General features: G+C 44.4%; 5 protein-coding genes across 8 annotated transcripts; 2 read left to right on the forward strand and 3 right to left on the reverse strand.

Moving 5' to 3' along the window:
• Positions 1-33,827: 33,827 nt before the first annotated feature.
• On the reverse strand, positions 33,828-73,866 carry cpne3 (copine III). Of its 2 annotated transcripts, XM_084457697.1 has the most exons (17): positions 73,794-73,866; positions 71,896-72,033; positions 67,301-67,480; positions 66,904-66,978; positions 65,875-65,946; positions 65,685-65,765; positions 64,686-64,775; positions 61,579-61,677; positions 61,353-61,439; positions 59,548-59,607; positions 56,726-56,859; positions 55,948-56,002; positions 55,092-55,143; positions 54,825-54,958; positions 38,543-38,779; positions 37,771-37,894; positions 37,340-37,480 (listed from the first exon to the last, which is right to left on the reverse strand). In XM_084457697.1, exons 2-16 carry the CDS (start codon positions 72,025-72,027, stop codon positions 37,775-37,777), a joined length of 1,608 nt encoding a protein of 535 aa, XP_084313823.1. In that variant the 5' UTR covers positions 72,028-72,033; positions 73,794-73,866; the 3' UTR covers positions 37,340-37,480; positions 37,771-37,774. The 2 variants fall into 2 exon arrangements, with proteins under 2 accessions (XP_084313822.1, XP_084313823.1); XM_084457696.1 differs by lacking the exon at positions 37,771-37,894 and having other exon boundaries at positions 33,828-37,480.
• A 9,216-nt stretch (positions 73,867-83,082) lies between these two features.
• Positions 83,083-128,712, reverse strand: LOC311325040 (copine-3-like). Its single transcript, XM_084457685.1, has 17 exons — positions 128,645-128,712; positions 116,563-116,715; positions 116,104-116,283; positions 114,722-114,796; positions 110,608-110,679; positions 110,400-110,480; positions 109,487-109,576; positions 105,482-105,580; positions 103,853-103,939; positions 103,132-103,191; positions 102,142-102,275; positions 101,698-101,752; positions 98,242-98,293; positions 98,003-98,136; positions 96,591-96,827; positions 94,126-94,249; positions 83,083-84,586 (listed from the first exon to the last, which is right to left on the reverse strand). Exons 2-16 carry the CDS (start codon positions 116,707-116,709, stop codon positions 94,130-94,132), a joined length of 1,623 nt encoding a protein of 540 aa, XP_084313811.1. The 5' UTR covers positions 116,710-116,715; positions 128,645-128,712; the 3' UTR covers positions 83,083-84,586; positions 94,126-94,129.
• A 252-nt stretch (positions 128,713-128,964) lies between these two features.
• rmdn1 (regulator of microtubule dynamics 1) lies at positions 128,965-134,449 on the forward strand. Its single transcript, XM_084452689.1, has 10 exons — positions 128,965-129,211; positions 130,229-130,334; positions 130,525-130,612; positions 131,909-132,068; positions 132,247-132,336; positions 132,423-132,478; positions 132,654-132,741; positions 132,832-132,862; positions 132,964-133,097; positions 134,162-134,449. The coding sequence occupies exons 1-10, from the start codon at positions 129,083-129,085 to the stop codon at positions 134,204-134,206; spliced, it is 927 nt and encodes a 308-aa protein (XP_084308815.1). The 5' UTR covers positions 128,965-129,082; the 3' UTR covers positions 134,207-134,449.
• Positions 134,450-137,026: 2,577 nt separating this feature from the next.
• wwp1 (WW domain containing E3 ubiquitin protein ligase 1) lies at positions 137,027-207,499 on the reverse strand. 3 transcript variants are annotated; one of them, XM_084459034.1, is made up of 25 exons: positions 207,348-207,499; positions 192,752-192,808; positions 192,394-192,481; positions 182,018-182,156; positions 177,341-177,465; positions 176,992-177,132; positions 176,773-176,839; positions 154,454-154,659; positions 153,295-153,700; positions 152,462-152,557; positions 150,290-150,464; positions 148,012-148,066; positions 146,874-146,958; positions 143,848-143,976; positions 143,229-143,301; positions 142,763-142,834; positions 142,263-142,351; positions 141,775-141,934; positions 141,192-141,325; positions 140,537-140,677; positions 140,257-140,377; positions 139,766-139,870; positions 139,281-139,377; positions 138,954-139,026; positions 137,027-137,919 (listed from the first exon to the last, which is right to left on the reverse strand). In XM_084459034.1, exons 3-25 carry the CDS (start codon positions 192,458-192,460, stop codon positions 137,820-137,822), a joined length of 2,856 nt encoding a protein of 951 aa, XP_084315160.1. In that variant the 5' UTR covers positions 192,461-192,481; positions 192,752-192,808; positions 207,348-207,499; the 3' UTR covers positions 137,027-137,819. The 3 variants fall into 3 exon arrangements, with proteins under 3 accessions (XP_084315160.1, XP_084315161.1, XP_084315162.1); XM_084459035.1 differs by lacking the exon at positions 182,018-182,156; XM_084459036.1 differs by lacking the exons at positions 152,462-152,557; positions 153,295-153,700; positions 154,454-154,659; ... (5 more) ...; positions 192,752-192,808; positions 207,348-207,499 and adding an exon at positions 152,124-152,167.
• A 54,109-nt stretch (positions 207,500-261,608) lies between these two features.
• On the forward strand, positions 261,609-275,606 carry LOC311321444 (uncharacterized protein; the record flags this gene model as incomplete). Its single annotated transcript, XM_084453425.1, has 4 exons — positions 261,609-261,672; positions 265,228-265,469; positions 265,647-265,777; positions 275,537-275,606. 4 exons carry the CDS (start codon positions 261,609-261,611, stop codon positions 275,604-275,606), a joined length of 507 nt encoding a protein of 168 aa, XP_084309551.1.
• Positions 275,607-288,358: the final 12,752 nt, after the last annotated feature.

Raw genomic sequence — 288,358 nt, forward strand, 5'->3', positions numbered from 1 at the left:
TCAGCACTGGAGGCATTCCATGCGGTCATCCTGAAGTTCGCACCCAAGAATGTCCATTTCCCTTTCTTTGGGATGCTGTGCAGGTACAGTATGTTAAAACTCCTGTATAGCACAGGTTGCATGAGTGATGTACAGTAGGATGTACGGACCAAACCGATCTAAATTTTTTTTTAAACTACAGTAAGAAGCCAGCAACTTGAGCTGTGAAGAAAGTTTTTATTGAACATATACTGGAATTATAGGGGTGGTCTGAAGCCAACATACTCTCCCTCTTCATCTGGGTACTCTCGGCGGATTCGCAGGACGACACACGATGGTATTATTACCCTGTTTCTCCTGCCCAGGTAGCCCCAGCACCAGCAGACAAATTGCCTGTAGGCCAGAAAGCGAGCACGCCTGTAATAAAAATACATATTTCATGCAAGCAATTTCAATATACATATCTTGAAAATATATTTTAGGTCTCGGACAGTGAGATCGTTTTCCATTTCCTACTGTTTATGATTCAGGTAAAAATTATTTTCAGCATTGGGAACACTCATGTTATATTGTTTCAAACTATAAACATGGCTAAGCTTTTTTATTTGGGTAACACTCACACTGCTCTCTCCCTATCAGGCAAAGGCCCATACTGTACTCTGAAGGCATTTTGGGCTATCTGAAGGGTGTAGGGGTTGAGGCAGCCTGGTTCCAAACCAGGGTGAAAAATAATGCACCCCGGGTCTTGTGGAAGCTCTCCACACCTGGCCGTTACCTAAAAAAAAATTGTATAAAAAAAATAAAATAAATTATATTAAAATAAATTGTTTTCATGGTAGAGGAACCATTCAGGTGTGTTATTTTGGTGGGGAATTGGATTTGATCAAAGGGTGTCACCACCACTCATCTAACAGCTACCATAACTGCCTTTATGTGGTTGACAATGTGTCGGGGTCATGTGCCATACTGCAACGGCCTTGATAATAATACACACTGGTGTGAGTTCTGCACAGCAGATGTTTTCCTCTTCAGAGGGCATAGTTTGGCACTGTCCACATAAGCACCTGTTTATGGATAAATATTGATATGAATATTCAAGATCAAGACTTAGAGAATTTACTGCTACCAGAATTGTTATATTTGACCACATGGGCAAGCGGTATATCTTTCACTCACCACTCCGTGACCACTTGGGTCAACCGCCTGTTTTCTGGCGGTGGTGGTGGTGGTGGGCCCTCAAATTGGTACGGTAGTACCAGCCGCCCTACCTCGCTGCCTTGTGCCATGGTTCTTCAGAGCTGTAGGGCAGGGTGGGGCAGAAACTACCACATTTACTGTAATTTTGTGACATCATATGTTATTATGGTTTCAGGCATTACTTGGCTGCAATGCACTTCAACGAGAACGCCAACCGGAGCCAGGCAATCAGCTCCACAGGAGAACTGGCCTACATGATAAAGTATCCCAAGGCAAAGAAGGGACAATACTGTTAGAGTTCGGTTTTGGGACCCAGGCGCAACAGGAAAGGAGGAGGCAAGGAACGGTAAAGCCCGGAGGGGCGATTTAATAAGATCACAAAGGGGGATGTGGTAGTCGTACAGCCGATGGTCGGGCAGGAGCGTGGTAGTCGTACAGGCGATGGTCAGGCAGGAGCGGGGTTGTCGTACAGGCGATGGTCAGGCAGGAGCGGGGTTGTCGTACAGGCGATGGTCAGGCAGGAGCGGGGTTGTCGTACAGGCGATGTTCAGGCAGGAGCGGGGTTGTCGTACAGGCGATGGTCAGGCAGGAGCGGGGTCGTACAGGCGATGGTCAGGCAGGAGCGGGGTAATCGTACAGACGTGGGTCAGGCAGGAACTGGAGAGATGAGGAGGGGAGGCAGGGTGAGTGAGAGTAATCACAAACGGGGAACGGGAAAAAACACTACAAAATACGGGTAAGGAGATTGTAGGCTAGGCTATACTTTACCACAAGAGTATTATGGTAAGATCTGGCGATGAGTGGAGTGTAGACCAGGTTCTTGTAGAGGTTGAAGGTGATTGCAGAACGAGGGACAGGTGTGGTGATGATAATTGGAAACCGGTGAGTAGAGCCGCGCCCGCGTCATCGTCGGAGACGAGCGCGCCGTTCTTGTCTTTGCGCACGGGCCGATGTGCTGGGCATGTCGGGATCCAACTCTTCGTCATCGGAGAGGGAGGAGACTGCCGAGTCCGCGGAGCTGGCCGGAGACGGGGAACGCCCGGCAGTGAGGGGAAACTCCGGCGAGTCAGAACGTTGTATGCCCGGGCCGATGCGACGTGCGGTAGAGCGCGTAGGACGCCCCGAGCGCGCAGCGGGCCCAGAGGGGAGAGAGGGAGGCGGTTGTGGAGGCGAGGGCATGCGAGCCGTAACAGGACCCCCCCCCCGAGGGGAGCCACCTGGCGACCGACCGGGGGCGTCAGGATGGGCCCGGTAGAAGTCCCGGAGGAGAGACGGGTCCATAATGAGCTGCCTGGAGATCCAGCTGCACTCCTCGGGGCCGTACCCCTCCCAATCCGCCAGGTATTGGAACCCCCGACCCCGGCGGCGCACTGGGGATGCCCGTCGACCATCTGGGGAGGCGGAGGAGCTGGGGCAGAAGGCATGAGAGGACTCGAGGAGACAGGTTTGATCTTGGACACATGGAATACAGGGTGTACCCGCATGGAAGCAGGGAGCTTAAGACGTACCGCAGCCGGGTTCAGGACACGGTCGATCTCGAAGGGCCCAACGAAGCGCGGAGCCAGCTTCCTGGAGGGGACCTGGAGCGGAAGATCAGCAGTGGAGAGGTAGACACGTTGACCGGGCCGATACGCCGGAGCAGGAGTGCGGCGGCGGTTGGCCCCGCGGCAGGAGCGCTCGTTGGAGCGGAGCAGGGCCCTGCGGACCTCCCTCCAGACACGGCAACAGCGGCTGAGGTGGGCCTGGACGGAGGGGACGGAGGCCTCCGACTCCTGGAGAGAGAACAGCGGGGGCTGGTACCCGAGGGATGACTCGAACGGAGACCTGCCAGTGGCAGCGCTGGTCAGGGCATTGAGGGAGTATTCGACCCAGGGTAGGTCCTTGCTCCAGGAGGTGGGGTGGAGAGCCGACACACAGCGGAGAGCGGACTCCAGGCTCTGGTTGGCCCGTTCGGCCTGGCCGTTGGTCTGCGGGTGGTAGCCAGAGGAGAGGCTGATGGTGGCGCCGATCTCCTTGCAGAAGGCCCTCCAGACCTGGGAGGTGAATTGAGGCCCACGGTCCGAGACAATGTCTCCGGGGAGACCGTGGAGCCGGTAGACATGTTGGACGAGGAGTTCAGCTGTCTCCGCAGAGGACGGGAGCTTGGGGAGCGCCACCAGATGGACCGCCTTGGAGAACCGGTCCACCACGGTGAGGATGACCGTGTTGCCCCTGGAGGGGGGAAGACCGGTGATGAAGTCCAGGGCGATGTGGGACCAGGGACGGCTGGGGACCGGGAGAGGACGCAGGAGGCCAGCCGGGGGCTGGTGGGACGCCTTGCTGCGGGAGCAGACGGGACAGGCGACCACAAACTTCCGGACGTCGGACCTCATGGAGGGCCACCAGAACCGTCGGCTCAGGAAGGAGAAGGTGCGGTGAACCCCGGGATGGCACGCAAACCGGCTGGCATGGCCCCACTGGAGCACCCGGGACCGGACCGAGTCAGGCACGAAGAGCCTGCGAGGAGGAACGTTGGCCGGACTGGGTTGGGCGCGTTGGGCCTGCCTCACCACTGCCTCGATGTTCATTGTGACCACCCCTATGACACGCGAGACCGGCAGGATGGACTCAGGCTCCGCGGGGGGCGCCTCGGGCGCGTGGAGGCGGGACAGCGCGTCGGCCTTGGCGTTGCGGGAGCCGGGCCGGAAGGTGAGGGTGAAATCAAACCTCCCGAGGAACTGGGACCACCGCGCCTGGCGGGAGTTGAGGCGCTTGGCCGCCCGGATGAAGGTCAGGTTCTTATGGTCTGACCAGACGAGGGTGGTGTGTTCGGCGCCCTCAAGCCAGTGGCGCCACTCCTCCAAGGCCCCCACCACCGCCAACAACTCTCTGTTCCCGATGTCGTAATTCACCTCCGCTGGGGAGAACCGGCGGGAGAGGAAGGCACAGGGGTGCAACTTCTGGTCCTCCCCTGACCGCTGGGACAGAACAGCACCGATGCCTGTGTCCGATGCGTCCACCTCGACCACGAACTGCCTGGAGGGGTCAGGATGGAGAAGGACCGGGGCGGTGGTGAAGCACTTCTTGAGCGCGGAGAAGGCAGCGCTGGCAGCCGGTGTCCAGACGAACGGACGCAGGGATGAGGTGAGGTGGGTGAGGGGAGCTGCTACCCGGCTGTAGTCCCGTATGAAACGGCGGTAAAAGTTGGCGAAGCCAAGGAAGCTCTGAAGTTGCCTCCGGGTCGTGGGTTGAGGCCATTCGACCACGGTCTTGATCTTGCGGGGGTCGGGTCGCGTCAGGCCTCCCTCCACAATGAGCCCCAGGAACTCCACTGACGAGGAGTGAAAAGTGCACTTCTCCGCCTTGATATATAGGCGGTTCTCCCGGAGACGCTGGATGACCATGCGGACATGCTGGACGTGCTCCTCAGCGCTCCTGGAGAATACCAGGATGTCGTCCAGGTAAAGGACCACAAAGACGTCCAGCATGTCCCTGAGCACGTCGTTCATCAGCGCCTGGAAGACGGCGGGGGCGTTGGTGAGGCCGAAGGGCATGACGAGGTACTCGTAGTGGCCACGGGAGGTCTTGAAGGCGGTCTTCCATTCGTCCCCCTCACGGATACGCACCAGGTGATAAGCGTTCCTGAGATCCAACTTGGTGAAGATGGTGGCACCGATGAGGGGTTCGAAGTTGGAGCTCATGAGGGGGAGTGGATATTTATTCTTAACCGTGATGTTATTGAGCAGCCTGTAGTCGATGCACGGCCTCAGATCTCCTCCCTTCTTCTTGACGAAGAAGAACCCCGCTGCCACCTGGGATCGAGATGGTCGGATGAGACCCTCGGCCAAGCACTCGGAGATGTAGGTATCCATGGCTGCTTTCTCCGGGAGGGAGAGGTTGTAGAGACGACTGGCTGGGAGAGGGGCGCCAGGGTGGAGCTCGATGGCGCAGTCGTAGGGTCGATGAGGGGGGAGTGTGCGGGCGCGCTCCTTACTGAAGGCCTCCCCAAGGTCGTGGTACATCGAAGGGACCGTGGAGAGGTCCGGAGGAGCGGGACGGGGTCGGTCAACCCGAGTGGAGGTCTGAGCAGCTCGGAGGCAGCGGGCGTGGCAGGCGGTGCTCCAGCTGAGGATGTGCCCCGAGCTCCAGCAGACATGAGGGGTATGGAGTTCCAGCCAGGGCCTTCCTAGGATGAACGGAGCGTCGGGAGAGTGGATGACGAAGGGGCGGATGTTCTCCACGTGGTTTCCCGAGGCTGTGAGGGTGAGGGGCAGGGTCCGGTGAGTAATGGGACCCATGGGATGGCCATCCAGAGCGAAGGCCGAGAGGGGCCTCTCCAGAGGGGAGATAGGGAGCGCCGCTTTGTGGGCGAACTGGACGTCCACGAAGCTCTCGTCAGCACCGGAGTCGATGAGAGCAGGGACGGAGAGCGTGTGCCCCTGCCAGGCGAGGGTGACAGTGAACCTGGCGGCACGGGTCCGGGATTGGGGATGGATGAGCCGGCTTACTCGGTACCCCCTGGCGAGTGAGCCTACTCTTTTTGCCGCCCTGGGAGGTGCAGAGGAACAGGAGTCGACGGCGTGCGCTGGGCTAGCGCAGTAAATATCCCCACCAATCCGGGTTCAAGGCTGGCCACTCGACAGAGACCGCCCTCCTTGCAGTAACAGAGTCACTCCATGCCGCTAGAGCGAACTCTCTCTCCTCTGTCCTGATACTCCTAGACCTGTCAGCAGCATTTGATACGGTAGACCACCAGATCCTCCTCTCCACCATCGAGGAGAAAGGCATCGATGGCTCTGCACACTCCCTGTTTGCATCCTACCTGACGGGCCGCTCCTACCAGGTGACATGGAGAGGGTCGACGTCGGAACCACGTAGTCTGACTACGGGGGTTCCACAAGGGTCTGTCCTGGGTCCTCTCCTGTTTTCCCTCTACACTACATCTCTGGGCGCTGTCATTCGCTCGCATGGCTTCTCCTATCACTGCTATGCCGATGACACCCAACTGGTTCTGTCATTTCCCCCTTCTGATACAGAAGTGGAGACACGCATAGCTGGGTGCTTGGCTGACATTTCGGAGTGGATGACGACACATCACCTCAAGCTCAATCTGGACAAGACTGAGCTGCTGTTCCTCCCGGGGAAGGGCTGTCCGCACCGGGACCTGGCCATCACCATTGAAGACACAGTGGTGACCCCGACTCGGACTGCGAGGAATCTGGGTGTGACCCTGGATGACCAACTGTCATTTTCCTCACATGTCACATCCGTCACACGTTCCTGTAGATTCATGCTCTACAACATCAGGAGGATTCGCCCTTTCCTCACTAATGAAACGGCGCAGGTACTCATCCAGGCCCTGGTCATCTCCCGCCTGGACTACTGCAACTCCCTCCTCACGGGGGCACCGGCGTCAGCCATTAAACCTCTGGAACTTGTCCAGAAAGCTGCTGCTCGCCTGGTGTTCAACCACCCCAAATTCTCCCACACAACTTCCCTCCTCCGTTCCCTACACTGGCTCCCTGTAGCGGCTCGCATCCAGTTTAAAACTCTGGCGCTAACCTACAGGGCAATGAAAGGAACAGCCCCCTCCTACCTCCAGGCCATGGTCAAACCCTACATCCCCTCCCGACCACTACGCTCTGCTACCTCAGGGCGACTGGTTGCCCCGTCACTCCGAGGCTCCTGCGGTCGATCGACACGGTCACGGCTCTTCTCTGTCCTGGCCCCGCAGTGGTGGAATGAGCTGCCCACTGATGTCAGGACAGCAGAGTCGCTGCCCATCTTTCGTCGCAGGCTCAAAACTCATCTCTTCAAGAAGTACTACAACAATCCTCCCACCTAAGCACTTATTATATTATATTGCACTGTACTTTAGATTGTGATTCTTGCACTTTGCCTTCAGCACTAGATTATGCTCTTAGTAACTTGTTTGTTTTAGAAAGAAGATGCACTTGTGAGTTCTGGCAAGTAGTAGTACATTGGCTCTTCCTACGTTAAATGCAATTATTGTTAGTCGCTTTGGATAAAAGCGTCTGCTAAATGACTGTAATGTAATGTAATGTAAATGCACAGTCCGTTCTGTTCCCGGTGCTCACGCTCTGCAGGGGTCAGTCGGGTCCAACCCAGTTGCATGGGTTCCTCTCCAGCGGTGTTTGGGGGGGCGAGGGAGGCCGGGGCAGGCCGAGAGAGTCCGGCAGAGGGAGGCGGAGACGGTCTGGGTGCGCTGTGATGTTGGTGCGCCCGCTCGCGCCTGCGTTCCCGGTGGCGCTCGTCTATGGCTATGGAGAGGGAGACGAGTTGGCTCAGGGTCGCTGGTCTGTCTCCTCCAGCCAGGCTGTCCTTCATGGCGTCCCCCAGGCCCCGTCGGAAGGCGCTGTACAGGGCAGACTCGTTCCAGGAGCAACGGGCAGCGAGGACGCGGAACTCCGTGGCGTAGTCCGCTACTGAGCTGGAACCCTGGGTGAGGGCAGAGAGAGCAGCGTCCGCGTCCTGTCCGTGGACGTCGTGGTCGAACACAGTCCTGAATTCTGCCACGAAGGCTGTGTAGTCCTGCATGTAGGCAGCTGCGCCTTCGCGACCCGCCATGACCCAGCGGCGAGCCCGTCCCGTGGTTAGGTTAGCGATGTAGGCTATGCGAGCTGACGCAGTGGAGTACATGCTTGGCTGGAGCTCAAACACGTACTCACACTGCATGAGGAACTCCCGGCAGAGGGTGAATGTCCCGTCGTAGGGGGCCGGGGAGGCGAGATGGGCCTCCCGGTTTGGTGGAGCGGTGGGGTTCAGGAACGGAGCCAGGCGGGCACTGAGCGCGGTGACCAGGTCGGATACCTGCTGCAGTTGCTCAGCTTGGGTCTGTTGGAGGGCTTGGAGTGGTCCAGGAGGTGCAGGTCTCTCCTCCATGTTGGCTGGGTCAAAACTGGCCAGATCTTACTGTTAGAGTTCGGTTTTGGGACCCAGGCGCAACAGGAAAGGAGGAGGCAAGGAACGGTAAAGCCCGGAGGGGCGATTTAATAACATCACAAAGGGGGATGTGGTAGTCGTACAGCCGATGGTCGGGCAGGAGCGTGGTAGTCGTACAGGCGATGGTCAGGCAGGAGCGGGGTTGTCGTACAGGCGATGGTCAGGCAGGAGCGGGGTTGTCGTACAGGCGATGGTCAGGCAGGAGCGGGGTTGTCGTACAGGCGATATTCAGGCAGGAGCGGGGTTGTCGTACAGGCGATGGTCAGGCAGGAGCGGGGTCGTACAGGCGATGGTCAGGCAGGAGCGGGGTAATCGTACAGACGTGGGTCAGGCAGGAACTGGAGAGATGAGGAGGGGAGGCAGGGTGAGTGAGAGTAATCACAAACGGGGAACGGGAAAAAACACTACAAAATACGGGTAAGGAGATTGTAGGCTAGGCTATACTTTACCACAAGAGTATTATGGTAAGATCTGGCGATGAGTGGAGTGTAGACCAGGTTCTTGTAGAGGTTGAAGGTGATTGCAGAACGAGGGACAGGTGTGGTGATGATAATTGGAAACCGGTGAGTAGAGCCGCGCCCGCGTCATCGTCGGAGACGAGCGCGCCGTTCTTGTCTTTGCGCACGGGCCGATGTGCTGGGCATGTCGGGATCCAACTCTTCGTCATCGGAGAGGGAGGAGACTGCCGAGTCCGCGGAGCTGGCCGGAGACGGGGAACGCCCGGCAGTGAGGGGAAACTCCGGCGAGTCAGAACGTTGTATGCCCGGGCCGATGCGACGTGCGGTAGAGCGCGTAGGACGCCCCGAGCGCGCAGCGGGCCCAGAGGGGAGAGAGGGAGGCGGTTGTGGAGGCGAGGGCATGCGAGCCGTAACAAATACTCCATTCAAGCCCTCAAGACCAAGCCAACACACAGTGAGTAATACATTCCCATTCTTATTTTAAAGGTGCTCTGTCGATTTACTGCACTTTTTGGAGAAAAAACCCCCAATATATGCAATAAATAGGTCCAGGGGAGTCATCACTATCTGTACAGAAAATATAGCCAACGGTGTAGTGCCTGTGGAGCAAATGCAGATTCTTTTTAATATGAGCGAAGCCGGCCTGGCGCTGAGCCCCACCCCCTGAACGGCACTGTATGGATTGAAAACGCCCACTTATTTATATCTGATACGCTGCACCACTGTCCCATCTAGTGGCTGAAAAAAATCCAACTGAGCACTTTAACTATATGTCTTCTCTACATAATGTATAGACTTAATGTATAGAACAAACAGACACACTCACACTTTGTCCTTGTTATTGTGCCTTTCAGAGTATCGGGACGCACTAATGACCACGCTCTTCGACGAGGTTTTCCAAATGCCTGAGCCATACCGAGCCCAGATGATCCAGATGCCTGTACCAGACAACCTGAATGCACAGTACGGCAAACCTGTGAAGGCTGATGCTGTAGCTGGATATGTGTCACGGTTCAGTCAGCCTCGCCAGCCCTGCCCTCGTCAGCCCGCTCCCACAGCCTCTGATTCAGAGCAGCCTGGCACATCCCACAGCGTGCAGCGTACATCAATCAACATGGTGAATCCATCTCTGACAGAATAATAAGCCGGTCTGCTCAAGTCGATGCCAGATCATTGACCAATCTAGTGGGCAGCACACATCTCTAGCTCTCTCAAATAAGCCTGTCTATATTTTTAACCCTGCCTTACCCTTTGTTTTTCCTTCATCCTAGTCTGACCTGCCTGAACCATCGCCTATGGCCTCGTCTCAACACCAACCTTGACACCCGCTCGTCTCAACACCAACTGCTTGACACCCGCTCGTTTCAACACCAACCTTGACAACCGCTCGTCTCAACACCAACTGCTTGACACCCGCTCGTCTCAACACCAACTGCTTGACACCCGCTCGTCTCAACACCAACTGCTTGACACCCGCTCGTCTCAACACCAACTGCTTGACACCCGCTCGTCTCAACACCAACTGCTTGACACCCGCTCGTCTCAACACCAACTGCTTGACATCCGCTCGTCTCAACACCAACTGCTTGACACCCGCTCGTTTCAACACCAACCTTGACACCCGCTCGTCTCAACACTCCCTACACTGGCTCCCTGTAGCGGCTCGCATCCAGTTTAAAACTCTGGCGCTAACCTACAGGGCAATGAAAGGAACAGCCCCCTCCTACCTCCAGGCCATGGTCAAACCCTACATCCCCTCCCGACCACTACGCTCTGCTACCTCAGGGCGACTGGTTGCCCCGTCACTCCGAGGCTCCTGCGGTCGATCGACACGGTCACGGCTCTTCTCTGTCCTGGCCCCGCAGTGGTGGAATGAGCTGCCCACTGATGTCAGGACAGTAGAGTCGCTGCCCATCTTTCGTCGCAGGCTCAAAACTCATCTCTTCAAGAAGTACTACAACAATCCTCCCACCTAAGCACTTATTATATTATATTGCACTGTACTTTAGATTGTGATTCTTGCACTTTGCCGTCAGCACTAGATTATGCTCTTAGTCACTTGTTTTAGAAAGAAGATGCACTTGTGTGTTCTGGCAAGTAGTAGTACATTGGCTCTTCCTACGTTAAATGCAATTATTGTTAGTCGCTTTGGATAAAAGCGTCTGCTAAATGACTAATGTAATGTAACACCAACCTGAACCGCCTGAAAAATTCACCCGAGTCTCACATCCTTGCTTTGTCCTGTCTGACTTGCCTGTTCCTGCTGTGACCCTCTGAGATCCTCGCTCCTGCCAAACCTTATCCGTCTGACTGCCCTGTCGTAGCCCGACCATCACCTGCCTCCGATTAAGCCCATACGTGGTCTTTTCCACTAAACCTGCATTCTGTGTCTGCTCTTGGGTCCCCTGCCACCCCCTCCTCTCCCTTGTTGAGGAAAAATGTAATACATTGAGAGAATGCATATTGCCTTTTTTCATTTTATAACCATCCATGTTACATAATAGGCCTAATTGTCGAACCCCATTGTGATGTTTGGTATGAGGGGCCTAATTGTCGAACCCCATTGTGATGTTTGGTATGAGGGGCCTAATTGTTGAACCCCCTTGTGATGTTTGGTATGAGGGGCATAATTGTTGAACCCCCTTGTGATGTTTGGTATGAGGGGCTCTCAGAGACCTACAAGGCCAAACTTTGGAGGGGAGGGTGATCACCCTGGGGGCGGAGCTCTGCGGGGTGCAGTGCTCAACCCTCTAGCAGCTCTACGACCAGAGGGCGGTGAAGACAGCAAGTAAGATCGCGAGAGACTCAACTCACAACCTCAGCACCTGCTTACAGATCCTGCCCTCTGGTAGGAGGTATGCTGCCTCTGTATTTGAAATAAACGGGGCCAGGGCCAGTTTCAACCCTTCTGTGATAAGGCTCCTGAACAAACAATCCTCCCTCCCCTCCACTGCTCCCCCCCATGAGTGGATGAACTGGCCCTGGTGGGCCAACACCCCCTATGTGGACACAAACATGCACAAGCACATTTATGCACAAAATTATTTTTAGAGACCCTACCTCTTCCCTTTTTGTGATTTTTATTGTGTACTGTGATGGGTTTTATTTGTCTGACTGAGGCAAAATGAATTTACCTTGTGGACAATAAAGACAATGTAATTATGTTTCAACATGGACCGTCAGCAGTACATTCTCAATGTGACAGCTAGAACTCTTAGAATATGCGCCATTTTTTCGCTAGACTTTTTTTGAAGACCTGCGACGCTAACATGTTTACATTTCCGCTTTTGACGGTAAAATGTTCAGTTCAATTTAGCTCTAGAAGGACGCTAATAAAAGTTTTCATGTTTAATGCACCCGTATGAGGCCATAGCTCTTACGGTGGGACGCTTGTTTACAGAAGGTTTAAGGAATGTAATACCATGCAAACGGAAAATAAAACGGCGATTTAACCAGCAGTAAGTTGCCAGCCACTTTATATACGGGGATTCGTTACACTAACGTTAGCTAATTTTATATTCCCCATACGCTCCTCGTGAAGTTGGCTAGCTAAGTTACTTTAATAAAGACAATAGTTGTGCTTTCCCCTGGTTAGCAGCTAGTAAAACATTACTGGACAAGTCACCTTCTGTTTGTTGGTTATTGATCTGGCTGTTGCTAGCTCTAGCTCTTGCTGTCTAGCTCGGAGCGGTAGTAGCTATGGTAACGGGGCACACGCCTGTCAATCGGAATGATTCCAGTTGGTCATTTGCTCAGAGAACTGTCAATCAGTTGTTAATAATCACGCCCAGTTTTGAGTGAGTGAACTTTTTGAGTGGCAGATTCAGACCTCTAAAAACATGTTTTAAAATAATTTGTATGGATGAATTCTGAAATAGTTAAACACATGTGTTTTGTTGTTGCCTAAAGATACCTGGAAAGTGTTATATTGAACCACCATGTTAATCCTTTAATAGCAAAATGGCGGACTTCCTGTTGCATGTTGGGTATAGGTCCAAGAGACATTTTAGTGTGTCTCGATGATCTACATATGCCCACCGAATTTCGTTCGCCTACATCAAACTGAAAGGTGGGGCTCGCCATTTTAAATTTTCCAGGGGGCGCTCTTGAGCCGTTTTGCCACGCCCATTTCCCTCACCCATGAATAATCAAATTTTTCACCGGGACTGATGTATCTGCAAAGTTTAATCCGTTTTCATCTATGTTTAGGCCGTCAAAAAGGCATTTGTTTGGGGAAAAGAAGGTAGAAGGAGAAGAATAATAATCCTTCGAATTTCAATAGGGCCTCGCACCGCCAGTGCTCGGGCCCTAATAATCCTTCGAATTTCAATAGGGCCTCGCACCGCCAGTGCTCGGGCCCTAATAATCCTTCGAATTTCAATAGGGCCTCGCACCGCCAGTGCTCGGGCCCTAATAATAATCCTTTGAATTTCAATAGGGCCTCGCACCGCCAGTGCTCGGGCCCTAATAATAATCCTTCGAGTTTCAATAGGGCCTCGCACCGCCAGTGCTCGGGCCCTAACTAGGGCTGCGAGCAGCATTGAGCGGGCCCTCGCACCCCACGAGTGTCGGGGTGTGGCGCCGTTAAAGGGTGTGCTATTTCGGTGTGCAGTACTGAGAGAAACTTTCTGTCACCAGTAGGTGGCGCTCTAAGCGTGACTCAATACCGAAGCATAGATGTGTTCAGGACGGTACCTTGATGAAGCGTGAGAAATGTTGAGTAAATCGGATAACGTATGTAGGAGTTATGAGGACTTCCTGTTTCACCAGTAGGTGGCGCTGTAGATATGACGCAATACTGACTTACAGAAGTGTTCAAGATGCGACCTTCATCAAGCATGTGCAATTTGGAGTAAATCGGATAATGTTTGTAGGAGTTTTGAGGACTTCCTGTCTCACCAGTAGGTGGCGCTGTAAGTGTGACTCAATACCGACGCATAGATGTGTTCAGAAGGTGACCTTCACGAAGCATCAGCAATTTGGTGCAAATCGGATAATGTATGCAGGAGTTATGAGGACTTACTGTTTCACCAATAGGTGGCGCTATAAGTATGACGCAATACTGACACATAGATGTGTTCAGGACAGAACCGTCATGAAGCGTGAGATATATCGGACAAATTGGATAATGTATGGAGGAGTTATGAGGACTTCGTGTTTTATGGCGAAATGTCAAACTTTGGCGGGGCGCCACGGCAAGGGTGTTTGGTGAAAACTCAATTTTTTAACTTTTGATCACAAAGGTCTTAAGATGAAGCTGACCCGATATGAAGTTGATCGGATGAAATCTGTAGGAGGAGTTCGTCGAAGTACGAGGCATGGAAATGGTCAAAACAAGGACAAAATGGCACATTAAGAGCAAAATGGCGGACTTCCTGTTGCATGTTGGGTATAGCTCTAAGAGACATTTTAGTGTGTCTCGATGAACTACATATGCCCACCGAATTTCGTTCGCCTACATCAAACTGGAAGGTGGGGCTCGCCATTTTAAATTTTCCAGGGGGCGCTCTTGAGCCGTTTTGCCACGCCCATTTCCGTCACCCATGAATTATCAAATTTTTCACCGGGACTGACGTATCTGCAAAGTTTCATCCGTTTTCATCGATGTTTAGGCCGCCAAAAAGGCATTTGTTTGGGGAGAAGAAGAAGAAGAAGGAGAAGGTAGGAGAATAATAATCCTTCGAAATTCAATAGGGCCTCGCACCGCCAGTGCTCGGGCCCTAATAATCCTTCGAAATACAATAGGGCCTCGCACCGCCAGTGCTCGGGCCCTAATAATAATAATCCTTCGAGTTTCAATAGGGCCTCGCACCGCCAGTGCTCGGGCCCTAATAATAATCCTTAGAAATACAATAGGGCCTCGCACCGCCAGTGCTCGGGGCCTAATAATAATCCTTCGAAATTTAATAGGGCCTCGCACCGCCAGTGCTTGGGCCCTAATAATAATAATAATAATCCTTCGAAATTTAATAGGGCCTCGCACCGCCAGTGCTCGGGCCCTAATAATCCTTCGAGTTTCAATAGGGCCTCGCACCGCCAGTGCTCGGGCCCTAATAATAATCCTTCGAATTTCAATAGGGCCTCGCACCGCCAGTGCTCGGGCCCTAATAATAATCCTTCGAATTTCAATAGTGCCTCGCACCGCCAGTGCTCGGGCCCTAATAATAATCCTTCGAGTTTCAATAGGGCCTCGCACCGCCAGTGCTCGGGCCCTAATAATCCTTCGAAATTCAATAGGGCCTCGCACTGCCAGTGCCCTACTAACACAGTACGTAAAACTGACGGGACACATTGGTGTAATTGTGGTAACTTTGCGACGTCACCAGCAGCGGACCTAGCTGACACCTAGCTGACACTTGCCTTTTCAGTCGCAAAATAACCAAAATAGCCGTCCTCAAGTACACTGTAAGGGAACGTAGCCGCCACTGCTGCTTAAATCCGTAACTACGATGTAATTAAATAACGTGACAATGTGGTTAGATCACAGTCCCAATCTGACTTAATTGGAAATGTGTCACAGTGGGTCAGAACATTTGTAAATTACTTAGGTTTTAAAATAAATTTTGAAGTCATACAGTTACAGAATTGTAATAATGAGGAGAAATCCTGCATGTGTTTTGTGTGTAATTTCTCATTTACAGTTAATATTAACACTTAAGATTTGCAGTCTAGGCCTAATAAAAAGAATGATAAAAAATATGCCTATGAATAAACTCCTAATTTTGCAACCTAAATGTGAGCAATGAACGCTGAGCAGTGAACGTAGAATGCAAGGCATTGGGCTACTAGACAAACAAGTTACACACTCTGTGCCAGTAGGTGGCTGTATGCACATCCGCCACTAAACCCAGCGAAGGAGAAGAAGAACGGTAAACTTCCGCCCCGTTTGATACAGAAGGAGAAAGACACGCCAGTCTTTATCTCCGCGACAACACAGATCCTGTAAGTATCTCAATTTCAATGTATACATACATACTATGTATTTTGCTATCGTCCCAGATAAAACACCAACGTTATGTGCAAGCTACCCTATTGTAATGATTATCTATATGCAGATGCTCTCTTTCCAATGTTGGCTAACTAGCTAGCCAGCTAACGTGATTAGCCTTTTTCGGGCATGGTGGAGTCTTCTGGAGTCTAGCACGTTCGTACTGTTTCATCGCTTGGAATAAAATGCGATAATTAGCTTACTCATTGATTTCGCATTAACCCACGACACCGTTAGTATGTGTTTTTAGGCATTCATTTTTCCGAAGTTAACGTTAACAGAATACAAGAAGCCCCAACAACGGAGCTAGGCTAGCTAGCAGGATTTGTTATAGCAGCCATCTTGGCTCATTTTGTTACAGCAGCCATCTTGGTGGATTTCATGTTACTCTTAACTGTTGAAATGGTTGCTCATTCTGTCAAACGGGTAAAGAATTGTGTACTACGTTTTCACTCACATACAAATCCAAATTTTGCATAATAGGTACTCATGATGTGGACTACTAATAGAGGCGCTAAGACGGGGACAGGCGTGGCCAGGGGCAGTCCTGGGACAGCACCACAGGCTCTGTGAGTCTTGTTCAGTTGAATGCCCTCATGAGTATTAACAGAAGAGCACCATATACATATGCACACACACTCTAACATGTCGCTCTCTCCTCAGCTCAGCCCAATGGTCTCTGATGGTTCTGTCTGGCCAGCCCTTAGGTGGAGAAACACCTGATCATCAATAAAGGCACACGTAAGTACAAATGCACATACGTTTCCATAGACGGGATAAACAAAAGGGAATATTGATATTGAGTTAATGTTAGCGGTAGACATGTGAGATTCATAAGACGCATCACTGACGCCAGTGACGCCACAATATCAGGGAAATTGAGCAATTGCTTCCCTGTAGTGCAAACTTGCAAGATTCGCTCAGTTATTAACCCTTCTTGCCTTTTTTGTTGTTGGTTTTCTCTCTCCTCCTTCCTCTCTGTGCAGTTCTCCTGTGTGCTGAGCCGCTATCCCATGTATTGCCACTGCTGACAGGGTAGAGCTCAGCCCCATGCAGAAGTGAGTGATGAGGAGAGGGAAGATCATTTTCCCGTTTTTTTCCCCTCCAGTTTTAGGAACCGTCTCAAGAATGTGTTCCCCACTTTTATGCCTTTAAATCAGGGTTGGAGTATTCCAGGTGTGTGGCCATGGCCATGAACACCTGTAGAGGAGGGAACCAAGTGTCTCATTCTCTCTCCACAGTTGTGTGGTTGTAACCCCCCACTAGCTACATATTTATTCAATCTTTATTAACCTCGTGAATCAATTGAGAGTAAGCTCTCATTTACAATGACGTATAATCACTCTATATTTGAACTTGTACTACAGGTGAGATAATCCTTTTTAATGGTCTCTCTCATTCGCTCTCCTAGCTGTGATGTTAGAGTTGTGCAAGACTTGGGTGTTCTCCTGCTCTGAGTGCCCATTCTCCTATACCTCCCAGATCTACCTCCACAAGCACATCAAGAGGAGCTATGACAACCTCTGTCTGCTGAGGAACACACAGAGCATTATGAAGTAGCCAGTGCCTTGGCGAAGGTGTTTGAGCAGCAGTCATCAATGGATTAACTCCCAAGACACAAGGAAGAGACAGCGCAACACACGCTATGACTCCAGTGACGAAGGTAATATAATAAAGTGCATTCAACAGTCCCAAAAGAGTACTACTTGAGTTGACTAATCTGAGCTAATTTACCTCTACTATATGTTCCAGTGCCCAGGCAGCCGGTCGGCAGAACTCAGACCAGACCAGCTATGCCAGGTGCCAGAGCCGGAAGGCCTGCTCTGCCAGTTATCAATGCAGGTATCCATGCATGTTTGTGTTGGTGAAATGTCTATGCATATTTGCACACTTACAGTTAACTCAGGACTGTCTGAAGACTCATGTACTCAGTTCACTAATTCGCTCATCTCACATCTCACTACTCGGCAGTAGATGTTCATCGCCCGGGTCCTTTGAGCCAAGGCGCTGTGAGCCCAGGCCCTTCAGCCCTTCAGACGTCCAGGCACGAGCAGCATGCATCAGCGATTAGCACCCCGGCCAGACCAGGTCAGGGTCTGACATGTCGAGTTGATTCTTCCCCTTATGCCAGAATCACTACGCCGCCAGCACCATAGTTTCCTGCTCATCCCTTTATCCTCTGGTTTTCAGGTAGTTCTCTGATGCCATCGCCTGTGAGACCAACAGCTCCAGCAGTGTTGCCATCAAGCTCTGCAGATGCTGGTATGCTGAATTTTGTGAACTACTTCATGCTGCATGTAGGGATATACTTTGAGCTGAATATCCATTATGGGACCGTACAATTACTTATAGCCACATCTGTGTTTAATATCCAGACTTCCAGAGGATGATGTGTCAGCAGTTCTCCAGCGTCATGCAGAGTCTGAGGGAGATGGCACAGACAATGATGAGGCTGGAGCAGAGACTGTCCGGCGAGTCTGCAGACAGCTATCGGGGAGCAGTACTGGATGACCTGCACCCTGCTAAAACGGAGGAGGAGCTGCTGGTCTTGGAGGAGCAGCTGAAGGACAAGGATCATCAAAGGAAGATGGTGAGTAACTTCAAGGCAGAACTTTGTTCCTTATTTTTGCAGAGAAGTGTTAAGGAAATGTAAAAGTAAATGATTGTCTTTATGTTTTGCAGACACGATATCTGAGTTCCATTGGCGGCAAAGATCTGCCAGATGTGGTCCGGCGGGTGCTGTCAGCCATTGCCATACACAGAGTGTGGTGTGTCTACAGCGTCCATGGGAAGAGGGGGAAGAAGCCTCTGAAGAATATGACCCTCTACAATGTCATATTACGTAAGGGATTGTTCATATTTTCGCAAAATAATACATTGTCTTTGCTTCATGCCATGTGCATTGAAACCATTCCCTTTTTGGTTAAAAGGTGCAGTTATGGCCTGTAAGCCAAGCACCACTGTGACGGAGGTGTCTGCCCAGCTGCAGGAGATGCTGAAACATGCCCCTGCTCGATGCAAAAAGGTATGTGATGTCAGGCAGTTAATTTTCTCGTATCCAGTGACATGGCACGCTTCCAATGAACGTATGCGACTTGCTTTTACAGCCATTTCATTATGTCCTTAGGCATCTGCTCCAGCCCAGCTGACCTCCCCAGCCCAGCCCCTGACCGCAGCTCCAGCCCTGACCACAGTGGAGTATTCAGATGAGGATGACCTCTTCTGCCCAGACCCTCGATTCAGATGTGGGTGACCCCCAGCCCGTCTCCCTAAACCTGCCTTTCCAGCCTGCAAGGATGGATGCCTTTTTTGTAAATAGTTTTTGTGGGATACAACGGTCTGTTCCCGGTCTGCCTGCCACAGAATGCGCACTGTTTCATTTTTGTTTTTAGAACTTTTGCAATTGTCAGATAATGGGTTGCTAGCCAGAGCTTGTACATGCTTTTTTTTGCTTTTCTGGCTATGCGTAATGTGACAGACCGTAAACCTCATCCTTGTAAATATGTATACTTTTAATTTGTAATGTACTTTGTGTAATAAAATGTTCTAAACTGTTCAGTCTTATATTGGTTTGTATCATAATGCTTGCTGCTATATCCCCATATAGCATTAATTCGTTTTTGTACTGGTAAATGCTAAATATAGCCAGTGGTACTGCAAATGCTAAATATAGCCAGTGGTCAGGGTTTAGTAAGTAAGTGACCATATTTGCACCGTGCGAAAAGACGTGCAGACCAAGTCATATAAATACCTGTAAATCTAGTGTCAGCCAAGTGAGTTTATGACGGAAGTTCCTGCCCACGTTTTTTGCACGCGGCCGCACCGTATTTGCACCGTGCGAAAAAGACGTGCAGACCAAGTCATATAAATACCTGTTAATCTAGTGTCAGCCAAGTGAGTTTATTACGGAGGTTCCTGCCCACGTGATCACGTGCGTTCTTTGCACGCGGCCGCAACTTCGGAATGACGTGTCGTTCTTACGTAGCGTCTACTAATCGGCAGATCTCGCGTTTCCGTAAATGGCCGCGTAATTTCCGCACGCGGCGCACACGAATCGTCACCTATAGCGGCCGTATGTCGAACGTTTGCGCAACCTGCGTGTGTTAGTAGGGTGCTCGGGCCCTAATAATAATCCTTCGAATTTCAATAGGGCCTCGCACTGCCAGTGCTCGGGCCCTAATAATAATCCTTCGAATTTCAATAGGGCCTCGCACCACCAGTGCTCGGGCCCTAATAATAATAATCCTTCGAATTGCAATAGGGCCTCGCACCGCCAGTGCTCGGGCCCCAATAATAATCCTTCGAATTTCAATAGGGCCTCGCACCGCCAGTGCTCGGGCCCAAATAATAATAATCCTTCGAGTTTCAATAGGGCCTCGCACCGCCAGTTCTCGGGCCCTAATAATCCTTCGAATTTCAATAGGGCCTCGCACCGCCAGTGCTCGGGCCCTAATAATCCTTCGAATTTCAATAGGGCCTCGCACCGCCAGTGCTCGGGCCCTAATAATAATCCTTCGAATTTCAATAGGGCCTCGCACCGCCAGTGCTCGGGCCCTAATAATAATCCTTCGAGTTTCAATAGGGCCTCGCACCGCCAGTGCTCGGGCCCTACTAATCCTTCGAATTTCAATAAGGCCTTGCACCGCCAGTGCTCGGGCCCTAATTAATGCTATATGGGGATATAGCAGCAAGCATTATGATACAAACCAAGATGAGACTGAACACCATTAACAGTTTAGAACATTTTATTAGGCAAACAAGTACATTGCAAAACAAATTAAAAGTATACATATTAGGATGATATATATAAGGATGAGGTTTACGGTCTGTCACATTACGCATAGCCAGAAAAAAAAAAAAAAAGTATGTACAAGCTCTGGCTAGCAACCCATTATCTGATAATTGCAAAAGTTCTAAAAACAAAAATGAAACAAAGTGCACATTCTGTGGCAGGCAGACTGGGAACAGACCGTTGTATCCCACAAAAAAAGGTTAAAATTTACAAAAACTATTTACAAAAAAGGCATCCATCCTGGCGGGCTGGAAAGGGAGGTCTAGGGAGACGGGCTGGGCTGGAGGTTCCTTCATCTGAATCGAGGGTCTGGGCAGAAGAGGTCATCCTCATCAGAATACTCCACTGTGGTCAGACGCGCTGTAGTCAGACGGTCTACGGTCAGGGCTGGAGCTGCGGTCTGGGGCTGGGGAGATCAGCTGGGCTGGAGCAGATGCCTAAGGACATAATGAAATGGCTGTAAACGCAAGTCGCATACGTTCATTGGAAGCATGCCATGTCACTGGATACGAGAAAATTAACTGACTGACATCACATACCTTTTTGCATCGAGCAGGGGCATGTTTCAGCGTCTCCTGCAGCTGGGCAGACACCTCCGTCACAGTGGTACTTGGCTTACAGGCCATAACTGCACCTTTTAACCAAAAAGGGAATGGTTTCAATGCACATGGCATGAAGCAAAGACAATGTATTATTTTGCGAAAATATGAACAATCCCTTACGTAATATGACATTGTAGAGGGTCATATTCTTTAGAGGCTTCTTCCCCCTATTCCCATGGACGCTGTAGACACACCACACTCTGTGTATGGCAATGGCTGACAGCACCCGCTGGACCACATCTGGCAGATCTTTGCCGCCAATGGAACTCAGATATCATGTCTGCAAAACATAAAGACAATAATTTATTTTTACACTTCCTTAACACTTCCCTGCAAAAAAAAGGAACAAAGTTCTGCCCTGAAGTTAGTCACCATCTTCCTTTGATGCTCCTTGTCCTTCAGCTGCTCCTCCAAGACCTCCTCCGTTTTTGCAGGATCCAGTGCATCCAGTACTGCTCCCCGTGCAACCCCATCAGACTCCCTGGATAGTCTCTGCGCTAGCTCCCTCAGACTCTGCATGACCTCACCGAGCTTGCTGGTCAAGCTGGACAACTGCTGATACACCATCCTCTGGCAATCTGGATATTAACACAGATGTGGCTATAAGTAATTGTACTGTCACATAATGGAAATTTAACTCAAAGTATATCCCTGCATGCAACATGAAGTAGTTCACAAAATTCTGCATACCAGCACATGCAGAGCTTGATGGCAGAGGGGTAAGCGGGGGGCTCCGGAAAGACGTGGAGGGCAATACTGCTGGAGGTATTGGTCTCAAGGGCAATGGCATCACAGACTAACTGAAAACCAAAAAGGATAACAGGATTAGCAGGAAACTAGGTGCTGGCGGCGTAAAGCTTCTGGCATAAGGGGAAGAATCAACTATCATGAAACAGGTAGACATGTCAGACCCTTACCTGGTCTGGCCGGGGGGCTAATCTCCGATGGATGCTGCTTGTGCCTGGAGGTCAGATGGGCTGAAGGGCCTGGCTCACAGGGCCATCGCTCACAGCGCCTTAGCTCTAAGGGCCTGGGTGATGAACATCTACTGCTGAGTAAAGTGAGATGAGTAAATTAGTCTTCAAAAAGTCCTGAATTAACTGTCAGTGTGCAAATATGCATAGACATTTCACCAACACAAACATGCATGCATACCTGCATTGATAACTGGCAGAGCAGGCCTTCCGGCTCTGGCACCTGGCATAGCTGCTCTAACATCACAGCTGGAATAGCGAATGAGAGAGACCATTAAAAAGGATTCTCTCACCTGTAGTACAAGTTCAAATATAGAGTGATTATACATCACTGTAGATGAGAGCTTACTCTCAATTGATTCACGAGGTTAAATAAAGATTGAATGAATATGTAGCTAGTGGGGGGTAACAACCACACAACTGTGGAGAGAGAATGAGACACTTGGTTCCCTCCTCTACTGGTGTTCATGGCCATGGCCACACACCTGGAATACTCTAACCCTGATTTAAAGGCATAAAAGTGGGGAACATATTCTTGAGACGGTTCCCAAAACTGGAGAAAAAAAAAAGGGAAAATGATCTTCCTCTTCCCTCTCCTCATCACTCACTTCTGCATGGGGCTGAGCTCTACCCTGACAATGAGCTCGGTCTTGGAGGGCCTGTGTTGTAAGACATCAGCCTTCTGAGCATGTGTGGACCAAGCGTGTTGTGGAGCTTCCTGATCTGGTCCTCTTTGGTAATGTCCGCAAACCCCTCCAGGAAGCCTTCCAGGTTACAGAAGAGGGTAGAATGATTCAGTTTGTACATTATTAGATATGTTGACATTCATGAAGTTGGATATGTTTGTGTTTGAAACAACATTCTCATACACAACACTTTTTCCATTCACATCTAATCCACTTTCTGCCAGCAGACACACACACTTACACACACACACTTACACTTACACTTACAGACACACACACACACACACACACACACACACACACACACACACACACACACACACACACACACACACACACACACACACACACACACACACACACACACACACACACACACACACACACACACACACACACACGTGTACTGACTTGAATCTCTAGGGGGGGAGGAAGTTGAGCAGGTGGAAGAGCTCCACCAGTTTGGCTGTTCTGAAGAGGAGGCCCAGTCAGCAGTGGCAATACATGGGATAGCGGCTCAGCACACAGGAGAACTGCACAGAGAGGAAGGAGGAGAGAGAAAACCAACAACAAAAAAGGCAAGACGGGTTAATAACTGAGCGAATCTTGCACGTTTGCACTACAGGGAAGCAATTGCTCAATTTCCCTGATATTGTGGCGTCACTGGCGTCAGTGATGTGTCTTATGAATCTCACATGTCTACCGCTAACATTAACTCAATATCAATATTCCCATTTGTTTATCCAGTCTATGGAAACATATGTGCATTTGTACTTACGTGTGCCTATATTGATGATCAGGTGTTTCTCAACCTCAGGGCTGGCCAGACAGAACCATCAGAGACCATTGGGCTGAGCTGAGGAGAGAGCGACATGTTAGAGTGCATGTGTGCATATGTATATGATGCCTTTCTGTTAATACTCATGAGGGCATTTAACTGAACAAGACTCACAGAGCCTGTGGTGCTGTCCCAGGACTGCCCCTGACCACGCCTGTCCCCGTCTTAGCGTCTCTTCCTGTCCCGCTCACCTGCTTCTTGCTCAGTTCAATCAAGAACTGGGAGGTTGGCAACTGAGAGCATGGGAGGGGAGAGAGGGAGAGAGAGAGAGCACGAGCGAGTGGGTGACCCTCTCGATGGCTGACATGCACACTCCACAGGACCACGTTATTTCTGACACGTTTAGAGGAACAGGGCAACATGTCTACCACCCTTCACCCTTAGTAATTAAATAGATTTTGCAAGACACTATATTAGTAGTCCACATCATGAGTACCTATTATGCAAAATTTGGATTTGTATGTGAGTGAAAACGTAGTACACAATTCTTTACCCGTTTGACGGCATGAGCAACCATTTCAACAGTTAAGAGTAACATGAAATCACATCCCAAAACCACCAAGATGGCTGCTTTAACCAAAAAAGCCAAGATGGCTGCTATAACAAATCTTGCTAGCTAGCCTAGCACAGTTGTTGGGGCTTCTAGTATTCTGTTAACGTTAACTTCGCAAAAATGAATGCCTAAAAACGAACACCTACTAACGTTGTCGTGGGTTAATGCGAAATCAATGAGTAAGCTAATTATCCCATTTTATTCCAAGCGATGAAACAGTACGAATGTGCAGGAGCTCGAGCGAGTCTGCTAGACTCGAGAAGACTCCACCATTGCCGTAATTAGGAAACAATGGCCCAGGACAACACTTCACAAAAGTTATAGTGTACACAACTGAAATATTCTCAAGTTGCCAAGCCAACATTACAATTTAAGCTACAATTACACAAAAGCGAAAGTTATAACAATCATTGCGACAGAGTAATTTTACGTAGGCTACTTAGCTAGCCATGATGTACAGAAAAAGCCTAATGACGTTAGCTGGCTAGCTAGTTAGCTAACATTGGAAAGAGAGCATCTGCATATAGAGAATTATTACAAAAGGGTAGCTTGCACATAACGTTGGTGTCATTTATCTGGGGCGATATCAAAATACATAGCTAGCTATGTATACATTGAAATTGAGATACTTACAAGATCTGTGTTGTCGCGGGGATAAAGATTGGCGTGTTGGTCTTTCTCAATCGTTTCTGTTTCAAACAAAACGGAAGGATACTCCGTCGTCGTCATGGATGTATTAATAGAACTGGATACAGCCACTCCATTCACTGAGCGCTATCACAAATGAAGCCCTATTGAACCGCGCCATCTTGGCTAATTTGTAGTCATTTGACTATTTCCGGTGACTTTTGTACTTGCGCAGTTGCGCTTTTATGGCTTTCCGGTGACTTTTGTACTTGCGCAGTTGTGCTTTTCTGGCCTACGCGTGTCCACGAACAAGTTCACGAAATGTAGACGCACGTTCCCGGCTCTCCCCGCTTTGATTTAGCAATGAAAACCGGCTTGCATATTAACCTGTTTTTGTCAAATATATCCATTGGAGACATTATTTTTTTATCCAGGCATCTTAGTTTTAACAGGTTAATTATAGCTGAACAAGTTTTGTTTGCTAGTAGATGGTATTCATTCCGTTCGCGATAACGTTATTGCAGCCAGGCTAAATTCCTCCAGGGAGCCAGTGACAGGCGAGTTGAAAAGCTTCACTCCCCGCCAGCAGGAGCTTTGGCCGCTGCTGCCGCATCTCGGCTAACTCGTGGCTACTATTTCACACTCGCCCTGGATCAATCCCAATACCGATCCATGGTAATAATGAATGTGTCCCGTCAGCTTTACATACTATGTTAGTAGGGTAGGGAAACCCCAAAATTGAACGATTTGGTACCATCCGGGTGGGCAAATTCTAGATGTGTTTTTTGTATACCTATACATCCCTAGATTATGTTTTGATATGATAGACCTTTTGGTTTAGTAGCTTATTAGTGGTTATCACCTGCTAAAGGTATGGAGTGCTTTTATTCAAAACCGGAGTTTTCGCAAAATAAGACTCTTGCCATATTTTGCTCCCCTTCGCAAGATTCGCTCATAGATCGGGCTGTGGGAATGCTAGAGACATGATCCCGATGGCTGGTTTTTATGCGCCCGGGTCTCCTGAACACGGGGAGATCAACCGCAAATCGATCAGACCTTCCTCCTCTGAGTTATGGTCACTTTTCTGCACCTACCCTCCACCAGTGAATACCTAATTTTTGCGGTTTTCCGGAGGTATTGTGCAGTAGGTGCGCAAAAGTTACCAGAGCTCAGCATAGGGAGCTCTGATCGACTCAGGGTTTGTCTCTACGTGTTCGGGAGACTCAGCGCATTAAAGCCCATCCAAGATCATGTCTCTATCACAACCTCAGCCCGAACTATGAGCTCCACCAGAAAAGTTGAACAGACTAAAACTTTTTACCTAATAGATACCTCCACGAAACTTCTCCAATTGATTACTCACATTGAGACAATTAAGTTTTGTATAAAAAGTTTCGGAAATGTTATGTTTAAATATGCAAATAATGCATCATATACATAAAATAATATTAATTTGCATATGTTTATGCATACATTTGCATATGTTTAATGGGCAGTGGCTAGTTGCAAAACTAGAATGGAGAAGTAAGACGCCTCCTTCCCTCCACTAGTCTGGGGGTCCACCTTGGGCAAGTGGTAGTACCCCCTAGCCCCCCTACCTGGGTTACAGGAAAAATCCCCTGATGACAAAACAACCAAAAGGAAGAGAGACCCGGCCCGGAGGAAGCCCGGGGCCCTCGTCTGGAGCCAGGCCCAGACGGAGGGCCCGCCTGCAAGCGCCTGGTGGCCGGGCTTACCACGGAGCCCGGCCGGGCCCAGCCCGAAAAAGCAACGTGGAAGCACCATCTCCTCCTCCATCATCCCGTGGACCCACCACCCGCGGGAGGAATTGCCGGGGTCGGGTGCGCTGCCAACTAGGTGGCGGGGAAGGCGGGGGGCACCGCCGGACCGGACCCGGGCGGCAAAGGCTGGCTCTGGGGACATGGAACGTGACCTCGCTGGGGGGGAAGGAGCCGGAGCTTGTGAGGGAGGTGGAGCGATACCAATTACACCGGCGCCGGAACCAAACTCCTGGATAGGGGTTGGACCTTGTTCTTCTCCGGAGTTGCTCATGGTATGAGGCGTAAGGCAGGTGTGGCTATACTAGCTAGCCCCCAGCGGAGCGCCTCTGTGCTGGAGTTCACCCCAGTGGACGAGAGGGTCGCCTCCCTGCGCCTTAGGACTGTGGGGGGGGGGACTCTGACTGTGCTTATGCACCGAACAGCAGTTCAGAGTACTCGGCCTTCCTGCAGACCCTGAGTGGAGTCCTTTTGGGGGCTCCTGCAGGGGACTCCACTGTCCTACTGGGGGACTTCAATGCACACGTAGGCAATGATGGAGAAACTTGGAGGGGCGTGATTGGGAGGCATGGCCACCACGATCTGAACCCGAGTGGTGTTTTGTTGTTGGACTTCTGTGCTAGTCACGGTTTGTCCATAACAAACACCATGTTCGAACACAAGGATGCCCACAAGTACACCTGGCATCAGAACACCTTAGACCGAAGGTCGATGATCGATTTCGTTATCGTATCATCTGATCTGAGGCCATGTGTTTTGGACACTCGGGTAATGAGAGGGGCAGAGCTGTCCACTGATCACCATATGGCGGTGAGCTGGTTTCGATGGCGGGGGAAGCTTCTGGACAGACCTGGAAAACCCAAGCGTGTAGTGAGGGTGAACTGGGAACGTCTGGAGGAAGAGCCTGTCCGGAGAGATTTCAATTGCTACCTCCGGCGGAGCTTCTCAGGCATCCCTGTGGAGGTTGGGGACATCGAGCATGAGTGGTCGGTGTTCAAAGCCTCCATCGCTAAAGCTGCGGCTGGGAGCTGTGGCCTGAGGGCCATAGGTATCTCAAGGGGCGGTAACCCTCGGACACCGCGGTGGACAGCGGTGGTCAGGGAAGCCGTCCGACTGAAGAAGGAGGCCTTCCAGGATATGTTAGCCCGGGAGACCCCAGAAACAGTTGCAGGGTATCGACTGGCCCGGAGTGCTGTGGCTTCGGCCGTGACCAAGGCAAATCAGCGGGTGTGGGAGGAGTTCGGAGAAACCATGGAGAAGGACTTTCGGTCGGCACCAAAGTGTTTCTGGAAGACCATCAGACACCTCAGGAAGGGAAAGCGGGGGACCATCCAAGCTGTATACAGCAAGGAGGGGACACTGCTGACCTCAACTGAGGAGGTTGTTGAGCGTTGGAAGGAGCACTTCGAGGAACTCCTGAACCCGACTAATCCACCCTCTACGATCGAGGCAGAGCCGGAAGATGATGGGGGGTCGTCAATTTCCTTGGAGGAGGTCACTGAGGTAGTCAAACAACTCCACAGTGGCAGAGCCCCAGGGACTGATGAGATCCGTCCAGAAATGCTGAAGGCGCTGGGTGTAGAGGGGCTGTCTTGGTTGACACGCCTCTGTAACATTGCGTGGATGTCTGGGTCAGTGCCGAAGGAGTGGCAGACCGGGGTGGTGGTCCCAATATTCAAAAAAGGGGACCAGAGGGTGTGTGCGAATTATAGAGGCATCACATTACTCAGCCTCCCAGGGAAAGTTTACTCCAAGGTGCTGGAAAGGAGGGTCCGGCCGATAGTCGAACCTCAGATCGAAGAGGAACAATGCGGATTTCGTCCTGGTCGTGGAACCACCGACCAGCTCTTCACTCTTGCAAGGATCTTGGAGGGGGCTTGGGAGTTTGCCCAACCTGTCTACATGTGTTTTGTGGACTTTGTGGAGAAGGCTTACGACCGGGTCCCTCGAGAGGTCTTGTGGAGGGTTATGCGGGAGTATGGGGTGAGGGGGTCCCTACTTAGGGCCATCCAATCCCTGTACACCCAGAGCGAGAGCTGTGTCCGGGTCCTCGGCAGTAAGTCGTCTTCCTTTCCGGTGGGGGTTGGCCTCCGCCAGGGCTGCGCTTTGTCACCAATCCTGTTTGTGATTTTCATGGACAGGATATCGAGGCGTAGCCGTGGGGAGGTGGGTTTGCAGTTCGGTGAGCTGGGGATCACGTCGCTGCTTTTTGCAGATGATGTGGTCCTGATGGCATCAGCTGCCTGCGACCTCCAGCACTCTCTGGATAGGTTCGCAACTGAGTGTGAAGCAGCTGGGATGAGAATAAGCACTTCTAAATCTGAGGCCATGGTTCTCAGCAGGAAACCGGTGGCCTGTCCGCTCCGAGTAGGAAATGAGTCCTTACCCCAAGTGAAGGAGTTCAAGTATCTGGGGGTCTTGTTCACGAGTGAGGGAACCATGGAGAGGGAGTTTGGCCGGAGAATCGGAGCAGCTGGTGCGGTTCTGCAGTCGCTTTACCGCACTGTTGTGACGAAAAGAGAGCTGAGCCAAAAGGCAAAGCTCTCGATCTACCGGTCTATCTTCGTCCCCACCCTCACCTATGGTCATGAAGGATGGGTCATGACCGAAAGAATGAGATCACGGATACAAGCGGCCGAAATGAGTTTTCTCTGGAGGGTGGCTGGGGTCTCCCTGAGAGATTGGGTGAGAAGTTCAGTCATCCGGGAGAGACTCGGAGTAGAGCCGCTGCTCCTTTGCGTCGAAAGGAGCCAGTTGAGGTGGTTCGGGCATCTAGTGAGGATGCCTCCTGGGCACCTCCCTAGGGAGGTGTTCCAGGCGTGTCCGGCTGGGAGGAGGCCGCGGGGTAGACCCAGGACTAGGTGGCGGGACTACATCTCCGCACTGGCCTGTAAGCAACTAAAGATTCCCCAGGCAGAGCTGGTTGATGCTGCTAGGGAAAGGGATGTCTGGGGCCCCCTGCTGGAGCTGCTGCCTCCGTGACCCGACCCCGGATAAGCGGATGAAGATGGATGGATGGATGGATGTTTACAGAACATTGGTCTACAGATTGGATGAAGCCAGTAATTGATTTCTATACATCCCTAGATGATCTTTTAATGTAATAGACCTTTTTGGACATTTTTTTACATATAACATGACAATATGTGAGTTTATAAATATCATATAACAAATTACACAATTCAATGTAATTTTTTATTTGAATTGATGGTAGTCCATACAGCAGGCTAACTATTATTAAACTGCCAACAAAAATGTCCAAAAAGGTCTTTCACATTAAAAGATCTAGGGATATACAGAAATGAATTACTGGCTTCATCCAATCTGTGGACCAATGTTCTAGAAACATATGCAAATTAATATTATTTTATGTATATGATGCATTATTTGCATATTTAAACATAACATTTCCAAAAACTTTTTATACAAAACATAATTGTCTCAATGTGAGTAATCAATTGGGGAAGTTTTGTGGAGGTAGGTAAAAAGCTTTAGTCTCTTCAACTTTTCTGGTGGAGCGAAAAAAGGCCCCTGCTATATCTTGCTCCCCTTCGCGTAATTCGCTCAATCAGAGCTCCCTACGCTGAGCTGTGGTATCTTTCGCGCACCTACCACACAATACCCCCGGAAAACCGCAAAAATTAGGCATTCACTGGTAGAGGGTAGGTGCGGAAAAGTGACCATAACTCAGAGGAGGAAGGTGATCGATTCGCGGTTGATCTCCCCGTGTTCAGGAGACCCGGGCGCATGAAAACGCCATCGGGATCATGTCTCTAGCATTCCCACAGCCCGATCTACGAGCGAATCTTGTGAAGGGGAGCAAAATATGGCAAGAGTCTTATTTTGCGAAAACTCCGGTTTTGAACAAAAGCACTCCATACCTTTAGCAGGTGATAGCCACTAATAAGCTACTAAACCAAAAGGTCTATCATATCAAAACATAATCTAGGGATGTATAGGTATAAAGAAAATCACATCTAGAATTTGCCCACCCAGATGGTACCGAAAAAGTGTTTGGCCCAAGGTAGGCTAGTTGTCACAACGTCGCCTTGTGGTAACGTTGCAATTTACCAATAAGCCATGTCAGCTTTACATACTGTGCTCAAGCCCCCAGGATCAGCTTGGCACATTGAAACCACCATGGGCTTCGGCCAAGCTCGGTATTGCAAGTCACGTGACGGCATGCGGCCCAAGACCCTCATCTTCCATTGTTTGTGGATTATGAGATAGGGCTAGAAAAGGAAAACAATTTTTTCTGGGCATCATTCAGCATCAAAGACCAATCTAATCAGTATAAACTTTTAACTCAATTTGTTTTTGAAGCCACCAATACCTGTATCGAGCCCATTTGAGACATATGCTGTGAACGAGCCTCGGGGATGCTGGGCGTGCGTTCATGAGTTCTGCAAACTCGGCAGAAAACACGTCACCACAGGAAGACCCGACCTACTCTGCCTCTGATTGGATAGTTTTAAGGAAGTCATATGTAATGACGTCGGCTAATGCTGCGTTCATGTAAACCTCGGAAGCTCGTACTTACCAGTCGTGAAGTCGTAATTACGACATACACGCATTCAAGTGCTTTTGGTCGGAAAGAGCAACAAAACATCAACAAACATGGACGCCAGGACGATGGATGTTTTTCTGTTGGTGATTTATAATCAGCGAATAGCAAAGTCCCTTATCTGTATAATTAGCTAATAGTTGCTTAGCTAGCTATACTGCTAAAATGTGCTTAGCTAGACTTGTTAGCATCTGTGTTTGTGATTGATAGACATTTAGGTTGAAAAGGGACTGCAATAGAACAGAATAACGAACTATATAATTTTTTACTGTTAATTGCTGCCAGGGTTTCCATTCTTTCCACCATATTTTGCTGTCCAGAACGCCATGAAACGTCACAACTCGTAAACTCGGGTATCATCGTTATTTCCCAATTTCCCACTCGTAATTACGACCTTGGAGGGCCGTTCATGTGGTCGTAACTCGTAAATACGGTAAATACGATATTTCCGATGAGCACTTGAACGCAGCGTAACATTTGCTATGCTTTTAGCAATCAAGCTGCTATGATCATGCAAATCATAGATATGAACGTATATGTCTATGATGAAATGATCATGACATGTGGTTACTTTAGAAAATCGTTGAAAAAGATCTAGAGGGTAAGTGGGTCAATGTTGAATAATTTAGCTAACATTATCTAATGTTACATTTCCGTCAACTATATTGATAGCTATGGTAGCTATGCTAACGGTAGCTAATGCTAACGGATAAGGGTTAACTAAGTTAACGTTAGGTAATGCTAACGTTACGTTCGGAGGTTTCAGATGCATTTCAATTTTAACTTAATGTTGAGCATGCTCAATGTGACATTGTTCATACATTGATTAGTCTGTAATCTTGTCTGGCATTATTTAGCTATAGTGGGCTGATGCTACTATAGCATTTGCCACATTATACATCAAATTAATCAAGCATGGTTGTTATTACCTGAAGGCATTATTACCATTGCAAGTAAGCATGCCATGTATATGCCATGCCTGAAAATCAAATTAATTGTAATTCTTCAAGAAGCAAGATCTGTATATAGGGAGGGAAAGTGAAAAAATGCGCCCCTAGCAGATTTGTTCCTATCGGAGAGGAGTTTCAATGTAAACTCCCATAGGCCGGATTTTCTAATGATTATCAAAACAAAAACTTGTGAGTGTCTTTACAGTAATAACCTACTAACCGTGAGAATTTTAAACAGTATTTCGCCTTCTTTCAAATTTTCGAAATTGCTCCATTCATCCAGTCAAAGTCAAAGGAATTTAAGAAAAATATTTTCATAATTCGGATTGTGATTGAAAATCAACTATGATCACCAGAATCAATAAAGTTTGTCTCCAAGTATTTGCCGTTTAAGGCATTCTACTAACTTTTCGGTGTCGACCAAGATATAATTTTTCAAAAGACGCGTCTATGAGAAATCCCATTCATTCTCTCGGCATTAGGAATGCTACTACTAGGGGGCGATGAGATTACTTTCCCTCCCTATTGTAAATAATGAATAATAATTACTTAATGTGCTGTGATCTCTCTCATTTATTTTCATTCGGTGCTATTGACATCCATGGATTATATTATGCAACGCTACAATTCATTAATAGAAGACAAAACAAATGAACAGCAAAAAGAAGGCAACAGTGTTTAGATTGAACATGTTTATTTGTGCTCAACATACAATGAGGAAGCAATTTTGAAGTTATGGTGACAGGCGAAAAATAGTGTGCACAGTGTATTCAGTATTTACTCTGCTCTGAAATACTCGATTCTGATTGGACAATTGATACATTCTTGGTCAATTATTTCTCAACAACTGACCAACATTAGGGGCAACGGAGCAATACTGACTGCTGCTAGGGGCAACACTGTTGGACTATTGTTATCGAGCTAAGCTAATTGGCTGCCGAACGAAATAGTAACATTACTACATGGATGATATTGCAACACTGAAACTTCTAAGAGCGCATGAAACTGCTAATATGTTATTGTTATGCTTCAGTGAAACAACACAGAGGAGATCAGTTCGTCAGTCAACTTCCACGTCCCCAACGTCCCATTTAGCCTGTCAAATTTTACAAATAATGGACATGTGCATTTTTAAATTTTATTAGTAAATGTATTAGCTATATTTCTATACAATGTTGTTGCTACAAAGCCAAGCAGCAGCGTTGCTATAGGGAAGATTTTTTGTAGTTGAAGCCAATTTTTTTTTGCTGTAGCTATAAAATAAAGATCAAATATATTCTAATGATATACTTTGTCTCTATGTAATGTTGGTAAGTAGCCGTGTAATAAGTGGCATAATATACGGTCAGCCGTTCATTATGGAAAAAGAGCCCTTCAGTGCATTACGACCCCCTCAACTGGCTGTATGTTACCGCCAGGGGCGTCATTAAGTGGGGAAAAGGTGGAATAATTCAGGGTCCCCGGCTTGGATGGGGCTCAGAAAACCAGCCACCACTGACAAACATGTGTTATAAAAGGGACCCAGTGTGGGAAATATTTTTCAAAATTCCTGCTGAACAAACTTTCGATTTGGTCGCCACTGCTCAGCAAGAATAACCTACACAGCTGCCAACACTTTGAACATGCAGAAACATTTGAGCAGTGCTTCCATCACTGGAGCAAGACAAAAACAGCACAACTTCATCTCTGACTGGCCCACATAGGCTACATTTAAGAGCGATAGGTAGGAATATAAGGATATATGAATTAGGGGTTTCAGCATCTTGATCTACTCCAGGGATAGTTTTGCATGTCTTGCAAATAAACAAAAATGACTCGAGTAGCTAACCCCCCCTCTGGACCACCCCCTCTCCCCCTGCCAAGGCAACACTCCAATCCTGTTGGAAACACTGTTAAAGATTACAATAGTAGTCTTACTTACTTTCTAATACTTGAGTAATTTAATTCCATTACACTTTATAATGCTTACATTAAACAAGCAGCACAGAATAAAGATCATTGCGCTCTACCCTAAACACAATTTTTCTAGAAATAATAAACAATTAAAACATTATTCTTCAAGCATTATCAGCATAAAAAATGGCACACATACAGAGAAGCAGCAGGCATTTGAGCTAGCTGTCAGACACATACATCCTGACATTACTATGATAAGAATGTGATCGCGTTTCAAAATGTGGCAAATACAATGTGTCATTCTGCGTGTTCGAGATAAAACTGTGGCTGCAGTTAAAGGCATTTGGAGAGTTTTGAGAGGTTCAAGTTGTTTTACTGTCCCAATAAAAAAAGAGGAAATACTAAAGGATGTGTACTGCCCATCCACTTTTAAGAAAAAATAATATCGTTTTAAAAGGTTTTCAATTCATAAAATATATAGGCTATTTTGAAGTTAAGCTTCAAATTAATAATAATAAAAATAACTATTTATAAAGCATCTTTCATTGTCAATCTCAAACGTGCTGATTTCTTAACTAAGCATCTAACTACAGTAGCAGTGTCTAGGAGCATTAAGTTAAAAATATATATAGGTATACTGTATGTATGTACATTATACACAGTACGTCTGTAGGTTATTGTGTTTTAAGCTGTAAACAGTGTTTACAGAGTATGGTCCAGTTCGTCACTGTTACTATGATGTTAAGTCCTCATCTTGTATTTTGTTTCAGCAGCAACAACATCAGTATGTGGCACTAAGTCCCTTAGCGAAATCTGAAAAAACTAGAAAGGTATAAGCAAGATGGCAATAACTAATGAAACTACCTAGAACATCAACCACATTGCTTAAACCTATCTAATCCCTTTTACATCAACATGCATAGCTCTGATCCCAGCCCCATCTAGTCAAATCTGCATACATGACACAGGTTTAAATTGTGAAATACAAACGGCCAAATCCTGTTGAGCGTGCAATATACAGTATAGTATACTACCAAATCTTAGTTTGTGGTTGATTGTTTACTTTGAAACATGTGAGTCAAGAAGGGCATTTATTGACAAGCACTTTTGGGTGTGTGCTGGTGGGCCAAACACATCCACATCTGACGTGACATCATCGGGTCATGACCAATCGGGTGCACGTTTCGACTGCACATTTAGACAGATAGCTACCATTCTTACTACAGTAACTAGCCAGATACAGTTCTTACTAGCTATGGTAAATGGACCGCACTTATATAGCGCTTTTCCACCTTACCGGCACTCAAAGCGCTTTACAATGGCCTCTCATTCACCCATTCACACACACACTCACACAACAATGGCGGCAGCTGCCATACAAGGTGTTAACCTGCTCATTGGGAGCAATTTGGGGTTAGGTGTCTTGCTCAAGGACACTTCGACATGTGGACAGTTGGAGCTGGGATTCGACCCTTCGATCATTGAACGACCCGCTCTACCAACTGAGCTACAGCCGCCCCAGCTATATAGCGTTCTTACTAGCATTGTTACAAGCTAGCTGGCTACCTACCGTTCTAGCTAGCTAACTAGCAACCATTTTAGCTAGCTAGCTAGCGACCAGTCTAGCAAGCTAGCTTGCTGCTAGCATCACCGTGGACACAAGCACCATTCACGTGGACACGGAGTGAGGCAAATTTACTAACTTGGACCCAGTGCCCGGTTGCATATAACACCGTTAGGCTAAGGTTGCCCTTAACTTTTTATCTAAGGTTGCCTTAGAACAAAATGTGTTGCATAAAATCACCCTTAGGATCTCCTTAGGATGTTGTAAGGGAAAACCCTTTGATTTCTGAGTGTTTGCCCTTACCCCCCTAAGTATTCCCTTATGCGTTGCTAAAAGGTCCTGAGCAACCATTTCCCTCAGAATTTTTTAAGGGACCCGTGTCGCTCTCTTAAAAGTGAAATAATAGTTTAAAAATAAGAAGTACTTTGTGAAATTTGCGACAATGGCTGAGTTTATGATGATTGAAGAGGAGGAAGAGATTCCCCGGCGTATTTTTCTGGACAAGGAAAAACCGCTGGACACAATGAGAGACGCGCAACTTAGGGAGTATCGATTTGACCATCAGTCTATCTGTAAAATAGCCACAAAACTTGAACCGGACATTGAACATCTAACCAAGAGGAACCATGCCTTGCCAACGGTCCTGCAAGTGATGATGGCTTTATGATTTTTTGTGTGTGGGACTTTCCAGTCTGTTGTGGTAGATGCGTTGAAGCGAGGCACAACCATGGTAACTGAAGTGCACATATGCTGTATTATGACAATAACTATCATGAAAGCTTTAGTCTAAACACTTAGGCAAGGTGACACCCTAACTGACATTATGCTACACTCCTAAATGAAGCCCTCAGCTAAGGGAAATATTTTCCCCAAGGGATTAATTTGTGTGAAACCTAAGTGTGTTATATGCAACCGGGCACAGGAGTAGAGCAACTCGGACGGCGCTGAATGGGTGCGCTCTGCATAACGTGTGTGATTTGTACGAAGATGGGCGAGATCGGTTTTCTGCACCCAGAATGCTGCCCCTGGAATGCCACTAGCAGAGCGTCGGTGAGCACCAGCAGTAATAATAATAATAATAATAAATTGGATTTATATAGCGCTTCTCATTTGCCGAGACAGATCTCAAAGTGCTTTACAGATAAAAACAAACAAACAAATGGCACAAATAAGCTATTAAGATGACTACTCTAGGTTAGAACAAAATGGATGACGAGATAAAATAAGATAATAGAAAAAAAGAAATTAAAATTAAAAAGGGCCTAAAACAAAGATGGGCCAATAAAAAAAAGTCTCAAGGGAAGGCCTGCCGGAAGAAAAGGGTTTTAAGGGCCGTTTTAAAAACCTGGATGGAAGGGGCAGTTCTGAGGTAGTCGGGGGAGGGAGTTCCAGAGGCGTGGGGAGAAAGAGCAGAAGGCTCAATCTCCCATCGTCCGGAGACGTGTAGGAGGGATGTGGAGCATAGGGGAATGGCTAGAGCGGAGGGAGCGTGAGGGTTTGTAGGTGGTGATAAGGTCACTGAGGTAGCTGGGGCTTTGGCCATTTAGAGCCTTGTAGGTCAGGAGGAGGACTTTGAACTGGATCCTGTAGTGGACTGGGAGCCAGTGGAGTTGGGCAAGTATGGGGGTTATGTGGGCTGACTTTTTAGTACCAATGAGGACTCTGGCGGCGCTGTTCTGGATGAGTTGTAGACGGTTGATAGGAGTCTAGGAGTAGAGCTTGTGGGGGGGTCCGGACAGAGCTGAAGGTCTTTGTGTAGCTAGCAGAGAGTAAGCGGAATGCTAAGGAATATGATCAATATGATGTCAGGAAAGGTTTGAACTGATTGTATAGTACAATCTACAGACAATAGGATTGATTATGATAAATATAAAGACTGATGAGATGAATAAGAGGTAGTCCCATCCCTTCCTGAGAGCTGGAGTAGGCAGCCCTCCTCACCAGGGTGTGTGCAGTTAGTTCAGGGTGCAGTAGCTGCCAGGCTGGGGGGAGTGTTGGTGTTGGGTGGACTCAGCTTGGACGTATTGAAATAAGACACCACCTGCCCAGGCACCTCTGCCAGCACACACTGAGCCAGCGCTTCCTTGGGAGACTGGAGAGAAAGACAGAGAGAGACGGGTGGGGGGGTGGTAACACAGAGAGAAAAAAGCAGAAAAGAATAGCATTTGGTTGTAGCAAATTAAGTTACAAAGGCAGCAGATGGGCAGGCTGATGATCAATACAATGAATATATATAGTTTTGCAAAGAAGCTGATAATAATCAGTGAAGACAGGGCTACCCTGCAAGCCAACGAAAGTTCCATGCTATCATGCACACAGGCAGGGTTTGTACGTTTGTGGGGGTGGTATAAGCTTAAGAGTTTCAGGGGGAGTAAACCCTACGTTTCTACGACGGCGGAGGGTGAGCGGGCTCATGGACAGGCGGCAGTTTGTGTAAACTGAAGTAGGAGGCCACTTGTTGAGGCAACTCAGCTAGTACGCACTGGGCAAGGGCCTCTCTGGTTGCCTGAAATGAGACGGACACAAGGCAGATACTGTAGACACAAGACTAGGTGGTGGACACTAGGGTGTGTAGTAGTATTACTAGGTGGTAGACACTAAGGTGTGTAGTAGTATTACTAGGTGGTAGACACTAAGGTGTGTAGTAGTATTACTAGGTGGTAGACACTAGGGTGTGTAGTAGTATTACTAGGTGGTAGACACTAAGGTGTGTAGTAGTATTACTAGGTGGTAGACACTAGGGTAGTGTAGAGCAGTAATATTACAAGGTGGTAGACACTAGGATAGTCTAGGGCAGTAATATTACTAGGTGGTAGATACTAGGGTAGTGTAGGGCTCCAGTAGTATAGGTGGTAGACACTAGGGTAGTGTAGTAGTAGTAGTAGTAGTATTACTAGGTGGTGGACATTTTAGTGTCAGAGGACTTTATTGATTGCTGTCGGAATGTAATGAGAATTGCCACAAAAAAAGTGCTTCTGAGCAAATTGCATACTGCACCTTTAACTATTAATAAGGAGTAGGCTTGATAGTACATAAGTGTGAAACTGGCAAATTTAAAGGTAGTTCAACATTTAGACATCATAAATGATAGTTCAACATTTAGATGTCCTAAATGTAGAGGACAAGCAGCAGCATTGATGTGAAGGCTACTTACGTTCTGGAACTTTCTAAAGGGAACGAACTGGACGATGTCCCTCAAGGCCGGCTCCCCTGTCGGAGACCTCAGACACCCGTCGTCCCCGTCCAGGAACTCCATGGCGCTGAAGTCGGCCCCGCCCACGCCGATGATGATGATGGACATGGGAAGACGGGAAGCGTTCACGATGGCACTGCGCGTCTGGTCCAGGTCTGTGATCACACCGTCCGTGATGATAAGGAGGACAAAGTATTGCTACGGGAGAAGACGAAGTAGATTTAAAAGCAGACCTGCAAACTCCCGAGAGTGAAAAAGGTGACAGGTCCGAAACCAAGCTATGGTAGGGGGGTCCGGGGGAGGATGCCCCCGGAAGACATTTTTAATGATTTTAATATGCAAATTACGCTTTTTGGAGCGTTTTGAATCTAGAATTTCTGTGTGCGAGTAGATACATGGCTCTTGCGAGGCCCATAGTATATCCATCCCAATTACAACCCCAAATACAATTATGTACATGTCCAGATTCACAATTGAAACATTTTAAATCAGAATTGCAAAGTTTCTTTTTCCCTAAAAAGAGAGAACTGATATCTCATAAAAAGTTAGTTATTTACTTAAGCAACCAAACAATTACTTTTTTACACATTATTCTCCCTGTTGCCTCTCAAAAAAAGACAACCAATCTTCACTGCCTGAAATGCAGGAAAGAATGAGACAGGGAGACATGATAGCTTTTAGGGTTTTAGGGATGCTCCGATCAGTTTTTTTTGGGCCGATACGATCACCGATTATTTTCCTCAGGATCGGCCTATACCGATACCGATTTATAAAAAAACACACAAAAAATGACTTCTCCTCTTAGAATGGTCTTACCCATATTATTGTATCGATATGATGACACTGTCTTTGCTTGCATATATTTAGATTAAGGTTGCCCATTAAAGGGAAGACACGGTAGGTGAAAACATCGTTTTTCAACGCCCTGGTCAAATTTGAGATTTTGTGCTAGTTTGCTTCCATAACGTCTTCTTTCATACTAGTGGAAATAAAACATCAAAAATACGCATTTAGATGTTTATTTTACTTCATTTAGTCTGTTTGCGTCTGTAGATTCTTCCTAAAATCCCCAAAAAGCATTTTTTCGCTACGAACCAGACCGCGGCCGTCTTTTGGATTCGCTCATGTGAGGTATCATTGGAAAGATCTGGCTCTCGTGCGCAATGCTATCGCAACCAAACCTGATAGTTTCATTTGTATTAGCAACCAATCGTGGAAATACAAAGGCGGGTTTGATGCTAAGCGTGAAATCTCATTGGCTGTTGTTGATTTCTGAGAACGTGATTGGTTCAGCGCGCCATGTGACACGTTTCCACTTCCTTATATCTAATCCAAACAATGCCGTCTGTAAAGCGTTCTAAATGTAATAAGCAACAACGACAACAGTGTTTGCCCGCAAGGTTGAACAGAAAACAAGAGAAACTAAATGGAAAGGTTTACATTTATGAGATATGAAGTGCCTATTCGCGCAAGTTGTCATTAGCCGGTGCTAGCATGTCCAGTGAGCAGCAGGGAGATGAGGCTAGCGTTAGCATGTCCAGTGAGCAGCAGAGAGATGCGGCGCGTTTGAATGAGCTGATAACTGGGTTGATTTGTCCTAATTGTGCAGGGACTGGTCTTAAAATTAACATAGATCCTCAGAATAGTGGGTTCTGTAGTACTTTGCTCTTAGAGTGCAGTCTTTGTGAGAAATGGCTATCGCAAAAGTGTCTACACATCGACTCGGCTTCATGATACAACTAGGAATGATGTTGCATTTGATGTCAATGTGAGGATGGTCCTCTTAGCGCACGAGTTAGGGTTGGGGTATGCAGCTCTCCAAAAGATTAGTAAAGTGTTGGATCCCAGGGCTTCATCTGAAAACGTATCAGAAACATGACAAGAGGGTGACAGGTAGGCTATTGAAACGTGTTCCCTCTCTCTCTCTCTCTCTCTCTCTAGCCAATATCAGAAGCCTATACGTATGCACAGTAGTCTCCCTCTCTCTACCTGTGGCATTTCTACATGCATCCATAAACTGACCAAATAAACTGTTTTAATTTTAGTTGCTGAAATAGAGAGAGGTCTGGAGTCCTTGCACAGAAGCAGAGAGCAGATTAGGAAGGCATATGCAGATGTGGACCCAGAGGTAGGTGAGCTGACTGCCAATAAATGCTAAATGTTACAAAATTATTACAGTTATTGAGAATTATTACAATAATTCTCAATAACCAGCGTTCAGTGGACAACATGAAGGCGGCAATATGGGGTAGTCTGCTTCACTGATGACAACCCCATGCGCACCAGGACCTTATTGTGGTTTTAGGACAGTTTTGTGGACTGCAGCTGAGTGGGTTCTACAGACCAGCTGCTTTGAACAGTTTTGTGAACTCCAGCTGAGTGGGTTCTACAAACTAGCTGCCTAGAACAGTTTTGTGGATAGCTAGTGTGGTGCCATCTGAGGAGTGACTCTGTAGACCTATGACGGCGTAGCCTGATGTCTCCTATGGTGTTGCTCTTGACGATGGTTATATCACTTGTTTGTTTGTTTGGCAATCTATATTTAGCTTCTATTGGTGTTTACCCTGCATTGTTTACCACATCTTGTCCTGTGTATTTATGAATCAGCTTACTCTTCATGTTCATTCATTCATTCATGTTTTCTCCATGTAAAACGCTTAAAAAAGTAAAAAAGTCTATCTTTGTCCATGATCTGTTTAACAAAATAATACAAGCTTTCTAAAAGGGAATGTTCTCTTCCCTACTAACATTGTCTCGTCTCTAGTCTCGTCTTACTTACACCCCACTCGTGGGCTGTACCTTGACGTGGTGAGTGGGCTTCCAACTAAACAGGTCTTGCTTCTCTACACAAAATGTCTACTCCTGGACTATTTTGAATCCACAACATGCTGTTATTCAGTTTTCAGTTTCTATGTGTTTTCAGATGTTGTGTAATGTTGTTACTAATGATGTGATTGGATATTGTGTTTGTAAATATTGGTTTACAATGCAAATGTATGTTTTTTTACAATACAAATTTTCAAAGCCCGTTTTCTCAAAATGAGTTATTTCTCATCTTTGGGACATCAAAACCACCACTTGAGTAGCACCTACATACACCTAACTTTCCAGTTTTGTTCCAATCCATATTCTGAAGGGTTTGGCCAAGGGGGATTTTTTAAATTTAATTAATAGCCTGATTTATATAACAGTTTATCCCTAAAACATGGCGAAAATTGGTCTTTTTATGGCTGTTGACAGTATTTTCTGATTTCTGAAGTGAAGAAAAGAGATATCAAAAATCCCCCTTGGCCAAAGTTTTGAATAGGGATATGTGAACAAAATGAAACAAGAATTTTGAATCTGGCTTGAACCAATAAAAAAAATGGATGTCCCGAAATTATGCAAATTAGCGCATATTTAGCACATATAATGCCTAATTTGCATTTTAATCCATAAGATTTCAGAAAACTTGTAATACAAAAAAGATGCTCCTTAATGTACCTAACAAACTGGGGGAGTTTGATGGTGATACCTATTAAGGATTTTTTTTTTTCTATTCACCTGGGGTGTCTCCCCTTAACTGATGAATAGGCCCTCCAAATATTATTCTGTATATATCAGATTCAGTTGACTTCATACTTCAGTATACAGTATACCATTCGGACCAATGCCAAGTGAGTAACAAAAAAAAAAGTTGTGTTTTTTGTTGTGTAATTGTTTTCCGTGACTTTTATTTTGGAATTCCTTGAAAGAAAGCTACCGGACATAAGTTTCGTTTCTGCTTGAGGGGCAACTAGTAGTGTCCTCTATCGTAATTTTAAACCGCAAACATATCCAAACTACAGCTGAACAGAGATTTCATTAACAAGTGATTAGCAGCAGTAGCTTTGGAGATATTTGGGCTGTATGAAAAAAACGCTGTATAAGGAGATCCTGGGAGAAAACTTGCGCAATTGGAATGGATGTTGGACGCTGTTGACATGACGTTATTCAACTGGAGATCAAGCAACGTTACATCTAGACCTGGTCCAGGGCGATATCCTACAGATAACGCCCTGTTACTCTCAATGCAATTTACCTATGAATGCGCTTCATCGGCCCGGTCGTCCGAGTCTACAGACAAAACCGTTTCGTTGCTCACCAAAGTAAACATATCGTTGGAAAGATGAAAGCCTTTTCTCCGAGGTCGCTACAGTTTGTAGTCCCCCACCTTTCAAATAAAAGGCAAATTTGTACACTTAAATGGCTAATATCCACAGCGCATCAACTGTCTTCTTTTACTGGCGATTCGGCGCTCTCCGCTTTGTTTAGCCTACTCACTGCTGCCGCCCATGTTGGGGATGATGCATAACATCTTAAATGGTGTTGAGAGACTCGCGTTGAGGTATCTGATTAGCGGGAGAACATTTACGCTGAGTTATTAACTATGGCAAATTGTAAACTTTAAAACATGTAAATAAAACATGTAAATAATGTAATGCATCATCCCAACATGGGCATTTCCAACGATGTGTTTACTTTGGTGAGTAACGAAACGGTTTTGTCTGTAGACTCGGACGACCGGGCCGAGGAAGCGCATTCATAGGTAAATTGCATTGAGAGTAACAGGGCGTTTTCTGTAGGATATCGCCCTGGACCAGGTCTACGTTACATCCAACAACAGGATCTGTATTTATACCCTCGTCTGCTGTGGTTAGTCCCTATTTCACGTTCCGAATTGACCCACCAGCATCCAAGTTTGTACTTATATCTATGCCAAGCTAACCAGTTAGTATTATCCAATAAGGTTTATTCTAGCCTGAACATCAAACGCAGTCACTCTCCCCTCACCCCCCCCCCCCTTTTTGGAAAACTCCCCGGATCTGCACGATTCATATGAATGACCCAATTGACAAAAAAAACGGCGATTGTAGCCGAAAGGCAACTAGTTTGCAGGTATGAAAAGGAACAAACGAGAATAGAGGAGAAAGTAGTTATTAGTTTGTCAATGACTCAGGATATTATTGAAAATCATCTGTATGGAAAATCTAAGTGGACATTCAAATGATTTGAATGTGAGCCAGTTGCTTATGATACCAATATATGTGTCTCCGCCTGAGCGACTGCCAGGGTGTAGCATGGGCCAACTTACCCATTAAACATTGGAGCCGATCTGAATCACTGGGTGGATACACAAATTAAAACAAATCTTTGCTGCCCATTCTTCTCTTCCTCATCTTTAGGTCTTGTAGCACCCGATAATGTAATAATTAACTGATAATGTAATAACGCCTGATAATGTAATAAAAGTTTGACTTAACTCAATCGAAAATGTAATAAAACCTGATAATGTAATAACTTAACCAATAATGTACAGTAGGACCCCACTCATCCGAACTTTAGAGATCCGAACCTCCCGGTCTACCGGACAGGCATAAAAAATGTTGTTTTTTTTAGCCTGCTATCTGGTTACTGGTGGGATTTTCATTACAGTAGTGTATCCTACTGTGAATAAAAACAGAACTGTATGTAGACCTACATGTTGCGTGTAGGCTGTAGCCTACTGTCATGTTTCATTTCTCTGTTACTTTAATGTCGAGCGCAAAACGCAAACGAGTCTGCTGCGCGAGAGCTGCATTCCTTCGTAGCCAGAAAGTGCGTCATCAACCTGAAGCAGAGGAGCATCGAGTCATTATTCGTTCCCAGTTAATGGACTTCAGGAACACACACATGTTGTGGGCATGTAGATTAGCCTACTAGATCTACTGTATTTGTTAAATAATAGCCTACAGCCTAGGCCACGTTAGCCTACATCGGTTGTTTTAGAGACTTTCTTTTAGGCTACAATAGCCTAAGACACGACAACTTGTCTGTCATTTCATTTATTTATTTATTGATTATCATTTGCTCTAATTGTTCTAATGTTGGGTTGTTTTTAGGCTATACCATTTTGTTCTGCGAATACAGTAGCCTATCGATGCAGCGTACGCCTCATTTGAGAATAAAGTACTGTATTTGATCAAAGCACGCACTCAAGTGGAAATTTTGTTATTTTATTATAGGCTACTGTAGGTCTATTATAGGCTAGGCTATGAGTTTAGTTGGCTATTTGATTGCAATTTTTATGCATTTTCGCAAGTAATTAAGGGTATTTATTGGTCTATTATGAGTCTATATGAAACAATTATACCACTTATTGAATTTGGTGCATTTTAACATAAGTTTCAGTCATCCGGACATTTCAGAGATACGAACGACCTTCGGTCCCGTTGGGTTCGGATAAGTGGAGTCCTACTGTAATAACATTTCCTGACTGATAATGTAATACCATTTTTCTGATAATGTAATACCTTATTACAATATTGGTCAAGTTATTAAATTATCAGGTACCAAAAGGTGACAAGTTTGCAGGTCTGCACGGGGTAGACCCAGGACTAGGTGGCGGGACTACATCTCCGCACTGGCCTGTGAGCGGCTAAAGATTCCACAGGCAGAGCTGGTTGATGCTGCTAGGGAAAGGGATGTCTGGGGCCCCCTGCTGGAACTGCTGCCTCCGCGACCCGACCCCAGATAAGCGGATGAAGATGGATGGATGGATGATGGATGGATATGGGGAGTTATGGTATTGCAATCTGAAATATAGTCGATGGATAGCAGCTCTTAACTATAGTTGATGAACAGCAGCCTCACATAATTTGCCTCATACACTTTGCTTTCAATTCATAGAATTAAATCAGTTCCTGTCTCCTACTATATAGGCTAAGATAAAATACTGAACCCCTTTTTGAAGGGCCTTACTAATCACTAAGTACCTCACTCTAAAGTATACCACAAAGTACCTCAAAATACTCCAAAGTATACCACAAAGTACTCCAAAGAATAGCGCAAAGTACTGCAAAATACCACAGAGTACCCCAAAGTATACAGCAAAGTACCCCAAAGTGTACAGCAAAGTACCCCAAAGTATACCATGTACCGCAAAGGACCCCAAAGTATACTGCAAAGTACTCCAAAGCATACTGCAAAGTACCTCCGTATACCACAAAGTACCACAAATTACCACACATTACTGCAAAGTATGGGTAAGTACCTCAATGTATACCAAAAAGTACTACAAAGTACCCCAAAGTATAACACAAAGTACCCAAAGTATACTGCAAAGTACTGCAGAGTACCACAAAGTACCCCAAAGTATACCACTAAGTACCGCAAAGTACTCCAAAGCACACCACAAAATACCTCAAAGTATTCCACAAAGTACTGCAAAGTACCCCAATGTTTACTGCAAACTATCGCAAAATATCAAAGTACCCCAAAGTACCCCAAAGTATACTGCAGAGTACTGCAAAGTATTGCTGTGTACCCCAAAGTATACCACAAATTACTGCACAAAGTATACCACAAAGTACAGCAAAGTACCCCAAAGCATAGTGCAAAGTACCTCCGTATACCACAAAGTACCACAAATGACCACGCATTACTGCAAAGTATGGGTAAGTACCTCAATGTGTACTACAAAGTACCCCAAAGTATAATGCAAAGTAGCCAAAGTATTCCGCAAAGTACCGCAAAGTACCACAACGTTTACTGCAAACTACCGCAAAATATCAAAGTACCTCAAAGTACCCCAAAGTATACTGCAGAGTACTGCAAAGTATTGCTGTGTACCCCAAAGTATACCACAAAGTACTGCAAAGTATACCACAGAGTACCCAAAAGAATATCACAAAAGTACCTCAAAGCACCCAAAAGTATACTGCAAAGTATCATAAGACACATATATGTATACCTCAAGTACCACAAAGTACGCCAAAGTATACCACAAAGTACCCTAACAGCAGTTTTCATTCGCTTTTTTAGATTATTACATTATCAGTCAAGTATTACATTACCAGTTTTGAAAAAAAAGACCCACCTGATAATGTAATAACTTGACCAATAATGTAATAAGGCATTACATTATCAGAAAAATGGTATTACATTATCAGTCAGGACATTTTATTACATTATTGGTTAAGTTATTACATTCAGGTTTTATTACATTTTCGATTGAGTTAAGTCAAACTTTTATTACATTATCAGGCGTTATTACATTATCAGTTAATTATTACATTATCGGGTGCTACAGGTCTTCTGTAGGGGGGATTTCAATGATAATGTATTTCGCTAATAATAATTATAATTAATTATTAATAATAATTTTGTATTTTTGTTTTGTGATTATGCCCTTTACAGGTCAAAAGGTGTCTAAATAGGGAGAGGACCAAGCAGTGTGTGTGTCTGACTGGGCGCACACAGCTTTTGACCTTGCAGTTGCATGCAGTTGCATGGTTTCCTTCTTGGTCAATTTCAGTTTGCAGTACAGTGCCTGCTTCAGCTTTATTTCTTACAATTTCAAGTCAATTAATAAATCAGACATTATTTTCAGTTAAGTCAGTTTGGACCTCACTTACCTCACTAGGAGATTCCCCAGTCAACACCAATTGTGACCCATGGAGACAACTTTAGGATAAATGGTCACTACAGTCTTCTGCTTGGTTTACCATACTGCCCGGTGGCCGAGTGGTTAAGGTGCTGCTCTTATCTGGAGTCACGCTTTGGCGCTGGTTCAAATCCAGACCAACTCAGTCTTAGATAGATATCAACTTCGTTGCCGTTTTCGCAAACATTATTAAATCCTGATCAATATTGGGGGAATTCAAGAGCTTTGACTCTCTAGAGACAACATGCCTCCTCATATTGTACACTGCCATAGCACAGTGATTAGGGCTAAGGACAGCAATGCTGGAGTTGCTCCCTCCTGCATGGGTTCAAACCCAGAGAATCATATTCATTAACTTTTTTTTTTCTTTTTTCTTTTTTAAGAGCACAATACATTGGGCTCTATATTTCTCAATAATTCACCGGCAACAAGCAATATTGACCGCTGCTAAGGGCAACAAATTAAACACTATATAGACAAAAGTATTGGGGGACACAAGTTTGGTGGAGGAAGGATAATGGTCTGGTTGTTGGCCTAGGCTCCTTACCAAGACATTTTGGAGTTTCAGGTGGACTATGCTTCCAAACTATGCTTCCACCTTTGTGGGAACAGTTTGGGGAAGACCCTTTTCTGTTCCAGCATGACTGTGCCCCAGTGCACAAAGCAAGGTCCATAAGGAAGAGCAGGGTGTGATCTTACCGGTGTCATTATGCTGTCATGTGAAATATATTGCATTCTCAAACCGAATATTGAAACAAAAGCTCAATTTGAGCCAGAACTATTTTGCCGAATGCACTACACCATACCTTTCACACTAAAATTCCGCCGCACGTTGTAGCGAGCATGCGTGTGCACGGTAAAGCTAGACGATTGTTTACATCCTCCTAGCCATGCCTAACACGTCAACACATGGGGATGGCATACAGATGTGGGAAGTTAGAAATGTAACTTGCTGCAGCATTTCACGTCGCGGTATTTGGCAGGGAAATCCCGTTGGAAATCTCGTGGGATTTCAGACGGGTGTTATTTCGTTTTAGTGATGCACCACCGCCAGGTGGCGTCTTTGAGTAGATTTAGCAGGCTGGGCTCAGTGTTTTTCTCCTATAGTCTACGAATGAAGCATCATTAAATTTCACATTCTTTAATTTAAATGCTCTGTTGTAAAGCACTTTGAGCTGAAGGTATCTGTATGAAAGGGGCTATACAAATAATGTTTAATTGTTATTATTACCTTGTTCTCAAACACATGTTTTATCCATCTCGATGTAATTTAATTATTACGAACACCTATAATATATCTAGGCCTACAGTAGCCTATCTATCTCGGCAACTGACGTCGGGTCAAGACGTGGTGTCTGTTAAGTCAAATGCGCAAAATAACAGTATTGTAAATATATTTGTTAGTAAAGATGTGGTGAACGTGAGGGTTTTGCGTTTTGTTTCTGGAACGCATTCAACTGGTAGGCTACTCGTAAACCCCGGAAGTAAATTTGAAGACAGGGCACCAGCTAATGTAGCCAAGTCTGAGCGCAGTAGGCTATATGGCTTCAGCACGATACAAAGAAAAAATAAGCTTGATCGGAGGTGTGGATCCATACAAAATTGAAATAGTCGCCATGAGTAAAGATCACTCATTGCCAATCATATCCGGACATTAACTATCTTGTGCATAGCGGCAGGTTTGACAGTGAGACATCAACCGATAATTGTAATAATGCGATTATTGAAATGGTCTTGTGAACGCCTTTATCTGATTTCCAAAATCGGGGTAAGGTCCATAGGACGATTGTGGGTTTTAATTTGCACATAACTATATTTTAATAAAACATTGAAGTCCGCCTGTCAATGACTTTCCCTAAAATTGTGTTCTGTTGCACCCCCTATTGTTAAATTATAAATGAAAAAAACATACACAATATTTTGTTATTTGAATGATCTTGAATATATATATTCAAGATCATTCAAATAACAAAATATCGTGTATGTTTTTATTTATTTATACCGGCCGCCAGCTGTTCAATGAACGGCTATAGGGAATGCGCAGTTTCGCGCTGGCTACAGCCTATTATATGAACAGTTTCGCGCTATGTAGGCTATTATAAATAGGCCTAAGTATTATTCATTGAGGGAGCTTGGACTCGCTGGGGAATGGTGGAGAGACACAGAGCCTCCCCAGACGCGACATCTCCAGTTGGCTGTGTATTTGAGCTGCCGCCTCAACCGTGCGTATAAGAGCAGAGCGCATCATATAGCTACAACTAGTAGCCCATAGCCATTAAAACGGCTTATTGTTTTATTCATATATCAACTAGATAATTCGATAATAATGAGTAGCCTAGTAGGCTATAAAATGAATTCAATAGGGCAAGCCTTAAGTTGTAGCCTAGGCTACAGTACAATCACAAGAAGCATAGGCCTAGCCTATCGTAAAAAGCGTTGCGTTCTCATAGGCCTATATTAACTTAGATAATTATTAATTATGCTCAGGTCATAATGTCCGTTGAAAATAATTCCCTCTAAGCAGAATTTGAATTGTATTAAAATAGGCTAAAGTTAAATTTCCACATATTCTGATTCCTTCTAGGTCTATATAAAAAAAAAACATTTTTCTAATGTGTAGCCTATAGGCGATGAACAAAACAGCCACAATGTAGCCTGCTTAGCGAGCGAGAGGGCAGTCTACCATAAAGTGTATAACCATAATGTAATATATCTAGACTACATGCATTGTGGTATTTCTTTATATAGCCAATTGTTTCTCAATAAACAGTTAAGTCATCCTCTGAGTCCGAATGTAGGCTAATAGACCGGCAGCTCTAAATGCCTTCACAGTCAATGAGACATGGTTGTAAAAATGATGTTTTATTGATGAAAAGGGTAAAACTGAAGAGTCATTGCATTGATCGATGCAGTCCGCTACCAGCAAACACTGAAAATACAGGTCCTCCAGCGAACCTGGACTAGACTATTGTAACCCCCCCCCCCAAATTATTTTATATTCAAATAAACTGGATGAACCGGTTTCCTAGCCCTGGATCGTGGGGAGGGGGGTAGCCTGCGTTAGCGGGTGCTTTGCCATGACCGGCCATTGAATTCGCTAGTTTGATTGATAGATTGATGGATTAACGTCCAAAGTAGATTGTGCAAGTATTGTATAGGCCCATGTGTAAGAGATGAATGGCTGTAACCATGAACTCAGCCAGAGGTAGGCCCTACTGTAGATTATCAGCATTATCACCAGTCTCAATTTATGTCTCAATTTATGTGTTGCCATTCATTTAAACCACCATCTCATCTAGACTACTTCTGTTGCTGCATTTTTACATTTATGCTTTCATGATTTTAGAGCGCAATAAACATTTTCCAGGATTCCAAAAAGTCCATCCATTCATCCAACTTTGTTCTGAGCGCAGCGCAGGCTGGTATCTACTGTCAAGGCTCACGACTGATGCACTCCCTTAACACGGAGTGTTTCTGGAACGCATTCAACTGGTAGGCTACTTGTAAACCCCGGAAGTAAATTTGAAGACGGGGCACCAGCTAATGTAGCCAAGTCTGAGCGCAGTAGGCTATATGGCTTCAGCACGATACAAAGAAAAAATAAGCTTGATCGACTTGTGGATCCATATAAAATTGACATAGTCGCCATGAGTAAAGATCACTCATTGCCAATCATATCCGGACATTAACTATCTTGTGCATAGATAGCGGCAGGTTTGACAGTGAGTGCCTTCACATGCACAATATTTTGTTATTTGAATGATCTTGAATATATATATATTCAAGATCATTCAAATAAGAAAATATCGTGTATGTTTTTATTTATTTATACCGGCCGCCAGTCGTTCCATGAACGGCTATAGGGAATGCGCAGTTTCGCGCTGGCTACAGCCTATTATATGCACAGTTTCGCGCTACGTAGGCTATTATAAATAAGTATTATTCATTGGGAATAGCTTGGACTCGCTGGGGACTGGTGGAGAGACGCAGAGCCTCCCCAGACGCGACATCCTCCAGTTGGCTGAAGAGCTGCGCGCTCTCGCCTCCAAACAGCCACCGGCTGCGCCCCTCGCAGTGTCCACAGAAGAATACCCCCACCAAAATACCTGCATGGTGAAGACAAGCTGCAGAACTGTCTACCAATGCATGAAGTGCACCTAGCTGTCTGTGAGAGGCTATAGCAGAGGATATGTGCGAAGTGTATTTGAGCTGCCGCCTCAACCGTGCGTAAGAGCAGAGCGCATCATATAGCTACAACTAGTAGCCCATAGCCATTAAAACGGCTTATTGTTTTATTCATATATCAACTAGATAATTCGATAATAATGAGTAGCCTAGTAGGCTATAAAATGAATTCAATAGGGCAAGCCTTAAGTTGTAGCCTAGGCTACAGTACAATCACAAGACGCATAGGCTAGCCTATCGTAAAAAGCGTTGCGTTCTCATAGGCCTATATTAACTTAGATAATTATTAATTATGCTCAGGTCATAATGTCCGTTGAAAATAATTCCCTCTAAGCAGAATTTGAATTGTATTAAAATAGGAAATGATTCCTTCTAGGTCTATATAAAAAAAAACATTTTTCTAATGTGTAGCCTATAGGCGATGAACAAAACAGCCACAATGTAGCCTGCTTAGCGAGCGAGAGGGCAGTCTACCATAAAGTGTATAACCATAATGTAATATATCTAGACTACATGCATTGTGGTATTTCTTTATATAGCCAATTGTTTCTCAATAAACAGTTATGTCATCCTCTGAGTCCGAATGTAGGCTAATAGACTGGCAGCTCTAAATGCCTTCCCAATCAATGAGACATGGTTGTAAAAATGATGTTTTATTGATGAAAAGGGTAAAACTGAAGAGTCATTGCATTGATCGATGCAGTCCGCTACCAGCAAACACTGAAAATACAGGTCCTCCAGCGAACCTGGACTAGACTATTGTAACCCCCCCCCCCCCAAATTCTTTTATATTCAAATAAACTGGATGAACCGGTTTCCTAGCCCTGGATCGTGGGGAGGGGGGTAGCCTGCGTTAGCGGGTGCTTTGCCATGACCGGCCATTGAATTCGCTAGTTTGATTGATAGATGGATTAACGTCCAAAGTAGATTGTGCAAGTATTGTATAGGCCCATGTGTAAGAGATGAATGGCTGTAACCATGAACTCAGCCAGAGGTAGGCCCTACTGTAGATTATCAGCATTATCACCAGTCTCAATTTATGTCTCAATTTATGTGTTGCCATTCATTTAAACCACCATCTCATCTAGACTACTTCTGTTGCTGCATTTTTACATTTATGCTTTCATGATATGATTTTAGAGCGCAATAAACATTTTCCAGGATTCCAAAAAGTCCATCCATTCATCCAACTTTGTTCTGAGCGCAGCGCAGGCTGGTATCTACTGTCAAGGCTCACGACTGATGCACTCCCTTAACACGTCTCTTCCCAGACCATCAAGAGAATTTCAATATGAAAGACCTTGGGATTCCAGGAGTCAAGGCCGTTTCAGACGGGGAGCGACATTCCGCCTGCGTTCTCGCTCGGATCAGCGGGGGACGCACGCGTCCTGCGCGCAGCGGGGAAAGCTGACTACAATTCAGCTCTTGTCGCGGGCGGGCGCGCAGCCTAGTTCCATATGAGAACACTCCTCGGTCCAATTCCGTATAGTAGATCAGCCTGTGTACTTTCAACGAATGTATTATTAGACATAATATCATAATAATATATAAAGCCTTCAACGACCTCCTGCTGCCTGCCTGATGGTCTCAGGGCTAAAGAGACCGCGCGATCATTCCTGTAGCTGCTTTGCTGCTAATGCGAGTTCGTCTCCGTTCCTGCCCGAGAAACAGAAGTTGAACTTATAGCATCAAAATAGCTACAGGAATCAACGTTGTAAAGTTAGCTATCTGCTTTTTAGCCACCGACAGCTACCGTTAATATTATGGAAGCTGCTGTCGTGAGCTAACGTGCTATCACGGTCTCATCGTGCAGCTTCACAGCCTGCTATTAGCAGACAGCATTAAGTTGCCAAAATCACACTTGCACATCATTAGAATTCCAACCATTTATATGGGATTTATCATTCAACTAAACATGGAACCTGAATACTACCTGATATTTCAACCTGCTGCCATCAGTGATCGGCGCGTCTGCTTGTTTGAGTCATGAATATCTTACGCAGTTATATTCCATGTAGTGTCCCAAAACTGTTAAATCATTCCCCATGTAGTTCACTATGAGTCGCACTCAATACATCCATGGTAATAGGGAGTAGGGAGTGAGTGAACCATTTCAAACACATCTCTGGTCATCTCCGTTAGCCATCTTCCTCGTCCTGATGCCATGTTCCATATGAGAACACTCAGCCTAATGTATTAAACTTCTACCTGTCCCGACAGTTAACAGATATAGACCCAGCGACAGTTACAGAGATAGAAACTATAAATAGATAGGCTTTGTTCGTAATAATTAAATTACAACCAGACAGACAACAAGGAGTTTGAGAACGGTAGGCTCATCTAATGTGCAGGCCAGCAATGGGTCAATGAGTGGTATTACTGCGCCCCTATGGGCAGGCGAGCGGTGGTGCGGAATGACGTAAAGCGCCTGTTAGAATACCGCGGGTCAAGTTACATTCTTATGTTCCCACATCTGTATGAATGGAAAGGAGGGCTTCGGCGTTCTTGTAGTCAAAGTATCTTCTAGAAGGTGCTCTTTGGATGTCAGGGAAAAACATAGAATTCATCAAAAAGGTCCAAGTCACTCTTCGTGATTAAAAAGCTTTAATAATAGGCTAGTTCATCTTAGAACGGAACAATAAAAAATGCCAACATGTTTCGACCATGGGGCCTTCATCAGGGCTAGTTACAAATATGGGGATGGCGATTCATTTCACAAGACAACATTCTACTGAGACCGGTAAGGGGCTTCCTGCCACTTCCTGCCTTGAAAATGCATGTTTATCATAGTTTTTAGCAGAGGCCCATAGACCTCCATTATAAAGGGGGTGCGCGCAGAGGAAAAAGGAGCTAGCTTACTACTGCATGGATCGGTTAAATGTTGGTGTGTACGGATCGGTTTCATTGAGGACAAAGCGACATTTGAGCTAAACTTGCGATGACAGCGGCGTTCCCCGTCCGGCGTTTTTAATGTCGTTGGTAAGTGGCTGCGTAATAAGCGGGATAACATATGGCTTCACCTCGGGGTTCCGAAAGCACTGTCGGGCTCTGAACAGGCTGCCATTGTAGCTGTTTTCCGAGATGGGGGTTGCTGTAGAGGGAGTCCTCAGCGATTAGTTCATCCCCTACCCAATCATGTCGCAGTTTAATTCCGTTATCTAGGGCAGTGGTTTTCAAAATTTAGTCCCCAAGGCAAACCAAAGAGCATGCCAAAATCTCAGGGCACTCCTGTGTTCATATCCGAGAGGCTGCTTCCTCTGCCCCTCCTCAGGTGGAGGACATTCAGTGAGAAATGTGTTATGGAATTCAGAGGCATTTTTAGATTTTGTTTATTTGTCATTGGAAGCAAGAGAGTTGTGATTTTTGTCTGTAATTTGCCTCTGTATTGCCTGTGTAAAATTGTCATTTCTTTTCCTTTTCAATTAGCATTGAGAGTCATCTAAAAGTAGGCTTTCGTGTTCTTTTTTCTCCCCTCCGATCTCTAATCCAGCGTTCTGGGCCAGTATCGACCTGATCGGATAATTCATTCATAACTGTTTGTATAGTTATGGTTGTCACAGAATCAGTCTTCTGCTATGTCAGGGTTAGAGCTAGCTAGGGTTAGCTAATACTCACAGAGGCAGTCTTCTGCTGGGCAGCCTGTAAGCCAAAACCAGCCACGTGGTTGATGATGGGAGAGAAATTGGTGGGACCATAGAGCTTCACCTGGGGCAGGCACACTCTGTAGGCCTCCACCACCCCCTCGATCCCTGCAGGAGATGCAAGCAAAGACTGCAGTGCATGCACAAACACGCTCACTCAGTCAGAAATACCATGACTACAACTAAGCAACAAGTTTAGCAAGCTCATTCTCTCCATCCCTTGCCCTGGCTGACAACATACCTGTGCAGAATGGATTTGCAGGATTGAAATTGAGAGGAAACTCATGGGAAACCTGTAAAACAAAAATCAAATACAGTAATGTTTCAATGTTTAAGATCTAAAACAGCCTCAGTAAGAAGCCTGCACACGCCAACCAGCGGCAACTCTCCTGCCTGCATAGTTTTGACTGTACGCCGGCGGCCGGGCTGGCTAGACCACCACTGAGCGCGCCGCTGTCCGTGAGTTATAGACCTTTCCTAAAAACATGGTATGTAACCAGCTATATCCCATACATCACTATGTTTACAAACACTGCTATAGTCCATACATTACTATGTTTACAAACACTGCTATAGTCCATACATTACTATGTTTACAAACACTGCTATAGTCCATACATCACTGTTTACAAACACTGCTATATCCCATACATCACTATGTTTACAAACACTGCTATATCCCATACATCGCTATGTTTACAAACACTGCTGGACTGGACTGCACTTATAAAACGCTTTTATCCAAAGCGCTTTACAATGAAGGCCTCTCATTCACCCATTCACAAACACATTCACACACCAATGGCGGCAGCAGCCATGGAAGGTGCTAGCCTGCACATTGGGAGCAATGTGGGGTTCAGTGTCTTTCCCAAGGACACTTCAACATGTGGACAGGAGGAGGCGGGATTCGAACTGCCGACCCTATGATCATTGGACGACCCACTCTACCTCCTGAGCCATAGCCGCCCCCCGCCCCCACAGCTATATTCCATACCCAACTATGTTTACAAACACTGCTATATCCCATACATAACTATGTTTACAAATGCAGCTACTGTATATCCCATACATTACTATGTTTACCAATATTGGCTTACCTGCCAGGTTGGGGGAATCTGGGCTCCAAAGCCAAAGGCAGGAAACATCTTATCACTGAAGACGATAAAGGCACAAAAACGGACGTGTTCGTTCAAATTAAACCTGCTACTACGAAACATAGCACAAAGCGTAAATAGATACAGCTTTTTATCATTAAACCTACTACGACACATAGCACATCGCATACATAGATACAGCTTTTTATCATTAAAACTCCTACTACAAAACATAGCATATATACTTATACACATCTTTAACATTAAACCTCCTACTATGATACATCGCACATAGCATACGGTCAAGCCGTAAAGTCTGCACACTCCTTCACTTTTTCCACATTTTAATACGTTACAGCCTTATTACAAAATGGATTAAATTATTTCTCATCAATCTACACACAATACCCATAATGTGACCCGCAGTCATTTTTACCTCCGCCCAAGCGACAGCGCATAGTTTGTTTGTCTGTTAGCAGGATTACGCAAAAACTACCAGACCCATTTTTTATGTTTTTATATTTTATGTTTACAAAGTTAAGTCCCTGCTCCCGAGCCCTGCCCACCACCTCTTGAAACTACTCCTCTCTGACAGGCGAAACAGGACAAAACCTGCACGTACTGTAACACGAGACTGAAAAATTGTTAAACATGGCCTGATAATTTGCCTATTGCCTTAGCCTTCGACAATAGTGCCAGCGATTTTGCGTGACCATTATCAGTGTGTTAGTGTGTGTATTTGTGTGTCAATGACAGCTTAAATGTGTTTCAGCATGTTCACCTGTCATAGTCCTGGATGACCTGACCCACACTCCAGATGGCAGTCAGGTACTCATTGACTCCCTGGGGGTTGATATAGTGCAGAGACTGAGGGGTCCTGGGGTCACCGTTGGACCCTGTAAAGTCGATGCCCACCTACAGAGAAACAGAGCAAGACAACGGTCGAATTGCAAACTAGAGATTCAACCCCCCCACCCCGTCCTCGGCCAAGGTCTTCCGAATGGCTCTCCATGGATCCTGGAGAGGCCCCCTGCCTTCCTCGTGTCCAGCTCTTTCCCACTCTGTGTCCTCAGCTGTTCCAGCCCAGCCAACCCAAACCCTTTTTACTCTTGGCTCTCTGCTTTCTGTCTCCCCATCTCGGCTTTGCAGCATTCTATATGAGCCTGTTCTGCTACTGTAAGTGCTTACTGTGCTTTGTTATATGATTCAGTTAAATATCATATTAGAGACTACAGGGATTGCCAACACAAAATGGCCTACCATGTAGGCAACATCTCTAAGTAATTGTACACTACTGATAGTCATGTCTCTCATATTAAGTATTTAGCCCATGTTTATTGCTCTGTAAAATGTTCTTATATTTTATGCGTTTCTTGCACTTTGTCTTGATGCTTTTAATGTCTCAGTTAAAGCACATTGAATTGCCTTGTTTCTGAAATGTGCAATACAAATAAACTTGCCTTGCCTCTCCTTCTTAGCCAATAGACAAACATTTTCCAGGAGCTTGCTCGATCGTCTCGTTGAGAGAGGTCAGGGAAGAATTTTTACAGCTCACCTTCCTGGCCCCTGGGTGAAACTGTTTTTTTGCTTCCCTTTGGAATATGGTGAATAATGGTGGGACGTATGCATCCAGGGGTCGAAATTAACTTTTTAGCTCACCAGCCAAATGTATGGTAGATGAAAAATTGTACCCGCCAAACCTTTTTTTTTTACCAGCCAAAGAAATATTATTTATAAAGCCTTTTTGTGTCGCGTAGACATACAGTACATTTAATCTGCATAATAACATGACATGGTGGTGAATAAAAACAGTGGTCAGAGCAGATTCCTGGTGCCACAGCTCCACAGCACAGGTGGTGTTGTAGTCCTGTCCCCCACTGAAAATATTGATCTAGTGAGTAGCCAACCCATTGTTAAATAACGAACTACTAAGCTATTCCATAGGAATGAGCCTATAACCATACCAGCTGGGCAAGCTGACTTTGCTAGCTACCCAACATATCCCTAATGATATTGTCCTGCTCGATTGCTGTGCAACATATCAACTGACCAGTTGTTAAAGTGTATTTCACAACACTGGTTATTCTAGCCAGCAATGTCAAGTATATGTGACGCTTGTTTTGGCTGTCTGGCACAAAATGGTTAGCTGCATTAGCTAGCTAACGTCAGCTAGTCACGAGACAGTCCCAGTCAGCTAACGTAGCATAGCTTATGACAAGTTTGCTTGCTGTGAATAGTTTACGTCCGGTTCACATGTGAACACAACAGAAATGTTAGCCAATTAGTAGCCTAGAAGCTTTACCTTGTAGGCTTGAGATAGGCCCCCAAATAATTTTACAGATCGTTTCCTTCGATGCACAACAAGCAGATCCACCAAGTATTCTTTTCAAGCACCGTTCATTCACTTGTGCGCTCACTGTAGTGATGGGTCGGTCGCAAACGATCCGGCTCTTGTGATGTCTAGTGAACGATGGGAGCCGGCTCCCGACTTGAGAGCCGATTTCTTTTTTTTGTAAATTAATACAAGACTGATAAATACATAGTTGTTGTTAGATACTTATCTATTTTTATTGAATATATTTATTATTTGTTATAAACTTTATTTGGTGCGTTACACCAACGTTTCGACTTCGAAATGTTGGTGAAACGCACCAAATAAAGTTTATAATTAAAAGATGATCCGTGTGCTTCAAGACTCCCTCTTTTCACACTTTTAGTCCTCTCTGTGAGCACCGGACATCTAACAAAAGAAGGCTGAGTGCGGGAACTCCGAGCATTTATTATTTGTTATTTATGTTATTTGACTGTTATGGATAGATCAAAGACAAAAATATTGTTTTCCACTTATCTTCTAGTGTTATCTCTTGATGCAGGTTGTTTTGGTTTATTTATCCAGGTTTTAAGACATCTCTACCTGCTTTTTCCGTTAAAGTGGAAATGTGTCTCTTTAAAAAGCTGCTGCTGTAAAGGAGGAAGCAGTATGCTCCCACATTGAGCTGGGAAGTGTGTTCTGTTTGATTGTGTTCCGTTTGATTGAGTGATTTGTATAAATAAAACGTTTAATAACGTCAACCGAGTTTAGTATAATTATATCGAATCATTTTTGTGATCAAGGTCAAAACAGTGCTAAATTTGGCTAAAATATGAAAGGCACAAGTGGTAAAATGAAGATCCGTTTGGGAGCCTTATTGCTGAGCTTAGCCAAATGATCTGGCTCACTGAAGAGAGCCGGAATGCCCATCACTAGCTCACTGCGCTGTATGAGCCACCCAGGCTGATCTTGCTTGCGCTACGTCAATGCCGATATTTATTGCAAAAATGTTGTCCATGCTATGATCCACAAAGGCTGATATTTTGTTAGCACAGAACCATCAATGCTGATATTTTGTTGCAAAAAACATCACCTGCCAAAGTGTCAGGTGGCTTCCAAAACATACACGCCAAATGAAAAATATACCTGCATTTGGCGCTGAAATGCGCTATACAAATAAAGTTTTATTTGATTTGAACCATAAAGAGCTAGAGGGAGTCACCAGTGTGATCTTATTTCTGATCTAGAAAGCTTATTTTACCATGGTATTTTGACAATATACCGTGACTCACAGTGAAGTTGATCTGGCAGCCCCCCATGATGTAATCCAGGAATGAGTACTCCTTCACCACCTGTATAGTGAATGATGAGAAAACATGAGAAGACTGGGTCATATCTATAATATTCGCCAGACATTACACTAGCATGTAAAATCTACAATATGAAGGTAGAAAAGCATTGTAGTTTTATTTACACCCTTCATAAAGATGAACAAAACTGTATAAAATAAAGTATAAAAGTATTAAAGAAAATTCCAAACCTACAATATCAATACAACTATTCAATTGTTTCTTTCACAAAATACCTGGATCCTAATTATTCACATCCCTAACTATTCTTTTAAATACAATCCAACAAAACCAAATCTTCATAAATATACAACTTAAAGTATTTGAAGTTCATTTAAAGGTTAGGGAACTAAAATATATAGTGGCCTAAAATGGTTTCCTGTACAAAGCACAGGTTTGAAATACTGTGGTCAGCCATCATCATGGTGAAAGGCAGAAAACTTCCTGAAAGCCTCAGACAAAAGGTTGTGCTCTATAATAGATCAAGAGATGGCTACAACAACAAAAATCAAAACCAAGTTAAAGCCACTGCTTTCCACTGTCGTCAATTATTGGGAGAAATGTAAGGCCACTGGAACAGTGGATAACCTGGCCTTTATGGGAGAGTTGCAAGAAAGAACCCTCTTTTGAAGACAATTCACAGAAAGGGGTGTCTTGAATTCTCCAGACTACAATACATCTGAACTACAATTGGTGTCTTGTGGTCAGATGAAACAAAAATGGCCGGGTTTCCCGAACGAGTTAAGAGGCACTTAACTCCAAAGTACTTCTTAACTCCCATTCAAAGGGTTGCTTAAGAAGGGTTCCTTAAGAAGATTCTTTATCGGGAAACCCGGCCAATGTAGCTTTTTGGACATGCACATCAGTGTTATGTTTGCCATCCAAATAATACAAATGGTGTTGAAAAGCACCTCATGCCTACAGTGAATGTATGGTGGTGGTTCTTCAATGCTTTGGGGTTGTTTTGACAATAAGTCAAAAAACCATGGTCCCTCTGCCAGGAAGCTACACCTTGGTCACAGTTGGACTTTCCAACAGGGCAACGATCCCAAATACAGTATATGTCCAAAGCAACAAAGAAATAGTTGACCGAGGACAAGATCAATGTACTGAAGTGGTTATCTCCAGACTTGAATCAAAGTCAGTTTATTTATCAAATCCATGCAAACATTTGGGGTTTGAACTCAAAAAAGCAGTCCACAGACATCAACAAGAATCTGAAGGAATTAGAACATAAAAGTACTTTTCCTGAAGAAGTGTGAAGTGGGCTAGCTAACCGCGGCCGGACGTACAGTACTACTGAAGCAAAACAGCTGTTGCTTAATTCTAATGCAACCTTGGGAATCCTGGAGACCAGATCATCATTGGTATAGTATGTCCGTGTACTGCCACAGTATAATGAAACCAGAGTTCTGATGACGGGTGTGAATGGGTGAATCCTGATGCTTCTGGGAAAAAATTGTGAACCCTTCAACTGTGGTTCAGGCCAATGCATTATTTTTAAAGAATATAATTTCCTGTATTTTTGAGCATACAATAAAACTCATTACTTTTTGGTTTATTTTATATGATCTCTTTATCAAAGGTGTGAATAAAAAAGTCTTCTGTGATGTTATCTTTACAAATCTAACATTTATAACCAAACTGAGCCATACAGGTGTGGTAATCTAGATTTGTGCAGCATATAGGAGACTGACATATAGTCTACATGGTATAATAATGCGTTAATCAGGGGGCCCCCGAGATACCTGGCACATCTTCACACTCACGATACCAGAGTTTCTGTAGTTTTTCTTCTTCTGTTTCTTTTTACTGTTGATGCATTCAAACTCAGCCTGGGAAGCACAGGAATAGGATATTTGTTATGATCAATATCACGATCTTAAAATCTACCATATAAAAGACAAGCATGTGAGCTGTGAACACAGCCACACACACCATTCACACAACCACACACACCATCCGTCTCCTCACCGGGGAGTGGCGCGCAGCCTCCTGTAGACGAGTAAGGTTGGTCTCAAAGGTTCCGATGAGGTCGTGAGATCCGTCGTTATCATAGTCATAACACTCCACCTGATGACAAAGGATTCACACCATTCACCTAACATCAACTGAGCTTGAGCAGCAGTTTTATAACCATACTATAACCATATACCAACATTCAATTACGCAAAACTAACATCTCAAACTGCAAAAAGTAGGCTAAACACACATAGCCAATACTGATACATAGGGGTGTCAAGATTCTCTAAATCACGATTTGATTTAAAATTTTTAAGTCACAATTCTGATTTTTTTAACTTTTTTTTTTCAGCAGTTTTGCCGTTGATGGTTTTGCCGTTGCTGTTAGTCTTGAATGTAAAGAAAAACACTCAACAAGTCACTTGTATTTGAATAAAATCAACACACCTAAATACTAGACTCCAGAATAGTAAACACAACCATCATCATCACACCATTTATAATTTACACACTGGTTGTAAGGACCCCTATTGTTATATTATTATTTTAGTATTCTTTTCCTGGAAATGGTCAAATAAAAAGGTCCTTGACCAAAAATGCTCTAAATTTGCATGATGCAACTACAGACCATGATTAACTATGTCAGACTGAATGACCCTGATTGGTCCATAGGGAGCGCTATAGTAACCGATGCAAAACGCAAATTTAAAAAAAATGCTGACATTTGATGTTGATGAAAATGTATCAATTCTTGATTTTGAATCTAAATCGTGACACCCCTACTAATAGTCTGGAATGATAGAAGAAAAGAATGATAGAAGTATCATCATCATCATCACACCAACACAACTGGTCTATGTGGATGTCTTTTACTGTATCTGATAAGCATGTAACGGTATCAAAAACTCACAGTACAGTAATATCACGGTCCACGGTACGGTATATCACGGTATTAAACACAGTTTTAAAACGCAAAATTTAAAGAGGAAGAAGATTTGTACTTTGGAAAAAACACCATTGCATTTATTAAACACACTTCTGATGTGTACAGTTTTTTTTCTTTTAATTTAAAGTGCTGCTGCTTTCCTTACAATCACGGATCAACGATGATCCGTTGCACCACTATTCAGTAGTGATAGAGGAGGTCTGTGGGTATAGATGGTGTGTTGAGCAGTGATAGAGGAGGTCTGTGGGTATAGACGGTGTGTTGAGCAGTGAGAAGAGGGAAAGAGGCTGAGCAGAGCCCAGGTCTGATCTCTGATGCTGCGCTTCTACGGCAGGAGACTGGATGAAAGAAGTGACAGGTCTTAAATAAATAAATAAAAAACGACAGAAGAGGAAGAGAAAGAAGAGATGAGGAAGGAGAGAATGGAAAGAAAAGATGGGAGGACAAGAGGGGGGGGGGGGGGGGGTGCAGATCTAGGCTATATGGTTCTGACATCTAGTTACAGAAAATCTCTCTACGGTTCGGCACGCACGTGGTCCGCGTATAGGTTTATAAAAAATAATAAAACATAAAAAGGATGTAGGCGACGTGGTCACGTAGGGCGCATGTTCACACTAGTCAGGCGCTGCCAGCGGTAGTCATGGCTAGTGGAGGAGCTGAAGAGCTTGAAAAACCTCCTGCTCAACAACCGCTCATCACCATGGCATTTAAGCAGCCCTTAGCTAAAGAATCCAACCAGGCTAAAGCTATTACAAAAGGTATTACTGGGGTGTTTATAGCTGCAGACATGAGGCCATATTCCGTTGTGCAAAACGAGGGGTTTAAACCTATGCTGGATGTGCTTGAGACACGTTACGAGCCCGTTACACCCGTCGCGCACCCACTTTGCTGAGAAGATCGTGCCAAATCTTTATGAGCAGGAAAACGCTAAATTTCTCAGTGAATTATCCCAGGCATCCTCTGTTGCGCTCACAGACGGGTGGACCTCCAGGGCAACGGAAAGCTACGTGACTAGTGTGGATTGAACATGCGTCCTACGTGACCAGTTGCTGGTTAGCTATGAGAGGCAGGATCCCAGCCGACCGTTGCATCCCCCCAACCCACAACGGAGGGTTATCAGCTGGGCTGGGACTCTGCCTCTCATCGCTAACCAGCAACTGAGCCAATTGAGCTAAAGGTGGTTAGCTAACTCGTTCATAAATTACTCAAACTGAATAAATATGACACCGATAAGCACATAGATGCCAATAGTTAGCTTGATATAACTAAGGCATCTGACCAGTCCAGAGCAGTGAGTTTAGCCTATGGTTTTACCGAGCCAGTCCCAAGGTTACCGCGTGACCAAAAAATACTGCAGTTACCGTAATACCGCGGTTACCGTTACATGCTTAGTATCTGATGTCACCTGCTGACATGTAAAAAAAATATAGCCTTGTTGCTTTACAAAGCAATCAGCACTGGGAAAGAAATTATGCATTTTCCTTCAGCCAGTGTGACAGACCCTCAGTTTGAGAGACATCAATATAATTGATAGTTGACAGTAACTGTGAACCACTGTGTGTGTGTTTCACTGCACCCTTCCTGTGAAGGCAGAGTTGGACACACTCACTTCTCCTGCAGCGTTGCTCCCTGCTCTCCTGACAAGAAAGCTTTAGGGTGTCAAAAGATAATTCACCAAGATCAAGCTATGCCCACTACCGCTCAAAACTTGTTATAGCTAGTTCATGTGCATAAAAATACTCTATTCAAATACTCTACATTTCAAAACATTTTTGAAAACATAAAATTACTTCTGCTACTTACTGCTACTATAGACAAATTACAAGAAAATGTTGAATCAAAGCTACAATATGTGAATTTCAAGCATTTAAATATTTCTATATCCCTGTGATAAATCAAGAGCGATCAGTCGATGAGGAAAACTCTGAAAACCACGTCGAGCTACAGAAATTTCTTAAAATTGTGAATTGGAGAAAAAAATGCAGCTGGGCTCCAATAGAGGTGTGGCCACAGCTGGTGCAACATGTGTGTGTGTTGAGATGTATGTATGTTGAGATCCAATTCTGACTGCCTTATTTTGGAGTGTGGGCATACTAAGACCCTCGACCCGTCTCTGGGGCTGAGGGACATCAGCTGGTAAACCAACATGAAGGGTCCACGGGTGTATGTATACCTTTATGGCTTTGTCCATGTCTCCTCCACACAGGGACTGCAGGGGGATTCTGAAAGGTCTCCAGGTCGGGTTCAGATTGTTCTTCACCACCTACATGACAGGACCACAGAATCAACCAATCACACAGAGACATCACCATGATGACTACGCTTCAGAACTCAATATCATTATTTTGCAGCATTCACACTCCTACTGGTCATAATATATGCCTCTTTCAGATTAGAAACTGCAAATGAAGTCAAGCTCTAAAGTTTAATGAAATTGCATTATCTCCGTGAGGGAATATGCGATAATTCAATCTGACTCTGATTAATCTGCTTATTGTAAACAGATCTATTGTAAACTGATTGTCATTGTCTCTTGTCATTATCCATTTTCCAGAAGCTTGTCTCGTTGAGAGAGGTCAGGGAAGAATTTTTACAGTTCTCCTACAGTATATTGTCTCGAATGGGTGAACTGTTTTTTTTTGCTTCCGCATCCCTCGCATTACACATTGTGTTGCCTTTGTGTATGAAATGTGCTATTTAAAGTTTGATTTTATTTGTACCATCACCAAAGCAGGGTTATCAGTTATCATTGGGGTGATCAGAAATGACAGTAGAAGTGCAGAGGGCCACTATGCAAAGCACTTGATCAATTGATGATTGATGCAATAATAGCAGTGTGGGGCAATAGAATGAAACCGTTAGGCACACTTGTTTTTTTTTTTTTATAAATCCCCCTCAAAAATGTCGTAAGCTCTAATTTTCAACATGCAAACGTTGTTTAGAACAGAAACAGTCATTGTTTTTCCTGAACACAGGTTAAGCTTGATCTAGGAAGCACTAAGAAGCACATTCAGTGGAAAATCTTCATTGATGTTTTTTGAGTGTAATTTTTATGGGCATAATTACAGGCTTAATCTGCGTCCGAATAACCGGCCACCTGTGTATGTGTGTGAGTGTGTGTGTAATGCAGTGGTACACACCTGTTCTGTGTGTGTAAGGTAGTGGTACACACCTCAGTTCTGTGAGCAAGCTGCCAGCCAGTTTCTGTCTGTTTGTAGAACTCCAGGTACGGGTCTGACTTCCCAAAGAAATCCTGAAAGAAAAAACAATCATTCAGGAAACTAAGTTCTGTTTCCTCAGAGATCTGACAGTAAATACCTCTGACATCATTCTTGGTTAATGTGTTTCCAAACAGCTCACACCTTATTGTCCAGTTTCCTGGCCTCCACCTCAAAGTTTGCCACTCTGTTGTCTTTTATTTCCTCAGCGCTGATCTTTGAAGAAAGAACAATGGAAAAGAGGCTACAATTAGATGCGTCTATTCAGTCACCGTGGTTCCTTTACTTTACACTAGTCATTTAGCAGACGCCTTTATACAAAGCGACTTACAATTGCACAAGTGCACTCAACGTAGGTAGTCAAATGAACTACAGTATTACTCACCAACTCATAAGTGTATTTCCTTTCTAAACAAGCATCTAAGAGCTTAACCAGTTAGTAAGTGGTTTCTAACAATAGATTTGTAGCCTTTGGGCTTGAGATGAGTGAACAATTTGTGGAAAAGCAGAGACAGGAACACCCCTCAGAGAGCTTTTCTCATTACGCATACTATTGTTCACAGCAATGAGCAATTGTAAATGGACTGCACTTATTCAAAGTGCTTTATATGGCCCCTCAGTCACCCATTCACACATCAATGATGGCAGCTGTCATGCAAGGTGCCAGCCTGCTCACTAGGAGCAATTTGGGGTTCAGTGTCTTGCCCAAGGACACTTCCGACATGTTGACAGGAGGAGTCAGGATTTGAGCCGCCGACCCCTACCTCCTGAGCCAGAGCTGCTCCTTTTCAATTCAATCTCATGCAACACATGGCAAATTAACCTGGGCAATGCCGATCATACTAATCATTCAGCCTTTTACATTTCCTATCAATAAAACTCTGTACATATAGGGCTGAACATAAAATGTTCTAAAATGTATTGAAATATGAGCTATTGTCAATGCAGCCTTGTGTCAAAGAGAGGAGGGACAGTGACCTTTAGAGGAGAGGGACAGTGACCTTTAGAGAGGAGGGACAGTGACCTTTAGAGAGGAGGGACAGTGACCTTTAGAGAGGAGGGACAGTGACCTTTAGAGAGGAGGGACAGTGACCTTTAGAGAGGAGGGACAGTGACCTTTAGCTGCAGTAGTCTGTAGCAGTGCAGCAGCCGCTGTTTTAAAATGGCACTCACTGTAATGGTCCCTCTTCCTGCTGGAGACTTGTTCTTCAGCACAAGTGGACGGGTGAACTTCCTGCTGGACACAACCTGCCAAGGGGGACGCATAAGAAGCACATGTGATGTAGTACACAGAAGAAGCACATGTGATGTAGCATATAAGGCACACAACAGTCTCGAATGACAAATAATCTGATGTCAAACCCAAGTCAAAACAGTCAAAAGAAAAGTTTGGTTTCAGGTTACACATTACAGATCCCACAGTGGTAGTAGGATGTGTGTGCAGGCATGGAACAGTTGAAGCAGGGAGGTACCAGTACTATAAATTGTGGAGGGAGTTTTTTCTTTGGAGAGACAACATGGCTAGGGCCATTGGAGAGAAACATTATTTGGGACCAAATTAAGATCTCACCTGACCCAAGGTGCACTCTAGTTCCCCAAGGAAATCATCATCGCTCAGGTCGATCGTTGCGTTGTCGATGTCATAGACTCCAAATTTCAGTTTCTGCACCACTTCAAAGTAGTAGTCAATCACAAACTTCTTGGCAAACTTTGGCTTGAGGCAGTTCTGTACTCTCTCTGTGCGTCCAACCTGCATGCATATATTTTGCACATGGATAGATCACAGAACAACACATTAGATAACTAAGCCATTGTTTTTGCACACACTTAACAGCAGTTAGGCGTACACACTTCTCTTTTAGCAACTGTAACATTGATAAACATCAAATAATGTCATTTAGCAATTATGATGATTTAGACATTCCGGTTTTTGGGTTAAGGTTTAACCAGGTGGGCCCATGTCACGAAAAAATACTTTTTAAAGTGTGTCACACTGCTAAACCAAAACAAACCAAACAAAAGCTCTGAACTAGGGCTGCACAATGAATCATATATTAATCGTTATTGTAAATTAAGATTAACACATTCCTTTGAATTCCCCACTGCATAAAAAAAGTTTGTATTGTGTACGCTACAAATTACAGGCATTCGTTTGAGTGCGCTGTGAGCAACTTCATTCAGGTTGAAAGATAACGTCTACAGTTTTGGCAATCTGATTGTCGGCCGAATGACTATGAACCAACTGTTAATCATTTTGCTAGAGAATAAAATAAAAAAAGTGTCCAAAAAGCTCTAACAACTTCCTATGACCATTGGGCTAGCTACTACTAACTTAGACTAAGTAAGTAGCACCGCCTACCTAGAGATTCCTATTAGACTCTCTCAATCCTGTTAGATTTCTGCAGTGGATGGCAAAACCTAAAAGTAAGAACATCAGCCTTGTACTTAAAGGAGTAGTAAAGGGAAAATGCATGTTTAGCCCTGTTTTAAGGTTACTTATGATCATATACAATGGTTCAGATCAAAACGTTGACAAAACTAGCACTTTTGAGAAAGTCTGATAATTGCTCTACCACCGTTTTGGTCATAGGAATGTGTTAATCTTAGGGCACCTTGAAAATCGTGCAAAAACATGTTAAACTCTCGATTTCAAAGACAAGAAGCTCACCGAGGGGGTAATTGGTGTCCGTTAGTGTACTGACATCAAATTCGCCGCAAAGTATGAATCCTGTAGGGTTTTATTGATCATTTTATGAAATCCATTGACTTGTATTGAAGCGACCGTTGTAGATGTGTAGATCAATCCGCAGAGGGGATTCAGGAAGCGGAACTACTTACGGTAGCTAAATATTTAAAAAAGCCTTTCCAGGTGAACTAGAATCTTACTTTATGGCGAATTATATGTCAGAATACCTCGCTGAGTTTCTCGTCTTTGAAATTGAGAGTTTAACATGTTTTTTGAATGATTTTTCAAGGTGCCCACCCACATCCATTGTATGACCAAAACGGTGGTAGAGCAATTATCAGACTTTCTCAAAAGTGCTAGTTTTGTCAATGTTTTGATCTGAACCATTGTATATGATCATAAGTAACCTTAAAACAGGGCTAAACATGCATTTTCCCTTTACTACTCCTTTAAGACACAGCTTGTTAAGTCCATCATCCTTAGGCTAGCTAATACTACTTCCAACATGAAATGTTGTGTTCTGGGTGCCCAGCTGTCATTTCCTGTCAATATCGTCAGAGGCTGCAGTGTCAGCTGTCATTAAAGTTAATGGCTGCAGAGTCATTAACGTTAGTGGATGCAGTTTCAGTTGTCATTCACGTTAGTGGCTGCAATGTCATGGCTTGGCAAGTTTTTCTCTGTCTCTCTCCCTTTAATGCAAATGAACTGCTGTTCCTCACCCCTACTCCATCCGCTCCTCCAGAAGCTCAAACAATGCAAATGCAGCAGGACGTTTGTGAATATGGTATTTATTAAATTATTGCTAAAGTTAGTTACCTTCGCCCCAGCAACAGTGCGGGGCGAGGGGGTAATATTTTCGGTTAGCCTCGACATCTCAACATGGGAAGGTCACAGGGACACAGGGTTTGGACTGGCATAAAGCTCTCGACCTAACGAATGCAGAAATACCAAACATCCTGCTCGCACGTACGTGCGCACTGTTGAACGAGTGGCCATTCACAGTCCATTTTGACCTTAGACCTTAGATTTCATCTCATGTCTCTGTCTCTGTCTGTCTTTCTGTCTGCATACTGTAGCTTCTAAATATGGTGCTTCCTGTAGAACTATGCGAAAGGGGGATTTTTCTTTTGCAAGTGAAGAAAGGTGTTAGTTTCATATACGCATGAAGCCTTAGGTCATGTATGCCTTATGCTATAGGGGAATTTTTTTCTCTTGCAAGTGATGCACGTGTGATGACTGATTGACGCAAGTAATGAACTCTTAACTGTCTATCTATGATTGACGTATTTAGAGCGTCTGATGAACTTTTGACTGTCTGACTGCCATCTATGATTGACGCATTTCGGTGGTTTCGATGAACTATTGACTGTCTATATATCTGGTCTGATTGACGTAGGTATATAGGGGGACAGCAAGGTCACAGACGCATGAAAAGCGTGGGTGACGTTCTTACATACGCAGGCCTGGTTTCACAAACGTAGATAGACAGGGGGCAGGGAGGTTGAATGACGTATGAGTGGCGTGAGTGACGCACGGACATGGTTTCACAAACGTAGATATGAAACTTTTTATGCCCAAATTTAGTTTTGTTTAATGTGTTAATCTGATGTATATTGGAATTTTATCTGATGTAATAATTGACGTAGGTATGGTTTTATCTGACCACAAACTGCTTGGGCTCAGACTGTTTAGAATAGTATAAATGCTGCATGATTAGCTTAGGGTGTCTGTCTCTCTCTTGATCTGTTGTTGCATGCGTGTAATAATAAGATTGTGAAAGAACCCATCTGAAAACTTTGTTCAGAACTGCTTTTTTTTATACTTTGATTGAACTGCGTGTCAATCCTTATTTTTACTTGTTAGATTTAAGTGCCCTGTGTTGGCATATTTTGTAAACTTCTATAATTTTAAATAAAACTTTTTAAAGACAAGAAGTTTTGGGACATCCTTCTCCATCCAGCACTGCCTCCTCTCAGCTGTAACAGCACGTTCAACAAAAGGGTGAGTGACCTATTGGTTTAGGTATTCACTAGTAGCCCTACTAGCACCATTAAGCCTTCTGGGACTTGTGGTCAAAAGTGATGCTGATGAGTATCACATACTAACCACAGACACCAAAAGAGGAAGCATATACGCCTTGCATTGGCACCTGACAAACTGTGATCTCGATGTGAGCAGAGCCAAGAACTCAATCGAGGCCGTTAACACAAGCTGGTGTCCTCTCGCTGTACCTTAACCTTCGGGTGAGATAAGGTGAGCACCGGAGAGAGCTCCACGAGCGAACGACATTACCAAACGACAACTTAGAGTGGTGGTATTTTAAAAGTAGGCCCTTTACAATCCTCACCGGCGGAGCCAAAGACCATAGTTGGAATTAGCGCATTAAAGTCCATCAAGCCGGGTCTGCGGTCTTTCCAAGCATTAGTCAGAGGATAGAATTGGGTAGGAACAGTGAAATAGACTATTCTCTCAGATAATTTTCTCAAGGAGTAGATGGTTCAATATGTCTGTTTAGAATAGAAACCAAAAGGTATGTCTGACAACAGTGAGGATCGATTCTTGTTAAAAAAATATTTGAAGAGTCAGATAAGCACCTATCAAAAAGGGTTATCTAGATCCTAGTGACTAAAATAGGTATCACAAGTGGTGAGATGTTTTAGCATCACGAAAGGAATAGGATTCACTGTTTATAAGTCTTGGAAGTGAGAAGTAGTGACCTTATTAAATTTGGATATTGTAGGATTCCGTATCAAACCAAAACCAGAACTAATTCAACCTTGAACCGGCTAAAGGATAAAACTCTTAATTAATTTAGCTATAAGTAGCTTTTTAAGGTTACTTAGAATAACTAAAAAGGTGATAGTTATTCAAGACCAAGGTCACCGTGACAGGAATATCGCACCGGCGGTCCGTTGCGACAAATCCTCTCATTCTCACCAAGCGTTCCGTCCTACAGCACTCACAGAGCCACAAAATGCATTCATGGGCGGAGGTCTGTGATCTCTGAACACCATGTTAACCATTCACTTTAATCTCTCAGATAGGGGGCTGTATAATTCAGAACAGAAGGCAAATATAAATGGCTTCTTGAATCACGTCCCTGGATATGGCTGCCCACAAAAAAAGTACTTCGTCTTCTTATTTCACAGTTTGTGTTAGGCCCATCAGAGACCATATGTGCACAAGCACTGAAAAAAATAGTTTGTCATAATAGGGGACATTTAATGACTTTTGCTGTTCTATTTGTCGTCTAGTGCAGGTGTTGAGGTGCTGCCATCACCATGACGATCTGTTTCGTGTTCTTCTTGCAGAGGCATGGCATGATGCAATTCTGCTCTGGTCCCATTGATACCATCCAATGTGAAATAAATGGAGATCAGATCTGTTTGTAAAACTTGGTACCGGATCGGAATCGAAGTGTCGTTTTTCCTGACATCCCTATAACCTCAGGTCAGTGTGATAATGTGGGGTGTACTGACCTCATACCACTGGGACCCAGAGGAGTTCATGTAAAGTACACATAGAGGGTCAGACTTGGAGGTGATGTCCTTGTCCAGCAGGTTCTCACAGGACACCGTCAGTTCCACCTTTGTTACGCACTGTGCAGCCATGTCAGCCTGTGACAGAAAAAAACAAACCTGCACATATGAAAATAACACGAACAGACCAGAACCTCCCTGCCCAACACAGATATAAAAGAAGTTACTGACAAAAAAGTGTGCGCATTAAGAGAGGTTGGCTGCTAGTTAAAGGCAAGCCTACCTTCTACATCACAGATTTGATAGAAAGACCAGCTGCCGTACACAGAGATGCTGTCAGATGGGGACATTGCAGCATTTAGGGAAGTGGTTAGACTGAACCCATATCCTGGGCATGCAATAGAAAAGTTAGAGTGTATTAATCACGCCCACAAGCGAATGGGTACAGCATTGAGGAAGATAAGTGCAGAGAAGAAGTTAGGGGGAAAGGGTGTAGGTAAGCTGACTGCCAAAAAATGCAAAATGTTACAAAATTATTACAGGGGGGCAATTCTCAATAACCAGCGTTCAGTGGACAACATGAAGGAGGCAATATGGGGTAGTCTGCTTCACTGTATGTCCACTGATGACAACCCCATGCACACCAGGTGCAGCCCCTCCTGGTGTTGGTATAGGAAAGCCGAGGAAAATGATCAACCACCTGAGAGCCATGAACACCATGCTCGCAACTTTTTTTTAAAAGGGGTGGGGCAGAAGCTCATCCCAGTGTACCACCGCATGTCGAGCGATAGTCTGCTGCAGCGCATGCAGCACGGAGGCACTCAAAATGCAAACGAGTGTCTCAACTCAGTTATATGGGCACGGTGTCCAAAAACAGTCTTTGTAGGGAGAAACAGGGTTGAAGCAGCAGCTAGCATGGCAATTTCGACTTTCAATGAGGGTGCCTCGGCCATACTTAATGTAATGGAGAGGCTGTGGCTGCAGAGCACATTTATTACTGTAAATGCAATGAGGGAAGCAGATATGCTCAGAGTCACAAAGGCTGAGGCCGTCACAAGCTCCAGTGCAAAGCGTAGGCGCAAGACTGAGTATAGCTAAAAAGATAAAGAGACATCAGCAGGAAATGGATGAGGGACCTACATATGGCGCAGGCATGGACTAGTTTGTTTCTTCACAAACGCACGTAAACCTATCCTTTCTACAAGCTGCTAACTAGCTAGCATATATTAGCTAGCTACAAGTGGGAACTGTTTTCCAATCACTCACTTCTAGGCATCATGTAATGGAAACTGTGACTGGACGCTAACCAGCGATTCAAATTAGTGGGTGTGGACGATAGGCTGTATTGACTAGCTATACGTTACACAAGTTGTGCTAGCTGTCAGTTAACAACGTTAGCTAAGTTAAACCGTTGTGTCTAGACAATTTGTACCGATTAATTTGAGCTAACGTAATGTTAATTATTTAGTATAATGTTCATAGCCTATACAGTGCTATGACAACATAGACGCACCTCGACTGCTTACATTTCAAAGCTAACGTTAGACTATCTAGCTATAGCCTAGCTGGCTAACATAAATGTTCTGTCCCGAAAACTTGCAATACACCACCGACTCACTTGACTAGGCTAGCTATCTACGTAATGTTACAGTAGCTAGCAAATACTATGTTAGTTGGATACTATAGTCATAGTTACTTAGTGATGCGTTAAAATCTGAAATCTTAATAGATTTAATTAGCTAGCTAACTAGTGCTAGCCACGAGACCCCTATTACTGCTCACTCGATTTCGTTTAACGTTAGCTAAACAGAAGTGCTATAGCTATCAAATTTAGCTAGATAGCAATTAGCTATATCCCCTCTTGAACATCATTTAGCTAACGTTAACCCATTTCTTACCTAGGTTCGTCTCTAGCAGTATGGCACGTCTCTCTAAAAAGGGAAAAGGATATCGCCCTGAGCTGGGCGGTAGTGATGTTACGTATCGTATGAGACCGAAGTTCTGAGGCGTTTGTCGAGCAGGGCAGGTCCTGATGAAGCCCCATATCGAGATTCGCTTCGTTTTTGTGCGTGGCTGTAAGCCAGCGCACCATAGATAGCATTTGTCTGGTTGTCACTCCTTCCCTCCAAGCCCCCAGGATTCAAGTGAGGGGGGGGGGGTGAAAATACAAACGAACTATTTACATATTTACAAACTTTTCTTTAATTTTTTTTTTACAGTGCAACCCTAGTAGCCTACATCAGCCATGTGATGATGATGGGCATGGAACAAACAATCAAACTATTTACTTATTTACAAACTTGTTTTTTTGTTGCTGTATAACATTTGCTTTTTTCTTTTAAGGTGAGACACGGTAGGTGAAAACATCGTTTATCAACGCCCTGGTCAAATGTGAGATTTTGTGCTAGTTTGCTTCCATAACATGTCTTCTTTCATACTAGTGGAAATAAAACATCAAAAATACGCATTTAGATGTTTATTTTACTTCATTTAGTCTGTTTGCGTCTGTAGATTCTTCCTAAAATCACCAAAAGTTAGCATTTTTTCGCAACGAACCAGAGCGCGGCCGTCTTTTGGATCCGCTCATGTCATATATCATTAGAGAGATCTCTCTCTCAAGCCTGATGTTACCGCAACCAAACCTGATAGTTTCATTTGTATCAGCAACCAATCGTGGAAATACAAAGGCGGGTTTGATGCTAATCGTGAAATCTCATTGGCTGTTGATGATTTCTGAGAACGTGATTGGTTCAGAATCGTCATGTGACACGCTTCCGCATTTCTCAACCTCTAGTCACAATGCCGTCTATGAAGTATTCGAAGCGTACAAAGCAACAAGAACAACAGCTTTTGCTCGCAAGATTGAACAGGAAACCAGATGGAAAGGATGATAAGGATGACATTTATGAGACAAAAAGTGCCTCTTCGCGCAAGTTGTCATTAGCCGGTGCTAGCATGTCTAGTGAGCAAGAGGAGGCTAACGTTAGCATGTCCAGTGAGCAGCAGGGAGATGAGGCTGCTACTCAGAAATGGTTAATCATTCATGTGGCACGTTTGAATGAGCTGATAACTGGGTTGATTTGTCCTAATTGTGCAGGGACTGGTCTTAAAATTAACATAGATCCTCAGAATAGTGGGTTCTGTAGTACTTTGCTCTTAGAGTGCAGTCTTTGTGAGAGGAATGGCTATCGCAAAAGTGTCTACACATCGACTCGGCTTCATGATACAACTAGGAATGATGTTGCATTTGATGTCAATGTGAGGATGGTCCTCTTAGCGCACGAGTTAGGGTTGGGGTATGCAGCTCTCAAAAAGATTAGTAAAGTGTTAGGGATCCCAGGGCTTCATCTGAAAACATATCAGAAACATGACAAGAGGGTGACAGGTAGGCTATTGAAACGTGTCCCCCCCCCCCTCTCTCTCTCTCTCTCTCTCTCTTTCTCTCTCTCTCTAGCCAATATCAGAACTGTAAACAATGGTTAATAAATGAATATTAGCCTATACATTATAATATTATACAGTAGTCTCCCCCTCTCTACCTGTGGCATTTTTTCTACATGTATCAATAAACTGCCTGAATAAACTGTTTTAATTCCAGTTGCTGAAATAGAGAGAGGTCTGGAGTCCTTGCACAGAAGCAGTGAGCAGATAAGGCAGGCATATGCTGATGTGGACCCAGAGGTCGCAGCATTGCTGAGGGAGGATACAGACGCAGTGATAAGTATTGGTGTTTCATTTGATGGTACATGGCAGAAACGGGGGTTTAGTTCCCATTATGGAATCGGTGTGTGTATTGACCTCATTACAGGACTGGTGATAGATTATGAGGTTCTGTCCTCTTATTGCCATGCTTGTTCGTTGAAAGAAAGTGCAATGAGACAGAGCAAAATTACAGAGCAGGAGTTTAATGACTGGAAAGGGACACACACTGAATGTGCTATAAATTTTGTAGGTTCGAGTAAGGCAATGGAGCAGGAGTCAGCTAAGAGGATGTGGGCCAGGTCTCTGAACCGTCACCAGCTGCGGTACACAGAGATGCTGTCAGATGGGGACAGTGCAGCATTTAGGGAAGTGGTTAGACTGAACCCATATCCTGGGCATGCAATAGAAAAGTTAGTGTATTAATCACGCCCACAAGCGAATGGGTACAGCATTGAGGAAGATAAGTGCAGAGAAGAAGTTAGGGGGAAAGGGTGTAGGTAAGCTGACTGCCAAAAAATGCAAAATGTTACAAAATTATTACAGGGGGGCAATTCTCAATAACCAGCATTCAGTGGACAACATGAAGGAGGCAATATGGGGTAGTCTGCTTCACTGTATGTCCACTGATGACAACCCCATGCACACCAGGTGCAGCCCCTCCTGGTGTTGGTATAGGAAAGCCGAGGAAAATGATCAACCACCTGAGAGCCATGAACACCATGCTCGCAACTTTTTAAAAAAAGAGGTGGGGCAGAAGCTCATCCCAGTGTACCACCGCATGTCGAGCGATAGTCTGCTGCAGCGCATGCAGCACGGAGGCACTCAAAATGCAAACGAGTGTCTCAACTCAGTTATATGGGCACGGTGTCCAGAAACAGTCTTTGTAGGGAGAAACAGGGTTGAAGCAGCAGCTAGCATGGCAATTTCGACTTTCAATGAGGGTGCCTCGGCCATGCTTAATGTAAAGGAGAGGCTGTGGCTGCAGAGCACATTTATTACTGTAAATGCAATGAGGGAAGCAGATATGCTCAGAGTCACAAAGGCTGAGGCCGTCACAAGCTCCAGTGCAAAGCGTAGGCGCAAGACTGAGAGTATAGCTAAAAAGATAAAGAGACATCAGCAGGAAATGGATGAGGGACCTACATATGGCGCAGGCATGGACTAGTTTGTTTTTAGGTTAGATTAGAGTTTTGGGCATAGAGGGCGTTTCCAAGACGCCTTGGTGAACATATTGTTGCTTTATGACAGTTTTGTGGACTGCAGCTGAGTGGGATCTACAAACCAGCTGCTTAGAATAGTTTTGTGGACTGCAGCTGAGTGGGATCTACAAACCAGCTGCTTAGAATAGTTTTGTGGACTGCAGCTGAGTGGGATCTACAAACCAGCTGCTTAGAATAGTTTTGTGGACTGCAGCTGAGTGGGATCTACAAACCAGCTGCTTAGAATAGTTTTGTGGACTGCAGCTGAGTGGGATCTACAAACCAGCTGCTTAGAATAGTTTTGTGGACTGCAGCTGAGTGGGATCTACAAACCAGCTGCCTAGAACAGTTTTTTAGATAGCTAGTGTGGTGCCATCTGAGGAGTGACCCTGTAGACCTATGACGGCGTAGCCTGATGTCTCCTATGGTGTTGCTCTTGACGATGGTTATATCACTTGTTTGTTTGTTTGGTAATCTATATTTAGCTTCTATTGGTGTTTACCCTGGATTGTTAACCACATCTTGTCCTGTGTATTTATGAATCAGTTTACTCTTCATGTTCATTCATTCATGTTTTCTCCATGTAAAACGCTTAAAAAAAAAGTTGGATAATCTGTTTTCTCATGCATGTCCTCGTCAAATGTGTCTGTCTTTGTCCATGATCTGTTTAACAAAATAATACAAGCTTTCTTAAAGGGAATGTTCTCTTCCCTAATAACATTGTCTCGTCTCATGTCTTGTCTTACTAACATCCCACTCGTGGCCTGTACCTTGACGTGGTGAGTGGGCTTCCAACTAAACAGGTCTTGCTTCTCTATACAAAATGTCTACTCCTGGACTATTCTGAATCCACAACATGCTGTGTTATTCAGTTTTCAGTTTCTATGTGTTTTCAGATGTTGTGTAATGTTGTTACTAATGATGTGATTGGATACTGTGTTTGTCAATATTGGTTTACAATGCAAATGTATGTTTTTTTACAATACAAATTTTCAAAGCCTGTTTTCTCAAAATGAGTTATTTCTCATCTTAGGGACATCAAAACCACCACTTGAGTAGCACCTACATACACCTAACTTTACAGTTTTGTTCCAATCCATATTCTGAGAGTTTGTCCAAGGGGGATTTTTTAAATTTCATTCATAGCCTGATTTATATAAAAGTTTATCCCTAAAACATGGCGAAAATTGGTCTTTTTATGACTGTTGACAGTATTTTCTGATTTCTGAAGTGAAGAAAAGAGATATAAAAAATCCCCCTTGGACAATGTTTGAATAGGGATATGTGAACAAAATGAAACAAGAATTTTGAATCTGGCTTGAACCAGTTAAAAAAAATGATTTCCCGAAATTATGCAAATTAGCACATATTTAGCACATATAATGCCTAATTTGCATATTTATCCATAAGATTTCAGAAAACTTGTAATTCAAAAAAGATGCTCCTTAATGTACCTAACAAACTGGGGGAGTTTGATGGTGATACCTATTAAGGATTTTTATTTTAATTTTATTAAATTTTTTCCTATTCACCTGGGGTGTCTCCCCTTAAACAACGTAGGTCTGTAAACCTAAAGAATAATGGGAAAAAAATATAGCCTACATGGCTTAATTAAAACTCAACCTAACGTCACCAGTATCTAGGTAAACTAGCCGTTTCTGACAATATGATTGGTTGTTGCGAGGGATCCCAGCGCGTGTAGTTTGTGTGGGCGAGCGAGGGAGAGATGACGTGAAGGCAGCAAAAAAAAGTTCTCTCGTCGTGACTCGTGAGCATGGATGAGTGAGCTGAGCTTGCTTCCTAGTCAACACAATAATTCCCCAAATGACCAGTATCTAGAATTGTCGCTAGTCGCTTTTCATGAAATAAGTCACCAGGGGGGTCTGGAAAGTCGCTAAATCTAGCGACTTGAGCTGAATCCCAAATCGCGCACTTAGGCGAAAGTGCAGAGCACTCGCGGCCTTGTGGCCTTACATGCGCGTTCCCGCTAAGTCCACAAGGGCTCAGGGTAGTCCCAAAACGGAATTGCTAGGTCCACAAGTGCGCCACTGCCGCCATTTTGCGCACTTTAACCGCACTTACCTAAAGTCCGCAATTTCGCGGACTTAGGAGCAGAAAATACCCACAGCCCACCGCGTCTCGTGACACAGTGCTTGAGTGCATCCGAGTCATGATCCGACTGCATCACACATAAATGATGACATTTGCAGATAACACAACATTTATCTTGAAATCCACATGCTGCAAACATATCCCACCCAACATAATTTTTTAATTATTATTAAATTAAAACAGACGTCAATCGGTCAATTTGCAGAGCCGAGCGGAGAGCTGAGGGGAGCGTCAGAGCAGCCTCTGCGTCGGAGGGACGCGGCAGCCAATGAAAACGAAGTGGGAGGGGCATTGAGCGAAACTGGCTTGGCACGCCGCTGGAGGTGCTGTCCCATTTAATTCACGGCCCTGCACCCTCTGGCCCTTCCAGCTGACGTCAATTAAGTGCTCAGGCCGCAAGTGCGAGGGGCCGCAAGTGCGGTTTGCGCACTCAGATTGGGATTCAGCTAAAGTCGCTAAATTGGCATCACTGTTTGGCTATTTCCGGTGACTTTTGTACTTGCGCAGTTGTGCTTTTGTGTCCTACGCGCGTCCACGAACAAGTTCACGTTTATGTGAAATGCAATGAAATGAAAACCGGCTTGCATATTAACCTGTTTTTGTCAAATATATCCATTGGAGACATACTTTTTTCATCCAGGCATCTTAGTTTTAACAGGTTAATTAAAGCTGAACATGTTTTGTTTGGTAGTAGATGGTATTCATTCCGTTTGCAATAACGAGTTGAAAAGCTTCACTCCCACGCCAGCAGGAGCTTTGGCCGCTACTACAGCATCTCGGATAACCCGCTGAGTTCGTGGCTGCTATTTCACATTCGCCCTTGATCAATCCCAATACCGATCCATGGTAATAAGCGCCGAATGACACCCAGATTTCTTTCCTAGCATAAAGTTTAATAAAAGAGATGAGCGGATACAAGCGGCCGAAATGAGTTTTCTCCGGAGGGTGGCTGGGGTCTCCCTGAGAGATCGGGTGAGAAGTTCAGTCATCCGGGAGAGACTCGGAGTAGAGCCGCTGCTCCTTTGCGTCGAAAGGAGCCAGTTGAGGTGGTTCGGGCATCTAGTGAGGATGCCTCCTGGGCGCCTCCCTAGGGAGGTGTTCCAGGCGTGTCCGGCTGGGAGGAGGCCGCGGGGTAGACCCAGGACTAGGTGGCGGGACTACATCTCCGCACTGGCCTGTGAGCGGCTAAAGATTCCCCAGGCAGAGCTGATTGATGCTGCTAGGGAAAGGGGTGTCTGGGGCCCCCTGCTGGAGCCGCTGCCTCCGCGACCCGACCCCGGATAAGCGGATGAAGATGGATGGATGGATGAAAAGAGATGAGTATTAGCAAAAGCAAGGAGAATGATTATATCAGTGTACAATGAGCTATGATGGGCAAGAATTACAATATTAGTTTGATTTTCAGGCATGGCATATACATGGCATGCTTACTTGCAATGGTAACAATGCCTACAGGTAATAACAATAACCATGCTTGATTAATTTGATTTATAATGTGGCAAATGCTATAGTAGCAGCAAGCATCAGCCCACTATAGCTAAATAATGCCAGACACAAGATTACAGACTGTAATCAATGTATGAACAATGTTACATTGAGCATGCTCAACATTAATTTAAAATTGAAATACATCTGAAACCTCCGAACGTAACATTAGCATTAACTAACTAACGTTAACTCAGTTAACCCTAAGCCGCATAGCTACCTAGCTCAGGGGTGGCCAACCCGCGGCTCGCGAGCCGCATGCGGCTCTTTGCCCGTCAATGTGCGGCTCCTCCATCCATTTATTAAAAAAAAGTTGGCTTGCGACTCTTCCATCCTTTCATTAAAAAAATAAATTCATTCATTCCATAAGAACGTCTCTCTATCTCTCTCTAGTTTCGCTGTGCATTTCTTCCAGCCCATTTTAGTTTATTGCAGATTTGTCATAAAATCCTATGATTCGTTTCGCTAGGTCGCGAGGAAGTCGCGTGAGAACCACTTCAAACCAATCATATAGGTAGCAAATCACCTTGGTAACAAAATAATTTGCTTTGCGTGGGTCATTCTCTTTTACGACAAAAGCTAACGTAGACTACGCTACACAACCAATGTCTGGAAAGAAATGCGCAGCGAAAAGAAAATATGAAGACGAACACAGGACATTTTTTACCCGAGTTGGAGAGTCATTTTTTCTTCATAGAACGTAATGGTAAGCCATTCTGTCTGATATGCCAGACATCATTGGGACATTTCAAAGCCTCAAATCTCCAGTCCAGTCCAGTCCAGCTCAACCCAGCCCAGTCCAACCTAACCCAGTCCAGTCCAGCCCAGCCCAGCCCAGCCCAGCCCAGCCTAACCCAGCCCAGTCCAGTCCAGTCCAGTCCAGTCCAGTCCAGTCCAGTCCAGTCCAGCCTAAGCCAGCCCAGCCCAGTCCAGCCTAACCCAGCACAGTCAAGCCTAACCCAGCCCAGTCAATCCTAACCCAGCCCAGCCTAACCCAGCCCAGTCCAGCCTAACCCAGCCCAGTCCAGCCTAACCCAGCCCATTCAGTCCAGCCTAACCCAGCCCAGCCCAGTCCAGCCTAACCCAGCCCAGTCCAGCCTAACCCAGCCCAGTCCAGCCTAACCAAGCCCAGTCCAGTCCAGTCCAGCCTAACCCAGCCCAGCCCAGCCTAACCCAGTCCAGTCCAGTCCAGCCTAACCCATCCCAGTCCAGCCCAGCCCAGCCCAGCCTAACCCAACCCAGTCCAAAATATATTATGTCAGAAAATATCTTGTTGTATGTATTAATTTTAAATAAATTCACTTTAAATGTATATTTAATGGACAATAACGTTTTTCTTATTTTAGACTGGGGTGCCTTGGGATTTTAAGTACTTATGAAGGGTGCGGTGACTGAAAAAAAGGTTGAGAAACGCTGGTATATATGGTGTGGCTCTGGGTGGTACCACAGTAATTTTTGTGGCTCTTAGTCTCTGACTGGTTGGCCACCCCTGACCTAGCTTATATACAGTATCACTGTAGTTGACGTTGATATAAGGAAATGTAACATTAGGTAATGTTAGCTAAGTTATTCAACATTGACCCACTTACCCTCTAGATTTTTTCCAACGATGTCCTAAAGTAACCACGTCATGATCATTTGCATCATAGACATACATTCATATCTATGATTAGCATGATCATAGCAGCTTCATTGCTAAAAGCATAGCAAATGTTAGCCGACGTCATTACATACGACTTCCTTAAAACTATCCAATCAGAGGCAGAGTAGGACGGGTCTTCCTATGGTGACGTGTTTTCCGCCGAGTTCGCAGGACTCATGAACGCAAGCCCAGCGTTCCCGAGGCTCGTTCACAGCATGTTTCTCAAATGGGCTCGATACAGGTGTTGGTGGCCTCAAAAACAAAAAAAACAAATTGAATTAAAAGTTTATATTGATTAGATTGGTCTCTGATGCTGAATGATGCCCAGAAAAAAATTGTTTTCCTTTTCTAGCCCTATCTATCATAATCCACAAACCATGGGAAATAAGGGTCTTGGGCCGCATGCCGTCACGTGACTTGCAATACCGAGCTTTGGCCACTACGTCAAATGGCTTCATGCGCCGGTGAGCAACTTTCATTGAAATGAATAGGCAGCCATTTTCAATGCCGTCTCCAGTTTATATTATACCTCCATGGTATTGCTTTAAGACTTGGTTTTGACATATTGTTTTATAGTAGTAGTTTTATGCAGTATGGTAACAGCATTAGCCTGAAAAAAAATCCACAGATAAAAAGTGTTAGACAACCTCATGATCAAAAAAAGACTATTAACTTAATTCAGTGTGAATAAACCTGAAACTGTTTTTATCGTGTGTGTGTGTGTGTGTGTGTGTGTGTGTGTGTGTGTGTGTGTGTATGCTTGCCACAGCGGTTTGGGCAGCATGCCCTGTAGGATGGTAATTTTTATTTTGCATCAATGTTCAAACCAAGCCTATACCCTTCAAGTGAAGCTCCACAGCTGTCACAACCTTGCACACATTTACATTTTAGGAGCAGAAGCAGCAGACGTAGATTAGCTGTAACATTATACATACAAAGCAAAACTAAATTCAATGAGCATGATGAGACATGGATACTAAATTCAAAACAAACTAAAGAGGAGACAAACATTAACATGACTAGTTAAACTGTGTTTATTTGTGGTCAAGCAGTTTGATTCCCCTGAAGCTCAGCTATGATGGCATCAGGCACAAAGTCAGTGCCCACAGGGCAGAGCAGTATGCTGACAGATGGTCTCTGGCATGCTGTGTATAGACCCAATACAGTTATTATGGCATCGATGTACATCCACAGATTAGATGACAGAAGATTAAAACTGTTCATTAAACTGCATTCAGTCCATGACATTTCCAGTTCATGACAAATATGTAAAAAAAATAAAAAATAAGATAAGTGTAAAACAAATAAAAAGCAATACATCTTTTGATTAAATTATGAAGAATTAATACTGAAATCACTGAATTCTGTGATATTTATGCTCCCATAAATGGTAAGGTTGTAAGTATATAGTGTGCATAAAGTGCGTGAGCATATAATTGGCATAGTGGATGAAACATCATAGAGCTCTCCATATCCTACTACACTCTGCTGTTCTACTAAAACATTTGGAGTGAAAAGATTAAAAGCATATTAATAATCATGATATAAAATGACATGCTTCCAGCAAACATACCTCTTCGCCTTCTATGGCATTACTGAAACACTTACTGACATTTCCTCTAAATCAGGGCAACAAATACATCAATATGTTTAGTTTAAAGATTAAATAGGTTAGGTTGTTACTGGTAACAGGTTATCAAAGTGTCCTTGTTGCTCTGACTCTTAGTCACACCCATCGTACCAGACCGTTCAATTCATCCCGACTGGCTGGACTCTATTATAATTTATATACATAATTTATTTATATATTTGTATTCTGATTTGTGTTACTTTGTTAGAGTAATATTTTCGGTTGTGTGTGTCTGTTAGTCTGCTTGTTAGTTAGTTTGTTAGTAAGCATGATTACACAAAATCTACCACATGTAACTTGAACAGAATACTTCTAAATAATTCTAAATCGGACAAAATGGGCAAAGCTCAGTTTGAACTGACACAATCAATTTGCAGATAATGCCATGATGATAGTTTTAAAAAGGTGCTAGCATGGAAGACAGAGAGAGGTTCAGGTAGTAAAGACATAGGTGGTACAGGAACATGGCCAGTCCAGAAACAGCTGTTAAACCCTCCTCCGTACATACTGTAGGTATGGTCCAGATCTGACAGGACTGGACTGGTACCAGTAACATGGTAGTAACCCCACATCCATGATTTATGGATGTGGACAGGCATAACTGATGAATGAGAAGTCCCCTCCCAGAGTGTGGGAGCTGATTGCTATCCTCTCCAGGGGTGTTCAGTAATACAGACAGTATGGGAGCTGGTTCCTGTCTCCAGGGGTATTCAGTAATACAGACAGTATGGGAGCTGGTTCCTGTCTCCAGGGGTGTTCAGTAACACAGTCGGGCCCTATCTGCAGTAGCACTCTAGCTGCCAGTGGTACCAAGAGGTTGAAATGAGTTGTTGTTGTTGGGTAGACTGAGCTCAGACATGTTAAAGTAAGTTGGCCAGGCACCACCAGAAATACACACCGGGCCACTGCTTCCCTAGGAGACTGTAGTGAGAGAAGAGAGATTACATGCTTGTCAATGAATGAGCACATTCTCACACACATTCAACAAGAGGGAGGGACTGGAGACAGAGTTTGATGAATGAGAGGGTTGACAGCAAAGACAGAAAGAGACCGAGAACAAGACAGACAAGGACAGGAGCATACAGTGAGTGACAGACATGCTGACAAAAAAACAGCTAAAAAACAGATAGCTAACTTTACAACGTTGATTCCTGTAGCTATTTTGATTTTGATGCTATTAGTTCAACTTCTGTTTCTCGGGCAGGAACGGAGACGAACTCGCATTAGCAGCAAAGCAGCTAGAGGAATGATCTTAACATTAGCTAACTGCTTTAGCTACTGCTAGCTACCGTCTTCTTCACTTCTCCTTCGGTAAAACATGACACCGTTGTGTTGTGGTATTGTGGAGGGCTTAGGCAGAAGCAGGAAGAGAAACCACTTTTGCCCCATATAAGTAAAATAATGGTCTCATAAGCATTTTTTCGATTGTAAAATTGTGTTCACTTGTTTTAGTTTGCAAACATATGCAATTTTCTTAGAATATCTACTGGCTACATGATAACATAGCTGCAGGGGTGCGCGAGTGATTTGGGCAGAATGAACAGGTGAAATGAAAGCTCTCGAAGAGATCTTTCTAATGCTATTGGTCAGCTTTGTATGTAGTTTTAATGTGAAAGATACATCTTGAATGCAGTCAAGACAAATTATTTTGCCTCTTAACTTTTGTCAAACCCCCTGGTTCCAGTCAATTGGATTATAGGCTATAGGCTACTTTCGTTTACAATAACGTTACCTTATGAACACAAATAGCTTAACCTATAGGCCTACATAAAAACAATAGCCTAAAACCATGTTTATTTACAATGTATTTTCTTTCATTGATAGCATGCCAATAGTTAGGGTGAGGAAAACGACGCGCGGTCTCTTTAGCCCTGAGACCATCAGGCAGGCAGCTCAGGAGGTCGTTGAAGGCTATATATATTATTATGATATTATGTCTAATAATACATTCGTTGAAAGTACACAGGCGGATCTACTATACGGAATTGGACCGAGGAGTGTTCTCATATGGAACTAGGCTGCACACGCCCGCCCGCGACGAGCTGAATTGTAGTCAGCTTTCCCCGCTGCGCGCAGGACGCGTGCGTGCCCCGCTGATCCGAGCGAGAACGCAGGCGGAATGTCGCTCCCCGTCTGAAACGGCCTTGACTCCTGGAATCCCAAGGTCTTTCATATTGAAATTCTCTTGATGGTCTGGGGAGTTGCGAGACGTGTTAAGGGAGTGCATCAGTCGTGATCCTTGACAGTAGGCTACCAGCCTGCGCTGCGCTCAGCACAAAGTTGGATGAATGGATGGACTTATTGGAATCCTGGAAAATGTTGATTGCGCTCTAAAATCATGAAAGCATAAATGTAAAAATGCAGCAACAGAAGTAGTCTAGATGAGATGGTGGTTTAAATGAATGGCAACACGTAGCCTAGAGGAAAACATAAATTGAGACTGGTTATAATGCTGATAATCTACAGTAGGGCCTACCTCTGGCTGAGTTCATGGTTACAACCATTCATCTCTTACACATGGGCCTATACAATACTTGCACAATCTACTTTGGACGTTAAATCCATCTATCAATCAAACTAGCGAATTCAATGGCCGGTCATGGCAAAGCACCCGCTAACGCAGGCTACCCCCCTCCCCACGATCCAGGGCTAGGAAACCGGTTCATCCAGTTTATTTGAATATAAAAGAATTTGGGGGGGGGGGGTGTTACAATAGTCTAGTCCAGGTTCGCTGGCGAGTGACGAGCTAGTCAGATGGCGCATGCATGTGTGGACATTGTAGGCCGATTCTGTAAAACCTAAAGAATAAAAGTAGGCTACGTTCAACATTTATTGGAGTGGTCCAGTTGGATAGGCTAGTCTAATCTAAATAAATTGAGGACCTGTATTTTCAGTGTTTGCTGGTAGCGAATGCCACAGACAGACAGGAAATCTTTTCGTTTCATTGTTTGTGCTCTGTATGCACAAGATAGTTAATGTTCGGATAAAATTGGCAGTAGGGCGGGAAAAAACCCTATCAAAGGCCAAGATTAGAAGGGATTTGAAGATGTAATTGGTCATTTTAAATGGGCCTACTTTATCTTTTGATGCCTATTTGAACGGACTGCATCGATCAATGCAATGACTCTCCATGTTTTTCAGTTTTACCCTTTTCATCAATAAAACATCATTTTTACATTCATGTCTCAACCATTATTATCGAATTATCTAGTTGATATATGAATAAAACAATAAGCCGTTGTAATGGCTATGGGCTACTAGTTGTAGCTATACACAAGTTGATGCGCTCTGCTCTTACGCACGGTTGAGGCGGCAGCTCAAATACACTTCGCACATATCCTCTGCTATAGCCTCTCACAGACAGCTAGGTGCACTTCATGCATTGGTAGACAGTTCTGTTCTTGCTGCAGCTTGTCTTCACCATGCAGGTGAAGACAAACAGCCGGTGGCTGTTTGGACGCCAGAGCGCGCAGCTCTTCAGCCAACTGGAGATGTCGCGTCTGGGGAGGCTCTGCGTCTCTCCACCAGTCCCCAGCGAGTCCAAGCTCCCCCAATGAATAATACTTATTTATAATAGCCTACGTAGCGCGAAACGGTGCATATAATAGGCTGTAGCCAGCGCGAAACTGCGCATTCCCTATAGCCGTTCATGGAACGACTGGCGGCCGGTATAAATAAATAAAAACATACACGATATTTTCTTATTTGAATGATCTTGAATATATATATATTCAAGATCATTCAAATAACAAAATATTGTGTATATTGTGCATGTGAAGGCACTCACTGTCAAACCTGCCGCTATCTATGCACAAGATAGTTAATGTCCGGATATGATTGGCAATGAGTGATCTTTACTCATGGCGACTATGTCAATTTTGTATGGATCCACAAGTCGATCAAGCTTATTTTTTCTTTGTATCGTGCTGAAGCCATATAGCCTACTGCGCTCAGACTTGGCTACATTAGCTGGTGCCCAGTCTTCAAATTTACTTCCGGGGTTTACGAGTAGCCTACCAGTTGAATGCGTTCCAGAAACAAAACGCAAAACCCCCACGTTCACCATATCTTTACTTACAAATATATTTACAATACTGTTATTTTGCGCATTTGACCTAACAGCCACCACGTCTTGACCCGACGTCAGTTACCGAGATAGATAGGCTACTGTAGGCCTAGATATAGGTGTTCGTAATAATTAAATTACATCCAGATGGAGAAAACATGTGTTTGAGAATAAGGTAATAATAACAATTAAACGTTACTTGTATAGCACCTTTCATACAGATAAATTCAGCTCAAAGTGCTTTACAACAGAGCATTTAAATTAAAGAATGTGAAACTTAATGATGCTTCATTCGTAGACTATAGGAGAAAAACAGAGCCCAGCCTGCTAAATCTACTCAAAGACACCACCTGGCGGTGGTGCATCACTAAAACGAAATAACACCCGTCTGAAATCCCACGAGTTTTCCAACGGGATTTCCCTGCCAAATACTGCGACGTGAAATGCTGCAGCATGTGACATTTCTAACTTCCCACATCTGTAGACCCTTTTGCTTAGGTAAGTGAAGTTTCATGTTTATCTGACACTTGTAAATATGAGCGCCTCTCCTAAATAGGCCGACACCTATTTATTCTGACGGCGAAGTGAATGGAGGGTGAAAGGACTGTTGTCTGGCATGAGCAAGCATGCGACAACAGGACTGAAAAGGGCTACTGAGACGCATGACATGGCAGGCGGGAGGTCGACGATCCACTAGCCGTGTATGCCGCGTCGGAGGCAACACAGGCTACTTGGACAAATTGCAAAGCTACAGGAGAGACCCACCACCTACGAGGGAAAGGTCTGGTGGAGCTGGACAACCGTCCTGCTAACTCTTCTTTGAACTGGAATGGTGAGTTCACCGGTCATAATAAAACTGGTTTCAGACTAGGTTAAATACAGAGTTGTGATTCACCCAGTTGATAGCCTATATCAAAATCAAAATAATCGGGTTAAGGATGGATGATGGGACTTTCCTGCACTGCTATCATGAAGGGCCCTCTTTGTCTAGTTCGAGAGAGGGGATTTCCCTTGGAGCCCACTACGGTAGGCTTGAGTAGGGTCGTAGAAGAGACCCCTACCTTGGAAGTTCAGCAGTTTTTGTTTTTATTAATTTTTGGTGTTTTTTTTATTGTGCATTTTTGATGCATACTTGTTTGTTCACAGCCTGTTTTTTCAGCGAAGAGGAAAATTATATGATTGAAGTGGTATAGTCTATGCAAGACATAAAAATTGTTTGTTTGTTTTTTTACATTAATGGGTTACTCAACCCCATAAAGAGAAGGAAGATCTTAGTAAAGTTAAAAAAGGATAAAATTCAGGTAGCATACCTACAAGAAACTCATCTTACTGAGTTAGAGCATGCCAAACTGAATAAATTAAGCTTCAAGTATGTCTACTCATCATCTTACAAATCAGGACATAGGAGGGGGGTAGCGATTCTGTTGACAAGTGCAGTGACTTATGAACATCCATCAGAGTTTAGAGACAAAGAAGGCAGTTATGTGATGATAACAGGGAAAATAGAAGGAACCTTAGTGAGTCGCTTGAATGTATATGCTCCCCCAGCTTGTGATTGGACCTTTTATAGGCAAATATTTGATTTAATGGCAACAAAAGCTCAGGGAATTCTAATTTGTGTGTGTGTGGGGGGGGGGGATTTCAATGTACGTTTAAATCCAAGATTGAATGCCTCTAGCGGCAATTCGGAGCCAAAACCCATGAGTAGGAAGATGAGAGTGCTAATGAAGGAAATGGGAATCGTAGATGTCTGGAAAGAATTATATCCGACCAGTCGGGATTATACTCACTACTCCTCCCTCCATACGCTATACTCCAGGATAGATTACTTTTTTTATGTACAACAGGGACTGAGGGAGAGAGAATAGAATAAGCAAATGCTATATAGGACCGATTGCTCTTTCAGACCATAGCCCTATTTACATAGATGTGTGTCTTAACAGGAAGCCAAGGTCTACAATATGGAGGCTGAATTCGAGAATTTTGAATAATCCAGAGACCAGGGAGGGGTTGAAAATGGACGTTAGAACATATCTGGAGCATAACGATAATGCGGAGGTGACACCGACTGTGCTTTGGGATGCGCTTAAAACTATTATGAGGGGCAAAATTATTGCCACTACCTCTCGTTTAAAGAAACCTAGAAAGCAGAGGCTACATGACCTGGAGGTCAAATGTAAGCAATTACAAAGAGACCATAGCAGTAACCTGGATACCAGGATCAGGCAAGAGATGAAAGATATAAGGAATGAAATAGATGAAATAAGTACAGTACTCAAGAAATTCAGAAGAAACTGCTATTCGCAAAGCAACGTTACCATGAATCAGGCGGGAGGTCATTGAAGCTCCTGTCATATAGAATAAGAAAACAACAAGCGGATAATGCCATTTACAAAATTAGGAATCCCGAATCAGGAACAATCGAGTGTAGACTACAGAAAATTCAAGATAGTTTTGAAAAGTTCTATAAAACATTGTATTCCCAACCGCAAATTGATAACAACCTTCAGATTGAGTCATTCCTTGCATCTCTTAATTTACCCTCTGTCACAGATGATCAGAACAATTAATTGATAGCTGAAATAACAATGGAGGAACTACAATCTGCAATTTCGAAACTGAAAGCGAACAAATCCCCGGGCACGGACGGTTTCACCGCCGAATGGTATACAGCGTTGCGAGAACAGCTGGCTCCAACATTACTGAGGGCATGTAATTGGGTCCTACAGAAGCAGGAAATCCCAACCTCCTGGAGGGAGGCAATCATTTCTGTTATCCCAAAAGAAGGAAAGGATAAGATAGAGTGCAGTAATTTCCGCCCTATCAGTGTCCTGAATATTGACTATAAACTTTTTACATCCATATTGTCACGAAGAATAGATAAGATCCTACCTCAACATGTCCATTTAGATCAAACAGGTTTCATTAGACAAAGACAAACGCAGGACAATATAAGAAGGACCCTACACATTATTATACACATCACACAACAGGGATTAGAGTCAGCACGTATAAGCCTAGACGCAGAAAAGGCCTTTGATTCAGTCAGGTGGACCTTTTTATATAAGGTGCTATCTAAATTTGGCTTCCATGAATCTAGCATTATATGCTAAATTCAAGCATTTCAAGCATTATATGACAAGCAAAAATAATCCCTGGATCAATATAGCTTTGAAGATTTGGCAGAAAGTTATGAAATTGGCCAGCCTGGGAGACTCACTTAGACGGTTAAGGTGGTGTGCATATGATACTGACTTCCTTCCAGGGCCGGACTGGCCATGTGGCGTACCGGGCAAATGCCCGGTGGGCCGGACCTACTTGTGGGCCGATCTAAAAAAAAAAAGAGCTAACGAACGGCCCATAGAGCAGGGACAGCGGCCCATTGGTCCATTTTCTATACTGACACTGGGCTGGCCCAATCATATGTAGGCCCCACCCCTCCCTCTGTTAGTTTCAGGTGTCATTTGCGTGGGCCGTTAGAGAGCCAGCTGGCCTGTCCCCCCGTCAACAAATCGCGCAGCAGCACCCCCCCCCCCCCCGTCAAGAAATCGCGCAGCAGCATCCCCCCCCCCGTCAACAAATCGCGCAGCAGCACCCCCCCCCCCCCCCCCCGTCAACAAAACGAAACTGAAGGTGTTCCATCTCACCGCGTCGGCTCGGCTAGTGGCCTGACTGGGGCTACATTTCCCGGTAGGAAATATTCACCCAGTCCAGCCCTGGGTCCGGCCGATTGTGGTGGGCCGGTCTGGGCCAAAAATGCCAGGGCCGATTTTTTGTCCCAGTCCAGCCCTGCTTCCTTCCAAACAAAACTGATACTAGATTTAAGATGTGGATTGACAAGGGCCATTCAAATGATTCAACTTTTGCCCACAAGGGGTTGTTCAAGAGCTTTGAATCCTTACAGATGGAGCATGGCTTAGAATGCAGAGATTTCTTTAGGTATCTTCAGGTCCGACACTATTTCAATCAGAATTTCGGGGGAGCATTGGGGTTGGGAGGATCTGGTCTAATGGAAGTATTTGTATCAGCAAGTAGCTCAGGGACGTGCAATAAGGCTGTCTCCAAGCTGTATAATGGTTTGCTTCAGGCCAAGTCCAACAATACAGTATTAAGGAGAAGTGGGAGAGGGAGTGTAACTTCATTATTTCTGGGGAGGAATGAGATAAATTGTGTACATTACAATGGGAAACAACATGTTCAATCACCTGGAGAGAATTTAACTGGAAAAATCTCACAAGATTTTTTATTACACCCTTACAAAAATGTAATCAACGGCGTGGAATGGGTTGTTGGAGACTGTGGATCGAATGAAGCTCACCATTTTCATGTTTTCTGGGAATGCCCGATTCTAGTCCCATTTTGGCAGGAGATCCATACTAGGGTGGAAGTTATTTTTAATGTAAATATTCCTTTTAAGTTTGACACACTGTACATGGGCAACATTCAATTTCAGAGGTGGGACGGCACTGATAGAAAAATGATGCTGATGCTTTTGGTTGCAAGCAAGAAGGATATCACAAGAAAATGGTTAAAACCAGAGTGGATGAATGGATAGATATAATTCATGACATATATAAAATGGAAAAGTGGTCTTTCTGTCTTAGAATTCAGTTGGAAAAATTCTTCCAGATTTGGAAAAAATGGATTGCATATGTTAAACCTTTATGGTCTGATATTTGTTGACAAGTTAGATGTGATTTAAGTATGTTAAAGTCAATTGTAATTGGATAATGAGAGCTTCCCAAGTTCTTTTCTTTCCTTCGCTGTTTGTTTCTTTTTATATATATATATATATATATATATATATATATATATATATATTCTTTTTGATTTTTTGTTTTTGTTTCTAATTTTCTAAAAAACATTGTGTGGACAGAAGGAATATTGTCAGACTAACTAAAGATTGAGATAGGGATTTATTTCTGAGAAGTGAGAGTGCATATTGAATGTAACCTGTTGAAATGATCACAATAAAAACAAAGTTAAATAAAGAAAGAAACTTGGCTAAATGAAAATGGGTCAGCTGCCCTTATTGAAGCCTCTCCTCCCAACTATAGTTTCTTTCAGTCTACTAGAAGTGGAAAAAAGTGGAGGGACAGCCACCATAGTAGCTACGGATGCTATGAGCTGCAGGAGCATTTCCTTTGATGAATTTACCTCTTTTGAATATCATGCTCTAAGTTGAAAAGCTGTGTGACATGCACACACAGGCAGGAGTGAGTGAGTTACTATGGTTACGGAAACTCAAGTCAAAACTTTGCTAAGGGATATCTTCCGCCTGTTTGTTCTCGTCTTAATGGAGCAACAGTTTGATAACAACCTTCTCTCCTACTGGATGTTTTGTGATGTTATTTCTTATTTTCCTACCATCTAGGCGTCAAATAATGTTCAGTTCTGCGTTTGGACTGTGGTCCAGTTCTGCTTGGAAGCAATTTACCCACCATAGACCTACGTCCTCTTTGACAGAGAGCATGAGCAGAAAAAAGGCAGAGAGCAATCTGTTTCATCGTTTACACAATACTTGATTGGTTTATGAAAAGGTTTGCACTTCCCCTCTGCAACCGGTTTGGGCATTTTTATTCGGATTGAGGTGTTTATATGGAGCATTTTTATTCGGTTTGGGCTGTTAAACCTATTATAATCAGATTATTAGGCTCCATGTAAGCATGACTACTGAGTATACACCACCTAAGCAGTATCCAACCTTCTTAGCAGATTTTTCTGAACTCCTGTCCATTATCCACACCAACTATGATAAGATAGAGGGTTGACACCAAAGACATCACAGGTGATTTTAATCTGCATGTTGATAATGAGGGTGATTCGAAGGCCAGGAATTCTATCAACCTCTTGAATTCCATGGACTTTAATCAACATGTTACTGGACCTACTCACAACCGAGGTCTAACCCTTGACCTTGTGATTGGGGTTTTACAACTTGTATCTTTTAAGGGTTTTACGACTTGTATCTTTTATCGGTGACAGTCATTCAATTTTGGCGCAACATGAAAGGAGGTCATTTCTAGTTAATTCTATGTCTGAGGACACTTTAGCCATCGTTAACTGTTTCTTCAGTACTGCTCTGGTAAAACCCCTTCTGAGTTTCCTGATATCCAATAGTAAATAATTTTTAAAAATTTTTTTTTATAAACATTTAGAATTATTTTGTATCAGAAATCTTTACAGTCCCTGTGTGTTTTTGCCTTGAAAATAAGCAATATTTATTTTCCTAAAAACCAAAAAAGCTGAGCAAGCTGCCAAGCACACAATTAAAAGTCATGAAGACGATTCAGTCATGCAGGGTTGAAGCCGGGGATGGGTTTGAGCGGGACAGAGAGAGCAAGGGGTTCTATGGCTGAAGCATTTTGGAGTCTGGGGAAGAGGGGAGCCCTACGTTTCTATGAAGGCGGAGGGTGAGCGGGCTCATGGACAGGCGGCAGTTTGTGTAAACTGAAGTAGGAGGCCACTTGTTGAGGCAACTCAGCTAGTACGCACTGGGCAAGAGCCTCTCTGGTTGCCTGAAATGAGACGGACACAAGGCAGATACTGTAGACACAAGTCTAGGTGGTGGACACTGGGGTAGGGGGTTAGAATGTGGACTATGTATATCACCATTTTATTATGTATATATAATTCTTGATCACTTATGAAAACATCACTTAAAATACTGGTAAATAACCTATAAAGACTATGTAAGAGATAATGTATGGCCAGCTGGTCATCATCGAAAAATAAGACCGTGCGTTCGGAACATCGAGGCGAAATGACCGGCTGGCCATACATTATCCCACTTATACACGGCTACTTACCAACAAAAGGACAGGTTTGGAGTGTAGCACTATAAGCCATGTTAAAAGGTTATTTATGACCATATACAGCGGCCAATATCAAAGTTTCATCAAACGGTGCACTCTCGAGATATAGCCCGTCGCCGCTAACACACTCAATGGATCCATAGGTGCATAGACAAAATCCTTCAAAAACACCATAGACAGCATCTGATCGGTTTTATATATCAGTTAGCATAGAACTATTTTCACTCGCAATACATACGTTTGTAAACTCCCGCTCTGTGTCGCCTCACTGGTTCCACTGTCAGCCATAACTAGAAGAGCCACTTCCGGGTCACAGGTCTACTGTACACAACGAGAAGCCTGGGATTGCTTTGCAGTTGTTATTTCATTGATAGTGTTAGGTAGAGGTGTTTATTGATCAAAACAAATATGGGACGCGGATTAATCTAAACATATCTGCCTTTGTTGTGTTGAATTTGGTTGATTTTCTGTGAAAATCCTTTTAATCTGACCCTGTTAGCTATTTCTAAATTATGATGATTGATCTCTGAGTATGGCTGTCGGCTGGAGTTTTCTGTAACGGTGTCTTTCTTCCATAGACTTATGAGATAAAGATTACATTCTTAGGGCTGGTACATTCTGTGCTAAACAGCAATTGTTGTGGTTAGAGTTAGCTTATCTTGACCTTGCAAGGCCAGAAGCCACATGAGAGACCAGACCAGTCCAGACCAGTCTTATCGGAGAAGAGACGAGGGGGGGAGGGGGCACCCGAACCATACGAACTGTGCTCGAGCTCAGATGCTTGGATTTTGAGTTCAGACAGCATACAGAGAGGTCAACTGTACATTAGACTTTATGCCATCATCTTTTGTATGTCAAACCTTCTGGAATAAACAGCTTTTCCTTATCGCTCAAATCCCGTGTTGGAGAGATTCATTTGGGATACATCAGAAAAGGGACACTGGACTGTGTGGTATTGTGTGAGATTGGGGGCCGTCTTTTATTGTAATCAAAACACAACGCAGAGCTGAATAAGGACAATGATAAAAGACAACGAAAGTCAACAGTTGTCAATCAATGGATATAATATGATCAATAAAACATGATCGGAAACATACATTGTGGAGATTTTTTTGCAGAACATCAACAGACACTAGTTACCACTTAGTGAGTTTCCTGTCTTTGAAAACGAGAGTTTATGGTGCTTTTGACGGATTTTGTCTATGTAACTATGGATCCATTGAGTGTTAGCGGCAATGGGCTATATCTCGAGAGTGCACCATTTGACAAAACTTTGATATCGGCCGTTGTATATGATCATAAATAACAATAATAAGCATGGCTTATAATGCTAAATTCCGAACCTGTCCTTTACTCATACATACATAGAGACAAAATATTGATTAGAATATATTTGATGTTTATTTTCGGTTGGCTTCAGCTACGCTATCAACTACAAATGCTGCTGCTTGGCTCTGTATCAACATCGCAACATTAAATAGCTACGTTACTTGTTGTTTCCACTGAAAGTGAAATAAGCAATGTAGCAATGTCATCCATGGTAGTAGGCCTAGTAATGGCTTACACTTTTTTTTCACCAGCGAATTAGCTTAACGTTAGCTAGATAACATTAGCTAGATAACAACAGTGGAACGTTGTGTTTGCCCCTAGCAGCAGTCAGTATTGCTCTGTTGCCCCAGACGTCGGTCAGTTGTTGAGAAATAATTGACCGTAGAATGTGTCCATTGTCCAATCAGAATTTAGTATTTCAGAGAGCCGTGTCATAAAGAAAGATACAGTAGGCCTAATTCAGATCAATTGACCAAGAGCAGCAGTCATCTAAGCACGTACTGTAGTCTTCATGGGCACTTTCATGTGCGGGCATCCTTTGTGAAAATACACAAGATTAAGCCTAATCCTAGTATGTTCAATGGATAACATCCTCCATTGAAACATCATCATCTGAAAAGTTGCTTAATTTGCCTTGAAAAGTCCTCAAATCCAAGCCATGAGGCTCAAACGCATTGATATAAAGCAAAGCTGATGTACTGTCATCAGTACTTACGTTCTGAAACTGTCTAAAGGGAACGAACTGGACGATGTCCCTCAAGGCCGGCTCCCCTGTCGGAGACCTCAGACACCCGTCGTCCCCGTCCAGGAACTCCATGGCGCTGAAGTCGGCCCCACCCACTCCGATGATGATGATGGACATGGGAAGACGGGAAGCGTTCACGATGGCGCTGCGCGTCTGGTCCAGGTCTGTGATCACACCGTCCGTGATGATGAGGAGGACAAAGTATTGCTACGGGAGAAGAGGAAGAGTAGGAGGGAGAGTGAGGCACAGAGGAGGAGAAAAAAGAGAGGGAAGACAACAGAGGAGAAAAGAGAGAGGGAAGACAACAGTGAAGAAAAGAGAAAGGGGGAAGACAGAGGAGAAAAGAGAGAGGGGGAAGACAACAGAGGAGAAAAGAGAGAGGGGGAAGACAGGAGAAAAGAGAGAGGGGGAAGAAAACAGAGCAGAAAAGAGAGGGAGTGAAGACGACAGAGGGGAGAAGCAGAGGTGGGAGGAGAGAATGTAAAAGGGGACGAAGGGGGGAGGGAGAGAAAAGCACCTGTATTGCAAATCTACTGTAAGAGGAAGGGGTTCTAACAAGGAACAGAAAAGGCACAAAATAGTCGCTTTCTCACCAACGTACGTTTCCCCTCGAACTACGGACCTTTGGGGGTAAATCGCCGTGTTCACACCAAAGGGGCTGGGGTCTATGGGCGGGTTCGCAGGGGACTTTATACCCCCCAAAAAGCCCCTGCTTGCGAGGTAATAATCTTGCCAGGGGACAGTACTTTGTGGGTGGGGCAGAAACGCTGACAATTTCTGATTGGCTGAGTCTACTGGCAAAGTTTTATTTCAACGGAGCCATGTTTAAATTCACTGCGCAAAAAAGCTTCTGTGATTAGCGATCACATTGATTTTCCAACGGATTTTCTAAAACGGAATAACTCCCACACTCAAAACTGCATTCGTATTTCAATCTTGTTGTAACTAAGACATGTTGTACCTAAGACATCTGCTTGAAAAAAAATAAATGTTACCATTGACAGAAATTTGAGAATGAGTTATTTTCTCTCTCTTACAACTGCCTTGATATAGCAGGCTATAATCAGCAGGCAATTGTCTCCTCTGCGCGTGGGGGGGGATGTTACCCCGCTGTCTGAACGTGATCTACATGGGGAGTTCTAGGGAATATGGAGTTCTAGGGGATTTTTCCCCGGGGGAAAAGTACAGGGGGCATTCTAAGTCAGAAAGCACCTAATAAGAACTTTATGTGTTGTTTTCCCCCTTGGCAGTCTCCCCATCTGACTTCATTATGTTTTGTGGAAAAAGTAGAAAGCAAGAGTTTACTATATAGTACAACAGTTTAGCGAGGTTCTCTTCTGCTATGTCAGGGTTAGAGCTAGCTAGGGATAGCTAATACTCACAGAGGCAGTCTTCTGCTGGGCAGCCTGTAAGCCAAAACGAGCCACGTGGTTGATGATGGGAGAGAAATTGGTGGGACCATAGAGCTTCACCTGGGGCAGACACACTCTGTAGGCCTCTACCACCCCCTCAATCCCTATACAACACACACACACACATATATGTACTTGTTGGCTCTTACCAAGATTTTACAAAAATCCCATTACATTCTCTCCATCCCTTAGCTGACAGTATACTGTACCTGCACAGAATGGATTGCTGGGATTGAAGTTGATTGGAAATTCATGGGAAACCTGTAAAAAAATGATATTTCCTATTACCAAACTCCCACTATGAGCTCAGTACTTAAACCAGCAGTCAGCCAGTATCAGTCTAAGACAATGAAATAACAGGATCAATTCTGTATGTCATTTCTGCAGAATGGGAACATAATTTGGAGAAACTCCAATTCATTATCGGAGACAAATTGAACATTCTAATTGATTGGCTGAGTAGGGAGCCTAGTGGCAAAGTTTTCAACGGCGCCAACGTAAAATATTAATAATAGGCAGCAGCCTACTGCATGTGTGTGTTAATGTTGCCCATTGCACATGTGTGTTGGAGTGTCAGTTGTATGACAAATAAAGCCTTCTTCTTCTTCTTAGGCTATGCCTGAGGAAGAGGAGATCAATGTCCTCTAGCGTACAAGAGTGGAAACTACAGAGCCAAATAATGATATGAAATAATAGAGTTGCTGGGGAGGAGATAGCAGTGGCTGTCAGTACTGAAATTCATGGTTAGGCCTATAGAATATGGTCTATTTTCTATGTCAGCAAGTGTATTGATATATTTTCTGTCAAACTTGTTGTCCCCCACCCATGATGCATGTTCCTTTGTGGCAATGATGTAATGGAAATGTGGAATTTCTTTTTGAATAAACTAACCTATGAGACGCCTAACATGTAAAACCAGGATTAAACCAGGATTAAACCAGGATTAAACAAGCCAGGAAGCTTTTACATAGAAGATAGTAGAAGTGTCCCTGAGTAGAATAAACTATACTTTTATCTGCAACCAGCAGCTCTATAGTTCGCTCTGTCGGTCGGTCCACAAAGGTTTTCCTGCATAACTCAAAAAGCCTTGTCCAAACCTTGACGTCCTTGACCAAAAATGCTCTAAATTTGCATGCTGCAACTAGAGACTAGGGCTGTCCCCGTTTCTGAATTTTGTGAGTCAAATCAGATTTGCCTGTCACAGTGTGAGAATGTCCTGAGCACAACTGTGTTAAGATGAAGATGCTGACCTCACCTCGACACCTCGAAGGATGAGAAGCAGATGTCTACCACCTATGATGTTCTAGCAACTTTTTCCTCTCCATCCACACTCAGTTACACATTCCTTACACCACTCGATGCCTAAACACCCAATGCAGCTTAGCCTGACCAGGACCCAAGGCCAAGAATATGTGTGTATCTGAGCCTTACAATACCCCATTAGGAATAGGGAAACTGAACCACTCACTGTGTATACAACAATGTCATAGAACAGAAACTAGGGGATGCTGCATCTACACTTTGGCACACTCCGGAAGCTGGGATCGACCCGGGGACCTTGCGATCCCCAGCTGGCCTCTCTACCTCCTGAGCTACATGTTGTCCCCATCTCGTGTGAAAGATGACCAAGTGGTCGGTCAGACAAGCCACTACCCGCATGCGCGCAGACATAAATAACCACCCTTGCCAGGCAACGACAATGCTACAGCAGATCTTTGTAAACACTGATCTGGACACTGCCACGGCTACTAATAAGAGGTGGATTGACATTCCACTTTAGCGTGGGGCCATCGTGGCTATCACCACGGCTGGAATGCAAACTGACCAATATAGACAATGGACCGGATCTATACCGTTGTATAACAATGATCAATTCTGTACACATTCTATTGGAATCACCTTGCAAGTTAAGCTTGATCTTGGCTATTATGTAACAGAACACCCACAGACACCCTACAGTTAGGGATGCACGATATATGGGCAATCATATCGGTATCGGCCAATGATTTTTTAATATATCGGAATCGGTCCTATGTGCAAAACACCGCCGATGTGAACAGCAGATAATTATTTCTGTCTAGCTGTTGTTGTGTGTGTTGTTTTTGAGGGGAAACAATGTGGTAAATCTATGATTTATCGGCTTTTCCGAATGTTTTGTAAATAGAGACAGTGGCCCTCATTTATCAAACTGCCGCACATTCTATCGCGCATTCCATCGCACAAATTATGGTACGACTGCGTCCACGTGTGATCTATCAAACAGTCGTATGCCACCAATCCCATCGTACGAATTATCGGGCGTTGATAAATGTGGCGTCTGGAATCTATCGTAATAAGAATATCACACCCCTATATATTCTGGGTTCAGAGGCCTCGCCCCTAGAGTTCACGACATGGACAAGCGGAATACGACCAAAAAGATAAACTTTTCTGAAATAGAGGTTTTAACCTCTCAAGTGCAGTCTAACCAACTGGTGCTATTTGTTAGCCTCAAAAGTGTCATCAAAGGAAGCCGGAAAAATGCAGTATGGAGAGAAATCACTGCTTGAATCACCGTTGAACGAGATTAACGAAACCCTGAAATCTCAGAAATAAAATGGCCTATTTGAATGTCGTGCATTGTCTGACTTTCTTGAATGGAATAGCTTGCAGCCAAACATGAGTAATAGCCTACATTTAAAAGCGACTGATGAGGTCCTGTCTCCTTGGGATAGCCCCCAGCTGGGGCTGCGCTGGGCACGGCTCTCTGGGCATGGGCTTGTCTGGCTGCACGGGGACGTGAAGAGGAACTCCGTTGTCCTGCGCAGTATTGTGCAGAACCGCACAGGCCAGAATGATGCTGCAGACCGTCACCAGTAGTCTAGCCTAACAAGTAGGCTATCTCAATGTAAGTGAACTTGATTTTAGGCCCACAGCAACAAAAGGCGTTGATGGCAAACACTTTGGAAATACCTATTTATGTAACGATATATGCCATATTGTCGAGGCCTTTAGAATATGTCATATTTTGCCATAGTCTGCATTTTTGGACTGCTGACTACGCAGAGTCTTAGATGCCAGTCAGATTATAATTTCAGTATTCTCCGATTTGCGTGATCGAGTCCGGTAGGTTAGGTTTAGAGGCTAGCTACTCTCTCCTCGGACAGTTGTAGGCTATAGTCTAAAGCTGTGTTCACACCGGGCGCAAATTTTTCCGGCCGCGCGGTGAGTTTACATAGAAAGGGATGTGTGACGAGGCCTTAACAAAATAATTTGCCATAGGGTGGGCTACTTATTTTAAAGTGATGAACAGGCCTATGTGGCTGCGCTTAGAAGCCAGCCAGGATCAGTCTGAAACTCGCTACACGGTCTGAGACTTGACGTGAGATTTGATCGCAGTGTCCGCTCACGTCCAAATTGATAAATGTCGAACTTGCCGTGGAAATGATTGTGCGCCCAGTTTTCTGTCGTACGATCGCTTAGTAAATGACGACCAGTGTTTCCATGTGTTTTTCAGTATGTTTAACATTTGACTATCATAGAAACTTGTTTTTATACAGAACATATCGACAGCGGTAAATATCGGTTATCGGTCATGACAGCAATGTTAATATCTGTTATCGGTATCGGCCAAAATGTTCATATTGGTGCATCCCTACCTACAGTATCCATCCATCTATTTTTACCTGCCAGTTGGGGGGGATCTGGGCTCCAAATCCAAAAGCAGGGAACATCTTATGGCTGCGGAGAACAGAAAAAGGTATCGTTGTCAATGTACAGTATGAGGGGTACATATACCCTCGATACACACACACACACACACACACACACACACAGTCAGACAAGCCTGATTACAGAAACCCAGATTCCCAGCTTATCATTCACAACACAGCCCTTTGCCATATGATAGCTTTTGCAATGCCAAACTACACAGCAGTACGGGAAGAGAAATGGTGAGACCAGCCTATTGTCACATCCAACACTGAAAGTAAGATTCCCAACACAAACGTAATTTTAACACACCTGAAATTCAATCCCAAGGTTGTGAGTGAGCATAGATTCATACTGTATTCATCTATTTCAGTGATACAGGTCATAATGTGGAAACAGTGAGTGTGTTTAAGTTTAACCTGTCATAGTCCTGGATGACTTGTCCCACAGCCCAGATGGCAGTCAGGTACTCGTTGTGGCCATAGGGGTTGATATAGTGCAGAGACTGAGGGGTCCTGGGATCGCCATTGGACCCTGTGAAGTCGATGCCCATCTACAGAGGGACACAGTGAGACAATGGTTGGATTTCACAAGTTTCTCCTTGATTAATTGCGTACAGATCTTGCTCATTTAAAAATTTTGAGTGTGCTCAGCGGCATTTGATCCCATTTTCTTTTTTTCAAAGTGAGTGATGTACCAACCACTAGGAGGGATCGTTGAGCAGCATCATTGATGCTATTATGCCGATGACATTTTATCTTTTGTTTCTGACCCCCGAAGATCAGTGCCTTGTTTACTTGGGAAGGAGTGACAGTGTTCTACTCCCTCTAGAGGTTCTAAGTGGTGGCGCAGCTGGTTCCGAGCTATGCCATGGCACAGGCAAAATTTTAAAGCTGCAATAACTGATTTTTTTTCACATTTTGTCAAAACTAATTAAAACCACCTGATATCCAATTGTTTCATTGAGCCTTGGCCCTAATAGCCCTACCTAATAGCCTAATAGCTTCCAACTTCAATGACTCACCCCTACCAGTCGCCACATCTTGTTATTCTAGCATTTCTGCCAGTGTTGTCAAATTACGGCCCGTAACTTTGCTCTTTATGCCTTAAACGTACATATTATACGTTTAGGCCTTTCATTTGTAAACAAGTCTCTTACTGCCATCTAGCGGTAGGAAATTGTCACTTTAAATGAGCGACATCTGTACTACATCCTCAACACCTCAGGGCATTGGAGGACTCCTCCTATGTGCTTTTTGAGGAGGCTACGATGGAAGGGGGAGGTCACACTGAGAGACAAGAGACAACTTTTAAGATTTAATGGTGAATGCTAGGCTATAGGGACTTTCCATCAGAGTAGTTATCTAGGAAGGGGACTGTGCAAAGGCTACACTATGACAGTGACTCACAGTGAATTTCAGCTGACAGCCCCCCATGATGTAATCCAGGAATGAGTACTCCTTCACCACCTGAACAATGGGAGATCATATAAGTATATTCAGAGGTGTCTCATTTCAATGTCATTGTAAGTAACACAACTTTATGGTGAATGGCCCACACACACATGCTACAGTATCTTCAACCAATAATTCAGCATAACAGAGTTTCAAACCACCTCTCACTGCATAGGAAGACACCCACTGCCCCATAAGTCAAATAGTCGATTTCAATGGAATTTTTGGTCACTATAGGGCAACTGGTCCAAACAAACTTCCCGTTTTGAAAATGAACATTCCATGAAATGGTAGATAGAAATGCATGCTACAGCTACCATACTAAGACCCCTGGATGATGTTTCAGAAAAACAGCACCTGGCATAGCTTCACACACACAACACCAGACCTGGCATAGATTAACACACACACACACACACACACACACACACACACACAAACAACACCAGAGCTAGCATAGCTTCACATTAACACACACACACACACACACACACACACACACACACACAAACAATACCAGAACTGGCATAGCTTCACACACACATAACACCAGAACTGACATAGCTACACACACACACACACACACACACACAATCCAGAACTGGAATAGCTTCACGCACACACAATACCAGAACTGGCATAGCTACACACACACAAAACACTAGAAAAACAGCACCTGGCATAGCTTCACACACACGACACCAGAGTTCTTGTAGTTTCTCTTCTTCTGCTGCTTCTTAGGATTGATACATTCAAACTCAGCCTGGGGAAGAGAGAAGCAACATTTGAGATTGTTAAAGCAGATCAGCATCAAGGCGGGAGTATCAACTACATCAAAGAATCACAGACAGCTAAATAAACATGCACACATTTTATATTGTGCCTTAAAGCTGCAGTATGTAACTTCTGCACAATGTGCCTACTACAAGCTAGCAATGAGGGAAAATTCCATGTCAAGTAACATTCAGCCTGCTACTATCCTCACCATTTTTGTTCTCAATCCCACACCAAAGTATAATAATTATTACTAATGCAGTGCCCGTCGGGGGCCAGTGCCTGTCTGCGCATGCTCGTGCCTGTATAACTCAAGGCTACTTGGAACAACTCTTCTTTAATAGTCTTTAGAACAATAAACTCAAAACATATCTTTTTCCCAAGTCAATTCACTCAGTACCACATTTTGTTTGTATATCAAACATATTCCGACATTAGGACTTCAGTTCCCAGTATGCTTTGCGAGTTACGCACAACTCCTACTTCCGAGGTCCACCGCACATGCACAATAGTGTGTTTCTTGGCCCAGTTGATCTCTTATTGCCATAACACACATGGGGAAAGAAACAACTGTGAATCTCCAGCTCTTGGTAGCTTCTAAAGAAAAATGGACCCAATGATTTTAAACTTGATAATTCAAAGAGTCGTTTTTGACTGAGTGATACCCAGAAAGATTTCCTGGAGTCCGGACAGACTGATATGTTATGACTACAATTACCACAGTAAATATTAAAACAGACTTTTCTGTGGCCTGTGTATCTTTGGCCACTACGCCAAAATCACCTCAAGGCCCAGAGCTGTTCCTGGGGCTTGCGTTAGACAGCTAGTTAGCTTTGTTATCTTAGCATAAGCACAATTTGCTATTTGCATACTTACATTCACATTCTGAACCTATTTATGAAAATAAACATTCATACCAAGTATATAATATCTATTTCATGTCCATTACCCTGATTTTCTTGGGTAACGCACATACAAATACACATATAAACACTCTTTAATCAGTGTTATCTAGCTTAGCAACCTAGTTAGCGTTAGCTAAAGCAGATTTCCCGAGAACCACTTTGGGTCCTACTGCCCATGTTCAGAACGTGCTGAAATGGGCAGATTTTTCCAGTTTGCTCGAGAACTACTGATCCAAACAACTTAAAACACAATAAATGCACATCCTTGGATCCTGAGGAAGAGTGTTGAGGTTATGTCATCATTTTTTAGGCATTGCCACCCTGGTGGGGTGTAGTCCAGTGTTTAACAGAGACCTCCAGAAAAGAGTATGTTTTGTTCTAAAAGTTAAAATACATAATGAAAGAGCCAAACAGCAGTCTACACAGACATGGTTTTCACAAAGAAGCTCAATCACTTATTCCTCTCAATTTATCATAGCAACATAGGATATTAAAAGGTTTAAAATCGTATGAAAACTGACATATTGTAGCTTTGAAGGGTACAAGATATAATTGTGTGTTTTAGAAATATAAAGGCATGCACGCACACACACAAAGAAATATCCATTTATTTTCCTCTATCTCACCGGGGAGTAATGTGTAGCCTCTTGCAGACGCGCCATATTGGTCTCAAAGCTTCCGATGAGATCGTGAGTCCCGTGGTAATTGTAGTCATAACATATCACCTGAACACAAACAAAAGGTTAGCATGATACAGGAAAATAAATATTGATAATAAATATTGGGAAAAGAATGCAACAAATTGATCAAACATCAAGTAAGCAGCAAACCCAGGAAGGTGAGAAGGAATGCAGGATGGAGATGACAAACACACCCAAACCCAGGGATGTATCATATGAAATTCATAAAACATCAAACTAACCATTCTGCTAAACACACACACACCCAACACTGCTACAGTCTGCACACAGCAAAGGATGATGGCAGATACGCACCATCATCTCACCAACTACATTTGACAGAGAGAACATGGATGTCTAACAGCAATATCTGATGTTCTTCAATGACAAAGCACCATGTTGGATGCATGTACATGTCACACAGCATTAGATTCAGCAGTACCATAAACACATGAAGTTTGTGTATTTGCGTATGTGAGGGTGTGTGTGTGCATGTGTATTTGCGTGTGTGAGGGTGTGTGTGTGCATGTGTATTTGCGTGTGTGAGGGTGTGTGTGTGCATGTGTATTTGCGTGTGTGAGGGTGTGTGTGTGCATGTGTATTTGCGTGTGTGAGGGTGTGTGTGTGCATGTGTGAGGGTGTGTGTGTGCATGTGTTTCATTCTCATCTATTCCCTTCTAACACTCAGCCTTACATGTCGCTCATATCATTTCCTGCCCTAGGTGTGGCAGTGGCAAAGCTTTTCATTTTCTGTTTTTACGTGTAGTTGCACACCAACCAGCAGGAGGCATTGTTGAGTGCACCTGCCAAACTGCTGTAACACTGTCTCCATCTGCAGAGCTATCCAGGTGACGTTTATGAGGGTACTTATATTTTCAAAATATCTAAACAAAGGTAAGTTGTTAAATGGTGTCTCACAAACTAAAATGCTTACACCTTACGGCATAGCTTGAGTTTATACCAAACAAGGCGTGAGATGTCTCCACTCTTCAGAGAAATTAAATCAAATCTTGTGCAATTATATTTAACCATATCACAAAGATTGATTTAAGACAACACCTTATTGTCTTGATGTGATGAGTTTGAACTTGTGATGGATCATTACATTTTCAACAGATTTTATGCATTGTTGATTGTCATCAAAGTTAGAAAATCAATCTGGAAAGTTAATCTACAAACCAATATGAATCTGCAAAGGTGAATGCCCCTTAACAAGCTACCATAAAAATATTTCTTGACTGTAATTCTGATGACAGAAAATGTATGCATGCTGCCTGTAGGACTAACACTACTATTAAATTATGTAAATATCAGAATGGCAGGTAGCCCAGTGGTTAGACCATCCGGCCAGCGAGCGAATGGTAGCTGGTGGGAACTGTAGTCTATCACAATTAACACATAGCATGACATATGTGAGACTGAACGGTCCATTCCAAGTTCACACTTTCCCTCCCTGTCTCTCTGCTCATGGCTCAACACATCTCTCACATCTTGTGTGGCATAAACTCGGGATGTATTAAATGTAACAAACTGTGGTGTGGACACATCAAATCTATCTTACAGTAAATTCAAGTGTTTAGGATATTAAACACAATGTTTCTTTGGGAATAGTTATAGACCACCAAGCTAATGTGATGTTGTTTTCAACCAGTCTTTGTCTATAGACTGTGGTTCAATATAATTTTGAAACTGATTTTGCTCATGAGCAGAGACATTTCCTGCAGTCTACATGTAATTATTAGTTAGGCTAACAGTCTTGCATTCACGGCACCGATGAGCCCGCATGAAGAATTGGGTGAAATGCCTAGTGTTCTACTGCCCCTTGAGGCTGCAAGTGGTGGTGCAACTGACACCGTCAAATGCGAAAAATGACATGAGCGACATGTGTATGTAGGTAAGTGACTTGGACTAAGATGGGTAACTCACTTGTCCTGCAGTGTGGGACTCGGCTCCCCAAACAAGTGAGCTTTGGTGCATTAAAAGATGAAATTCACCAACATCAATCCTATGCCCACAATTGCTGGAACTTGATTTGTTCTAGCATTACGACTAGACTATAGAGTATACACCGTGTGCACACTACAGTTAAGGCCATAATACAAGTAAAATGATAACAAATGCATCTGTTATCCAATCTTTTTACTATCAAACAATCATGCTTAAAGTAAATAAGAAAAGGATTTATACTAAAAACATGCAAGTCAAGGTACAAGATTGTATTAAAGGAATGATTCACCCGTATTAATCTCATACAGCTATGGGGGTATACTCACATGTATGTTAGTAAAATACAACAACTACTACATCACTTTATTTGCTTGGTACTGTAGCCTTGTTCATAAAACAGGATGTTCCCTCCCCCTTCCTGACGATGGCACATCCATAAGTGAAGCTTCCTCCCACTTGTTTCCAACATTTTCCACAAAGCCTTTCACTGAAACCCAGAGGAAGAAGCCTTTCACTGCTCCACTCTCTCATCCCCTCATCTCCCTTTTAAATAATATGTTTCCTTGCTAGGAGAAGGTATGGAGGGGCAAAGCTTACTGTAACAACGCAAGGAAACATTCCAAACAATTGCATAGACCAGGCCAGGTCCAGCCTGGCTTATGTGCGTGGCTGGCTTGTTTCTGTTCAAGACTGGTTGGACGGAAGCTAGTCATGCCACTGAAATAGCTGTGAATTGAAATTACATGAAATAATGTCTGATAAATTAAGATAGGTCTTGTCGCCTGGACACATCAGTTCCAATGCTTCCAATGCTAATCCGGCACAATAACAGCAGGATAGCCAGTTAGCTCATGAGCTCACAACAACTACCAGCAGCTTCCATAACATTAATGGTAGCGGTCAGTGGCTAAAGCAGTTACACTGATGATTCCTGTAACGTTAGCTATTTTGCTGCAATTGGTCCAACTTCTGTTTCTGGACAAATGTCATTACCTGCTGTATGCACGTCCCTTTAGGTGGTGAAGTAAGTAGACCAATGCTCTAACCACTACTCTACTTGTGGAATTTAGGTAAGGGATAAAAAGGTTGGAGTAAAAGGATAAATGTGTGGAGGTTTGGGGTATAGTCCCATAAAGTCATCCCCACCAGGTCTTGAACCCTGGTCTCCCGGGTGGGAGTCCAATGCTCTCACCACTACTCTACTTGTGCAGTGGAGATCGGCGGGTTGGTTTTGGTGTCCTTCTTCCAGTCCCTAGTGTGGGTTGGGGTTAGAATAATTAGAATAATAATTGGGGTTGGGACAGGACCTGACCTATAAGGCAAGGGGTAAAGGCTGGAGTGAAAGGATGAACATGTGGAGGTTTAGGGTATAGTCCCATAAACTACACCCCCACCGGGTCTTGAACCCCGGTCTCTTTCTCTCTCTGACCACTACTCTACTTGTGCAGTGGAGATCGGTGGGTTGATTTTGGTGTCCTTCTTGATTTTGGTGTGCTGGGACTACTGCCTCTTGTGATGCCAACAGAGAGATGCAAGCCAACATTGTCAGGAGTAACGGAGTAAGGGAGGGGGGAGTAAGGGAGGGAGTAAGGGAGGGAGGGAGGGAGGGAGGGAGTGACAACCCGACAAACGCTATACTAGCTGCGCGGCTGGCCAACAACACACAAAAAAAGCTTCAGACATCCTCTCCATAATGACACCTGCAGGTCAATTCATGGTATGGCGACTGTATAGACTGTATAGAGTGGTTCATTAAGTCAAGTCCTCAAGGCATTAGTGGTGCAAAATACAAAAGAGTGCAGCGTCATCTTAAAACAATCTCTTGTTCAATAAAGGTTATGTGACAAAAATGTGTTGATGACTTGGGGGATCCTGAGGTTTGTCTACAAGACTTTAGGGTTCAACAGCTTTAATGCTTGATGATTCACAGCTTTCATGCGCAGGAATTGTTGACAAAATAACTTACTTGGGTACTGGGTTACTTGGGTGTATCTGAGCGCTCACCTTTATGGCTTTGTCCATGTCTCCTCCACACAGGGACTGCAGGGGGATTCTGAAAGGTCTCCAAGTCGGGTTCAGATTGTTCTTCACCACCTACGAGAGGACCACTGAATCAATCATGATGACGACCATGCTTCAGAACTCATATCATTAAGGACTTTTAGCAGTGACGGTTTGGGGGATGGCTACAGCGTTCGAGAATTACTTTTGAGCGTCCCCAATTCTGTTAGAATTCTGTGCCATTGCAGCCCGACTATCTACTACGGGGGAACAGCTGACTTGGCGTATTCCCTAAAACATCTAAGCATTTCCATGTAAATATCTTGTTCTATTGTATTTTAGACATTAACTCTGTTCAGACTATGTTCTACTAGTAATAGCCTAATGATTCTAAGTGTATTTGTTAGATATACCCGCAAGTTATATCGATTTTCTTGTTTGTCTACAGACATGTCATCTTCGTCGTCTAACGTTGCCACTCCAGCTAACGTTGCTTAGTGATAATGGATTTCCACTGTAGCCGTCCCCAAACCGTTGCTGCTTAAAGTCCCTATTATCTAAACACGTGAGCCTTTGTTTGGTGAGAGATCAAGTGTTAAGTTGCAAGTCAAGTTTTATTCCAATCCAAACGTAGAGCAGAACCAGTCAGTGTGACAATCAGAATCAGGATCAGTTTCATTGCCAGATAGTTTTTACACATACTAGGAATTTGTTCTGGTCAGTTGGTGCCTAACACTGATGGAGACAACATTGGACAGGGTGCAAAATTTAAAAAAATGTGTGCAATATGTGTATACAGTGTGTGTACAGTGTGTTAATGTGTGTGCAATGTTTTCATATATACAATGTGTGTGCCGTTGTGATGCGTGTGTGCAGTGAGAGCCTATGTACTGTACAGTCAGCGGTCATACAGCACCTCTGTTCTGTGGGCCAGCTGCGCTCCACTGGCTGTCAGCTTGTAGAACTCCAGGAAGGGGTCAGACTTCCCAAAGAAATCCTGAAAATCATTCAGCTGTTAACTACAATCAGGTTTTTTTTCTGAAGTTTAAATAAACAGAACATGTCTCCTCAATTCATTTTGCATTTATTTTAATACCTTAGCACTGAGAATTGTACAATCATACCTTTTTGTCCAATTTCCTGGCTGCCACCTCAAAGTTCACCACCCTGTTGTCTTTGATTTCCTCAGCGACAATCTACAATGACAACAATGCACATTTACACTTTTCATGCACCTACACTTTACACACATCATACTTTCACTTTTTATTGTCGACTAACTGTAACAGTGTCTATACAAGTCTCTCTAAAAAATCGATCAGACAGCTGCAGCTGATTCAGAACGCTGCTGCTCGAGTCCTCACTAAGACCAAGAAAGTGGATCACATCACTCCAGTTCTGAGGTCCTTACACTGGCTTCCTGTCTGTCAAATAATTTACTTAAAAATACTGCTGTTGGTTTATAAAGCACTGAATGGTTTAGGGCCAAAATATATTTCTGATCTGCTGCTATGTTATGAACCATCCAGACCTCTCAGGTCGCCTGGCACAGGTCTGCTTTCTGTCCCCAGAGTTAAAACAAAACATTGAGAAGCAGCATTCAGTTTTTATGCTCCACCTATCTGGAACAAACTTCCAGAAAACTGCAGGTCTGCTGCAACTCTCAGTTCTTTTAAATCAAGACTGAAGACTTTTCTTTTTGCTGCTGCTTTTTATTAAATCAAATGTATTTTATTAATACAGTGCAGTGTATCTTTTATTCCTGTGTTTTATTTTTCCTGCATTTTGTTTTAAATGTCCTTTTTTGCATTTCGTTTTATATGACCTTTTATGTGTTGCACTTTGTCTTGATGCTTTTAATGTCTCATGTGAAGCACTTTGAATTGCCTTGTTGCTGAAATGCTATACAAATAAACTTGCCTTGCCTCGCCTTGTACCGTATAGTGCTGTTCTATTGTATCGCACTGTTCTTTTATTGTTATTATCATCATCTAGTAGTATTGTTCTGTTGCTGCTGCAAGGCTGAGAAGACAGAACCCAAACATTTACTACCTTATACCTGTGATGAAAATGGCTATTTTCAGAGAAATGTCGTGGTTTAACCTGATCCTGTGGAATGCCCCCGAACCATAAGAACTTTGCTCGAGCTCAGATGATTTGATTTGTGTTAGACAGCCATACACACAGGTCAGCTGAACATTAAACTATGTGCCATCGTCTTTTATATGTTATAACCTTCTGTAATAAAACAGCTTTTGATTATCGCTCAAATTCCGTGTTGGAGAGATTCATTTGGAATACACCTGTAAAAGGGACACTGGACTGTGTGGTATTGTGAGAGATTGGGGGTCGTCTTTTATTGAAATCAAAACACAACGCAGAGCTGAATAAGGACAATAATAAAAGACAACGAAAGTCAACACCTGTATAACGGAAGTAACAATAAAGAAATCTTGAATCTTGAACAAAGAAGAGGTATGAAAAAAGGCTATGTGAAAACCACAGAAGTGTCTGTTTGGTCACCAGCGTGGTAATACGATCAGATCTGATGAATTGCAATACAATACAGTGTATTTAGTTGATGTATTTAGTGTGGAGTTCCAACAAACTGTGTGAATTTGCCAACAAACTGTTTATGATAGCCAGACACCTCATTGTCACTTAATCAATAACTTTATTTCCATGTCATGGTATATCAGTCAGTCATGCCGTCACATTGGTGTGTCAAGCAGTTGCAGCGCAGAGCAGATGGACTATATCAGTGGTTCCTTAACTTTTTCCAGTAATATACCCCCTTTGAAATATTTTTTCAGCCAAGTACCCCCTCACCAGCGTAAATCCTTTTTGTTAAAAAAAAAAAAGCCTATAAAGAGGTACAATACAAAGCCATCAGTGTCTGATTTAAACAACAACTTGTAACTGAAACACACTTTAATGCTACATTTCATATGTATTTGTTTTACAAAGGTAGTTTTAAATGTATATATGCTTTTTGTCCATCATTGTCTCAGCCAATACAGCAGCAGGTGGAAGTCGGCCTAATAGGTCTTCAGCTGTGGTGAATGGCTTTTTGGCTTCAGCTACGAGCAAAGACAACCCATGAAGCCTCAAGTGCTTTAGCTGATGTTGTGGAGATTATTGAATAGAAAATGTGGTTTATCAAACATATTTAAATGTATATTTAAATGTTTTATTGAATCTATTATAGTATATACTATTTAAATGAACTTTTTTTTTTTTTTTTTAAGTCTCCCATATCCCCTGCAGTACTCCAACGTACCTCTAGGGGTACACGTACCCCCATTTGAGAACCACTGGACTATATGAAAGTCAGCAGTGAGCAAAGCAGAAAACAAAATATTTCTTGTATTGCGCATGGCACATATTCTTTTGTATTTGCAAATGCTTTTACTTAATATTGTTGGCAAATGGCCATAGATAAGCGGGATAATCAACCTGTAAGTATGCGTTATACGGTTTAAGTACTCCGCTACACATCGGGTGGTTCTTCGTCTCCATGTCGTGCCTTAAAAGCATATAACGCACACCTACTAGTTGATTATCCCTTACATAATAAACAGGGAAAGTCGATGAGTCAAATCATCAGTCGGAGACCCTCAAGTCGACTGAGATTTTTGAAGTCGAGCAGTCGTTTTTCTGCTCCACTGTCAAGATGCGCTGGTGGGCTAAGACAACTCACCTGCCTTGTGATTTATAAAGGACAAGCTAATCATTCATTTTAGATCTAGGCTGTTACTGTAGCTATTTGTTGTGCAGTAAAAGGAGACCTAAGACTGATATAGTGGAGGGAAGAAATCATGGAATCCTTTACCCCTCCGCTGTGCCTACTGTATAGCCTACTGTATAGCCTATTGTGCGCCAGCAATCACATGCATTTCCAAAACGGAATATCACAACATTAAACTGCTTTCCTAGATCAACCTTCTTGTAAGATATCCACTGGAAAAAAGATTACCATATGTAATTTTACAATGAAATAAAACATACTTTTAACCACCCAATTGATTAAGTTGTGTTGAACGTCTTTTCTCTTTAGTCTTACATGCCACATGAGGGTGCTGAGACTCCTTATGACAATGTTGCACAGCAGTTTACAACAGTTGCTACAATCGATTGACACAGCTACAGTCAAATCAATGTTTAATTCCCACGCATAGTTTCTATTGTTTGTTTTCAGATTGCATTTGATGTTTCATGAAATGTAACAGCAGAAGATTTTTGCCTGACTACCGCACCAGAGAAGTCAAACTTAGGACAGATGTATAGTGTGCAGCTCAACCCTTGTTAACCAAAGTTTAATGAAATAACATAACAATAGAATGTCATTAACAGTTCTGACTGTAGCATTCATACCGGGTGACAATGAGAAAACTACAAGACAGTCAAAAACGATGCAGTTCTCCACGTGTAGCCTATGTGATGCGCCTTTGCTAAATGTTTCAAAGATTGCTTGTGTTTCCTGCCTCACTTGCAAAAGACTGCTTGCAGTTGCACTTAGCATCGAGCAACCAAACGTTTGAGTGTTTCCATTCACTCCACTCAGAGCGGCTGGGTCTTCGCGTGTATGTGAGCGGGTGTTGTGCAATACGAACCTGCTGTTGCATAACACTGAATTGGACAGGAGGAGATGAGAGTCTCTACTGATCTTTTATAGCGAAAATGCGTCCTAGTAGGGCTGGGTATCAATTCGAATTTCAAGAATCGATTCGATTCCGATTCACAAGGTGCAGAATAGATTATCACGATTCAATTCGATTCGATTCAATATCGATTCAGTTAGTGTTACTAAAACCTGTTTGTTTTGTTTTTAGCTGTAACCTTAATTACATGACTGCCAAGTTATGCAACACATCAATACTAGGGCTACTACTTGAATGAATTAATGAACTATTCGATTAATAATTATTTTTTTTTAACCCAGCCCTACTTACTAGATTAATATCTAAATCATATTGCTAGTTAGAAATGGGGTTGGAAATATAAAAGGTGCAACATAATGTTTATATAGCCTAAATAAATAGAAAATACATTTCCAATACTGCTAGTTTTGACTGGGCGTAGCCATTTTACTTCTTTGTGACACGTCAACGCACGTCAACGTATTTACGTAACCTATGATGTTGATGCTTCGCCCCAGCCCTACTTTTAGGAATGAACGTTTGATGCTGCAGCAGTTTGTAGCAGTGCAACAATGACTGTAATAAAATAAGCACTCACTGTAATAGTCCCTCTTCCTGCTTGTCGTTTGTTCTTCAGCAACAGTGGTCTAGTGAACTTACCGCTTGACACAACCTGACAACAGACACACAGAAGAAACAGTTGAATCAACAGACAGTTCAGTTCATCCCCGGATTGGCTGGACACTATGGACCTGAGCCAGCTCAGAGGGTGCTATGGCTCCCTGGACAGGACATGTACAATTGCCTTTAACAAACTCTTGCACACCTTAGACATATTTGGCTCCTAAAGAATACACTTGCTTTGCACTCCTGTACACTTGGATTGCTGTATATTTTTATACATTTGCTGGGCCCACTTCATGCGGTTTCACAATCAGAACGACTCACTGTTGAAAATAGAGGCCCTTGAACATGTTAGACCTCTAGTGAGAAGAGGTGATCGGATCCGGAAGCTAAATCAACGAGAATCTTTTTGGATCCATCACTTAGATGCGCTGAACTATCCAGGTCTAAATGAGGACATATAGTTTAAATGTTTCTCATGACTTATGTCTTTATGATCTTCTGTATTATAGTTCAATGTATTGTCTTCCTCTGTCTTGTTTGTGCTTGTGTATTTATGTTGTTTTTTCTCTCTCTCCAGGTAGCCTAACTTCTGGGAATGAGAGCTCTTATCTGTACGCTATAGACTGCATATTTGTATAGGCCACATATCCTGATCATACTGACCCAGTGATTGGATAATTGTCCTGCAGTGATTGGCTATTAGGCATCTCTCTGCTGAAGGGTGTGGCTTGATTGTGTGATATTATGCATCTGTCCACTTAAGGGTGTGGCTTTGTCTATTTAGCCCAGACAGTTCAGTGGTGTGTATACCATTCTCTGACCTGAAGAAGACCAGTGCGGTCAAAACATGTTGGTTTTTAATATTTTTAAGCCCAAGATGATTGAATAAAGGCTTTTTTCTCCTACCTTCCTCGCCTTCTGGTTTTGAGTGCCTGGGGACCTGCTGTTTTTGCATTGAAGTTTCCCTCCCAAACCCCAAGAGCACCTGAAAGACTTATATTACCCTGTTCTCACCTGAGCGCCAAGTTGAATCTGCTCTACTGTAGTTCATTTGTATTCTTTGTTGTCTTTTCATGCTGTAACAGTGCAATTTCCCTACTACTACTACTACTACTACTACTACTACTACTACCACTACTACTGCTACTACTACTACTAATACTACAGTACTACCATTACTACTACTATTACAGTACTACCACCACTACTACTACTACTACTGCTAATGATACTACTACTACTACTACATTTGAAGTTTCCCTGACAAAACAAAAACAGATTAAAGAAAACTGGATTCAGGTTACAAACCCATCAGTGTTTATGTTGTGTGTTTCTGATTTGAGATGGCCTCACCTGACCCAAGGTGCACTCCAGTTCTCCAAGGAAATCATCATCGCTCAGGTCGACCGTTGCATTGTCAATGTCATAGACTGCAAACATTAGTTTCTGCACCATTTCAAAGTAGTAGTCAATCAAAAACTTCTTGGAAAACTTCGGATTGAGGCAGTTCAGTATTACCTCTGTGCGGCCAACCTGCACAGAGAAACATAAGTCAAATTCACTTATCAAAATACATGTGATCATAGGACTGAATATCCCTAATAATAGACCGGGTCATTGATGTATGACAAATGTGTAATTTTCATGACTTTCAGTGACTACAGATCAGATTTTCATGAACAATGGTCATTTCGGACACCTGTGATCCAGGTTCAGCTGTCGTTCTGGGTGGACTGTGTGAAAATCTGGACAAGTCAATACCGATGCTGTTCTGGTTTGATGGCGTGAAAGGGAACGCGCTGGACTACTAACCTCAAACCAGTGAGAGCCGCTGGAGTTCATGTAGAGCACACACAGTGGGTCAGACTTGGAAGTGATGTCCATGTCCAGCAGGTTCTCGCAGGACACAGTCAGCTCCACTTTCGTCATGCAGACAGCTGGCTGTGCTGCGGCTGCCATCTCCACCTACAAACACAAAACGCAAACAAGTGCACATTAAACATGTTGTCCCCAACCAATGATGCATCGATTTGGGAAAAAGTACTTAGCATTGTTTTTGTGTACAAAGCAATATTGGCAATGAGAAAAATGAACTGTGGTTAAGCATAACATAATGGTAGATCATCCTGAGGAGGTAGGCCAACTTTTCGGAACACCGTCTTCTCTTCGATTTTTCTGTTTATTTAAAAAGCCATATGTGGCAAGCTCCCTATCTGTCCTCACTCCTAAATACTAATGATTCAAATAACCAAACATGGTCGCAGTCACACATCAGACTGTTAATTCCGCGTGTGAATAGTGAATCAGGAAGGACTGCTTTCTCTTACTACGCTCCTGATAAATGGAACAGGCTCCAGGACTCACTAAAACTGGACCGGTTGATCTCCATAGTCATTTAGAGTTATTCTAGATGATACGTTATATAGGGATTGCTCTTGCTTCTCTTAATGTCTTATATGTACTGTAATTTTGTTATTGTCTTGCTTTTTTGTATTGTTTCAAAATGCAATGTAACAGGGCGTCCTTGTAAATGAGAGCTTGCCCTCAAATGCCTTCCCTAAATAAAGATTAAATAAATAAATAACCAGGCCAGGTCCAGCCTGGCTTATGTGTGTTGGCTGACTCGTTTCTGTGCGGGACTGGTGGGACGGTAATGTCTGATAAATAAAGATAGGTCTTGTCACCTGGACACATCAGTTCCAATGCTTCCAATGCTAATCCAGCACAATGAGAGCGGGATAGCCAGTTAGCTCATGAGCTCACAACAACTAGCAGCAGCTTCCATAACATTAATGGTAGCAGTCAGTGGCTAAAGCAGTTACACTGATGATTCCTGTAATGTTAGCTATTTTGCTGCAATGGGTTCAACTTTTGTTTCTGGATAAAGGTCATGACTTCCCTTTAGGTGGTGAATAAGTAGACCCAAGACACAGTGGGTTATTTGGACATCTACTAGGATCTTGATATTATATTGATATGAAGATATGAAAGTAAAGGATTTGCCCTTAGAAGTAAATTGTAATTAAAATGGTTCTTAGCTAAGTAACCTAAGTGTAGGCAGACTTGAAAGGCCAATTGTAATAATATAATGAATGATCAATTGTAAACATAGTAGTCAAGAGAATAGGTAATACTCAAGTCTTGATTGAAACTTTTCTTTAAAGCTTTATTAAACATACAGACGTACAGTACACATTAAAAGTAGCCATAAGTTTATTTTTTTATATTTTGCATGTGCTCTCAGGACATGTTGTGGTTGTGACCATCTTTGTAAAGAAGAGAGGCATGTAATGCACATGTATACAGTAGTGCAGAGTCAGTTGTCTATTGTATAGACAAGGTGTTCAATTGCTCAAGTGTTGTCAGGTGTTGGTCGAGTGTTCCGAGTGTACAGTGGTGCAGTCAGTTGTCTATTGTATAGACAAGGTGCAAGGTGTCACGCGTTCACTTGTTGGTCCAGGGGGTGGCATGTGTGCCATTGTTATAATGAGTGAGGGCCCATGTATAGTACAACCAGAGTACTATAAACGGACAGTCTTCTTCTGAATTGCTAGTTGGCAGGGGGCTTCTTCCGAGCTACTCTTTGGCAGGGGGCAAGTGATGTCTTGAGCCTCATCATAACAGAAGTGAACATGTGACACCTTGCACCTTGTCTATACAATAGACAACTGACACTGCACCATTGTACACTTGAATCAACACCTGACAACACTTGAGCAATTGAACACCTTGTCTATACAATAGAGAACTTACTCTGCACTACTGTATACTACTGTACAGTATACTTGACATTAGGGCTGCTCGATTAATCAGATTTTAATCTAGATTAAGATTTGGGCTGTCAACGATCATTAAAACAAAATAATCGGCATAAAACGATTTTGCACAAATCAAGTGCACCCTACACTGCAGAGCTATACTGTGCTTGACCCCTCCCCCACCCCCCAAAGCCCCAAAACAAACACTTTAGTTCAAAGTGAGACGAGTTGTCAAGCGAGGCGCACGCATGCTCCTCTCGAACAAAACACGACAAGAAGAAGATTATGGCAGCAGAAAGAGAGGTGGACAAGAGAGCTAAAACAACGTCAGTGGTGTGGAAACACTATGGGTTCACAGAGACAGATTTGGACCAAGTTGACACGGTGTGTAAAATTTGCTATGCAGTCGTAGCTGCCCCTCAAAGTAGCCCTTCTCAGTCCCGTTGTCGCATTCCGTTCGCTCATGCCAGACAACGGTCCTTTGCCGGTCCATTCACTTTGCTGTCAAAATAAATCGGTGTCGGCCTAGTTAGGAGAGGCGCTCATATTTACAAGTGTCAGATAAACATGAAACGTCAATTACCTAAGCAAAAGGGTCTATTTTAACAAATGCTGGGTTTTGAAGCCTCGGCGCTACCAATAAATAACTTATTTAGACGCGTTCTGTCCTAGTGAAATTATTTTTCTGAGGTAGTCTTCTTCTGTGGTGGTGGCGGTGCTTTGAAGCTTCTTTATTTATCAGTTTTGGCACTTTTATTAATTGATTTATCAAGGTCAAGGTTTACTATTTGTCTCCCATGGGAGAAATGTATCTAATCCAAAAAACATTGTTAAAAAGAAAAGCCACTGTCAACATTTAATACATTAATTATCAAAGTCAATCATTTGATTTGTTAAGAAAATGTGTTAAGAAAATGTTAACTTTTGATGAAAAAAAAAAAATCAATGAATAATCGTGTTAAATAATCGTGATCTCAATATCAATCAAAATAATCGTGATTATGATTTTTGCCATAATCGTGCAGCCCTACTTGACATGTTATGTAATTGCACTGCCTGTATCATGGACACAGTCACAGCCATCCATGATCAGATACTGCTGTCTGGCCATGTCCAGTCCGGGTGGGGCTTGCACCTGAAGACCATCTTTGGGGGGACTGGACATCAGTGTTGCACAGCAGCCGACACCTGACTGGTGTTGCATCACGGTGTTCTCTGGCCTCAACCACACCAGACATCCCAGCATCAAAGCTGCAACAGAACAGAAGGGAGATTAGGGAGATATTATTATGCATTAAAATAGTGCATTAAAATATTGGCCACAAATAAAATACAACCATACCATGTCCATAAAACGGAATAGCTAATACATGACAATGATAATTACCTGAAGTGCTGGTTACTCTTAATGTTTGGGAGCTTTTTGAAATAGCTACTCAGATGCTGGTGCCAGTTGTAGCTTTCAACAAGCACTGTCTTGTAGGTCCCTTACCCCCTGCCGGGCCCAGCCTGATAAAGGCACAGCACATTCAGTTACTTGTTTACAAAATACAGCAAGCTCTAACTGATATGTACTGGGTCCAGGCTACAAGGCTAATGGCACTCATGACCCCTTCCAGGACAAGCCAGGACCCAACGTGATGGTATCTTCCTCAATTCCTGTCTTGATAGGTAATAGAAAAACAATGGTGAATCTGCTAAGTAACAGGAAACACTCAACCGGCTCTACAAATATATCAAATTTAGTATCTATTCCTCGTCAGCCACAAACTATCACAGAGAAATGTGCAGATAATACCCTCAGCATACTAAACTTAGCTTTATTAAATGTCAGATCTTTAACAGGAAAGACATTTTTAATCAATGATTTTATCACCAACCACAATCTTGATTTTATGTTTTTAACTGAAACTTGGCTAGACCAAGGTAACAGTGCAGCTGTTCTTATTGAGTCAACTCCTCCCAACTTCAGCTTTATGAGCGAGGCTAGAGTGCATAAGAAAGGAGGTGGAGAAGCCATCTTGTTTAATGACTCCCTCCAATGTAAGCAGATGTGTTATGGAAATGTTGGTTCGTTTGAATATGTGGCTCTTCAGTTCAATTCCTCTTCTCGAGCCATATTTCTAAACATCTACAGGCCACCCAAATACTGTCCAAACTTCTTTGATGACTTTGCTGAACTGTTGTCTACTGTCTGCATTGACTTTGACTGTGTGGTTATTGTTGGTGATTTTAACATCCATGTTGACAACCCTCAGGGCAGAGGGACTAAATAGCTAGGTTGTGTCCTTGATAACTATGGACTGACTCAGCATGTGACGGAGCCCACACACAACAAGGGGCACACTCTGGACTTAATCATCACCAAAGGTCTGAATATTTCTAAGGTTCAGGTGTCTGATGTTGCGCTCTCTGATCATTCCTGTGTTTTCTTTGAGAGTACTATCTCCATGCACACAAATTCTCAATCAGAGGTTATCTCAAAACGGCACATCACTGAAAACACCAGTGAGATATTTACTCAGGCTTTCTCGTCCACACCTGCCCTCTATATGGCCTCAGTCAACGAGCTTGTAGATAATTTCAATGTTAAAATTACAATCATTATTGACGCCGTTGCACCCACTAAGGTGAAGGTGGTCTCTGGTAAGAGAAGATCTCCATGGAGAAACGCCATGCTGGTCAGAATAGAAAAGAGAGAGTGTCGAAAATCTGAACGCAGATGGCGAAAAACAAATCTCCATGTTCATTATGACATCTATAAAGAGAGACTTGGCATTTATAATATGGAGCTGAGAAATGCACGGCAGACCTTCTTTTCTGACATCATCACCAAAAACCATAACAATGCGCGTGCTTTGTTTGCCACTGTTGATAGGCTGACAAACCCTCCTGTGTCAGTAGCCTCTGAACTTCTATCCACCAGGGCCTGCAATGAATTTGCCTCATTCTTCACTGACAAAATTCAGAAAATTAGACAAGCAGTTAGTGCCTCCATTCCAGGTACAGGACATGTGTCGTCACAGTGTCCACTTAAAATCAATACCATGACACAATTTAATCCGATCAACCATAAAACCTTGGGGGACACTATACAATATCTGAAATCCTCCACCTGTTGCCTTGATGTTCTACCTACAGACTTCTTCAAAACTGTATCCAACTGCATGGCCTCTGATTTACTACAAATTGTAAACACATCTCTTCTTTCAGGTGTGTTCCCACATACCCTGAAAACTGCAGTCATCAAGCCACTCTTAAAAAATAATAATCTAGACAGCTCACAAATGAACAATTATAGGCCCATATCAAACCTCCCATTTCTAAGCAAAATAATTGAAAAGGTTGTTTTCCAACAACTGAATAACTTCCTGGCACTAAGTATTGGCTTTGATGTCTTCCAGTCAGGATTTCGACCACACCACAGCACCGAGACTGCTCTAATTAAGGTATTTAATGACATCCATTTAAACACAGATAATGGCAAAATCTCAGTCTTAGTATTACTGGATCTCAGCGCTGCGTTCGACATGGTAGACCACAACATACTACTAGGCCGACTGGAAAATTGTTTGGGAATTTCTGGTACAGTGTTAGATTGGTTTGAATCCTACTTAAAGGACAGGGATTATTTTGTGTCTATAGGCAATTACAAATCTGAGCTGACAAAAATGACCTGTGGAGTTCCCCAAGGCTCCATCCTGGGGCCTCTTCTGTTCAACATTTACATGCTCCCACTAACTCAAATTATGGAAAACAACAAAATATGTTACCATAGCTATGCAGATGACACACAAATTTATATCACTATATCACCAGGAGACTATAATCCCATACAAGCGCTGAGTAAGTGCATTCAACAAATCAATGATTGGATGTGCCAGAACTTTCTCCAACTAAACAAAAATCAAACTGAAGTAATTGTCTTTGGAGCCAAAGAAGAACGATTAAAAGTCAGTGCTCAACTTCAATCAGTAATGCTAAAAACCACAAACGAAGCCAGAAATCTTGGTGTAGTCATGGACTTAGACCTGAATTTCAACAACCACATTAAGTCAATTACAAAGTCAGCCTACTATCACCTGAAGAATATATCAAGGATCAAAGGATTTATGTCCCAGAAGGATTTGGAAAAACTTGTCCATGCGTTTATCTTCAGTAGACTCGACTACTGTAACGGCATGTATACAGGTCTCTCTAAAAAATCGATCAGACAGCTGCAGCTGATTCAGAACGCTGCTGCTCGAGTCCTCACTAAGACTAAGAATGTGGAGCATATCACACCAGTACTAAGGTCTTTACACTGGCTTCCTGTCTGTCAAAGAATTGACTTTAAAATACTGCTGTTGGTTTATAAAGCACTGAATGGTCTAGGGCCAAAATATATTTCTTATCTGCTCATATGCTATGAACCATCCAGACCCCTCAGGTCGTCTGGCACAGGTCTGCTTTCTGTCCCCAGAGTTAAAACAAAACATGGAGAAGCAGCATTCAGTTTTTATGCTCCACATATCTGGAACAAACTTCCAGAAACCTGCAGGTCTGCTGCAACTGTTGGTTCTTTTAAAACAAGCCTGAAGACTTTTCTTTTTGCCACTGCTTTCTAAGAGGAGCTATGTTTATCAGTATACTGCACTGTAACTTTTATTCCTGTATTCTATTTGTCCTGCTTTTTGTTTAAATGTCTATAATGACTTGCTTTTTGTTTTAATGCTTTTAATTTGTCCTGCCTTTTGTTTTAAATGTCTATAATGTCTTGCTTTTTGTTTTAATGCTTTTAATGTCTCATGTAAAGCACCTTGAATTGCCCTGTGGCTGAAATGTGCTATATAAATAAACTTGCCTTGCCTTGCCTTGTGCCGTCCTCAAGTCCGACAAGCTGTGGGGTGTTGACTTTCTTCACAGGAGCGCTGTCTCTCACCACCCCAGCAATGTCAGTAAAAGTGTCCACTCTGGTCTTCCTATAGCGCTGCTTGATCAAGCCAAAGCACCAGTCAGGGGACTATGTAAAGACATGGGAAACTGTCATATAACCAACCAGCTTCAAAGACACGAAAGAGAGAGAGACCAGTCAGGGGCAAACTTGGTGTGGCCTGCAATCAGGAAGTGTAGGTCCAGCTTCAGGTGAAGCTTGTGAATGGTCTGCCAAGCACAGTACCACAGCACAAAGTTGTTCTTGTTTTGTCCACTGCAGTCGTCACAATGAAGGTCCACATGTGTTTCTCCAACTCCTTAGTTGTTGAAGAAACGTAGTTGATGACTGCATTGCTGCTCTTGATGCCATCCCTTTGTCGATCAGGTAGTTCACTTGCTTTTATGGTACCTAAACATAAAAAAGCTAATTTAATGAACAGAAATACTGATCAGAAGCCATATTACAAGAAATTCCTAACTTGCAGATCCCATCATAATTGTAGGTTATGGGTTACGATTTGCTTAATACCTACTGGAGAAAAACATCCTCTCTTAATCCCTTCACTTTAAACTTAAGACATAATTACATACATGCAGGGGTCAACATTAACGTTTTAGCTCACCAGCCAAATGTCTGGTGGATGAAAAATTGTACCCGACAAACCTTTTTTTCCTCAGCCAAAAATAACATTTATATGAAGCCTTTTTTGTGTCGCCTAGACATACAGTACATTTAATCTGCATAATAACATGATATGGTGGTGAATAAAAACAGTGGGCAGAGCAGATTCCTGGTGCCACAGCACAGGTGGTGTTGTAGTCCTATCCCCAATTGATCCCAATTGAAAATATTGATCTAGTGATTAGTCAACCCATTGCTACAGTAAATCACAAACTACTAAGCTATCCCATAGGAATGAGCCTATAACCATACCAGCTGGGCAAACTAACTTTGCTAGCTACCTAACCTAGCCATAATGATATTGTCCTGCTCGATTGCTGTGCAACATATCAACTGACCAGTTGTTAAAATGTATTTCACAACACTGGTTATTCTACTCACGAGACAGTCCCAGTCAGCTGACGTTGCTTGCTGTCTGAATAGTTTAGCTATGACGTTGTGAGGCAAGTGTTGGTGACAAGGACTAGCTAGCTTGTAGTAGCTAACCTTAGCTAAAGCACTTTGAGAGAAATTGCACAGTATATCTCCAACTCCCCGGGCCTTGAGTTAGGTAGCTAACACTAGCTAGTGTGTTAGCTAGCACTAGCTAATGTTAGCTAGCTATCATTGGGCTTCATTTCCTGAACTTAGCTTTAGCTTAGCGTGCAGCCAGGTTATGGGTTACTGTTTACTTCAGATATTACTCTACATTTCAACTAGCCCTTCTCAGTCCCGTTGTCGCATTCCGCTCGCTCATGCCAAACAACAGTCCTTTGCTGGTCCATTCACTTTGCCGTCAAAATAAATTGGTGTCGGCCTAGTTAGGAGAGGCGCTCATATTTACAAGTGTCAGATAAACATGAAACTTCACTTACCTAAGCAAAAGGGTCTATTTTAACAAATGCTGGGTTTTGAAGCCTCGGCGCTACCAATAAATAACTTATTTAGACGCATTCTGTCCAAGTGAAATTATTTTTCTCAGGTAGTCTTCTTCTGTAGTGGTGGCAGTGCTTTGAAGCTTCAACTCAGCATTTGTTAAAATAGACCCTTTTGCTTAGGTAAGTGAAGTTTCATGTTTATCTAACACTTGTAAATATAAGCGCCTCTCCTAACTAGGCCGACACCGATTTTGACGGCAAAGTGAATGGACCAGCAAAGGACTGTTGTCTGGCATGAGCGAGCGGAATGCGACAACGGGACTGATAAGAAAAATTGGCCCCTTGGCCCCTGGACTATGAGAAGGGCTACATTTCAACCAGACATTCCAGTGAAACCAGGTAGGCAAAATAACTTACCTGATATAAAATGGGCACCGCAAACGCGGGCATTTCTGATTATGTCCTCAGTCCAGTCCGTACGATTAATAATGGCGATTTCGTCTGTCTTCCTCTGCTACTGTTTCAAGAATGCGCGCGCATACTTGTGCTGACTAGGCTGTAAAAGGGTCTATAATTAACCGTTACATAACTTCTATAACATCCAGTGACAAAATATGTCATGGTACCTTGGTATGTCCACACCAATGATTGAACTCAAAATCTTCACGGTGATAGGCAGTAGGGATGGGAATTTCGACTAATTTTAAAACCGAGTGACCTAACCTGATCCTACTCGAGTAACCGATTACTAAAAAAAAAGATTACTCAAAAAAAGATACCGTCCAGACAGAGCGCATTTAACCCCGGCCCCCTCGGAGGGGAAAACATTTTTTCCGCCGTCATTACCGTGGCGGTGCTTTCATGTCTCTTCCATGTCCTTGCAAATAAACATATTTAAAAGCTGATGTATGGTTGGATGCATTACTTATCATCAGATTGAATAACCCACAACCAGGTTTTCATTAAGCTATCGGAATCGAAAAACGCAGCCTTTTAATGTGGATGCACTGCCCAGCTCATATAGCTTATTAAGCCTATCGTTAGGCTACTCTGAAAACTCTAAGCCTACAATATGCAACCAGACCTCTAATTTACTACTCAAAATTAAGTATTAAACCAAGCCTTTACTGCCGATGCCGGATAACAAGTGAATGAATTTTTAGCGTTATCTAAAAAGCAGAAGAACCGCGGCACTCACTGCCTATTTCCAATTTATTGGACAATAATGGATGTTTCGGTATCAAGCCTTCATTAGAGAAATGTCCATGCAAAACTAAATAGATTTATTGAACAATAGGCCTATTCATTCAATATTTATTTATAGCAGGCTGGAAAACTATAGGAGTAGCCTAGGCTACACGCGCATGGACCTGTGCTGGTACTCGCTGTCTTTTTCAGCACCACCTCATTACCAACATGATTAGCCTACCGCAAAATGATGGGAGTGCTGCGTGGAGCCAGAGTACAAAGTGGCATATATTTAGGCTATACTCACTAGTTCTCTAGGCTACCTACGCTGTAACAGGTTTGAAAGTCCGCGGCTCGATCCATAAAATGCTTTAACACTATGCAAAACCACGGTGTAGTTTGATCCGAAAATGCTTAACAGTATGGAAAACCGAACCATGGACAGCTAGCATTAGCAAGCCCATGGGCTAATTATTGCTAGTTTTCGTGTCCACGTAACTTTGCACCCAAGAACTGTGTCCATGTAAATAAATATAGCTTTTAAAACGTAACCAGTTAGCTGGCTAGACAGTAGTCAACAAGTAATTAGTCATCACTACCCCTGACAGCTGGCTGCATTATTTTTACGATTGGTGCACTTTCAGATATTCCGTTTAATAGCCAGGCAGGGGGGTTCCCCGGGATCCCCAGACAGCTGACGAGTCATGCCCTATCTAATATCTGATCATTGGTTTCCTGAAAGAGCCGCAGTGACGTTGGCAGCGCCTTTCTGAAAAGTTGAGATGGCAATGTTTTCAAAAAGTCGGAGCGCTCAAAAAAAGACTCTATCCTCTTTGGTAACAATTGAAAAAGGGCACAGGCGCTCAGAAATGCGCGCTTTCACGGCCAAACATGCCATATTGTATAGCCTTTAGATTAACCGAGTAGTGTTTATTTTCCGACTAGCAGATCTATGGAGTCAAAATGAGGCCAGAAAGCATTGTAAACGTAAGTGAAGTATTGTAAACGTAAGTGAGGTATTGTAAACAAAAAAATATGAATTGTAAATGTAAGCGAAGTATTGTAAACGTAAGTGAAGTATTGTAAACAAAAAATATATAAATAATCACTTAATTATTAAAAAATAAAATAAAAATTGCATTTACGATACTTTTTTGCGTTTACAAAACCTTTTCTGCGTTTACAACACTTTTCTGCCTTTACAATACTTTTTCTGCGTTTACAAAACATTTCTTGCGCTGCAAAACATTCTGGCCTCTCTTTGACGTGGGGGCGGGGTTAGATGAGTGGCGTGTCCAGAGAGGAAGAGGCGGGGTTTCGGGATGCCCACCGCCATATATAAATCAAAACCATAGAAGAAGTCCAAAAAACGTTGAGCAGCGCTCATATGGCGGTGGGCATCCCGAAACTCTGCCTCTTCCTCTCTGGACACGCCACTCATCTAACCCCGCCCCCACGTCAAAGAGAGGCCAGAATGTTTTGCAGCGCAAGAAATGTTTTGTAAACGCAGAAAAAGTATTGTAAAGGCAGAAAAGTTTTGTAAATGCAGAAAAGGTTTTGTAAACGCAAAAAAGTATTGTAAATGCAATTTTTATTTTATTTTTTAATAATTAAGTAATAATTTATATATTTTTTGTTTACAATACTTCACTTACGTTTACAATACTTCACTTACGTTTACAATACTTCACTTACGTTTACAATTCATATGTTTTTGTTTACAATACTTCACTTACGTTTACAATGCTTTCTGGCCTCATTTTGTCTCCATACAGATCGCCTACTCGGGTACTCGGTTAACCGTGCACATCCCTAATAGGCAGCGCACTATCCACTCGGCCACCGCACTATCCACTCGGCCACCGCTGACCTGGGTAATCTGTGGAGTCTTTTTGTTTTGATGTTCTGGGACCACAGCCTCTTGTGGTAGCAACATAGAACTGCAGGTCAACAACTCGCCAGAAGTTGAGGCAGGGAGCGACAAATAGGATTCCCTCTTCTAGGTGTGTCGGCTTACAGCCAACAAAAATAACGGGGTGGGGGACAAGGGTACAGTATAACGTCGTCAAGATACTAGAGGCAGGCACGCCGCATACATATACATGTTACATGTTGAGTTTTCCTGCTCCGCACTGTTTACAAAAGCGCTCACTGAAGCGAAAACTCAACATGCAATTGTGTAACGTTATGTCTACTAAAATAAACGTATGTATGCGGTATTAAGGAAATGTGTGGCTCCTTTAGTATTTGCTTTTCTCAAAATGAGTTAGCTAAAATTATCCTAGCCATATAAAGAAATGTCCACCCAAAACAAAGTCTAAACATGGACCATCGGCTCCAGTATAACTACGCTAGCCTAGCTAGTCTAAGTGCTAGCTAACGTTAATTAGTATGTTATACATAAATATACGTTAATATAATAGCGTTAGTAGCTAGCATATATAGCGAGAAAACGTTTCAACGCGTCCATCCGTCAATTGAAAGTAAGTGTTTACCTTATTTGTTTAGACGGGCTGTATAAATTACCACTCCTTGTTGATTCGTGTAAATAGACATTCGAGGGAATAATTGAAGTCCGGAAGGAACCAACTGCTTTGTTATGATTTCAGGTCGGTCTTATTTTACCGGACACTTGATGTGGTGCGTGCAAGAACTACACTGGTGGTTGAGAAATATATTTGATTACTATATCATGTGTATGCAATGTTAAACCACCAGATGGGACAGACAATTTTAGTTCATTATAAATCTTTGGCTAAACGAGATCCGAATTAAATAAACTGCAGTCGTGCCGCCGTCTTGTAATGTCGTAACGCCCCGACGTCCCTCAGGGCGGTCCCCGCTCATTTCTACCGGGGCGGTGTTATCTTGAACGCCCCCAGGTAAAATTTCTACCTCTGAACGTTTCATTCCGTGTTTTGCGCTGGTGAGGAATGAGGATGACCGGAGTAACTTTACTGCGATGGGCTACACGGACTGTGCTATCGGCACCTGGTAACAAGACCAGCAAGATCCCAGGGCAATTCTGTACAGCTCTCAAGAAGACGACCACTTCCTTTACTGTAAACAACGTTGCATATTTTTGACTACTTTGATACTGTAGCTGCTCTGTGTGTTTTTTTATTTTTACTCCAACTACCTTGATGCGTTATTGATGCCCTACATAGCCTACTTGCACTACTACTTGCCTACGTGACTATACAGACTTGGTGTAGGTGAAAGGGCATGTCTAGTAGCAGTGATGTCAAGTTAATGTTACAGTAGACCCGTATCGTCAAAGCTCTGATTTCTCGGTATACCTGCTACCTATCATGCATGGTTGGATGGACCAACGGGTAATAGGCTACATACCTGCATAGCCTACCATGCATACCTTTCACCCGGCCTGTCGCCAGAGCTTCGAGAGCAGTCGGTTTTCGGACCGACGATAAATTAGTTGCAAAAGTATGTTTATTGTCGTTTATGATAGGCCTACAGGAGATGCCGACGATAGGTGACCCCCTTGGACATTGATACTTTGTTCCTTGTTGTTGCCTAATGTTACAATACTGTACATTTCCAGTAATAGTTTACTAGATAGTCTACACATGAGCATAGTGTAGAATGGTCATTTAAAATTAGGCTCAGTATTGGTATTAGGTTGTGATTAGTGAGAATTATTATTTGTTTCCACCTCGGAATATCTAGTGTTTTTCTATTTTGGGTGATCTGATTGCAATCAGATAGTGCTAAACCACATGAAAGTACAAGTGAAATGCACCCAAAACGTTTTGAGGAGGGATTGTGTTCTGATAGGACAACCACCTTCAAAGGTGGTCAGGGACACATTGTAACCACATTGAACACAAGTGTAAACGCAAATGCGTTTTCAATTCACATACAGCAATGTTAAACCAATGTGACATTTGATTGTTTGAGTTGGATAAAGCAATCTGATCTCAATCGAACAAAACCACAGTCTAGCTTATAATTGAGCGAGCTCACCGAGCAACCCACACCTATCCACATGAGCTAGTCATGTTTTGGTGACAAGTGCAATAACTGAATTCATTTTGACATCCTCTGTCTCACACACACAGGGCAGCAGAGTGTCGTTCCTGCTCAGCCTAGCTGCCCTGCCTGTTCTGGGCCAGGACGTTTACAGGAGGGTGCAGAGTGCAGCTGTGGTCCATGCTTTAGAAAAAGGTATCTATCCATAACCTTGGCTTTCCATGGAGAAACATGTAATCAATATATTATATCCTTGATTTCACAGACAATTATTAATGTGTTTTTTTTGTAGTAGAGTGAATTAAACATTCTAACTGAACATGCAAATTGAATGTATATTTGTTTCATGCCTGTTTTATACAAACTACTTAGCATTTGGTTTCAGCTGAAGAGGTTTTGGAGCAAGCTGACTACCTGTACAGCTGTGGGGAGACTGAGAAACTATACCAGCTTCTGCTGCAGTATAAGAACAGGTACGACATATAAGAACAGGTACGACATATAAGAACAGGTACGACATTTCCTCATTCCTCATTATGTCAAGTCACAGGTAACTGATGCAGTTAGGTATGTGGTTAAGACAAATTCTTGTAACCACATAACTTATTAGTGTCAGTCATTCCATCAGTAAGTATTCTAGTGGCAGAAGGATAAATGCGCCCTTGCATTTCGATTGGACACAGAACATTACATGCATACAAGTGTAAGCAGATTTATTGGCCATGTGTATAGGGTACAGGTATATTGGATATAACTACCATCCTATCACCACCTTTGTGCAAAGGAATCACCCAGGAAGACTTCCAAACTACAGGAAATCTACCTGAAGCAATGGAGAGATTAAAAAAATATACTAACTATTCAGTAATAACAGAAGCAGGCAATTTTATTTAAAAAATAATCTTAATTGTCCTCTCCAAGTACTTTCATATGTAAAGGGCTGAACGGAGAAATGAGAGAGTCCCCATCAGTATCAACATCCAGAAGAGGGGGCCCTGTATGATTCCTATTGAATAAATGCCCTGCCTCAGTGAAGTGCCTATTAAAGGCAAGGCAGATTTCATTCAGATCAGAGATCACACAGTCATCAACTTTAATCTGTGTGGGCAGAAAACTGTGTGGGCAGAGGTTTGCTGTGAAAAGTTTCAGATGGAACTTTTGTTTCAACATTCGCTTTGTGATAGCTACATTTCACAGGAGAGCATAATGAGACTGTGCTTCATGTCTCGGATACTTTTTCCAACATCTCATTGACCCTGTTGACTTCCATTGTAGCAAGGTAGCACATGCAGAACAACTTCAGCCAGCTCAATACTGAGGCAATCAGGGAAATGAGTCTCTAAATGTCAGATTAATGTAAAACAGATCGAGAATAGGCCCTAAAGTCCAAAATAGTGAACTTATCCTTTAAGACAAAAACATGTGACAACATTGATTGCTGTCTGGCAGTCAAGGCCAGACGGCTTAGACAAAAAAGAATAATACTCAAACTGAATATACGTACATCATATACTGTACGTACAAACAGAATAATACTCTTAAAACTGAATGTACGTCAGGGCACTAATCTCACAAACGAATGTTCCCTTCCGCTCTATCACTTAGTTACATGTTTGTATAAAACTTACAGTAGCCTACATAATGTGTATGTGTTTGTGTGTGGTGTCTGTGTATTGTGTACGTATGTGTGTGTTATGCATGTGGTGTTTGTGTGTTATGTTGTGTGTGTGTGTGTGTGTGTGTGTGTGTGTGTGTGTGTGTGTGTGTAGTCAGGATGCTGAGTTCCTCTGGAGGCTGGCCCGGGCGTCTCGTGACGTCTCCCTCCTGTCTCACATCCCTGCAGAGGAGAAGAGGAGGCTGACATTTGAGGCCTTCCGGTACGCTGAGCGGGCCCTGGAGAAGAACGACGCCTGCTTCGCTGCTCACAAGGTAGCCGCCTACACTAAGTCATATCACTGTAGATCATATGACACTGTTTTTAAGTTAATGAACGCCCCCTTTAAAATGGGAACATATAATTCAATTGCAACAGTTACACAGTAGCAGGTGATCAACAATGAATCCATCCTATGTTTCTATCCTATGTTTCTATCCCTCTGTCTACCAGTGGTATGCAGTGTGCCTCAGCGATATAGGCGATTATGAAGGGGTCAAAGTGAAAATAGGAAACTCTTACATTATAAAAGAGCATTTAGAGGTAAACATTTTGGTCATTCAGATTACACGGATAGCTATTTAAACTGTCTATTAGTAGCATTCTAAAACAAACAGTCTTTTCTCCAGAGAGCAATCGAGCTTAATCCTAAAGATGCCACGTCTATACACATCATGGGACACTGGTGAGTCTGCAATCTGAAAGGAAATTCAGACGAGCACTTATAAAGCGGCTCAGCTGACACAGATTAAGTCCAAGACAACAACAAAAATAAATCATTTTCTACTGAAAGCAAACCATCCCTCACCATCTGTTTTGTGAGGCTTTTCTTGGTTCTGTACCCGTCTTCTCTGTTTCAGGTGTTTTGCCTTTGCTGAGTTAGCTTGGTATCAACGCAAAGTGGCAGCCATGATTTTTGCATCGCCTCCCACGGCCACATACGAGGAGGTGAGGGAGCCCATAGCTCTCCGTGTTGCTGTACCAGGAGATTGACTTGAAACAAATATTTTACTGTACCTTTTTTGGTATTTCCCTTAGGCGTTGGCATTCTTCCTGAAGGCAGAAGAAGGTAGGTATTCTAAATGCACAGGTTTAGAAACACATGGAGGTTTCGTAAAGGGAGAGCGATTTTTGTATTCCGAATGACCTAACATTTTATTTTTTCCTTAGTTGACCCCAACTTCTACAGTAAGAATTTGTTGATGCTGGGAAAAACGTACATGGCAATGAAGGACATAGAGAGTGCTGTTCAATGGCTGAAGAAAGCAAAGGACTACGCTCCGCACACAGAGGAGGACAAGGAGGTAAACTCTCTACACGTGACCTGGGGAGTGTTCAGTGATCCGGGGAGTGTTCAGTCAGTCTCAAAAGTCTTTCCTTGCATCCTCCCTCCTTGCCAGCTTCCTTACAGAGTTGCCAGGTCCGCTCTATAATATGCGACTTTGGGCTTTTTTCTAGAAGTCGCTTTGGCCGCGGGTTTTGGGGCTTGTTTTAACAGATATGGTTGCTTGTTTTGAAATCTAACAAGCGATGCAATGCATTGATTCACACCCGGCTTCTCAGTTGTCCCCTGCCCCGAGGAGAGCCTGGTGATGCAAGGTTATGCACGGGCAGGGCACAGCTCTGACGACGTTGGCTTACAGCCCATAATATCAGTGCCGTCCCACAACAAATCCCAACTCACGTTGACCTATCCTGCACCCTCTCCCTCCCCCTCCCCACTATCCTATGAAGAACCTTCAGGACCGGGAGTCATCGCACCATTTTGTTAGCAGCATCCTTAGATTCCACAATGCCAACAAAGTGGTGCAAGTATGGAAAAAGATAATATAGAATAGAATAAAGAATAAAGACTGGGAAAAATAACTCAAAGGGTGGATATCTGCCCCCGCAGGGTTAGACTACAACAACTCTTACTTATTTACTTTAACCAAACCTGTCAGTGCCTTGGTCCTGTTTATGGCTGTCCATATTTTGAAATATGTAAATTCACAAAATAAAGGTTTGCATATTGAGAATGGGCCCTGGTTTTGTGTCCCGTTTTCAAATGTATTCTTTCAGACACATATGAGCATTTTCCCCATATTGCTTCCCCATACTGCAACTGAATTGACTTTAGGCCTCCTTCTAAACATTGTGACTTTAGGCCTCCTTCTAAACATTGTGACTTTAGGCCTCCTTCTAAACATTGTGTAATGTTGCACTGGCCTGAACAGACCCCTACAGTACGTGACTGTGAGCCATGACTAAGCAGCGTGAGCTCAGAGGAAGTTGGGATGACGTAGGAGCTCAGAGGAAGTTGGGATGACGTAGGAGCTCAGAGGAAGTTGGGATGACGTAGGACTTGATTCATTATTTCTCTCCGCAGGTCCATAAAGAAGCTCTGGAGCTCCTGAAGAAACTGAAGGCATGAAGAGTCCAGCTGCTCCAATGACAGGAAACGCTGGATTTATGTGATTACAGGATTGTTGTAATGTCAGTCAGATTTTCTATCAAGATAATCTTTCTAACTCATAATGTGATGTGATATGAAAATAATACATGCCTTTGATCTCATCTATAGTGATTTGCAAGATACATTGACTTGAATACTGTATATGCTGTTCCATATGCCCATCTGTCAGTTGCAGTGTAATAAAAAATAAGGCCACTTTATTTCCTCTTAATCTAGAGATTGTAATTTGCGGGGCGGCTGTGGCTCAGTGGTAGAGCGGGTCGTCCAATGATCCTGTTCATATGTCGAAGTGTCCTTGTGTAAGACACTGAACCCCAAATTGCGGCCAATTGCTTGCACCTTGCATAGTAGCTGCCGCCATTGGTGTGTGAATGTGTGTGAATGGGTGAATGAGAGGCCATTGTAAAGCGCTTTGGATAAAAGCACTACATAAGTGCAGTCCATTACCATTTACCATAATTGTGAGTCAATGAAATTAGGTGTTCCACAAGGAGGTGGTAAAAGCCAGGATTGTGGTCCATAATTTTAGCCAATCCATGACTCTTCATTTCAAATATAGCTCTCACCTAGAAACCAGAGGGAATCAAGTTGCTGAACCTCTTTTCAACATTTCATGTACAGTACATGTCCTGATCTGAACCTCTCCAGCATTCCATGTCCTGACCTGAACTGATTGCATTGGCTTCTTACAGATTTAGTGACAATTAGTTCAGTGAAGTCAAGTATTTCAAATACAATGTAAAGATGGTCAGATACATTTATTAAATATGGTTCTTTCCACAGGCAAGGACCCCCCCCACCCCCTCCCAAAAAGAGGGAAAAATAGCCAAACGTTTTTTTTTTTTTGAGTGAATCCTGAGCAGAAGGCCTCACCTCCAGAACTCTCACAACAGATCAGCATGGAGGGTGCAGGTTAATCATTTATGTCATAAATTAATCTCTTAATTAAAACGGGTAAAAGGCAGATTAAAAGGCAGATCAAACATTGTACACATGGCCTCTGGTCAGGGGGGTGTTCTGTACAGTGCAGGTGTTTACAGTGTATCTACACGTATGTTACAATTCACCCCAGATATGAATCCTGGCAGAGCCAGTCAATGATGAGGCTGTGACGAATAATTATAATTAACCAATTTATCATTTATACATTTGACCTTTGATTAGCCTACTGAATAATTTCAAAAGGTAGCACATTAACATACTATATGTCGATTGGTTTATTCAACAGCCACTCCTGCCATTCATACAAGGGTAATTACAAATGTTAATTCTTTTTTGTCCCCTGGACAGCTGTACTGAACAGTTGAAACAATTGTATTATATACATGGCTGATAAACTTGACTGATCACAACAGCGCGTTACACTAGTGTGAAGTACTACAGGGTTGCAGTGGTCTGGATAGAACTCAAGAGATGTGTAGAGAGAGAGAGACATGGTGTGGAACAACTCTACAACAGAAATGGTTAAAAACGTCTTTGACAAGCCGGGGTTTCACTGTCGACTGAGAGAAGCCTTAGAGGTGATGGAAGAACATGAGAAGAAATAAACAAAAACAAAACAACACTTTAGCATTGCACTGTCCTGGCGGGCATGTCACTCTGCTGCGCTGGCAGTCAAATAGAGACTTTGCCCTGAACTACCCTGGAGGGTTAACATGGGTCATCTCATCTGAAGAGGGTTTAAACATAACATGTCATCTCATTTGAAGAGGGTCATAGGTCACCTAATTTGGCCTGTAGAACAATCTAATAAGAATCTAATAAGGGCGCTTCAGAGAAGATCGAGCAGATGGTGCAATATTGTACAGTGTATTGTACATGAGGCAGCTTTTACTCAAACTGAGGTGCATGGGGGAGACTCACTACTGCTAAAAACACTGCTCCATCTGAATCTTATACTCTGTGGCCTTTGTACTATAATTACAATTGTGTGGTGAGGATATACTGTCCTAAGCAGTGAGTAAATATGGCTGAAGATTTGAATGCACAGATGATGACAATGGGTTGTCAGAAGGGGGCGCTGTCGGGCTGCAGACAGTGCAGTGAGTTTCCACCAGGAGAAATTAAAGGAGCAATTAAACAGTATTATTATACATCCCAACATGACTTAATAAATAAAACAGGCTGGCAAATCATGGAAGAGAAGAGAAGAGAAGCAAGGTGCAAAGTCCTCCACACAGCGGGAGACACAGGCCACCAGCCAATAAAACATGGAAACGCACACTCTCTTTCTGTCTCTCTCTCTCCTGAAGGTACACACCATTTGCTTAATCATTTTAATTGATTTCTTTTGTAAAGAGTTTAATATCCATATGAATTCCCGTTCATTAACAGATTAATTAATGATTATAATATCCATGTCTACATCTGAAGTTCCACACCAGAGGCCGTGCACGCACCCCACACACACGCGCGCGCACACACACGAACACACGAACACACACACATACACACACACACACACACACACACACACACACACACACACACACATTCCACACCTCAATTACTCAGCTAGTCCCTTCATGCATTAGTGCTGCAGATGAGAGACATGGTCTGAGAGATCAGGACTGTCTGACTGTCTGGAGATACCATCATCTGATCAGGACATGGGTCTGGAGGTACCATCATCTGATCAGGACATGGGTCGGGAGGTACCATCATCTGATCCTGACATGGGTCTGGAGGTACCATCATCTGATCAGGACATGGGTCTGGAGGTACCCTCATCTGATCAGGACATGGGTCTGGAGGTACCATCATCTGATCAGGACATGGGTCTGGAGGTACCCTCATCTGATCAGGACATGGGTCTGGAGGTACCATCATCTGATCAGGACATGGGTCTGGAGGTACCATCATCTGATCAGGACATGGGTCTGGAGGTACCCTCATCTGATCAGGACATGGGTCTGGAGGTACCATCATCTGATCAGGACATGGGTCTGGAGGAACAATCATCTGAATACTGCTCATCATCATCCTCTGATAACAATACTGACTGAAGGGGATAACAGCCCTACTTTGATATGCTTGTGTGTGTTCGTATGTGTCTGCTTGTGTGTGTTTGCGTGTGTGTGTGTTTGTATGTGTGTGTGTGTTTGTGTATGTGGGTGCGTGTGTGTATATACACACACACATACAAACACACACACCCAAATACACGAACACACACACACAAACACACACGGGGGGGGGGGGGGCTGTCCTGGAGCCAGCCATACAGGTCCAGAGACACTACAATCACCCTTAAACAAGCTCTATAAAACTAGAGCTGAATCAAGTCTGGTACAACTAGAAAACCCCTCTCTTCACTTCCAGGCTCCTTTATAAACCCAGCCAGGAGGGGAAATGAAAACCACACATTGGTTTTTGAGAGGAAATGCTGAAATGCTTGCATATCTCATGGGGTATAATGTATATGGGGGGACGGGGTGCACTGCAAAATCAGGCTGTGATTTAAGATTTGGTTTAAAATGACAAAATAGCTTATATACATTGGTTATCTGTGCAATTTTCCTTTTTTTTGTTGAACATGGCTGGACACAGCAGGCAAAGAGAGGCTCTCTCTCTACTCTTGGCCGAATCCTTCCGTTTCCTCGATGGCAAAGAGCAGCTTCTCTTTCAGCTGTTCAAAGCTCTTGTAGGGGGGCAAGTCCAGTCTGTTAAAGCTACAGGTGAAAAAGAGCCACAGTTACTCCACGTCATCTTTTGAAGCGAATGTGTTCTGAAGCTGACTAAGGGCTTGTCCACACAGACCTGTGTACCTTTGAAACCATGTATTTTTCTACATGGTTTGGCTTAGTTCACACGCAACTGCGCTTTTGGGCCCCTGAAACCGTGTTTGTTTGAAACTGGAGTCCAGGGTGAAGTTTTTGGAAAACTCTGGTGTCAGTGGTTGCGTGCATAGGATAACCTCAGAATTTTATTACTTGTCTCCATTGTTTGACGTCAGAGCGACGGTAAATAGCTAGTAATGTGGCAGACCTAACAAAAATCCAAAAATGTTATTTGTTAGCATGCTATCTGCACTCTTTGGGTGTCATATCCAAATATATGTCATATTCGCCATTGTTGGGTTGTTTTTATTTTCCGCGCTTCCCTTTTCCGGTATTGACTCTGGCTTCTGATTGGTTAAAATGGCCTTTCCGTTAGAAGTTACATTGCCATGGCATGTGTATTACATCGCTTGGTAGCGGATTTTGTGGTTTTGTGTGAATATCATATTTTTTATCACACCAATCGTGCGGACAGATTTTTTTGGGATAGCGGAGCCTGAAAAACTTCGGTTTCAGAAGTACACAGGTCCGTGTGGACAAGCCCTGACTGGTTGACTGTTACTATGAGAGACAGAGAGAGAGAGAATTGATTGGTTGAGTGTTACTATGAGAGAGAGTTGAAGCTGATTGGCTGATTGAGTGTTTCTATGAGAGAGAGAGTTGCTGATTGGCTGGTTGAGTGTTATTATGAGAGAGTTGATAATTGGCTGGTTAAGTGTTACTATGAAAGAGAGAGAGTTGCTGATTGGCTGGTTGAGTGTTACTATGAAAGAGAGAGAGTTGCTGATTGGCTGGTTGAGTGTTACTATTAGAGAGAGAGTTGCTGATTGGCTGGTTGAGTGTTACTATGAAAGAGAGAGAGTTGCTGAATGGCTGGTTGAGTGTTACTATTAGAGAGAGAGTTGCTGATTGGCTGGTTGTCTCACCATGTGTGGCTGCGAGGGAGCCATGTGTCTTTTCCCACCTTCTCAATACAAAACTTTTGAGGACCATTACTCCCTGGAGAGAGAGAGGGGGGGGGGAGAGGGGGGGAGAGATGGAGAGAAAGAGAGATGGAGAGAAAAAGATAGAGTGGGAGAGAGGGGGGGGGAGAGAGAGAGACGGGGGAGAGAGATTCAGTAACTGTCTGAAAACTATCACTACAAATATTCGTCTAACAAGAATCCCTTGTAACTCTTACCACTGACTCTGTGTGTGTGTGTGTGTGTGTGTGTGTGTGTGTGTGTTTATGTGTGTGTGTGTGTGTGGCCCACCCATGAGCTCGGCGAAGCCCCCCAGAGGCAGTCTGCAGGTCCCCGTCACAAACTGCATGAGGCGCAGACGAACCTCGTTGTCCACCTCCTTCACCAGCTGCACAGAGACACAGACCACAGATACATTATATACACACCCTTCCTTCCCTAAGGAGACTACACACATGCATGGACACGCACGCACGCACACAAACACACACGCAGACACACACACACAGATCTACATCTCTCTCTCTCTCTCTCTCTCACACACACAAAGATCTATTGTACATCTCTCACGCGTGCACACACACACATACACGCAGATCTATTTCTCATACACACACACACTCTCACTCATACACAAACAACAACATGGAAGTCAAAAGTTCAGCTAATTCAGCGCTTGTTTGTTAACTATTTGGTTCTGCTACCAGGAACAGCCTCCAGTGTGAGACAGTGTGTGTGTGTGTGTGTGTGTGTGTGTGTGTGTGTGTGTGTGTTACCTGCCAGAACCAGATGATCTGCTTGCTGTTCCTGGTGTAGTGGCGATACACTGTGTTCCTCTGCCAATCCTGTAGGTCCACCTCCTGCATACCACACAGCATCACCTACACACACGCACATGCATGCATGAGCGCGCACGCACACACACACACACACACACACACACACACACACACACACACACACACACACACACACACACACACACACACACACACACGACACAAGCATATATGCATTAATAATAATAAAAAATACTGTTCTAACATGAAATAACCTCCATGTTAGCTTTACCACTGAGACTAAATAAACTGAGTGTGTCCATCCTTTACCACTGAGACTACATGAACATTCCTAAGGCACTATCTGGGTTCTCTAAAATACAACCTCCTTCCCATGACGAAGGAAGGAAGCAAGCAAGGAAGGAAGGAAGGGTTCATGTATAAAGATAATCAAACAGTGGAAGACGGCGGCCTTTATCTACTTGTACCTCCAGCTCCTTCTCATCAAAGTACTGGAGCCACTGGAGAGGCACCACTTCATTGAAGCCGTCCAGGAAGGCCTTGGTCTGGCCCTCCACCCCCCGAGAGAACCTCCACTCCGCCATCAGTCTGCACAGACACACACAGCAGAACCCATCACCACTGAAACTGAATATCCTGAGGTCCGGATCTCTGACGTTCTACTGTACTATAAAATATATATTCTGTGCACATGTGTGTGTGTGTGCAGCTGTCTTTTCAAGGTTGTTTGTCTTGCGGGGTTCTTACCCAATGTACTCCTCCTTGTTCTCCTCGGTGACCAGGACGTTGGTGCCGTCGGGCTTCAGGTCGTGGGAGGTGATCTTCCCCAGGATCTCCATGTCCACGGAGAAGTACATCTCCAGACCGCATTCCTCGATGTTGTTGTCCCTACAGGAGTAGCATTTTTAAAATTAGGGTCAATCTTCTCAGTTGATGCTCTTGTGTGACCGGGGCTGGTCGATGTGCAGGGTTCAGGTTCGGGTTTGGATTTGAATAAAGGTTGCTGAGACTCAAGGCGATCCCTTAGTTTTCGATACACCCTGGTTTATAGAGATGGTTTATAGACCATCTACTACAGCTGTAGATGAGCAAATACTTGTTTTGGTTTTTTTTACTGTTTTTTTGCTGGGTTGGTTCTTAAATACAAAAATTGAAGTAATATGAAAAAAAAGGAAAACAGAATTATTTTTTTTAAAGAATATTTTTAGAATTTTTTGTTGCTAGCGCATTTTGAGGACGGCCAACCTAAGGGCCAAGACACCAGACTGGGTCACTTTTAAATACTCTACTGTTCAGTGAAAACATTTGGTAATAAGAGCAGATACAGTTCTAATGTTCTGTCCACTTGTCTACTGATGGACTGTATACCAGGGTTAAGGGATGGATGACGAGGTGTGCTCACCTGATCCAGATCAGAGAATTATAGAACTCTGGGTCGATGGACTCCAGGTCTTTGAGGAGCAGCTTCTTATTCAGCATTCTCTTGTAGAAAGGCAGGGAGAAGCCTGTGTCTATGAACTTGCCATGAAAAAGCGCCTGTTGATGAAGAGGTAGAGAGAGAAAGGGTTCTGGTGATTCCGCTGTAGTTATGAATTGAGCACCGGCAGTTTGAGTGCGTGTGTGCGTGTATGCTTGTGTGTGTGTGTGTGTGTGTGTGTGTGTGTGTGAAACTGAGTTGAAGAGAGAAAAGATGGATACAGAGAGAGATATGAGGATGAAATGCCTGTTTTCGTACCGGGGTTAAGTGCTAAGGGCAAGATTTTGTCTGATGAAGACATTTGAAAATTGAGAGCTGGGTGTGTCTTCTTTGCAATGGAAATAACTCCTTTAGCACTTAGCCCCGGCACAAAAACAGGGCCAGAAGATTGAGAAATATGGGCTTCTGGGTTTCGTGGACATCTAGCAGTGTTTGTTGGGACTGTGTGTCTGTTAGTGTGTGTGTGTGTGCACATGTGAGTGTGTTAGTGTATGTGCATGTATCTTACCATGGCAATGAAGCGTCCTATGAAGCAGAAGTAGCTGAGGTGGTCAGGGTTGATGGTGGAGGCGGGGTTGATCTGCAGACAGTAGTTACTCTTGCCAGCGTACTCAAACAGACAGTACATGGGGTTCAGCACCTCATGAGACAGCAGGAAGAACCACTCCCTGGGAAGAGGAGAGGGGGAGAAGAGGAAGAGAGAGAGAGGGGGAGGAGAGAGAGGAGAGGGGGAGGAGAGGAGGTGAGAAAGAGAGAGAGATGAGAGGAGGAGAGGGGGGAGGGGAGAGGACCAGGAATGGAAGAGAGAGAGGAGGAGACGAGGGGAGAATGGGGGGAAGAAGGGGAGGAGGTGAGAGAGAAAGTTACACAATGTAATAACATCATTGTTTTTCAGGAATGCAGTGAGGAGATATCTTGGTGTTAAACCAAGAATTCAAACTCAAATTCTGTGTGGATAGTGGCTGGTGTCCAGGTGATGTCCATGTTCTAACTGACCTGGCCAGGCCACCGTAATCTAGCCCCTCCTCTCCTCTGAAGATGACATACAGTCTCCTCCTCAAGTCGTAAGGCTTCAAGGCCATAATCTGGAAACACACACACATGCACACGCACGCACACACGCACAGCAGTTTTGAATATTAAACAATGAAACACAAACAAACAAATGTCTGCAAACATTCTGTGTCTACACAATGGTTACAACTAGGTAAATTAATATTTACATTTTAGTCATTGCATGATGAACACAACGCTGTTTACATATCTCTCTGTCATTATCAGAACAACGTGAGAGAGATCTGTACGTATGTGTCCATGTGTGAGTGGATGTACTAGTGTGAGTGGATGTTTATTAGTGTTCATGCATTTGCGTTTGCCAACGTGCTTTGGTGAGTCCTTGTGTGTGTGTGTGTGTGTGTGTGTTTGTGTGTGTATTTTTATGTCAGAACGGGAGCATGCTGTAAACACACAGGTGAGGGGAAGTTGAACTCTCTTACTTGCTGGAAAGAGTCTTCGAATAGCGTCTGCCTCGACACGGTGATCTTAACATGGCTGGGGAGGGCATTGGACTGGGGCGAAAAAAAACAGGAAAGGTGTGTGAGAGAAACCAGATGTCACTGGACTGAGCAGAACAGGGTTTGGACTGAGCAGAACAGGGTTTGGACTGAGCAGAACAGGGTTTGGACTGAGCAGAACAGGGTTTGGACTGAGCAGAACAGGATTTGGACTGAGCAGAACAGGATATGGAGTAGGTTCCATTTCCATTCCATCAATTCAGTATCAACTCTTACAAACTCTTTCAAGAATACCAATTCCACCATTATTTCCAATGACGATAAACAGCTTTTGGCATCATAAGTCTTTAATTCTTGCAGTTAACTGCTAACTAACTCTGGAACATGACATCCAAATTGACAACGGACACATATGACAGGATAAGGAAGAAGGGAGGTAGGTATTTACCTGGCACAGGTAGCGGAAGTGTGCTAGCTTCCACCTGAAGCTGCGCTCATAGGCAATCTGAGGGCCTTTGGTGCTGAGGAGAGCAAGATGAGGAACACACATTTCAGGTGTCAAACCGTGAGACAGAGGTTCAAGGGTCAGAGATAGAAGGCAATGAATTATCACATTCATCTTTATGTTTTCATTTATTTCACTTCCATAATGATGTCATGAGGAAGTGGATAAAAGTGGGTTACATTTGGGTCAAATACTCCAATGGAGAAGTGAAGACGGTCCAATGGAGAAGTGAAGATATTACCTTGAGAAATCCTGAGTGCAGGTCGTAGATACATTTGATATAGAAACGTTGTGGACACTGCGTACTGAAACATGTTTGTTTGTTGCTGCTGTGCATTAAAAGCAACTTATTTTTTCCATATACATGTACATTGTAACTGCGATCCTGGTCAAATAATCCAAACCAGTCAGAGAGACTGAGTATTGTTGGGTTGTTCAAGCTGCTTCAACTGAGATGAAACACTTCACCTCACAGGGGCTGAGTGGCTAATTCAGACGCTGCTGTTAGCATGGCTAAAATGCTGACGTACTTCACTATAAAAGAGGAGTGGCGTCTACTTACACAGAGGACTTTCCTGTGCGTGGGTCACTGAAAGTAGTGGTCCGTGTGTTGTGATCAACGAAGTAGCGGACGCCCTCGCGTGTGTAGCGGATTTCCCAGCCCTCAGGGAGAGGATCCTCGTTCTGTAGCCTGAGACACAAACACTCGCAAACACACATAAACGCACAACCACACACAGCCACATACAAAAACATGCACAAACACACAACCACATACAAAAACACACAACATAAAAAAACACACAAGCACATACAAAAACACAAACACACAACAACATATGAAAACATACACAACCACATACAAAAACACACAGAGTGCAAACATACAAAAACACAAAAGGGGAAGTGAAGATGGAGAGAGAGAGAGAGAGAGAGAGAGAGACTACAGTCAGCCCATCGCCGTCGCTAGACCCTTTTTACTGGGGCACTTGCCCCAGTATTGATCTGCTGTGCCCCAGTAAAATTTCACATTTGAGTTTTAACACGCGGTTAATTAGATTGATGACAATAACCCACAATGTCAAAGCAATGCAGTTTAACCCCAAAATACAAGTTTAGGCACGCACTTTATGATCATTGGCCATAGACAGACCGTCCGAGGCAGTAGGCTATCAAGCGCAGTATGTAGCCTATGACATTGGCCGCGAGCGCCGCGCACACGGCAGTCCCTATCGGCGCGAAAAAATATTCAGTCACACACAAGCATGGACGAGAGACATGAAAGGAGGGCGGCACCGAACAGCTGGACTAAAAAGTACATTTTTGAGTAATAGGCTAACTGGCTGAATATTGATGATCTTATTTTGACTTCAATTTGACTCAAACAGTAGGCTATTACTCCTATAGATGGACATCAGAAAGTTATTTGCTCGCAGCAGGGAAGCAGCTCTGAGGAGAAATGGGAGAGGTAATCCCTGGCTATTGCATCAGAGAACGAGGAGCAAAGTGCAGGATGACGGGGAGAGATTGAGCTAATGTTAGTTGGGAAAAGAAATGAGACGGAGACTTGGCTAGCTAACATGCTAACGTTAGTTAGCTAACACAGATTACGTTAGCTGGTTAACATTGACTTGCTAGCCAGGGTTTACCTCTGAATGATGAATTTGGGAAAGCTAATGTTATAGTTGACCAGATATCCCCTAGGCCTACTGTATATATATATATATATATATATATGTATGTTGCTCCAGACAAAGTGGAGCAGAGTGCAGGAAGAGGAGGAGAGATGGAGGTGGATGAGCCTGAGAGAGATGACACAGAGAGGTGAGACCTAGCTGACAAGCTAGCTAGCTAACCTACTTGCAGATCTGACAAAAGCCTTAATGATTTGGGGAGGCTATAGGTGATCATATTCATTTTTTTGTATGTTGCATCAGATAAGGAGGAGCAGAGTGCAGGGGGAGGAGGAGAACTGGATGAGTCAGGGGAAACCGAGAGAGGAAAGACAGGCAGCAAGAGAGATGAAAGACAGGAGAGATCACACCCCAGAGATGAGACTGAGTTCCGTGAAACCTCAGTGTGCTGAGACGGCTCCACACTTGCGGGCAAGACAGGCTTCACCATCTTGCCATCTTGTCGGTTGAGAGGGAGGAACTATCTAAGTTGAGTCAGTCAAGTGATTGACCACTTTGCCAAAATGAACAGACGGTAGTTTAATGCTCAAAAAATGAGTCCTTCAAGAGGAGACAACATATATGTCATCCGACATCACCTCAAGCTCAATCTGGACAAGACTGAGCTGCTGTTCCTCCCAGGGAAGGGCTGTCCGCACCGGGATCTGGCCATCACCATTGAAGACACAGTGGTGACCCCGACTCGGACTGCGAGGAATCTGGGTGTGACCCTGGATGACCAACTGTCATTTTCCTCACATGTCACATCCGTCACACGTTCCTGCAGATTCATGCTCTACAACATCAGGAGGATTCGCCCTTTCCTCACTAATGAAACGGCGCAGGTACTCATCCAGGCCCTGGTCATCTCCCGCCTGGACTACTGCAACTCCCTCCTCGCGGGGGCACCGGCGTCAGCCATTAAACCTCTGGAACTTGTCCAGAAAGCTGCTGCTCGCCTGGTGTTCAACCACCCCAAATTCTCCCACACAACTTCCCTCCTCCGTTCCCTACACTGGCTCCCTGTAGCGGCTCGCATCCAGTTTAAAACTCTGGCGCTAACCTACAGGGCAATGAAAGGAACAGCCCCCTCCTACCTCCAGGCCATGGTCAAACCCTACACCCCCCCCCCGATCGCTACGCTCTGCTACCTCAGGGCGACTGGTTGCCCCGTCACTCCGAGGCTCCTGCGGTCGATCGACACGGTCACGGCTCTTCTCTGTCCTGGCCCCGCAGTGGTGGAATGAGCTGCCCACTGATGTCAGGACAGCAGAGTCGCTGCCCATCTTTCGTCGCAGGCTCAAAACTCATCTCTTCAAGAAGTACTACAACAATCCTCCCACCTAAGCACTTATTGTATTATATTATATTGCACTGTACTTTAGATTGTGATTCTTGCACTTTGCCTTCAGCACTAGATTATGCTCTTAGTCACTTGTTTTAGAAAGAAGATGCACTTGTGAGTTCTGGCAAGTAGTAGTAGATTGGTTAGTTAAATGCAATTATTGTTAGTCGCTTTGGATAAAAGCGTCTGCTAAATGACTGTAATGTAATGTAATGTAATATATTCAAGTTGTTATACTACTATGTAGCTTAATTGTATTTATTTGAATTGTGCACGTGAAATATGAATGAATGCCATTTTATTTATTTTTTTCATAAAGATTAATATCTCTTAATTTTTAACAGTTGTAGTTTACAAGAGGTCAAATGTCTTCATACATCTAGCCTCTTAATTTTGATGTAGGCCTACATCATTTTCTTACGGGGGTGGGTGGCTGTGCCCCAGTAGAGTTTTATGTCTAGCAATGCCCCTGAGTCAGCCTATAGGCAGTTTCAAGCTTTGTTTTTGCAGGCCGTGTTGTGGCTGCTAGAGGATGTGTGATCTGGGGTGGCAGCGCAGCGAGGGGCTCACCCTTGTGTGCGGGGGTCCTCCCACTGGGTGGTCTTGGTGTTGTGGTTGACAAAGTACACGCGGTCGTTGGAGTCCACACGCCGCTCTGGGGGGTGGGGGGGTGTAGAGGAGAGAAGGTTATCACCACCACAACCACACAACCTCAGCTACTATAGCCCCCTAGAGGCCAGGCGACTGCGGCAGGCCACACCTGAAAGTATTTGAGCATTTGATTTTTCATTCAGTCAAGCGCACTGCAGAGTCGAAGTTCAACATTTTATTATATGCACCATCATACTACTACAATGGGCAGGGAAATGTTTTCCACTAGTTCCTAAGTGTACTCAACAAAGTAAAAAAGAGTAAAGGGTAGGGTACAAGAAAATGCAATTTGACAGCATCTCAACAAATCAGACACCTGGAAGGCTCTAACCAAAAAAAGTAAATATAAACGACAATCATATTTCTCAATAAGACTCAGGGCCTTGTCACAGAGCCACTACTAACTAGACTCAGGGCCTCATCACAGAGCCACTGACCATGAGCTGCTAACTAGACTACCACAAACATCTTGGTCCCGTTTTGAATAGACACAGGTGATGAGTAGACTGTCAAGATGATCTCTCAACCGTTTGGCACCAAGATACAGGGTAGGAGCCAGGAGAGGACAGGAGCAGACAGGAGAGACCAGGGAGGAGAGGAGCAGACAGGAGAGACCAGGGAGGAGAGGAGCAGACAGGACAGAGCAGACAGGAGAGGAGCAGACAGGACAGAGCAGGGAGGAGAGGAGCAGACAGGACAGAGCAGACAGGAGAGGAGCAGACAGGACAGAGCAGGGAGGAGAGGAGCAGACAGGAGAGACCAGGGAGGAGAGGAGCAGACAGGACAGAGCAGGGAGGAGAGGAGCAGACAGGAGAGGCCAGGGAGGAGAGGAGCAGACAGGACAGAGCAGGGAGGAGAGGAGCAGACAGGACGGCCATGACAGAGCAGGCGAGAGACGAGATGTGCATGTGTGTCTGAGAGAGAAGAGCAAGAGGGAGAGAAAAGGCCAGAGAGACGGCCTCCTCACGTCTATCAGCACACCCAGCCACCAAAGCTGCTGATTCAGCATCTGTAAAGCAGGTCTACCACAGTGATTACAACCCTGAGGAGAACTCACCCCATCCAGGAGGCAGGGGACCCAGAGGGTCATTCTCCGCCGACATCATGGAAGCCTGGAACGAAGGGATGGATACGTACGCATCCGCACAGGTCCCGCCACCAAAACATAAACAACAACAAACAGAAGAACAATATTCAGAATTAGAAATGGTGCTCAGAGAGCACAGACCTCCGCCCATTAATGGATTTCGTGGCTCTGTGCGCCAGTGCGTGCGAGCAGGACATGTTTGGTATTGCAGCAATTGTTAGGTCGAGGGTTTTATGCCAGTCAAAAGCCCGCATCTCTGTAACCTTCGCAGGTCAAGAGATGCCTGTTTCAATTCCTCTCCCATTGACAATTCATTTTTGGCTCCTGAGCGCAAGTCAGCGGAGTTCACCCTCTTATTTTTACCCTGGAGAAATAAGCGGTCCTGAGCCTCAGTCCAAAAAATGACTGGAGGTGAATGGGCGGCCATGTTTGGGCAGCTCTGTGGTTCCCCCCTAGGGTCCCAGCTGGCAGGGGGGAAGGGGGGGGGTGGCAGTGCTGTGTACTCCAGCCTCTCTATGGCCAGCCTCTCTGACTCTCCAGCCTCACCCGGTTACTGAGCCTGGTCTATTCAGACTCACAGTTCAGTCATATTCTCCACATTTGTTTTATGATGGACTTAAAACTGTGCTCCGGGTAGGGCTGCTCGATTATGGCAAAAATCATAATCACGATTATTTTGATTGATATTGAGATCACGATTATTCAACACGATTATTCATTGAATTATTTTTTTTTAAATCAAAAGTTTTAACATTTTCTTAACATATCAAATTATACATTGACTTTGATAACAATTAATTTATTAAATGTTAACTGGCTTTTCTTTTTAACAATGTTCTTTGCATTAGATACATTTCTCCCATGGGAGACAAATTGTTAACCTTGACCTTGATAAATAAATAAAAGTGCCAAAACTGATAAATAAAGAAGCTTAAAAGCCCCGCCACCACCACAGAAGAAGACTACCTCGGAAAAATAATTTCACTATGACAGAACGCGTCTAAATAAGTTATTTAATGGTAGCGCCTAGGCTTCAAAACCCAGCATTTGTTAAAATAGACCCTTTTGCTTAGGTAAGTGAAGTTTCATGTTTATCTGACACTTGTAAATATGAGCGCCTCTCCTAAATAGGCCGACACCGATTTATTTTGACGGCAAAGTGAATGGACCAGCAAAGGACTGTTGTCTGGCATGAGCGAGCGGAATGCCACAACGGGACTGAGAAGGGCTACTTTGAGGGGCAGCTACGACTGCGTAGCACATTTTACACACCGTGTCAACTTGGTCCAAATCTGTCTCCGCGAACCCATAGTGTTTCCACACCACTGACGTGGTTTTAGCTCTCGTCCACCAGCGGCTCTCGTTCTGCTGCCATAATTCTTGTCGTGTTTTGTTCGAGAGGAGCATGCGTGCGCCTCGCTTGACAACTCCCTCTGAACTAAAGTGTTTGTTTTGGGGCTTTGGGGGGTGGGGGAGGGGTCAAGCACAGTATAGCTCTGCAGTGTAGGGTGCACTTGATTTGTGCAAAATCGTTTTATGCCGATTATTTTGTTTTAATGATCGTTGACAGCCCAGATCGTAATCTAGATTAAAATCCGATTAATCGAGCAGCCCTAGCTCCGGGTGATATTCAATACCTTGGAAATGTTCCTATATCCCTCTTTTTAAGAACCTTGTCCCGGATCAGTTTGGAATGTTCCTTGGTCTTAGTCTTACGTATTAGTTTGTGAACGCACTAACAGCCCCTGCCCCCTCCTCCATAGGATCACCCAGGGACAAGTGTATTTATTATGGAGAAGAAAAAAAAAATTGAGGACTCCAATCACCTACTGTAATTACGTGACTTCTTTAGAAAAATCGTTTGTGCAAGAGCTTATTCAGGTGTGTCATAACAAAGGGGGTGAATACTTAGTCAATCAATTATTTATTGTTTTTTTGTTTTGATTTGTAATTAAATTATTTGAAAAATGTTAATTTTTTTCACTTTGGCATAGTAGAATACTTTGTGTTTATCAGTGACAAAACAAAGCTTCCATGTTGTAACACAATAAAACGTGTGAATACTGTTCATAGGCAGTGTATATGGACAGCTGCAGCCTTATGTGGTGAAGAGTGTGTATGTGTGGCCAGTAGTGGTATCTCTGGTTACGAGTCTGTGTGTGTGTACCGAGTAGAAGTATCTCTGGTTAGGTGTGTGTGTGTGTGTGTGTGTGTGTGTGTGTGTGTGTGTGTGCGTGTGTGTGTGTACCGAGTAGAGGTATCTCTGGTTGAACTGCTGCATGGCTCCCTGCAGCTGGCTTCGTTGGGACTGCCACTGTTCAAAGTTCCTTACTGACTCCATGGTGGGCCTCTGCCAGGTGGTGGTCCTGGTGTTGTGGTCCACATAGTAGATACGCCCCCGGTCATCCACACGCCGCTCCCAGCTGACACAGACACACAAACAGACCAAGACCCAGACCCAGACACGGACAGACACACACACAGACCCAGATACAGACACAGACACACACACACACACACAGACGGACGGACAGGGACAGAGTCAGACATAAACTGTGTTCGAAACTGTTCCCTGTTCCCTATGATGTGCAAGTGTGGTTTTGTCAACTATGGTGTTGTCTGCTAGCAAGCTGTAAAGTTGCACAGTGATAGCCAGTTAGCTCACAAGCTAACGACTAGCAGCAGCTTCCATAACGTTAGTAGTAACGGTAGTTGTCGGTGGCTAAAGCAGTTAGCTAACTTTACAACGATGATATCTGTAGCTATTTTGATGTTGTTGGTTTAACTTCTGTTTCTCAGGCATAAACGGATTAATAGCAAAACAGCTACAGGAATCATCATAACTTCAGCTAACTGCTTTAACCGTCTTCTCCTTCGGTAAAACACGACAGCCTTGCATTGTGGTATAGTGGAGAAATTGTATTTGATTATGTTCTGTTCACTATAAATCGCTGTGAATTGTGGGTATTTTGTAGTGGACTATATAGTGAATGAAATTAACCGTTGAGAATTCAAGCAGTAGAAAAAATTGGCGGACACACTATATAGTGCACTATATTAGAACTATTTATTTGGGATTTATTCAAAACTGAACATGGAAACTCAATACTACTGTGCCCGAGTACATTTCAACCTGCTGCCATCAATGCTTGGTTTGTTTACGTGATACTGGGCGCGTCTGCTTGCTTTCTGACACAATGACGTTCCGGGTAATGTCCAAAAACCATTTTATTGTTCGCTATATAGTTCACTATATGGGGAACACTACATAGGGAATACCGAGTGAGTGAACGGTGTGGAACACAGCTATAGTGATCTTCAGTCAGACAGACAGTCAGTCAGCCAGACAAGACAGACAGTCAGAGAGACAGACAGGAAGGCAGACAGACAGGCAGACCAACATATGATTAAATGGGTTGACGGATTGATAAACAGGCAGAGTGGTTAAAGGGTCAAACAGATTGATAAACAGGCAAACGAACAGAGGTAGACCGATATTCCACAGGACAATATAGTGAGGAGTTATGTCACCTTAGAGACACCATGTTAACAGGACAATCATCCTGGACAAAGCTTGTAGAATTCACAGTTAAAACAGACCTCTAGAGTCTGCTCACCAGACACGTCTGGAGTCTGATAAAAACAGAGCTGTGTTTGAAACCGCTCATTCATTCATTCACTCACTCACTATTCCCTATGTAGTGAACTATATAGGGAACGATTACCGGTAAATGGTTTTCGGACACTACACTGAACGTCACTGCGTCAGATATTCATGGACGAAACCAAGCAGTACGCGCCCAGTAACATGTAAGCAAACAAGCACAGATGGCAGCAGGTTGAAATGTCAGGTAGTAATCAGTTTCCATGTTCAGTTTTGAATGTTAAATCCCAAATAAATAGTTGAAATTCTAATGATGTGCAAGTGTGGTTTTGTCAGCTATGGTGCTCTGTTAATAGAAAGCTTTATGGTCTCTCCCATGTGGTGGTACTGGTGTTGTGTGTGTGTGTGACTGACCCTGGTGGTAGGGGCTGTGGTCTCTCCCATGTGGTGGTTCTGGTGTTGTGTGTGTGTGACTGACCCTGGCGGTAGGGGCTGTGGTCTCTCCCATGTGGTGGTTCTGGTGTTGTGTGTGTGTGTGTGTGACTGACCCTGGCGGTAGGGGCTGTGGTCTCTCCCATGTGGTGGTTCTGGTGTTGTGTGTGTGTGTGACTGACCCTGGCGGTAGGGGCTGTGGTCTCTCCCATGTGGTGGTTCTGGTGTTTTGTGTGTGTGTGTGACTGACCCTGGCGGTAGGGGCTGTGGTCTCTCCCATGTGGTGGTTCTGGTGTTGTGTGTGTGTGTGACTGACCCTGGCGGTAGGGGCTGTGGTCTCTCCCATGTGGTGGTTCTGGTGTTTTGTGTGTGTGTGTGACTGACCCTGGCGGTAGGGGCTGTGGTCTCTCCCATGTGGTGGTTCTGGTGTTGTGATCCACATAGTAGGTTCTCCCATGGGGGTCCTTCCTCTGTTCCCACCTGAACACACACACACACACGCACACAGGAAAATAGGAGCACAAAACAAAAACTCAATACAGAACATCTCCACATAACACACAGTATACAAATACAGCATTTTAAGATTATTATTATTATTAGTAGTAGTAGTAGTAGTAGTAGTAGTAGTAGTAGTAGTAGTAGTATTAAATAATAAAGCCTAATTTATACTTCTTAAAACGTCTCATGGCTCATGGCTCTTGGTTGCCATGGAATGGAAGCTAAAGCCAATGCCCAGGCATTCCATTCCATGGCAACCAAGAGCCATGAGACATTTTATGAAGTATAAATAAGGCTTAAGTAGTGAATACCTATTTAAAGGGGACACTTCTGTCATAGCAAGTTTAGCTCAAATGTCGCTTTGACCTCAATGAAAATCTGCCTTAAAAATGCATGTTTATCATAGTTTTTAGCAGAGGCCCATAGACCTCCATTATAAAGGGGGTGTGTGCACAGAGGAAAAAGGAGCTAGCTTACTAGTGCACAGATCGGTTTAATGTTGCTGTGTATGGATCGGTTTCATTGAGGACAAAGCGACATTTGAGCTAAACTTGTTATGACAGCGGCGTTCCCCTTTAAGCACAGACTCTTCAAAATGTGTTCCATTTGAAGAATCCAAACATAGCTCTTTCTCCCTCACATGCTCGCTCACACACACACACAGCCTCTTTCACACATCCCCTGGCACACTCCCTCCCTCTGAGAAACAGGTGTACCCTGGGGGCAGGGGGTCCGCCGTGCCGGCGCTGGGGGTCTGTTGTCTGGCGCCGGGGGCCTGCTGTTTGGCCCCGTCTGAGGCCGCCGCCCCCAAAGCAGCTACGCCAGCCCCCGCAGCCTCCAGCGCCGAACCAGGGGCCGGGGACAAGGACGAGGCTGGGGCCGGGGAGGCGGCAGTACCGCCAGGCTCAGGAGAGACAGCCTGGGATGAAGCGGGGTCTGGGTCCGGGTCTGAGGCCGGGTCTGGGCCGGGGGCCGGGGTGGAGGTGGCCGGGGACGTGCTGCTGAGGGGCGCAGGGTCCGAGGGGGCGGCAGCTTGGCTGCAGTTCTCCGAGGTGTCTACAGGGGGCACAGCGTGATCTGTGTAGGAGGGGCCAGGGGCGGCAGCGCATGTCTCCCTGTTCACTACAGAGACAGAGAGATAAGAGGAAAGAAAGAAAGAGATAACATGGATGGGTGCAGTTGTCCTGCTGGTGTAGATCTCCCTGGCTGGTCTCTCTACCCTGGGGAATAACCAGAGGTGCTGACAGCAGCAGGGATGAGTCTGCTGTGCTCGGTTCTATTCCCTGGCCTCCTTCCAGCCATGACAGACCCTGGCCCTGGTCCTGATCAACTGAACTGTCCGCTCTGCAGAGAGGACACTGGGGCTCATCTCCCTGAACGCAGGCTACACAGAACACAGTCCCTCAGCTCCCTGAACACAGAACACAGTCCCTCAGCTCCCTGAACACTGAACACAGAGCCTCAGCTCCCTGAACACAGAGCCTCAGCTCCCTGAACACAGGCTATACAGGGAACACAGGACCTTTGTTCAGGACGCTCCTTCTTTGTGGTATTTTTCCTCATTGCGTACGGACCTTGTATATACACACATCATATATTCATTTTTGTACAGTGCTTTGGGTTCTAGAAATTTGCTTAAGAATTTTTAAAAATGTATTATTATTATTATTAAATATGTGGCATTTGAGGTGGGTTTGATGTACTTTTTTGTGCACTTTGGTTCCAAAATGTAAGTAGGCACACCATAAGTATTTGACAGTATTTGCAAGTTGTATTTGACCCAGGTCTGATACTATAGTTCCATAAAACAAATGAAGGGGCGGGGTTGCGGGTAATTTGTTAAGTAGAATAGATGAATATTCTCAACATTCTCACCAGTCCTATTGGCTACGTCACTGTCGGCTGTCTGGTGGGCGGGGGGCGTGGCTGCGGCATCTCCGTTGACAATGGGGGCGGGGTTGGAGGTGGAGCTGAAGCTGCAGAGGAGCTGGGCGGAGGAGGTGGAGGGGCCGTCATCGTCCAGCCCGTTGGAGGCAGAGTGAGGTCCGGGAGTGGAGTCAGAGCCCATTCCATTGACTGTGCTGTGGGGGGGTGGGGGCAGAGTTGGTGATCTCAGAAATTAAGTTGTCCAGTTTCCAGGACACAGATCAAAGTTGGTCCTACATCCTACACCCACTCCTGCTAGAAATTGGCTAGCACAAGAGGTACACGGCAACTACCCATGTGGAAGGTATACACATTGTTCGAATACACGTACCACCAAAGAGTTCAATCACCCTCAGACGGGTGAAAAGTACAAAATCAAGGAATTCATAAGAAGGCTACCTAAGAGGAATCTGAAATTGAGGATAGCCGAACATAAAGCTGCTATCAGAAATGGAAACATGGATTATGCTATCGCTAGACATTACAGAGACAATCACGGGTCGGCCGCCTCTCTCAAATTTATCGGAATAGAGAGGGTTCTTCCCAATCCAAGGGGAGGGAATTTGGTTCAAAAACTCCTTAAGCGAGAAGCATAGTGGATATATATTTTGAACTCTATGGAACCACATGGCCTCAACGAATCATTGGGTCTTAGTGCTTTCTTATGATTTGTGGGTCCTAACTAGGGATGGGACGGTTTGAAATTTTTATATCACGGTTATAGTGACCAAAATTATCACGGTTCACGGTTTTATCACGGTTAGGGATGGGTCTCGTTAATTTTTATCGATACTGATACCATTATTGAGACTGCTTAACGATTCAAGTCTTTATCGATCCCACTATCGATACCCTACTTTTTTACTATTTGATGGAAAGACAAGACAACTATAAATTCTTAAAAGAACTGAATTGGTATTGTTAAATTGTGAAACTACTGATGCACAGGGCATAACGTGAAAAGACAAAAAATAAATTATACTGCAAAAAATTAAATAAAGTAGCCTATAGGCTAAACTTTACATAACAAAATAACAACACACCATTATAACAAATGGCTGCTCTTAACTTAACAGTATTAGAGAAAGACAATCTCCCTCCCTCTTTCCCTCCCCTTCTTCCCTCTCTCCCTCCCTCCCTCTCTCTCCATCTACCTCTCTCCCACTCTCCTTCAGTACAGTATACTTTACACAACAATAAAAATAACAACATGACATGACCAGCACTGCAGCTTGCTAACGTTAACCAGCTAGTGCTATAGCATTGTACATATAAGTGCTATGCTATACACTAGGCTATTTCACGTCAACATTGACAGTCCTTAAATCTAGATGTCTTCGTTGCAAGCTAGATTCCCTCTGTCATCCGCTTGCTAAAGGCTACAAAAACGTTGTAATATAACTTAGACTACAGTGGGTCATTCATTCATTCACTAGTTGTGCCCAGTAACGTAACGTCACTGCACCGAGCTAGCAAGCTAACGGTAGCTAACTTTAGGTACCGCTCGCTAGCTGCAGTACGTTACTACTAGTCTAATGGATGAACCACTGTAAATTATAGCTTTAGCCAGCCGATGACAGAGGGAATCTAGCTAGCAAAGACATCTAGCTAGCATCTAGCACGCAACGAACGGGATTTATTGAGGTGCGCACAGCATGCATACCTGGGGTGGTAGAAGAGGACGAGGGAGTTGGTCTGTCTCGCACGTTGAGACTATCAAATGTAGTTCAAGTCCCAATTCTAATCTGATGGGCACCATTTAAGTTCTTTAGCATATACGTTGTATTTCCCCCCTTGCAGGAAAATATCTTAGAGCACAGGTTGCATTTCGCCTCCTCCTTTTCTTTCACTTTTGTGAAATGTAACCACACCTTAGATCGCTTTGTGCACTCAGCCATATCCCCTGTTGATTCCGCCAAAATACATCTCACTTTCGACCATGCCGTGTTGTGTGTAGTGTTGTTGTTTTCGCCTGAAGTCAAAACTCCACCTACTACCTGTGTGGCTTTTCCTCGGAAATTGAACGGGGATGAGGTTCAGAACGCATTCAGCATGTTTTTCAAAGTCAGACAGCATTTATGGTGCGTTCCAGGCAACCCGTAACTCGTGTTTTTCCAACCTCCTACACGTGAAAATGCACTGGAATGGCAGTCAAACCCGTAACTTCCCACCCGTGAACTCGTACCAGATCGATGTACTCCCAGTTGCGCTCTCTGACGTCACACAGCCCTCTAAGCAAGATGGCAGCCCCCATGGGTATGGCGACAAAGATAACTTTAGGGCAACGTAAAGTAAATTTGTACGTTGTAATCAAAATAATACAAACGATTATGCACTACAACGCACGTTACTGTCCCCTCTTTGCGCAGGGATAGAGCCGAGTATCTGCACACAAATAATGTAATTGTGATGTGGTAATGTGACCTTATTGTATGGAATCTGTATATTGTATAGACTTTGTATAATGTATATTTATGGATTGTTGTGACTGTTCTGCTTCCAGATGCGCCCCCTAGTGAGGAGAGGCAGGACAACACCCCCCCCTTCCCCTTTCACCACCCTCCCACCACTATATAGGGATCAGAAGTAGGGATGAAGGAGTGTTGATGAATTTGTGATACTACTGGCTATATTTAATGTTTATATATTGTTGCTAGCCTCTGCAGCCTTACCAAGCTGCGTAGAGTGGAGAGGATCAGAAGGAGGAGGAAGAAAGAGACAGAAGGAAAGAACCAACTTCTTCAGAGACCCCTACAAGTACGCCCATGAGAAGAGGAGTGGGAGGCTGGAGATCAGTAAGGAGGAGCTAGAGCAACACCTCAAGAGCCAGTACAGTGATAGCAGACAAGCTGCTTCACTCGGCTCCCCAGGGTATGTTGTAATGGAATTAAATCGGATCGAAAGTAAAAAGATTTGCCAAGGTTCGCTCAGAGGTTAAGTCTGGTTTATTGAGAAAACATACGAGCGCAAGGACTTCCAGGATAACGCACGCGAGTGGTATCCAGCAGAAGTGGAGTAGGCTTGTCTTGCGCGGCCTTATATTCAAGCAATACACAGGTATGACGCTTCCATGGATGTGATTGGCTAACCCATCTGTACACGTCATAAGAAATAGCGGACATTATCAACAGTGGTCGAGAATACAGACACGTGACATGAGAAAAGGCGGTAAATCTGTCAGGGACAATGGGACAAATGATGGTTATTCTAGGGCAGACGTGTCTAGGTGTATCAACCTCCTGGAGAGGTCATCCTGTCATAAATTAGATTAGCACAGCTATGTGAAAGGTTGAGGGAGGTGGTGAAACTACAATTTCTATGACAATGTACCACGGCCATCCCCACAGACGCTGCCTTTTGATACCTCCCCACCCAAGCTGCGAGAAGTGGAGCAGGTCATCAAGAAAGCAGGGTCTGTGTCAGCCCCCGGGCCTAATGGGCTTCCCTACAAGCTGTACAAGAACTGCCCCCTGATTACCAAGGTGCTGTGGAAGCTCATGAAAACAGCCTGGAAGAAACAGCAAGTCCCAGCAGAGTGGCAGCACGCCGATGGTGTGTTCATTCCCAAAGAGCAGAACTCCCATACCATCAGCCAGTTCAGAAGCATTGCCTTGTTGAATGTGGAGGGGAAGATTTTCTTCTCTATTCTGGCAAGGAGAATGACCAACTTCCTCACGATGAATGGATACATTGACACAAGCTGCCAGAAGGCTGGAATTCCAGGCTTCCTTGGATGCATCGAGCACTCTTCTGTGATCTGGGATCAGATCCAGTGTGCGAAGAGAGAGAAGAGCGACCTGTATGTGGTGTGGTTGGACCTTGCCATCGCATACGGCTCAGTGCCGCACAAGTTGGTAGACTTTGCGTTGAAATTCTTCCATGTCCCGAGTTGTGTGCAAACATCATCACCAGATACTTCAGCAGCCTGCACATGTGCTTCACTCTGGAGGGATACACTACAGGATGGCAACAGCTGGAATGCGGAATTGCAATGGGATGTGCCATCTCCCCCATCCTATTTGTGGTAGCCTTCGAAATAATCATCAGAGGGACCAGGCAGTTAGTCGGGGGTATCAAGCTACCTTTAGACGAGAGGCTTCCAACGCTGAGGAGATTCTGATCCTTCAGACCGCTCCATGCACGACCAGGCTCCTCAAGCGCCTTGATGAGCTGCTCACATGGGCAAGAATGGAGATCAAGGCTGAAAAATCAAGAAGTCTCTCAATGAGGAAAGGCGTGCCACAAGCCGGGACCACATTTGTCACTGGAGGGGAACCCATTCCACGGCTGGACGAGAAGCCTTTGAGAAGCCTGGGAAGGCAGTACACAGCGGACCTGTCCGAGAGGCAGATGGGGAGGCTAGCCAAGCAATAACTTGCGGAAGGACTGACTGGCAAAGATGGAGCAGAGCCAGCTGCCTGGGAAGCACAAAGTGTGGCGCTACCAACACATTCTGTACCAACGGGTGATGTGGCCTTAAAAGATCTGCGAGACTGCCATCACAGAAGTCAGCAGGATGGACAGTCTTGTCAACAGCTACATCCGTAAGTGGCTAGGATTGCCCCGCTTCTTTTCGGATGCAGGCCTCTTCGGCCAGAACATGCTGGAGTTCCCTATCAAATCCATCGGCTTAGGGTACAAACAAGAAAAGGCCCGGCTGGTACTGGAGCTGAAGGACTCAGCGGACCCGCTCATAAGAAGTGCAAAAGTCGTCATACGCACCCGCCACAAATGGAAGGCGCAGGCTGAAGTAGACCATGCCATCGCCACACTGCAACACCGAGAGGTGATGGGGTCAGTCCAGACTAGTCGTGCCGGCCTAGGCTGGGGAGTACCGCAGCAGTTCTGGTCCAAAGCCAACAAGAGGCAGCAGAAGACCATGGTGGTGGACGAACTCACCAGGCTGGAGCAGGAGCCCTAAAGGCAATATCCCAAGGCAGCCAAGGAGCCTGGACGCGATGGGAGGCTACTGTCAACAGACGCATCTCCTGGGCAGACATCTGGAGGACACCACAATCCAGAGGACACCACAATCTGGAGGACACCACAATCCAGGCTCAGCTTCCTGTGAAGGCGACCTACAACACCCCCTCATGCCCCCGAAATCTCTCTCAGTGGTTTGGAGATGAGGTAGGCTGTCCCCTGTGTGCCAAAACCAAGGCAAGCCTCCAGCACATGCTGTCAGGATGTAAAGTGCCGCTGACCCAGGGACGCTTCAGGTGGCGCTGGGTTTCCGCTATATACATTCAGCAGCGGCGGCCCGCTAAATTACTGGCACCGCTACTTTACAATAGTTCTTTTTATTATTTTTTTTATTTTACTGCGCAGCGGTAGATACGTCTGTAAGCTCCACGGAACGAATGGTCGTCGCTCCGCTCTCACTCCGCTTTGAGGAGGACGAGCAAATGGAACACTGACAGGATGTCAATCACTCGTGAAGTCATGACAACAATATAAACAAGCACTGAGAGCATTTTCTCCAGGCCCCCAGGATTCGAAATCTAAAGTGAAGCCCTATTGAACCTGTGAATGAATTTCAAGTCTCAACAAAGTGTTCTGTTTTCCCCCCTGGACTGTAATCTTAACTTTGTAGTTCGTTCTCATAGATCAGTCTGTTAGAACTACAAATCCCTCCCTGTGTGACATCACTTCCCTGTCTTTCCCCTGAAACTGTCACTTCCTCTTCTCCTGTATAAACCAACGAACCCTATTCACGTTCGGCACTCTTGCCTGGAATCACTTCCGGTGCGAGGGTCCGCTTCTGCAGAATCGTAACATAGAATAAACTATTGTACTTTGTTTAAAACCAGCTTGATCGACCACTCAGCGTGTTCATTGACAATCTAACTAAAATAAGGATAAAAATCCTTTACAATATGGCGACGGTAATGCTCTAAAAGGGAACGACTGCTGGACTTCGGTGTGTTTTGGGGCTGCATTCACGGACGCGTGTCGTCCTTTTCTCAAAGGACGGGGGGAATTCAATCTCGGGGACGCATTTAGTTGGTGCGGTTTTCCCCCGAGACCCGAGGCAGCCTGGAATTTGCTGGAGTCTGGTACGTTGTTTTGAACCTAGTTAAGAGTGGTCCTTTTGTTTGTTCAGCTGTGTGAAAACTTAGACAATAGTGTTTATTCGAGCCGGTGTCGCGCACACGTGTCCTGGTTGTTGTACATGCATTTCTGTACATGCATTTCTGTTCTTAAAGCCGGTTGTTGACCGCGTGCCCGCTTAAAATGCCTAATGTTCTCCCTGCCCTATATATCTAACCAGGGTTAGGTTTTTGTTTGCGACGCATTTTACAGCGTTATCAGTACTGAATAGTGGAGTACTACACAGCGTTATTACTCTCGAAAAGCCTTACACGGAGGTGGCTGTTACACTTCGAGAACTTTTAAACCCCGGGTGATTTGCTTTTGTTAAGTGAGTCGAGTAGGCCTTGTTTTGTTTCATTTTGTTTGTCTTGTCTTGGGATTTCAGATCCTGGGTTTTTGTTTAGTGTTAAACTTCTGTACATGCTACGGTTTGGTTTTGCATTTAAATGTCTGTTTGTGCTGCGTTTTGTGTTTCATGTGAAGCTGAGGCTTCTTCAATGTTTGGTCCATTGTATGTTTGAGTCTACGCCAAGGTAGATCTGTTTTTGTTTTGGGATTTGAGGTCCTGTTTAACTGTTGAAACCCATAGTTATGTTGGGTGTTTTGGGGTTATGCTGGGTTTTGGTTTGTGTACATTTGTGATTGATTTTCGTGCTAGCTGCGTTCTAGCTAGGCTACTGTTTTTGTTCTGCTCAAACTAGCTACAAACTAGCTATCTTCTCTGTTCTATTGTATTCAATGTGCTAGCTGCCTCATCCACATGTTGATTAGCCCACGTGATTAGCTAACTCTGTGCACACGTGGTTAAACTTCCTGCGTGGCTGCTTGTGTGAAAAAAAAAAAAGAGAGACTTCCTGTTCCCTCTTCTCTTCTCGAGGGTCGACCATTTTGGCTTCTGTTGACTGCCATCTTGGGAAAAAAAATATATAACAGGATAAAAAAACAAACAAGTATCTCTCAGCACAGCAGTAATTTGGTTGACTAAACGTGTTTAGTTTTTTTTTCTGTAACTTTTTATTACATTGTTTGTTCTCATATTTTCTTTTAAAATGGGAGTTATTTTTAGTGCACTGAAGCGTGGGTGTGAGAAGTGAAGGGACAGATAGGCCTCTTCCTGTTCTGACCTCTTATCCAAACAAGAGTTTTGTTGTTTCAGGCCATGTCCCTTGTTAAGCAGATGTAAACTAAACCAACCCCCAATACTGGCCCCTCCTTGTTGTGACACCTATCCAAACAGTTTTGTTGGTTCAGGCCACGTCCGTTGTTCCTGTCCAAACGTCCCTTCCTGTTCGACCAACTGTCATCTCTACGGCTGCTACATACCCTTACCCCAAACAGGGATGTCTGAAATAACGCCCCCCTAGGGTATTACTCTTCTGAGACACCTCCCTCTGGTTCCTCTCCCATTCTAGGGAGAGTGAGAGTGTACGTGACAAGGGGGGGGGGGGGAAGGTAGAGGTAAGAGAAAAAAGAAAAATCATTCATATTTGCCAATATCTTAGTCTGATACATTTGTCTGACAACCCAATTTTGAGAATTTTGTTTTGTTTAAGATTTCATGTTTTACTGATTTCAGATGCACATTCATTGGTTTTGAGTTTTACAGAGAATTGACGTTCCTGGACTACCGGATAAATGCCAAACCGGTTGGAACTGCAAGTATTTTAATAATTTGAAATGACTGCCACTTAAAGTTGTGTTAGATGATGCTAACTTCAACCTCAATTCACTGTATTTGTCATGTTAACTTAATATGCTCAGATACATATTCTTGAAAAAAAAAAGAAAAGACATCACTCCAATTTATCAAAACTGCGGTCTATGATTTATTTTGTTATGTTTATGTGCCTCCGGCGCATAATTTCTAAGAATTGGTGTTACCCACAAGAGTGGTGAGAAATTGAAATGTCTTTTATTTTGTCTGTCTTTTATTGTATGTAAACTGCCCATGCAGCTTTGTCTGTGCGTCTGACGGCCCACGGAGACAGCTGCATGGTAAAACAAATGTGTCACGAATTATATCTGCAGTTTGTTTACAGAGTAGACACAGGCACGGGACGAGAGATGGAGGCTGCCCCAAGAATTGGATACAACCGGGGTAACCGACTTCCCATTTAAGATGGACTGACAACTTGGTTCGTGGGGACGCTGGTCAAACGCCTCACCCCCACGTTGCCCAACTGACTGTGGGTAAGAGATAGATATGATCTAGGCTAAATTTAAGAATAGTAACCAAGTGGTTGTCAGACCCAAGGAACCATCACGTCCTAAGAGTGCTCATAACCCTCTGTCCTCAAATGCAGAAATGTGGTTATTGAAATTGAGCTCAACTTATAACACCTCTAGTGTTCTTTTGAGAGCGGTTTAGATAAATTATATTTGTTCATGATTTGAGAACCCCATATGAAACTATTCATTTATTGTTTTGGTATGAGTAATGCATTTTTTCCATTTGTTCACCCTGATTTAAGGGAATTTTTGTTTTCACCATTAGAGGGCGCTGTTTTACATAATGTGTTGGCGCTCCCCTTTTTAAATGATTATTTTGAATAACAATTTCTTGTTAGAAACAAGGACTCATGGTTTGATGATACGAATATGTTGTTTTATTTTAGGAAATGGCCATAGAATTTCTAAGACCTTAATCTAATTGGTGCGTGAGCAGGTTAATTACCTTGGTCACTTAATAATGATAAATAAACAAAGGCACTGCTTGGGAATAGACTACTGCAGAGTCTCTCCCTGATTTAGCAGACAACCCTCATTAGACAAAAGCTAGCTCCACTTGACAAGATTACATGGACTGACGAGCCCGACTGGTTTTAACGATGACTAATGCACTCTGTTTAAGTATTTCTGACTAAAAAGACTTGACTCTGTTAAAAGGACTTGGGTCCTACTTGAAACCAGTGGCTGCTACCACTGACGCTGTTTTAGACCTAGTAGCATTGCGAAAGCGATTTTATCCATGTCCTGCATGTTGTGACTATTCATCTTTTACATCGCACCTACACACAGCGTGGCTGCTGCTTTAATAAGACTGAACTGTTGACCGTGCATTTCAAAGATGCACTGTTCTTAACTCTGCTTCCTCCTCCAGAAGGCAGAGAGACATGACTCAACATATTGAACGAGATCAATTAAGCCACGCTCAAACCTCTCAGATATTCTCCTCTCACTCTGATTTTGAATGAATGCTCATTTCATAGTTAGCATAACCTATACTGCATATTCCATGCTTTCATTATGTTTTCAAATTAGCACACTGACCAGATCATGTTTCAAAAAAGAGGGGGAGTAAAGGATGTTAACTGGTTGTTGCTAATGAAACAGACTAGTAGTAGTGAAGAAGGTAGTGAGGAAGTTGAATTGAAGGTAGTGAGGAGGTTGTAGTTGAAGGAAATTAGAAAGTAGTTGAAAGAACGAGATGCAGAGCTGAAGAAGAAATGGTGGCAAAGGCCAAGCTCCTATTGAAACCTCTGATCCTGTGTCCAGTATCCTGTGTCCAGTATGGCTGCTAACTCCGCTGCTAAAAGCTGCGGTCCGGTCCTGTTTTGTCTATGCTGTCTCTCCTGTGGATTCACAGGTCTCTGCCGACCTGAGAGAGCTGACCTGCATCATTTCCAACCAGGCCAATGGGTTGTGAGCAGAGACCTGAAACCAGAGTGCCCGTTGGCTGGGCCCGTATCAGTTCCTGCTGCTAACTCAGACGTAGCAGAGAGGACTTTGCGGGTACACGCCAGCCACTGCAGGCTGGTTCCAAACCAGGACGAGGCCACCCGGCCTGGGAATTCCAACAACCAGGATGCAATATCCTGTGTCACCACCAGGGCGAAAGCTCACTCTCTGGTCTCAGATGAGGAATCAGACAAAGAGTAATGCCTCATTGCTGTCAGGATGACAACTCTGAGCGCCACTTCAGAAAAAAACAATCATGGGCCACCACACTGTGGCTTCCTCTGAGGAGGAGCTATTGAAAGAAATGACCTTGCCTGTCACCTCCTTCTCAGGATCGTTATGGCAACGTGGACAAGCGTTTGTCCTATTTGAATGTTGCACTCCACTTGACTGTTGAGTCTATACGGTAGACGAAGATGAATGGAAAATACTACATTCTATATATATAAGATTTGAAAGCAACAGAGATTTCCAGGTTATACTGTTGAAACTGTGACTGGAGTTTAGTTTAGAGTGGGTATAGAAGTATTGAAAATTCATAATTATAAAGTTGATCTTTGTAGAGCTGTTCCAGACTATTCTCAGGGGACTGTGTTTAACTGTGTTTAACTGCTATGCACCTAACTACATCAACCAAGTATCAAAATGAAGCCTAACAGAATTGCATCCACAGGGCTGAACTTGAAAAGCGAGTTAAACAATTGGAAGTGACCTCTTCAATATATCACAGCATGTATTAATATTTTCAGATACAACACATAGATTAGGACAAATTAATGTTTTAAGCAGATTTATGAGATGTGAAATTAAGGTTCAGAGAGCCATTCCAAATGGTGTATTTTTGAGCTATAGGGAAACAGCGTATTCAACTTTAAATTGCAAACAGTGTCATATGAATGTTATCTTGCTCATGTAATGTCCAGGATTAAGAAGATTGATCACACTCAAATGCAGGGAATTCATCAGCAATCAAACTAGACACCATAGAGCTGTCTCGAATTTTCTATTTAGTTTCAGTATATTATTTCTCATGAACGCATGACACATGATCGCACAATACCAAGTAATTTCAGCCTTAGCTACAGAAGTAAATTACATGGAAAAGATGGTGCTACAAAATAGACTTCCCTTAGAGATCATACTGGCTATATCTGCTGTTCGGTTAGTTCAGATCCCAATGCTACATTGAGTTCCATGAAGCAAACGATAAAGGTATTCAGATCTTAGATAATGTTCCTAAATGGAATGCTTTTGCAAGTCCTGGATATTCTCAAATATGTGTGTTTTCAGTTGTATGCATGTTCTTCATCGTTATTATTTTTTAAATATTCTTAAGTGTATGTTTAAATGCTGTTCCAGATATGCCTATGCTGCCTAAATAATGATAGAAAAAGTTAAATTTACTATTAATTCAATTCAAGATCTTGATGATGTCTGTGCCATTGACATCGACTATTTGGAATATTTTGATACATAATCTGTTGGTTCTAATTTGAATTTAAGGGTTTTCTTCTAAAACAAATAGGGTTTTTCCCACTCAGTCATGAATATATGATGTCTTAGATTAATAATCATGGTATCTTTTTACCTTGCTTATGCCAAATTAAGGTGAGTTTTGGTAAGTGATTGCATATGAGAAGAAAATGATCTTGGTGGGTTAAATAACTTGAGTTTGTTAAATCTTTATTAAGCTCCACCTGGTGGAGAAATAGATTACTTCCTTTCCATATGTGTAGAATAGGGTTTTTTGCCAAAGATGTTGGATTATTTTTATGATAGGCCTATTTTATAATTTGATTTCACATTGTTGATTCTTTCATTTCTATTATAGTTGTGGATATTTAATCCACAAAGTGGGGAATTGTGAATGAATTTCAAGTCTCAACAAAGTGTTCTGTTTTCCCCCCTGGACTGTAATCTTAACTTTGTAGTTCGTTCTCATAGATCAGTCTGTTAGAACTACAAATCCCTCCCTGTGTGACATCACTTCCCTGTCTTTCCCCTGAAACTGTCACTTCCTCTTCTCCTGTATAAACCAACGAACCCTATTCACGTTCGGCACTCTTGCCTGGAATCACTTCCGGTGCGAGGGTCCGCTTCTGCAGAATCGTAACATAGAATAAACTATTGTACTTTGTTTAAAACCAGCTTGATCGACCACTCAGCGTGTTCATTGACAATCTAACTAAAATAAGGATAAAAATCCTTTACAAACCGCGCCATCTTGGCAAATTTGTAGTCCTTCCGGTGCCTTTTGTACTTGCGCAATTGTGCTTTTCTGGCCTACGCGCATCCACGAACGTTCACGTTTATGTGAAATGTAGACGCACGTTCCCGGCTCTCCCCGCTTTAAGTTAGCAATGAAAACCAGCTTGCATATTAAAACCTGTTTTTGTCAAATATATCCATTGGAGTCATTATTTTTTTATCCAGGCATCTTAGTTTTAACTGGTTAATTATAGCTGAACATGTTTTGTTTGCTAGTAGATGGTATTCATTCCGTTCGCGATAACGTTATTGCAGCCAGGCTAAATTCCTCCAGGGAGCCAGTGACAGGCAAGTTGAAAAGCTTCACTCCCCGCCAGCAGGCGCTTTGGCCGCTGCTACCACATCTCGGATAACCCGCTGAGTTTGTGGCTGCTATTTCACATTCACCCTTGATCAATCCCAATACCGATCCATGGTAATATTGAAACAATCGTTCAGATCGGCAGTGCTGCATGCATTCTACAACATCATTGTTAGCTTTATTAACATAACCATAGCCTACATTTATCTCTCTAACGTTAGGCTATCCATATTACACCAGCCATTCGATATCAAGCTAGAAGCGGTCAATGCCAACGTTGACTGAAAACACCCAAATGTAAAATTCATGCAGCACTGCCGATCTGAACGATTGATTCATTATTACCATGGATCGGTTTGTGGCCAAGGTATTGTTTAATGGTGTACTTAAAGTGACTTGTGCTAACAAGAAGCAATATGAGGACGCCATGAGTGTGGGAAAAGTGGTGACCAAAGTAGAGAGGACAAGTATAACTCCAAGAGAAAGCGGGGGAAGTAAGGGAGTGGTTTATGGACTGTTTGCTGGCCTGTTAGAGAAAGACATTATGGATAATATTGAAGGCGGGGAGGTAGTAGTCGTAAGGAGATTCAGGAGTAGGGAGGGGGCCAGGGGGGACCCGCCGGTTCTTCTGACATTTAAAGATACTCAGCTGGTAAGAAAAAGTGTGCCAAGTGTGGGGGAGATCATGGAATTAAAGAATGCAAGGCAGATGCCCCAAAGTGCCCTAACTGTGGGGGGGAACATGGGGCGGCTTATTGGGGGTGTAAGCACACTATTAAGGCCCGAAAGGTGCAGGTTGTGAAGGAGCGAGACAAAGTGTCGTATGCTGAGACAGTTCAGAAAGTGACAAGAGAATGTGGAGAGGAGAGAGGAGGGAGTGTAACGCTGGGGAACAAGAGAGTCAAGACAAACAAGTGTCCGAACGTGCAGTCGGATATGCTGATAATGAGCAAGGAGTCATTTCTGGCATTTATGGTTGAGGTGCTAGCAGCAGCTAAGCAAATTTTTGCGAAAGAGACGTCTAATAGCTCAGATATCATTCGGAAAGTGGTGGGGGCAGCTGAAAGGTTTCTTGGGGCAAAACAGGTGCCCGAGAAGTTACACCAGCACATTGCAGATGTAAGGAAGAGAGAACAGAGGCAGAGGGAGCACAAGGAAGGGGAAGAAGATATAACCGATGATGTGGGGCATAATTAGCATACTAATTTTCAGTGTACTCCAATGGAATGCCCGGAGTTTAGTGAGGAATGGACAGGAATTGAAAAAGTATGTATATAGGCTTGAGAGTGAGCCAGAGGTGATGTGTGCAAGAGACATGGCTACGGCCATGCCTGGATTTCATAATCCCAGGATATGAAAGTGTGAGACTGGATAGGGCAGAGGAGGCTGACATAAATCATGGAGGCTGTGCAACTTTTACCAAGAATGGGCTGCAGTATAGGAGAGTGGGAATATACAGTGACCTTGAGTGTATAGCAGTGGAGGTTTGGGACAGTCAAAAACATAGGGGTGAACCCCTGTAAGCCCATGATAATGGCAGACCTGGATGATGTGATGGAGAAGGTGAGGTGCCCTGTTATATGGGCAGGAGATTTTAATGCACACAACCCGTTATGGGGTAGTGTACAAAGAAATAGCAATGGGGGTGTAATAGAGGAGTTTGTCGATAAACATGAGCTGGTAGTCATTAATGATGGGAGACCAACAAGATATGATATTGCGAGGAACACGTCTAGTCACTTAGACCTAACGATAACATCTCCCAGTTTAGCTAGAGTTGGGGAGTGGGATGTAATGGAATGTAACTTGGGTAGTTACTACATTTCAAGTGAACCTGTTCGTGGACGCGCATAGGCCAGAAAAGCACAACTGCGCAAGTACAAAAGGCACCGGAAGGCCAGAAAAGACCAACTGCGCAAGTACAAAAGGCACCGGAAGGCCAGAAAAGCACTAATGCACAAGTACAAAAGGCACCGGAAATTTGCCAAGATGGCGCGGTTCAATAGGGCTTCACGTTTGATAGCAGTCAGTGAATGGAGTGGCTGTATCCAGTTCTATTAATACATACATGATTTATTCCTTAGAGCGCGACTACAGCGTTAGCTACAGAGCGGCAGGCAGAGCGAATAGAGGTATTATACAAACGGTGCGTGTCCACCGGCAAGCTGAATGTAGCTGAACAGCGCCAAGTTTACAGCTTCTTAAGAGCTGTGGAAGGTATTTTTTAAAGTGCTATTATAGTTGTTTAAACCAAGGTTATTATAGTTAACGAAAACTAACTAAAAAACGAAAACTAGGTGTGAAAAAACATTTTAGTTAACTGAAATAAAAATAAAAACTAGGCTTTACAAAAAAACGATAACTAACTAAAACTGTATTGTGTGTTTCCAAAACTAACTAAAATAAACGAAAATTATTTAGAAAATGTCCTTAGTTTTAGTCTTTTTCATTTCATACATAAGCCTAGTATTTTGGGTGGATATGAAATCTATCCTCCATTTTTTTTAGCTGTGTCCCTGCGTAGAAGTAACCTGACGTGCGCCAGATGGATTGTTTCACACGGAGTGAAACAACATGAGCTTGTGAGATCAGGATGGTCTCACGCGCAGAAGAAGAAAACTAAAACTAATACTGAAATGAATAAAAACTAAACTAAAACTAAACATTTTCAAAAAATATCTTCTAGGCCTAGTTAAGCTTCAATACTGCTGTACACTCTGTACTTTTCCAGAATACAGTACGCATGAAAAGTTGTTATTATCTATGTTCCAGTAGCAGATAAGTTGACTGCCAAGGACACCTCACAATGAAAAGCCTGTCTGTGTTGCAGTAAATTAAACTTAACAGAGAACACCTTATCCACATCGGCCGAATGGAAAACGAAAGTAATGAGCTGATAGGACAAAACATTAGATAGAAGTTTCAACCAATCAGGTACTCACACATGTAGTCACACGGTGTGGAATAGCATAGCATAGCAATAGTAGCCTAGCCTAGCATATATATATGCTGTCCCGACTCTTGGTCGGCGCGCTTGCACAGATACCCCTTGTGTCTCTGTGTAACCGTCCCTTTGCTGCAATTGTAAGGTAATAAAGTATGTTTCTTTTACTCTACTCTGTTATATTTCGTGTCCTCATTTGACAAGGTTGTGTGATTGTGTTGGTCCTAAGGGAGGAGAACCCTGTGGTAGGTACTGGTGAATTCAATCTGAAGTGTTATAATAGTACTTTGTGAGTGTCCAAATGTCATAGGTCAACCGAGTCCAGCCACCACAGAGCGCACTAGAGCTGGGGTTTAGAGCTGGCCAGGCAACCGATGTTTTACACCTACGTTAGCAATGAGTGTCGTTTTTGCAGCCTGCAGATTAACTAGCCTGGTTAAGATAGCTAGTGCTAACGTTTGCTGTCTCTGCAGTTTTGCCAAAAACCGACTGCTGTCGTCATCAGAACAGCCTTTTACAGCCTGCGCTCTAGCCCAAAAAATTCAACTTTTTTCAACTGCAAAAAAGCCTAGAGCTCACGGCGCTATAGCACTAAAAAGCGCTTGGAACAGCTCTTGTCCCTATAGCGCCCCAGAGCTAATTACTGATTGTAAACTACGAGAAAACAACGCAACCTTAAGTTAGATAGATTGTAGCTAACGTTACCGTTTAAATGAGCATTATATTCTCTATTGATGTCCAATTGGCAATTAATTAGCATTAGCTACGTTATCAGTAGCTAATGTTTCAACTAGCAAATGTCACCCGTTAGCCAAGTTAGCTTGGTAAGCTAGCTAGCTAACGTTAGCGAACTCAGTGAATCATACAGATGTTACTTCAATAAACATCGGTAGAATAATTGCCAACGATGTTTAGAAGCTATTGAAGTACCCCTGGTTGCCTTTTCAGATGAGTTTGTTGAGATATTTCTCAAAGAAGAGAAAGGCAGATGAGGAAGATAGTCAGGTAACAGCTGAGGATTTAGCTAGAGATATAAATACCATCTAGTTGTAAAATATGTTGGCTGATGTTGGTGGACGTTACTACAATCTAATCTAACGTTACTCATTCTTAAATGTAACCATATCAGACTAGACAGGCAGAGGTAGTGGAGGCGTGTGGAGAGCAGAGTGAAGCAGAAAGCGAGAGGGCAGATAAAAATGAGAATGGAGAAGAGTGGAGGAGAGCAGGCAGGGTTGCCAGATTGGTGTGATGTTTTCCAGCCCAATGAGTGCTCAAAATCCGCCCGATGTGATAAAAAACCGCCCAAATATTAAAGTATATAATATATAGCAGTGCATGCTAAGAAAAATGCCTTTCAGTTGAAATACCGAAAATAATAACTCGTGGTAAACTGCAACACACGCCTACACATATGTCACACACACAGCCTACGACAGAGAGAAAGATGCGTAATCCCATCAAATAGTCAAAGAAATGATAATGCAGGCAACAAATTATAATAACACATGGCTATATCATGATCATAAAGCATGGCTATATCATGAATAGAGGAACGGCGGTGCTGCGGTCATAGACGAGAGCAACTCAAGATGACAAGCTAGATAACAAGCTTTAGTGGTGACAAGAAACCGCAGAATGTGACAAGTGGACTAGGCTACACAACTTCCAATGGTAGGCCTATATAACCACCTGTATAACCACCCATGAATAGCCTGCCTGCTCGCCTACAATAACCGAGTCAGGAGTGTGATACTCAGGCAGGCAAGCAGGCAGAGACACAAGTAGGCTAATGCATCACTCAATGATGCGACATCCAGAAACACCTGCTGTATAGTATTAAATAAAAATGTCTTACCGTCACGCCGAACAGGCCAAGAGTCCATTCCAACTTCTAACGTAACTCGTCAATGTAAAACTATGTACATGTGGTGAACTTGCTAATTAGCAAGTATTAATAGATGGTTGAGTCAAAGCTCCCCAACAACTGTCGGGGAGGGTGGAACGTTGCAGACGTCAAACCGCTCCGTGTTAGACCGAGCGCACGTCCATGCGAGCAGAAAGCAGCGGTAATCCCATGCGATTTCTGGCATCATCTTTAGCGTCACTTGGGAAAATTCTCTCTCCACATGAGCATTTGATATGGGCAGATGAGCATTTGATATGGGCAGAGTGAGCAATCTGATTGCGCCAAGTGCCACATCCTGAAAGCACAGATTTCCTCCGGCATCTTTAAAGGCCTCTACCTCCAGCCAAAAGGCATCGATGCGGTGATCATGACAGAAACCTGCTGATCCCACATCCCCAAATTGGCATCTTTAGGTTTCTTCGGGGGTAGCTAGCTAGATTTGACTCCGACCTCGACCTCGACCTTCTCCTTGACCGTGTGAATCAAATGCATTGAACAGGGAGAGCTCCCTCGCCCCTATTGGACAGGTGCACATCTCCCACCCTATTAACATCATTGGATAAAATTGAAACGTCTGTCCCGCCAGTTTTAAAATATTTTTTTTTTTTAAACGCCCGCCCAATGCTATTTTTTCCAGCCCAACCGCCCAATGCTATTTTTTCCGGCCAAACGTGATCAAAAGAAGCCCAATTGGGCGTGAACCCGCCCAATCTGGCAACACTGAGAGCAGGGTGGAGAGAAGAGCAGACACACACACACATCCCGTCACGTGAGTACACACACACATACATCCCGTCACTGTGCTTTCCAGTTTGTATTAATGCATTTGACTAAACATTGATATCTTGTTCATGTTTTTATATGTGTGTTATGAAACATGAATGAGAAAATGCACAAAATCTCTCTTTGGTCTTGACTAGTGCTCATTTTTGTTTCGGCGATCTAAATGTGATATAAAGGAGATCTCATCTTGAATTTTCCTTTGGGTATGCTTAAATACATATGTTCTGAAGTTTATTCTGCAGTAAGTGTAATTTTATTTCATATTTTTAAATTGCCGGTTGATATTCACGCGCTCACACCACCCAGGGTACAACAACATCCTTTAACCCCGCTGATGAACAACAATCTAGAGGAAACACTGTGGCGCCATGACCAAGTCCTGTTAAAGCTGGCTTTAAAGCTTTTGTGAAGCCTGGCAGCACGCCCCAGCCTCCTGCACAGAAGAGGAACAGCATCCTCACACCCGGCAAAGAATGGCAGATGCTGGCAGACCTCAGGAAACAGCTGGTCTTCCCAAGAGAGATCCTAACAACTACTCTCCGGCCAGACATCGTCATGTGGTCCTCGGTGGAGAAACGGTCCTCCTCATCGAGCTCACCATCCCCTGGGAAGAGGGCATGACAGCAGCCCACGAAAGGAAGCTCCTCAGGTACTCTGCGCTGGCAGCGGAGTGCCAGGAGGCTGGATGGAAGGCCAGGAGGCTGGATGGAAGGCTAGGAGGCTGGATGGAAGGCCAGGAGTCTGGATGGAAGGCCAGGGTTGATCCTGTGGAGGTCGGGTGCCGGGGCTTTGTCAGCAAAACAGCAGTCCAGCTGCTCCGTGGTGCAGGAGTGGCGGGGTCAAACCTGCGGAAAGCCGTGAAGGAGCTGGGAGAAGAGGCAGAGAAAGGAAGCTATTGCCTGTGGCTCCCGAGGAGAGCCACTGTTTGGGGGTTAACACCCCAGTAAAGGCAGCTACAGAGGGTGGCGGGGAGACGTCCCCAACAAGCCACTGCCCCCCCACCGGGAGATGTACTGGAATAGGGGGCGAAACATTGGTGAACGGTGGCCTCCAGCTGACAACCCTGCAGCTGACCTAATGGCACCGGTGGAGGTGCATCAGGCTGAAATGCCAAAGCAGGAATAACTCCTCACCTGTACAATGAGCTATATTGTTGATAATGCTTGCCTTGATATGTATTGAGCCCATTGATGTATATTGTTATGATATTTTGTAGACTACTGGTTGTATTGTATTGTCATTGGTTCTAAATAGCCTAGTTGCAGCTGCTGCCTATTGCCTTAATTGCACACGCAGCCTATATAGAATACACCTGCTGATATAGAATGACATGAACCTGATGAAGCCCTAAGGCGAAACGCGTCGTTCAATAAAACCCTTTTCATCTGTTCTGTGTGGCGAAACTCTTTTCTTTTCTATTAGTATAAGTAGTATAAAGTATAACTTTCCTGACATCGCCTGCACCAACAGGAGAATATCTGAGCAGTGCAGGGCAATGTACTTTTGAACATTGGTCCTACATCCCTCAAGGGAAAGAAATTATGTTCCAAACAATCGGATCCACTCCAGAATTTAACGTGTTGTTAGGTGACCCATGCTACACCCCTCCACCGAGTTTCATGATAATCAGTCTGGTAGTTTTAGTGTAAACCTGGTCTAAAATCTGAATTGAGGTCAATGGCCAGCCGTGTTTGGGCGGCTCGTGGACCCGCCCTGTGATTTGGATCTGCTCCAAAATTTAAGGAGCCCTAAGTTAGCCCATGCTACACCCCTCCACCGAGTTTAATGGAAATCTGTGTAGTAGTCTTTGCGTAATCCTGCTAACAGACGTACGGATGGACGGACAGACGCCACCGAAAACATGACGTCTCGCACTCGCTGTCGCTGGGATGGAGGTAAAAAGTAGAGGACGAGACAGAGAGGGACAGAGCAAGAGACAGTAGGACAGAGATATCAGAGAAAATTGATGATGAGATTGTGAGAGGAAGAGGTAGAGCAAGGAGGTAAAAGAGACAGACAGGTAGGCCTGCCCCCGACTAAAGATTTTCCTGCTCAACTAGAAGTCCTCATTTCAAGCGACTAGTCGACTATTATTATTATGATGATTATTATTGAGTCTGGTTATCTTTATGTGTGCAAGTCCTCTTTTGCAGCTTTATGACTATTGTACCCGACTACTGCACCAAAGACAAAACCAACACTAGGACTGATGTCAAGTGCGCAGCTTGCAGAGCTTGCACAACACTTTTTTGGGGTCGTTTTGTACATGCTCGAAATGATCCCACACTTTGGATTTCCTGCCTGACATGTTTGCATTGCAAGAATAGGCTATGGGATTTTGAGGGGATTGCGCAGGACAGGACTAAAAAGATCAAACGAGAGAAAGTGAGAGATTGAGAGAGATTTGAAGAGTGAGAGATTGAGAGAGTGTGAGAGAGTGAGACAGTGAGTGAGAGAGTGAGGGAGAGTGAGAGAGAGAGGGTGAAAAGAGACTAAATGAGACATGGCACACAAGTGCAAGCAGCAACTGCAATGCAGATGAAGTCAGCCACTAGCCTTAACATTATCCCCCTGATCACTGAAGCAAATCACACTGCAAACAGTCAATTCTCTAGGAGTCCAATAAGATCCTCCATCTGGTGAAGAGCACTTTTACACAGCAGGAGATGATAATAAAGACTGCCACTGCTGCCTCCAAGTCTAGAGTGGGGGTGGATATATATATATATATATATATATATATTAGGGGTGTAACAATATATCGTGCCACAATATATCGCGATACAGAAACGTCACAATACGTATCGTCAAGGTGAAAACAATATCGTGATATGTTTATTGTATATCAGTGAACGCTGGCTACACAACGCTGGTAACAAATATGTATTTTGTCTCTAGGCCCATCTATGATATTACAACAGTTAAGCTCTAAATTCACAAAGTGTAGTGGAGTAGAGATGTGGAGAAATGCACTATTGGTGTGAACAGCAGAGCTACTGCAACGCTTCACACCTGCCCTTAGTGTATCGTATCGTATTGTTATCGTCAACCCAATATCGTGTATCGTGTTGTATCGTGAGATTAGTGTATTGTTACACCCCTAATATATATATATATGTATATATATATATAGAGAGAGAGAGAGAGAGAGAGAGAGAGAGAGAGAGAGGGAGAGAGAGAGAGAGAGAGAGAGAGAGAGAGAGACTAGAGTGTGTGTGTGTGTGTCTTCAGGCAGCATTCGGAGGCAGATAGGCATCAAGTCATGTCTCAATCAAATATTTACAAAAATGCTGCCTGCTGAGGTGCCTCCGACTGGGCAGATTTTGAAGGCAGCACAGATAGATAGATGTATCCTTCGTTGGTCAAGATATCCCACAATCCTGTGCACCCACTACGACAAGAACAACAACAATAGAGAGCAATATTGTCTGCACGACTAAGTTTTAATATTTTTTCCAGGGGAGAGAGTAACCATGTAGATTCTCAATATGTGGTCAATTTATCAAAATAAGCCCAGTTTGTAAATCTGATCTGACGTTCTCGAAGATCACTGGCCGTGTCTGTTTTCCACTGTAGGCTAGCTAACGTTACATCTTAACTGCAGGGTTCGACAGAAACGCCAGAACAAATAAAGTTGTGAAATGATTTGGGGGCCAATATCTCTATCTACAGTAGCTACATAAAGTAACTATTTTGCATAGCAAACACCTTTTTACAGAATGATTTTGAATAGAAGTTATAACTGACGGACGTCAACTTTAGGTATTTTGGCGCCATGACATCATGACGTCGTTAATGCTGCCTTAGAAGTCCGTTTCAATCCAGACTACTTTACAGGTAACTTCAGACAGAAATACTGTCTCCAAAGCATACTGCCTCGCTAAACAGGAAGGCAGCAGACAGCTACTTACCGTTGGGGACACAGCCAAGGTGAGAGTTGTAATGCCCTCGGTGTACTGAGAAGGCTACAAATATAGACTCCACCACAATGATGATGCAAGGCAGATGAAAGGAGTGTGCGTGCATGTGCAGTCTAAGAAAACTGCATTCCCTTTGAGATTTTATTTCCATAAATAGAATAACTAATAAAATGCTAATTTCAGCCAAAGCCAGCAGCTGACTACCCAAGACTGCTGACCAACCGCACTCAACACCCCCTCCCCCTCCTACCCCAAGAAAAGACTGCTGACCAACCCCCACAGAAGACTGCTGACCAACCACCTCCCCCCTACCTCCTCAATAGAAGACTGCTGACCAAACCCCCCTGATAACCCCCCCAGACGTTCATGTACCTGTGTGGAGCCCTGGAGGAGGTCTCCCCTCCGTTCTCATGAATTGCATCTCCGTTCTGCTGGACTTCTGAGAGGAGAGAGAACAGTTACCACAACCGCACTTCAGTGGCAAGACAATTTATTACCTTTAAAATATATTTTTAGTAGTTTTCACACACACACACACACAAACACGCACACACACACACACACACAAACGGACGCAGGACAGGAACTCACTGGTGGCAGCAGAGACGTTTCCGTTGTGCAGCTGCTCCTGGTGGAGGGTCAGGCCGTCCAGGAAGACAGTCAGCTCCCCGGTCACCACCACAACGCCCTTATGGTCCAGACTCAGCTTCAACACCTCCTTCACATTCTCCACTAGGGGAAGGGGGGGGGGGGGAGGACGCTCGGTCTTGGATACAGTGTATTCAGAGGACATGAGTAACAGGGGGTGGATGAGATGTGGGTGGGATGAGGGTGGGGATGAGGGCGGGTGGGATGAGGGCAGGTGGAATGAGGGTGGGATGAGAGCAAGATGAGGGTGGGGATGAGGGTGGGTGGGATGAGGGCGGGATGTTGTACGTACGCTTGCGGTCGTGCTGCTCCAGGGCCTGCAGCAGGTCCAGGGTGGCCTTCCCCAGCAGAGCGTCCGCCTTCAAGGTGTGGTGGCTCCAGACCTTGAAGTCTACCTGCATGTGTGGCGCTACATTCCTGAAACCACACACACACAGGGTCAGTGACTGCTGTGCTGCACAAGTCTTGAGGAGTACACACACACACACACACACCACACGCACGCATACACACATCCGCCACTCACCTGCACGCACACACGTACACAAACACACACAACACATACAAGCTATTGTGTTTGTTCTCTGCTGCTGGAGTCTTAATACGTATGACCAACATGACAGTGCATTTGTTGCTGATACACTATCCATGGTGCAGAGAATAAATTACACAGTCCCACAGGATCACCCTTGCCTAACAGAGACAAGTCACTGTGGTATACCAGAGACTTCAGTCTATCCACCTCTACATGCTATCTGAATCATACATTTTTGGGATTCAAAGTGAAGCCATCTTGATTAAGGCATCCTCCAATGAACGGGCTTCTTAGTTCTAGACTGGGCTTCTGCAAGTAGCAGTCCCCACATCTCTGACTAAGTATGTCGCTCCACTGACTTCGGGGTGCAATGACCTCGCCTGCATTGCTGTCTGCTGATTAGTATTCCCCACACGGAGAGCAGGAGGATGGATACTGTTACTCACCCCCCCACACACACATGTAGTGCAATAACAGACGGCCCACTGGAGGGGAGAGGTGGAGAGAAAAAGAGGGATGATTCAATGGATACACGGCTGAGGGAGAACAGAGAACATGAGAGAAAGAGAGAGAGGGTGAAGGAGTGAGGGAAACAGGGGACACGAAATGAGAGACCAGAAACGTGGTGGAGTTCCTGAGTGTTTACATGGCAGAGAGAGAGACCAGAAACGTGGTGGAGTTCCTGAGTGTTTACATGGCAGAGAGAGAGACCAGAAACGTGGTGGTTCCTGAGTGTTTACATGGCAGAGAGAGAGACCAGAAACGTGGTGTAGTTCCTGAGTGTTTCCATGGCAGAGAGAGAGACCAGAAACGTGGTGTAGTTCCTGAGTGTTTCCATGGCAGAGAGAGACCAGAAACGTGGTGTAGTTCCTGAGTGTTTACATGGCAGAGAGAGAGACCAGAAACGTGGTGTAATTCCTGAGTGTTTCCATGGCAGAGAGAGACCAGAAACGTGGTGTAGTTCCTGAGTGTTTACATGGCAGAGAGAGACCAGAAACGTGGTGTAGTTCCTGAGTGTTTACATGGCAGCTCCAAGGGTCAGGCAGCCTTCCACAGTACAACATCTGGCTAGAGGTTTGAATGTCTGGCTAGAGGTTTGAATGTGGCGTGAACGCGAGGCTTGAGTGAGAACAGCACTGCTCACTTCTGACTTGTGGGCCACTTGCAATGCATTTCCTGCATCACAGAAATCATAGGGCGCTACGAATGGAATACATGCTCTTAACCAGGCCAGGTCCAGCCTGGTTTATGTGCATGGCTGGCTTGTTTCTGTTCAGGACTGGTCGAACGGAAGCTAGTCACGCCACTGAAATAGCTGTGAATTGAAATGACATGAAATAATGTCTGATAAATTAAGATAGGTCTTGTCGCCTGGACACATCAGTTCCAATGCTTCCGAATCTAATCCAGCACAATAAGAGCGGGATAGCCAGTTAGCTCATGAGCTCACAACAACTAGCAGCAGCTTCCATAACATTAATGGTAGCGGTCAGTGGCTAAAGCAGTTACACTGATGATTCCTGTAACGTTAGCTATTTTGCTGCAATTCGTTCAACTTCTGTTTCTGGACAAAGGTAAGGGATAAAAAGATTGGAGTGAAAGGATGAACGTGTGGAGGTTTGGGGTATAGTCCCATAAAGTCATCCTCACCGGGGCCTTGAACCCCCGTCTCCTGGTTGGGAGTCCTATGCTCTCACCACTACTCTACTTGTGCAGCGGAGATCGGTGGGTTGGTTTTGGTGTCCTTCTTCCAGTCCCTAGTGTGGGTTGGGGTTAGAATAAGGGTTGGAGTTGGGACAGGATCTGACCTATAAGACAAGGTGTAAATGTTGGAGTGAAAGGATGAACACGTGGACATTTGGGGTATAGTCCCATAGTCCCCCCAAGTCATCCCCACTGGGGCCTTGAACCCCCTATGCTTTCACCACTACTCTACTTGTGCAGTGGAGATCGGCAGGGTGATTTTGGTGTCCTTCTTTATTTTGGTGTGCTGGGACTCTTATTGACCTCTTTTAGTCAAAATGTTTTATCTTACAAGGGGTCCGCAATCTGGAACAGCCTCCCCCTATTTATAAGGGATTGCCCCACTCTTGCCATCTTTAAGGGGCATCTAAAGGTGTGGCTTAGAGCCAACCAAAAATGCGTACACATCTAACTGCATGACATTTTTCTATGTTTTATATATTGTACTGTGTCTCTTTTATATATGTACCTCTTGTAACTTGTTTTGTAACATCAACCTGCCTAATGGACTCCAGATGGAAACTAGCCTCTGGGCTACAATCTGGCATATTAACATGTTTTTTTACACGTTCATCAATATGCACTGTCCTGATCTAAATAAACTAAACTAAACTACTGCCTCTTGTGGTGCCAACCGAGAAATGCAGGTCAACATTGACCGGAGGGAGGGAGGGAGTGATAACCGGACAAACGCTATTCTAGGTGCGCTGGCTTACAACCATGCACAAAAAAACACTGCCTCTTGTCTAGGTGTGCTGGCTTACAGCCATTCACAAAAAAACACTGCCTCGTGTCTAGGTGCGCTGGCTTACAGTTGACTTACTTGTGGTAGCAACATAGAACTGCAGGTTCTGGGACCAGTGCCTCTTGTGGTAGCAACATAGAACTGCAGGTCAACAACACAACGGAGGAAGCCAGGGAGGGAGGGAAGGAGGGAGTGACAACCGGACATTTGCTATCATTGGTGCGCTGGCTTACAGCCATGCACAAAAATAATGTTTGTGATTGTGTTAACACTGCTGGTATAAATCACCAGCAGTACAGATCACCAGCAGTTTTGCAATGACTTAAGTGCCGTCATCAGTAGGGGGCAGTTTGGTAAACAGTCCCAGCGTTTTTCTGAGGGCTGTTTTGTAGTGAATTGCTGAACTGCATTACAGAACCAATCCAAAGTCTTTAGGGCACAGGTTTGCTGAGGTCTGAACCAATTCAAAGTCTTAAGGGCGTAGGTTTGTTGCGGTCTGAACCAATCCAAAGTCTTTAGGGAGTAGGTTTGTTGTGGTCTGAACCAATCCAAAGCAGTGGGTGTAGGTTTGTTAGAAGCCGTTCTGGTGACTATCTTGAATGTAGAAATCTCCAGATGATCGGTAGGCTGGACCTAGCCATACTGTATTTCTGATCTATCCAACATGATCCAACTATCGAAATAAGAGTCATCTGATCCATGTTGTCAATATAACTATAACTAATGATAATTGTAACAATGCACCTAACCCCAATACTAACCTATGAGAATCCTAACATTCAGAACCAAGCATAGTTTTGTTTTTTTTAATGTATAAAGCTAAATGTACTTGGCAATGGAGGAAATTAACTGTGGCAAGCATCCCCAAAGAGGCTGTGTTTCATGTGTGAAGGGGGGTACTAACAAACCAACGAACGCACTCACAAACTAACATACACGGGTCAATCTTATGTATCACAAACTAACGTACACTACACGGGTCGATCTAATATCACAAACTAACGTACACTACACAGGTAAATCTAATACCTTTCCCCCTCGATTTCATCAGGTGGGGCATAACCGAGCATTCAGTAAAGAGATTTGCCAGTATCTGTTTGGGGAATTTTTTCACTGGCTCGCAATATGTGAATCACAACTCTGAATGGAAAATGTAGCACCCAAAACTCAAAAGATTAATATATACTCCACAAAAAAAGTTTGTAAACGTTATTTCGGTGGATTATTTCTTCCCTTTAATAATACCAATTGTTATTGTATTTTATATTGTTGGTAAGCCTGATCAGTCACCTTTACAACAAGGTACAACTTGTAAGGATCGTGCATTCGTGGAATGAGCAACACAGCTAAATGTGTGGGTAGCGCCCCCAAAAAATGTGCCAAAATCCCATGCAATATTCTTCTGTTGATATTCACTCTTGTTTTGAGTTGCTGGGTGGATTGGATGATTGCACTCTCCCACAGTAATAAAGAAAAAAACACATATTGGCCATTTTTACACTTCATTAATTTTACACTGTCAGGGACCTCAGTACCGTGTGGAAGATTCACACGCAGCCACAAAAGAAGAATATTGCACGGCATTTTGGCATATTTTGGGTGGGCGCTACCCACAGGTTTAGCTGTGTTGCTCATTCCACGAATACACGATCCTTACAAGTTGTACCTCATTGTAAAGGTGACTATCAGGCTTTCCAACGATATGAAATACAATACCAATTGGTATTATTAAAGGGGAGAATTAATCAACCGAATTAACAATTTTTTTTGAGGAATATAAATGTCAATATATCTGGAAATTGCAGGAAATGTGTTTAATTGTAAAATAAAAAAGTAATTGTAAAGAGTTTCCAATCCTCAAAATTTTTAATCACAAGCCGCGACTGGCGTAGGGCAGTATCAGAGGTGGTGTGGGTCAGGTAGGAGGTGGTGGTGGGAGTCCTTACAGAGTGAGGCGCTCATCCCACTTGGGGTTGGAGGAGCTGTGGGACTTGGCGGTGCGCTGGGACTCTCCCTCCGCTGCGACCTCCACGTAGATGGCCGTCCCAAACAGACTCTTCTTCCTCTTGAGTTTGGCACAGGAAACTGACACGAGGGGAGAACAAATTACATGATGAGTTAAGGAGTAGCCACACCTGCTGTTCTAAGGGCCAAGTGTATGAGATTTAACTTTAAATTAAAGAGTCAACAAGCAAACTAGGCTATAGACAAAAAACACAATATAAAAAGAGATTTGAGTCGGTCTTAAAGTTGCAAATCCTGTGTGGGCGCGTGACATGGTGGGGTCAATGTACAGATGTTGCTTAATTATATCGGGGACCAGCTGCATCACCACTGGCAACCTCAAGAGGCAGCAGCACACTTAGATTTCACCCAGCTGTTCATGCAGGCTTCTTGTGTAGTGAACGCCAGACTGACAACCTGGTGTGAGACTGGTAGTAAGCCAGAACTGTTCACCAGAGATGCACTGATCCGACTGGCATAGATTGGAACCGGACGTTTTTGCCTATAACGCGCAACCAGCCGATTTATTTTGTATATTTTGATTGATTGATATATTTTATTAAAGTGTCATGCTTCAAAAAGCCCAGCCCATATGGGCTTACAAGACACTATTCAAAAGACATATAGCAACCAAAGTAAGCAACAGAAGAGAAAGACAAACAAATACAGGTACAGCTCTACGTTTCTCCAAAGACAACATGAATAACATATGTGTGTAGTGGTGTAGGACATAACAGTCTACTGACCGTTCTACTGACCACAAAACAGTTCTGTGTTTGTACAGCGCAGTTGTGCTTTTCTGGCTTTCCGGTGACTTTTCTTCTTGCGCAGTTGTGCTTTTCTGGCCTACGCGCGTCCACGAACAAGTTCACGAAATGTAGACGCACGATCCCGGCTCTCCCCGCTTTGATTTAGCAATGAAAACCGGCTTGCATATTAACCTGTTTTTGTCAAATATATCCATTGGAGACATCATTTTTTTATCCCGGCATCTTAGTTTGAACAGGTTAATTATAGCTGAACATGTTTTGTTTGCTAGTAGATGGTATTCATTCCGTTAGCGATAACGTTATTGCAGCCAGGCTAAATTCCTCCAGGGAGCCAGTGACAGGCGAGTTGAAAAGCTTCACTCCCCGCTAGCAGGAGCTTTGGCCGCTGCTACCGCATCTCGGATAACCCGATGAGTTTGTGGCTGCTATTTCACACTCGCTCTTGATCAATCCCAATACCGATCCATGGTAATAATTAATCGCAATTAATTAATCGCTGTCCGAGCCAAAACCAAGACCGATCCTGACATGATCGACGTCGACAAAAGGGACTTTGAGAGACTGTTAAAAAGGGTGCTTGGCGTACATCCCACACAAAGCAAACCCTTAGGACTAGGCCAAAGCCTGTCATCTCCCCTAGAGGGCGCACCAGCCAAAAGGCGTAAACAAAGAAACAAAGTCTCCAAGACAACAGGTCATTCACCTGACTCTGAATCAGATGAAGAGTATCCTCATGCTGTTTTGACTAACAGCCACTCCTTGGAGAGCCTAACCGAGGCCTCTCCCGATGATCTTCCACTTGTGTCAGACATAAGTGTCTACGCAGTCAAAGTGGCCTCTAAGGCCGCATCCAGACGTGCTGGCCCCTCGTAGCGTGCACCCGCACAACCTTGCCAGGTTTTCTTGGGCAATCTGACAGAGGAAGGGGAAACCCGCAAACTCTACCTTCTAAACTTGAAGCACTGGTCGATACCGCTGCTGATATCACACTGATATCACCATCCACGTTTGTGGAGCTCAAAAGGGTGGACCGACAGACTAACCGGAAGCTGAAGCCACAACAATGCGATCTTGAGATCCAGGCATTTTCTGCCGTCAGCACCAACGTAACCTTGTGTGTCCAACTGCAACTCACAATTGGACCACTGAGACTAACACATCCACTAACACTTTCTGGGCCCAGGTCCGCCGACCTCTGCCCATCGCGTCACGGGCACTAGCAACAGCACAGTGCTACACCCTTGACATTGAGGTCCCAACACCTCAAGACACGACAAAGGATCTGGAGACACAATTAGGAAACGCATTAAACGAGGAAGAGACCAAACGATCGGAGACGATGCAGGTCCCAACAGACATCCTCGTCCAAACCTATTCATGCTTGAACATGCATGACCCCTCCCTGGAAGACATTCCTTTCATAGAGCGTGGCTCTATGCCTACTTCATGTTCGGTGCAAACACTGTAACCCCTGAAACCACCTATTCAGACCTGTCGATCAGCACAGACTCCCATGACTCTGAGCTCATCATATCAGCAATTGGACAAATCGCACCTTCTCTGACCCTTGACCTAAGTGGGGGTGTAGTCAGAACTCACCCGACACCAGACCACGAGAGGTTGAAGGAAGAAGAGGTCCCTGCCGTTTCCCACCCAACTGTGTGTGGTCTCCCTCGCGGTCCAATGACCACACATCCCACCCTTGCAAATCGGCATTCCGCAGACATACAGCCCAAACTAGCAGGACCACATGCTCCATGTGTCGTTAGCTACATTGCTGTTCATGTCTCTGAGAATCACACTTCACCTCCATTCGTGGCTCCTCACAGCCAAAGGGGGGTAAGAAGGCTAACATATGCTCACGATGCACCTGCTGCAGACTGCTGCGGGCCAGGCGATGCCAACATCGCCATGACAGACACCATCGGTCCCAGAGTTGCAAGCACAGTTGTGCTGAGACAATTGGGAAAGAGTAGAGGCAGGAAGTCACACTGTGATCAAAAATCTCATTAGCCAAGTACCAAGTGGGGGAAAAAGAGCGGTACTACCCTGGTGCCCAACCAACCAGGTCTACCAGTCCTTGTGAGGGTGCAGCTAGGTTAACCTTTCCAAAACTAACCATGGTATTCACTCTTTTCAAAGCAATGAATATGCTGCTCCTAATCCTGACCTTTTGCATGACCTGCATGACCACTGTAGCATTTGACCCAAAAACCGTAATGCCTGGTCCCTCCTCAGGAATTGCATTGCGGGAACAACCAAGATGGCTGATCACAAACTGCCGGACCCACACTCAGAACGTGCGTGTCAGACTCAAACCCTCGGCGGTCTGTAGGAAGTATTTTGATGCTACCCCGTTAGACAGTAACTATATAGCATCACACTCATCCCTAGATAGTGTCACCCACATGCTACAACAGCATGAGAAATTCACTATGTCACCAGCCAAATTAAGTGGAGCACAACCACAACCGTCGTGACACGCCATGACCATAATCCCGAGTTAGATCCAGTCCCCAACATCGGCACTGTAGCCAAAGACATCCACTGTGTGGGTCCCAGCAAGCCATGCGTCAGCAATAATATGGTTGGGACCCGTGGCCCCAAGCCAATAAGCAGTAATTCCCAACGTAGAACATCCATCCCAAGGCGACATCGAGTCACCAGCACACAAACCGCCAACCTGACCCCATAGATAAAGTTCTGCATGCCAGTTATTGAGGACCGAGGTCCCTCAACCCCACTCACTCATGAATGGGCTGCCTTAGATAACTTCACCATCACCCTAGTTATCCCAAGCTATCTGGTTTCAATGGGCATGGCCTATTGGTTTCATAGGAAGACTAAGCAACCCCAATATGGTCCCAATAAATGCCTCATCACCTGCCCCGTTTTTAAGCATAATAACAAGGAAAAGACAGGTGTAGTAGAGGTGGAAGTCAAAGACTCAACCAACCGCCCCGCATTACTTTATCTCCTGATCCTTACCCCTGATGCCAAGAGCATGATCTAGGTTAGGAGAACCAGCTAAGCCTCATGCTGGACACTATATCTACCTCATGTATCCTTAGTTTAGAGTATAGGCTATCTCTTTATCAGTAGATGCCATACATTTGTTTTCTTTTGTTTTCTTTCAACTTTTTGTCTAGGTACAACAGGGAACCCCTATGGTACACGTAGAAAGAGCATTAGCTTGAGTTAGATGTTTAGTGTTTTAGCATTTTAGTCTTGTTTAGTATTTTACTAGGTTATTAGACAGGGGGCATCCACACCCATCATAGGGAACTGTATGGGTGCGGCCGACCCCTGTGTGTGCGTGTGTCACTTCTGCTTTGTCTTGGCCAGAACACCAGCTGACAATTCCAGTTCAAGGACCTCACCGAACCGGCCGTGGACGACCAGAACCAGAGGCCGGAACCCTGCCAGACCTCCACCAAGGATGATGGCCGACCTCCCCCGCCTGCGCATGTGCGTGGGTCATGTCCGTTTCAGGTTGGCCCGATGGTGCCAGAAGTCACCTCGCACCAAAAGTGGGGGACTGTAGTGGTGTAGGACATGACACAGCCTACTGACCGTTCTACTGACCACAAAACAGTTATGTGATATTGTGGGACACTCTGCCTCAGGTTGGAATGCAGATCTTGATAAAGAGACCCTCTCACACCCTGTTGCTCCCCCATCCCCCGCGACAGGCACATCCACATCCACTCACCGTGGAACAAAGGAACCTCCATTCTTGCTTTGTTTCTTTAATAAAGATGAAACTGCTCCATCCTCCAACCATGTGATGCAAACACCACATGAATAAGCCCGGTGAATAAAGTCATTGTGCTGATGCATCATATTTGTATGCAAGTGTTACTGTGTGTTACAAATAACGGATTCTATGCTGCTGATTCTGTATAGCCGTGTTTGGTATCCATCTTTGGCTAAAATCATGAATCAGTTGTTTAAGATGATAAGATCAGCCTGTATCCACACTGGACTGCTACCTAAGATCTCTGAGTCGACACAGGGGCTTAGGAAAATACTCTTCAAAGATCCACCTCTGGCGAGAGCAGAGGTTTTGAATGAGATATTTGCAACTTGTGAACTCTGAAACTGAACATCAACTTCGCGCAGTAACGCTACTATCACTGTTTCAACGGGAGCACAGGCGCACTGCCCCTTTATCAAACCGAGCGACCACCACGTCACGTGCCTCCTCTGTGCTTCGAGCCAGACATCACCGCCCGGACAACGCGCTAACACACCGCTACTAAAGTTGTATCCAACAGTCTCCTATGATTGGGGTGTGAGATGCCAAAGTGTTGTAAGCTTAGAAGACTTACTGTAGGATAGGCTGTGATAACCCATGACATCATTCTTTTCATTTCTGCAGTGTTTTCATATTGCCACGTGTTTTTCCATCTAATATTGAATTGTGTTATAATATTATCTTGATAATTGATTAGTATAACTTCAATAAATATTAATAATTTTTTATCACGTCCTAGCGTCATAACATTATCTAAGGTCACTTGATTGAGTCAAGAACTCCACCTACAGAATAAGATTGATGAATAATTAAGACTATTGATAAAGGTTATCTTGTTTCCCTGTACAAAACATGGTGGTGCCCCATACGAGTTGATAAAATCCATTTTCCTTCATATTGGTGATAACCGTGGTATAATCATAAATTATATCGGTCATAGTTATAGCTCTAACCCTAGAACACGATACATGTGCACACACACATACACACACAAACAGGAACATATACATACAGTACAAATACAGTACAGATACACACTTACACAAACAAGCACATATATATATACAGTACAAATACTGATATACATAGGCCTACTACTGTATACACATGTAGATACACACATACACACACAAACCAACACATATACATACAGTACAAAATACATACTTACACATAAACAGGCACATATACATACAGTACAAGTACAAATATACATATGCCTACTATACATATGTGGATACACACATACACACACAGACAAGGACATACAGTATACTAGGGCTGCACGATTATGACAAAAGATAATAATTGTGATTATTTGCTTCAAAATGGTAATTGTGATTAATAATTGCGATTAATATTTAATATATAATATTAATATATAATAACTAAAACGCTCCCAAATCATGGACGTTAATCCCTTTCTTGCTACTAACTCACTGACCTAGTTTTCGCTTATTTTTTCACTACTCACGGCTACTCTTGTGTCTTGACATACTGCTACCTGTCTTCTCAGTTAAATTGCTGCGCACAGCGCACTCAGCGGGAACGCATGTGATTGGTCAGACAGCATAAGCGCCTGTGATTCGTCTGTGTAGTCCTAGCACACTCAATTCAAAGCAAAATTATTAATCACATTAATTGTGGCCTTTTGCGATTAGTTAATTGCGGAGGTCATAATTGCGATTTCGATTAATTCACAATTAATTGTGCAGCCCTACAGTATACATACAATACAAATACAATGCATAGAACTACAATACATACATCCACACATGTACATGCCCCCATGCACTCAATTTGGCAATTAAAGGTATAACATGGTCATTTTAACTTTTTATGAGTTTTTAAGTGCTATTTGCACAAGAGGACATTGAAGAAACACAATAAAAACATGAAATATATCATTTTTGTAGTTTTGGAGAAAAGAAAAGCTAAACATTTTCAGTCCAATTTGACTCGGGTTGAAAATGCTCCAAATTCGTGACGTTTTTCCCATTGTTGTTTTGTCATGTATTTATTCTAGAAAACATTCTCACAATAGGATCTTAACTTGATCAAACACACCTGTGTACTGAATCGGTTGTCCTAAGGTCTTGTATTGCAGCGTTGTGCTACGCAGAGGCTATTGTGCTAAAATTATGACTACATTTCAGGGTGGGTGGAGGTGAAGATATTAAGTCAAGTTATTATTTTCCTTTCATAATTTACAACACCAAAGAATTGTAATTCTGCAAAACATTCTGAAAGTTGTGCAAGCCTAATCATCACTGCAGTGGCATCTGCTCCACGGAATGTTGATCATCCCAGCACCTCGATCCGACCCAACTGCAGGAAGCATTGCACATTTTTGAATTAAACAGCTCCAGTAGCGATACTGTATTATAACCAGAGGGCATTACAATAACATTCAAAACGAGATCTATTGACGGAATGACCTGTTACGTCTCCGGACTCCGGAGTAGGCTATAGCCTAGCCCTTGACCGCCCTGTGCGCTCACAGAGTTTTGGTGCACGGCCCTCTGTCTCTCCAAACTCATCGATTATGTTGAATCGCTGCGCTACGCATGCAGTCTGCCACATACTGTATTAGTAGAATCAGTAGGCTACATCCCCTGCCCCTTTCTGTAAAACGTATTGTGTTGCCTTTGTATATGAAATTAGCTATATTGATTTAATTGATCGGACTGATAATCAGTTATTGCAGTGGTATTCCGCTCAATTCCTTTATATCACCACAACTGACAGATGTTGAACCCAGAACAGTAACGTTTCAGTGTTCAACTGGCTTTGTTCAACTGGACACCTACTTACTAACGTTAGACTGGTGAACAATGCGGATTTTATGTCGGTTTCACAGCGCAAATGATCTGCAAATGAAGACCCACAGTTGCAATTATTTGACTAAATATGTCTATACTGTTCGTAGCTGGCTGAAAGCTACAGGGGCGGCTGTAGCTCAGTTGGTAGAGCAGGTCGTTCAATGATCGAAGGGTCAATGGTTCGAATCCCAGCTCCGACTGTCCACATGTCGAAGTGTCCTTGAGCAAGACACCTAACCCCAAAATTGCTCCCAATGAGCAGGTTAGCACCTTGCATGGCAGCTACCGCCATTGGTGTGTGAATGTGTGTGTGAATGGGTGAATGAGAGGCGATTGTAAAGCGCTTTGAGTGCCGCTAAGGTAGAAAAGCGCTATATAAGTGCAGTCCATTTACCATTTATCTATAAAGTTAGTCTATAGCCCAAGCCTAAAAGCTTGCGTGGCCGGCTGCAGGGTGCTTTTCCTCGGTGTCGCGGGGAAGACGCGCCGTCGTTATACCTTTATACCTTTATACCGTACAGTGCACACGCCTGTCAATCATAATGATTCCAGTTGGTCATTTGCTCAGAGAACTGTCAATCAGTTGTTATGAACGAAATATTAACAATATTGAATGTAATGAACAATTATGAATGTTACGTCTATAAATCTCTCCACAGTCACTCACCAGAATATATTTCAGACATGCTTGTTAAGTACATGCCCAACAGACCACTCAGATCCTCAGGTACTGAACTTTTAACATTTCCAAAAGCCAGGACCAAGAAACACGGAGAGGCAGCTTTTAGTTTCTATGCCCCCAACCTCTGGAACACCCTACCGGAGTGCCTAAGAAGGGCCGAAACAACGGAGGTCTTCAAGCAAGACCTCAAGACGTATCTTTTCGACCTAGCCTACAATCACTAGCTAGGACCTTGAGACACAGAAAGGCAGCCTCAAACCTACCTGTGAATCCTCTGTATACATTGGCATTTATCCTGCTATGCAATGTATGTATATCAAGCTGGTTATCCTGAAACAGGCTTGTTCTGTTCTGACAGCTGTGTTGCTTCAATGACTCAGTGTGCTACTAGCCGTTCTGCCTCCCCTAGTGCCTCTCTCTCTCCCTCCTATCCTCTAACCAGGTCCAGTGTCAGCTGTGGAGCTGTGGATATCGTAGTATTTAGTACACACACACACGTACACACAGACACACATCAGTCCACATCCGGCTTAGGCCTGGACCTGATGCTCTTAGCCTTTCTTGCTCTGAAAATTGTATTTAATGTATTGTTCTTTCAATGTTCTTAGCCATTAGACAAATATATTCCAGGAGCTTGCCCCAGGTTGCCTGTTTCAATATCTGTGTGGTCTGTATGGCTCTATGTGCTACTAACCCTGTTCTGCCTTCCCTCTCCCTAGTGCCTCTCTCTCTCCCTCCTATCTTCTAACCAGGTCCAGTGGATGCCCCACTGTCACCAGCAGAGCTCCCGGAGTCCGATAGATACCCCCGTGTCTGCTGTGGATGTCGTAGCATGTCCGTAGAATGTTCTCTCTCCTATGATGCTTTTAGCCTCTCTTACTCTGAAATGTAATTTAATGTAATGTATTGCTTTAGAAATGTTCTTAGCCGGTAGACAAACATACTCCTGGAGCTTGCTCGATCTCTTGTTGAGAGGGGTCAGGGAAGAATTTTTACAGCTCACTTATCTGGCCCCCGGGTGATTACTGTTTTTTCTTCCCTCTGGAATATGTAGAGAGTGGGTCGTATGCCCACCTCCCTTGTTCTCTGTAAAGCGCATTGTGTTGCCTCTGGGTATGAAATGCGCTATACAAATAAAGCTTTGATTGATTGATTGATTGATGAATCACGCCCAGTTTTGAGTGAGCGAACTTTTTGAGTGGCAGATTCAGACCTATAAAAACATGTTTTAAAATAATTTGTATGGATGAATTCTGAAATAGTTAAACACATTTGTTTTGTTGTTGTCTAAAGATATCTGGAAAGTGTTATATTGAACCACCATGTTAATCCTTTAAAGGCTGTCAGGTCTTAATTAAAAAGAATGGATTGCCTCCTGTATATTTTATATATATATATATATTGTATATTTTGGCCGGTTTAAAAAACACACTAGAAGCTTATATGTTATATATGGCTTAATAAACCAGAAAATAAATCTTAGTGTAAGGTTAGTTTCCCAGATAGGCCTATTTATTGGATGTTGAGGGTATAAATATAGAACCTGTTCGATGTAGCTTCATCTCAAATTGAATAACAGTATAGACTAGGTCCAACATACCATGTTCTACAGTCTAAGGGTGTATTCACACAGACACTATTTAGTGCGCACCACAAGCTTTGGGACCTGAGAGCGCTTTGTTTAGGCCTGTGTAAACACAGCAATCGCACTCAGGTGCGCACCAAAACAGCCGCACCGAGACCCTCCAGAAGGGGTGGTCTCGGAGCGGCTTCAACCGAATTCTTGTGCGCACCAGTTATGGTGTGAAAGCGCGCAACCTCAGACCAACGCAACTATCCACATGTTTGACCTAAAAAGTTTTTCATGACGCTCTTGCACCCGCCCCCGGAAAGATATTGACCAATGACAGCACTGAGCCTTTTCATGTGACTTGTGGTGCTGCATTTGGACCAGAGTAAAGAAAGTGCTGTGTGAAAGCGAACCGCAGTAACTGAGAAATGAAAACAATGTATCACTTTTGCTTTTGGTGCGCATCAATGATGAGCACTAACATATGTGAATATGCCCTAAATGTAGTTGTTTAACAGTTTATATCAAGTAGGTCATCATATAGATAGAGACACTGTTACAGCAGTTTGCCAGGTGTGCTCAACGATGCCTCCACTCGTCATAAAAAAAAAAAAAAAAGCATAGCATCACACGCTGCCGCAGCTAGTGTGCATTTTAATCGATCTGTACGTGTTCCTTACCAGAGGAAGATTTAATCGATCTGTATGTGGTCCTTACCAATGGCATGTAGCTGTCCTCCTCCGTGGTTACTGCTACACTCTGTTCTGGACGAGGCCGTGGCCATGTCATACACCGCAGTGGAACCCTAGTGGGCAAAACACACACACACATACACACATACACACACACACACAGTTTAGACCAATTAAGTTCAAATGGGGCACAAATTGAAGAGAAGTGTTTGCCCTCCGGCATGTGAGAACTGGCTTCAATGTATGTATTGAACATGTGACACTGTTACACCTGCTGCAGCTTCCCAGTGAGGGATTAGGGCTACTCAGTACTACTACTACTACTACTACTACTACTACTACTACTTCTACCCAGTGAGGGATGAGGCCTACTCAATACTCACAGTTGGTGTGTGTAGTTAAGTCCTCTGGATCAGCCCACTCCGTGTCCCATGGTTCCCCTGCAACAGGATGTTGTTAAGTTAAGGGGACAAGCACCATGCAGTCACCTGGAACAGTCCATAGTGTGTCTGTGACTGGGAACAATGTTGTTTTATTGGGTCACACAGGCAAAACAGAACAAAAGTATGACACTGTAAACATGTCCCCAACTGTATCATTCCACACAAGCTCTGAATTGAGGCAAAATATTCCAGGTGAAACAGCTAAACTCCAAAAGATGCTGACCTGCCAGATGGCATGGTTACATGGTTAGGCCTCTTCTCATGTACTCAGATCCTAGATTAATGTATGGAAGGCTATCCAGAAGGCCGACATACTATCATGACGATGTGGGATGAGTTGGTGGTATGTGGATTCCCCTCCTATACTCAAAAACGGATACCATATAGAGAGGCAGTCAAGTTAAGAAGGTAGGGAGTAGGCTTGTCACATTTGTCGGTGTTACCGGTGTTACTTGGTATTCGGCAACGGCGTATTTTTGATTTGAGCTTTGGTGGGGACATAAAATGTGAGCCCGCATAACGAGCCAGGCGAGCAGATTTTATAAAATAAAAAAGCACACAATTGAGCTACAGTCAGATCTGATTATCCTGAAGGCTGATTCTTTAACCTCCAGAACTGATCATGCATTTGGCCCACATGTGCACTTGCTGCATACAAATTGATAAAAAACGAAAGGGTAAAAAAAAAATAAGTATCTTGAAACATTGTCTGGTTTGTTTACTAACTTCAGTAGGCGAGTGAGCCTCATGGTTCAAATCTTGCTGCGTTTGCAATCGTATGCAAGTCGTTGCCGTTAATACGGGATTGTCCCGTATTGAAAAGTAAAATGCACTTGCAATACTGAATCAATACAAGACGCAAGAATTTTCACATATGCTATTTATGTGCACAGAACTGTGGTGTTGATGCAGGCTCTGAGCTTTGTAGCCCCGCAACCAAATTCAACCAGATACCACAGCCAGCCTATCACGCGTTAGCAAGAAACGGCAAGCCAATCCTATGTATGACGTATGACGTCGGCCAAATATCTTGCGATTAAACTAGCTCACGATTCATTCACAACTTCAAACAAGTCATCTAATAAAAAGACAACCGCTTTTTCATTACCAGGCCACTTCATGACAGAATAGCAGGCTAGTGACACATGCCAGTAATGAGCTGTTAACATTTTTTGGCATTTGGTCACCTGAAAATGTGTTTCAGATGTTTGGATAGATCAGGGGAACACTACAATACACAGCAATTCATTAAACCTTTTCTGTAATCCGCAAAGTCTGATTGTTATAATTCCTTCTGTCAATTATATTTAAGGAACCAAGCAGCCGCTGCTGCGGCAGGGCCCTTATTGCTTTTGTTTATATTCTTTCTTTTTCCAAAGCATTTGTGCAGCAAAACCTGTATGCTCAAAACTCATAAAAATAGGCAGGTGGGTTGCACATCCCACACACTAGAGGTCTTCACGGGTCGGGTATACCTGAGGGACCCGAGACCCGACCCGAGACCCGTACGGGTTCGGGTCCACGTTTCCTCGTTTTATTATGGTCAGTCGGGTCCGGGTCGGATCCCATTCTATTACCGTCGGTCCCGGGTCTGTTTATCATTATGTGTAATACCCGAGTGGATCTGAGAAGATCCGTGATCAGCGCAGCGCTGAATCGTTTCTTTTTTTTTATCATTATTTTCTTTTGGCGCGCAGCGCTGAATCTCACGAGAGAAACGCATGCGTGATTGCGAGTTGAGACAGAGCGGGGAAAATAGCAAACAAAGAAAGATGGACACCGTTAGCAGCTTGTCTGATGTTAAACTAAAGTTACAGAATAATGAATATAAAGAGGTCAAACCCACCGGCACCTCTTCTGTCTGGGCCAACTTCATGCATATTGTCAACAAAGAGGAGAAGAAAGTAGGCGCTGTTATAAATAGCGATTGATTTCATATAGCCTAGACTAGTTCTTCACGTTAGGTCTTTCTGTTTTGATCGATTATTTGATTGATTGTATGAGGCTACCATATGTTGTAGGGAGACTACGACCTGATAAACGTTTTTAGCAGTGTGGCATTTTAGTAGCAACTTTAAATAGTCTGTCGGATCCGCCGACCCGACCCGAACTCGGGTCTCTGTCCTACTCCTGCTCTCGGACATTTATCGGATCGGGTCTGTAATGTCTCGGGACAAATTCGGGTCGGTATATATATTTTTTTCAAATGATCGGATCCAGTCGGATCTCGGAACGAATTTATCGGATCCATTCGGGTTCGGGTCCGTCTTTTTGGACCCGAGAAGACCTCTACCACACACTACTCAGGCACATACAATTACACTCATTAACCTCAAGGTGGCACTATAACAATCATGTTTACTTTTTCGCAATTATATTAAGAATGGCTTGGCGCACAGTCAAAATCCTTACATCATCTGCATCATTACTCCAATGGTCTTCTGCACTAAAAATGTAACATTTTGGGACAATTTTCTCAAAAAAACTATTTCGGCGAACTTGTCAGAAACTGTTGGGACAATCGTCCCTAAAATTTGGCAGGATCATCTATGGATTTTGCTGATCTAAAGTTATCAAAGAAATTTCGATACGTTGATCCGGTTTGAGATTACACATTTTTAAGCCTGTGTCGTTAAGTTCAACTTTACATAAATGCTCGTAAATAAATAAAAAAAAATGGCTGAAGCAATGGTAACCAAACTTGGTGCACGTTCGGACACTAGTTCCATAGGGATAGGGACTAGGGATATTCTGCCACTAGAGAGTGCCACAAATGCAAAAAGTTTGTATCTTGTAATCTGCTACATGGATTCGAACTAAATACGGTTCGCACAATCTGGTGTCATTACTCAGTCGATGCATAAACTTTGTTTTTCAGCACCTCCATTGGACTGTGACAAAAGTTTGCCTCACGCAACCTATGGTCAATTCAGAAGTCTGTCAATCTATTTTTTTTTTAAAATATGCAAAATCAGTCAACATCTACATCTCCAAAAGTCTTAATTCATATGCTACCACGAACCAGAACAAAATTCTTTGGATACTACATATCAAGTGTTTAAAACGGCGTTCAGATTGGTCAAACAATGAATACTCATGTTCAATATCTTGCTGTAATTTGTACTACACAACATGAACAGCTTTTAAAAATAAAAAAAGAATTCACCAAAATATTTGACAACCCAAAGCCAGGATGTGTTTTATCTCTAACTGTTATGATTTTAGTTTTAACATGAGAAATAACAAGATTTGTTATATCATTGCCTCAAGTAATGCTGTGTGAAAAGCCGGTGTTCCCGGTGGTGCAATGGTTCACCTTCTCTGGGGATTCAGAGGTTGATGGATCAAATCCCCAGGTTGCCACGTCCCCTTGGGTAGATGCACCCTAATGTTTCTGCCCATCTGTTGTGAACTTGAAAGTTGACATGCCATATCCTGTGCTACTTTGTATATTTTCAAGCTCAATTTTCCAATCTCCTGTAACAAATCTCAAATATCCAATATGTGCAAAATAATACAAAAGGTATACTCAACTTAAGCGAACAGAATTTCATTAAATTCATAATTCATCCTGTCAAAACCTTTAAGGCATGTCCAACTGAGCAAATCAGTTGGACATGCCTAAAAGGTTTTGACAGGATGAATTATGAATTGAATGAAATGAAATTGATTTAACATGTTTTTCAATGATTTTTCAAGGTGCCCACCCACATCCATTGTATGACCTAAACGCAATTATCAGACTTTCTCAAAAATGCTAGTTTTGTCAACGTTTTGATCTGAACCATTGTATATGATCATAAGTAACCTTAAAACAGGGCTAAACAAGCATTTTCCCTTTACTACTCCTTTAAGAGTTAATAAACATGCTAAATTAATTCCTCCTTGTCTACCACCAGTTTATTCTAACCTTTTTAATATGAAATGTTTTACCAAATGATAAACTGACTGCACTTAGCACTTTTATCCAAAGTACTTTACAATGGCCTCTCACACCAATGCCAGCCATCTGCCATGCAAGGTGCCAGCCTGCTCATTAGGACCAATTTGGGGTTCAGTGTCTTGCTCAAGGACACATCCACATGTGGTCAACTTAAAAATACACATTTTATTTTACAATTTCTTGGGCTAGACTAATTTCTTAATTTCAGTTAAGTCATCTGCATCTTTGCTTCACTGGTCTTCTGCTCCTTCTCCAAATACTATTTTTAGCACCTTGGCGCAGAGCGCTTGGACCCTGATCATTGCGGCTTGTAGCTATACTTTTTTTTTTTCACTAACCACAATCAGTGTTTCCCATTATTTACCTAGACTATGGTGGTCCGCCATAGTCTAATTTGTCCTGCCATAGTCTCATAAATCCTGCCATCATCCTGCCATAGTCTCATAAATCACTATTATTATAAATAACTAGAAAATACATTTCCTGGAGAAAATGTGAGGTGGGCTAGTTGCTGAAGCTGGTTGTAACAACTACTGCCAATAATATTATAACTACTAACTATTGTAAATACTGTATACCTACTATAAACACTATTGCCATTACTATTATAACTATAAATATAACTGTTAGCACTACCAATACTACTAAATAAATTTCAATATGAATATAAAAAACTACTGCTTGTAAATAGATTTGACATCTCATGACTCATCGTTTTAATAAACTCAATAGCTCAAAAAAGGTATAGAATTGAATAGAATATTGGTAGTGGAGAAAGAATAAAAGAAAGAATGAAAGAAAGAAAGAAAAAGAACGAAGGAATGAAAGAAAAAGAATAAAAGAATGAAAAAAAGTATGAAAGAAAGAAAGAATGAAAGATAGAATGAATGAATGAAAGAAAGAATGAATGAAAGAAAGAAAGAAGGAAAGAAAGAACGAAAGAAAGTAGGAAAGAAAGAAAGAACATAAAAAGGTGTGTGTACCTTTAAGATACCTTCAAGCTCTCTCATGTGAACTGTCACCATAGCAACCACAGCAGCAGCACAGCTCTACAGCACCAAAGCACAGAACACACAGAATTCGCTGACTCACTCGCCATACATTTCAATGGGGAGCGCAGTTGCCGAACAAATCGTCATAGAGCGAAAACTGTGTGAGTGCCAGCAGTTTACAATTTTTTTTAATATTTTCAAAGCAACAACTGCCACCACTCTAAAAACATAATGATACTGAACATTCCACCAGCAGTTTCAATGGTACAAAAATTACTATTAAAAGTTAAATTACTAAAAAACTATTTTAAAAAAATCAAAAATCTGAATACATCCGTTAAAGAGCTAAAGACGATGAACATTTGAAAGTTTGAATGAAGTTTCTAGCACAAAGTATGAAGAAGTTATAAAGGAGACAAAAACTGGGGAGAACTAGAATAACTAGAAAGTACATTTCCTGGAGAAAATGTTAGGTGGGCTAGCTGCTTCAGCTGTATGTAACAACTACTGCTAGTACTACTATGGACCGGGCAACACACCGGCAAAGGCCATGGCGTGGATAGTAGCGTGGTGGCGAGACTGCGCCCCCTCGGATCACAGTGGGTCGAGGGCAGTGCAGTGACCTCCGGGCAATCTACATGCACCCACCGGCGAAGACCGTGTGTCTCTAGCTCACTCAAAGGCTGAGTTGAGGGGTCCGTGGCGTGGTTAGTGGCGTGATGGCGAGACTCCGCCCCCTCATGTCATAGCAGGTCGAGGACAGTGTACCCCTCTCCAGGCCACCCACCTGCCTTCATCAGTGAAGACTGTGTCTCTACCACACTCAGGGGAGGTGTGTGGTCTGTGGTGTGATGCTACCACTGTAGTCATAAAAGTGCGCCTGTACCTTTAAGAGATCCTTCTCGTGTCCCCAAATTCAAATCTCAACTGACACTCTGAGCAGCCCTTCATTTACTTCAATGTAAAGGCATGCCGGATTCAGACAGCTCTCTTTCAAAAAGTCTAAATGTTACAGCTTAGATATTGACACCGTAGGAATCCTGTAAACTTGCTGAACATTTTCATGTATAATATGTCTGTGTAGCTTAATTACTGTAGGCATGGTGACAAGTTAGAAAAAGGGTAAAAATGCAAAATTAGCAGCTCAAAAGTTGGTTAGTTATGTTTCAATGGGGAGCGCAGTTGCCAAACAAATCGTCATACAGTGAAAACTATAAGTCACACAGCTTAGATACTAACATTGTACGAATCAGCACAGTTGTGTGAACATTTTGATGTATAATATGTGTGTGAGCTTATGTGTGTGAGCTTTCAAAACTGTAGGAGTGCCAGCAGTTTACAAAATGTGTGAATATTTTCAAAGCAACAGCTGCCACCACTCTAAAAACATAATGATACTGAACATTCCACCAGCAGTTTCAATGGCACAAAAATTACTATTAAAAGTTAAATTAATAAAAAACTATTAAAAAAAACAAAACAAATCTGAATACATCCGGGAAACAGCTAAAGACGATGAACATTTTAAAGTTTGAATGAAGTTTCTAGCACAAAGTATGTAGTTAAGGGCCAAAAAACTGAGGAGAAAAATAATAATAGAAAGAAAGAAAGAAAGAAAGAAAGAAAGAAAGAAAGAAAGAAAGAAAGAAAGAAAGAAAGAAAGAAAGAAAGAAAGAAAGAAAGAAAGAAAGAAAGAAAGAAAGAAAGAAAGAAAGAAAGAAAGAAAGAAAGAAAGAAAGAAAGAAAGAAAGAAAGAAAGAAAGAAAGAGTGGGAATATCATAAATTGGGCTAGCTTTTACAAGCTAGATAAGTACAGAAAGTATTTGACTTCTCATAATATAAATAAAAGATCTCGAACTCCGATGTGTTTTGTGCTGTGCAATAGGTTACTTCAAGCAAGAGAAGAAATATTTTGAGGACTCGTCGTTTGAGGTAACTTTAGTTACAGTATCCACTGTAGTTGTTCACTAGTTCCAACATAACTATGTAACATTATATCTAGCTAGCTAATGTTCCAGGCTTGCTAGACTAGACTATCAGCAGTGACACTGACAACTAGCATTAGCTAGCTAGTCTAACGAAGAAGCGCTATATAAGTGCAGTCCATTTACCATTTATTTTCATTCATTTGGCTAATTGTAGTTAACCTTCATTTTCAGGTCAAGTCAGACCTTTGCAACAGGTTGCAGGGAGAGCACCTGGCTGCCTGCCTGAGGATCTCCATCAATGGGCCGAGCCCAGAGGAAGTCAACTATAGAAGGGCAATAGAACTTTTCTTTTCAAAGCTCTGGAAAATCCAATGCTCAGATTCAGGGTGAAAAGTTGGCAAATAAGGGGCCATTCTCACACACACACACACTCACTCACTCACTCACTCACTCACTCACTCACTCACTCACTCACTCTTCTCTCCTGCTTTCATTCATTGCTCACATGTCAACCCTGTCCTCTTTCTTTATGACTGCTGTATGGGACTCTCCCTTAGACTGTGACTACAGTTACTTGTGATACTGGAAATTGAATCTTTTAGAGAGGTAGATTTTTATTTGTTATCTTTGTCTTTGTAAATACAGTGTGTGTATATAGCAGGGTTTTTTCATGCAGAGTGAAAATGCATGTAAATAGCTCAAGGTCAGATTCCGAACATTATAGTCCTGTCTCGTTTACCATGCTTTGTCATCTTTGCCAATGTCATCCCCCTGCTGTGCTCTCCAAGTGCACCAGATTGAAGGATTTAAATTTAAAATGTTCCAAAATGCCCCCGGACTCCCCTAGAGGGTTGGAGGCCCACCCCCCATAGTTTCACAAAATCCTGTGGGAAACTGCACAATGACATGGAAGCCTGCCAAGAATTAAAACCTGTTGCCGCTATACTTTTTGAAAAACCTTCTTACAGTATATCGATCACCTATCTAGGCTAGCGGTGCGCACTCTTTCTCCCTCTCTCTCACTTGCAGAAAATGTGCACTTGTCAACTAGCCAAGTAGTGTGAAGGCTAGATCTACTGCTTGAATGACACATCCTGTTATTTTGTGCAAGAATGTTGTGCGTTGACACTGGGGCTGACATCTTTTCTGGTGGAAACCCTATTGGGTTTTGAGCAATATACCTCCGCAATCAACCTCATACAATGCCTGGTTGTCAAGCAAATTCAGATACAAACAGACATGCACACAGGAGCTGGGTGCATCAGCTGGGAACCATTGACTGACCTACATATCAATTAATACCATTATTTGTCTGGCAGTAATTTCTAAAGTCTAAAGTCAATCTTATTAGTCACATGCTACAGTACATCATACAAGTACAAAGACCAGTGAAATATTTTCCCGTCAGCTCCTAGATTGTGCACACACTAAGCAATGTAGGGAGGTGAAAAAAAAAGATTTGTAACAGTGCAATATATCACTAAATACAAGATACAAATTTATGCATGGAAGGAATGGGAATGTGTTGGGGGGTACAGATAAGTCAATAGGCACGTGTACATATGGGTCTGGTGGAAGTGTATAAATTACATTTTAAATAAATGTATATAGATATGTTGTGATATGTAGCCTAAGCTATGTTTACTTGCAGAATGTGGATATGTATATTCTACTGAGTAAATATATTGAATTAGGCCTATTTCCTTATAATAGAGCCTACATCTCCAAAATCAAAATTCTGACAAGCGATGAGGGGATAGGCTGTTAGTTGATTCAGCTCTGAGGTGATTGGTAAACATACGACAATCATGTGTCAATCATATCAACACAAAACAGGCAGCCACTTTTTACAAACGCACACATCCTAACCTATACACACACCTTATTTTGGTACGAGCCACTGACCTCTCTCACTCTCACAAACACACACACTAGGGCTGTCAAATAAATACTCGAACTTCAACTAGTCGTCGACTTTTGGGAAAAAAATTACAATATATCTTCAAAATGTCCGATTAGGCTACTGCAAAGCATTCCACGTCACACAGCCTCCCGAGTCCTGCCCATCTTAAATGATGTCAAAACACATTACATTAGTCAATCTTTTCAACATGGACAGAAATCAGCAAAACTACTCTATCTGTAGTATCTATTTATTTAGGTGGCGGGGAAATACGTTACTTCCTTAAAATCCGAGCGCGTCTTCTCGGCAGCTGGCAGGCATTGTAAACAAGCACTGAATACAATCAAGTTGACCAGCACTGTAAGCTATTCCTCGTTTTGTTTTCAGTTGGCTAGGATATAGGCCTGATTAAAGGACCGTTTGCACTAAATGTCACCCATGTTGACTGGGTATTAGGGCTGGGAGTCCGAACTTCGGGATTCGAATATAATTCGAATATTGACAGAAATACTGGTATTCGAACGAATATTAGGCAGCCCTTAATATTCGAACCTGTAAGTTTTGTAAATGTGTTGGCTAGCAAACGTTGCTTTTGATTCAGATTCAGAGGGTTTTTCACGCCTGGTGAAGTTGCAATCGCGAGCTCATTAGCAAGGCTATTGGACCTGTAGGAGGTGACGTTAGTTAGCACTTAGTTAGCAGAACAATGGCCTCGCCAACGCCCACAATCACGCTGGAGGAGATCGAAATCTATACCCCTAGACTGGGTTGCACCAGTTTGTCTAAACCCAAGCATTTAGTCACGCCTAAACATTGACTAAACTCTTAGTTGCTACTAGTTAGTCGCATATTAGTTGGTATCTTATTTCGGTTGCACCACGGCAATTTAGGCGTTGTCTTAACTACTAACTAGTTACTAAAAAATAGTCGTTGTATGACTGTGACGGCAGGATCCAAATAGCCAATCGGCAAGTAAAAATGTAAACAAGGAGGTTGATCGCCCTTACCCAGCCCTTACCAAGGAGCTTGGGCCGTGTCCGAATGTCCATATACTATATAGTACATACTGCAACTCGCCTACTACATACGATTTAGTACATACCTGTACTACTCCACGAAAACATGTTTAGTATGCGAGATAAATGTAGCATGCTTCACGAGTCATCCAGTGAAAGCGACGGGCTCCGGCTCGCATATGCGATTCATGTTAAACTTACAACAATATTGAGCTAGCCAGGCATTTGAGTTGGTCATCCAACACAGGCTCGATCCTCACCTTTCTGTATAATCCCAACTGTGAAATGGATGTGATAATAGTCCACAAAATATTCTTCCTTTGCCTCGTTTAGCACCAGCTGCAACACTCTCCTCCAAATTCATTATCTCCGTTAGCAAGGCTAACGTTGCACTCGGTAGCTTGTGCTTATTATTATTATTGGAGTTGGTGCTTGTGCAGTGGAGGGGTTCTTTTGGGGGAGTTAGCCGTTGGATTGTTATGCTTAAATTATCCTAGCCAGCTAGTTCCCAAGCTTGTTTGATAACCTTTGATTCAGACATACCTAGGCTGCCTGGTACAGTCCACTGACCAGTTGCTGGTTAACTATGAGGATCCCAGCCGACCGTTGCATCCCCCCAACCCGCAACGGAGGGTTATCAACTCGGCTGGGACTCCCCCTCTCATCGCTAACCAGCAACTGAGACCATTGAGCTAAAGGTGGTTAGCTAGCTCGATCGTGAAATTACTCAAACTTATTAAATATGACACCAATAAGCACACCGGTGCCAATAGTTAGCTTAATCTTGATATAACTAAGACATCTGCTAAAAAAAATAATTTTTCCACCGACAGATTTAGCTACAATGTTTCAGCCCACCTCCGTCCTAATAGCAGAGTTGAAGACGTTACTTCCTCGCACTAGTCATCACTTACACCACCTCCCAGGGTGGTGTACATATTTAGTTGTAGGAACTAGTCGTGAGTGGTGCAACCCATTTAAATTTAGTAGTGACCAAATCTCGAGTTAGTCACCACTTAGGTTATAGGCCTAGTCACCACTTAGTAATGACTGGTGCAACCGGCTCCTGGTTGACGAGGGTTGTTGAGTCTTACATACTGCAGCCAGATAGCCCATAATGGCAAGTTCTGATTTAGCCTAGGCTACATGTTTGATTAATGGGATATACATCCTACTACCTTTATTTATATTTTATTTGTCTTTCAGTACCTAGCCTGACTGGCTTATTTTTATTTATTTTTGTCAAACAGTGAAAACCTACTGTTCAAGCCAGGGTCTGACATAAATTAAAAGAACGGTTGTTGACAAAGACTTGTATTTGCTTCTGAAAACATCATTGCTTATCGATATTGCCTATGATACAATGCCCACTAGTGGACAGAATGTGCACAACTTTATTTTAATACCTAGGTAGGTCTTTCTGTAAGAATTTAATGGTAAAAATATTATTAATAATAATTCGAATATATTCGAATATTATTATTAATAAATAAACGAACTTCGAATATGATTTTGGGGCAAAAGTCCCAGCCCTACTGGGTATTAACTGGGTACTTCCCTTTTTTCTCTAAAAAGGCAAGTACTGATACAATATCTAGAGTTCATTACTATGATCATTAATATGATCTTTAGAAACATCTTTAGAAAGTAAATAAAGCTTCCCCACTTGCCCCAGCACGCATGCACAGAGCAGTGCGCAGACTGGCTATTCTCCGTCTGTAGGCTACACTCGCGGCTCACATTCTCTATGCTACGATCGGCTTCCATCATATTCTAAGTCATCTTCTATATCCTCAAAATCTGATATTCAGCCATATTGCACACAATATTCCAGGCACCAACAAGCCGATCGTAGCGTAGAGAATGTGCCCCGCGAGTGTAGCCTATAGACGGAGAATAGCCAGTCTGCGCACTGCTCTGTGCATGCGCAGACAAACACTAACTAGAGCGGGCTCCAGAGGTGACTGTTACATCCCACTCAGAAAAAGTGCATTTTGACAGTCAGTGTTTTCATATCGATCTTTGCAGACCTGGAACATGATACCAAACGTTATACAGGAACTACCAACCTTAGCTAAAACCCAAGCTAAAAATCTGGCTACTAGAAAATCAAAACTGCTCACATAATCTATCTTAATTCTCTGAATGTGCTGTCTGTATTTTATGTGTACGAGTTTATTATTGTGTAGAGTGAGTTTCAGGTCAGGTAGGCTACTCTGCTGTCTCATGTACTGTGGATGGGTGATTGTGATGACTTATGTGGGATCCACTTGATATGTTTGTTTTTTTCCTTTGTTTATTCTTTGTTGCCATCAACCTGCCAAGGGACAACAGATGAAAATTAGCCTGGTGGCTAAATCTGCCATATTTACATTATGATTTTACATGTTCATTAATATGCACTGTCCCTATTTTAAATAAATAAAAAATATGTTAAAAAAAAACAAAAAAAACCTTAGTTGAATACTTGGATCCTAACACAGACGGATACAAAAGCTCCGTTGGTGCTTGTTCATGACAATAGGCGGCGAGCACCTTCTTCTGGTTAGAAGTGGTTCCATTGTATGAATCATTTTCTATGCAAAATTATATAATACCCAATTGCCTAATCAAATATATTCGATTTTCGAAATATATTTAAGAGAGAAATTTGAATATAATTTCTGAGTTCAGTTGACAGCCGTAACACACACACACACACAGCACTCGGTGGGGGTGTTAACTGCACAAACACAGATACACACACACTACACATCATTCGCCACAGCTGTTTCCTTGCAAAAGGTCATCATGAGATGGAGAGGGAAACGGGGATGAAAAATAATCATTCTATGGGAACAGCCAGCTAAAAGCCCAGCTCAAGTGACAGCTTCCTGTAACTAATTCCCCCACAGTGTGGCAACCACAGCTGACAGGACTACTGTCAATGGGAGGCTGGATCCCAGGACGGTACAACAGTCCTGAAACACAACAGCCCAAATTGCATGGAAGAGCTCTCTCAGCAGATGAAACAAATAATGGCTGGAGTGGGATTTTTTTCTCTGTCAAATTTAGGCTTATGTCTAGGAACCCAGGGTTCCTGTAGAGCTGGCTGTGTTGTGATGCAAAGAGTAGACCCCCACGTTACAGCCTACTGTCACTTAACATTCCAGTGTGTTACTGCATTATTCAAGTGTAGTCTGAAAGAACACGGAATAAGCCACTGGTATACATTGTACCAGGCTAGGGTCAGGACAGAGGCTGGGGCTGGCCTATCCCTACTTTTCTATCCTATCCCAGTGTATGGCTGAAAACTATGACTGAATACTTGAGCCATCCAGTAGGCTACTGTGTTTAAAATCACCCAAAAAAAGAACCATCAAAATATTTAATGAGCAAGTTACTCTTTCCTTTGCAAAACAACATCCATGGGTAACACAGTAGGGGCAATAGCCTTTTTGTAGAGTTCCTCAAACCTTTTGGTGTTAGGGCCAAACGTTTCAAAGGTTTCAGCTATCTAGTTGTTGGCTAGATAATGGCGAGACAAACAAGTTGGCTAGCTACGTATTATGTGGTTTAAAGGCAAGCTAGCCAAATTGATGCATGTTGAGTATCGATGTTACAACTTTTACTGATAGCTAGGGCAGAATTTAGCTAGCTATAGCTAACAGTTAGGTAGTCTTTGTCTATTCTAACGTTAGCTTAATTAACGATACACATAGCTAGCTGCCCAAGCAAGGTTACCTAGATTTAGTCAGAGCAAGTCAATACACGAAAATTATTATCTAGCAGTTTCTATAGAAATCATACGATAACGTCTGCCAAACAGGCAGCAGGGGCCCACACCAAGGAGGCTAATGCTAACGGCCCACACATAGCACCAGCCTGGCTACGTTAGCTACGTTATTTATAGTGCTAGTTAGGGTTATTTTAGCGTTTTCATCTGATCGGTGTCAGCAATCTTTAAAAAAAAAAAAATAATAATAATAATCTGGCAGTCCTAGCAACACGATTTTTCACCTGAGGACAGATGTATCATCCATCCTGTAAGACTTAAGGAAAGAAGCCCTAGATAGCTAGCCAACAGTAGCAAGCTAAAGCTTCGTATAGGCTCAGATTATTCCCTGGAAGTCTCTCTAGAAAGATAACCGCCCTGTGTTTACAACAGCGCTAGCTAGCATGTTTACAGTAGCACTAGCTAGCATGCTTACGCAAGCACTCATTAGCATGTTTACACTAGCACTAGCTAGCTAGCATGTTTACAGCAGCACTCGCTAGCATGTTTTCACTAGCATTAACGATAGCTAGATAGCATAGAGATTTAGCCACTCAAGAGCTGGAGAATTACAATTATGTAGTTTGGTTGTGTGCTGAAGAGCTTTCGCTTGCTAACTTAGTCAGCGAGCAAGGCAACTTAACAGGTTACCAGGTAGTTGATGCAAAAGTATTTCTTAACTGAACTCAAGTTGGCTTGCTTGTTTACCTAGCACTAAATCTCGAAACTCATGCTCCCCTTTGGTTGGGGTCACATCTAGAGAAATTAGCTACTAGCTACTAAGTTAGCTGTAGGCTACTGCAGGGCTGGCTAGCAAATTACCGGTATACCGGTAGTAATAGAAGCGATCGGTTCCAGCAAATAGACTGAGGCTGTACGTGAGCTAGTAGCTAGAATTCAAGGCCAGGTAGCATCTGAGTTGGCTAAACCCGTCTGTCTATGTTAGATAGCTAACAATAGTAGCCAACAAGAAGATATGTTGCCAATTAGATGTTTTACCGTGCCGTTTTAAGCTCCACACCACCAGAGATCTCAAGTCCCCCTGTCCGACTCCCTTCGGTCGCTCGGTTAATGCCAGTCTGAGTCGGTCGCTCGGTTAATGCCAGTCTTTCGTAGCTCAGGACGAGCGTGCGTTCAGATCTCTCTCTCTCTCTCTCTCTCTCTCTCTCTCTCTCTCTCTCTCTCTCTCTCTCTCTCTCTCTCTCTCTCTCTCTCTCTCTCTCTCTCTCTCTCTCTCTCTCTCTCTCTCTCTCTCTCTCTCTCTCTCTCTCTCTCTCTCTCTCTCTCTCTTCTCTCTCTCTCTCTCTCTCTCTCTCTCTCTCTCAGCTCAGGACGAGCGTTCAGATCTCTCTCTCTCTCGTTGCCAGCAGGTTCTCATTGATACCGCAGCAGAAACACATGCGGACAACCAGCGCCTCTCCATGGACCTAGGCTACTATTAATCCATAGGCCATGCCAGATTCCAGTACCACTCCAGGTACCAAAACTAACTGGAGATTATATTTTTGTATGATAGCCATTCCTGAGTGGCAGCTGTGTCACAGTATGCACTCCCTATTGCATTGTAGATGCTGGTTCATATCCTGGTTTAGGCGATACCACAATAAGACTGGGTGTCTGAATATCTTAAGGACGATGCCCCCAATCCTAATGGTCTAATAAAAATCTACTTTGAGAACTTGAAGTCCTGTACAGTATGCTTAGATGTAATTTGTCTTTTTTTGGAGGGTGGAGCTAAGGGATCTCATCTGTCCATGGTGCTGGAGGTGATCTGAGACAGGGTGGAGCTGAGGGATCTATCCATGGTGCTGGAGGTGAGCTGAGCCAGGGTGGAGCTGAGCGGGTGGAGGCCCACCTTTCTCACAAATACCAGTTCCATTAGTCACATGTCACAATCCCATACCTGCTCTACTGTGTTATTTAAGAGTTGTCACAAAAACTGAGACAAGGCTACCTATGAAGATGGACTGGACCCATGTACTTTGAGTGAAACACTGATTTGCAAACTTTACATGCTTTTACATCTGTTGTATTGAAGTAAGTTTTGGGAATGACTTGAACCAGTGAGAACTCGTTGGCAGGTTCATGTCAGTGGTCAGGACCTGAGCGGAGAGAATATGCTAGGAAAAATCACACTGTGCTGAAACAACCTATCTATCAATATCGACAGACACCTATACATTTTACAGATAATTGGCGAGCTGATAACATATTATCTGTCTTGAAATGGGCTAATGGGTAGTGAGAGGGAGATGCGCTAAAAGGCACCACACCGCTATCAGAGACAGACTAACGGCGTAGTTCATCCCTATGCACCTTTGCTCATGTTGTAGCATTGGTTGTGTGTGGCAGGGAGGCCTGCCGCAGGTCAGGTCTCCATCATTTGTGGTGGGGGACGGATGTTGATGCGTTAACCATCCAGAGCACCTAGGCAGTTAGGGAAGTTCCACTGAGCCCACTCCCACTCCATCAGCGAGTGTCACTCCAAATGAAGTGGACGGCACTCTCAATTGAGGGAGAGGGTACCGTATATAAATGGAAAGCCAAATGTGAGACACATCCCACTCCACCGGAAAAGACCGGAAGAGGGCCGTCACCATGGCATGTTTAGGTGATTTATGGGATAAATGTTTATGATTTATAATAAAAAATATAAATAACTATAATTAAATACATATATAATAAGAAATGGTCAAAAATCCAAATGGAGATATGTTTTTGCAAATGAACTCTAATTCTAAATGATTACTATAACACAAATAAAGACAAATAAATCAATCAGTAAATAACTTATGCCTCCGGCAACATTCCTTTTTTTGTGAAGAGGCATTTGCATGTCACAGCCTAATCAGCTGCTTTGTCTGTTCCATTGTCCCTGTAAATAATGGAGTACATGATCTAAATTTGACGTAGACCTAGGCCTATTTAGATTTATTTTTATGTCGGCTATGCATGAATAGACTACAGGCTTTTAAAGGAGTAGTAAACGGAAAATGCATGTTTAATTTTAAACATGTTTTAAGGTTACTTATGATCATATGCAATGGTTCAGATCAAAACATTGACAAAACTAGCACTTTTGAGAAAGTCTGATAATTGCTCTACTGTGGTGGTTTACATAATTCACCTACGGTACTTGAGTGAGGTTAATTGGTTCCGCACGATCTCTTATCTTAGGCGGACTTCCGGATGTTTTATCTCGCTCTGCGAGTTGTTAGACGGGTTAATGAAACGTTCTGTTGATGTCTCACAATAAAGTGAAGTTAGCTCCATTGTTCGACACTCCGCCTCCGACTCCAATTCTTCGGCACTACACTGGTGACCCCGACGTCAGTCCCGAAGATTCCGAGACTGAACCGAACATGGCAAATACCGCCGTTCTTAAATTGCCGGAGTTTTGGGAGACGTCCGCGGCAGCGTGGTTCGCGCAGACGGAGGCTCAATTCGCCCTCCGTGGGATCACAGACGATTCCATACGTTATTACCACGTTGTCTCGGCACTCGGGAGCTCCACTGCGGCAAGAGCAGTAAGTTTCATTACATCTCCCCCAGCCCGGGATAAATATGCAGGGCTCAAAGCTCATCTCCTAAAGATTTTCGAACTGTCACGGCCAGAACGAGCCCGACGTCTTTTCGCGATGAATGGCCTGGGAGACAGCAAGCCTTCTGACCACATGGAAATTATGCTGAACCTGCTGGGTGCAGAAGAACCCAATTTCCTTTTCATAGAGCTTTTTCTTCGTCACATGCCGCCGCACGTACAGACAGCGCTCGCTAACACTACTATTACTGAGCCCCGCGCGCTGGCTGAGGAGGCTGACCGGTTCTTCCTGGCCACCCAGCGTTTCGCCCCTGAGATGCTGGCCCCGACACGCAGTTACGCGCCCCCAGGCGCTGGTGCGTCCTCTATCAGGGGCCCCATCGCCACCGACGGCCTCGCTAGCACAGGCTTGTGCTACTTCCACGCCCGCTTTGGCGCAAAAGCGAAGAGGTGCCGCTCCCCTTGCAACTACAACGCGGGGGGAAACGCCAAAGCCTGCGCTCAGTAGCGGCTGTGAGCGTGGGCACGACGAACCGGCTGCTTTTCATCAAGGACACCCTCTCCGGGTGCAAGTTCCTCTGCGACACCGGCGCCCAGCGGAGCGTCCTGCCCGCTACAGCGGCCGACACCGCCGGCGGGGCTCAAGGACCGCCCTTGACATCCGCTAACGACTCCCCTATCCGCACATATGGCACAAAGACTGTGGACTTGTGTTTCGGGGGTCAGCGATTTACGTGGGAGTTTGTCACTGCCGACATCTCCTTTCCTCTCCTCGGCGCTGATTTTTTGTGCGCCCACGGGCTGCTTGTGGACGTTAAGAACGGCCGCCTGGTGGACGCACTGACTTTCTCCTCGTTCGCGTGTGTCCGCAACGAGGCGACATACGGCGGTCTCTCCAGCTCGCTCTCGGAGGGTGACAAATATCAGCTCCTCCTCAGTGAGTTCCCCAGCCTGACACGGCCCACCTTCTCCTCCGCCTCAACTAAACATGGGGTCGAGCACCACATCGAGACCAAGGGCCCCCCGATCCATGCTAGGGCGCGGCGGCTCAACCCTGAGAAGCTGGCGGTCGCTAAGTCCGAGTTCGCCAACATGGAGCGCCTGGGCATTATCCGCCGCTCGGACAGTCCGTGGGCCTCGCCTCTCCACATCGTCCCGAAACCGGACGGCGGGTGGCGACCGTGTGGCGACTACCGCCGCCTGAATGATGCCACTACGCCCGACCGCTACCCTGTTCCCCACATTCAGGACTTCTCTGCCCACCTGGCGGGCAGGCTCCTGTTCTCCAAGGTGGACCTGGTGCGTGGTTATCATCAAGTCCCAGTGCACCCCTCGGACATTCCTAAGACAGCTGTGGTCACGCCTTTTGGGCTGTTCGAGTTTCTGAGGATGCCGTTTGGACTCAAAAACGCGGCCCAGTCCTTCCAGCGGCTAATGGATTCAGCGCTCAAGGACATGCCTTTCGTTTTCGTCTACTTAGACGACATCCTCGTCGCCAGCTCCTCAGAAGAGGAGCATCTGAGGCACCTCCACGACCTCTTCACAAGGCTTGACCAGCACAGCCTGATCGTCAACCCGGCGAAATGCGTTTTCGGGGTGCCCTCCATCCAGTTCCTGGGGCATCTCATCGACAAGAACGGGGCCGCCCCCCTCCCGTCGAAGGTGGAGGCCGTTTCCGCCTTTCCCCGCCCACGCTCGGCTCGGGGACTCCGGGAGTTTCTGGGGATGGTGACGTTCTACCACCGGTTCATCCGCCGAGCGGCCCACACCATGCACCCGCTGTACGAGGCCCTTAAGGGCAAAACCCCCGACCAGGACATTTAATGGACGGCCGAAACGGAAGGAGCCTTCGAGGCCACAAAGACCGCGTTGAGCCAGGCCGCGTTGTTGGCCCACCCGTCCCCTGGGGCCCCTGTCGCTCTCACAACCGACGCGTCTGACTACGCCGTTGGCGCTGTGTATGAGCAGTGGGTCGATGGCGCCTGGCAACCGCTCGCCTTTTTCAGTCGTCAGCTGGTCCCCAGGGAGCGTAAATACAGCACGTTTGACAGGGAGCTCCTCGGCCTTTGGCTGGCGATCCGCCACTTCCGTTTCCTTCTGGAGGGCCGTGAGTTTACGGCGTATGTGGACCACAAACCCCTTACATTCTCCATGTCCAAGGTGGCCGAGCCATGGTCCGCCCGCCAGCAGCGCCAGCTGTCATTCATATCCGAGTACACTACGGACATCCGACACATCGCCGGCAAGTCCAACGTGGTCGCGGACTGCCTCTCCAGGGCGGTTGTCGGCACGGTGCAGCTGGGCCTTGACTACGCTCGTATGGGCGTGGACCAGGCGTCTGATGACGGGGTGCGGGCCCTCAAGGCTTCGGACACTGGCTTGCGCCTGGAGGAGGTCGCAGTCGGTGACTCGGGCGTCAGGCTGTTGTGCGACCTCTCGGCTGGCCAGCCTCGGCCTCTAGTTCCTGCGAACTGGCGGCGGGCTGTTTTCGAGGCGGTGCACAACCTCTCCCACCCTGGCAGGAAGCCGTCCGTGAGACTGGTGGCCCAGAAGTTTGTGTGGCGTGGTCTTAAGAAGGACGTGCTGTCCTGGGTGGACTCGTGTGTGGCCTGTCAGCGCGCTAAGGTGCACCGCCACACCAAAGCCCCTTTGGAACCTTTCGCTGTCCCCGAGAGGAGGTTTGACCATGTCAACATTGACCTAGTGGGTCCGCTCCCCCCCTCGCACGGTTTCACCTACCTGCTCACCATGGTGGACAGGACGACCCGCTGGCCCGAAGCCATTCCCCTCTCCTCGACAGCGTCTGCGGACGTGGCCCGGGCGTTCATCGGCACGTGGGTCGCACGCTTCGGGACCCCGTCCGACCTCTCCTCCGACCGGGGCTCACAGTTTACCTCGGAGCTCTGGAACGCGGTCGCTGAGGGTTTGGGGGTCAAGCTGCACCGCACTACCGCCTATCACCCCCAGGCGAACGGTCTATGTGAGCGGTTCCACCGTTCCATGAAGGCGGCCCTGCGCGCCGGCTTGACGGACGGCAATTGGGTGGATAAGCTCCCATGGGTCATGCTCGGCCTCAGGTGCGCCCCCAAGGAAGACCTGCAGTCCTCGTCCGCGGAGCTTGTCTACGGCCAGGCACTGCGGGTCCCCGGCGATTTCATTCCGGTCGCCACGGCCCCCTGGTCTGCAGCCCGGCAACGATCCTCCCTGCTGGAGGCCGCCGAGAGGTTCGCACCGGTCCCCACGTCATTGCATGGCGCCCCTGTTTCCCGGGTCTCCCCCAGCCTGCGCTTGGCGGACTTTGTTTTCATTCGCCATGACGCCCACCGCGGGCCCCTACGCCCCCCTTACGACGGCCCGTTCAGGGTCCTGGAGCATGGGGTTAAGGGCCTGGTCGTGGACATTGGTGGTAGGCCTGAGACCGTTTCCATCGACAGGGTTAAGCCCGCTCACGTGGACATTTCCCGGCCTTTGGAGTTGGCTCTGCCCCCACGCCGGGGTCGTCCTCCATTGCCCCGCCCCCCTGCCCCTGCCGGGGTGCCCTTGGCCCCGTCGGCGCCCTTGGCCCCTGACCCTATGGACTGCGCAGCTGCGCCCGCGGCCCCTCCCCCTTCGGCCCCTGCTGTGTGCACCCGCCGGGGTCGGGCTGTCGTCCCTCCCCGGCGCGAGTATTTTGACTATGGGTGAATTCTGGGGGGGCTTGTGTGGTGGTTTACATAATTCACCTACGGTACTTGAGTGAGGTTAATTGGTTCCGCACGATCTCTTATCTTAGGCGGACTTCCGGATGTTTTATCTCGCTCTGCGAGTTGTTAGACGGGTTAATGAAACGTTCTGTTGATGTCTCACAATAAAGTGAAGTTAGCTCCATTGTTCGACACTCCGCCTCCGACTCCAATTCTTCGGCACTACACTACCACCGTTTTGATCATACAAAGGATGTGGGTGGGAAACGTGAAAAATCATTCAAAAAACATGTTAAACTCTCAATTTCAAAGACAAGAAACTCACCGAGGTGTTACTTGGCGTTCTGACATATAATTTGCCATAAAGTAAGATTCAAGTTCATCTGGAAAGGCTTTTTAAAATATTTAGCATAGAACTATTTAGTTGCAGCACATACGTGTGTAAACATCCGCTTGAACTGATTCCGATCTCACGCAATGCCTTGAAGTAGTTCCGCTTCCTGAATCCCCTCTGCGGATTGATCTACACATCTATGGTCGCTTCAATACAAGTCAATGGATTTCATAAAATGATCAATAAAACCCTACAGGATTCATACTTTGCGGCAAATTTGATGTCAGAACACCAACGGACACCAATTACCCCCTCGGTGAGCTTCTTGTCTATGAAATCGAGAGTTTAACATGTTTTTAAAAGATTTTTCACGGTGCCCACCCACATCCATTGTATGACCTAAATGGTAGTAGAGCAATTATCAGACTATCAGCAATTATCAGACTTGTATATGATCATAAGTAACCTTAAAGGAGAATGCTCATTTTTGACAACCTGGACCTTATTTACGGCATATTATAAGACTCACCGAGATAACTTTGGTGTAATTTGGAGGCCTGTAGAAGAAATTTAAAATCCAGCGTGAGCCAAGTATATCCATGTAATGGCGGCGGACGGGGCACTGAGAATGCAGCTTGTTGTGGTTTTTCACATGCCTCTGTAATATGATCTTTAGAAACGTCTTTAGAAACGAAATAGTTTCCCCACTTGCTCTAGCACGCATGATCATATTACAGAGGCATGTGAAAAACCACAACAAGCCCTCGCTCTATGTAAGCACAACTAGCGATTCATAAAGACAGATTGATGAAAACAACTGTTTCGCGGCAGAAAATAGATTTTTTAGAAGCTGCATTCTCAGTGCCCCGACCGCCGCCATTACATGGATATGCTTGGCTCGCGCTGGATTTTACATTTCTTCTACAGGCCTCCGAATTACACCAAAGTTATCTCGGTGAGTGAAACGTCTTATAATATGCCGTAAATAAGGTCCAGGTTGACAAAAACAAGCATTCTCCTTTAAAACAGGGCTAAACATGCATTTTCCCTTTACTACTCCATTAAGAGTTTGCTCGTCAAGCGATCTATAGGGATAAAGTGATGTTCTCCTAATTTGGGTTTTATCTTTTGACACCACATTCTGTGATTTTGTTTGAGGCTGTGAAATAAGTGTGAGGAAAACAAAAGTTTGAGTGCTGCGGAACTTTATATGCTGTTTCCTCCAACATCACTTTGGCACGTGCACTTCCTGCTACCGCTAACGGTACTGATGCAGGCTCGCTATTTAAGGGTTTGACAGTCCACTCGCACTTCAAGCGCACTCCGCGCTAATTGGTTTGGGACAGCAACATGGCGAAGCTTGGCGTGAACGTGCAAATTGGGGGGCGGAATAGGGCGAGGGCTTAGAGGTTGGTTTGAGATTGGGCCCCATTGTTGTCCAAAATATGCCGGGAAGTGTGATTTTAGCATAGACATGGCCCATCAGCATCTGATCTCATCACCATAGCCTACATTGTCAAGGAATGGACTAGCAGTCTTCTATTGTTGTCCACATGCCTACAGACTGCACTATATACATCAAAGTATCTAAAACAGATATATATCACATACCTTCATTAAGGATACATTGTGACCCATTAGATTGGTCTCTGATGTTGAATGATACCCAGAAAAATGTTTTCCGCTGCTAGCCCTATATCAAACTCTCAGCCCGCGGGCCATTTGCGGCCCACCCCACCCTTCCATCCGGCCCGGGAGATGATGCCAGAAATATAATGTAATCTGGACGCAAAATCATTTCTTGTACACGGCGCCAGCAGGCAGGCCTACAATGCGAAATTCAAGTCGCTCAAACGTGGGGCGAAATGCTGTTATTGTGCGCAGCGCGCAAGGTGAATGCTGCATACAGTCACAGGTGCAATCAATCCGCACGTGACTATGAACTATGAACGGAATGCATCTAGACACCAAGAGGCTGTTTTCATGGTTAACTAACATTAGGAACACAGGCAGTTTCAAGAAAGATGAACATTGCAGTATTTTTTGTGCATTTCAATGGACATGCTACCTGCCTGTTATGCAAGAAAAAAGTCGCCGTTCTAAAGGAATATAATGTCAAGAGCTATTCATTACTAAACATGGAGAACAGTGTCATAGGGAGAGGAGAGGAAACAAGTGTGTCTCTAGCCCTCTCAGGGGCTGAGTTGTGGGGTGAATGGCGTGGTGGAGAGACTCCGCTCCCTCGGGTCAGAGACAGTCGGGGACAGTGTAGCCCGCTGAGCAGTAGTCATAACTAGACCACCGAGGATCTGGAAAATGTGCGGTGTCATAGTGTTTTGATGTTCTGGGACCACTGCCTCTTGTGGTAGCAACATAGAACTGCAGGTCAACAACACGATAGAGGGAGGTAAGGAGGGAGGGAGTGACAACCGGAAATTTGCTATCCTTGGTGTGCTGGCTTACTGCCACGCACAAAAACGAGCCACAGCTGAGAGGGCTAACATCTAAGCAGTCTTTCAAGATAAGTGTCTGGCAAGAAATAGAGTTGTAGCCTACAAATGTATTCAAGTGTCTGTCAAGAAATTGAAACAAACCTGAAATTTAATAAATGCAAGTACAGGTCCAGGGCAAAGGGGTCCAGAGGGTGTGTGCCAATTACAGAGGCATCACATTACTCAGCCTCTCAGGAAAAGTGTACTCTAAGGTGCTGGAAAGGAGGGTCCGACTGATAGTCGAACCTCAGATTGAAGAGGAACAATGCGGATTTCGTCCTGGTCGTGGAACCTCCGACCAGCTCTTCAGTCTCGCAAGGATCTTGGAAGGGACTTGAGAGTTTGCCCAACCTGTCTACATGTGTTTTGTGGATTTGGAGAAGGCTTACGACCGGGTCCCGCGAGAGGTCCTGTGGAGGGTTATGCGGGAGTATGGGGTGAGGGGGTCCCTACTTAGGGCCATCCAATCCCTGTACACCCAGAGTGAGAGTGTTCTCGGCAGTAAGCCGATTTCCTTTCCGGTGGGGGTTGGCCTCTGCCAGGGCTGCGCTTTGTCACCAATCCTGTGTGTGATTTTCATGGACAGGATATCGAGGCGTAGCCGTGGGGAGGTGGGTTTGCAGTTTGGTGAGCTGGGGATCACGTCACTGCTTTTTGCAGATGATGTGGTCCTGATGGCATCATCGGCCTGCGACCTCCAGCACTCTCTGGATAGGTTTGCAGCTGAGTGTGAAGCGGCTGGGATGAGAATCAGCACCTCTAAATCCGAGGCCATGGTTCTCAGCAGGAAACTGGTGGCGTGTCCGGTCCGAGTAGGAAATTAGTCCTTATCCCAAGTGAAGGAGTTCAAGTATCTGGGGGTCTTGTCCACGAGTGAGGGAACCATGGAGAGAGAGTTTGGCCGGAGAACTGGAGCACCTGGTGCGGTTCTGCAGTCACTCTACTGCACTGTTGTGACGAAAAGAGAGCTGAGCCATAAGGCAAAGCTCTTGATCTACCGGTCTATCTTCGTCCCCACCCTCACCTATGGTCATGAAAAGATTCCCCAGGCAGAGCTGGTTGATGCTGCTAGGGAAAGGGATGTCTGGGGACTTGAGAGTTTGGAGAGAGAGCTGGACCTGCTGCCTTCGTGACCCAACCCGGATAAGCGGACGACGATGGATGGAGGTCCAGGGTAGGCTTACAGTAATGATGCATCTTGCAGCTAAAATAGAATAAAGTACAAATGTAGGCTATTCAAGATAAAATTAAAGTAAGGAAAAAAGATGTGCACTAACTGTTAAAATATATTAAAATGTATAGAAACCAGTTTGAATTTGAATGATGAAAATGTTAGTTATGGAATAGTCTTGCAACATTTAGAGACTGACTTGTGAGTCTAGTTATGGAAATGAAAAATTACATTTTCAGAAACATTGCACTTTCTTATAGTTAGTAGTAGTACTTCAAGTTGACATTGAAGTGGCCCTCCTATGAGTTGACGATACTAGCAGTGGCACCAAGACAATTTGAGTTTGAGACCCCTGCCCTATATCATCTATTTCTGCTAGAAATAAGCATTTTGGGCCGCATGCCGTCCTGCGGTACGTGACCTGCAATACCGAGCTTGGCCTCTAAGCCCATGGTGGCTTCAATGCGCCAAGCTGATCCTGGGGGCTTCATTTACCGTCGTGCATTGTTCCCGCTTGCACGGAATAGAAGGGGAAAGGATACGCTGGTGTAAGTTTTCATGGATTGCCAGTAAAAGATAGTGGGCGTTGTAAACAATGACTGCTGGCTGCAAACAACCCCAAATACCCCGACATGAAAACATAAAGGATTTGCAGTCTCCATTTCAAACCGGAGGACTTTGTACCAAATGTTCTGGGTGTGTGGAGGTCTGCTCTGAAAGGAATCGCCATTCCATCGGTAGGCCTAATCGATGAGGAACCCTCGTCGCCTCCAGCAAAGCGCATTCGCCTACAGTTAAGTCTCTCGCAATATTCGACATATCACACGTAGACAATAACATACAGCTGCAGCAAAAATGACGGTAACGGTAAGCTTCATCCCTACTAACACAATCAGGTTGCAGCAATGTTGCAGCAACGTGCAATTTAGACTTTTGTATGGTCCACTTAACGTCAAGTTAAATGTGCATGCAACGCAAACGCGGTATCTGCCATGGAGGTATAATATAACTGGAGACGGCATTGAAAATGGCTGCCTATTCATTTCAATGAAAGTTGCTCACCGGCGCATGAAGCCATTTGACGTAGTGGCCAAAGCCCGGTATTGCAAGTCACGTGACGGCATGCGGCCCAAGACCCTTATTTCCCATGGTTTGTGGATTATGATAGATAGGGCTAGAAAAGGAAAACAAAATTTTTCTCGGTATCATTCAGCATCAGAGACCAATCTAATCAATATAAACTTTTAATTCAATGGGGTTTTGTTTGTTTTTGAAGCTACCAATACCTGTATCGAGCCATTTGAAACATGTGCTGTGCACGAGCCTCGGGGACGCTGGTCGCGCGTTCGTGAGTCCTGCGAGCTCGGCGGAAAACACGTCACCATAGGAAGACCCGCCCTACTCTGCCTCTGATTGGATAGAAAATCATATGTAATGACGTCGGCTAACATTCGCTATGCTTTTAGCAATGAAGCTGCTATGATCATGCTAATCATAGATATGAACGTATGTCTATGATGCAAATTATCATGACGTGGTTACTTTAGGACATCGTTGGAAAAGATCTAGAGGGTAAGTTTGTCAATGTTGAATAACTTAGCTAACATTATCTAATGTTACATTTCTTTATATTTACATCAACTATATTGATAGGCTAGGGAGCTATGCTAACGGTAGCTAATGCTAACGGCTTAGGGTTAACGTTAGTTAATGCTAACGTTACGTTCGGAGGTCTCAGATGTATTTCAATTTTAACATAATGTTGAGCATGATCAATGTGACATTGTTCATACATTGATTACAGTCTGTAATCTTGTCTGGCATTATTTAGCTATAGTGGGCTGATGCTACTATAGCATTTGCCACATTATACATCAAATTAATCAAGCATAGTTAGTGTTATTACCTGAAGGCATTATTACCATTGCAAGTAAGCATGCCATGTATATGCCATGCCTGGAAATCAAATTAATAGTGTAATTCTTCCCCATCATAGCTCATTGTACACTGATATAATTATTCTCCTTGCCTTTGCTAATACTCATCTCTTTTATCAAACTTTGTGCTAGGAAAGAAATCTGTCTGTGATTCGTCGCTGGACTCCTGCAACTCCCTACTTGCTGCCATCCTGCAGCGTTGGCCATCAGACTCCTGGAGAAAGCTGCTGCTGACCTGGTGTTCAACAGCCCCATGCTCTTCCACAAAACTTCCCTACTCCGTTCTCTGCACTGGCTCCCTGCGCTGTCCCATCCAGTTTAGGACTGTGGTGCAAGCCTACAGGGCAAATGAACAGCTCCCTCCGACCTCCAGGCTGTGGTCAAGCTCTGCTGCCTTGAGGTGATTGGTTCCCCAGTTGCTCCAAGCCCCCCTACGGCAGATTGGCGTGGCCATGGCTTTTTTCTGTCCTGGCCTCACAGTGGTGGGAACTGTCCACTGATGTCAGTACAGCAGAGTCGCTGCCGATCTTTCGCCGCATGCTGAAAATTCACCTGTTCAAGATGTGCCCTGGACCCTTCCTTTTAACACCTATTTTATTTGTTCTTGTACTTTGTCTTTAGCAACAGGTTAAGCTCTTAGACGCTTGTTTAGAAAGGAGATGCACTTATGAGTTCTAGCGAGCAGTGGTACTGTAGTGAAGCTGCAGTGTCACTAATGAAAGACTAATGGGGTGCACCTGAACTGGGCCGCTGACAGAGGCTCTGATCACCCTCGGCTGGACTTGATTGCTGAGGGGTGGACTAAGAAAGCAGAGCCAGTCGGGCAGTCTGGGGAGCGGAGCTTCATTTCCGTCAGGGCAACTAGTCTGACGAAGCAATTGTTAACTTGCACTCACGGGAGAGGATAACATGCCTGTCTAGCCCAGCTTAAACTATGCGCCCATGTACCAGTGTGCCGACTCAGGGTGATATCTAGTGTGTTTGCAATTGAGTGTGCCTGCCTATACAGGGTGATCCAGTGTGGACTTGATTGATGTTGCACATGGGCGATTGGAACTAAACTAACCTTGCGTTGCATTTGTCTTTCTCTCTCTGGCTCTATCGTGTCCACTCTGCTGGCGCTGATGGATGGGTTGGACAGTCAAGGGGAGCCAGTGGTCCAGTTCCTGTTCATTCTTGGTTGTTGCCTACTCACCTTCCCATCTCCTGCATCACCTGCCACCTGTCTCCACTCTGCCCAGCTGCACCTCATCCCTCATTACTCTTAGCATTAATACCAGTCAATTTCCCTTGGTTCTCTGTAAGATCATCCAGTCATCTACCAAGTCTGCTCAGCTCTTCTGTCTGCCATATTTTAAGTTGTTTATTGAAATTGAGTTAAAGTAGTTTGTATGGGTCAAGCATCCTCCAGTTTGTATGACTCAAGATCTGTTTACTGCCATGTATATGGTTCACACATACTAGAAATTTGACTAGGGTTAAGGCATACACTGGTGACATGTTTTTAATTGTTTTGTGATCACTGTCTTTGTGATATTTTCTGATGACCAAGCCTTTGATCTAAGCTGAGCCTTAGCACATTATGGAGGAACCATGTCCCTTTCTTTTACCGATCCCTGAGAGCAAGACCTGTGAATGTCCTGAACAGTGTGGTGGCCACATTTGTTGGGAATTTGGGTGGAAATAGTGTTGAACATCATTGCATAGTTTGACTGCCATTTCATACCAACATTAAGAGAAAGTGGAGAAGTAGGCTATACCTAGAAAATACTATAGGTGTGCAATTCGTTTGTACAGTGTGGTAGTTAAATGGTTAAAAATGGGCAAGCAATAACATTGGAGGGAAATGTATACTGACACTGATGATTGTTTCAGAAATGGTCTGAGACAAAATAATGAAATGTTATACATCTGTATTGTGAAACACTGAACATATTTTAATTACTGACAAGGAGAGAGGAAACAGTACAAGTTAATCAATAATAACTAGGCTCACTATGAATAGTGTGTATTATTGGCTCTGTTCTGACATCAGTGCACAGTTCATTCCACCACTGTGAGGCCAGGACAGAAAAGAGCCATGGCCATTACAATCTGCCGTAGGGGGGCTTGGAGCAACTGGGGAACCAATCACCTCAAGGCAGCAGAGCTTGACCACAGCCTGGAGGTCGGAGGGAGCTGTTCATTTGCCCTGTAGGCTTGCACCACAGTCCTAAACTGGATGGGACAGCGCAGGGAGCCAGTGCAGAGAACGGAGTAGGGAAGTTTTGTGGAAGAGCATGGGGCTGTTGAACACCAGGTCAGCAGCAGCTTTCTCCAGGAGTCTGATGGCCAACGCTGCAGGATGGCAGCAAGTAGGGAGTTGCAGGAGTCCAGGCGGGAGATGACAACAGCCTGGATGAGCACTAGCGACGAATCACAGCCAGATTTCTTTCCTAGCACAAAGTTTGATAAAAGAGATGAGTATTAGCAAAGGCAAGGAGAATGATTATATCAGTGTACAATGAGCTATGATGGGGAAGAATTACACTATTAATTTGATTTCCAGGCATGGCATATACATGGCATGCTTACTTGCAATGGTAATAATGCCTTCAGGTAATAACACTAACTATGCTTGATTAATTTGATGTATAATGTGGCAAATGCTATAGTAGCATCAGCCCACTATAGCTAAATAATGCCAGACAAGATTACAGACTGTAATCAATGTATGAACAATGTCACATTGATCATGCTCAACATTATGTTAAAATTGAAATACATCTGAGACCTCCGAACGTAACGTTAGCATTAACTAACGTTAACCCTAAGCCGTTAGCATTAGCTACCGTTAGCATAGCTCCCTAGCCTATCAATATAGTTGATGTTAATATAAAGAAATGTAACATTAGATAATGTTAGCTAAGTTATTCAACATTAACCCACTTACCCTCTAGATCTTTTCCAACGATGTCCTAAAGTAACCACATGTCATGATCATTTGCATCATAGATATACGTTCATATCTATGATTAGCATGATCATAGCAGCTTCATTGCTAAAAGCATAGCGAATGTTAGCCGACGTCATTACATATGACTTTCTATCCAATCAGAGGCAGAGTAGGGCGGGTCTTCCTATGGTGACGGGTTTTCCGCCGAGCTCGCAGGACTCACGAACGCGCGACCAGCGTCCCCGAGGCTCGTGCACAGCACATGTTTCAAATGTCTCGATACAGGTATTGGTGGCTTCAAAAACAAACAAAACCCCATTGAATTAAAAGTTTATATTGATTAGATTGGTCTCTGATGCTGAATGATACCGAGAAAAATGTTGTTTTCCTTTTCTAGCCCTATCTATCATAATCCTCAAACCATGGGAAATAAAGGTCTTGGGCCGCATGCCGTCACGTGACTTGCAATACCGAGCTTGGCCTGAAAGCCCATGGTGGCTTCAATGCGCCAAGCTGATCCTGGGGGCTTGGTATCTGCACACAAGTTGCTGCAACGTGCAGGTCCAACGTGCCTGCAATGTGCGCGTGATTTTTTTTACCAACAAACTTCTGCCATAACCACGCCCCCGCGAGTTTTCATTGGATGATAGAAACGCGTAGTAATGAATGAAGTTGCGGTAGTTGCGACACGGCGGAGAATTGCTTCGCCGCTCAAGCAGCGACGCGGCGGAGAATTGCATTGTAGGTTCAAGCAAATATTAGCCCATGGAAGTATTATATTGTAATTGCGGGTGCAATCCCAAAACGAAAATGACGTTTTGTACTGCATACATGCATTTAACGTAGGCCTACATCTATTTACAGACTTCTGACAGCCTGACTGGGGTTTTTACATTCAAAGTGCTGTTGTTTAAAAGTGAAACATCATGCAAGTAAATGCCGATAAATAAAACTGCATACTGTTACTTAAAAACAAAAACGTTTTTTAATACTGTCTCAATGAAAATACATTTTAACCACAGAGTAGGAGAGTTAGAATTAATTTACAACAATGAATGCAGGAGTTATAATTTGCAGTTGTTAGAATTAATTTACAACAATGAAATGAATTACAACAAAACAACAATACTATGCCGTGCCTACATTACACTATTATACTACTATATACGATTATAACAAGACTATCTTCATCTCATAAAAGCTGGTACAATCAATGAAAAGCACTTCTGGGTCCAGGAGCTACCCCTCACATTCTGCTGGCAGACAAATTATTTTCAGCTGCAGACAAGGTGACGCCAATAACAGTTCTGTTAGCCCCATATAAACAGAACAGCTGTAGAATCTTTAATAATTAGACTAAGGTGGGCAGGTGTGGCTGCCTCTCCCTCCTAATAGAGTATACTGACCAATCAAATGAAAGAGATGACAGTACTTCTCTCCCTCCTAATAGAGTATACTGACCAATCAAATGAAAGAGATGACTTGACAATGACAAGACCTCACCTGAGAACAGCTGCAGGGTGTCAAATGTGGTGTGGTTTCTCACCAAGAATCACAATTTACACATACAGTACCAGTGGTAAAGATGATAAAGTACTGCAGAGGTTGTTACCGTACATAACTGTGTTATAACCTTAACAAGACTTTAGAGATAAGTTCTGATGCTTTATTACACCATTGACCATAAACACACAAAAACGAATGTGTATATATATATGTTACGGTCAATGTGAGAAAACGGGGAATGTGAGCTTTTCCCGGTTATTGCGCACATTCCCCGACCTCGCGGGGAATGTAGGAGAAACATGTTCGTTTCTCACATCTCCCGGGTAATGTGCACATTCTCCGACCTTGCGGGAGATGTGAGAAATTGGTTAGTATTTCTCACATCTCCCGCAAGGTAGGGGATTGTGCACATTAACCGGGAAATGCTAGCAATTCCCGACCTTGCGGTAAATCTAGGAAAGCGCAACCGTATGCAAAACCTCTGCGCAGCCGGGTGGTGGGAGAGGGCTTATGTGACGCCTCAGAGGGCGTGCACCATAAGAGGCACCCACGGTAGTTGGGCTAACGTTACTGGCGCACACCTGTGAGAGATTTTTCGTCTTTCTTTCGGCTAGCTAACGTGTAGGGTTCCTTTGGAGGTTCCCACCTTCCTGTTGTTGCGATTTTCATTTTGCGTTTGTTAACTTGATCACCAGTGTAGGCCTATCCTCCTAATACTACTCACACTGTGTGCAGCATAGGCTATATTACTGTTCAAGGTAGACCACAGACTGTTATTAACTGTAGGGGAGGACCGGGACGAATGAAACACTTTTTGGTTTGATCAGATTTACACAGAAATTAATAAAGATGGAGATTAAATTTTTTGATGATGACAAACAACTTGTACATGTCCTTTACTAACCTATTAGTTGTAAGTTTGGTTCTGTGGTGTAACAGTTCAATTCAAGACGGCCGAGAACAGAAGATGTGCATCGTTTCTCTTGTCCCTGCCGTGCGGGGCGAGTGAAACAGAGGAGTGGGACGAGTGAAACAGTGAGATTGTTTTGCTTATTGTGTTGCGTAGCCTCGCGGCTTGTAGGCTAATTATCTTAACTTTCAACACATGTATAATTAGACCCAATTTAATGTTTCCATTAATGCAATTGATGCTATGTATTCGAAAACCATGGGCAAAATGTCAAGCGCCTCTCGTTCTAAGCGCACGAGCCCTCTCCCACCACCCGGCTGCGCAGAGGTTTTGCATACGGCTGGACTTTGCTAGATTTACCGCAAGGTCGGGAATTGCTAGCATTTCCCGGTTAATGTGCACAATCCCCGACCTTGCGGGAGATGTGAGAAATACTAACCAATTTCTCACATCTCCCGCAAGGTCGGAGAATGTGCACATTACCCGGGAGATGTGAGAAACGAACATGTTTCTCCTACATTCCCCGCGAGGTCGGGGAATGTGCGCAATAACCGGGAAAAGCTCACATTCCCCGTTTTCTCACATTGACCGTAACATATATATCCTATGTCCTTGTGTTACAGTGTTTCAACCTTTAGAGAGGTAGTGTGCATCTGTTTCCGTTTTACAGTAGTTACTTCAGCAACAGTACTACAAGACACAAGAAAGTGAAAAGGCATGGACAATTTCAAATGTGAAACCACTTTTGTGTGAATAAGTATTTCATATTGGCATAGGCCTACATATAGAGTATTGGCTAGGTGACAGAAAGGTGAGCAAACCTGTGTCCTGTGAGCCTGACTGACACAGGTTAATTAATAAAGTTGTTCCTAATTCGGCTCACAGGAAACTGGGTTGCACACCTTTTTATGCCAAGATAGCTGCTGTGCATCTAGCCAATTGCAGTTTGTTACTGGTAGACTTTGAGACATGCATGAGGAGAACCTCTCATTGACAACAACAGCTGTCCATTCTTTACAGCTCCTTAGCTGGATATTTAACCAGAGGCCCCTTACATCGCTCACTGCTGACATATAGAGAGAAACAGAGTGTGTGCCTGTATGTGTTTACGCTGAGTATGCAAGTGAATAGTGTGTGTGTGTGTGTGTGTGTGTGTGTGTGTGTGTGTGTGTGTGTGTGTGTGTGTGTGTGTGTGTGTGTGTGTGTGAGACAGTCTGTTACCGTTGATGTGAACAATTACTTGCCACTGAGTCTGCTAATTTGTGGTGGCCAACCATCTTCCGTTTTTCTGCTGAGCAATACGAATGTTCAGGACCACTGCTCTGTGTCTGGGGACGGCCAGCAGACAGACGTCTCTTGGACCCCAACTTGGTGTTTCGACGGGCAATTGCTGTTGGCTGACATGGGATAATTGGGCCTGGTCGTCTCGCTGCTCGCCGGAGTGCTGCTGCTCTCTTGGATGTCGCGGAGGTGTGGCTTCGGCCAAAGCAGTGCATTGCAGACACCAGCCTTGATGGATTCGATTTCATTTGGTGGAACTTCCTGGCCATCGCAGCAAGAGCCTGACTGTAAGTGACATCCTTTCTACAGCTGCTAATGACCTCGATCATGCTCTCCACTAGGTCCGGTGTGTCTGTTGAGACATGAGTTCAACTTTACAAGACAAACTGTAGTGCAGAATATTGCAGAATCTTATTCGTTTGCCCAATTTTGGGATAACAGGCTTACGATTTATTTAGCTTAAATTGATTTTATATTTCAGCTAAAATATAATTCTGAGTACACAAATCAGATTAAAACGCAATGGAATTAATTATTTGTAGATCAGGTATTAAGTTATTATACTGACTCGATTCCTGGTCACTCGGAACGGAATGAAGGTCGGCAGCACTTTCAGCTGCTCGCTCCTTTTCTAGACCTGTCCTTATGTCTCTTTGGCGTGCACCACAAGACAACACAGTCCTCCCTCCTATGGACCAATTAGGTAATATGTAGGAGGTGATGAATTACTGGTAAGTAATATGTAGTGGAAAGATCGAAAAGTGATAAATGTCTACAACATTGTGGATCACTTACTCCCTTCAGGTTGACTTGACTGACGCTGATCTGGTCTCAGGGGTTGTAGGAAGTTTGAGGATACTGCAGCTTTAACAGTGGAGAGAATGCCAAAATGACAAGACCCACCCTGGGCCTGTGGATTAGGTGGAAATTACTGGCAAAGATAGGTAGGTATAAATACAAGTAAGTATGAGGAGGAAAGATAAAAGATGATCAACAGCTTACAGGCTCCAACAGTGTGGCATATTATCACTTACTCTCTCCAGGTTGACTTGACGGATGCTGATCTGGTCTCAGGGGTTGTAAGAAGTCAAGGGATACTGCGGCTTTTAGAGTGGAGAGAATGACACTTGTCACTTAGTAGCCAAGTAATTCCAAGCAGCATTAACTTCAGAGTTGCAGTACTAAACAGTGGATTAACTTTAGATTCACAATTTAAGTATGGAACATATCCACCTGCCTACCTCCTGATGTCAGTAGTAGTAGCTCAACCCTCATCTCTGGTGTTATGGTAGCAAGTTGTTGGATAAGCAACCAAAGGTCTTTACCACCGCAGCCTGGTGCTTGCATGGTGCCCCTGTGTGACCTACTGGACAGGTGCAGAGTTCCAGTTCCATGTCCACTGAGTAGGTTTGCCCTGGAGTGGTACCCTTCACCTCAAACCTCTTCTCCCCGATCTATAAAGACATTAGGAACAAGAATATGCAATAAAACACAACATTCATAATAAGTGACTCCCGAGTAGCTCGGTTTGTAGAGGCGCTCATCATGAGTGCAGGCTGGGATCTATAGTCACAGGTTCGGTCCTCGGAGTCAAATTAGGGAGAAAAGAAAAAAAGGGTGGGAAAAAAGTTGATAAACATAAAAAAAACAAGGAAAGCAATGAAGGGAGAAGCAGAAAACAAATAATGATTATTTACCTGACGAATGTCAGATGATTTTATGTTGCTCTCCTGAGGAAGGAACCTTGACCTTTGGAAAGCCTCCCAGCGCCCAAGAGCGACATCAGTCAAGCGGGCTTTGTAGTATGTCTCCAGTCGGGATGTCAGCAGGTCAAAAAGCTGTGGCAGATTGAAGGCCTTGGTCCGCTGGAGGATCTTGTCCTTCAAGTAGGGATGGGAATTGATAAGATTTTATTGATACCAATGCCATTATCGATTCCGATTCTTTATCGATGCCCTCATCGATTTCTGATGGGGGGTTGTATTTTGGGTTTAGAGCCTTAGTCATCTCCCTGCGTTCTGTGCACAACAGTCACTCAATTCCCATCTCTACCTTCAAGACTTACCTTCAAGACTCTCATTGCTGCCTCTGCGTAGTTGTTGGTGTTATTTCCACGTGTTGGCATGTTCTCCCTGAAGCAGAGAGCCCAACTCTCCCGACGACTGTAAAGCTTTTCCACGCAGGTGATGAACTTCCTGTACCTAAAATCAGTTAAGAACAATGGTATTACTATGCGGAAGAAAATAGCAGATATTCAGAAAACACAAGATCGTTTTCACAAGAAAGAAAATTTCTGTTGTGATCCAGAAACATAGAAAATAAAAACAATACATACATTTATCGACAATAAAGACGGTGCAACTGTGCATAAATTATTACATAGAGTCAGAATGTACAGTCACATGTGCAATTTACAATTCAACATTATAAGCTAATATAGTTTATCTAAGTTTACCAATAAGTATAAATAATTTTTTAAAGCGAGTTTAAAGCTAGTCAAGGAGTCTACCAATTTAAGTTCTGTTCCTAAACCTGCATAAAAGCTTGGCTACTCCTGTCGTTACACTGCACCAACCTCACTGCAACTGGATTGGCTAAGGCCAGCTGATACAGGTGCTCCACCACTGGCATCTCCCTGGCATAGAGTATGTCCTTCACAATGGTGAAGAGTGCCTGCCTATCCTTCATGTCGATCCCATGCTCCTTACTCCACAGCCACCTCCACACTGCTTGGAGTAGGTGAAATGCACAAAGCAGCAGTGTTGCTTCAGGGAAAGCTCGGCCTAGCGCACCTCTCTCAGCCTTGCTATCATCAGTGAGAAAAAGACGGGGGCCCGCCTGACCTCTCCCGGTGAAAGCATCTCCCTTCATTAACTCCTTCAACAGTTCTAGTCCCTCAAAGATTGTGGCCTCATCCTCGCTCTGGATGAGAATGACCCCCAGTGGCAGACCACCTGCACAAGTGTGTGTGAGGAGTAAGAACACACGACAGTTCTCGCGATCCATGTTGCCAGAGGAGTCGATGAAACAAAGTTCACCACTGTGCTTGCTTAGATGGACTCGCTTCATTAAGGGGGACAAGATGGCAACGATGGGGGTCCCTCCAGAGGATGTCTTGACCTTTCCACAGGTCTCTCTGCACTTGTGGTTGTACTCCTCAACCTGCCTCTCTAATGCTGCTACCATCTCTGGCCCATTCTTCTCACCATACTCCTGCCTGAAGACCTTTGAGTAGAGTCTGTGCAAAAGGTAGATTTTCATGTGTGTTGAAAAACAAATTCAGCACAATGAGTACTACCAAAAATAACACTTTAAGGATTAAGCATCATTTTAATAACTCATGATTAATCAAATATATTGAAACTTTCTCTGAATTGTTTTGTTAGGTGTCTTTCTTAAACACTAATAATGTACCTGTAGCAGAACTGCAGGTCTGGGCAGATGGCTCTGTCAGCTGAGGCATAGATGTACTTCTCGCCGTACTCTGCTTGGAGGTCATTCTTGAGCACTGACAGGGCAGATGTTGGAGAATGCCCTATCTCAAAGAGCCTGGTTAGCATCTCAATGGCCTTGTCTCCCACATCTCGGTGTCTCAGTGTCTGGGGCAGATGAGGGTCCTTACTCCTAAGACCAACCACACAAAAAGGTGTTAGAATTGAAAGTGTGGAGCAGTGCATTCAAATGACAAATAGTGAATCTGAGTGAACTCACCGACTCACTCTGCCCTCTGCTGTGATGGATCGCATCAGGGTCACGCTCAGTTTAGCTAGGCAACAGGTGTTTTTGGATGTCCGTTTTGCATCCGATTTCTCTGATCTTGGATTGACATGGTGCTGGCATTTATAATCAGCCTGTACGAAAGACAATAGGTGTACTTGCAGCTTGCTTTACTTGACACAAATCATTCTTCCCTTCACTATATGGTGACATGATTTTTACATGCTACACGCTTCAGCACTCAGCGGTCTTTTGTGGTCTAACACTTTGCAGCTAAGATGTTGTTCCTATATGTTTCCACTTCACATTAAGGAATGCATTATGGAGACTGCATGGCTGTGTACTTGATTTGATATACCTGTCAGCTATGGGTGTGGTTATTATTATTATTACCTTAAACAGGATCCTTTGCCCTTTCCTTGGTCTTGTGACACTGACCCTCCATGTCACAGGAGTGTCCTTTGTCTTTAAAAGCCACTCTTGAACGTCTTCCACAGTCTTTAGTGGGAGTCGGCACGTGGATTGAAATTCACGTTGGTCCCTCAGTGTACGCCCCTCCTCAAAGGAGCATACATGGTATTGATACCCAGTTGGTAGCCAGGTCTATGAATAAGAAAACAAAGAGAAGCGTAGGCCTGCTTATAAGTGTACTGATTGTAGACATGTTGTAAAGTAGCTCATCCATGAGGCACAGTCATCATCTCAATAAGCTTTATGGATTACAATCATCATACATCTTATGTAAGTACAGTCAGGTAAAATGGTAACGTTACCGTTAGCTTATGGATTACAATCATATATTTTATGTAACGTAACGCGTCAGGTAAAGTTACAGTCAGGTAAGATGGTAACGTTAACGTTGCCAGGTTGGCTGACTGACCTTTAACTCTGGGTATAGCTCGATGTTGTCTCTCATATCCCCTCGACAAGACGTCAGGGAATCTTGGCTTGTTGATGGGATGAAGGAAAGATCAAAAATGACTAATGAGAGCTACTATATGATAGATGAAGGCGGCCTTTTAGAAGCCCCAAGATGTGATCTAACGTTAACGTTAGCTAACATTAACGTTAGGCATGCGTGAAGCTAGCTAACGTTATATGGAGATAGCCTTTAGAAACCCCAAGATAGGGTAAGATATAAAACAAATGATGATCGTACCGTGCAGTGTCCATTTCCTCATCCATTTCCGAAATTTGCGCCTTCATTGAAGGTCTAGCGCATGGGCGTGTGTCCTTGTTTCTATCGTCCAATGAAAACTCGCGGGGGCATGGTTATGGCAGAAGTTGGTTGGGGGAAAAATGTGATTTCCGTGATGATTTCGACACGGTCACGGCTCTTCTCTGTCCAGGCCCCGCAGTGGTGGAATGAACTGCCCACTGATGTCAGGACAGGAGTCGCTGCCCATCTTTCGTCGCAGGCTCAAAACTCATCTCTTCAAGAAGTACTACAACAATCCTCCCGCCTAAGCACTTATTGTATTATATTATATTGCACTGTACTTTAGATTGCGATTCTTGCACTTTGCCTTCAGCACTAGATTATGCTATAGTCACTTGTTTTAGAAGGAAGATGCACTTGTGAGTTCTGGCAAGTAGTAGTACATTGGCTCTTCCTACGTTAAATGCAATTATTGTTAGTCGCTTTGGATAAAAGCGTCTGCTAAATGACTAATCCTAATGTAATGTAATGTAATGTATATTTCGCACGTTTTGTCGCCGTTGCTGCAACGTGGACAGGAAGTAACGTTGTAGTCGTACCTGGCTGCAACGTTATATACACGTATTATATATTACGTTGCTGCAACGTGGTCTACACTTCCGTTGGCTACATTTATAATTTACATTATAAAACAAATCAGCTCCTTGCACAAGCTCCACTACTTCCTGAAACTCTACAGGCATATTTCTTTACCGTCCTATACTATTGGATAGCAATTGCGATGAATCCGGTGTGCAGCACACCTGATCAATCACTTCCATCCACTAGTATAGGACAGGAAAGAAATGTCAGGAAGTAGTGGAGCTTGTGCAAAGAGCCTATTAATGCCATAGTTAATGCAGCAAGTAAAATTATGGTACAAAAGTTATGACACAACACCATTAACAGTTAAGAACAATTTATTATATTAAAAAACTACACAATGTCTGGTCTGCAACATAATAAACAAGTTCTAAAAACAGGATTTAAAAAAAACATGAAAACCCAAAAAGTTATTTACAAAAAAAGACATCACTTACTCTTCTGCATTAAGCAGGGGCATGTTTTAATGTCTCCTGCAGCTGGGCGGCCACCTCCGCCATTGTAGCCTTCGGCATGGAGACGATAACTGCACCTTTAAGTTATCAAGAAAGGTAATGGTTTCAATTCACATCGGTCATGGAACAAAGACGATGTATTAAAAAATATAAAAAATATGAACCATTTCTTACGTTTTAGAACATTGAAGAGTGTCATACTCTTCAGTGGCTTCTTCCCCTTTTTCCCGTGCACACTGTAGGCGCTCCACACCGCATGTGTGGCAACAGTTGACAGCACCCGCCGGACTGTGTCAGCCAAGTCTCTGCCACCAATGGCACCTAGGTATTGTGTCTGCAAAACAAAGACAGTCATTTACTGTACCCTTCCCTGCAAAAATAAGACAAAGTTCTGCCCTGCAGACACTCACCATCTTCCTCTGATGTTCCCGGTCCTTCAACCTGGCCTCAAAGACCTGCAGCTCCACCTCCGTTTGGGCAGGGTCCAGTGCATCCAGCACTTCTCCCTGGGCACCTCCGGACTCCCCAGGCCGCATGCTCTGGGCCAGTTCCTTCACACTCTGCGCAAGCTCACGGATGAGTAAAATGGTCAACAAAATAAATAAATGTTCCAACTATCAGTGTGCAGTAGGCATAGACATTTCATTCATTTCATTTCAACACAAACATGCATACCTGGATTGTACAGCACACGTGGATTGTACTGGACAGCCGGCAGAGGCCTTTCAACTCTGGCACCCGGCATACTGTCTTTGGCCTGCATTGTGGGGACCAATGGCTGCCCGGGGCTTGGAATATCTAGTGGAATATCAGTAAATTAGCTCAGATTACTCGATTTCAAAAGTACTACTCTTTTGGGACTGTTGAATGCAGTTTAGTATATTACCTTCGTCACTGGAGTAATAGCGCGTGTTGCGCCGTCTCTTTCTAACGTCTTGGCACTCGTCCATTGACGACTGCTGCTCGAAGACCTTTGCCATGAGCCTGCCACCTTCGTAATGATCAATGATTACGTGTGCAATAAAGTATCATAGTAAATACATTTCAGCCATCCTTTTTCCTCAGAATAATGAGTCATGATTCTTTTCCCCCATCAGTATTTTTTAACATCTTAAAAAGCAAACAGTACCAGTTGTGGACTTTGGGAAAAGCCGGACTCTGTGGAGCGCCCAGCCAGGGTTAGGTTCCACACAGCTCTTTATCCGTTGGCTGACTTTGTTCATTGGCCAGGAACACATCTGCAACTGTGAGTGAAACCATGTTAGTACCCGCTTCCCTGTACAATTGAAAAGTAGCACACCAATCAGAAACATTGTTCACACAAACATGTTCTTACCCCATCCTTTTTGGAGAGCCAGGATACTGGGACAACCGACACAGTGTCCTCCCCCAGAAACTCCACGCTGCAATACAGTCTGCCCAATAAACTAAAAATATTAAGGTTATAAACACACAAGGACCCTATGGGAAAGTAGGCAGAGGGGAAGAAGCGACTAAAACTGAACAATTCAACAAGTCATTACAGCCGATAAGTAATTAGTGACACGCCACTATTCTATTCTATTCTTTTTTTTAAATTCTCTGCCGGCATCTGCCCAGGACAGATGCGGTCAATGGCGGTCAATCATCAGTGTGGGAAACATGAAGCTAGTTTAGGCATTAGCCACTGCAGTGCACAGATTAAATATATAAGGCCCGTGAATCACGCGTTACTACTCGCAGTTTTAACAGGAACGCCTGTTTTTGACTCGTGAACTCAAACAATACACACCGATACTACTAATGTGGCAAACAAAGCTCCCTCCATCTTTGTTTCGAGCTAACGTTATTGTCTATGGTACCGCGGCTACCTCGTGGGTGGCATCGTTCTCAGTCTCCCACTTTCCAGACAAATGGAACATATATAAAGCATTATCTTGGCTTCGCCTTCACTGTTGCCTATGTAATATTAGCCTAAGATTCGTGATGGCCATTGAAAGCCTGACACGAGCGAGCTCCCAATGTGAGTCTCAAACTAACACAAACTACCAGCTCAGACCGTTCGCTTATGTTTCTGCAAATGTTCGCGGCGAACACAAAGCCAGCAGTAACAGAAAAAAGGTTTGCAATAGTTTGTCGGAGTATTTGCAATATTGTCTAAACGTTAGCCAAGTTCGGGCCTTGAGTTAGCTAGCTAATACTAGGTAGCGTGCTAGCTAGCATTAGCTAACATTAGCTAGCTATCATTAGGCTTCCAATTCCTGAACTTAGTTTAGCGTGCAGGTTATGAGTTATTTCTGTTTACTTAGGGTTAGATATTACTCTACATTTCAACCAGACATTCCAGTGAAACCAGATAGTCAAAATAACGTACCTGATATGAAATGGGCACCGCAAACGCGGGCATTTCTGATGTCCTCAGTCGAGTCCGTACGCTTAGGATTCGCCTCCGGTTCCTCTGAAAAGGCCGGTTTCCTCTTGGAATCGAATACAGTTTTAATCCACTAGAGCGCCGATTTGTACACCCGTAGACGCAACAGCCAGACATCTTGATGGCATATAAAATCTATTTGCACTAAAATACTGCTCTGGGTTACGGGGCGCTCACACGCTTGCGTTTGATGCGTCAACATTGACGGATGCCATTCACTTTCAATGGCTGCAGCCGAATGGCATTCTGGTTCCGTTGTTGTCCCGGTGCGTTGCGTTGCCTGCATTGCTAGCGTCGAAAGTTGAAAAATGTTCAACTTTCAGATGCGTTGCCGGAGCTGCCGACCAATCAGATGTCTTGACGGAGAAAGACGTCATCGCAAGGTGGGATTTTCACATTTTACGATACCAAGATGGCGGATAATCGCTGTTTGTTTGCAGGATAGGATGTACCCAATACCTGCGGGCACCACGTTCACGTTGCCTCAACCACAATGCATAGACGATCGCCACACGTTCGACCAGATTAGCATCCATGACAGCACTAAACGAAAATCCGGGTGGGTTTTCAAAATAGTGCGCGCTAGCAGGTTCGAAGAATCTACTGGCTGTTGCGAGCGCAGTTTCGGACAATGTGATTCGTTGTTGTTGCGTGCAGCAGACACGCCTTCCGCCATACGTTGACGGACACGCATCAAACGCAAGCGTGTGAGCCCGGTGTTAGGGTTCCTTGTTCTGAATCCGTCTGTCTCCCCCTGCTGCTGTTTCAAGAATGCTTGCGCATACTTCTGCCGACGGCTGTAAAAGGTCTATATAGGGAAAGAAAGTAATCTCATCGCCCCCTAGTGGTAGCGTTCCATAATGCCAAGAGAATGAATGGGATTTCTCATAGACACGTCTTTTGAAAAATGATATCTTGGTCGACACCGAAAAGTTAGTAGAATGCCTTAAACGGCAAATACTTGGAGACAAACTTTATTGATTCTGGTGATCATAGTTGATTTTCAATCACAATCCAAATGATATTAAATAATTAGCTGTGACTATGAAAATGTAAAACTAAAGTCCAGTTGCTCATTAGGGTGTCATTGAAAGGTGCTCTCCCTCCAGCTCTGTTTTCAGCAAGGGGGCATAAACTGTTAGTAGATTAGAAAAGAAACATCAAAATGTGTGCAGGTTGATTAGGCAGTTTGACAGGTCATTCCAATCATTTCACTTGGTCAGAAGTGTGATTCCAATCATTTCACTTGGTCAGAAGTGTGATTGGTTGTTCTGTTTTTATCTGTATTGAGCATTCATGTGTCAAATCTCTTATTTCATTGATTACATTCCGGAGGAGATGGCACCTTTAAACACATGATTTCCACCATGGGTCGCAGTGATAGAGAATCCTGCCTTATCTTTTTTTTTTAATTCATGAAAACGCATTCAATTTATAACAAACGGAAATATACAATCAATAACATTTCTAAGATGAGTTATTAACCTCAACGTACAGTACAATATGAAGGATATAAGCGGAAGACAGGAGCAGTTTGGCAAAGAATCCTGCCTACTTCAACTGTGAACCAAGCAAGCAGTGACGTCACGGGATAGCCCGATTGCTAGCCTAATAGGACTGTAATACAACGTCACTCACGTTATTTAATGACGTTGCAGGCACCCCTGTTGCCAATGTTTCTGCAACGTTGCAGTAAAGTCTAATTAGACTTAGGAGGGTAAAGTTATTTTCGACCTTAGATGGACGTTGTCACAACATCGCCTGATGGTAACGTTGCAACCTACCTAAGTACAACTTATGTGCAACGCTGCTGCAACCCACTGTGTTAGTAGGGATGTTTCATTACAACGTTATCAAAGTGGGTTCAAGGCAAAGATAATGTTTTCAACCTACAGCAGCGCTATCAATTGCAGGGAGTGCTACAACCTAATGTTGTGCCAATAGTAACTGAACTATTTATGGTGACATTTCAGAATCCGATTGCTACAGCCTTTCATGACACCTGCTGGTATAGTGGCCTCGAATGATGAACAATCTGGTCCATCTATCACCCAACTGCAACACAACCTCCACAGGTAACATTGCTGGTCCATGACAAAAGGCTGGTGAAAGACATGGAACAGATGGCCCTATTCAAACATACCGGTGAGAATCGTTCTCCTAGCAGGCTTGCTTTTCAAATTAATTCCCCAATTATCATGTAAATGTGAATTCTTTCTCCCTTTGTTTTTATTTTAAACAGGCTCTGGCGGTTTTTCACGCTGCAGGGCTGTTCATATTTTTTAGGTAGCCTATATCATCCAACTTTGAACTTGGCCTATATATAAGGCTTCGTTTTTTTAATTTATTTATTAGGTGGGCTAGCTTGTAGAAGCTAGCCCAACTTGTGATATTCCCACTATTTCTTTCTTTATTAGGTGGGCTAGCTTGCAGAATGTAGATTCGATGAAGAGAAAGTGTGATACTACTTGGATGACATCAAATGTATCATCCCGGAGCCACTACCTGCCACATCCTCTGCACACCTTAACTCAATAAAATGGGGAAAAAAACATTTGGTCAGCTCAGTTCACAACTTTATTCTGGTTAACAACAGTCTGGTTAAAAATACAAGATGCAATATACAGAATAATAACATAACACAAACCTGTCAAAAACGTACAGAAGAATATTAATAATAACTAGAAAATTGCATTTCCTGCAGAAAATGCGTGTGAATGCTGAGCAGCTGAATGGAATAGCAAAAGCATTGCTGAAAATGCATGAAAATTCTGAAATGTCAAATGCATCACACCTGAACGGCTTAAAAACCTGGAAGCTGAAAAGCCTGGAAGCCGAAAAACCTTGAAGCTTAGCTGAACTGTGAAACTGGCAGAATTGGAAGCTGAAGTGCATTACATAAAGAAGCTAAGAACTTCAATACATTGCTACAAAAGCTGAAAGATAAACTGTTACACTGTAATGATGGAATGTATTGCTAAAAAGATTGGAATCTGAAAAACCTGGAAGCTTAGCTGAAATATAAAACTGGGGGAATTGGAAGCTTAACTGCATTGCCTAAAGAAGCTAAAAACTTAAATACATTGCTGCAAAAGCTGGAAGATAAACTGTAATACTGTCAAAGCTGAAACGGAATAAATGATGGAATGTATTGCTAAAAAGCTTGTAAGCTGGAAAACCTGGAAGCTTAACTGAAATGTGAAACTGGCAGTGTATGGGATATCTTTCAGATTGTTAATATATTTTATACTTTTCAAAATATTCAGCTTTTCTCAAAAAAATCTTACAAATCTTGAAACCCCTCGTCAGCTTTGAAACCTATCTCCTCCTTCATTTTTTTCTCTATGCACCCAACGGTGAAGACCATGTGTCTCTGACCATGAGTTCTGTGGTCTATGGCGTGGATAGTGGCATGGTGGAAAGACTTCGCCCCTTTGGTCACCGTTGGTCAGGGGCAGTGCATTGACCTCCGGGCAATCTCCTTGGTGAAGACCGTGTGTCTCTAGCTCACTCGGGCTGAGTTGTGGGGTCTGTGGTGTAGATAGTGGCGTGGTGGAAAGACTCCGCCCCCTCGAGTGAGAGCCGGTCGGGGGCAGTGCATTGACCTCCGGACAATCTCCTTGCACCCAATGGTGAAGCCCGTTTGTCTCTAGCTCACTCAGGGGCTGAGTTGTGGGGTCTGTGGCGTGGATAGTGGCAAGACTCCGCCTTCTTGGGTCACAACCTGTCAGGGACAGTACAGTGACCTCTTGGCAATCTCCATGCACCCTCCAGCGAAGACCATTTGTCTCTAGCCCACTCAGGGGCTGAGTTGTGGTGTCCGTGGCATGTTCAGTGGCGTGGTGGTGAGACTCCGCCCCTTTGGGTCAGAGCCAGTCGTGGACAGTGTAGGCTGTGCCGGGCTATCCACCTGCCTTCACCAGTGAAGACCGTGTGTCTCTAGCTGCCTCAGAGGCTGTGTTGTGAGGTCTGTGGCGTGATAGTGGTGTGGTGGCGAGACTCCGCCCCCTTGGGTCAAAGCCAGTCGTGAACAGTCTAGGCCGTGCCGGGCTATCCACCTGCCTTCACCAGTGAAGACCGTGTGTCTCTAGCCACCTCAGAGGCTGTGTTGTGAGGTCCGGGGCGTGGTGGTGAGACTCCGCCCCCTTGGGTCAGAGCCGGTAGTGAACAGTGTAGGCCGCGCCGGGCTCCCCACCTGCGTTCACCAGTGAAGACTGTGTCTCTTGCTGCCTCAGAGGCTGTGTTGTGAGGTCCGTGTCGTGGTAGTGGCGTGGTGGTGAGACTCCGCCCCCTTGGGTCTGAGCCGGTAGTGAACAGTGCAGGCCGCGCCGGGCTACCCACCTGCCTTCAGCAGTGAAGACTGTGTGTCTCTAGCCGCCTCAAAGGCTGTGTTGTGAGGTCCGTGGCGTGGTAGTGGCGTAATGGCCCCCTCGAGTCAGAGCAGGTCGAGGGCAGTGCAGTGACGTCCGGGCAATCTCCCTGCAGCCACCAGTGAAGACCGTGTGTCTGTAGCTCACTCAGGGTCTTAGTTGTGGTGTCTGTGGTGTGGATAGTGGCGTGGTGGCGAGACTCCGCCCCCTCGGGTCAGAGCCAGTCGTGGACAGTGTAGGCCGCACCGGGTGACCCACCTGCCTTCACCGGTGAAGGCTGTGTGTCTCTAGCCACCTCAGAGGCTGTGTTGTGAGGTCCGTGGTGTGGTAGTGGCGTGGGGGCGAGACTCCGCCCCCTCAGGTCAGAGTCGGTCGAGGACAGTGTACTGCTCTCCGGGCCACCCACATGCTCCAGGCCTCCCACATGCACGCAACTGTGAAAACTGGTTCTTTAGCCAACTCAGGGGCTGAGATGTGGGGACCGTGGCGTGGATAATGGCGTGATGGTGAGACTACGTCCCCTTGGGTCAGAGCCAGTCAGGAGCAGGTCAGTGATTGCCAGGCCATCCCCCATGCACCCCTCATTGGAGACCGTGTGTCTATAGCCCACTCTGTGGCCGAGCAGTAGCTGTGGAGGTGTTGGAAGTTGAAGTGAGAAGCAGTTGCAGTGAAAAGCAGTATGTGTTTGTTATAAGTACTGCTAGTACTACAATGAAAATTGATTTAACCACTCATCATAACTCAGTTTTATTGAGTTAATTAGCTGCAAGAGGAGAAAATGTATTAATATGAGTTTACAGTCTGAAAAAAGAGTGTCATTCTGAATATTTCTTTGAATATAAGGAAGGAAGGAAGGAAGGAAGGAAGGAAGGAAGGAAGGAAGGATGGAAGGAATATGAATGCTACCACAGTAGTCATAAAAGTGTGCCTGTACAGAGAGCCTGCTTGTGTCCCCAAATTCCAACTGCCAACTGACAGCTTGAGCTGCTCTTCATTCACTTCAATGGAAAGGCATGCCGGCTTCAGACAGCTCTCTCTCAAAAACTATAAAGGCTACAGCTTAGCTATTGACATTGGAGGAATCCTGAGAACCTGCTGAACATTTGTATGTATAATTGTCTGTGTAGCTTAAAAACTGTAGGCATGGCGACGAGTTAGAAAAAGGGTAAAAATGCAAAATTAGCAGCTCAAAAGTCAGTGTGTGGGCCCATACGTTTCAATGGAGAGCGCAGTTGCCGAACAAATCGTCATACAGCGAAAACTATAAGTCACACGGCTTAGATACTTACATTGTACGAGACAGCACAGTTGTGTGAACGTTTTGATGTATAATATGTGTATGAGCTGTTAACTGTAGGAGTGACAGCAGTTTACAAAACGTGTAGATGTTTTCAAGAAACAGGCTGCCACACTCTTAAAAACTGAACATTCCACACATCCACTTCAATGTTAAAAAAACGTCCAAAACAAACTTAAATTACATAAAAACTATAAGGAATTTTTAAAATCTGAATAAGATTTTTACTCAGCTAAAGGTCCTGAACATTTTAAACTTTGAATGAGGTTTCAAGCCCAAAAAATGAAGGAGGAGATAGGTTTCAAAGCTGAAGAGGATTTCAAGGTCCGCCCATAGACTTCCATTGTAAAAAGAAATGTTGAAAAAAGCTGAATATTTTGAAAAGTATAAAAGATGTAAAAAATCTGAAGGTAATCCATAATGACCTTAAAGAGCTGAACATTTTGATAGTTGAATGGTTTCTGTAGCTCAAAGTATGAAGGAGTTGAAGGCTGCTTTCTGTAGCTCAAAGTATGAAGGAGTTGAAGGCTGCAGGAGGTTTCAAAACTCCCCCATTGACTTCCATTCAAAAAAATTGTTGAAAAAGTTGAATATTTTAAAAAGTATAAAAACTATAAAAAATCTGAAAAGTATGCGCATGTCCTTGCTGAACATTTTGATACTTGAATGGTTTAAGTAGCTCAAAGTATGAAGGAGCTACAGAGAGCCAAAAAACGTACGGAAGAAGAAGTAAAATTAAAGAACTGGATAACAATAGTGTGAATGCTCTAAAGCCGCCCTTTACACCATTGCGGAAAAATGACTGCGGTACGGTTCTGAAAAGTCCGGAAGTCATTCATTTCCTATGAGAGTCCGCAGACTGCATGCAACAGGGATGGCTCCGAGGGATGCGGTGCGGACAAAATTCCGCTCCGGTGGATGTCCGTATGCGTTAAAAAAATGTAACTCATCCGGCAAATCCCAGTCCGGCAGTACGACCGGAAAATAGCATTGCTATGGTTTTGGTAAACAATGGTCTGTGTAAACAATGATAGATTGCTTTCTTGTCACTTTACTTGAATAATTTAATGTTATAAACTATATAGTTTTCCAAACAGAATTAACAAGCCCATGTGATCTAGTGAAGCACGTTGTCAATATAACAAATATAACCAGACAATCTAGCCAGCATAGAGCCGGCTTCGGCTATGGCTAGTTAGCTAAAGTTAGCTATAAGCTTCGTAGATTTGTCAAACTTAATAAATACGACACGCACACAACCCAAAGCTGTCACAATAGTTCAATATTGGTGTAACAAAGATAACTGGGTAATAAAATATTTTTTCCACAGACACATTTTGCTACAAAGTCTGTAACCTTTTAATATAGTTTGGCAAATTTGTACCGCTTCAATGTCCGCCATGATTGTTACAGATTTACTCACTGCTCGGTGACGTCGACACCCGACGTATCGTCCGGCAGTTTGTTTCCCGCATCCAAAAGTTTTTGGTATGGTGTACGGTGGTACGGGGTGTCCACCAGAGTGCGGATTGCGGAAACCGGAGTCATTTTTCCGCAATGGTGTAAAGGTGGCTTAAAGCATTCACACTAATAAAGAACTGGATAACAATAGTGTGAATGCTCTAAAGCATTCACACTAAATAGTGGAAATATTACAAGTTGGGCTAGCTTCTACAAGCTAGCCCACCTAATTACTTCTAAATTGCCTCGTTGGTAATAAAACATTAACTTCATGCTTAGCCGTCCGCTTCTCTTCGTTGTCTTGGGCTGGTGTTTCCAGTTCACCTTCTCGATCCTAAAATAGTTTCGAGGACCCATCTGTCCATATGTGCTTCAAAGCTTGTATGTAATGTTACACAGGTTGTTCCAGCAGTAGACTTTCAAAATCCTCTTCGTGCATATCAGCTGGAAAATTTCCGTCTGCCATGGTCGTAGTGGGTACTGTCTGTTTTGGTGTGTTGGCTGTAAGCCGACACACCAAGGAAAGGGAATCTTTTTGTCTGTGATTCTTTCGTCTTGCTGTCGTGTTGTTGACCTGCAATTCCATTGCTGCTACCACACGAGGCAGTAGTCCCAGAACATAAAAACCAAAAGACTCCACAGATTTCCCAGGTCAGCGGTGGCCGAGTGGATAGTGCGCTGCCTATCACGGCGAAGGTTGTGAGTTCGATCCTTGGTGTGGACATACCAAGGTACCATGACATATTTTGTCACTGGATGTTGTAGAAGTTATGTAACGAGCGTGGGTCATATTTGTTAATTATAGACCCTTTTACAGCCTAGTCAGCACAAGTAGCCTATGCGCGCATTCTTGAAACCGTAGCAGAGGAAGACAGACGAAAATGCCATTATTAAGCGTACGGACTGGACTGAGGAAATCATCAGAAATGCCTGCGTTTGCGGTGCCCATTTTATATCAGGTAAGTTATTTTGACTATCTGGTTTCACTGGAATGTCTGGTTGAAATGTAGCCCTTCTCAGTCCCTTACCTAAGCAAAATAAAGGGTCTATTTTAACAAATGCTGGGTTGAAGCTTCCCTACTAACACACGCAGGTTGCGCAAACGTTCGACATACGGCCGCTATAGGTGACGATTCGTCTGCGCCGCGTGCGGAAATTACGCGGCCATTTACGGAAACGCGAGATCTGCCGTTTAGTAGACTCTACGTAAGAACGACACGTCATTCCGAAGTTGCGGCCGCGTGCAAAGAACGCACGTGATCACGTGGGCAGGAACCTCCGTTATAAACTCACTTGGCTGACACTAGATTAACAGGTATTTATATGACTTGGTCTGCACGTCTTTTTCGCACGGTGCAAATACGGTGCGGCCGCGTGCAAAAAACGTGGGCAGGAACTTCCGTAATAAACTCACTTGGCTGACACTAGATTTACAGGTATTTATATGACTTGGTCTGCACGTCTTTTTCGCACGGTGCAAATATGGTCACTTACTTACTAAACCCTGACCACTGGCTATATTTAGCATTTGCAGTACAAAAACGAATTAATGCTATATGGGGATATAGCAGCAAGCATTATGATACAAACCAATATAAGACTGAACAGTTTAGAACATTTTATTACACAAAGTACATTACAAATTAAAAGTATACATATTTACAAGGATGAGGTTTACGGTCTGTCACATTACGCATAGCCAGAAAAGCAAAAAAAAGCATGTACAAGCTCTGGCTAGCAACCCATTATCTGACAATTGCAAAAGTTCTAAAAACAAAAATGAAACAGTGCGCATTCTGTGGCAGGCAGACCGGGAACAGACCGTTGTATCCCACAAAAAAAAGGTTAAAATTTACAAAAACTATTTACAAAAAAGGCATCCATCCTGGCAGGCTGGAAAGGCAGGTTTAGGGAGACGGGCTGGGGGTCACCCACATCTGAATCGAGGGTCTGGGCAGAAGAGGTCATCCTCATCTGAATACTCCACTGTGGTCAGGGCTGGAGCTGCGGTCAGGGGCTGGGCTGGGGAGGTCAGCTGGGCTGGAGCAGATGCCTAAGGACATAATGAAATGGCTGTAAAAGCAAGTCGCATACGTTCATTGGAAGCGTGCCATGTCACTGGATACGAGAAAATTAACTGCCTGACATCACATACCTTTTTGCATCGAGCAGGGGCATGTTTCAGCATCTCCTGCAGCTGGGCAGACACCTCCGTCACAGTGGTGCTTGGCTTACAGGCCATAACTAAACCTTTTAACCAAAAAGGGAATGGTTTCAATGCACATGGCATGAAGCAAAGACAATGTATTATTTTGCGAAAATATGAACAATCCCTTACGTAATATGACATTGTAGAGGGTCATATTCTTCAGAGGCTTCTTCCCCCTCTTCCCATGGACGCTGTAGACACACCACACTCTGTGTATGGCAATGGCTGACAGCACCCGCCGGACCACATCTGGCAGATCTTTGCCGCCAATGGAACTCAGATATCGTGTCTGCAAAACATAAAGACAATCATTTACTTTTACATTTCCTTAACACTTCCCTGCAAAAATAAGGAACAAAGTTATGCCCTGAAGTTACTCACCATCTTCCTTTGATGATCCTTGTCCTTCAGCTGCTCCTCCAAGACCAGCAGCTCCTCCTCAGTTTTAGCAGGGTGCAGGTCATCCAGTACTGCTCCCCGATAGCTGTCTGCAGACTCGCCGGACAGTCTCTGCTCCAGTCTCTGCTCCAGCCTCATCATTGTCTGTGCCATCTCCCTCAGACTCTGCATGACGCTGGAGAACTGCTGACACATCATCCTCTGGAAGTCTGGATATTAAACACAGATGTGGCTATAAGTAATTGTACGGTCCCATAATGGATATTCAGCTCAAAGTATATCCCTACATGCAGCATGAAGTAGTTCAAAAAATTCAGCATACCAGCATCTGCAGAGCTTGATGGCAACACTGCTGGAGCTGTTGGTCTCACAGGCGATGGCATCAGAGAACTACCTGAAAACCAGAGGATAAAGGGATGAGCAGGAAACTATGGTGCTGGCGGCGTAGTGATTCTGGCATAAGGGGAAGAATCAACTCCACATGAGACATGTCAGACCCTGACCTGGTAATCGCTGATGCATGCTGCTCGTGCCTGGACGTCTGAAGGGCTGAAGGGCCTGGGCTCACAGCGCCTTGGCTCAAAGGACCCGGGCGATGAACATCTACTGCCGAGTAGTGAGATGTGAGATGAGCGAATTAGTGAACTGAGTACATGAGTCTTCAGAAAGTCCTGAGTTAACTGTAAGTGTGCAAATATGCATAGACATTTCACCAACACAAACATGCATGGATACCTGCATTGATAACTGGCAGAGCAGGCCTTCCGGCTCTGGCACCTGGCATAGCTGGTCTGGTCTGAGTTCTGCCGACCGGCTGCCTGGGCACTGGAACATATAGTAGAGGTAAATTAGCTCAGATTAGTCAACTCAAGTAGTACTCTTTTGGGACTGTTGAATGCACTTTATTATATTACCTTCGTCACTGGAGTCATAGCGTGTGTTGCGCTGTCTCTTCCTTGTGTCTTGGGAGTTAATCCATTGATGACTGCTGCTCAAACACCTTCGCCAAGGCACTGGCTACTTCATAATGCTCTGTGTGTTCCTCAGCAGAGACAGAGGTTGTCATGGCTCCTCTTGATGTGCTTGTGGAGGTAGATCTGGGAGGTATAGGAGAATGGGCACTCAGAGCAGGAGAACACCCAAGTCTTGCACAGCAATGAGAGAGACCATTAAAAAGGATTATCTCACCTGTAGTACAAGTTCAAATATAGAGTGATTATACGTCATTGTAAATGAGAGCTTACTCTCAATTGATTCACGAGGTTAAATAAAGATTGAATGAATATGTAGCTAGTGGGGGGTTACAACCACACAACTGTGGAGAGAGAATGAGACACTTGGTTCCCTCCTCTACTGGTGTTCATGGCCATGGCCACACACCTGGAATACTCCAACCCTGATTTAAAGGCATAAAAGTGGGGAACACATTCTTGAGACGGTTCCTAAAACTGGAGGGGAAAAAAACGGGAAAATGATCTTACCTCTCCTCATCACTCACTTCTGCATGGGGCTGAGCTCTACCCTGTCAGCAGTGGCAATACATGGTAGCGGCTCAGCACACAGGAGAACTGCACAGAGAGGAAGGAGGAGAGAGAAAACCAACAACAAAAAAGGCAAGAAGGGTTAATAACTGAGCGAATCTTGCAAGTTTGCACTACAGGGAAGCAATTGCTCAATTTCCCTGATATTGTGGCGTCACTGGCGTCAGTGATGCGTCTTATGAATCTCACATGTCTACCGCTAACTCAATATCAATATTCCCATTTGTTTATCCCGTCTATGGAAACGTATGTGCATTTGTACTTACGTGTGCCTGCCTATATTGATGATCAGGTGTTTCTCCACCTAAGGGCTGGCCAGACAGAACCATCAGAGACCATTGGGCTGAGCTGAGGAGAGAGCGACATGTTAGAGTGTATGTGTGCATATGTATATGGTGCTCTTCTGTTAATACTCATGAGGGCATTCAACTGAACAAGACTCACAGAGCCTGTGGTGCTGTCCCAGGACTGCCCCTGGCCACGCCTGTCCCCGTCTTAGCGCCTCTTCCTGCCCCGCTCACCTGCTTCTTGCTCAGTTCAAACAAGAACTGGGAGGTTGGCAACTGAGAGCATGGGAGGGGAGAGAGGGAGAGAGAGAGAGAGAGAGAAAGTGGGTGGGTGACCCTCTCGTTGGCTGACATGCACACTCCACAGGACCACGTGCCAAAAGCCAAGATGGCTGCTATAACAAATCCTGCTAGCTAGCCTAGCTCCGTTGTTGGGGCTTCTTGTATTCTGTTAACGTCAAAATCGGAAAAATGAATGCCTAAAAACAAACACATACTAACGGTGTCGTGGGTTAATGCGAAATCAATGAGTAAGCTAATTATCGCATTTTATTCCAAGCGATGAAACAGTACGAACGTGCAGGAGCTCGCGCGAGCCTGCTAGACTTGAGAAGAGGCTAATCACGTTAGCTGGCTAGCTAGTTAGCTAACATTGGAAAGAGAGCATCTGCATATAGATAATCATTACAATAGGGTAGCTTGCACATAACGTTGGTGTTTTATCTGGGACGATACCAAAATACATAGTATGTATGTATACATACTAATGTATACATTGAAATTGAGATACTTACAGGATCTGTGTTGTCGCGGAGAATGGTCTTTCTCCTTCTCTTTCAAACGGGGCGGAAGTTTACCGTTCTCGTTCTTCTTCTCCTTCGCTAGGTTTAGTGGCGGATCGCAAACAACTTTAATGTGCATACCGCCACCTACTGGCACAGAGTGTGTAACTTGTTTGTCTAGTTCTTCAATTATGTCACCTAAGAAAGTAGCCCAATGCCTTGCATTCTACGTTCAATGCTCAGCGTTCATTGCTCACATTTAGGTTGCAAAATTAGGACTTTATTCATAGGCATATTTTTTATCATTCTTTTTATTAGGCCTGGACTGCAAATCTTTAGTGTTAATATTAACTGTAAATGAGAAATTACACACAAAACAGACATGCAGGATTTCTCCTCATTATTACAATTCTGTAACTGTATGACTTCAAAATTTATTTTAAAACCTAAGTAATTTACAAATGTTCTGACCCACTGTGACACATTTCCAATAAAGTCAGATTGGGACTGTGATCTAACCACATTGTCACGTTATTTAATTACATCGTAGTTACGGATTTAAGCAGCAGTGGCGGCTACGTTCCCTTACAGTGTACTTGAGGACGGCTATTTTGGTTATTTTGCGACTGAAAAGGCAAGTGTCAGCTAGGTGTCAGCTAGGTCCGCTGCTGGTGACGTCGCAAAGTTACCACAATTACACCAATGTGTCCCGTCAGTTTTACGTACTGTGTTAGTAGGGTTCAAAGCATTGCCACCACCACAGAAGAAGACTACCTCGGAAAAATAATTTCACTCGGACAGAATGCGTCTAAATAAGTTATTTATTGGTAGTGCCGATGCTTCAAAACCCAGCATTTCTTAAAATAGAGCGTGGGTCATATTTGTTCATTATAGACCCAGCTATGTATGCGCGGGCATTCTTGAAACAGAAGCAGGTGGAGACAGACGAGTTCAGAGCGAGCCGTATTTTAGTGCAAAGACTAGTATTTTATATACCATCAATATGTCTGGCTGTTGCGTCTACGGGTGTAGGCTACAAATCGGCGCTCTAGTGACAAACCGGCCTTTTCAGAAATGGAGTCGCCTGTGGCTAAGCATAGCCTACGGACTGGACTGAGGACATAATCAGAAATGCCCGCGTTTGCGGTGCCCATTTTATATCAGGTAAGTTATTTTCTCGTCCCTATAGCGCCCTAAAATACAGCTTGTCGGTGGACACGCAACCGTATGCATTTCAGATTGATCATGTTGGCAATGTGTGTGAATTTGCTGCTATGTGAGAGATAAGGACCTGTTGTCGCATGTCGTTGACAAGCTTCCCCTTATGGTGTCAGAACGATGGCTTATGAATGCGATGTTATTATGTTAAATACAGTAGCCCAGAGATGGTTAGCACTGGCAGGGCTATTTCAGTTTGATAAAAGGCGTTGTGGTGTTTGAGCACGAGTTGTCGTAGCCTAATGGACTTCGTTTTGGTGCGGAATTAAATTATTGGTACCCCTACCAATGGCGATTGCTCCTGGGTTACTCATACAAATCCAAATAAAACTTGATTTGAAAACTTGATCATAAGCCATCGTTCTGACACCATAAGGGGAAGCCTGAAATCGACTTTCAGAGTTTTTGACTTAAATGCGTCTTATATTCTGCCATATCGCTTAATTTTCATCCGTGTTTAGCATTTTGGTAGTGCTCCGTCGCCCCCTACAGTCCTCATGAAAATACAGTCCACGTTACGGTCTGTTGTCTGTTACTAGCTTGTTATTCACTTAACATTGTAGGCCAGATAAAATGATTCTAGCTTACAGAAGTCAAGACCAAATCAAATCAAGACCAAATCAAGACCTGGAGCGGTGGGCTAATACGCCTAGTAGCCTAGTAGGCTAGTAGCCTAAACACTGATTAGTGAAGTAGGGGAGTAGACTATTGAGTGCTGTGTTCTAAGAGGGTGTATTTTATCGTCCTGTCATTCTCTTCGTGGTGCTTGGCCATTGTTGTCATAATGGCTCTGTAGTTTATTTAGTGTGTCCCTAAAAGCTTGGTTGTTTCGGCCTAAATATTGCCCTCTTATTCGCTTGCTCTCAAATTATTGGCCCTTGTTGATGTGTTTAAAAAAAACATCAGTAGCCTGTATGTTTTTACATATAAATGCCAATGCTCAGTGCCCTTCTGGTGTTGTGAAACCCATCAGGGCATGCTTTGACAGCGCACCCCCCAAAAAATCGTGCGCGCTGCGCGTGAATGCGTGCTTCGTTGGTCCTGGCTTACCCGGTTCTAGGACCCACCAGACTTCACTGACCCCTACGTGCGTAGTTTCTCTCCCTATCTGCGTGTGTACGGGGTGTGCGGGCGGGGGAGGGTTTGGGGGGCATTGGGAGTAATAACAATGTCGGAGAAGACCCTGTGCAAGACCCCACGGTACGCTACTGCATTATAGACAGACAGTCCTCATTACAATAGGAGTAGGACACTTCAAATACTATAGTAATTCATTTTTGTATAGGATGTGATGCACCGGTCACTCTACGCCTATGTGGTTTATTTTCAGTGATTAGACTGACTGTTGACTGGCACAGCTTTAGGTGGTGATGGAGAAATGAGCTTAATGTATTGATGCTTTTTTGTGCGTGGCTGTAAGCCAGTGCACATAGTATAGCGTTCGTCCGGTTATCACTCCCTCCTTCCCTCCCTCCCTCCGTTACTGCGGACAATGTTGGCCTGCATTTCTCTGTTGGCACCACAAGAGGCAGTAGTCCCAGCACACCAAAATCAAGAAGGACACCAAAATCAACCCGCCGATCTACACTGCACAAGTAGAGTAGTGGTGAGAGCATTGGACTCCCACCCTAGGCGGGGGTTGAAGATCCGGTGGGGATGACTTTATGGGACTATACCCCAAACCTCCACATGTTCATCCTTTCACTCCAACCTTTACCACCTTGCCTTATAGATCAGATCCTGTCCCAACCCCAACCCATATTCTAACCCCAACCCACACTAGGGACTGGAAGAAGGACACCAAAACCCACCCGCCGATCTCCACTGCACAAGTAGAGTAGTGGTGAGAGCATTGGACTCCCACCCAGGAGACCGGGGTTCCTGGTGGGGATGACTTTGTTATCATCAGTGTAACTGCTTTAGCCACTAACCGCTACCATTAATGTTATGGAAGCTGCTGCTAGTTGTTGTGAGCCCATGAGCTAACTGGCTATCCCGCTCTTATTGTGCTGGATTAGCATTGGAAGCATTGGAAGTGATGTGTCCAGGTGAAAAGACCCATCTTTATTTATCAGACATTACCGTCCTACCAGTCCCGCACAGAAACAAGCCAGCCAACACACATAAGCCAGGCTTGACCTGGCCTGGTTGTCCACAGGGTGTTGTGGTTTTCTTTCCGGAGCGTGGGTGCTGCCCCACTTTTTAGGTGTGGGCAGGCGAAGACAAATGCGAAACTAGAAATTGTAGTTCTGGGCAGGAAGGACCAAATCTTGGTCATCTGGGAAACTTTTTTTTGAAAGTATGAAAAATAGCCCCAGGGAACATTGAGGGAAGGGAAACCACATTATTTGTAACATACTGTACATTTTGGAACAATGGTAAGATGCTAATCGATTAAGTATCCCTTTAAGAAAAATATTTTTCACAACACTTTCCTCCCCCATCTCTCTCCGCCCCATCTCTCTCTCTCCTCCCCCATATCTCTCCAACCCCATCTCTCCTCCCCATCTCTCTCCTCCCCATCTCTCTCTCCTCCACCATCTCTCTCCTCCCCATCTCTCTCTCCTCCCCCATATCTCTCCAACCCCATGTCTCTCCTCCCCCATTTCTCTCCTCCCCCATCTCTCTCCTCCCCCCTCTCTCTCCTCCCCATTTCACTCTCCTCCCCCATCTCTCTCCTCCCCCATCTCTCTCCTCCCCATTTCACTCTCCTCTCCCGTCTCTCTCTCCTCCCCCATCTCTCTCCTCCCCATTTCACTCTCCTCTCCCGTCTCTCTCTCCTCCCCCATCTCTCTCCTCCCCCATCTCTCTCCCCCCATTTCACTCTCCTCTCCCGTCTCTCTCTTGTAGTGGTTTATGAATTGGGTAGAACTTCACCATTTCATTGCTTTCCATATAAAGTCAGTTTAGGCTACAGTGAACTCTGATACCAGTGTATGAATAGCCAGTCTGAGGGCATAGAAGGTCAAAGAATATTCTCCGCTGACCTTTTAAAAGAGCAAACAGCAGCTGTTAGAATTGGGTAATCAGACATCGGAGACATCTAGAATGTCCGGTCCCCTAGCAACGGTCTAATCTTGACCTGGCACTGCGCCATTACAGCCTATCACCATAACTTAAGATTGTCATGTGACCAGCCCCCACTAAGCAGTATAAAAGAACCACCGGTCTGTAGCCCGGGAGCGCTTTAACCACATAGCTCATGTTGGTTTAACCTAGCCCACGCTAGCATTAGCCTAGCTTTAGCTTAGCTCCCAGCCTAGCATCTTAGCCTGTTAGCATGCTAGCTCACACCTGTTTTTCATGCTACTTCAATTTTGACTGCTACTCCCACTCTGTGCCAATCTGAGCTACTCTGCGGCTGCTACGGTACTGTATTGTCATATCACTAATTGTATACAGCTGAGATATTGTATCTCATCTATTGTCTTGTACTTACTCTGCCTAGTTTTGTATCTAGGCTATTGTCTATATGCTTACTCTTTGTTAAATAAACCTACATGATTTATGGCTGCTGCGTAACCAAACTGTCTGAGCATCTGTTAAAGGAATCTATATCACTCTCCTCCCCCATCTCTCCTCCCCATTTCACTCTCCTCTCCCGTCTCTCCTCCCCCGTCTCTCTCTCCTTTCCCATCTCTATCATCCCCCATCTCTATCCTCCCCCATATCTCTCTCCTCCTCTTCTCTCTCCTCCCTGTGTGTTGCAGGTCTGAAGTCCAGAGCCCCATCCTTCATGCGTCAAGGTCGAGCCAAGATGGCAGACCTGCCCCCCCTTCCCGGGTTCAGTGACTCGGAGGAAGAGAAGGAGGAGTTGACCCCTCGTCTGGAGAGAAGTCCTCTACGTACGCATATGTGTAGTGTAGTAGTAGTAGTATAGTAGTACTAATATAGTAGTTGGCTATAGTGTGGTAATAGTACTGGAGTAGTAGTCACTACTGTAGTAGGTGCTATTATACTGGCAGTGTAGTAATACTAGTATAGTAGTAGGCTATAGTGTGGTAATAGTACTGGAGTAGTAGTCACTACTGTTATACTGACAGTGTAGTAGTACTATTATAGTAGTAGGCTGTAGTGTGGTAATAGCAGTGGAGTAGTAGTCACTACTGTAGTAGGTTCTGTGTTATACTGACAGTGTAGTAGTACTAGTATAGTAGTAGGCAAAATTGTGGTAATAGTAGTGCAGTTGTAGTACTACTGTAGAAGTAGCAGTGTTATACTAACAGGTTAGTAGTACTAGTACAGTAGTAGGCTATAGTGTGGATATACTAATGTACTGTAGTAGTAGTCAGTACTGTAGTAGGTGCTGTGTTATACTCACAGTGTAGTGATATGATATATGATATGATACAGTGTATATATTTTTATTTTCATGTCATGCACCGAAGTGCCCAACCCACACGGGTTTATAAGACATCGAAAATGTACATAACAAAATACAGATACAGACATTCTTAATGACATTGTTTTTTTCAACTAAAACAAAAATGCGTGGAAAGAGTGAGTGGAGGATGCAGGCACTCAACCACTCACACGTGCCCATCTACACCCAACCCGACAGCGGAGGGTCTGGGCTGCTGCGTGTTCAGCGGAGGGTCCGGGCTGCTGCGTGTTCAGCGGAGGGTCCGGGCTGCTGCGTGTTCAGCCCCATTACCCAGACCCTCCTCCACGGAGCTGGCTTCGGTGGACACACGTAAGATACCCACACCCCCGAGTCGCCCCCCACCCCAAACAAAACAAAATAAAACACATGAATAACAATACAATACAGGACATACTAGATACACTTTTTCAACCTTTAAACAAGTTACAAACATGTTTTCTAGATTCACTTCTAGACTCACAACACAGACACTGGAACTAGGGTAGTAGTACTTGTATAGCAGTAGACTATAGTGTGGTAATAGTACTGGAGTAGTAGTCACTACTGTAGTAGGTGCTGTGTTATACTGACAGTGTAAACCTGGGACCCCTGTCCTCTCAAGGTTGTGTGTGTTTCTGTGTTTTTCTATTTATCTCCCAATTTCGTCGTACTGTTAGTGTTAGTGGAGTTTGTGTGAGTGTGTACTCCCGTAGGTTTCACTGAGTGACATAAACCTGTGTGTGTGTTTGTGGCATGTTAACCTCATGTGACGTGTGTGGTGTCTGACGTGTGTCAGACATGTTAGCAGAAGTGAAGCAGAGGTTAGAGGTGAACCTGAACCGCAGAGCGAGGAACCTGAAAGACAGAGCCAGAGTCAACTACACTGAGCAGAAGAAGCCAAAAGATGACCACTACCTCTGTAAGAGAGACCTGCTTTCTCTCCATCTCTCTCTCTTTCTCTCTCTCGATTCGCCCTTCCTTAGTCTCTCTCCTGTCTGTCTGTCTTCTGTTTATCTCTCTCCTCAGTCTCTCTCCTCAGTCTCTCTCCTCTCTGTTTTTCTCTCCTCTGTCTCTCTCCCTCGTAAGTTCACAGTTTTGTTTTGCCAGTTTGGAACCTTGAACATTCTAGAGCTGCTGTTTTCTAGATTCACTTCTAGACTCAACGCAGACACTGGAACTAGTGTCTCATCTTGGCTGTTGTATGTCAACCTAGCTTTAGTTACACACACATTCACACGCACACACGCTCTCTCTCATCTGTCTCTTTAAACTAACTTTCTCTCTCCATCACTACCTCTCTCTTATACACTACATCTCTCTCCTCCCCTTTCCTGTCCTCTCCAGACTGTGAGGAGTGTGAGTCTTTCTTCATGAAGGAGTGTGAGCTCCACGGCCCCCCCCTCTTCATACTGGACACCCCGGTGGTCCTGGGGGTGTCTGACCGGGCCAGACTGACCCTCCCATCCGGCCTGGAGGTCAAGAGGTCACGGATACCCGGGGTGGGGCTGGGAGTCTTCAACTGTGGGGAGGCGGTTGCCAAGGGAACCCACTACGGCCCCTATGAGGGGGAGGTGATGGAGAAGGAGGAGGCCATCAAGAGCGGATACTCCTGGGTGGTGGGTATGAGGGCGGGGGTTTGTGGAGTGTGTGTGATGATCCTCATAAACTAATGTTTGAAAAAAAAAAAGATTGATCTCAGAAGTTGTTTTTTTTCCTTTGACATTAGAAGTCTCTGTGTTTTCAGATCTACAAAAGCAGAAACGGTGAAGACGAGTACATTGATGCCAAAAGAGAGACACACTCCAACTGGATGAGGTGAAGAACCCAGTAAAGTGGTCTCTATCTACTTCCCTCTTCTCTCTCTCACTCAAAATAAACCGTCTCTCCAGTCTTTCACTCCCTCCATCCCTCTATACAGCAACTCCCCACATCTCACCCACTTTTTCTCCCTCCCTCTCTTCCTTCACCCCCCCTTCCTCCCATCTCTCCCTCCCTCACCAGTTTGTTTTTACAAAACCACCTCCCCCCAGGTATGTGAACTGTGCCCGTACTGAAGAAGAGCAGAACCTGATTGCATTTCAGTACCGTGGAGGGATCCTGTTTCGCTGCTGTCGGCTGCTGGCTTTCGGGGAGGAGCTGCTGGTCTGGTACGGACAGGAGTACAGATACAAGAGCATCTCCTTCGACTACTTCTGGGACCAAAAGAGCAGCGCTATAGGTAGCTGTCCTCGACTCTCCTTCCCTCTGTCTTCTCCTCCATCTCTCTCTTATCCACCGCTTTCCTTAATGCTGAAAGAACAAGAGGTCTGCTAGTCATAGTAACAGCTGTTCAAGTAGCTCTCCTCTACCGTCCTTCCCTCTCTCCATGATTTCGTATCTGCGCCCACATTCCTCAAATAAAAACTATTTTCTGTAAAATACTAAGCGTGTATTAATGTGCTTGACGTACACTGCAATTATAGACTGAAAATGTGCTCTGCTCAGTGTCACTCCCTCCACACGCGCACAGCCTACGTGTGTCAGGCTCCACCACAGAGCAGCAGCATTGATGTCAGATTTCACTGATTTTAAAGAGCATATTGCAGGCTGGAGACCCCAGTGAGTCAGTGTGTAGGAAAATGATTTCCATCCATCCATCCATCTTCATCCGCTTATCCGGGGTCGGGTCGCGGAGGCAGCAACTCCAGCAGGGGGCCCCAGACATCCCTTTCCCTAGCAGCATCAACCAGCTCTGCCTATGGAATCTTTAGCCGCTCACAGGCCAGTGCGGAGATGTAGTCCCGCTACCTAGTCCTGGCCTCCTCCCAGCCGGACACGCCTGGAACACCTCCCTAGGGAGGCGCCCAGGAGGCATCCTCACTAGATGCCCGAACCACCTCAACTGGCTCCTTTCGACGCAAAGGAGTAGCGGCTCTACTCCGAGTCTCTCCCGGATGACTGAACTTCTCACCCGATCTCTCAGGGAGACCCCAGGCACCCTCCGGAGAAAACTCATTTCGGCCGCTTGTATCCCTGATCTCGTTCTTTTGGTCATGACCCATCCTTCATGACCATAGGTGAGGGTGGGGACGAAGAAAGACCGGTAGATCGAGAGCTTTCCCTTTTGGCTCAGCTCTCTTTTCGTCACAACAGTGCAGTAAAGCGACTGCAGAACCGCACCAGCTGCTCCGAGTCTCCGGCCAAACTCCCTCTCCATGGTTCCCTCACTCGTGAACAAGACCCCCAGATACTTGAACTCCTTCACTTGGGGTAAGGACTCATTTCCTACTCGGAGCGGACAGGCCACCGGTTTCCTGCTGAGAACCATGGCCTAGAAGTGCTGATTCTCATCCCAGCCGCTTCACACTCAGTTGCGAACCTATCCAGAGAGTGCTGGAGGTTGCAGGCAGATGATGCCATCAGGACCACATAATCTGCAAATAGCAGCGACGTGATCCCCAGCTCACCGAACTGCAAACCCACCTCCGCGCGGCTACGCCTCGATATCCTGTCCATGAAAATCACAAACAGGATTGGTGACAAAGCGCAGCCCTGGCGGAGGCCAACCCCCACCGGAAAGGAAGACGACTTACTGCTCGCTCTGGGTGTACAGGGATTGGATGACCCTAAGTAGGGACCCCCTCACCCCATACTCCCGCATAACCCTCCACAAGACCTCTCGAGGGACCCGGTCGTAAGCCTTCTCCAAGTCCACAAAACACATGTAGACAGGTTGGGCAAACTCCCAAGCCCCCTCCAAGATCCTCGCGAGAGTGAAGAGCTAACCCTAACCCTGATGGTCTTCCAGAAACACTTTGGTGCCGACCGAAAGTCCTTCTCCATGGTTATTCCGAACTCCTGCCACACCCGCTGCTTTGCCTTGGTCACGGCGGAAGCCGCAGCCCTCCGGGCCAGTCAATACCCTGCAACTGCTTCTGGGGTCTCCCGGGGTAACATATCCCGGAAGGCCTCCTTCTTTAGTCGGACGGCTTCCCTGACCACCGCTGTCCACCACGTTGTCTGAGGGTTACCGCCCCTTGAGGTACCTATGGCCCTCAGGCCACAGCTCCCAGCCGCAGCTTCAGCAATGGAGGCTTTGAACACTGGCCACTCATGCTCGATGTCCCCAACCTCCACAGGGATGCCTGAGAAGCTCTGCCGGAGGTGGCAATTGAAATCTCTCCGGACAGGCTCTTCCTCCAGACGTTCCCAGTTCACCCTCACTACACGCTTGGGTTTTCCAGGTCTGTCTAGAAGCTTCCCCCGCCATCGAAACCAGCTCACCACCAGATGGTGATCAGTGGACAGCTCTGCCCCTCTCTTTAGCTGACTGTCCAAAACACATGGCCTCAGATCAGATGATACGATAACGAAATCGATCATCAACCTTCGGCCTAAGGTGTTCTGATGCCAGGTGTACTTGTGGGCATCCTTGTGTTCGAACATGGTGTTTGTTATGGACAAACCGTGACTAGCACAGAAGTCCAACAACAAAACACCACTCGGGTTCAGATCGTGGTGGCCATGCCTCCCAATCACGCCCCTCCAAGTTTCTCCATCATTGCCTACATGTGCATTGAAGTCCCCCAGTAGGACAGTGGAGTCCCCTGCAGGAGCCCCAAATAGGACTCCACTTAGGGTCTGCAGGAAGGCCGAGTACTCTGAACTGCTGTTCGGTGCATAAGCACAAACCACAGTCAGAGTCCCCCCCCACAGTCCTAAGGCGCAGGGAGGCGACCCTCTCGTCCACTGGGGTGAACTCCAGCACAGAGGCGCTCAGCTGGGGGCTAGCTAATATAGCCACACCCACCTTACGCCTCATACCGTGAGCAACTCAGGAGAAGAACAGGGTCCAATGATTTGATTTTCATAAACATTTTATAAAATATACACTACAGTGACTTCTGGAGTTGTTTTTTTTAGTCCCACATCGAAAAAATTGGCAAACCCGAAGTGCGAAGAAGGGGGGAATCCGGAGTTCTCCACCAACAAAACAATAGCCGTGTTTCCAGAAAATGTCAAGCGAATTTTAAAGGGTTCCACATATGCTAATTTAACCTACCTTCTATCTCTACCTTTGGTCCCTAAAATGTGTTCTATAATGTCCTTTGGTCTGAATAAACATGTATTTATTTATCAGGGCTATTTTAGTATCCCCCCCCCCCAGGCTGAATTGACTTGATTCAGAGTATGCTAATTATTTATTTTAATTAGTTCCCGCCAGGTAATGTTACCGCCCACTTTGCTGTTTTGAAAAGATGGCAGCTAATTTGGTTCCTTACGATCTTGACCCGCCTAGCGATCCAGAAAACGACAACTAGGGTTAGGGTTGCCACCAGGTGCATCAATCAAATGCATCGATTCTTTTGACAGGTGTCATTACAGCGATGCGTGTGCAATTTCGAAACAGGATGATGACGTTGCACAGAAAAAGGTCTATATCTTACCAGCAACTTGTTGGCTAATGTACCCGAGCCTTTTTAGTTAAACCAGGAGGCTAAAATAGCAGTCACATAGGCTTAACGTTATTACCAAAATAGCAAATAGGCGAGCCAACTGTAAACAATCTAAGTGCCTGTTAGAATAATACTAACGTTAGCGAGCCGGCTACAACAGCCACCATCCACACACACAAAGCACAACTCGTGGAGTTTGGTATTTTTGTACTTACAGTTTCAGCGTCTTCACGAACAGTTGGTATAGCATCGTTCCTTAGAAGCAGGAACTTTGCAAGTCCTTGTTCAAACTGGCCGAGATTTATGAACGATTCGCGAGTAAAGTGCGCAGGGCACACTAAGACTGATTTAGGAAGGGTTTCGGGAATATTACATTTATAAATACAATTCAACCACTTATCCTTTCTTTCATCGCGTGGGAGGGAGTGGAGAGGCTTGTTTGGTTTACCAAATTTAATGTCCATCCTCGTAGGAGAGACTGGAGACGCGAGGCTAGGTAAATGATAAGGTGGCCTACGCAACAATCTAAATATGCTAATCAGGGGCGAAGTATGCAAATTCTCAAAAAACGTGACGTCAGGGCCCCCACTTCCAGAAAATGAAGCAATTGATAGGAGGGGGGAGGGGGGGAAAGCGCTCACGGGCAATACAGAGAGAGCAGCGAGTGTTAGGAATTGGGACTGGGCATATCAGTAAAACTCTGAAAAACCGAAATGAGGGTGAAAAATACATTTTCGATTGAGTTTAGCATATGTGGAGCCCTTTAAGTGAACTTTTGGAAGTTCACAAAAAAAAGTAAATCTTGTGCGTTTCCATTAACTGTGTTGAGCGAATTAACTAGGCAACATAAAGCGTAATTTTATCAGATGATGACGCGTTGTAGGCTACATGGCTACGTTAGGTGGAAGTAAACAGAGGCTAGAGGCAAACAAACAAACCAGGAAAGAATGACGTTTCTTTCGTGCATGAGGCCAAGGAATTGTTAGGTCTCCTCATCGGTCCGCACATATCTAGTATTGCTGCTGGACATTTTTGTTATCACCACGCAGAACATGTGGACAGCGGAAACAGCTGATCAGTCATGTGAATTGAATGTTTGCTATGTCAGTTTATTCAGCAAATCTGTTTCCATCTAACTTTTTGCGCATTAACTCAATATTGACTCATGTAGGCTATGCAAAACCACTTAAAATCATAACCCAAACAAGAGTAGACACTACAAATAATATTATCCATTCAATAATCTAATTCAGTCCAAATGTTTAGTTCGTTTTAAGTCCTTCGTAATTGTTTTGTTTCTGGTTGCCAGCCGACCCTGCCGATTAAGGCCTATGAGCGACACGTTTTGGCAAATAAAGGCTGTTGTCAATTAGAAGCTGGGTCGACCTAGTATTATTCAGCCTTTATCCTACAGTAGCCTAGGCCTGTTATCTGCCTCGCCTACAAATATGCTTTGTGTTCTTCAGTTTCCTTATTTTTGGGTAGGCTATTGTATCCTGTTTAACAATGCAAATACGGTGTAGTGGCCAAGTCCCTATACTGTAGCCACTACTGGCGGCTAATACGGATAATTGTTTTGACGTGCGCTCAGTAATATGACGAGTCGTTCTTTTGCAATAATCTGTAGGCTAATTTATTTTCTTTTCACCAAGTGCATAAATCCATACATTGTTTACTTGCTGCCATAAGGTAATCCAATAACATATTAAAACAATAAAAACGCATATACCGAGCACAGTCGAAAACTGTTTGCTTCCCAACTCCATTAGCAGCACCGTTGCATTGTTTGTGCTACAGGTTAAATGAGGTCAGTGTCAGCCGACGCAATACAAAGTATAGAGCCACCTAGTGGTGGAGAGAGGAAATTAAATATGGCTCATACATACGGAACATAAGGCATTCAGCAATGTATTGTTAACATGGTGTAAGATATCCCAATGATTCACCCCGGGCTCACCCCGGGCTCACACGCTTGCGTTTGATGCGTGTCCGTCAACGTATGGCGGAAGGCGTGTCTGCCGCACGCAACAACAACGAATCACATTGTCCGAAACTGCGCTCGCAATAGCCGAGTAGATTCTCCGAACCTGCTAGCGCGCACTATTTTGAAAACCCACCCGGCTTTTCGTTTAATGCTGTCATGGATGCTAATCTGGTCGAACGTGTGGCGATCGTCTTACAGTGCAGTGTATGAATCAATAGGTTCGATCCCTGGCCGAGTCATACCAAAGACTATAAAAATGGGACCCATTGCCTCCCTGCTTGGCACTCAGCATCAAGGGTTGGAATTGGGGGGCTACATCACCAAATGATTCCCGAGCGCGGCACCGCTGCTGCTCACCGCTCCCCCAGGGGATGGGTCAAATGCGGAGAACAAATTTCACACACTCACGTGTGTGACAATCAGTGGAACTTAGTCTTAGTCTTAATAATTATTTGATTTATTAAAAAGCAGCAGAAAAGTATTGTCTTGATTTAAAAGAACTGATAGTTGCACAGCCCTGCAGTTTTCTGTAACTTTGTTCCAGATTTGTGGAGCATAAAAACTGAATGCTGCATCACCATGTTTTGTTTTATCGCTGGGGACAGAAAGCAGGCCTGTGCCAGATGACCTAAGAAGTCTGGATGGTTCATAACGTAGCAGCAGATCAGAAATATATTTTGTCCCTTAACCATTCAGTGCTTTACAAACCAACAGCAGTATTTTAAAGCCAATTATTTGACAGGAAGCCAGTGTAAGGACCTCAGAACTGGAGTGATGTGATCCACAGGCGATTGTCTACCAGATTTATTTTTTACACACAGAACTGATAGTCTATGTTAAAATCCTTTTCACACTAAGAGCCTCAACATGGAATGAAAACGCAAAGAAGTCATAGGCTATTGCAAAAAAAAAAAAGTAAATTTATTTTTTCACAACAGGCAAAAGGAATTCAGTGCAAAAATAAACAGGCCTGCATTAAGCTTGACTTACTGTCACTGCCCCCCCCTCACCCCCGGTCTAATCTTCTCAAATGAGAAAGGAACACAAGTCTGTCCACGTTGTCGGGGAGAAGTCAGCAGAGCTTCCTTAGCCCCCATGAACACTAATAGATGCAACCTTGCAATTTCATTAGTTAAATTTGTTAATATTAAATTGGGTAATGGAAAGTGGAAACTCCAAACCGATCGGATGCCGGAGACAGGGGCTGGGACGGTACACTGGAGCGCACAGGACTAGTCACTATACTGGAATTTCTAACTTCGATACAATACCTTGAAAAATATCGATTTTCGATACCAGCTACAGTATAACTTGACAACTTTTGTTTCTCTTTAGATCAGGCCTGGGTGGCACCAGCTGTTCGTAAACTGGAACGTAGTTTAGTTTGAACGTAACTTCCAAGGTTAGGTCGGAGTTTACGAGCTACTAACATTTATTGGTTGCACCATCTGAACGTAGGCATAAGTTATAACTTAAATATTACTGAATCACCCCTTAGTAGGTGTAAGATTTAAGTTGTAACTTAAATTAATAATAGATGACATTTAGCTAAGTTGAACAGAGTTGAACAGAATGGCATTTTTACCAGTTGAAAGATTAGCATTAGAGCAATTTGAAGAGGAGAACAGTATATGCAGAGAGGGTACTAAGAGACCGAATTCATCCCCTAGATGTATACGACGATGTAGACATCCATGCCCTTTATCGGTTTAGACGAGAGCAAATTATGTCTATAACCGACATGCTAGCTAACGACATCCAGCACCAGTCGGACCTGAATGGGGCGCTACCTCCGTCTCTTCCAAGTCTGCATCACGTTGCGATAATTTGTAATCGGCTTGATGCAAAATGTGGTGGGGGACACCATACAGGTCCACACAAGCAATGTTTGCAGTGTGGGGAGGAGTTGCACTGGCGTTATGCCAGCGCTTGGAAGAGCACATCAGTATGCCTTTGGCAGCCAGACAGTGAACCATCAGGCAGAAGATGTACAATGTTGCCGGTTTCCCTGACCTGGTGGGGTGCATAGATTGCACACATTCTAAAATCAAAGCACTAACCCACCATGATAACTCATTTGTGAACGGAAAGATTTCATTCCATCCATGCCCAACTCGTATGCGATCATGTTTTTACACATGGCAGGTTGTAGCCTACAAAAATGATAATACACAGCGATTGATCAGTAGGCTAGCCTACTTTATTTTCTGAGGATCACATCCTTATTGTGGTTAGTTATAATGCTAAGAGGACGAGTATTAATGGCCGGATTAGCTACACAGAGGACAAAGGGGGAAAAAGGATGATCAAACGCCTGCTTCATACAAGCGGAGCAACTGCAATGTTAATGGTGTAGCCGGGTGATAGCGATGATTGGCCACAGACAGCGAAAACTAAGATGAAACTTCTCAGTGGTACAACCGAACATCGACACAACTTTTGTATCAAACTAACTAGTTTGAACTTAGTGTTTAGTGTGGACTTTAAGACGGAACTTATGGGAAGATGTAACTTAAGATCAGCTGGTGCAACCAGCTGCAGGCCTTTAAAAAATAACTTCATTATCTAATTAACTAATCTTAGAAATTAAGTAAAATTAATAGTAGTGCAACTGCATCTAAGTTAATTAACCTCAATTCAAAGTATTTTCCTATGAACTGAAAGTCAGATTCTTCAGGCTTGATAGCTGGTGTTGTCCTGTTGTTGGCCCAACAGCCATTCTCAAATCCAAGGTAGCTAGCTCTAGTTTAATACATCCCTGAACTAGCTAGCTAACCCCGCTCAGCTATTCAGACGCCACATTGACACATTATTGACAGAACTCTGTACTGCACAAAACAGAAATATTTTAACCTGTACTAGTCAGATACATGCCAGGGAAGCCAGGAATAGGGCTAAACATGAAATTCAGTGTCCTTATCATGGAGGTATAATATAAACTGGAGACGGCATTGAAATGGCTGCCTATTCATTTCAATGAAAGTTGCTCACCGGCGCATGAAGCCATTTGACGTAGTGGCCAAAGCTCGGTATTGCAAGTCACGTGGCGGCATGCGGCCCAAGACCCTTATTTCCCATGGTTTGTGGATTATGATAGATAGGGCTAGAAAAGGAAAACAAAATTTTTCTGGGTATCATTCAGCATCAGAGAATATAAACTTTTAATTCAAATGGGTTTTTTTGTTTTTGAAGCCACCAATACCTGTATCGAGCCCATTTGAAACGTGCTGTGAACGAGCCTCGGGGACGCTGGGCGCGCATTCATGAGTCCTGCGAACTCGTCACCATAGGAAGACCCGCCCTACTCTGCCTCTGATTGGATAGGAAGTCATATGTAATGACGTCGGCTAACATTTGCTATGCTTTTAGCAATGAAGCTGCTATGATCATGCTAATCATAGATAGCGCCCTGAGGCTCGTTCACAGCACATGTTTCAAATGGGCTCGATACAGGTATTGGAGGCTTCAAAAACAAACAAAAAAACAATTGAATTAAAAGTTTATATTGATTAGATTGGTCTCTGATGCTGAATGATACCCAGAAAAAAATTGTTTTCCTTTTCTAGCCCTATCTATCATAATCCACAAACCATGGGAAATAAGGGTCTTGGGCCGCATGCCGTCACGTGACTTGCAATACCGAGCTTGGCCTGAAAGCCCATGGTGGCTTCAATGCGCCAAGCTGATCCTGGGGGCTTGGTCCTTTTCCTTTAATATCAATTTGGAAATGATAACAGGAGTCACGCAAAAAACAGAAAGCGGATAATAATGTAGGATGAACTTCAACTGTATTCAATGTTTAGCCTATAGGTTCCCGCCAAAAAGTAGACATTTCAAATCATAACCCACACGAGTAGACACTTCAAATAATAATATTCTCCCTTCAAAAAAAGTAACTGGAAAAAAGTTTAAAAAAGCCTTTATTGAGATATGCCACTATTGAATAATATTATATAGCTCCCATAATATGATGAGAGTTAGGCTATTGAATGGGTTTATGTCACCAATCCTGATCTATTGAACAATGGCCTAGGAATTGGTTTGTTTGTGTGTGAGTCAAAAATCTAAATAAGAATTGTATAGCGAGTTTGGATTACTGGAAAAAATGAAAAGAGTCTGTGGACGACCCGAACCAAGTAATATGGCAGGCCTTATCTGGAACACTGCTCGAGGACGAAGTTGGGTGAATAGATGGACTTAATTTTGTTGTCTTGGTAAAAGTTGATTGCGCTCAAACATGAAAGAGTAAAACAAATATAACTGGGAACTGTTAAAATAAATGGCAATATACCTGGCTGAGTTCACAGAGTTTACAACCATTCATCTCTTACAACATACATAAATAATTAAGGTGAACTGTTCGGCTATAATATTGTTATCACAGCAGCGCGGATTGAGATTGAACAATTAGGGATTGAAATAAAAGTAGGCCATCATTTTTGATTCGTCACAAAAATACGTTATTTTAAAAGCAGGGAATGCGCACCAGACATGAAACACAAACATGGATGGAAATGTATTTGTTGGGGATGGAAATGCATTTGTTGGTGACTGTTGGTGTTTATTGGATGGTTCGACAGCTGCATTTTAAACTCACAACATTCTACTAGCCAAGAAAAATATACCCATGATTGCTGTAGCTCAAACTCGTAAATTACCTGTTTGATATGCTCTTTAATGGTGGTGTGATATACGTTTTCGGGCATGTTAGTGTGACCTGAACAGATCTTTACGTGCAATTTCGCATTAATTCCTTGTTCCAAAATGTAGCCATGCGATGTGCTGTGGTTGGGTTTTCCCCCCACTAGCTACATTTAATTTACATTTGAACTACTACAGATGTGATATTCCTTTAAATGTTCTCTCTCTCTCTTTCACTCTCCCAGGAGTGATGTCAGAGATGTCCCAGACTCAGGTGTTCTCCTGCTCCGAGTGCCCAGTGTCCTACACCTCCCAGATCTACCTCCACAAGCACATCAAGAGGAGCCATGACAACATCTATGTCTCTCTGCTGAGGAAAAGAGAGATCAGACCAGAGACTCTCTCCTCCTTTCGATCACTCCCTATGGGGAGTGGAAACTTAAAGAAACACCCATGTGTTCACACAGGAGAGAAGCCATACCACTGCGACCAATGTGGGAAGACTTTCACTCAATTAGGAGCCTTAAAGATACACCAGCGTGTTCATACAGGAGCGAAGCCATACCACTGTGACCAGTGTGGGAAGAACTTCAATCAAGAAGCTCATCTCAGGACACACCAGCGTGTTCATACAGGAGATAAGCCGTACCACTGTGACCAGTGTGGGAAGAACTTCACTCAGTCAGGAGACTTAAAGACACATCAGCGTGTTCATACAGGAGAGAAGCCGTACCACTGCATCCAATGTGGGAAGACTTTCACTCAGTCAGGATGCTTAAAGACACACCAGCGTGTTCATACAGGAGAGAAGCCGTACCACTGCGACCAGTGTGGGAAGACCTTCACTCGGTCAGGATACTTAAAGACACATCAGCGTGTTCATACAGGAGAGAAGCCGTACCACTGTGACCAGTGTGGGAAGACCTTCAGTCGGTCAGGATACTTAAAGACACATCAGCGTGTTCATACAGGAGAGAAGCTGTACCACTGTGACCAGTGTGGGAAGAACTTCACTCACTCAGGAGCCTTAAAGATACACCAGCGTGTTCATACAGGAGCGAAGCCATACCACTGTGACCAGTGTGGGAAGAACTTCAATCAAGAAGCTCATCTCAGGACACACCAGCGTGTTCATACAGGAGATAAGCCGTACCACTGTGACCAGTGTGGTAAGAACTTCACTCAGTCAGGAGACTTAAAGACACATCAGCGTGTTCATACAGGAGAGAAGCCGTACCACTGCATCCAATGTGGGAAGACTTTCACTCAGTCAGGATACTTAAAGATACATCAGCGTGTTCATACAGGAGAGAAGCCGTACCACTGTGACCAGTGTGGGAAGATCTTCACTAGGTCAGGATACTTAAAGACACATCAGCGTGTTCATACAGGAGAGAAGCCGTACCACTGTGACCAGTGTGGGAAGAACTTCACTCACTCAGGAGCCTTAAAGATACACCAGCGTGTTCATACAGGAGCGAAGCCATACCACTGTGACCAGTGTGGGAAGAACTTCAATCAAGAAGCTCATCTCAGAACACACCAGCGTGTTCATACAGGAGATAAGCCGTACCACTGTGACCAGTGTGGGAAAAACTTCAGCATAGATTCTAGTCTCAGGAGACACCAGCGGACTCATACAGGAGAGAAGCCGTACCACTGTGACCATTGTGGGAAGAACTTCAGCATAGATTCTAGTCTCAGGAGACACCAGCGGACTCATACAGGAGAGAAGCCATACCACTGCGACCAGTGTGGGAAGACCTTCACTCAGTCAGGAGACTTAAAGACACATCAGTGTGTTCATACAGGAGAGAAGCCGTACCACTGTGATCAGTGTGGGAAGAACTTCAGTGTAGAATCTAGTCTCAAGACACACCAGCGTGTTCATACAGGTAAGAAACCATACCACTGTGACCAGTGTGGCAAGACTTTCACTCAGTCAGGAGACTTAAAGAAACACCAGCGTGTTCATACAGGAGAGAAGCCGTACCACTGTGACCAGTGTGAGAAGACCTTCACTCAGTCAGGAGACTTTAAGAAACATCAGGGTGTTCATACAGGAGATAAGTAGTGCTGGCCTGATTAATTCAAGTATTCTGCTATTTGTTTGTTAGGTTGGTATTCAGAGCTTAATTCAGTATTCGGAGCTTTGTTTTTTTGTCTCAATTCTACAAACCGATACCAACATCGTCATAACGTTACACTGAGTGACTCGCAAAAGTGTAGCTGGGCAGAAGCGCATTTCATGCTCGAGTTTTCTCCCTCAAAACACTGCAGGCTCTAGTTAGGGCTGTCAACAGTACTGAATACTTGCTTTTCCTTTGCAGCCAGGAGATACCTTCCGTCAGCTTCCTTTTCGCCTCTGCTGGACTATGGTGATATACTGTACATGAATGCCTCTGCCCAGTGCTTGCACTCTCTAGACATTGTGTACCATTGTGCATTGCGATTCGTTACTGGTTGTAAACATCTCACCCACCACTGTACCTTGTATGCAAAATCTGTCTGGCCATCTCTATATGTACGCATGCAGACCCACTGGTTGAGCTTTATCTACAAAACTCTCCTGGGACTGGTCCCTAGATACTTGTGCATTTTTATTCTTAGAAGCCAAAGCCATTATGGCCTGCAGCTAACTGTTCCGAGTGTTAACACTGTGAAGGGCGAAACTGCACTTAGTCGCACTGAAACGGACGTTTGAGATCATCTAACTTCCGTAGTTTGACGTATTTCCGACGCAAACAAGCTATGAGGGTGGGACATATGTTTAGAGGAATTTGATTGGAACATTGACAAGTGGACATGTTTTAAGAACTTTGGACAGATTCTATTGAAGGATAGCGTTGATTGACGGGTGGATGTCGTGAGATTATTGGCCTAAAATCTAAGGTACCTGTTGTCGTCATTGCACGTGACCTACCGTTTTCCAGGAAGTAAGAAATTATATACTTTGATTTAAGATTACAACAAAAGTAGAATTTTGTAAATTTTTTGGCATACATCATACATACATAGGTGAACAATATGACAAATTATGTGAACCAAAATGGGACAGAATGCTTTTTTCATTTCAGTGCGACTTTAAATATGCTGCCCCTTTCTCCCTTTCTTTTTTTTTTTTTTTTTTTTTTAAATTATTTTTTTTGTGATCCAAATTTTTTATTTTCGGTTAAGATCACAATAAACACAACCAAACGGTACAATACAGACGATACCAGAACCTGACAGAAAATAAATAAGACAGACATAACACAAACACAAAAACAAAAGGGGGGGGGGGGTCAACGGACTCTGGGATGATGTAGGGGCAGTCCAAAAGTCCAGGCTGGCAGCCTGCCATCCTCCATCTCTCCATCAAACTCATGATGGTTGTTTTCCACACCTGAACCGTTCGGGGTCGAGCCCGGTTCAGCCTAGCCGTCATAAGTTCCAAGTTCATGATGTTCCGCAGCACACCCAGCCAAAAAGCAGCCATATTCAGGTCATGCTCAAACCAGTGCTTTAATATAGCCTTTTTAGCTTCTGTGAAGCCTGCGAAGAGCATCTTTTTCTGAACCAGGCTAAGTGGGCATGCAGAGTCATCATTGAGGAGACACAGGCATGGGTTAGGATCAAGTTGAATATCTAGCAAGTCAGACAGTGTAGTGTTAACATGGGACCATAAGTTAGCTTCTACCGGACACTCCCAAAACATGGAGGAACGACCCGGGGGTGGGATTAGTACAGAATTGGCAATAATAATCTGGTTGTAATTTCATGTGGTATCTCCTGTAGGGGGTGGCGTGTGCCGTATGAATAACTTTGAAATGAATAAGATGAGCCACATTTTGAGAAGTTGCGTCCCGATTAGACATTACATTTACATTACATTAGTCATTTAGACCATATCACATCCCAGTTTGGTTGATAACCTATCTGTTCAAGCTCCTGGGTTCCAAGGGCCTCAACAGGGAGTGTTTTTTTGATCGCACCTAATAAATATTGATATATTCTAGATACACATCCACGCGAATTAGGAGTGGGTTCAATCTAGTGTAGCATAGGATGGGATTGGGGGGGGGGGGGCGCCATGGTACCCCATATGCTTTCAGGGCAGAACGCAACTGTAGATAAAAAAGGACGATGCTGGTAAGACAAACCTATCTTTCAACTGCTGGAATGTGAATAGACCATCGGCGTCATATAGATCACCCACAACATGTATGCCTCGCGAACTCCAAGATCGATTCCCTGATATCAAATTGAAATTGTTCCACAGGGGGGTGGAAGAACAGAATCAAATGGGCACCCCTACAAATTTCTATGCAGCCTTCCATACCTTCAGCGCATTATTGATAATACAGCCAAATCTATGGGAGAGGTTCGACGCTGGACGCCTGAGAAGAGCAAATCCTGTAGTCTAATAGGGCTGACCAACCCTGCCTCAATCGACCTCCATGGCACCCTAGAGTCTGAGTTAAGCCAGTTGCGTAGGGCCTGCAGCTGAAAGACTAAATAATAGAGCCTGAAGTCCGGAACCGCCAACCCGCCCGCTCTCTTAGGCTGTTGTAGAGTAGTTAACCGAATCCTGGAGCGCTTGCCGGACCAAAGGAATTTAGTAACCATCGAGTGGATGCTATCAAAAAACTTGGGGGGACAGTGGGATCATAGAAAAAATAAAATTGATCCTCGGTAGTACATTCATTTTAATTATGGTGGTTCTGCCTTGTAATTAAATTTTAAGGTCCCATCTCTGCATGTCCGTCTTAATCTTACTGAAAATGGAGTCGAAGTTATCTTTAATGATCTGTGGCAGGGTGGGCAGAATATTGATAGCAGGGTATATAAAACTATCACAGATTGAGATACGTGCCGGCCACTGAGCTGATCTAGCTGCAGAATTGAGGGGCATTAAAACTGACTTGATCCAGTTAATCTTATATCCTGACATGCTGCCGAGGTAATTGAACATGTCTAACACATTGGGGACGGAGACATCTAAATTGTCCAAAAAGAGGAGGATGTCATCGGCATAAAGAGAGATATGAAGGGGACGATCCTGTAGCATTATGGGGGAAATGGAAGTACTCTGTCTAATGGCCTGAGCTAGTGGTTCGAGAGAAAGACAAAACAGGATGGTGACAGAGGACAGCCCTGTCTAGTTGAGCGCTCCAGTTGGAACGGGGGGGAAACAGTTTTGCCTGTGAGGACCGCCGCTGTCGGCGTGTGATACAATGTTCGTATCATAGCTAGGAAGTTGGTTCCGAAACCCAGGTGCTCCAGCCCCACCCACATGTAACTCCACTCAAGGCGGTCAAATGCCTTTTCGGCATCAAGCGAGAACACACCACGGGCGCCATGAGAATCATTAGTCGAGTCTATAACGTGGAGCAGTCTACGTACATTGTCGGCCGCGAGGCACCCCCTCATGAACAGCGGCGTTGAACGAGTCTAGAATTGGGACTTATCAGACTTGAGGGCCCTGTGGAGCTCCTCCAGGTCTAAGGGCGAATCAAGAAGCTCCCTATCAGCCTGCGAGATCAATCAATCAAATCAATCAAAGCTTTAATCAAAGATCTTGGGCAATCTAAGGGGGCTAAGGAATGCCTCAGCGCAATGCATCATGTTTCACCTACGATTTATACAGGCCCGCATAGAAAGTTCTAAATGTGTCATTTACTGACTGGGGCGACACGTGGACAGTACCAAACAGTACCGTTGGGATCCTTAATGGTGCAGATGGGCGACACGTGGACAGTACCGTTGGGATCCTTAATAGCGCAGATGGGCGACGCGTGGACAGTACCGTTGGGATCCTTAATAGCGCAGATGGGCAACGCGTGGACAGTACCATTGGGATCCTTAATAGCGCAGATGGGCGACGCGTGGACAGTACGGTTGGGATCCTTAATAGCGCAGATGGGCGACGCGTGGACAGTACCATTGGGATCCTTAATAGCGCACATGGGCGACGTGTGGACAGTACCGTTGGGATCCTTAATAGCGCACATGGGCGACGTGTGGACAGTACCGTTGGGATCCTTAATAGCACACATGGGCGATGTGTGGACAGTATCCTTTTCCTACCCCCACCCTACCCCTGACCCCTGCCTCTACCTGGACCCAGGCACACTCACAGACATACACCAGTCCTGGGCTCAGATCCCCTTCCCCTCACCCTAACCCGGGTCCGTATAATTTTCCTACCCCCACCCTTCCCCTGACCCCTGCCTCAATCTGGGCCCAGGCACATTCACGCACACACAGACATACACCAGTGTTTGCCATGTCTCTCCTATGATGTTATTAGCCCCTCTCACTCTGAAAATGTAATTTAATGTTATTTATTGCTTTATAAATGTTCTTAGCCGGTAGACAAACATACTCCAGGAGCTTGCTCGATCGCCTTGTTGAGAGGGGTCAGTGAAGAAATTTTTTACAGCTCACTTATCTGGCCCCCGGGTGATACTGTTTTTTTTTTCTTCCCTCTGGAATATGTAGGGGTGGGACGTCTGCCCACCTCCCTTGTTCTCTGTAAAGCACATTGTGTTGCCTCTGGGTATGAAATGCGCTATACAAATAAAGCTTTGATTGATTGACAGTACCGTTGGGATCCTTAATCGCACATGGAGGACTTGCTCTCGCTCTCCTTCAGCCTGAGCGCCAGCAACCTACTGGGTCTTTCTGCGTCAAAGTAATATCTTTGTCTAGTTCTATGGAAGATAAATTTGGAGAGAGAGAGAGAGAGAGAGCGTGAAACTGTCCCCTCAGGGATGCGAACAGACCGGTCATCTGCAAACTGCTGTTTTTGTGCGTGTTCAAGTAATGCTACTGTATCTCTCTCTCCAGCTCCTCAAAACGTCTGGATCGTTCTTTCGCAAGACTAGAGGAGAACAAGATGCAAGAGCCCCTAGTATGCTGCCCCTTCTGATTGGTACTTAAAACTGATCTCATATGATGACTTTAAGGAAATCCTAAAGAATTTGGAGCTTGAAAGTAGTGGGAAGTGTCTGTCCCTAAACTCCTATACTGCCTATGCACTCTGAAACTGTTGTTCTTTTTTGTATGAAAGCTGGATGGTTATGTGTTTTCATTGTGTGCTGCCCTCTTGGCCAAGTCACTCTTGAAAAAGAGATTTTCTTTAATCTCAACAAGTTTTTTTATCTGGTTAAATAAAGGTTCAATAAAAATAAAACAGCAAAACAAGTAGTAAAGTAAACACAACACAAGCACATTGATGTGGCAAGATTTGGAGCGAGCAAAGCTGGTCTAGGATGACGTAGCCTACGTTTGATAGCAAACAGTCAAAAACGTTGGTTGATTGATTTTGATTGGCTACTATTAGCCTCTAGTTTATCATGGTACAAAATAGATTTTTATGAAACTGAATTGGAAGTGGTTTTTAAAAGTTTATGGATGTAGACAAAACGCAAAAATAAAACCTACTTGTCAGAACGTGAAAGTGAAACCTAAAATTTACACAGACGTAAGCCATGATAAATTAAACCCACACATGATTAAATCATTAACAAATACTCAAGTTAGCAACCTCAACAATCTAGCAAGCTTACAATCTACAAGTAGGACGCAAAAAAGGGAATATGACTGGCGCATTGCTCAGCTTGTCACCAGTAGATATAGACTATGCAATGCTTCCATCTAGGGGTTGAGAACAAATACTATTTGGTATTCGTTTGTTTACATCAAAGAGTATTCGAAGCCTGTAAAATGTTTGGGACAGCCTTACTTTCCTGTAGAGGGCCTCCAGTGTTGTCAGTCCAGTTTGTTCTGGCGCAGTCCCAGGAACTTGTATGAGTCCATCGTCTCAACTTCCTCCCCCTGGATGGTGATGGGGGTTGGAGGCTTTTTGTCCCTTCTGAAGTCCACCACCAGTTCCTTGGTCTTGCTGATGTTGAGTTGGAGCGGCTTTTCACTGGTAGATATATAGATACGCAATGCTGCCACCTAGGGGTTGAGAACAAATAGTAATAATATTTAGGGGCCAAGCACAAAGTGCGAAGCCCCTATTGTTATTGATGGTATTATTATTATTATTATTATTATTATTCTTCTTCCGCCATGGGAGTCAATGGCAGCCTATAGAACGGAGTGGTAACTTTTTACCAAAATTTGCATGATGGTAGAGGATGATGTGCTGAGTCCATGGAGCACGACCCAGATCGATTAGCCAATAGGGGGCGCTATAGCAGCCGACTGAAATTGCAAACTTTGAACAGGCATAGCTCATGCCCCGTTTGACGTAGAGTCATGACACTTTGCACACATATGTCTCTTCTCACGATGAACAAATTTGCCTCAAGAACCTATAACTTCCGGTTATGTAAATTATCTGCTATTTTGCATTTTTTGGAAAACGCTTAAAATCTATTTTCTCCTAGAAAGTTTCACAGATTCACATCACGCTCAGTATACAGAATCTAGGGAGCAATATCTAAAGTTCCATTTCGGCACATTTTGGAAAAGTTGAATGAAACAGAAACTATGAGCCAATGAAGATTGCAGAGGGCGTGGCTTTGCATGGCTTTTCAAGTAAAGGGGTATATTTTCTGAAGGGTGTTACAGAACACCACACATATTTTCAAGGATGTCCGCACATATAAACCGAGGTTAGCCCTGCATTATGGGCTCGATCAAACCCAATGGGGGCGCTAGAGAGCTCATTTCCCATTTAGGCCTAACCGCCAGGTTGATTTTCCTGAAATTTTGTACCCTCGTACCAGAGCATATGTTGAGGTATCATGTGAAATAGGAAGCAGATTGGCCACAGGGTGGCGCTATAACAAGCCAAAATGCTTAAAAGTGTCTAAAACGGAATTGATTGCTGTGGTGCCCCCTGTGGCCAAATGGGTTTTTTAATGGTTGTATGGGTAGGTCATCTCATGTTCTACAACTTACTCTTTGGACTCTTAATTACCAGATGTAAATTTGATGTCGATATAAGCATTTTAGTGAAAAGACAGCCATCACTGTCTCAAAGACATATGACAGGCATATCTCATGCCCCGTTTGACATAGAGTCATGCGACTTTGCCGACATATGTGTGTCCTCACAATGAACAAATTTGCCTCAAGAACCTAAAACATCCAGTTATGGAAATTATCCGCTATTTTGCAAATTTTGAAAAATGCTTAAAATCTATCTTCTCCTAGAAAGTTTGACCGATTCACATGACGCTTGGTAAACAGAATGTGGGAGCAATATCTAAAGTTCCATCTCGAGACATTTTGGAAAAGTAGAAAAAAAAAAGAAATTATGAGCCAATGAAATTTGCAGAGGGCGTGGCTTTTTACATAATGTGGTATAATTTCTGAAGGGTTGTACAGAACACCACAAATTATTGCAAGCACGTCCTCACATATACCCTGGGGCTATCCATGCATTATTGGCCCGATCAACTCAAATGGGGGCGCTAGAGAGCTAATTTCCTGTTCAGGCCTAACCGCTTGGATGGTATTTCCGAAAACAGATATAGTAGTACCAGAGCATATCTTGAGGTAACTGAAGAAATATGAAGCAGTTAGGCCAAAGGGTGGCGCTATAACGAGCCGAAATTCTTAAAAGTGGCTTAAATGCAATTGATTGCTGTAGCGCCCCCCGTGGCTAAATGGGGTTCATAATGCTTGTATGCGTAGCTGATGGCATGCTCTACAACTTACTAATTGGGCACAACACTGTCAGATTACATTTTGATGTTTATATAAGCATTGTTGTGCAAAGGGACCCCCATTGCACTTTCATTGTATTTTCATTGCTAGAATTAAACCAATGTGTCGTCTCTTCTTATATGAAGAATGTGCTTGTTTAACTGAAATAATCAAGATCACTACAATTGAATGCATATGGACTCCACTTTAGTTTGACAGTAGTCATTCAGGTCAATTGGATGGAAATGTAGACCTTCAATTACATAGCCTACTTACACCAAATGTATGGGTAGGAGAGGGGCATTCTTCTGAAAACTGTGAGGTTAAGAGAGAAACAAGAATTGTGAGTGTTGTTCACAGATTGCTGAATTGTCAATCTATCCCTGCAGTGAGACCTGATGGTAAAGGTGGGTCTCCCAGGCAGATGGAAGGCCTGGAGAATGGCCATGTGGGATGTCGACATGCAGAGAAATAGGTCCTAAAAATATGTCCCAAAATAGAAGAAATGTGTTGAGATGCTTAAAAGGACCTGACACTCACTTGACATCATCAGATTAATTAACTGTGAATGTGGTTGTATGATGATGCTGTTGCATGAATTTAACCTGATGTACCTTGTCAGGTGACAAAGACAGTCACATGCATAGCTCAAATGTGGCTATGGCAGATGCCAGCCATGTTTCTGTTACACAAATGCTATCAGCGTTCATAAAGAATTGATGTGTGTGTACATCTTTAAAGTGTGCTTTAAGACTCTGGATATTGTGTAGAGCCATTATAAATGAACTGGCTTTTGTGGGAGTCTGTGTGAGAGAGGCATTAAGTGTAACATTTGACATAGTTGTATAATGATGATGATGATGATGATCATGGTGATGATGATACTGTTGCATGAATTTGACCTGATTCACCTGGTCAGGTGACATAGATGCTCACATGCATAGCTCCAATGTAGCTATGCCGTGTTTTCCTCGTTGGCTTTGATGCGTTCGTTGCGCTTGGCCCCGTTATTGCTGCTTGCAGCTATATTCTGTATTTGTTCTTTCACACCAGACATTTCAAAGACTGTAAAATGGTATTCCGGACAGCCCTAGAGAGAAGCCGCACCACTGTGACAAGTGTGGGAACAACTTCACTAGAGAGGACAGTCTCAGGACACACCAGCGCGTTCATACAAGAGAGAAGCAATCAGTGGTGCCCCTAAGGGGTGGCCAGGGTTGGCACAGGCGACCCCTATAAAATTGTTTGTCACCCCTTGCGAAATATGTGTTTTGATTTCAAAACAAAAAAAGCAAATGCATAATATTAGCAGCCGGCTGCTTTTGACCAGCGTCACTGCATCACACCCTGCTCCCTCCCCCAGCCTGCTGTATCCCCCAGATACAGGTGCCTCGCTGTAAAAGTTGTGTCCGCCTGCATCAACTGGCATGTATTCTCCATAATGGCTTGAAGCTTTAGCAAAATTAGAAAATAAACACTGAAAATGGTATACAGTAGCAACATTTTGTTTCAGGCATAGAAGTTAGAACCTTCAGATTTCAGGTCATATTCTGGAGGAAGTGTATGGGTGTGTGTCTCGTAAGTCATTAATTGGACTATGCTCTCCTTATGCCGGTGTTGTGCTGAAAAACGACTGCCTTGACCAAAATGAATTCTGAATATTGCCAAATCTGCCTTAAATGTACTCTTATTACTACTTGGGGTACTTCAAACATTATAAGGCTACTTTTTAGAGTCAGAATGATAGTGTGCCTGTGACTCGAAAGTGATATACTGTGTATTAAACATGCTGCCCTGAAGAATATAGCATCTCACTAAGAGTATTTTCTTAAGTGTATAGTAATTCCACTCAGACAGAACACAGTCATTAGTTGGTGGGGGGTGCAGTCATATTTAAGCAAGCGCCTGCAGAAATAAGACTGCCCCCCTAATTCAGAATTATCAAGGGTGACAATGACAAACATTTCAGGACTTACAGTAGAGGTCATCAGATGCAGGTATACTGAATTTGGTAAATATCAGACTCTGCTATCCTGAGAAAAGTTTTTTTTTCTGGTGGGGCAGTCGTTTTTTGGCACAGTCATTTTTCGGCACAATACCTGCTGTACCAGCCTTACACCAACTGACTCTTCAACCAATTTTACTGTCACAGACACATTTTCAATGTCGGTATAAAATCATGCGAGTTTTGCTGGAGTCGGATTGCCCCCCATCATCTTTATTATTTGATATAAGGTGTCGGTCTGAGCTGTCTTTTTCTCATCTTGACATTCCGATAAAATCAAACATGTTAAATATTATACGTTTTTTTGTCTTGTCTCATGCAAATAGTGAAGTTCAATGATGTGAACATTGTCAACACCCAGGTGTGCTCTTCTTAACACTTAACAGCAAACTGAGATCTTTGTTCCACAATAGAGGGGAGAAGGAAAAAAAGTAGACAGAAATTGCTGCAGCCCTCGAAATGTAGTCTTGCTAATAATGACCCTGCAAGATCCCAGTCTTTGTGAAATCTTAGTCTGTGACTAAAAACTCTACACATTTGTCTTTAGATGTGAGAAGGTGTCAGACTTTAGTCTTTTAAAATTAGTTTTCCTGGTAGGCCTGTGTTTTGTTTTGTTTTTTACACATAAAACCCCCACTGCTCAGAGCCCTTCTGTGCCGGCAGACTGAGAAACCTCCCGTCAGGGCGCGCTTTGTGGGCACATAAAACACACACTGGACACTGCTTTGATAGCTCTGCCACCCTAACAATTCTACTGGTCCCAACTGGCCACCCCTATGAACATGTTCTGGGGGTGCCACTGGAAGCTGTACCACTGTGACCAGTGTGAAAAGAACTTAAGTGTAGTCTAGTCTCAAGACACCAGCGTGTTCATACAGGAGAGAAGCTGTACCACTGTGACAAGTGTGGGAATAAGTTTAATCAAGTGGCTCATCTCAGGACACACCAGCGTGTTAATACAGGAGAGAAGCTGTACCACTGTGATTAGTGTGGGAAGAACTTGTCAGTCAGGAGGCGTAAACATTTTTCTGGGTATCATTCAACATCAGAGACCAATCTAAAAACGATCAACTTAACTCATTGACCCTTTTTTGTGCATGGCATGACTATGTGCCAGCGCACCTAGTATAGCGTTTGTCGGGTTATCACTCCCTCCCTCCCGACAATGTTGGCCTGCATCTCTCTGTTGGCACCACAAGAGGCAGTAGTCCCAGCACACCAAAATCAAGAAGGACACCAAAATCAAACTGCCGATCTCCACTGCACAAGTAGAGTAGTGGTCAGAGCATTGGACTCCCACCCGGGAGATCGGGGTTCAAGACGCGGTGGGGATGACTTTATGGGACTGTACCCCAAACCTCTACATGTTCATCCTTTCACTCCAACCTTTACCCCCTTTATATGTCAGATCCTGTCCCAACTCCAACCCTTATTCTAACCCCATCCCACACTAGGGACTGAAAGAAGGACCTCCACACATTCATCCTTTCACTCCAACCTTTTTATCCCTTACCTTAATTCCACAAGTAGAGTAGTGGTCAGAGCATCGGACTCCCACGCGGGACATTCTCAGAGATTACCGTCTACTTACTTCACCACCTAAAGGGAAGTGCATACAGAAGGTAATGCCTTTTGTCCAGAAACAGAAGTTGAACCAGCGCGCGTTCATGGCTCATGTGAACTTGGCGGAAATCATGTCACCATAGAAAGACCCGCCCTATTCTGCCTCTGATTGGCTAGTTTATTGGAGATTCGGGAAGTAATGTTTATTGATGTCGGTGACAAGCTAACAATATTAGCCTACAGCTCCATGCTTTTAGCAATCAACTTGCTATAGCCTATAAATGATCATGAAATGTGGTTACTTTAGGAAATCGTTGAAAAAGATCTAGAGGGTAAGTGGTTCAATGTTTAATAACCTACATGTAATGTTACATTACCTTATATTAACGTCAACCAAATTGATACTGTATATAGGCTAGGTAGCTATGCTAACCTTAGCTAATGTTATTAAGCTAATTATTATTTAACGTTACGTTCGGAAGTTTGAGATGTATTTCCATTTTAACTTAATGTTGAGCATGCTCAATGTGACATTGTTCATACATTGATTGCAGTCTGTTTCTGTTATCTACTTATTATTATTACTAGCATTATTTAGCTAGTGGGCTGATGCTTGCAGCTGCTACTATATTTATCATTTGCAACATTATAAATCAAAGTGGTCTATCATGCATGGGTAGTGTAATTACCTGAAGGCTTTCTTACCATATTAGTAAGCATGCCATGTAATTTGTAGCTCACGTTACTAATTTTGGCCTGAAATTAATTATATTGAAAATCTAATTAATATTGTAACTCCCCCGTCACAGCTCATTGTACACTGATATAATCATTAGGGCCCGAGCACTGGCGGTGCGAGGCCCTATTGAAATTCGAAGGATTATTATTAGGGCACGAGCACTGGCGGTGCAAGGCCCTATTGAAATTCGAAGGATTATTATTATTAGGGCCCGAGCACTGGCGGTGCGAGGCCCTATTGAAATTCGAAGGATTAATATTATTAGGGCCCGAGCACTGGCGGTGCAAGGCCCTATTGAATTTCGAAGGATTATTAGGGCCCGAGCACTGGCGGTGCGAGGCCCTATCGAAATTCAAAGGATTATTAGGGCCCGAGCACTGGCGGTGCGAGGCCCTATTGAAATTCGAAGGATTATTAGGGCCCGAGCACTGGCGGTGCGAGGCCCTATTGAAAACTCAAAGGATTATTAGGGCCCGAGCACTGGCGGTGCGAGGCCCTATTGAAATTCGAAGGATTATTATTATTAGGGCCCGAGCACTGGTGGTGCGAGGCCCTATTGAAACTCGAAGGATTATTAGGGCCCGAGCACTAGCGGTGCGAGGCCCTATTGTATTTCGAAGGATTATTATTATTATTCTACCTGCTTCTACTTCTTCTTCTTCTTCAAAAGTCAAAAGTTATCAAAAAAAAAAAGTTTTCACCAAACACCCTTGCCGTGGCGCCCCGCCAAAGTTTGACATTTCGCCATAAAACACGAAGTCCTCATAACTCCTCTATACATTATCCGATTTGTCCGATATATCTCACGCTTCATGACCGTTCTGTCCTGAACACATCTGTGTCAGTATGGCGTCATACTTAGCGCCACCTATTGGTGAAACAGGAAGTCCTCATAACTCCTACATACATTATCCGATATGCACCAAATTGCTGACGATTCATGAAGGTCGCATCTTGAACACATCTATAAGTCAATACTGCATCATACCTACAGCGCCACCTACTGGTGAAAAAGGAAGTCCCCATAACTCCTACATACGTTATCCGATTTACTCCAAATTGCTCAGGGTTGATGAAGGAGGTGTCCTGAACACATCTGTAGGTCAGTATTGAGTCATACTTATAGCGCCGCCTACAGGTCAAGCAGGAAGTCATCATAACTCCTACATACATTGTCTGATTTACACAACATTTCTCACGCTTCATCAAGGTACTGTCCTGAACACATCTATGCGTTGGTATTGAGTCACACTTAGAGCACCACCTACTGGTGACAGGAAGTTTCTCTCAGTACTGGACACCGAAATAGCACACCCTTTAACGGTGCCACACCCCGACCTGCATGGGGTGCGAGGGCCCGCTTACTGCTGCTTGCAGCCCTAGTTAGGGCCCGAGCACTGGCGGTGCGAGGCCCTATTGAAATTCAAAGGATTATTAGGACCCGAGCACTGGCGGTGCGAGGCCCTATTGAAACTCGAAGGATTATTATTAGGGCCCGAGCACTGGCGGTGCGAGGCCCTATTGAAATTCGAAGGATTATTATTAGGGAACGAGCACTGGCGGTGCAAGGCCCTATTGAAATTCGAAGGATTATTATTATTAGGGCCCGAGCACTGGCGGTGCAAGGCCCTATTGAATTTCGAAGGATTATTAGGGCCCGAGCACTGGCGGTGCGAGGCCCTATTGAAATTCAAAGGATTATTAGGGCCCGAGCACTGGCGGTGCGAGGCCCTATTGAAATTCGAAGGATTATTAGGGCCCGAGCACTGGCGGTGCAAGGCCCTATTGAAACTCGAAGGATTATTAGGGCCCGAGCACTGGCGGTGCGAGGCCCTATTGAAATTCGAAGGATTATTAGGGCCCGAGCACTGGCGGTGCGAGGCCCTATTGAAATTCGAAGGATTATTAGGGCGGAGCACTGGCGGTGTGAGGCCCTATTGAAACTCGAAGGATTATTAGGGCCCGAGCACTGGCGGTGCGAGGCCCTATTGAAACTCGAAGGATTATTATTAGGGCCCGAGCACTGGCGGTGCGAGGCCCTATTGAAATTCGAAGGATTATTATTAGGGCACGAGCACTGGCGGTGCAAGGCCCTATTGAAATTCGAAGGATTATTATTATTAGGGCCCGAGCACTGGCGGTGCAAGGCCCTATTGAATTTCGAAGGATTATTAGGGCCCGAGCACTGGCGGTGCGAGGCCCTATTGAAATTCAAAGGATTATTAGGGCCCGAGCACTGGCGGTGCGAGGCCCTATTGAAATTCGAAGGATTATTAGGGCCCGAGCACTGGCGGTGCAAGGCCCTATTGAAACTCGAAGGATTATTAGGGCCCGAGCACTGGCGGTGCAAGGCCCTATTGAAATTCGAAGGATTATTAGGGCCCGAGCACTGGCGGGCGAGGCCCTATTGAAATTCAAAGGATTATTAGGGCCCGAGCACTGGCGGTGCGAGGCCCTATTGAAATTCGAAGGATTATTAGGGCCCGAGCACTGGCGGTGCAAGGTCCTATTGAAACTCGAAGGATTATTAGGGCCCGAGCACTGGCGGTGCGAGGCCCTATTGAAATTCGAAGGATTATTAGGGCCCGAGCACTGGCGGTGCGAGGCCCTATTGAAATTCGAAGGATTATTAGGGCCCGAGCACTGGCGGTGTGAGGCCCTATTGAAACTCGAAGGATTATTAGGGCCCGAGCACTGGCGGTGCGAGGCCCTATTGAAACTCGAAGGATTATTATTAGGGCCCGAGCACTGGCGGTGCGAGGCCCTATTGAAATTCGAAGGATTATTATTAGGGCACGAGCACTGGCGGTGCAAGGCCCTATTGAAATTCGAAGGATTATTATTATTAGGGCCCGAGCACTGGCGGTGCAAGGCCCTATTGAATTTCGAAGGATTATTAGGGCCCGAGCACTGGCGGTGCGAGGCCCTATTGAAATTCAAAGGATTATTAGGGCCCGAGCACTGGCGGTGCAAGGCCCTGATGAAACTCGAAGGATTATTAGGGCCCGAGCACTGGCGGTGCAAGGCCCTATTGAAACTCGAAGGATTATTAGGGCCCGAGCACTGGCGGTGCAAGGCCCTATTGAAATTCGAAGGATTATTAGGGCCCGAGCACTGGCGGTGTGAGGCCCTATTGAAACTCGAAGGATTATTATTAGGGCCCGAGCACTGGCGGTGCGAGGCCCTATTGAAACTCGAAGGATTATTAGGGCCCGAGCACTGGCGGTGCGAGGCCCTATTGAAATTCGAAGGATTATTATTATTAGGGCCCGAGCACTGGCGGTGCGAGGCCCTATTGAAACTCGAAGGATTATTAGGGCCCGAGCACTAGCGGTGCGAGGCCCTATTGTATTTCGAAGGATTATTATTATTATTCTACCTGCTTCTACTTCTTCTTCTTCTTCAAAAGTCAAAAGTTATCAAAAAAAAATAGTTTTCACCAAACACCCTTGCCGTGGCACCCCGCCAAAGTTTGACATTTCGCCATAAAACACGAAGTCCTCATAACTCCTCCATACATTATCCGATATGTCCGATATATCTCACGCTTCATGACCGTTCTGTCCTGAACACATCTGTGTCAGTATGGCGTCATACTTAGTGCCACCTATTGGTGAAACAGGAAGTCCTCATAACTCCTACATACATTATCCGATATGCACCAAATTGCTGACGATTGATTCATGAAGGTCGCATCTTGAACACATCTATAAGTCAATATTGCATCATACCTACAGCGCCACCTACTGGTGAAAAAGGAAGTCCCCATAACTCCTACATACGTTATCCGATTTACTCCAAATTGCTCAGGGTTGATGAAGGTCGTGTCCTGAACACATCTGTAGGTCAGTATTGAGTCATACTTATAGCGCCGCCTACAGGTCAAGCAGGAAGTCATCATAACTCCTACATACATTGTCTGATTTACACAACATTTCTCACGCTTCATCAAGGTACTGTCCTGAACACATCTATGCATTGGTATTGAGTCACACTAAGAGCACCACCTACTGGTGACAGGAAGTTTCTCTCAGTACTGGACACCGAAATAGCACACCCTTTAACGGTGCCACACCCCGACCCGCATGGGGTGCGAGGGCCCGCTTACTGCTGCTTGCAGCCCTAGTTAGGGCCCGAGCACTGGCGGTGCGAGGCCCTATTGAAATTCGAAGAATTATTAGGACCCGAGCACTGGCGGTGCGAGGCCCTATTGAAACTCGAAGGATTATTATTAGGGCCCGAGCACTGGCGGTGCGAGGCCCTATTGAAATTCGAAGGATTATTATTAGGGCACGAGCACTGGCGGTGCAAGGCCCTATTGAAATTCGAAGGATTATTATTATTAGGGCCCGAGCACTGGCGGTGCAAGGCCCTATTGAATTTCGAAGGATTATTAGGGCCCGAGCACTGGCGGTGCGAGGCGCTATTGAAATTCAAAGGATTATTAGGGCCCGGGCACTGGCGGTGCGAGGCCCTATTGAAATTCGAAGGATTATTAGGGCCCGAGCACTGGCGGTGTGAGGCCCTATTGAAACTCGAAGGATTATTAGGGCCCGAGCACTGGCGGTGCGAGGCCCTATTGAAACTCGAAGGATTATTATTAGGGCCCGAGCACTGGCGGTGCGAGGCCCTATTGAAATTCGAAGGATTATTATTATTAGGGCCCGAGCACTGGCGGTGCAAGGCCCTATTGAATTTCAAAGGATTATTAGGGCCCGAGCACTGGCGGTGCAAGGCCCTATTGAAATTCAAAGGATTATTAGGGCCCGAGCACTGGCGGTGCAAGGCCCTATTGAAACTCGAAGGATTATTAGGGCCCGAGCACTGGCGGTGCAAGGCCCTATTGAAACTCGAAGGATTATTAGGGCCCGAGCACTGGCGGTGCAAGGCCCTATTGAAATTCGAAGGATTATTAGGGCCCGAGCACTGGCGGTGTGAGGCCCTATTGAAACTCGAAGGATTATTAGGGCCCGAGCACTGGCGGTGCGAGGCCCTATTGAAACTCGAAGGATTATTATTAGGGCCCGAGCACTGGCGGTGCGAGGCCCTATTGAAACTCGAAGGATTATTAGGGCCCGAGCACTGGCGGTGCGAGGCCCTATTGAAATTCGAAGGATTATTATTATTAGGGCCCGAGCACTGGCGGTGCGAGGCCCTATTGAAACTCGAAGGATTATTAGGGCCCGAGCACTAGCGGTGCGAGGCCCTATTGTATTTCGAAGGATTATTATTATTATTCTACCTGCTTCTACTTCTTCTTCTTCTTCAAAAGTCAAAAGTTATCAAAAAAAAAAAGTTTTCACCAAACACCCTTGCCGTGGCGCCCCGCCAAAGTTTGACATTTCGCCATAAAACACGAAGTCCTCATAACTCCTCCATACATTATCCGATATGTCCGATATATCTCACGCTTCATGACCGTTCTGTCCTGAACACATCTGTGTCAGTATGGCGTCATACTTAGTGCCACCTATTGGTGAAACAGGAAGTCCTCATAACTCCTACATACATTATCCGATATGCACCAAATTGCTGACGATTGATTCATGAAGGTCGCATCTTGAACACATCTATAAGTCAATATTGCATCATACCTACAGCGCCACCTACTGGTGAAAAAGGAAGTCCCCATAACTCCTACATACGTTATCCGATTTACTCCAAATTGCTCAGGGTTGATGAAGGTCGTGTCCTGAACACATCTGTAGGTCAGTATTGAGTCATACTTATAGCGCCGCTTACAGGTCAAGCAGGAAGTCATCATAACTCCTACATACATTGTCTGATTTACACAACATTTCTCACGCTTCATCAAGGTACTGTCCTGAACACATCTATGCGTTGGTATTGAGTCACACTAAGAGCACCACCTACTGGTGACAGGAAGTTTCTCTCAGTACTGGACACCGAAATAGCACACCCTTTAATGGTGCCACACCCCGACCCGCATGGGGTGCGAGGGCCCGCTTACTGCTGCTTGCCGCCCTAGTTAGGGCCCGAGCACTGGCGGTGCGAGGCCCTATTGAAATTCGAAGAATTATTAGGACCCGAGCACTGGCGGTGCGAGGCCCTATTGAAACTCGAAGGATTATTATTAGGGCCCGAGCACTGGCGGTGCGAGGCCCTATTGAAATTCGAAGGATTATTATTAGGGCACGAGCACTGGCGGTGCAAGGCCCTATTGAAATTCGAAGGATTATTATTATTAGGGCCCGAGCACTGGCGGTGCAAGGCCCTATTGAATTTCGAAGGATTATTAGGGCCCGAGCACTGGCGGTGCGAGGCGCTATTGAAATTCAAAGGATTATTAGGGCCCGAGCACTGGCGGTGCGAGGCCCTATTGAAATTCGAAGGATTATTAGGGCCCGAGCACTGGCGGTGCGAGGCCCTATTGAAACTCGAAGGATTATTAGGGCCCGAGCACTGGCGGCGCGAGGCCCTATTGAAATTCGAAGGATTATTAGGGCCCGAGCACTGGCGGTGCAAGGCCCTATTGAAATTCGAAGGATTATTAGGGCCCGAGCACTGGCGGTGTGAGGCCCTATTGAAACTCGAAGGATTATTATTAGGGCCCGAGCACTGGCGGTGGATGCCTCGTACTTCGACGAACTCCTCCTACAGATTTCATCCGATCAACTTCATATCGGGTCAGCTTCATCTTAAGACCTTTGTGATCAAAAGTTATCAAAAAAATTGAGTTTTCACCAAACACCCTTGCCGTGGCGCCCCGCCAAAGTTTGACATTTCGCCATAAAACACGAAGTCATCATAACTCCTCCATACATTATCCAATTCGTCCGATATATCTCACGCTTCATGAAGGTTCTGTCCTGAACACATCTATGTGTCAGTATTGCGTCATACTTATAGCGCCACCTATTGGTGAAACAGGAAGTCCTCATAACTCCTCCATACATTATCCGATTTGTCCGATTTATCTCACGCTTCATGACGGTTCTGTCCTGAACACATCTATGTGTCAGTATTGCGTCATACTTATAGCGCCACCTATTGGTGAAACAGGAAGTCCTCATAACTCCTCCATACATTATCCAATTTGTCCGATTTATCTCACGCTTCATGACGGTTCTGTCCTGAACACATCTATGTGTCAGTATTGCATCATACTTATAGCGCCACCTATTGGTGAAACAGGAAGTCCTCATAACTACTACATACATTATCCAATTTGTCTGATATATCTCACGCTTCATGACGGTTCTGTCCTGAACACATCTATGTGTCAGTATTGCGTCATACTTATAGCGCCACCTATTGGTGAAACAGGAAGTCCTCATAACTCCTCCATACATTATCCAATTAGTCCGATATATCTCACGCTTCATGAAGGTTCTGTCCTGAACACATCTATGTGTCAGTATTGCGTCATACTTATAGCGCCACCTATTGGTGAAACAGGAAGTCCTCATAACTCCTCCATACATTATCCGATTTGTCCGATTTATCTCACGCTTCATGACGGTTCTGTCCTGAACACATCTATGTGTCAGTATTGCGTCATACTTATAGCGCCACCTATTGGTGAAACAGGAAGTCCTCATAACTCCTCCATACATTATCCAATTTGTCCGATTTATCTCACGCTTCATGACGGTTCTGTCCTGAACACATCTATGTGTCAGTATTGCATCATACTTATAGCGCCACCTATTGGTGAAACAGGAAGTCCTCATAACTACTACATACATTATCCAATTTGTCTGATATATCTCACGCTTCATGACGGTTCTGTCCTGAACACATCTATGTGTCAGTATTGCATCATACTTATAGCGCCACCTATTGGTGAAACAGGAAGTCCTCATAACTCCTCCATACATTATCCAATTTGTCCGATATATCTCACGCTTCATGAAGGTTCTGTCCTGAACACATCTATGTGTCAGTATTGCGTCATACTTATAGCGCCACCTATTGGTGAAACAGGAAGTCCTCATAACTCCTCCATACATTATCCGATTTGTCCGATATATCTCACGCTTCATTAGGGTTCTGTCCTGAACACATCTATGTGTCAGTATTGCGTCATACTTATAGCGCCACCTATTGGTGAAACAGGAAGTCCCCATAACTCCTCCATACATTATCGGATTTGTCCGATATATCTCACGCTTCATGACGGTTCTGTCCTGAACACATCTATGTGTCAGTATTGAGTCATACTTATAGCGCCACCTATTGGTGAAACAGGAAGTCCTCATAACTCCTACATACATTATCCAATTCGTCCGATATATCTCACGCTTCATGACGGTTCTGTCCTGAACACATCTATGTGTCAGTATTGCATCATACTTATAGCGCCACCTATTGGTGAAACAGGAAGTCCTCATAACTCCTGCATACATCATCCGATTTGCACCAAATTGCTGCTCCTACATGCATTGTCCGATTTACTCAACATTTCTCAGGCTTCATCAAGGTACTGTCCTGAACACAACTATGCATCGGTATTGAGTCACGCTTAGAGCGCCACCTCCTGGTGACAAGAAGTTTCTGTCAGTACTGGACACCAAAATAGCACACCCTTTAACGGCGCCGCACCCCGACCCGCGTGGGGTGCGAGGGCCCGCTCAATGCTGCTCGCAGCCCTAGTTTGATTTATAATGTGGCAAATGCTTAGCCCCGATGTGACCCCAGAGATACGCTACTCTAATCTGGGGTCACGTATAAGGATACAGAAAAGGGTGACCGGACTATTCCGGGCGGCGAATTTCAAATCTTCAAATCGCTCACCATGCATTCTTGTCTTTTGTCATGTCGGGACCTGTCGGGTCGTTTATAGGTGAAATAACCACTGTTATAGCCTATTTTTCACTCGTTTAGGGGGTTTCTGCTTCTTCTTCTATGCTCTACCGGAAATAGCGCACGCTCTGTGCAATACGTCACAGTGTTGTACGGAAGAGAATTAAAGCCAACAACTGAGTTTATTATTTTTTTAAGCTTCTGAGTTTAAAGTCAGAATTTCTGAGGAAAAAAACTTGGAATTTCTGAGAAGAAATGAATGTGGGCCATGTGGTGAAGAAGGTGCAGGACACGATACGGCGTGTGGAGCAGTGGGCCTTGCGGTGGGGCTTCAAATTCTCTGTGGGCAAGACAAAGGCACTTTTCTTTGGGCGGAAGAAAATTGGGGCAGGGGTGAAGCTGTTTTTGTATGGCCAGAAGCTTGAAAGGGTGGAGTCATATAAGTGTCTGGGGGTGTGGTTTGACACCAGGCTCACGTGGAAGGTGCATATAGAGGCACTGGTTAGTAAGTGTAACGGGGTGTTGAATGTGAGGTGTTTGGTGGGTATGGAGTGGGGGGCTGACAGGGCTGCGCTGCCCACTATTTATGTGAGCTTGATCAGGTCTGCTCTGGACTACGGGTGTGTTGCTTATGGGTTGGCGTCTAAAACCTTGTTGGGGAGGTTGGATGTGCTCCAAGCTCGAGCTCTTCGGTTGTGCAGTGGGGCCTTTAAGACGATATTGGTGCCGGCGTTGCAGGTAGAGATGGGGGAGATGCCTCTGGGGCTGAAGACTTCAGCTTCTGGCATATTGGGTGGCTGTTCAGGGTCATGAGGGGAGGCATCCAGTGCGAAGAGTTGCTGGATAGGGGGTTTGCTCCGGCTGTGGCCTGGCCAGCAGTGCCACCTTGGTTTCTGCCTGAGCCACTTCGGTCTGCTGGGATGGGACCAGGATGGGAGTGGGGTCGGTCTTCAGGGTCTGAGGTCATATGTGGGGCGGGAATTCTACAGCTACCTGCAGATCTATACAGACGGCTCGAAAGATCCTGAGACTGGTAGGACGGCGGCGGCAATGGTGATCCCGGAGTTTGACATCGAGGAGGGGAGGAGGCTCACGGATGACATATCTGTGTTCGCATGTGAAATGGTGG

The sequence above is a fragment of the Borostomias antarcticus genome (genome assembly GCF_949987555.1).
Source record: "Borostomias antarcticus genome assembly, chromosome: 2".
Taxonomy (NCBI): Eukaryota; Metazoa; Chordata; class Actinopteri; order Stomiiformes; family Stomiidae; genus Borostomias; species Borostomias antarcticus.

What these genes read in the sequence shown, in the direction of transcription:
- cpne3 (XM_084457696.1), bottom strand. Translation starts at nt 72,027, where the DNA reads ATGGCTGCACAGTGCGTAACAAAGGTGGAACTGACGGTGTCCTGTGAG. An exon ending in TGAGTGTGAAGATGTGCCAG is followed by an intron (nt 59,608 to 61,352) that starts GTATCTCGGGGG and finishes TTCACTATACAG; the next exon opens with GTGGTGAAGGAGTACTCATT. An exon ending in TGCAAATCCATTCTGCACAG is followed by an intron (nt 54,959 to 55,091) that starts GTATGTTGTCAG and finishes CATCTCCTGCAG; the next exon opens with GGATCGAGGGGGTGGTGGAG.
- rmdn1 (XM_084452689.1), top strand. Translation starts at nt 129,083, where the DNA reads ATGAGGATGACCGGAGTAACTTTACTGCGATGGGCTACACGGACTGTG. An exon ending in CCACGGCCACATACGAGGAG is followed by an intron (nt 132,742 to 132,831) that starts GTGAGGGAGCCC and finishes TATTTCCCTTAG; the next exon opens with GCGTTGGCATTCTTCCTGAA. An exon ending in ACACAGAGGAGGACAAGGAG is followed by an intron (nt 133,098 to 134,161) that starts GTAAACTCTCTA and finishes TTCTCTCCGCAG; the next exon opens with GTCCATAAAGAAGCTCTGGA.
- LOC311325040 (XM_084457685.1), bottom strand. Translation starts at nt 116,709, where the DNA reads ATGGCAGCCGCAGCACAGCCAGCTGTCTGCATGACGAAAGTGGAGCTG. An exon ending in TGTGTGTGAAGCTATGCCAG is followed by an intron (nt 103,192 to 103,852) that starts GTGCTGTTTTTC and finishes CCCATTGTTCAG; the next exon opens with GTGGTGAAGGAGTACTCATT. An exon ending in CCTTTAGACAGTTTCAGAAC is followed by an intron (nt 94,250 to 96,590) that starts GTAAGTACTGAT and finishes GTCTCATTTCAG; the next exon opens with GCAACCAGAGAGGCTCTTGC.
- wwp1 (XM_084459034.1), bottom strand. Translation starts at nt 192,460, where the DNA reads ATGGCCACGGCCTCGTCCAGAACAGAGTGTAGCAGTAACCACGGAGGA. An exon ending in AAACGTCTCTGCTGCCACCA is followed by an intron (nt 176,840 to 176,991) that starts GTGAGTTCCTGT and finishes CTCTCCTCTCAG; the next exon opens with AAGTCCAGCAGAACGGAGAT. An exon ending in AATTCTCTGATCTGGATCAG is followed by an intron (nt 140,678 to 141,191) that starts GTGAGCACACCT and finishes CTACTCCTGTAG; the next exon opens with GGACAACAACATCGAGGAAT.